The sequence below is a fragment of the Xenopus laevis genome, chromosome 7S (genome assembly GCF_017654675.1).
Source record: "Xenopus laevis strain J_2021 chromosome 7S, Xenopus_laevis_v10.1, whole genome shotgun sequence".
Taxonomy (NCBI): domain Eukaryota; kingdom Metazoa; phylum Chordata; class Amphibia; order Anura; family Pipidae; genus Xenopus; species Xenopus laevis.
This window is the reverse complement of record NC_054384.1, coordinates 18,897,112-19,143,962: the sequence shown is the minus strand read 5'-3', so window position 1 is coordinate 19,143,962 and position 246,851 is coordinate 18,897,112. Positions and strand designations below refer to the sequence as shown.

Sequence of the window (246,851 nt, the reverse complement as noted above, 5' to 3'; positions counted from 1 at the left end):
GTAGCATTACGTGGCTGGGAATTGGGCTTATCATTACATGGCCCATAGCATTACGTGGCCCGTATAATTATGTGGCCGGTAGCATTACGTGCCCGGTAGCATTACGTGGCCTGTATAATTATGTGGCTGGTAGCATTACGTGGCTCGTATCATTACATAGCCGTAGCATTACGTGGATCGTAGCATTACGTGGCTGGTACCTTTACGTGCCCGTACCATTACGTGGCCTGTATAATTACGTGGCTGTAGCATTACGTGGCCGTAGCATTACGTGGCTCGTAGCATTACGTGGCTCGTAGCATTATGTGGCCGTAGTATAACGTGGCCGTTAGCATTACATGACTCATAGCACTACATGGCCGGTAGCATTGCGTGGCCCGTAGCATTACATGGCCGGAAGCATTACATGGCTATTAGCATTACGTGGCTGGTAGCATTACTTGACTGGTAGCATTACGTGGGCAGTAGCATTACGTGGCTGGTAGCATTACGTGACCCGTATAGTTATGTGGCCGTAGCATTACGTTTAATTTTCAAAACCAGCCAAAGTCAGCTACAAAACCAGCCCAAAACTTGCCAAAGAGACTTCAAAAGTAGCCCAAACGTAGCACAATATGTGCAGTGAAAAAAGTCTAAAAAATAAATTAAATATATGTCAAAATACGCCTTTTTAAAATTTCCCAAATTTTTCCACAATGCAAAATCTGACAGATTCACCCACCCATCACCAGGGGTGTAACTACAGAGGGGGGCACAAGAGGTATAGGGGTCCCATAAGGCCCTGATACATTACATACAATTTCAGGTCAACCTCTAGTTTGGTGGGCAACAGATTTTTGTCCCAAAATTGTCTGAAATTGAGGAAAGTCACCAGATAATGTGAGAATGCTTAAGAGTGACGGGAGACTGGGGTACACTGCCCAAAATCTGGTAACTCCCAACTTCTACACAAGTCAGTCCCATTGCATGCTGGGTATTGTAGTCTTACATTAAACTTGGCAGTCGGCAAATTCTTGAACAAAAACTACGTCACCCAACATGCATTAGGAGACGCAGGCCTGGCACATTAGGTCAAGAAAAAACATCAAGGAATTGACAGACTTCATTAAATATGGTGACCCCTGTGACAAGTTTGAAGTCCTGGATCATTGCTGCTATTGAGAAGCTGAAACTTTAGGCTGGTGCAATAAGTTCAGTATAAAAACATGGCATTTTTTGCCATCTTAATTTATAGGGTTTAGTTCTCCTTTAATGAAATTAAAAATAAACACATTGGCGTTCAATGGAACTTACCTTAGGCTCCTTTTATGGCTTCGGGTCTTTTGCGGCTTCAGTTTTGGCTCCTTTCATAGCTTCAGGTCTTTTTGGCAGTTTCAAGACTTCAACCTCTGGTATTTTCATGGCTTTGGGTCTTTTCACAGCTTCGTTCCGTTCATGCTTTGGGTCGTCGGTGCTTTGGGTCTTTTCACGCCTTCAGCTCTGTTCGTGGCTTCGAGTCTTCGGCTCTTCATATCTAGGCTCTAAATGCCATTAAACATACTAATATTAGAAAGTTTGCTCAATTTCGACAGGTTGTAACAAATGAATAACAACAAAACAGACTGGTGAATATTTATTGCAAATTGGAAAAGGAAAGAAGCATTGATGATGTGGAGTATCTAATAAAAATTAGTAAATATGCACATAATGGGATAAAATTTAGGAAAGTATGACTCCTGCAGTATGGTGGAAGCCAATGTTTAGCGAACGGCTGCACATGATACAGTACGGCTCAAACAAACTGGCAACAGAATGAATGCGGTAAAAGAATCCCAACGGCAGAGAGATTTTGATGATGAGCAGTAAGAATTCTAAGCAGTTTGACTTGAACAGAGCAACTTAAAGGCACCTGTTGCCAAAAATATTATCCCAAACCAAAGGTGCAGGCTAATACAGCCCGCAATCTGGTTAAGGCTAACTAGTTTTTTTTTAAAAAAAGACAAGAATTGAAAAACTTGAGTGAAATGTCAACATATTAGTATTCTGCACCGGTCCCGGATCACCGACATGGCACAGTGCACATGTACAGTGCAAGGAATTATTGGGAATTGACTGAGAGAAGGGGGTGCAGGAATTCCCATAGAAGGTACCCTTGGATAGTACATTCTTCAAGTGAAGAGGAGCACTTCCCTGGGCACAAGGTTAGTGATTATATTTGCAGGGCTGGATTTACATAGCGGGAACCCTATGCCTGCTGCCATTTGTCACCCCTGTCCTTCCCCTTCCAAACCAATGTGGATGTGGTTGGGCAGCATGCCACCCCCTAAAATCATGCTGCCCTAGCCCAGGCCTTGGTGGCCTTTCCATAAATCCAGACCTGTATATTTGGCACCCCTAGTGAATTTGACTTTCCTTGTCCTACCTGTAAGTTCAAGAAACCTACTGAGAAACTCTGCACTCGGAAATGGGTTAAATCTATAGTTCTCATGAAAGGAAACGGTTTCCAGTGAGTGCTGACCCATACAGCCTGCTTAGATTTGGAACTGTCCAGGTTACTTCAGATGTCATTGAGGAATGAATCAAGTATGCATAAAATATATACATATACAGGTATGGGATACACTATCCGGAAACCCATTGTCCAGAAAGTTCTGAATTATGGAAATACTGTCTACCTTAGACTCCATTATAATCACATAATCCAGATTTTTAAAATTGATCTTCTTTTTCTCTGGAATAATAAAACAGTAGCTTGTACTTGATCCCAACTAAGATATAATGGATCCTTATTGGAAGCAGAACCAGCCTATAGAGTTTATTTAATGTTTACATGATTTTCTAGTAGACTTAAGGGGGGCGCCGGCCGTGCTATGTTTCTGGATTAGCCAGCCCCCCATGAACTTCCGAAGTAAGAGCAGGCCATGCTGAACACCATATTTTTTTTTTTTAAACCTTTGGGCACTAATTTTTTTTCTAACTTGGGGGGCCCTGCCAGCTGATGTTTTTTTCAGTAGCATGACCTCTTGATGAAGGGTTTCCCTCCAAAACGTTGATACTGTTGGTAGCAAAATAAAAGAGGTAAGCTCCCCGACTGCAAACAATTGTGTGTGTACGGATCCGTTTAAATACGTTTGCTGTTGCTAAGGGACCTTGCCGGGTCAACGGAGGGCCAGCACCACCAGTGCAGTAGTGAACTACAGGTGTGTGGTTTGAATTATCACATGAATGTTTCAGTGGCGATACAAGATATTACTGGGCTCCAAAGCAAATTATTTTTCAGTCCCCCAAAATGACCTGATTTACCAATATTTATTGAAATTGTTTATGAATAAGGGCTTCATGGGGCCCCTGGTTTTTAACTTGGGGATGCCCTGCCCACCAATGGGTTTATTTTACTTGTATCTTTCCCCGGCCAGTAATATATATATATATATTTTTTTTTTATATATATATATTTTTTAACTTGTAAGGGGGGCAGAGAAAATGTCGTTGTACGGCCCTATGAGTGAATTGTGACGGTGGCCCTAGGCAGCTCCATTGGGTCCTCAGTGTGTGTGTGTGAATGTACTTGGACACGGGCTGATATGACTTACAGATAATATATGTAACTAACTGCAGACTATGTTGGCTCTACGTATATAAATAAATAATAGGGCCATTATTAGGCAGGTCTGTATCCTGTTATGTAACTTTGGTGGGGGTTTTAGGACATGGTCAGGGGAAAATCGTCGTCCTTCATGCGCTGTCCTAAGCCAGAGGAATTCGACATGGCATGCTCCTTAGCCGTCAGCTCTTGCTACTCGCTAGGACCCAGGACGGATGACTGAGGAGGGAGGAGCTGATAGCGAGGGTGTGACGTCTGCTTGGAGGAGGGGTGAGTGGAGAAGCAGGCGACGGTGCATTCCTCTAGCATAGGAGATCGCATACAGTGAAAGCGGGAGCGAGGGGTGGGCTCACAGATTCTGAGGGTACACGATGCCACACAGACACAGACAACGGTTCTTACCCAGCAGTGAAGTTTACTGAACAATAATAAACGATAAATAGCTGGGCATGTATAAACAGTCAGATAACAAGGTATAATTCACACAGTAACAGTAATACTGCCTAACCCAAAACTAGCTCCTGCTAAATATTCCCCACAGTCCGCGAAGCAGCCTGGCTGCCCCTAAATGTTCCTTCCCGGTCTTTGTCTTTGGGGTGCACCCTTAAGTATTGCGCAATACTATTTGTAATCCACAGGTAATGTGTCCTTCTCTTTACACGAGCAGCGCCGTTTCTGGGGAAGGAGCCGCCTGAGGCGGCCTCTGCAATGCCGCCCCCCGCACTGACTTACCTGTCGGCGAGGGGAGGCAGGAACACGATTGCGGAGAGCGCAATTGCGCTCTCTCGCAATAGCGCAGCCGAATTTCCGGTTTAAAAACCGGAAATTCGGCTCTTAAAGGTGCAGGAGCGGCTTTTTGCCGCCCCTGGAATCCTGTCTGGCGCTGCCGCCTGAGGCGAGCGGCTCAGCTCGCCTCATAGGCGGAGCGCCCCTGTACACGAGGCTTCCCTGTATGCAGTTCCAAGCCCAGCGAAGTATGTCTCTAGCAATGTACTGTTATATACAAAATGTCACTGGTATGCACTATGATGCAGCAAGGCTGCGCTTACAGTTCCTTGGGTGCTTTAAGCAAGCTTTCCATGCTTCCTTCTGAATCCACAGGTCTTTCCACGGCCAAAACCACACAGACAGGAAACTCTGGATCATTCACTGCAAAACTGTCCTTAGGTGCTGCAGAAGGGAGCCACACATCACTTCCTGTTCCTCTCAGGACTCCACCTCCTTAGATAATCTGTGATGCATTAATCGAACTTGTTCATACAACCACAAACCTGTAATTACAGTTCAGTAGCACACTTGTGGGGTTCAGATCACTCCCCTAAATTAGCCTTATTCACGTTTTGAGAGGTGAATGAATATAAACTTTCATTACTATACACAGCATTGTACTTATTCCATTTCCTTTGCTGCCACCTACTGACTAGTACAGGTAATTAAATACAAATATATTGTAGAACATGGCTTCATACCGCAGGCGACGGTGCATTCCTCTAGCATAGGAGATCGCATACAGGACATGGATTTAGCCTGATGATGTCCTAAAATGCGTTCCGTACTAGCAGATTTCTGTCACCATTACCAGCTGCAGGTAGCTATCCAAGTCAGGAGACCCTTCTTTAAGTGCCTATAAATGGGCTCCCCCTGCACCTGGATGGATCATGGTTCAGTCCGGCTTGTTTCCTGCGGAGGTGGTAGCCCCTGGCAGGGATGAGCAGCTGGGGAACTGCACGGTGAATACACTCAACCCACAGGCGAAACATTCTCCAGGAAACATGTTCAGACTTTCATCCTATAAACAGCTTAATAGGGTGGCCACTAACCGGCAGAACTCGCCTTCCTTTCATATCACTGGCCGCGCTGCATCGGGGTCGGAGTTTTCCCGTGCACAGGGCGCCGCCATGACATGATAGACCTAGGGGAATACCAGTAGCGCGATATATTATGTACTTATTTTATGTGATCGGTAATGTCAATGTTCCCTTATCAAATATGGCCGCTACATGGACAGAGCGCTTCCGGTAGCAGAGGGATCATTGCCTTCCAAGGCTTTTATAATAAAGTTCCGTGCGCCACCTAGTGACCCAGTGCAGAACTGCTCGTATATATTTGTGCGCGACCCGCTGTCTGACACTGACCTACGCGGGAACAGCTAATGCGCAGTGTTATTTAGACTCAGCAGTGACACTGTCCCTTTAAAAGGCATGGTGACAGAGAAAGGCAACGCTGGCTGGGCGCCCCAGGCCGGCCGCGACGCGCATGCGCAAACGAGTGCAGATTTGCTTTCGTAGGGTAGGCAATTTATGAGGTACGTGATTGGCGTCCCCTACGTTTGAGTCCTAGTCACGTGCCTCTTTTGCCTGCCCCTAGTCCCGGCCCTGGTCAATGACAAGTGGCTACTACAGTAACTACGGAATGAATTTCCTGAGAGAAAAGGAAAGTCTTGTGACGTTGTTCTGTTTAATTTCAGTTACTGAGCAGAGACCAGTCATCTGAAGTTTCCCTGGTTAGTTCTGAGCAACATCACAAGAGACTTTCCTCTTCTCAGGAAATGCATTTTTCAGCCGCCTTGAGCCTATTGGCCAAAATGAACACCAGGTGGGGCTGTTCCAAATGTATTCGATTATATTAGTACTTGGATGACTGCTCTGAGCAAGTTTCTGTGAATTTATTTAAAGGGTTTACATTAACAACTTATTATTTGATCTGTGAAGTTTAAATGTGTTTTACCCATATACACGGTATCTTACTACCTTGGCAAAATACTTTCCTATCATTCAGGATTCTTAATTAGAGCAATGATTGATCTTTTTATAAAAACATTATTATCTGAAAGCTGCAAGAGGCCAAGTTAGTCACATGCACCCTTTACATGACTCGTAGCATTACGTGGCTATAGCATTACGTGGCCCGTATAATTATGTGGCCAGTAGCATTACGTGGCCGGTAGCATTACTTGGCAGTAGCATTATGTGAGCGTAGCATTACGTGGCCGATAACATTACGTGGCCCTTATAATTATGTGGCCAGTCGCATTACGTTGGCAGTAGCATTACGTGGCTGGGAATTGGGCTTATCATTACATGGCCCATAGCATTACGTGGCCCGTATAATTATGTGGCCGGTAGCATTACGTGCCCGGTAGCATTACGTGGCCTGTATAATTATGTGGCTGGTAGCATTACGTGGCTCGTATCATTACATAGCCGTAGCATTACGTGGATCGTAGCATTACGTGGCTGGTACCTTTACGTGCCCGTACCATTACGTGGCCTGTATAATTACGTGGCTGTAGCATTACGTGGCCGTAGCATTACGTGGCTCGTAGCATTACGTGGCTCGTAGCATTATGTGGCCGTAGTATAACGTGGCCGTTAGCATTACATGACTCATAGCACTACATGGCCGGTAGCATTGCGTGGCCCGTAGCATTACATGGCCGGAAGCATTACATGGCTATTAGCATTACGTGGCTGGTAGCATTACTTGACTGGTAGCATTACGTGGGCAGTAGCATTACGTGGCTGGTAGCATTACGTGACCCGTATAGTTATGTGGCCGTAGCATTACGTTTAATTTTCAAAACCAGCCAAAGTCAGCTACAAAACCAGCCCAAAACTTGCCAAAGAGACTTCAAAAGTAGCCCAAACGTAGCACAATATGTGCAGTGAAAAAAGTCTAAAAAATAAATTAAATATATGTCAAAATACGCCTTTTTAAAATTTCCCAAATTTTTCCACAATGCAAAATCTGACAGATTCACCCACCCATCACCAGGGGTGTAACTACAGAGGGGGGCACAAGAGGTATAGGGGTCCCATAAGGCCCTGATACATTACATACAATTTCAGGTCAACCTCTAGTTTGGTGGGCAACAGATTTTTGTCCCAAAATTGTCTGAAATTGAGGAAAGTCACCAGATAATGTGAGAATGCTTAAGAGTGACGGGAGACTGGGGTACACTGCCCAAAATCTGGTAACTCCCAACTTCTACACAAGTCAGTCCCATTGCATGCTGGGTATTGTAGTCTTACATTAAACTTGGCAGTCGGCAAATTCTTGAACAAAAACTACGTCACCCAACATGCATTAGGAGACGCAGGCCTGGCACATTAGGTCAAGAAAAAACATCAAGGAATTGACAGACTTCATTAAATATCTAAACGTATCTTTTTTTTGCATTTATGGTTTATCCCTTTGCATTTCAGAGAATTTATCGAAGAGAAAGCAGTGGATTTTGCCGGGAAGAACCCCAGTTTGGTGCTGTATGTTCAGCCTCACAAATGCAGCGTCCCCAAACTAGTGGCAGAATACTGTGAGTATAAGAAGAAGTGGCTCAGGTTTTGCCCCAACTGATTTAAGAAGAAAACTCCCATCTCCAATACAAGAGACATGCACATGCCAGCGATATTTAATTAAAGTTAATGCTTTATAGAGCAAGTTATAATTATTATTCATCATATTAGCCATTTTTAATGCCATTTGAAAACGTGCTTGGCTTCACCAACATCTTGTTTACACAACATTAAACTTTTCGTATATTTTATAGAATGTCTAATTCTAAGTAACTTTCCAATTGGCTTTCGTTATTTATTTTTTTATAGTTTTTGAATGAATTGCCTCCTTCTTCTGACCCTCTCCAGCTTTCAAATGGGGGGTCACTGACCCCATTTAAACAATAAATGATCTGAAAGGCGACACGTATATTGTTACTGCTACTTTTTATTACTCATCAGACCTCTCCTATTTATGTCCCAGTCTCTTATTCAAATCAATGTATGGTTGCTAGGATTACTTGGATCCTAGCAACCAGATAGCTGTAATTGCAAACTGGCAAGAGCTGCTGAATTAAAAAAGAAATAACTCAAAAACCACAAATAATAATAAATGAAAACCAATTGCAAATTGTCTCAGAATATGACTCTACATCATATTAAGGCTTTGTCTCTGTAATGCTGCATTTTGGTTTAGAGCACAGAGACCTGTAGTGATCCCCTCCAATAGAGAACTGGCTCTGTATACAAGAGGAGTGGGAAAGTGGAACCATAATTTAGTTTTGCAAATATTTAAACCAAAGCACAAGGTGGTGCTGTTTCATAGGTTTTCAGTTATGAGTCAATCCACTTCCACAGCGGTTGAAATAGTTTGTACAACATGTTTGGTATTAGTATTCCCTAATGAACAGAACAGTGAGGTCTAAATTAAAGGGATACTATCATGGGAATTCTTTTTTTCTTTCTTAAAACGCATCAGTTAATAGTGCTGCTCCATCAGAATTCTGCACTTTTTTATATTTAATTTAGAAATCTGACATGGGACTAGACATATTGTTAGTTTCCCAGCTACCCCCAGTCATGTGACTTGTGCTCTGATAAACTGGAGATGGAGCCCATGAGCTTCACTGCACTTTACTCTGCACCTATATGTGAGAAATTAATTAGGGGCACTTTCAGGGGTAATGACCTATGCTGGGGGTAAGCTGGGAGTGGGGACTATGTAGGGTTTTTTATTATTGGTAGTTTAGTTCTCCTTTAATTGTATGTATATTTTTATTTGTATAGCGCTCCTTGAGAGCAAAGCACTTTACAGCAAAATAATAAATGAGTAGAAACAAACAAGGGGTCACTACAATAATAATTAACAATAAGTGCTTTATTAGATATAAGGCATGCACCGAATCCGCTATTTTGGATTCGGCCGAACCCCCAAATCGTTTGCAAAAGATTCAGCCGAATACTGAACCGAATCCAAATTTGCGTATGCAAATTAGGGGTGGGAAGGGGACAACATTTTTCACTTCCTTGTTTTGTGCCGAAAAGTCTTTCGATTTCCCTCCCCGACCCTAAATTGCATATGCAAATTAGGATTTAGATTTGGTTCGGCCGGGCAGAAGGAGTCGGCCGAATCCTGCTGAAAAAAGGCCGAATGCTGAAATCCTGGATTTGGTGCATCCCTATTAGACATACAATTGTCATAAATATAAAATATATTACACTACAGATTAAGTGTCCAGGAGACAAAAGGCTGGAGGACCCTACCCCGTAGGGCTTACAGTCTAAATAGGAGGGTAACAGACAGACACAATTCGGAGGGGTATTAAAGTGCTTTAATTGGACTTGCTGTTTTGAACCAAACACCAGAAAGTACTTATGAGCTCATTTCTTTCACCATGAAAAAGACGCCATAAGAATTCATTGGGTGTAAAAAGTTGTCGTGTGTCAAAAATGTGTTGCCCATAGACTGCAATGCATTTGGCAATTGCTTTTTTTTTTTTTCCATCACTATCAGTGAGTTGAGGGAAGCCTGGAGGCACCTGAAGCACCTAGATCTGCTGTACCAGAAATGATCCTGTTCAATCACAAACACCTGCAGCTCATGTTGCCCTTTAGCATCAGTGTCCCAAAGTGATGAGCTTCATCTGTTTACCTTGTACATACATTTGTGCAGAACTCTGTTTTATATTGTTGCCACCAAAGAGTGACATATCTTTTATTCATATCGCCCCACTAAACCCGTTGGTAAGATAAACCTTTCTGTATGAATAAAAGATTAATGTGATCATTTTCTCTTCACTGACCCTGGGGACATTGCTGTATCTGGCGCTTGATCTAACCCTTCCGGTCTGAATGAAATACACAGCGGAGGGGATTAGGCGCGGTTCTGATTTCCAAAGAGACAGACAAAAGCCATCTCCGATTGGCAGAAAAACTGCCCCAAATTCATCCGGCTGGTTCTGAAGTCATGAAAGTTCTCAGGGCCAAGTTGTTCTGCAGGGGGATGTGTCCCAACATTGCAAAGCCTGTGTTCTTTTATAACAGATCCCTGGGCACAATGTGTTATATGGATATGGAATTTATAGTGAATAAAGTACCCCCTCTTGTAAAATATAAGGATATTATGAGTTACTGAGGAGTTTCATGACCATGAACTCCGAGGTAACTTCTAATATCCTCATATTTTGCAACAGGGGGTACTTTATTTCTTATAATACACAAATTTTAGTTAGTCATGTGACAGAAATGACATCAGAACTCACCGTTTATAAGGATATAATTTACAAGATATTCATGGCTTTAGTGTATTATATGGACATATTTCGGAAAATTAGTGAGTCTCCTGCAGTGCATGTTTGTGTCTGGGTTGACACAGCAGTTTGATAGTTCGATAAATATAAATTAGGGATGCACCGAATCCAGGATCCGGTTTGGGATTCGGCCTTTTTCAGCAGGATTCGGCCAAATCGTTCTGCCAGGCCGAACCGAATCCTAATCTGCATATGCAATTAGGGGCAGGGAAGTAAATCGCGTGACTTTTTGTCCCAAAACAAGGAAGTAAAAAATGTTTTCCCCTTCCCATCCCTAATTTGCATATGCAAATTAGGATTCGGTTCGGTATTCGGCCGAATCTTTCGCCAAGGATTCACGGGTTCGGCCGAATCCAAAAAAGTGGATTTGGTGCATCCCTTAAATAAAGGAATAAAATATACATCGGATACACTGCCTGGCATGTGGCCTTTTATATTTCCTTTATAACTGCTACAGAAAGTGACTTTGTTTCTCATTAATCACTATGGGGTAGTTCACACAAGTCACAGCTCCATGTTACTGCAATTTTGCAAACTCCGAGCTCTTTAGGGAAACTGTTTTATATCAACCTGAAATAATAATCTCTCTAATGCTTTATTTACCAGTAGGTCCTTCCAGCTGACACGAGGTCACCCATTCCGATTAGAAGAAAAGAGGTTCCACCTAAATATTCGGAAGGGGTTTTTTACAGTGAGAGCTGTGAAGATGTGGAATTCTCTCCCTGAATCAGTGGTACAGGCTGATACATTAGATAGTTTTAAGAAGGGGTTGGATAGCTTTTTAGCAAGTGAAAGAATACAGGGATATGGGAGATAGCTCATAGTCCAAGTTGATCCAGGGACTAGGCCGATTGGCATTTTGGAGTCAGGAAGGAATTTTTCCCCCTCTAAGGCAAATTGGAGAGGCTTCAGATGGGGTTTTGCCTTCCTCTGGATCAACTGGCAGATAGGTAGTTATTAAAAAAAAAAAAAAAAAAAAAAGGTTGAACTCGATGGACATGTGTCCTTTTTCAACCTTACTTACTATGTTACTATGTTACTATGTTACATTATGTTTCCTCCCCCCAAGCTTTATGCAGCTGCTATTGTTGTTCATGAACAGAACACAGAACAGGTTCCCTGGGTTGTACCTAATACAAGTAATTCAATAATAAACAACTTGCTGAGTAATTATTGAAGCCGTTTCAGCTGCTCGGATGAGCAATGAAATGTCTTCAATAATTACTCAGCAAGTCCAGTTGTTTATTTTTGAATTACTTGTATTAGATATACCATGACCTGGATGAATGAAAATCTTCATAGTCACATCCCTGGGTTGGTCCAGATCACTCATCATCATCATTATTCCAACACGTTTTCTCTACACTGAATATTCTCCCTCATCAGTACAGGTATGGGATCCGGAAACCCGTTATCCAGAAAGCTCCAAATAATGGAAAAGCAGTCTCCCATAGACTCCATAATAAGCACATTTGTGATTTCCTTTTTCTCTGTAATAATAAAACAGTATCTTGTACTTGATCCCAACTAAGATATAATTAATCCTTATTGGAGGCAAAACCAGCCTATTGGGTTTATTTAATATTTACATGATTTTCTACTAGACTTAAGGTATGAAGATCCAAATAACGGAAATATCTGTTATCCAGAAAACCCCGGTGCATTCTGGATACCGGGTCCCATACCTGTACCATTTTGTACAATTGAGGGTAAATCCACTTTAGTTTGTGTTTGTATAAATAGGCTTTTATATTTGTTATTTACAACAAAGGGTAACACAGCGACTTTAGCATTTTATGTTTTTAATTTTGTACTTTGTTTTTCCCCAGTGAATGGAGCAGTGAGAGAAGAAGCCATTAACAGCAAATCTGCAGAGCAAATTGAACAACTGAAGCAAAAAAATGGCCAACCAATCGGGTTTGGATATAATCCACAGACCCTACAACATGGATTACCCCAGCATACAAGGACAGTGGCACCCCTTCAGTAACCAGCCTTCAGCCACTAATGTGAGACGCTTTGAAACTTTCAGTGAACACACAAAATCCATGATCTGTGATGTCACACCAAGCTAATACGGCAGCTGCTATCCTAAACAGAGAGAGCTTCTAGAGCTGTTTACTCAGGTATGGTAAAGGATTCTGCAGAATAAATATAGTGTTATAGCTTGCACTATTGTGGCTAATCTATTGGCAATAAACTGCTTCGTTAGCTTTCCTTCTCCTTTAATTAGAACAGGGGTGTCCAAACTTTTGGCTTTGCCGGGCCACATTGGAAAAAGAAAAATTTGTCTGGGGCCACACATGAAATAGACAAACACGTTTGATTTGTAAAAGTAAAGGAAATACACAGAAAAGAACTACAATACCAGTTGGATAACCAGATGAAGCTATACCAGGATATTAAATAGACTTATTATTATATTATTATTACTAACTGGGTAATGGGCAGAGTCCCCCCTCCTCCCATATCCTTTGCCACATGACGTTTCCTCGGGAACCAATCGTTTCAAGCTGGGCCGCATTCATATGCATCCTCCGCCGCATTTGGCCCTCGGGCCGTAGTTTGGACACCCCTGAATTAGAACATGGAAAGCAATAAAACTTGTTTTTGAGACCCAGATATAGTTAAGTATTTAGGTCACTATTAGACTTTATTTATATAGTGCTGACACATTCCTTAGTGCCATTCTAACTACTTTTTTTGGGCCTTGATCCTCTGCAATAGGATCCTATATGGTCAATCTAATCCATCCTATCGATCATCTTATCTTCCTATCTATGTATCTATATCCAATCCATGCTATTATATATAATCTATCTAACTACACAAACAAATAGAATATTTAAAATGGCTATATAGAGCATAACCTGGGATATGGATTGTTGGCTGGGGGATGTTACCATTTTATTTTTTAATAGGCTTTGAATGATAAAACTGGATTTTTAATGCTGAAAGGCCTGCGTGTAGCAGATTGAATGAGGAACATTAGGAGAATTCACAATGGGCAGCTCTTTAGAATCTCTCCCTTATGTACAGTGCCTTCACACTCAGCAGCACTACAAAATGTCTGTTGTAGATTTACTCCAAGTATCTGTACTCAGTATTGTATTTTATTTTGATCACTTCTTCCCGACCCTTAGGGTGGGTCATGGTCCTCTTGCTTTTACAGTTACAGGTATGGGACCTGTTATCCAGAATGCTCAGGACCTGGGGTTTTCCGGATAACGGATCTTTCCGTAATTTGGGTCTTCATGCCTTAAGTCTACTAGAAATTCATTTAAACATTAAATAACCCCAATAGGCTGGTTTTGCTTCCAATAAGGATTAATTATATCTTAGTTGGGATCAAGTACAAGCTACTGTTTTATTATTACACACATTTTTAAAAATTTGGATTATTTGGATAAAATGGAGTCTATGGGAGACAGCCATTCCATAATTCGGAGCTTTCTGGATATCGGGTTTCCGGATAAGGGATCCTATACCTGTATTATACATTGATAACATTGTTACAGAATCATTTTTGTAATGATTCATTTCAAAACGTGCAGAATCAACAGTACTACCAGCGAAGGTACCATAGGCTGCTACTATAAGCAGCAGGGCTGGAGTAAGTCTGACAAAGGGTGGCTTGACTGCCCGATACGTTACTTCAATTGTGCACTCTCTGTGGTCAAATAAACATTGGGAGAGCCCCCTTTTTCTATGACTTCAGTGTGTGCAGTTCCTGCTGATTGCGGTGTCTGGGTGAGGAGGAATAAATAAGCAAAATCAGATAAGTAACGCTTACCCTTTAGAAATTGTTTGAATTACAACTTGAAGAACTCAGGTGGAACCACCATTGACTTTCTGGTTTTCTGCAAAATAACCAATCCTGATAGAGTGCTACATGGCCTAAACGGGTAAACTAAGACAAGTTGCAGTAACCCATAGCAACCATTTAGCAGGTAACGTACCTGTTTAAAAGCAAACATCTGATTGGCTGATGTGGGTTGCAGGACCCGGACAGACTTTGCAATATGAACCAACACCAAGATCATGGAATGAATCCATTACAAACAGTGTAACTGACTAATGACACTATTTTATGTCACCACTAGTGATAGAAAAACATTTTCACCAGGGTTCACAGCTAAAAAAACACCCATAGATTCCAATGTATTGTGCCCTGAAAAAGTCACTAGTGTCCACCTCAGACCTGGTATTACCTATTAAAGTCAATGGAGCAATTTCACATGACAAACAACTTATATGATGAAAACAATTTGTTCAAGTAGATTTCAATTCCTTTTTATAGACCAGCATTTCTCCCATAAAACCATCACACATTTTAATAAACACTTCTTGTAAACACAGTTTTATGACTATGAACCAAAATCTTTGTTTCTTAAAGTGATAACGGACGTCTGCCTTTAACTATATGAACGTGTCAGTATTATTAATCAACTATAACAAAAAAGGGAAAGTTGTGCTCACCACTTTGTTTTTAAAATAATTAAGCGGGGGTGCAATGAGGTTGTGACCACAAAATTCAAAGACAAATACAAGAGTCCCCTGCACTCAACCCATTATCAATATATTTAAGACAGAGACATTTTGTGCATACTGCTACTAAAAAATGCCTTACCCTTTAAACAAAACAGGGATTGTTTGTCCATATATTGCAATATATTTAAGCTGGCCAACTACGTCAAAGTCATCCCATATCTGGCCAGTCCTATGCTCAAATTGCATCTGATTCATTAAGAATTCTATTGCTTCGTTATACATTTTACAAAGGGACTAAGTTTTACAAAATGTTTCAATGTAATTAAATACAGTATATTGATGATGGGTTGAGTGCAGAGGACTCTTGTATTTGTCAGTATTACTAATCAAGCAACACTGTGCTGTTCCTTTCTAGCTAATGTGCCCCAGCCCAGCAGCACTTACCCACTCCTTGGGGCTATTTTAAAATGTAAAATGAAAAGCAAAATTATTTATAGAAGAGTTAAACAGCCAGGAGGCCCAAAGGAAAACTTTATTCCTGTACTGACTTTTGGATTATTGGTGAAATTTAGACTTCAGAACTCATGGCAACAGAAGGAAATACAGTTTTGGAGACATGGATGGACTGGAGGAGACATCCTGCTTTAGCTCAGGTCACATAGTTTGTCTGTTCTCCGAGAGCTAAAGAGACTTACCCTGCTTCATCTCACTTTATATATAATTTTTATACTGAGCCAGCTGTTTCTCCAAAGTAATACCGTGGCCTCTCCGGCAGCTGTTTGTACAGAAGTACCACTTCTACTGCTCAAAGCAATGGCTGAAGAGCCGCAAGCTGAGCTCCACTAACTCTGCAGTATGACAATTCCATGACAATTCACTTCAACCAGGATAGTGAGTGACGTTCAGACTGTAGCACATAACACGGTTTTTAGTTCAGAGTAAATGGTCTTAACGCCAATCCCATGCCTGAGGTACATGGGAACAGCTTTAGAAGATCTAGGAGGTGATTTGTTCTACCTGACATGATGAAAAGATCAAGTTTCCATTTTAACATTAAGAGGATGGATATTGACAGCAAATGTGATAACATAAAGGAGAAGGGGAGAGGACACCTGAAGCTCTGAGAGTACATTCTAAAGGTGGCCATAGACGTTACAATTACGATCTTTCCTGGAAAAGATATAGATTGCTCGTTTCAACACACGTGTAGAGCTGAATCGTCAGATATACATATAGAAACAATAGAATTCTACCTGTATCTGACGATTCAGCACTAACAATGGCTGATGTTCGGGCACCGGATCAAAATTTTCCGTCTGGGAGGATGAGCGAGCTGACGGATATCCAATCCTTCTGCCGATATCGGCTCGTCTCCAACCATACACGGACCAAGTATCATGAGAAAATTAATTTTGTATGATAATATCTTTATCCTTAGGACAGATCTGATGTCAACCAGTACAGTATATGCAAAGCAGTAAACTCTGGCAACTCAAACAGCTTTATTAGTCATTATAATCTAGATGACTTGGGTATGGAACCATTTGTGTCCATGCTGCTAGGGATGCCCTGGAATAGGGAGTTAGGGGTCGTATTTCAAAGACACTAGGGATGGGCGAATTTTTTCGCCTCGTTTCGCCGAAAAAATGACATAGACTTGTATGGCGGCGTGCGTTAAAAAAAAAGATGCGAGTCAAAACAATTTCGCCACGCGACAACATTTTTTTGACGCCCATAGACTTTAATGGGCATCTGCGACATTTCACTGGCGGCGAATTTTTGGCGAAGTGAAACGGGTCAAATTCGCCCATCCCTAAAAGACACTTTTCTTTCTTCTGTCTCCAGCTGTCATGGACAAGAATGGAAGACATGGAGCAACACTTGATTGCCACAAGGCAAATAACCAAGCCCTCTTCACTTCTTCACTGTGCAGGAGATGAGCAGATGGAATGATAGCTTGAGATGCACCGTATTATTTTCTATCACATTGTGCCTTTCCAGGATGTCTTCTGAAACATTCCAGCCATTTGATAAGTGTCCCCAAACTGACCCTGAAAAGTAACTTGTGTGTTCTCTAGAGCAGGCAACGTACATCACATTGAGTATAGTTGGAAGTCCAATCATGGAGACAAACTTCTGGAAACTGCAGCATAACTTTCCATAACAAAGTGCAGGGCAATTTCTGTTCACTTTGAGTGGAGATTAACATTTATTAGGAGAAGCCTGTCTGAGCTTTCTACTTAGCCTGACCCAAAATCCAGGCTGAGCGAATAATACATTACCCCTTGACTCCCCCTCTTCGTTCTTCTAATTAAAACTCATCTGCACCTTCTTCTCCAAAGCAATGGGGCTTGTTTGGAAGATTCATTGTTCACAAGTTCTGTTTTCTTTCGCTTAATAGCAAAATGTTATAAATAATTCATAAGCCTCCAGTCTGAGACAAGTAAGAGATTTATTTTTGGATTTTGTAACTTGTGTTGACTCAGTGCTGTTTACTTTAATGATATTGCTACAGACGGTATCAAATGATACTTCCCAAGGGAAATGTATTGAAGCAGCACTTTTTATCGGAGCGTTTGGCTACATTTTTATTCTATCATACGGTGTATGTTTGTGTGGCTGTATAAATCTAGTAATGAACTTCAGTCAGACACACTGGCAATCATTCAGGATTTTCATTTTAAAGGGAAACTGTTACCAGAAAACATGTTTTTTCAAAAAAACATCCGTTAATAGTTCTGCTCCAGCAAAATTCTGCTCTGAAATCTGTTTTTTTTAAAAGAGCAAACAAATTTTATTATATTTAATTTTGAAATTGGGCATGGGCTAGACATATTGTCCATTTCTCAGGTGCCCCTAAACCATGTGATTAATAATCTACTGAAAAACGGGGGTTCAACTCTTTGTATTCAATTTATATTTTTTGTTTTTTTGAGCGCTTCAATTTTTTCGTCGTATTTGAGTTTTTTCAACAATTTGAGTTTATAATATCTGATTTATTTTACAAGCGTGTTTTACTTTAATGTGAGCATTTCTTCAAGGCAGAGAAAAACGCAAAAATTAAACAAGTCTAAATTTTTTAAAATAAGGCCTCCAGTTTTGCCACCAGTATGGATTTATGCAGCTTAGATACCATTAAGAACAAGGTCATGTTTTATTATTATAGAGAAAAAGGAAATCATTTAAAAAAAAAAAAATTATTGTTTCAATAAGAAATTATATTTCTGTATTTTGGGACTTTCTAGAGAATTGGTTTCCAGATAACAGATGCCATGCCTGTAGTGCTGTGAAAGATGAGGAAGCGCTGCAGACAATTCTATGATAAAAAGTTGCTTTGTGGAGTTGCAGTTGCAGTTGGTCTCTGGTTACTTTATACTATTGAACAGTTCAAAGACCTCTTCAAATGTTTAAAGCTCAGAGATGTGTCCGGAATAACCAGCTAACAACTTGCACAAAGCAGCGTTTGGCCATGAAGTTCTTGTTCTATTATCAGGCAACCGACAGTCAGTGCAGCTGTGTAGGTGGAACATTTGGTTTTTCCAGTGATATTGGATTTGTGCCCAGAAGCTACAGTACAATGGATAGACAGGCCGACACCAAGATAAGCAATGTGCAGAAAAATGAGCTCCCGCACCTTGCATTGCTGTCTTGTTGTCACAGAGAAATACAAGGAATGATTAATGGAAGCTCATATTCTGACAAGCTCCTTATTCTCTTTCCAGCAACAATTGTCACTTTCCTCACTGCTCCTACAGGTGTCGCTTGTAACTGGCTCTGTTTGTAGGTCTGGCGGCTGCTGTACATGCAGCGCAAACGGCACCAAGAGGAGAATATGGTGGCTTCTCGTTTCATTATTTAACCATCAAATCATAAAACCTAGTCCTAATATGGATCATCTTCATCTGGTTTGTTGTGATAATGTATATCGGGTAACCAACAGGGTTCTCATTCACACAGTTTATACAGGACCATTTCTAAAGCAGAACGATCGGCTAACCTCATGTCATTAGGGTGATATTAATCCACTATGGGCATTTTTGAAATGTTATTCTATATTATGATTATGTGACATATGTGGAGTGGTCAACATTATTTGTGCAAAGGCCAGGTCAGGGTCAGACTAGGTCGGTGGGACATTGGAAAAAAAAACTGCAGGCAGAGATAACTCTTGCTCCCCCCCCATCCGCAAGGTAGTCCTCCACCAGGTCAGGTACCTGCAAAGTGATTGGGTTCCGGGTAGAAACTCCCTGATTCCCTGACCGTACGTGTAGTCCACTGGTAACCCGCCTGGGTACCTGACGAATGTGCAGACTGGTCCAGCCCGCCCTCCATAGTGCTCTGTAGGCAAATGTCTGGTACCTTTCTGGAAAAATTGGTGCAGGGGTGATGTCACATCCGGTCTGTGATGACAGGTCAGAAGGTAAGTCACATGACCAGGGGCAGCTGGGAAATTGACAAAATGTCTAGCCCCATGTCCGATTTCAAAATTGAATATAAAAAAATCTGTTTGCTCTTTTGAGAAATGGATTTCAGTGCAGAATTCTGCTGGAGCAGCACTATTAACTGATGTGTTTTGAAAAAACATGTTTTCCGATGACAGGATCCCTTTAAAGTGGACCCGTCACCCAAAAGAAATGATTCAAAATCCTATTTTATCACATTAGTCAAGCAAAATGAACTTTAATTACACCGTAAACAATATTTGAATCTTGTTTCCTTCAGTCTGGGAATTCAAAATGATAGCAAGCAGGCAGCAGCCAATTTGTGGACACAGTTTTTAAGGAAAGCCTTGCATCATCTCAGAATCTTGATTGTGCACCAGAATGGGGGACCCAAGGTCCATTTCATTGCCCTGGCTACACGATTAAATGGTAAAGAGAACGGAAGAATGTGTGGAGAGCAGTGAAATCTAGGAAGATGTTGAATGGAAAGTGAAAGTAATTGTCTGCCCCGCCTCTATGCCCATAATATTTTATTGACAGCTGAGATTTTGAAATGAGCTTACTTCAGCTATGAATGCTTTAATAAAAAATAGAAATTGGATTTCATGTTTAATTTGAAAAGGAATTTTATTATACAGATTTTTGTGTCTGGGTGACAGGTCCACTTTAAGTTATAGGGTCCAGGTCAAGTAGCGGCTTTGGGTAGAGACACGTGGCAGGTGTGGTCAGGTTAGGGGTCAGCGGGTCTGGGTTAGGCACCAGTCCTTCTAATTGGACCCATGCAGGACTCTATCTCAATGAATAAACAGTAAGGTACATGGTGTGCTGGTGTTTGTAGTAGGAGAGCCCCTAGTCCAACAGTGAGGCAGGTGACTCAGGAATGACACTTTAAGCCAGGTCCGGACTGAGAATAAAAATAGGCCCTGGCATTTCAGGTACACAGAGGCCCAATCAGCCCACATAGAGGCCCAAACAGCCCCCACCAGCCCACTAAATACTGACTTTCTATGGGACCATATAGCAGCCCCTCTGGCATTTGCCAGAACTCGCAGATTGCCAGTCCGGGCCTGCTTTAAGCAGAAGAAAGTTGAGGGCAGACTGGATAATGATGGATAATGTGCAACACACAGGCCCCTCCTGTTACAAACTCACTACTGACTGGGGGGGGGACAAAATGCAACAAAATTCACCATAACACTTGTTTTATTGCAGAAGGAAAGTCACACACTGAGGTTTCCATTTATTTTCACTGAGGCTGAAAACTATCCCCTGCTGTGTCACTAGTCTGTCCCTTAGCAAAGTCTGTGAGGAGCATTTCAGGGACGTACAGAAACTAGAGAAGAAGCCGACCCCGAAGGTGAGATTTTTGAAATTAAAAATGTGACTAACTCTGTGAATAACTCTGCCCCATTCCTGAGGGATTGATGTCAGTTTATAAGATTTTCATGAAAACGGAGTCTCTGTGTTCAACCACGTCAGACATATGGAATTCTGGACATTTTATCTCACTTTCAACAGTGAAATGTGTTCCTTTAGGCCCAGAATAAAATGTCCTATAGGGATGGAATTGGCTTGTTCAGATCCCAGTCTAAGTAACGAGGTAATTCAATTAAGTGTAAGCTGGAAATGTTATACATTAGCTAAAGGCTATGAACGCATAAAGTATGAAAATCTCACCTGTTCATCAGACGGAAAGCAATATTAATACCAAAAATTCTAAATGATGCAAAATACTTATAAAAATATGAATTCCATGTTGTGCTCATTTTTTGGTGCTTAAGGGGAAGAAATGGAAATGCAGCCATTAAGGACATAGATTAAAAAAAAGGTAAAAATGTCCCTGGTCTGAAATAAGTAAAAAATCTCATACTCCGGCACAGTCACAAACGAGAAGGCTGGGTACGGCACAAGCAACAGGCCCTGCATATTGGGTTGGCCACAAGTAAGACCAAACTTTCTGGGTTAGTCAGCCAGGGGCATAACTATAGAGGAAGCAGACTTTGCAGTTGTAAACACTTTGAGCCAGACACAAGCTGGAGAACCAAAATGGCTCAGGAACAAGACATTATAACATATCTCCCAACTGTCCCGTTTTTCAACCCACAGTCAGGGATTGTTACTGAAATGTCCTGACTTTCTCTTTGATCTACTGCACTGAACAGCCAGAAAAAGATACTAAGTTTCTAAAACTTTATTGGTTTTTGGCAGAGAGCCCAAAATATGCGGCAGGTGCACTTCAATACTTTTGTAACAATTTAAGACAAGCAAAGAAACAATTGTAACAATTTAAGATAAGCAGGTCTCTTGGGGAAACTGTGACTTGCAGCTTAAAGGGCAATTCACCTTCAGCAAAACTGTAATAACACATAAAAACCACAGAAATGTGTTCAAACTTTCATAACCTGCCAAATTGTGTAACATGAATATGGTAATTAGGGGGTGTGGCCATTTGTCCAAATCTGAATCCTGCTGATAGAAGGCAGAATCCCGAACTGAATTCTAGATTCAGTGCATCCCTACTTATTTTACTATTCCAGGTTTATAGGCAAGTTTTGGTTGCATAAAAAACAGGTGTCCTGCCAAACAAAGCCTCCTGTAGGCTGTCAGTCCACATAGGGGCTACCAATAGCCAATCATATCCTTTATTTGGTACGAACTGAACCTTTTTCATGCTTGTGTTGCTCGCCAACGCTTTTTACAATATAATGTGGCTCATGGATAAAAAAGGTTGGAGAACCCTGCTGTGAACCCTAGTCCCTCAATAATGAACATCTACATAAGGTGATGCCCAATGGCACTTGTGCACATTCTCCGGTGGAGTTTGCATCAGCGAAGGCAAGTATTACGGCTATTCCCACTCATATTAAATGCAGAATGTAGTTATTATTATATATTCTAAGGGCTCTTACTGACGAGTGGTTGTAGCTGCGCTCCCCTGCGTTCAGTTTTTCGGCGTTCAGCCGCAAGGGAGCGCAGGAATAGACGCATTACATTTTTTCCAATGGGGCTGTACTCACACAGGCGCGTGTAGGTGCCGAACTCAGGTTGGGACACAACATGCTGCATTTTTCCTGCGTTCGGCACCTACACGCGCCTGTGTGAGTACAGCCCCATTGGAAAAACCTAATGCATCTTTTCCTGCGCTCCCCTGCGGCTGAATGCAGAAAAATGGAACGCAGGGGAGCGCAGCTACAACCGCTTGTCAGTAAGAGCCCTAATAGCGCCCTTACAACCTTCCAAGCATTATTTTTAACGTAACATGTTTATGTGCATGTCATTATTACAAGTGCCATTAAATGTGTGTTTTCTGAACTCCCAAATTAAAACTAATTGTGTTTTGCAGGGGGGCTAATTACTGACTTATCTACTGGGTAATTAGACAACCTTCCCCCTTTCATTAATGCATGAAATCAACACAATCGGAACATTCTTTGTTTGTGCAGATGCAACGTCGTTCCAAGTACACAAACATTGCAATTAATCACAGGCAGCGCAATAATTGGACAATGAGTGAGAGTTACACTAATACAATGGATCTGTGTGGTGCCCAACAATCACTGATGTCTAGTAATGTGGTAGTGGTTCTTTATTGAAGTATTTGCAATGTAGAACCACTTGGTTATTGCAATACAATGGTGAGGTAGAATACATTCATTTATAGATTTATATCATTCTGGTTATGAGGGAAAAACAATACAGATTTCATGAGTGGCTCAGTTAGTGAAATGTCGTCCCATTTGGTTGCATTCACCAAACAAAGTGACCAGTAGAAGGGTGTAATTTGGCAAAGATAGGTATTTGAATATGGCTAAAAATGCCATATTTTATATACTGAATCCGTTGCACCAGCCTAAAGTTTCAGCTTGTCAATAGCAGCAATGATCCAGGACTTCAAACTTGTCACAGGGGGTCACCATCTTGGAAAGTGTCTGTGACACTCACATGCTCAGTGGGCTCTGAGCAGCTGTTGAGAAGCTAAACTTAGGGCTCGTCACTAATTATCCAGCAGAAAATGAGGTTAGTCTGTAATATAAGCTGATGCTACAGGGCTGATTATTAAATTCTGATGCTAATTGCACTGGTTTCTGTGCTGCCATGTAGTAATTATCTGTATTAATTACTAATCAGCCTTATATTGTGACATTTCTATTCTATGTGTACTGTATATTGTGAGTGGGTCCCTAAGCTCAGTAAGTGACAGCAGCACAGAGCATGTGCAGTGAATCAGCAGAAAAGAAGATGGGGAGCTACTGGGGCATCTTTGGAGACACAGATCTTTACTGCTAAAGGGCTGTGGTTGCCTTGGGCTGGTACAGAAGCTCAAAATATAATGTACAACATTTCTAGCTACTTCTTTAGTTAATACTTTAGTTCTCCTTTAATGCACAGCAGCCCCTGCCTTAGATTGAGGGCAATGTCTTGCTACGTCTCTCTGCATCTCCTTACAAGCTTCAGTTGATACGTCATTTTCTACCCACCTGCTGCAAACTATTTGGTGCTTATTTGGAGCCATATTTCCGGCATATTGCAGTGTCCCTCCAGTACAGGGGTCAGCAACCTTTACTATCAAAAGAGCCATTTTGCCCCCCTCTTCCACTAAAGAAAAACAGTCTGGACCCGCAAAACATAAGACAGCGTATAAACTTTAAAAAAAAAAAAGTTTTAACCTTTTTTTTAATTTTAACTGTTACAACAACAGAATACAACAAACAGAAGTGCAGTGTGTGTGTATAGGCCTACTTTGAAATAAATGAAACACTGAATCGCCCTTTTAAATGCTAGTGCATCTGTTTAAAGGTGAGGGCTATAGATGTCATTAAAATATGCGTCACATCCACGTCTATAGCTCTCTTGTCTTGAGTGTGTGACCGAGGTAAGGACCATGCCTTGATGGTGGGAATCAGCTGAATCTGGGATTGTAGCTACACAACCAGGTTGCCTATTGCTCATATAGACAGATACATCCTTTTAGGTCACCGGGGAGACTTGATGATCTTCACTACATAGCGGCCAATCAATGCTCAGTAATGTTCAGTAACTTTATTGGTGGGGGATTGGGTCGATCAAGCCTTGTCTGGGTGCAAATGGGCAAGGATGGACCTGGATGAAAAACATCCTGATTTTTAATTTCTGTATATTGGAAAGTATATGTTAAGCACCTTATGCACCGGTGTTTTCCTCTATTATCTAAATATAACAAGCCCTTCTCCCAAACCCTTAAGGTGGCCATAGACGTAACAATTACAATCTTTTTTGGAAAAGATGTTTCCAGGAAAGATCGTTAACGTTTCAACACACACGTTTAGAGCTGAATCGTCAGATATACAGGTAGAGACAATAGAATTCAGCACTAACAATGGCCGATGATCGAAAAGCTGACCAATAGCCAAGTCTTCTGCCGATATCAGTCAACGCGTCTCCCACCCAACATTTGCCATGTCTAACATTTGTGCTCAAGTTATTTTCCTATAGGTGTTTAGTAAAACAAACGGGTATAGGTTGTTTGCTAGAGGGAGACCGATCGCCAAATGTCGGGACACTCCACAAAAAATTGTACGAAACAGAGATTCGTACAATTGGATCTTTGCATCGATGGGCAGCTTTAATTATCTATGTTATACTTCTGTTTATTCTCATCAGTGGGGGCAGCCATGATTAGTCCGTCTCAAGTTTGCCCTCTTGTGGCCAAGTTATTTAGAAAAAATTGTGCAGACTCCTTACCAGGCAATGACTATTGTATGAAGCATCCAGGTACTATTGCTTTACTCAGAAAAGCCACATAACCCCATCAAGTTCACTTTAAATATTTACAATACAAAAAAAGGGACTCAGGTTTGTTTTGTCACATAAAAATAGAAATATATTTTGCAATTAAACTGTACATCCCACATTACATTTGTTTTCTTACACAAAATGAATCTTACACAATATGGTACAAAAACATTTACTAAAGATGTGATATCCGTTGCCCACAGCTCCCAGCATCCTCAGCCAATGAACAGCAGCCTGGCAATGCTGGGAGATGTAGGTCACCGCAGCTGAATGTGAAATCCAAAATGCATACTATTTACATCTGGGTATAGATTAATCACTGTAAATAACGGTATATTGTAAGGAGAGCTTGTATCTACTGAAGCCACATATTATAAATAGCCAAACTGCCGCAATTTACATTATGTTTTGTTTTTAATACTTTTAAAGGTGTTTCTCGTGACCCTTATCCCTGCTGATATTTCTCGAGATATACAATATGCTGGGCCCCAAGTAGCTTAACTAGGACCCACAGCAAATTGACTTTAGGGCCCCCAAAACAGAGTCAGATGGGGGGTACCAGATGCTCACAAGTTACCCGACTCAGGTGGGTTTAAAAATCCCTTGAGGCCAGAACTAAATCTGCTTGTTGTTCCTCACTCTGACTGTATCTAACAGCATAATGTCTGATTGTTTTCCCAAGGGTCAAACCATCTGATCAACCCAATATCACCCACAAGGTGGGCTCACTGCTAATTTGTCATATCAGCTGATATAAGTGAGTGGATGTTTCAATGCAGGGCCACCTTATAGTCACTGATCAGATAACTGGGAAAGGAAATCATTTAGATCCCCAACACATGGAAGTGAAAGAAGACCATATCTTTAGTTGTCATCTGCCCCTGGGTGGTAAACTGACTTAACGACTAATCCTGTGGTCTGAATCAATACCAAGCTACAATAAAGTGTCATTTTCATGTCATTCTGGGATGGTACCTAATGACTCACATCCTCCTAAAGTCTCAACAGAATAATTTAGCATCAAAAATAATTTGTTTCTCCCCAACAACCTTACAATCCTTGTATGATTTTAATAGCAGCAGTTGTAAGATATATTTTGCTTTTTCCCCAGTAACACTTATAAACATGCAGCAGCATAAATGAGGGCAAGAACCAAGGGTCAGTCCAGAACCTAGAGATGGTGAAAATGTAAATAATCCTGCAAGAAGCCTATGTATATCCCACAAGGCAGACTGCAGATCCATGCAAGGAAGGAACAGAGGAGGAAAGGTATTCTATAGTTGCAATAAAGCCTGTCATAAAAGTCTTTGCAAGGCCCAAATATATTATTTATATTATATGCAATACCGGCTATCCTGTAGTTCCATTATAGAGACTATTATCCACTGTTACTATAGGCACCATCTCTCCTTACTATACCTGCTATCCCACAGTCACACTCCCTTCCCAGAGACTATTATCCACTGCTACTATAGGCACCATCTCTCCCTACTATACCTGCTATCCCACAGTCACACTCCCTTCCCAGAGACTATTATCCCACTGTTACTATAGGCACCATCTCTCCCTACTATACCTGCTATCCCACAGTCACACTCCCTTCCCAGAGACTATTATCCACTGTTACTATAGGCACCATCTCTCCCTACTATACCTGCTATCCCACAGTCACACTCCCTTCCCAGAGACTATTATCCACTGTTACTATAGGCACCATCTCTCCCTACTATACCTGCTATCCCACAGTCACACTCCCTTCCCAGAGACTATTATCCCACTGTTACTATAGACACCATCTCTCCCTACTAAACCTGCTATCCCACAGTCACACTCCCTTCCCAGAGACTATTATCCACTGTTACTATAGGCACCATCTCTCCCTACTATACCTGATATCCCACAGTCACACTCCCTTCCCAGAGACTATTATCCACTGTTACTATAGGCACCATCTCTCCCTACTATACCTGCTATCCCACAGTCACACTCCCTTCCCAGAGACTATTATCCCACTGTTACTATAGGCACCATCTCTCCCTACTATACCCGCTATCCCACAGCCACACTCCCTTCCCAGAGACTATTATCCACTGTTACTATAGGCATCATCTCTCCCTACTATACCTGCTATCCCACAGTCACACTCCCTTCCCAGAGACTATTATCCCACTGTTACTATAGGCACCATCTCTCCCTACTATACCCGCTATCCCACAGCCACACTCCCTTCCCAGAGACTATTATCCACTGTTACTATAGGCATCATCTCTCCCTACTATACCTGCTATCCCACAGTCACACTCCCTTCCCAGAGACTATTATCCACTGTTACTATAGGCATCATCTCTCCCTACTATACCTGCTATCCCACAGTCACAATCCCTTCTCAGAGGCCATTTTCTAATCACAACTGCTACTGTGAGAGCTCTGTGGAGTTGTGACTTTTTCTCAGGCACGGCTGGGTCTGGGGGTTAGTGTTGTGGGCACGTTTTCTTTTTTTTTTTTGCCTTTCCCCACTCCATGAGGAACAAGGTGATTATGCCTGCAAGTTGTGCAGTAAAGACCCGTTTGAGCAGCAGCAGCAGGAAAAGAAAAGTAAGTTGTTCCAGAAGCAACACGGAGAGTGGCTAACTCTGTAGAACTGGAGGCTGGTGATGGAGTGACTGCAGGGAGCTGCAACAGAGGCAAGCCAAGAGAAGAGAGCCGAGTCTGATGGCCGCTGACCGTCAGGAGCCTGAGAGCAGTGTGGCCCTAGAGGTTGCGGAAAGTGCCGAGTGACCTGGAAATGGCTACTGCCAGTGAGGAGAGTGAAAACCGTGTGGCCCTGGAGACAGATCAGGTAATGGCTGTGGCCCCCATGGGGAAGGCAGAAGTGAGTAAAGGGAATGTACACAAAGTGACTGAGACTGTTATACAGTATGATACTATTATTAATGCATTGAAGGAGCCGAGGTGTTTGGAAGATAAACAAAACTGTTTAAACAGAGACATTGATAAACTGATAAAAGAATTGAAGCTGCTGAGAGGAGAGAGGAAAGCCCAGCTTATACAGGAGTTGGCTTTCCTCAATAAGGAATTGGAGGAGACAGAGACTTACATTAAAGACATTCTGGCTGTTATGGAGCCATGGAACGAGCTGTATGGCAACCAGAAGAGGTTTAAGGAGATGCAGGAAGGCAAAGTGACTGCTAAAGGTTGCGGAATTGCTTAAGGGCTCTTACAGACGAGCAATTTTACCTCTGTGTTCCGGTTTCGTGCGTTCAGCTGCAGGGGAGTGCAGGAGTAGACGCACAGAAGTCTTTTCAATGTGGCTGTACTCACACAGACACATGTAAGTGCCGAACGCAGGTTGGGACGCAGCATTTTGCATTTTACCTGCGTTCGGCACTTACATGCATCGGTGTGAGTACAGCCACATTGAAAAGACTTCAGTGCGTCTACTCCTGCACTTCCCTGCGGCTGAACGCATGAAACCGGAACACAGGAGAGTGCAGATAAAACCGCTCGTCTGTAAGAGCCATACAGTAAAGACCCGTTTGGGCAGCAGCAGGAGGGCTACTGGTCTTAGTATGGTGGTGACTTTAGAACATGCAGCAAAGGGCAATGTTATCTGCTCCAAAGGAAATAAAAAGAAAAGTAAAAGTTGCAGAAGCGACATGGAGAGTAACTGGAGACTGGTGATGGAGTTCCGCATGAAACCGGAACGCAGGTAAAAACGCTTGTCTGTAAGAGCCCTAAAGAAACTGAGGGTTCAAAAACTGTGTAATGTCTGTAGCACTGCTGTATTCAACAACAAAGTAGTAGTTTTGATAAAAATGCTGATAACAATACTGATAGTGTGTGCAGCTGCTGTGAGTGAGGTGCTGGGGGCAGTGAGGTGCAGCTGAGTGCAATTAATGCAATGCATGAGAGCGATGAGACTGTTTTGGCTGAGGGAGGAGGGGGAGTGAGTGCAATAAATGCTGTGAGTTCTGGGGGGCAGTGTGGAGCAAGTTGCCGAGAGAGGTGCAGCTGAGGTGCATGTGGTTGATGCAACGCAAGTAAGTGGGGGAGGGCATAGAAAAAATGGTTTTTATTCTGCTGGGGAGAGCAATGTGCAAGGTGGGAGTGAGAGGTTTGCTGGGGGGAATGTTTGGTATGGGCAGGACTAGATGATGCGTTTTGACACAACACATCGCAATGCGACTAAACGCATGCAATGTGTCGGATGGTTTAGTGAAAACAGAAGTGAAGGAGAAACCTAAACAACTACATTGATCTGACTGTCGGATGAAAACTCAGCATGCGGTTAGTCGCATTGCGACGTGTCGGGTAAAAACGCATCATATAGTCCTGGAGGAGGTTCTTTGCACGCGAGAGGGATGATGAATCTGATTATCAGATTGAGAAGAGAATAAATGTAGTTAAAATTAAGGGGGTGAATGAGAGAGAGGATTTCCTGGGGTGCAGGTTTGTTGCCAGAAACATAATTAAACAGTTGTTGGATTTCACCCCACAAGATATTTATGCTCTAACAAGTGTCACAGATGCTGAATTTGACGTCAGTTTTAAGTTATCCCAAGGGTTAGAGGAATTCTGGAGGAGGTATCACGTGAATAAAGAGACCAGGGAGCGGGAGGGGTTTAGGGTAATACCTGTCTCCAAACCTGAAACTAAAGTAGTGACTATAATGATAAAGAATGAGACTCCTCGTGTGGCTCTTATCCCCCCTGGTGCGAAATTGTCCCAATTTGGCACAGGAGATGAGCACCCCAATGCCAGGGGAGAACCTGCCACAGACTGAGACAGGGGGGGGGAGGAGAGGGCAGAAGGGGTAAGAGAGACAGCTAGAGGGAGCCAAACATTACGGACATCCCAAAAGAAGGGGGCTGGAGGGGATCACTGGAAAGTTGTGGGCAGTAACTCAAAGAAGAAGGTTAAAGAAAAGAAGAGCCCAGGTGTAATTACCATCTCAACTCAAAATAGATTTGTTTTGCCAGGAGGGAAATCATGGGGGGAGTTGGCAGAGGAAGAAGAGGCAGAATTGGAGAGAATGAAGGAAGAGGAAGCACATGAGAAAAGGAAAAGTCTCTCTTCTGTTATCTCCAATAGGAAAAAGAGTAAGAGGGAAGAGGCTTCTGAATCCCAGAAAGCAGATTGGGAGTCACTGGAGGAGGAGGAAGGAGAGATTGTAAACAAGGAGGCAGGTGTAAGGATTCAGGTAAAAAGATCAGGTGACAAAAGTTCGGACAAGTCTTTAAATAAGAAACATAAAGATGTCTCTTGATAAGCATTTTATGAACATAACGAGAATGTTAAATCTTGAAATGTTAAGAGACTTCAGTTATTCTGAATTTGCTAATGGGGCAGTGGGTGCAGGGAGGGAAACTGGTGTGGGAAGGGAAAGCCTGTATATCATTTTAATGAGATGCAAATGGACTCTTGCACAGACACAGGATCCCGCAGAACATAAGTTATTGTGAATAAACTGTTTTTTTTATTAAGACAATGGAAACTGAGAAATCTGTGGGAAACCTGATGGTTTGGAGGAATGTTCATTTTTCCTTTTTGACATATTATTGATTTATTGCTTAATTCTGATCCGATTGAAGTGTAATTGTATTTCTGTTGTTATTGTTTAATAATTTAACAAAATTCTTTCCCTACTATCAAAATTCTCTACCTACGATCCCACAGTCACACTCCCTTCCCAGAGACTATTATCCCACTGTTACTATAGGCACCATCTCTCCCTACTATACCTGCTATCCCACAGTCACACTCCCTTCCCAGAGACTATTATCCACTGTTACTATAGGCACCATCTCTCCCTACTATACCTGCTATCCCACAGTCACACTCCCTTCCCAGAGACTATTATCCACTGCTACTATAGGCACCATCTCTCCCTACTATACCTGCTATCCCACAGTCACACTCCCTTCCAGAGACTATTATCCCACTGTTACTATAGGCACCATCTCTCCCTACTATACCTGCTATCCCACAGTCACACTCCCTTCCCAGAGACTATTATCCCACTGTTACTATAGGCACCATCTCTCCCTACTATACCTGCTATCCCACAGTCACACTCCCTTCCAGAGACTATTATCCCACTGTTACTATAGGCACCATCTCTCCCTACTATACCTGCTATCCCACAGTTACACTCCCTTCCAGAGACTATTATCCCACTGTTACTATAGGCACCATCTCTCCCTACTATACCTGCTATCCCACAGTCACACTCCCTTCCCAGAGACTATTATCCACTGTTACTATAGACACCATCTCTCCCTACTATACCTGCTATCCCAAAGCCACACTCCCTTCCCAGAGACTATCCACTGTTACTATAGGCACCATCTCTCCCTACTATACCTGCTATCTCACAGTCACAGTCCCTTCCCAGAGACTATTATCCCACTGCTACTATAGGCACCATCTCTCCCTACTATACCTGCTATCCCACAGTCACACTCCCTTCCCAGAGACTATTATCCACTGTTACTATAGGCACCATCTCTCCCTACTATACCTGCTATCCCACAGTCACACTCCCTTCCCAGAGACTATTATCCCACTGTTACTATAGGCACCATCTCTCCCTACTATACCTGCTATCCCACAGCCACAGTCCCTTCCCAGAGACTATTATCCACTGTTACTATAGGAACCATCTCTCCCTACTATACCTGCTATCCCACAGTCACACTCCCTTCCCAGAGACTATTATCCCTACTGTTACTATAGACACCATCTCTCCCTACTATACCTGCTATCCCACAGTCACACTCCCTTCCCAGAGACTATTATCCCACTGTTACTATAGCACCATCTCTCCCTACTATACCTGCTATCCCACAGTCACACTCCCTTCCCAGAGACTATTATCCACTGTTACTATAGACACCATCTCTCCCTACTATACCTGCTATCCCACAGTTACACTCCCTTCCCAGAGACTATTATCCCACTGTTACTATAGGCACCATCTCTCCCTACTATACCTGCTATCCCACAGTCACACTCCCTTCCCAGAGACTATTATCCACTGTTACTATAGACACCATCTCTCCCTACTATACCTGCTATCCCACAGTCAGTCTATTCCCAAAGCGTATCCAAACAGCTATCAAGTCATGAATATGTGGTGCATAATTTAAATTTTCCATACTTCCTCTACCTTCAACTTCTGAACCAAGAGGCCCAACTATGAGTTTGTCATCCTTACCAGGACCCCTCTAATGATAACTCTCAGATGTGAGGACTTGTCTCATCAAAACAGCAATAATACTTCCTTCAACTGTTGAGCTTGTGCATGCTCCAGAAACAGCCACAGTCTTGCTTTAGTGCATTATTTATGGCATTATTATGGAATTTCCATTGAAATTGAGGATAGCCAGAGGGTAAAGTAAAGTTACCTGGACTAAATGAAACCTCTTGAGTAGGTTATTGAATGGGGTTCTGCTGGTTATTATTAAGCTCTACTCTAAGGGTTTCCTCAGGCTGCTGATCTTTTACATTTGTTTATATTTCACCAAATTGGCTAAACCTCTCCTGACTGATGTGTGGCACTGGGAGACAGTGCAGGTATTATATTATATTATAAAGTCCTGAGCAAAGCAGTAGGAAACACTAACTAGATATCACAGAAGCCTGACAACTTGAAGGGGAATACATGCTCATGCCCTACTTGCTACGCCATATTTATAAATCTATGCTGGACAACTTCATGCAAGGATATGCTGCCATTGTGTCCAGCTGGGTGTCCCAAATGGATCAATACTGCAGTTCAGAGGTAATGAATGTAAATGCAGCTCAGTAAATACATCTGTTTTGGCACATGTACCACGGTGCAAGTAAAAGTTGAAGAAAATTCTGTTACTGTTAAAACATTTGCAGGATCCGCCAGCAGATCATGTTGTTGCAATGTGTGTGGTAAACCAATTAAGCACTAAATAGACTAAAATGTGTGTGAGACTAGCAGTGATATATTATATTTGACTCGTACATAAACCATAGTGTGGGTTCACTGTAAATATAGGGAATAAACAACATTTGTAAAGTACAGAACAGGTCAGCTGTGCCTGCATGGTCAGGACCTTAAAAGGAAAACACCCCTTATTTAGCTTCAGTATAATAGGGCTTTAACTGAACATACATTTTGCCTATTGTGACATGACATTTTTTATTAAGCTAAACAAGTAAAACGGACGCTATACTATGTAAGGTCGATTTTTATATCCCCAGTGCACAAATAAGGAGAAGGATATTAATCTGGAAATCTCTGTGAGTTCAGAATCAAACTCTACCTTGCAAGGACCAAACATGGAGTAGCTTCAGTTTCCCTGTTTGGCTTAAGAAATAACAAAAAAAAAAAAATGATTTTCAAAATTAAAACAAAAGGCAAAAAGTATGTTCAGCAAAAGCCAAGGGGGTGTACTGCCTCTTTAAGCCCCACACAAGACCAAAACTAATAGGGGTGAGGGGCAGTAAGTCTAATTATGAATTACACTGTAGATGATAGTGACGAATGGAGCTTATGAGCACCACTAATAAGATCAATAATTACATGTTTCAAAGCTAGGGTTGCCACCCGGCCTGCCAAGGCCAGGGCCGGTATTACAAATTTACCGACAATGCAGTTGCCGGTAATTTGTAATACCCTTTAAAAAAAAGCCCTCGGCCTGCCCCCAATTCGCGCAGAATTTATCTTTTTTTTTGCAGTGTTCTTGACATCGCCGCAATGTTGCTCCGCCCCATTTTGCGTCACGCTGCATAGCCCCACCCCTTTTTGCATCATGCACCGCCTCCTTTTTGTACCCGCCCCCCACCGGCTGGTTATTTTTTTCAGTAAAGGTGGCAACCCTATTCAAAACCCGTCTGAAACAAAAATGAAAACATAAAATTATCCCTTCTCTACGACCCCCAGAAAGGCAGAGTAAAAAAAGCAGTTGATGGAGTGATGGCAATGGCTCATGGTCCTGCCTTTGCCAAGAGAAAACTCTAGGAGATCATCGGATAAAAAGATCATTAAATGACTCCCATGGCCCATGTTAGAATACCAAAGACACAAACCAATGGAAAAGAAAGGAGTAGAATATTATGAGAAGGGGTGAATAGAGAAGCGAGGGAACAAGCAAGGATAATGAAAATGGGTAAATAAAACAATAAAATGGAGAAGGAAAATAAGAACGGGGCACAAAATATACCCCCCCCAGCATAGGTCATATCTGCTACTAGTAGTAGTCTCACTGCAGTCATTGACTATCTCTAAAAGTGATGCAGTTCTTCAGCCTGTCTCAGTGCATATTATGGACAAAGAAAGCTCAATCATGTTGCATTAATCTCAACAAACTGAAAGTACTAGCCCTTCCTTCTAGCCATGTTGGCCTATCCCTGAATCCAGCCATGCATACTATGGCCCAAAATCAAGTGGAGAGCACATCATATTAAAATATAGATCTATAAAACTTTTTTTTTTCCATTTGGAGGTTAGTTTTCCATCTCTCGGGATGTATCATATTGTCACCCCAGTCCTGGTACCCAGAGGAATAAAATGGGGGAATAGACACGGGCAAGAACAATCTGCAGGTGGCTGATAAGAGAATTCCTTCCTTTAAGTTGATAGGACCATGTCTTGTAACTTGATGAAAAATGCTGTTAACAGGGCTGGGACACATCATTAATGGTCGTCACTTCTGATATCCAATTTCTTTAAGTGGATGAAGCTCTCAGCAAATCCAGCACACAAGAGGTTCACCCACTGTCATGGTCGACATTTCTGTAAGATGTTCCCATCTCTGGTACAAATCCAGCTCTCAAGAGGTTCGGGGGTTTCTGTGAATAAAGACATAGCAGAGATGTAGTTTCTGGAAGCAGAAATGTCCCTTTGTTATGTTCTCTTGAGCTGTGACTGAACATGTAACAAGGCAGTTGTGCCATAAACTCATCACCTCTATTAATTTGCTTCTTTCAGCTCCAGTGATGTTTGATGTGCACTCTCCTCATATCCATGTGGTTTCGGAATCCCCTCAAAACAAGACAATGGGGGTCATTTATCAACACTGGGCACATTTGCCCATGGGCAGTAACCCACGGTAACCAATCAGATTGCTGCATTCATTGTTCTACTTGAAGCTGGTTTCAAAAAGCTAACCACTGATTGGTTGCTATAGGTAACTGCCCATGGGCAAATTTGCCCAGTGTTGATAAATGTGCCCCACTGACTCCATTCAAATATTTCTTCATTCATCTTTTTTTTTTAAATTTTTTTGGGTCTCTCGCTGAACCCAGTCATAGTGTCCTGCAGGGAAAAGAAAGCACAAGAAAAAAGGGTAAGTTAGTAGATGTAAGCCGACGGCCGCGTCACAGTAGGGGGGTGGGGCCCTGCACGGAAGTCCCGGTGGGCCACCAGTCCGACCCTGACCCAGCCCTGCAGAACAGCACCTAACCCAATGCACTCTCTGCATAAGATTATAAAAAGGCCTCCAGACGGCAATAGAAAGTCGCTAAAGTTCTGCCCGCTAACATTGTGTGGAAGTCAGCCTGAACCCGCCCCAACCTGTGGGCAAATCCGTAGATCATGACCCAAGCATTCTGGATAATAGATGCTATATTTGTACAAGAAATAACTTCCATAAGTTCCATTAATGGCCTAATTGCATTTCATTAATATGAAGAAAAATGTCTTCTTCTGACTTTTAGATAAGGAGCAGATAAGTGAGTTACCTGCCCAGTGTGGCCCTGACCTGGCCACTAGCTCTGGTGAAGAGTTAATATTTCACCTCGTTGAAACAAAAAAAATGCCCATAGACTCTAATGTAAAGTAAAAAAAAAAAATGTGTGGTTTGAAAAACGGCAAATGCATTTGATGAATTTTTGCAGTTCCACAAATTTTCGGCGAAGCAAAAGAGGTCAGATTTGCACATAACTAGTTAAGAAGAATCTGCAGAGTTAGGCCCAGCCTTTGGCTACTAGGACATGCAAGAGGGGCAACTAAGATTACCCTCCTATCACAGATGGCAAAAATGATGTGGGTTTGAAATGCTGCTAAACTTTCCCATCAATACAGAAAGTGTAGGCACAATATATCTATGTATATGCTATGCAGAGAGAATGTAGATTTTCATTTCTTTAAAGAAACAGTAACATAAAAATATGAAAGTGGTTTAAAGTAATACAAATATAACGCAGTATTGCCCTGCACTAGTAAAACTGCTGTGTTTGCTTCAGAAACACTACTATAGTTTATATAAATAAGCTGCTGTGTAGCAATAGGGGCAGCCATTCCAAGGAGAAAAGGTTCAGGTTACACAGCAGATAATCTCTGTAGAACATAATGGTGTTATCTGTTATCCACTATTTAACCTGTGCCATATAGACTTTTTTCAATTTCCACCATTGCTCCACAACAGCTTGTTTATATGAACTATAGTAGTGTTTCTGAAGCAAACAGATCAGTTTACCAGTGCAGGGCAACACTACATGATATTTTCATTACTTTAAATCACTTTCATTTTTTGGTGTTACTGTTCCTCTAAGGGGACGGTACATCCCTTGGTTAGGGTTGCCACCTTTTAATAAAAGTTCCACCGGCCAGTGGAGGGGGTGGAAACAAAGGGGTGGGTTGCGACTTCAAAGGGGCGGGCCGTGACATCAAAAGGGGCGGGCCACAATGTGTGATTGGCTGGGGAGGATTGTGACATCAAGTTGAGTTTGGGGGCAGGCCATGGGCTTTTGTTAGGCGTATTACAAATTTACCGGAAGCTACATTGTTGGTAAATTTGTAATACCGACCCCGGCATGTGTTTTACCGGCTAGGCTGGTAAAATACCGGCCGGGTGGCAACCCTACCCTTGGTAAAACATGAGTGCAACGAATTGGGCGTGTGCTGAGTATAATTACACTAGGCAAAAAGTCTATTGTCTAATCTATTGTTTTTGTAATTTTTCGAGCTAAACATGGCAAACAGGTAGACTGCAACTACTCCATGTTTTGGTATTTAAGGGTCAGGGCACACAGGCAGATTCGGGGAGATTAGTCACCTGTCACTCCTCTTCTTCAGGGCGACTAATCTCCCCAAACTGCCTCCCCTGCCTTCCCGTCGGCTAAAATGTTAATTGGCGCGGGGATGGCACTCAACGCGATTCGCTATCCAAAGTCGACCCAAAGTTTTCTTGTGAGGCAACTTCGGAAAACAAATTGCTCCGAGTGCCATCCCACCGCCAATTAACATTTTAGCCGGCAGGGAAGGCAGTTGGGGGAGATTAGTCGCCCCGAAGAAGAGGAGATATGTCGCCGGGTGACTTATCTCCCCGAATCTGCCTGTGTGCCCTGACCCTAAGAAGTAGATAAAAAGGGGTATACTGTTCCCTTTAAGAAAGCAGCTTCCTGAACGACACCCCCCTCTCCAGTGGCTTGGCTTGAGATATGGAGCCAGCAATGATTATTTACATATGCAGGATGGATGTCCGTATAACAAACAACGCTTTGCTAATGAATAATGCATTATTATAAGATAGATGGCTCCTCTAATTCACAATATTTTTCCCCAGAGGGGTTTACTTATTTCTAACACATCCAAGCTGGAAACCTTCACTCACAATTTACATTTCACTGCAGAAGTTTCCCTGTTCTTGGCAGAAAAGTGGCTGCGGCACAGCTTTTATCTACATAAGACTGAATATAGTGAAGCTAAAGGGAAGAAACCTGAGCTTGGTTTATCTTGGACTTCAATGGACTTACATTTGTGTGTGCCAGGAAAGTGCCTATGCTTTCTGAAATCACATAGTAGCTTGGAGTTGATATGTAAATTGGGCACAGCGAGCAGAGCATAGATCAATATTTATAAAGCATAAGTTATATTTAAAGGATAAGTAAACCTTTGAAATAAGCGAATGTAAAATAAATGTGAGTGCCATTCTAAGAACTATTGCAAGAACCATTTATTATTTATTCTTTTTTCATTCCAAGATATTAAGGGATACATGTACTGTTAATATTAATGAATTGGGTTTCAACAGCTCCACCTGCTGGTCAGTTTCCGACTCATCTGACCACCAAATAGTCAAGGAAGTTGTCAGGAGAAAGAAAGAGGCTGCTCTGATGTTCTTCTGTTTAGGATTAGAATTAGATACCGCTCTCAAATCCTTCCTAATCCTTCCTAAGCAGAAGAACATCAGAGCAGCCTCTTTCTTTCTCCTGACAACTTCCTTGACTACTTGCTGGTCAGAGTGGTCGGAAACTGACCAGCAAATGGAGCTGTTGGAACAAAATGAATTCATAATAACAGTTCATGTATTCTTTAATATTTTGGAATGAAAAAAGAATAAATAATGAATGTACATTGCAAAAATTCTTAGTATAGCACCCTCATCAATTTTACACTGACTTATTTTAATGGTTTACTTAAAATTACATTAGAGCAAAGAAAAAAATTAATAAATGAAAGAAATAGAAACATTATTATTATAAGTTACAAATGTATCAAAATGCAGGTGCTGAGTGTTCTGCGCTTTCTGCCAAAAGCCTCTTATTTAATTAAGTTTCAGAAATGTTGATCTTTTTCTGGCGTCAGTGAGGAGATCAAATAGAAACTCTGGACAATTGGGAGTGCAATCACATCCGGGCTCGTCGGAGCATCAATAAGTGCTATAGCGGGTGTCAGGGCAATTCTTAAAGGGGTTGCTCACCTTCCAAACACTTCTTTTCAGTTGTTTTCAGATTGTTCCCCAAAAATAAAGACTTTTTCAGTTACTTTCCATTATTTATTTTTTACTGTTTTTCCAAAATCTAAGTTTAAAGTTGAATGTCCCTGTCTCTGGTGTTTGAGTCTGTCAGCTCAGTAATTCAGGCGCAAACTCTAAACTGTTACAGTTTTGTAACATTTAGTTGATAAATTTCTCAGCAGCATCTCTGGAGTATTAGCAACTATTGTATCAATTCTAACAGCTGCCTGTAATGAATCCCAGAGATTCTGCTCAGCAGGGACAAAGATAAGAAATGCATCAACTAAATGTATCAATTTAGAACAGTTTACAGGGTCGGCGACCCCCCTCCCCAGAGCTGGTTTAGAAGGTGAAAAAAAGACACGTTACACTTCAATATTAGAAAAACTGTGACATAGGAAATAGAAAGTAATGGGAAAAAGTCATTATTTCTGGTGATTTATCAGAAAAAAAATAGTTGTTTGAAGGTTAACAACACCTTTAAGAGTGGGAACCTGGCGGTCTGGGCCTACTGGTAAAATGCAGCATAATGAGTAAATATTATGGGTCACAGTCCAGCATATACCATTGTTTTTCTGATAAAGTGACCCAAAATAGTGTGATTATTTTAGCCCATGCTGCTAGTACTACCAGCATACATGATAAACGCAAACCTCCAATTCCACACCCAACCCAACTTGCAGTGCTGCGGTAAAGAGTGACTGAAGTTTATCAAGAGCACAAATCACATGACTGGGGGCACCTGGGAAACTGACATGCCTAACCCCATGTCAAATTTTAAAATTAAATATAAAAAATATGTTTGGTCTTTTGAAAATTGTTTTCAATACAGGATTTTGTTGGAGGAGAGTTATTAACCTTTCCATGACAGAATCCCTTTAGAATGTTATAGAATGACTAACCTTAAGCAACTTTTCCATTGGCCTACATTTTTTCTTTTTTATAGTTATTTAAATTATTTGTCTCCTTTCAATTGAGGTCAATGACCCCATCTAAAAAAACGCTCTGTAATGTAAAAATGTTTGCTAAGGTTACAAACGTATTTTTATTGCTACTTTTTGATAACAACCAGATTGTTAAACCCGCAAACTGGAGAGCTGCTGAATAAAAAGCTAAATAACTCCAAAACCAGAAATAATAAAAAACAATTTCGAATTGTTCCCAAATATCATTCTCTGTACATCATACTAAAAGTTAATTTAAAGGTGAACAACCCCTTTAATTATAATATATATTTACAGGATGCATCACATACTGATGGAAATAAACTGCCCTTTAAATTAGCTGAATCCCTGAATTCTTGGGGGCACATTTACCTAGGGTTTGAATAACGAGGGTTAATTGACCCTCAATATTCGACCGTCAAAGTAAAATCGAACGATTAAATCCTTCAAATCAAATGATTCAAAGGATTTTAATCTATTGATCGAAGGATATTCCTTCGATCAGGAAATTGTTAGGAAGCCTATGGGGACCTTCCCCATAGGCTAACATTGGCCTCGGTAGGTTTTAGGTGGCGAACTAGGGGGTCGAAGAATTTTTAAAGAGACAGTACTTCGACTATCGAACGATTTTTAGTTCGAATCGTTCGATTCGTAGTCAAAGGTCGTAGTCGAAGGTCGAAGTAGCCCATTCGATGGTCGAAGTAGCCATATTCAACCATTCGAAATTCGAACTTTTTTTTCCTCTATTCCTTCACTCGAACGAAGTAAATGGGAACGAAGTGAAAGATTCGGCCGAATACCGAACCAAATCCTAATTTGCATATGTAAATTAGGGTCAGGAAAGGATAAAGTGGAAAAACTCTTTTGTGACGAAAAGAAAGCCACCCATAATTTACATATGCAAATTAGGATTAGGTTCGGCCAGGCACAAGGATTTGGCTGAATCCGAATCCTGCTGGAAAAGGCCGAATCCCAAACTGAATCCTGAATTTGGTGCATCCCTACTTCAAATTAAACATACCTCCCTCTTGCAGCAAATATTAGCCAGGGTCAACAGACTAAATTTATGTGCAATGAGAATTTGCAATATAATAAAGTCTTATGAAGAATATTACACAGCAAAATATGATTTTTTTTACCTACCTGTTGTAGATTTTGGCCAAACTTTTTTCCAAACAAAACAAGATCCAGGTTTCTGCTTCAACAGGACATGCCCAATCCTTCCCATGAGTTCTTCATTTATTCAGCAAAGCTGGGGGTGTAAAAGGCAATGTTTTCCAAACTGATGTGATTATTTTATACTTGTGATGCTTAAATGTTTTTTTTTTTTAATATGTAATGTGGGTTAAAATAAAAATAATATATTATAAAATATCGTTTTTAAAAAATTGTCATTGAGGTAGGTGTGGTTTAGTTCTTTAGTTCTATTGAGCGTCTACTACACAGAACTTTCATCCAATTTTTCAACCAGTTGTGTGTGTTTCCTCTTCTCTAGGATCTTGCTGAGTTCCTCTGTGAAAGAATTGTACGAGGGGAGGCTGGATTCCTCATTCTGTCTAAGAAGCATATAACTGTTACCATTCATTTTCCGTAGCATGTTGGGTAGGGTGCTGATTCCATTGGTAAACTCAGAGGGCAGTGGAGGTGGTGGAGGTGGGGGCGGAGGCATGTCTTTGTGGGGAGACATTGTTGATGCCTCTCCAGGAATGATCTGCAGGCACCCATCAGAATAACTGTTCGACTCCTCTGCCTTTTCTTTAAACTGAGATGATACGGTCTGAAGCTCAACATTTAAGGAGCGAGAGTTTCTCACTGCGTACTTGCCCTTCTTTTTCTGCTGGCACGACACATATAATAACACAACAGAGAGGACCATGCACAACACACCGAGAATGGTGATTGTGGAAATGTAGATGAATTGAATATTAGAAGAAGACTGAGATGCAGCTGTTGGCAGTTGGATTATGGGTGTTGGCGTAGAAAGGTTCTTCTCTTTTGGTAGTTCCAAGAGGACATTTAGAGAATACGCTGCTATCAAAGACTGCAATCCATTCTCTTCTGAGTAACAATTATATTCGCCACTGTGCTCTGGAAGAGTGTCGGTAATTAAGAGACCATCGACCCCCAGCCTGGTGTGACCCTCGCTGTTATATAGTTTATTGGTGCCATTAACATACCACTGAGGCCTGGCTAGATTAGACCTCAGATCGCACTGCAGAAGGACATCATTCCCTTTTATAACTGTCCGCACCTTCTTCTTTAGAGGGCCTAAAAATATTAAGGACAAATGTAAGTCTTGTAACAGAAGCATTCATTCGCCTTAAACAAAACAACGATAATAGACATGAAAGGAATTAATAAGAAATCCAAGGATGCAAATGATACCATCAAGGCCACACAATCTATGCTACCTGCCACTCACCTACCTTCAGCTCTGTCTAGTATTGACTCCGGAAAAAATTAAAGACTAAACAGTTGTATTGTGAAGTGGCTTCAAACAAAGAGAAGTCACACAGAAAAGATCCATGTTGATGAGCTTTCAGAATAAAGTATGGATGTAGAATGCTTGATACTTATTTATCTACTGAAGCTTAGATTGTGCCTTGAAGTCTCACTAACTCCCTCCAATTTTTTTTTTAATTGTCCCTTTTTATATCTGTAAAGGAAACATCAAGAGAATGCACACTATCCCTGTTGCTAAGGCTTCCTTAGTATCCAAAACAATACTTATAACTACAGAAAAGTGTAGATTAGGGAGCAGCGTCCATCAATTTGAGAGATAGTGGATGGTGGGCAGGGTCTGAATTATAAATCATAGAAGGAAAAAGAACTGACCCTTAAAATTGCCTCCCCATCCCACAATCCGATTGCTCAGTGAACCAATTAAAAACATAACTTTTACTGATAGAATTAAAAAAGAAAAAAATCCAGGCAAAAACATTAAAATAAGGGAAGGAACAAGGAGATGGAAAAACTAAGAATAAGGGTATGGGGGTAGGTAAATTGTGTCTGTGAGCATTAGAAGGGGTCCCAGACCCGCCTAAACGGCTTGCAGCCGGCTGCTAGGGTCACGACACCACTTCACCAACTACCCCTTCACCCACAATGCACGCCCCCTGGTTGCGTGGGCACTGATAGGTTGTTAGAGCACCATATAGTTATGAGTAAGTATAGAGCCTGCCTGGCTGGATTGCTTTTAAAATCAAAGGCGCAAACAAATAGTAGTATTACTGTGGATGAGCTCTGCCCAATCCCACTCCGCCGATCACCGACCCCTTCACCCACAGAGCACCCCTCCCAATTCGTCAGGAAGAATAATATTAGTCACATTCTGTCTCCATGCCTAACAGTTACTAAAATGTGCCTGATGCATGTTTTGCCTGCAGTGATCGAGCTTTGACAAAGTCAAAGGCGCATTTTAGGAACGGTTTAGTCCCATTCTAATGCTCACAGACAAAATCTACCAACCCAATACCCATCCATCTCCTTGTTCCTTCCCTTATTTAAATGTTTCTTCCTGGATTTATTTATTTTTTTAAATTTTATCAGTAAAAGTTATGTTTTAAATTGGTTCATTGAGCAATCGGATTGTGGGATGGGGACAGTGTCGGACTGGGATGCCAGGGGCCCACCAGAAAACCTTAGGCTGAGAGCCCACTTTCCAAACTATTATTACTCCTCTCCTCACTCAACATCTTTTTTCTCCTAGTCTTTGTATTTACTATACTTTCTTCTTCCAATATTAAGTCTCTTCTTTTCTCATAAAGAAATAGGGAATAACCATGAAATTGGCCAAATGGTTAAAAGCAAGAGGGCCCACTCACAGTCCGACACTGGATGGGGAGGTGCAATTTTAAGGGTCAGTTCTTTTTCTTTTTACTTCTAATACTTATAACTACAGCTGCATTTATGCGAAACCCTTAAATGCATAATACTACTTAGTTTCTCTCAAAGCCCTCCTAACCATTGTCAGTCCAAACAGAGGTCCATCTACCTACCCATCTTGCTTACACCTAACCTATGTTTTCTCTGTAGACATCCTTATATGGCGCATGCTTAATACAAACTACTCATAAGTATTAGTATTAGTCATGTGTCAAATAGTTCGGGGATTGTGTATGGTCATTCATCAATAGGCCTGAAGGACTGGTAGTGAGACAGACACAGCCATATTTGGTCACAGTCTGTACATAAAGCCAGCATTGCATATACTGTGCTGTACAGTTAATCTCAGAACATTTATAATAATAATAATAATAATAATAATAATGTTCCTTAAGAAATAAAAAGCACTATAAAAATGCCTATTCATGTTATAATATTTAGCAAAATAATACTGACACCTACCATCCAGCCTACGTCAATTCAAACAAGAACTGTTTATCTAAGACTACGGAGCATAATAAAAAGAAATAGGCTGTACCAAAAAGCAAAGCATACAAAAGCAGTGGTTGGGCCAGCATTGTCGCTGCTTGCAGGTATTTACTTGCAGTGATGAGTGACCTGTAGCTTTCTTTGAACGTAAAGCAAAATACGTGATGTACACTACAAAGGAATATGGTCGGGAATTATACACATTACTTTAAAAACACCAACTGGCCTTAGATAAATAGCAGCTGATGTTGATTTGTGATACAGAATAATGCGTTGGAGAATTTCCATTTACCCATGATTCAGTGCAAAGCTTCTCATCATTGGACAATAACAAGCGGACTTTATCTAGCTGGCCCCTAATTGATTTTTTACTCAAATCTACACACATCACAACATGCCCGTATCTATGTCCCTTTTAAAGGAGACATATTGTGTAACAAGAATGTGCCAGTGTATTAAAGTCTTTAAGATTTAGAAAGATTATGCTTTAAAAAGTTGTGTTTCTGGTTACTTTATTGAAAATTACTACAAAAACCCTACAAGTCCTGCCCATCTGTTCCACTTACTACTGCCTCCTTTCCTGGGCTGTGCAGGAGAGCCGGCAGCACTAAGTACACTGCACTGTAGGACAGGAACCAATCAGCAGCTAGGCTGCCCTGAGCATGTGAGTGTCACAGACACTTTCCAAGATGGTGACCCCCTGTGACAAGTTTGAAGTCCTGGATCATTGCTGCTATTGACAAGCTGAAACTTTAGGCTGGTGCAATACGTTTAGTATATTAAATATGGCATTTTTAGACACATTAATTTTTAAGGTTTAGTTCTCCTTTAAGCATTGTCATCCCACAGGGTAACACTAAACAGCATTATCACTGGAAAGAAAAATCTGCAAGCGTGCAACAATAAAGTTGTAAAATAAACAGAGCATTTACCATCGTCTGTGCTGTTTAAACATCCTCCATTCCCATTCTGCATGTCCTGCGTCATCTGTGTCCTGCGAAGCAGCCAAAGAAAACAATTTGTGCTGTGAAAACTGATGACAATTACAGATCTCGAGTACATTGAAGGGGAGTTAAAGAAGCCCAGCGAGCTTGATTTACAAATAAAATGGATCACTCAAAAGAGTTCAACAGTGCTGGAACATGGAGTAAAACAAAGGGAGAGATGAGAAAAAGCAAGAGACAAAAATGTACTTGATCCAAACTAAGATATAATTAATCCTTATTGGAAGCAGAAGCAGCCTTTGGGTTTATTTAACGTTTACATGATTTTCTAGTAGACTTAAAGGGGACCCGTCACCCAAAAAAATATTTCATAATCCTATTTTATCACATCAGTCAAGCAAAATGAACTTTAATTACACTATATAAATTATCTGAATCTTGTTTCCTTCAGTCTGGGAATTCATAATTATAGCAAACAGGCAGCAGCCATTTTGTGGACACTGTTATTAAGACAAGTCTTGTATCAGCTCAGAATCTTGTTTGTGCACCAGAATGGGGGACCTGATGTCCATCCCCATGCCCTGGCTATACAATTAAATGGTGAAGAGAACGGGGAAATGTGGGGAGAGCAGTGACATCTATGCCCACGGCATAGAGGAGGGGCAGACAATATTTGATTGACAGCTGAGATGTTTAAATGAGTTTACAACAGCTATGAATGCTTTAATCAAAAATAGAAATTGGATTTCATGTTTAATTTGAAAAGGACTTTTATTATACAGCTTTTTGTTTCTGGGTGACAGATCCACTTTAAGGTATGAAAATCCAAATTATGGAAAAGATCTGTTATCTGGAAATGCCCAAGTCTTGAGCATTCTGGATAAAAGGTTCCATACCTGTATTTTGAACTGAAGCACACTCCCTTGCTTCAGAAACTGTTGCTGCTTTAAAATGCATGGTAGAAGGGTAACAACGAAGCTTATTACAATATGGCACTGCAGCTAAACCAGGCACTATTGTGGCTTATGAAATTCATCGCTATAGAGCCAACAAAGGGCAATCTTGCAACTACATCACCAGCCACAGACAGTCAAGGGGATATTTAGAATTTTTGAAAATGTCCAGCAGTTATTTTATGAATAAGTCTGCAAAAAATGTGCTGACTTGGTTGAGAAGCTGATGCTCCCAAACCACTTCCATTTGGAGAAATGTTGCTGAGGTCTTTGTTTCAGTTTTCTTTTAAATAGAAAACAAGTTTGACCACATTTTTTTGTCAGACTTCCCAACAGATATCTGTGCCTCTAACTGAGAAATAACCATTGATGTCAAACTAAAAGCTCATGCACCAAAACATCCTCTGATACGTGAGTGATCACCCTGGAACAGATCATAACAATAAAAAAAACTTGAAAAAAGGTCGATCTGATTATTTGGCCTGTACCAACATCCTGGGGCTCATTTATAAACGTTGCACAAGGCAGATTGGTTCCCAAAGTGAATATATTTGCCCTGTACATGGTTATATTTATAAAGATGAACAAGTGAGGTGCAAACAGAATAATTAATTTTTTCTCACAATGTCTATAAGAGCTTTTTAAATGTCAAAAATCACAAATTCCGAATATTTATGTGCACATTCTGCAACTGAATTATGCCACAACTTTGGTGGCAGAGAAAATATACGCGCAAAACCCTTTTGCAAAATTGCGAATTTAAGTTACTATTAATAGGGATGGGCGAATTTGACCCGTTTTGCTTCGTCAAAAATCCGCTGCCGGCGAAATGTCGCCAACCCCAATTAAAGTCTATGGGCGACAAAAAAAATTGGGACGCACGTCTTTTTTTTTTGGTCGTACGCCGCCGCCGAATTTCCACGGCGAAACAAGGCGTAAAAATTCGCCCATCACTAACTATTAACGCTATTTTTGCGCACAACAACCTCGCACAGGGGGTGCACTCATGCAAACACACATCTCATTTGCGAGCCATTTGTGAAAATGTATTCTCAATGCAAATACAGCAGTGCAATTTTTTTAGCGTTCAGGAAAAAACATGGGCAACCATTTGCGAATAAATATGCGCTGCGCTAACTTTATAAATGACCACCCCTGTGTATTATGGTTTGCAACATCTGACACACAGGCTCATGTAACCACATTTTTTTCCTGGCCAGACTGATTGGTAAACAAGGTTAATATGCAACAAATGCTGTAGTACCTGCAGGCAGCCAATTGTATCCAAGATAGGGAAAACAACTTTTCTATAGTTGCCCTTGTATCGACACCTTTACAGAGTAAAGTCAGGTGGTGATGGCAGTTAGGGGTGAGCCAGGGGAAGGGTTATAATTGGAGATATTACATATATAGAAGGTCAGTGACATTGGTAATAAGCTAAAAGTTAATTAAGTTCATGAAACTTTATATATTACATGTAACGATTCCATTCCCAAACCGGTGGAGAGACAGAACTATTGCATTTCAGTTGAACATGGAGTTGATTCTGTACCTAGTTTATCTCTTGGGCTGTTTGGTGGGATTCAGAAGACTGGCAGTAATATATAGTAGCTCCCCATTCAGGTCTGGACTGAGAATTAAAATAGACCCTGGCATTTCAGGTACAGAGCAATCAGCCCACGCAGAGGCCCAAACAGCCCCCACCAGCCCACTAAATACTGACTTTCTATAGTATTTGCCAGAACCCACAGATTGCCAGTCCGAGCCTGTCCCAATTACCCTGTACAGTCCATCCCTAGAACTGGGCTCAGCTGCTGTTAGCCCCATGTGCTTGACTTGTTGAGCATCCTCAAACTTTTTTGCTGACCAGTACTCATCAGACTAATCAACACAATGAAAAAGAAAAGCACAAGAATGAAGTACCAATCATTTATGTACCGATTCTTTGCACCAATGATATCCCGGCAAACGTGTCCATCCCAGGCACAGTAAGGGTTCCTGGCGAGGATGCAGTCATAGCATGAAATATATTGGCTACAGCCAAACAGTGGGATCTGTAGGACACCGCTCTGTGCTCCAATGTATAATGTGTTCTGCAACAAAAATGGAAATGTCAAAACAAACTTAAATATCCCAAGTTAAAGATTTGGTTCATTCATGCTGTTTAAATAAAAAATTTTTCGAAAATGCCTGTCAACTTTAGAACAAAATACACTTTTCCGATATATATCTTCAGTAAGGCAAACACATGAATAACGATATATGTTCATTTCATAACAGTGCTGCCGGGAATTCCAGCCCACATATAAAAACATTTCACAAAAGTACATATCTCATATATTTCAGAGCCTCCTGCTCATCGTGTCTTTAAAGGGAATATACACACTATTAATAAGCTGTTTAAATACTCTTTATGTTAACTGCACAAACAAATCCCCTTTATAAACCCATACAGGTATAGAATCTATTATCAGGAAACCCATTATCAGAAAGCTCTGAATTACGGAAAGGCTGTCTCCCATATAGCTATAACCAAAACGAAGATATAATTAATACTTATTGGAAGCAAAACCTGCCTATTGGGTTTATTTAAAGTTTACATGATGTTCTAGTAGATGTGCCATAGGCCTGAGTAAGACAGTCATGGACCATTTTCTGATGGCAATTTCTTTTTTTTACATTTTTAGTGCAAGATATCCAAGTGTTCCAATTTCTGACACGCAGGGGCAGATTTACATAGGGTCGAATATCGAGGGTTAATTAACCCTCGATATTCGATTGCCGAATTGAAATCCTTCGACTATCGAAGTCAAAGGATTTAGCGATATTCCTACGATCGAGCGATCGAAGGAATAATCGTTCGATCGAACGATTCGAAGGATTTTAATCCATCGATTGAAGGATATTCCTTCGATCAGAAAATTTTTAGGAAGCCTACGGGGACCTTCCCCATAGGCTAACATTGGCCTCGGTAGGTTTTGGGTGGCGAACTAGGGGGTCAAAGTATTTTTTAAAGAGACAGTACTTCAACTATCGAATGGTCGAATAGTCAAACGATTTTTAGTTCGAATCGTTCGATTCGAAGTCGTAGTAGTAGTTGAAGGTCGAAGAAGCCAATTCGATGTTCGAAGTATTTTTAATTGCCTGCTCATTGACACCCACAAAATGAAGAGAAAGGGCAATATTGAGACCCCAGCCAGAACTGCTTGCCCAGAGCCCCTTAACCACCCTCAAAGACAGCTCTGCTGTATAGAACTCACTTAAGCTTAGTAACCTTTACTATACAGCGAGCAAGCCTTCTTTAAGTTTGCAGATTTTCTTGGAATCCTCAGTTATTCCAGATGAGGGGGAGTTAACTGATAACTAATTAATTCTCGGAGGTTCCAAAACTTTGCTTTGCAGCGAGAAACCATCAATATTTGCATCAAATGATGCCAAGGCCCAGGATGATGAAAACAGACTTCACTGCTACTGCCAAGATCACATTTCTGCATGCACAATAACAGGGCTGATGAAGCTAAAAAGATGACTGTTAAGCAAGAAGTTACATTTTCTTACATTAAAGCAACATATCCTGGTATCCATATGGTAAGCAAATAAAATCCTCTCTTTTAAACCCACACACTACAATGAATAGACAGGACCAATACTGCCTGTAATACATTTCTGCTGTATCCAAACTGCTAAATCAATACATGGCTATTCCACAAGTATGTGATCCTTTATTTATTCTAATGGAGTTCACAGTAATGTTCCCTCCTGCTGGGCAGCGCTTATATTACCTACAAACTGAATTACTGTACATTTAACATTGCAGCAGAGCTTTAGTCAGATAAAAGCTACAAACACAAAGTTCTTCATGGACTGACCAAAGTCCCATGTGGCTTTTGAGATATCACTTCAAGGGGCCACATTTTTGCAAAACATAAAATCATTTTAACGGACGTTCAATGATAAGCTTCTTGGAATAATCTTTTTAAAATGCACTTGTTTTAAATCAACTCCATTTTTAGCCAGGAGCACTGCAAGCTGGATGGGGGGGGGGGAACTCAGGGCATCTATGATCCATTAATGATTATTTTGTCAACATAAAATGCATGCACTATATCTCACTTGCACAAAGAACCAACATTACCATTACTTTTTATTATCAGACATAGGAAAGATCCAGAAGGAAAAGAGCAATGCTTTTAAGCAGCACCTTATCCTTCTTGTTTTATTTTATTCTTCATTTTATATTTGTACAATGAAAATATTACTATTTGCATGTGTGATTATTGCTTTGTTTTTGAGGCTTTTGTGAAGATGCTAATGATTCATCCAATAGAACAATAAAAGGGTCAATACCGCCTGCCAACTCAGCCAATCCTGTTGGCATATCTGGAGCTTGGCTGGAAAAGAACTGTCCTGATGAAAAATCATGTCAAAACAAGTGCAGTGATGTAGGTCAGTGATGTAGTCCTCTCCCGAAGGGTCTGCATAGGGTAGAGTTCTGTACGGGTCTGTTTTATTACACCCGACCCATACCCGCTAACCATGACCCTCAACCCAGACTGGCAACCCTCAATTTTCCACCATTAATCCTCTACCCAAGCTAACCCACAATAAGATAACTAACTAACCTGGGGACATGCAAAACCGGATGTGACATCGCTTTGGGCTGGTGGGACATCACTCAAGTGCTGAATCGGTTTTAAAATAGAAAAAGAACCACCAGAACCACAGGGGAGGGATAACGTTGGGACCTTTGTTGGGTACTCAGCCGGGTTACCCATGGACTGCCCACATGCCCAGGGAATCAGGGACTTTTTGCCCAAAACCTGACCACTTTGTGGCTATTCTGCAGGTACCCAACCCGGTGCAGGACTCTAGCGAACTCACTAATTAATAAAATTGAGGTCTACTTAATCAGATAGTTATGCTTTTCTTCCCTACCTACGTTGCTATTTTTAAAAGAAGTGAGTAGGGGATTTAATTGTTATATTTACAGCTTTCCCTTTTCTAAACCAATGTTAAAGCTAAAACATTTAATAAAACTTTATATAAAGAAAATCAGCAATGAGCGGGTGTAATTTAATATCTCGACCATTAAAGCCAGACCATACCAATCACTCTAATCAGACACAAAGCTTTCTGGCCCTTGGCCGAGCCACAGTAGTAATGGCAAGCAAAGCACGGTCATATACATTAACCCAAAATATTGCATATTGTTTACCTTTAAGTTAACATTTATATGACATAAGACATTTTTTATGGTTTTAAGGTATTTAACTTTTCAGCAGTTCTCCAGTTTGGAATTTTAGCAGTTATCATGTTGCTAGGGCCCTGTTTATCCTAGAAACCAGGCAGTTGTTTATATAAGAGACTAGAATGTGAATATGAGAAGGCCTAAATAGGAAAAATTAGTAATAAACAGCTACAATAAGAACAAAACTGCAAGTTCACAGAGCAATAGTTGCTTTTGCCTGTCAGGGTCAGTGACCCCAATTTGAAAGCTGGTAAAAAAATGAAAACCAAATACAAAATTTCTGGAAATAGGACATTCTCTAACAAACTAAAAGTTATCTTAAAAGGGTGGTTCACCTTAAAGTAAACTTTTAGTATGTAATAGAATGGCCAATTCTATGCAACTTTTCCATTGGTTTTCATTTTTATACTTTTATTATAATTATTTGCCTTTTTCTTCTTCCGATGGGCGTCGCTGACCCCATCTAAAAAGCAAATGCTCTGTAAGGCTACACACTTATTTTTACTTCTACCTTTTATTGCTCATCTTTCTAGTAAGATCCTCTTCTATTCATATTCCAGTGCCTTATTCAAATCAATACATGGTTGCTAGGGTAATTTGGATCCTAGCTACCAGATTCTTTATAATGAAACTTGAAGAGCTGCAGAATAAAAAGCCAAATAAAAAATGAAAACCAATTGCAAATTGTCTCAGAATATCATTCTCTACATCCTCTCAAAGGTGAACAACCCCTTTAAAGGTACCCAACACCCCTTTAAGTGTCAGAAAGGAGGGCACACAAAAACCTTGAGTATGATTTTATGAAACCCACATCCACAGCTCCTTAAATTTTGATAAAGTCATGTTCTGCGGTAGGGTTACCACCTTTTAGTTCTTGCCTTTGCAGAAATACCGTGGCCACGCTAGTGAGTGTTTAGTAAAACTGCTACTAGTGAAAGCAGCTGGAAAAGATGTGTTTAACTAATTGCATACAATTTTTAAAAAAGGTCATTAACAGTAATGGTGATACATAAGTCAGTATATGTGAAAAGTGATATAATCCAGAAAAGAGTGAGAGTAAATATTTGAAATGAATAAAATGATGAAGGTGTATGTTATTTTAGTGGTCAGACCTCCCACATTTGTGTGCAGCAGGGTCAGACTGATACTTATGCGGCCACTGGAGAATGGCACTGATGAATGAGATAGAAATGCTTGGGAATAAAGCATAGCCCAGAAATTGCAGACCTCCTGCCGCTTAATCAACACAGAGTTCAACACTGCATTATATATTTTGACATGAAACAATAATATGTAACAGCAAATAAAGGGTGGCTGGTTTATGTATTTGTCTAATGGAAATTATTAATCGCTAGGTTGTTACCTTGTCTTTAAAAAGCTACGTTTATCAGTCTGTGGCACTCCTGATGTTATAGAACCTTTGAGGATTGTAGTTAAAAAATAAGTAAGGAGACACTGATTTGAAATTTCTGACAACTCCTGAAGAAGAAAAAAACGACAACTGTATGTCATTAGTACCCTTAAAGGAGAAGGAAAGCTACAGATGCATTTTATTGCCAATAGATTAGCTGCAATAGTGCAAGTTAGAATGCTATATTTATTCTGTAGAATGTTTTACCGTACCCGAGTAAAAAGATTTAGAAGCTCTCTGTTAAAGGATAGCAGCTGCAGTATTAGTTTGGTGTGACCACTTCCTGCCTGAGTCTCTCCCTGCTCACTCATAGCTCTGGGCTCAGATTACAGCAGAGAAGGTAAGGGGGGGGGAGGAGCAAACTGAGCATGCTCACGCCCGGGGCAAGGAGGTTTAAGCTGAAAACAGGAAGTCTGATACAGAAGCCCTTGAGTACACAATAGAAGGAAAGAAATGCAGTGTTTCTTTTGACAGAGGACTCAGAGCAGCACTTTAGGGTTTACTGGTATATTTAGGTGGACCTTTCTGATAAGGCTTTCTTAGCTTTAAGCTTTCCTTCTCCTTTAAATCAATCCTGTGTGGGCTACAACATGTCGGCATTGTGTTATCTCTCATCACAAGCAGTGAAACTTATATGGAACCTGATGAATAATCAAGTCCTGCAAACAGAAGAAACTAATGCAAGGGAAATCTTTACTGTCCCCTTAAAGGGGACCCGTCACCCCAAAAAAATATCCAAAATCCTATTTTATCCCATTAGTCAAGAAAAATTAACTTTAATTACACTATATAAATTATTTGAATCTTGTTTCCCTCAGTCTGGGAATTCATAATTATAGCAAACAGGCAGCAGCCGTTTTGTGGACACGCCTTGTATCATCTCAGCCTTGTATCATCTCAGAATCTTGTTTGTGCACCAGAATGGAGGACCCAAGGTCCATCCCCATCCACTGGCTACACAATTAAATGGTTAAGAGAACGGGGGAATATGTAGAGAGCAGTGACATCTAGGAAGTGCTCAATGGAAAGTGAAAGTAATTGTATGCCCCGCCTCTGGGGCAGGCAATATTTTGGCTGAGATTTTTAAATGAGTTTACAACAGCTACGAATGCCTTAATAAAAAATTTAAATTCAATTTCATGTTTACTTTGAAAAGGACTTTTATTTTACAGCTTTTAGTGTCTGGGTGACAGGTCCACTTTAAAATCTCTAACTACATTTCACGGTCAGTCTCTTGCGGTTAATGCTGACTCCATACTGAAACTCAGACAGCTGGAAAAGGCAATAGCAGCAACAGAATAAAAAAAAAATCAACAATCTCAAATAAATGTGTGTAGGACAATTTGTTGGCAAGGTTTCTGTGTGATTGATGGTCACATCATGTGGAGAGATACCACAAAGCCAAGCGGAGCATGATCTTGCCAGATCTAGTGTCTTCTATCAGGCACATGGCTGACGAGACTCGTTATCTGGCACATTCTGTTATGGCCACAAAGTGTTCCACTGAGTGAAATACAGCAAATCGCACTTGATTTGAGTAATTTTAAAGGGGACCTGTCATCCAAAAACAAAAAGCTGTATGATAAAAGTCATTTTCAAATCAATATCACTGCAACTCTCTCATTCCCTTTCCCACCTCACCACCTATAATTGTGTAGCCTGTGCATGGGCAGAAGCATAAGGTCCCCCATTCCGGCGAATACAGAAGATTTTTTTGGGGTGATAGAAAACTTGCCTCCAACATGTCTCCTGCCTGCTTACTGTGATTGTGTAATTCCAAGACTGAAGGAAACAAGATTTAAATAATGTATATAGTGTAAGCAATTTTTATTTTGCATGACAAATGAATTTGGAATTATTTATTAAAGGAGAAGGAAAGGTCTTTTTATTTGGGGATAGTTACATAGTTAGTTTGAACCCCTCCAAATGAAAACCCAGCAATCATACACACACCCAAAAAAGTTAGCCACCCCCAAGTGATTGCATGTACTTACCTAAAATATTGGGCCGGTGCACCTATTAGGAGAAAATTGCAATGGTCCGGGGATTCTTCCAGAGAGCACCACGGAGTGATCGTCTTCCGGATTTTTTTCTCGCGGGTGCACATGCGCACTAGAGCGAAAAGCCGAACTTAAACGAAAAAGTCGGCTATATCGTTCTACTGCACATAAGTCTGCACCAGGAAATTTGAAGAAAGAAGAAGCTGGAAGACGATCGCTCCGCGGTGCTCGCTGGAAGAATCCCGGGCCATTTTTCTGTTTTAGGAGCACCGGTGCACCAGTTGTTTCAAGCAGTCCTCTGGCACCAGAAAAATCACTCAGGACCAGTCATAATAATTTGCTTATCATTATCTTTAGGGAAAGCTACAGAATTGGTTTAAAGATGTTGCTGGTGTTGTTTCACTGGGGGATAGAAAAAAATAGCAACCGCTTTGGTGCTGCTGCCTTTAATTCTACATAAATGCTGAAAGACAGCTTTCCTATTGGTTCTGACAGCCTAACAGCAGTAAGTGTGCTGACCAAACATGGTTACAGAGGCCTGCTACAAACACTTACAAATACAATCCGGGGAAACAAAGCCATATGTAAACAGTATGTCAGTGAGTAACACAGACCAGGTCAAACATTTCCAAGCCTGTTCTGTTGGGTTCTGCATTCTAACAGCCATTTAAAAATAGAAAACTCTATGGATTAAAAGCGGTTTGCTTTCTATTTTTATCCTGTAATTAGGAATACTTAGGAGGGGGCACTGCTGTACAACTCACCTTGGGTGAGGTCTTTTGCACAGACTGCAGTGCAGTTCAATTTATTTATGCTGCTAGCCATGCTTTTAAAGGAACAGTAACATCAAAAAATTAAAGTGTTTTAAAGTAATACAAATATAATGTACTGTTGCCCTGCACTGGTAAAGGGGAGAGACACAAGCTCAGATTCGCCTCTTCTTTGGGGCTGTTACACAGCAGATGAGCTCTGTAGAACATAATGGTGTTATCCACTATTTAACCTGTGCCATATAGACTTTTTTCAATTTTCTGCCATTGCAACACAGCAGCTTCTTTATATGAACTATAGTAGTGTTTCTGAAGCAAACACATCAGTTTTACCAGTGCAGGGCAACAGTACATGATATTTTTATTACTGAACACTATCATTATTTTGGTGTTACTGTTCCTTTAACTCAGGTCTATGGTTAACACTGTAAATATGGCAGCTAAGCCTCAAATATATAAATGTGAACACGCAGAGAAGAAATGTTGTGCATGCGATACAGTAATATTATTACGTAATAAACCCTAATATGTTGCGGAGTTCGTTTTAGGGCAGGGGAGAGCAGGCATTATTGACAAGGCCCCAGTCTACGCGTGACGACTTAGTCAAACTATTGGCTGCTGTAAAACTAAAAACAATTAACTATTGTCTTCTGTAAAACTAGAAATAATTATTAGATATATTTTCCCTATATATAAAGCTGGCCATAGATGTTGAGATTTTTAAAAGATCCGATCATCATCGTGAGACCACGATTATCTCAGAACGATCGTACGAATTGTCCATCAACTAAAAAGACCAATTTGCCAGAAAAACAAAGGGGAGCTGCCTGCTTGGCCCTGCAAACATAGATAGATTACACTGGGACCGACAACCTGGCCGATCAATTTCCTGACAGATGTCGGCCGAAAAATCGTAAGATGTATGTTCGAATCCCACTAACCGCACGATAATTTCGAAGGATTGGCCGGACTTCTCGAAAATCGGTCGTTCGGCAAGAGAAATCTTTGCTTCTATGGGGACCTTTAGGCTTGTCCAACCAATGACTCTCCTGCTGTAGATAAATTATTGTCCCCAGCATCCATTTACATCCCTGATTCACCTGCACAGGTAAGTGAGTGAGTTTGTGGGTGCTGGGGTTAGTCAATGTAAGGTCTTTAAAAGCTGTATTCTAAAATATGAAATAGTCTAAGCTGATTGCAGATGGCCAGGTATCCATTAACCTATACAAGATTGTATAGCTAATTGCTGAAAAGCATTAGTATATCTTCCTTAAAACACTACCGAGCAAATATATTAACATTCGAAATGGGAATCCCAGCAATTAAAATTTAAATCCCATTTATAAACACTTTCCTCACGGACCTGTTTCTTGGAGATCACCAATTTTTCAATTGGCTGTGGGAACTTGTAGACTTGCATTTCTTCTATTATATGGACCGCAGAACCAATGACCACTGCCTTGTGAAGCCAGCCATCATCTGTAGGATGAAATGGTGAAATACAAATTACTTGTACCAAACCAGAAATCAATCTCATCTTGAATGGCACACACACACATTTTCAGGGGCAGTTTTGTTGAAAGATTATCTTTATTGATTTTGTTACCATAACATAAAGTAAGAAAGATGAGGAAAGAGAGAAAGATAGATAGAAGGGTGGGCATTCCCTTTCTGCTATAAGGTGTATCTTATGGTAAAGAACCTGGTTAGGAGCTTTCGTTACCGCTAAGTCATATGCCAGCAGTACTGGTTTGTGTTTCTGTAAGCCACGTATCCTATATCCTAAACCTATATATGTCAATTTGTGGCTCGGAAGAATGTAATTGATAATTTTTATCCAGAATGCTAAGGTAGGAGGTTCCAGGGCTTTCCATGTGAGCAATATAGATTTCTTTGCATAGTGTAGAAGTTGCTGCAGACACAACCTGTCACTGGATGAAAGGGCGAGTTCCTCAATAATTTTATTCATTTTTAAATAGATACAAATACAGGTTTTAAAAAATACTGTAATGTATAATCACTAGGGATGCTGCCTGGCCCAACCAAATCCGAATCCTAATTTGCATATGTAAATTAGGGGCGGGGAGGGAAATCGCGTGACTTTTTGTCACAAAACAAGGAAGTTAAAAATTTTCCCTTCCTACCCCTAATTTGCATATGCAAATTAGGGTTCGGATTCGGTTCGGTATTAGGCTGAATCTTTCGCACAGGATTCGGGGGTTCGGCCGAATCCAAAATAGTGGATTCGGTGCATCCCTAACAATCACACATTGAATTAAAAATAAAATTGGAAAGAGGGGGGGGGGATTTCACTAACCTGTCCCAAGAAAGAGCACATCGTAGTACACATTGTCCAGCGCTTTAACCCTATCCACAGCTATTCTGGTGTATATGATGTTCCTCTTCATAAGAAGCGGCTGCTCTTCAATTGGTCTCACCTTCTCGTACATCAGCGGGTGAAGTTTTACAAAATCTAGCACATTGTTGGGGAGATCCTGGGAGGTGTTGAAACCATTGCTACGAAATTCATTTGTGATGCACTGCAAACAAAACTCAAATTAAAACAGTGAAGTTTACATACATGACATTTAGCATTGCCATTTCTCGTGGTTTTTTTTCTCTTGAAAACAGGACAATGGGAGCAGTTAAATGGATAACCCTGGGTGCTACTAATAAAAGGGGAACTCTGGCTTTCAAATCAAAATTTGATAAAGAGGCCCGCATAACACAGAAACTGCTAATATACCCATCACAATTATCGGTTTCTTCAAAAAGTATGAATAAATGCCATTTTCTATGCTGAAATCCAGCTGTTTAACAGTTCTTCTCTTTCTGCATCATTGGAAATCCTGGCAGGGAAGGAGGGACTAAAGTTACAAACAGCATGCAGGAACTACATAACCCACAATGCATTGCACTGTGATGTTCCGTTCCTTATTGAAATTCAGGCTGAGGACAGAGGTTGCTCATACAAAGTAACAGTAGTCAACCAGCTCAGCAAAGTAGTCAGACAGATCAGCATGAGAGCAGGGGGCTAGGCTTAGGGAACTGCTCCAAACTATTAAAAATGATGAACAGTCTGCATATTTTTAAATTATATTGTAAAGTTGCTTGAAATTATGTTTACTTTTCAAAAAGCTTAAGTAATGTTTGTGTGGAGTTCCCCTCCAGTCACTACACTATAGGAAAATGATCCTTCAGTGTAGAGGGCCGTTTAAACCTGCAGAACAAAGTAAACAACAAAACATTTTGGTTATCACAACTTTGAGATATACATATATATATACACGACCAGTTAGTTATTCTCTAAGGTTAGTGCCACACCTTGTGTGGACCTCTTGGATGCATTAATAGTATTAATAAAGTCATTTACTATGAATTTTCAAAATTTCACACATACGTATAAAAATATTAGGGATGCACCGAATCCACTATTTTGGGTTCGGCCGAACCCCCGAATCATTCGCGAAAGATTCGGACGAATACCGAACCGAATCCTAATTTGCATATGCAAATTAGGGGTTGAAGTGGAAAAAATGTTTACTTCCTTGTTTTGTGACAAAAAGTCACACAATTTCCCTATGCAAATTAGGATTCATATTCGGTTCAGCCGGGCAGAAGGATTCGGCCGAATCCGAATCCTGCTGAAAAAGGCAGAATCCTGGCCGAATCCCGAAACTAATGGATTCGGTGCATCCCTAGAAAATATTATGCGAGATATAAGGTGTGTCAGCAGGTTGGTCAACTGCAAGCTAAGTAGGGCCAGATGTTTTATGCATTCCCAAGGACTGCCACAGTGGCTTTTCATTCAAATAGTTTCAGAGCAGATAAAATCGGTTATGTCTGTAGAGCCATACTGATTTACAGAGCAGAAATGCATTGAGGAAAAAAGTACAGACGGGCAATATGGTTGGTTAATCTGGGTTATCAATTTTATGAGGAAGTGCATGTTGTCTGTTGAGCTTGTATCCAAACCCCTATCTAGGAATCTACTAAAAGGCAGCCCCCCGCCACTGGTTAATCTAGAGGGTTGTGATGGAAAATATGTATTTCCAGAGAATACCCATATCCCTTCTGTTGCAAGTTAAACTGGTAAATAGCAGTAAAAATGTGATTTGCTTTATTTTAATATTACCTGTAATATCAAAGATGTTCATGTTTGCATAATATAAACAACTGTCCCTGGGACAATGATAATGTTGTACTGTAAGGTTTGTGTTAGTTACAGAACACACAACACAGGAGTCAGAACTGATGTTATGTATAGAAAAATCAAATAAAAAAGGGATGTGCAAAGCCTGAAACACAGGATATGATCATCTGAAGAACAGCACTGTATGTAAGCCTTTGGCTATAATACAATTTAGTTCCCAGGGTGCTGGCAATTGCAGTTCATAACACCTACAAGTCTGACTTTGCTCCTCAAACAGTTCAGTAAAGAGCAACTAATGCCTCCCGGTGCAGAGAATCATGTTTGTCAATTTCCTCCTACGTGTTTATGAATAGAAAAACTAATAAAGATAATAAAACATGATTGCAGTGAGTATAAACTGTATAAACAGACAATAAAAGGATATTAAAATATGTAGGGCAACACTATAGCATCAGCACCTTCCTTGAAACTCCAAAAAAAAAAAACACATGCTTTTTTGTTAGCAGTTTTGCTAATATATGTGTACCTTAAAGAACCAGTAACATCAAAAACATTTTTTTTAAAAAAATCATTAGTATACATCAAAAAAAAACAAAAAACCACCAAGACAAATTAAACTTTAAAATCGAAAAGTCTTTATCAAGAAATAAGTCAATGAAACTCCACTAGCAGAAAGCGATCCGGCGATCCATCGTGCGGGGCTCGATTTCTCCTCCCTGCCTTCCTTATAGGAGATAGCCAGGGAGGAGAAATCGAGCACCGCACAATGGATCGTTGCCTTGTCGCCTTTTCTGAAGAGGAGCGGAAGCGGAGTTTCGGTAAGTTATTTCTTAATAAAGGCTTTGCGATTTTAAAGTTTATTTTATGAATTATAATAACAATTTTTTTTAATTTTTTTTTGATGTTACTTACTGGTCCTTTAAGCATTACATAGTTGCGTAGGCAGAAAAAGGATACCTCCTTTTGTCCGAATGAAGCCAAGATAAAGTCAAGTTTATCCTAAAAATTCCCTTCCTAAGCCATCTCCAATTTGCCTCAGTGGAGGGTAATAAAGTCCTTACTAAGAGTAGAGGGGTAACTGCACAGATCACTGCTCAACAAGTAGTACTTGTAGAGCAGTGACTTAGTAGTTAGAACTGACCTGCAGTTCACAGTGCAGCAAATATGCTTTTCTACTCAGCAGTTACCTCCTGGTTCATTCAGCCTGACCACAATTGCCGTTTCCCGATTCATACAACCTGAACGTGGTTGTAAAAGTTACTTCCTGGTTCATCATGTGACTGCTCGTCACATGGTCATAGCCGAAAAGAAAACAGATTTTCTATGCGACCTGTGTGAGTTTTTGGTTCAGAAATAAAAAAAACAAAACTGCTTACAGCATCTTTTCCCTGTTAGTTAATGGGAAAGGATCATGAGACTGTGTGTTTGGGTATTTGGGATGCTACAGTTAAAGGAGAAGGAAAGCGACGGAGGCATTTTATTGCCAATAGATTAGCTGCCACAGTGCAAGCTAGAATGCTATATTTATTGTGTGGAATGTTTTACCATACCTGAGGCTCTAGAAGATGTTTGTTTAGGATAGCAGCTGAAGTATTAGCTTGGTGTGACATCACTTCCTGCCTGAGTCTCTCCCTGCTCACTCATAGCTCTGGGCTCAGATTACAGTAGAGAAGGGGGGGGGGAGAGGAGCAAATTGAGCATGCTCACACCCAGGGCAAGGAGATTTAAGCTGAAGGCAGGAAATCTGATACAGAAGCCCATGTGTACACAATAGAAGGAAAGAAATGCTGTGTTTGTTTTGACAGAGGACTCAGAGCAGCATTAACTTGAGGGTTTACTGGTATGTTTAGGTGGACCTTTCTGATAAGGCTTACTTAGTTCCCTTCATTCTCAAACTGGTAAAATTCAGAGAAACGACAATAAATGGAATAATGTGAGTTGTAGCAGCAACAGATGGAGAGCTACATGTTGAAGACCTGTACTAAAGGAGAACTAAAAAAAAAACCTTAAATTTGTGTTTGAGTTGGCAGCCTCTATCTTTAGACACACTACTTCTGGTTTTAGGCACCAATCTGGTCCTGGCTTCCAGTGTGCGTGGTCTTGCTCAGGGATCGTCACCACAAAGCAACTGTAAATTAAAATAAAAATGGTACCAGGGACCCCAAGGTTTTTATGCCTGCAGTGCAGTTGGGTGAGGGGCAAAGGACCTCAAGTGGGGTGCTGACATTACTTACAATGGGCGAGGGGGAAGATGTGAGAAAGGTTTCTAATTGTTTTCCTAAACAGAAGAACATTAGAGCAGCCTCTTTCTTTCTCCTGACAACTTCCTTGACTACTTGGTGGTCAGACTGGTGGGAAAATAACCAGCAGGTGGCGCTGTTGTAACAAAATTCATTCATATTATCAGTACATGTATCACTTAATATCTTGGGAAAAAAGAAAATAAATAATGTATGTAAATTGCAAGTTCTTAGAATAGCACATCAATTTTACATTTAAAGGTTTACTTATTCTTTAATAAATCAGTATAGCTTAGAAAAAGTAACATTTCTTTAGTAAAGCTGCTATTTTATCTGGCCTTAAAGTGACTATTCTGTAGCAAGTCGAGATGTGTGTTTGGCAACACAGAGCCATAGTTGTCCTGATTAAATATTATTTCGATATTAATTTTTTTGTTAAGGGGGACACTATAATCCAAATTAATACTATTAGGGCCTGCCATTTTACAACTTAAACCTGTGGCAGGCTCTTCTGCAATGTTTATATCTTGAATGTTTTTCTATACATGTAAATATGGAGGAAATTTTAAACTAAACATTGGCAGGGGTGATCCATGTAGCCTACCTAGCATCCTTTTCCTACTTCTATGTATCAGGGTTTTATATGCTCCATTCATTTATATACCAGCACATAGTGTATTCTGGGTTACAGTACAGGCATTAAGGATTTAAAATTGCGCACCACAAATTGTCCTTTAGTATAGCACTTAAGTTGACAGTTTGAGGGATCTTGCTGAACAGGATCAAGCTATGAACTGATTGGGAATGGCTTCTACCACAACCATTAATATTAGACCACATTTACTTGCAATCTATTGGAGTTTTACCAATGTCACCAATGTGTAGGAGATGCAAATACAGCTGCAGGGGAGCATTTGGACCTTGTATTGACATTGACTTCTCATTTTTCAATCTAACAAATACAAAGAAAAACAGATACTGTTTGCTGTGTTTTATCCTACCTTCCTGCATTATTTAAACAGTACAGAACAACAAAAGAGTAATTAAACACCTTGGTACTCTATCCCATCAGTGTACTAAACACTGGCATTCTGTTGTACATCTAAAAACAATATCCACAGGCACAACAGTGCACCAGTCCTTGGCACTACATGAAAATTGCTCAAACAGAGGCATTTTGTGCTCCAGATCCAGAACAAGCCAGGTCTGTAGTAGTGTATAATAAAAGTAATGCATTTCTGATGACCCAGTTAATAACATGCACTGTCTAGCAGGATAAAAATACACATGATTAAATGCTCTGGTGCAGCACCTGTTATTTCGTGACTGAGCACACATTTTTTAATGTTACCTGCATCATGAGAACATCATTTACTCCAAAGGCCAGTTCAGTGCAGGGTTGACTATTGTGTATAGTAAAAGGCTGTACTGTATGTACCTGTGTATGTTGGCAAACCCCACAGTATTCACAAGGGTGCAACTACATACACATCTAAAAGCCTTCCACATCCAAAAGCACTAATAATAATAATAACAATATTGTTTCAGTATTATATATATATTATATAATATATATATTTTATGATAGAGTGTGTGTATGTTTAGATTTACATGACCTAGAAGTCACTCTTTTCTTGGCCTAAGCCAACCATACAGGCTTGCACTGGTAGCAATAATCAACCAAATGGATTAGCTGCAAATGTTATTCAGCATTTATTGCTTATACAATACAAGCCAGGAGATAATTGCTGATTAAATTTTTTTTTAGCTTCGATGATAAATTGAAATACTACCGTATATCTAAAACAGATAACTTACTGATCCTGGCCTTGGGCTGGGAACCTCTCCTTCGTATCGAGACCATTTACGAGATGAATACTGATATTCCATATAAGGTCCCTCAAACACCTTCTGGATATCAGAAATGCTGTATCGACAAATAGCAGAGGCTTCCATGTTTTTCCTGGGAATAACAGTAATTTAATAATAATTAAATCAATGATAATTCAGTGATATAGCAATATATAAATTATATAATAAATATATATATATATATATATATATATATATATATATATATATATATATATATATATATATATATATATATATATATATATATATATATATATACATACACACACACACACACATATATATTGTAACTGTATTTAGACCCATAACCAATTCTCAGATTTTTACTAACCATCCAGTAAGTATTCACTCCTCATACGATAATATTCTGTAGAATGAATTTTTGCAGCAAAAAATGGACAGGAGGCGATTCGTTTTCCCGAAGTTGCCTCCCGGGGAAACTTCGGGCAACTTCTAAAAACGAAACGCGTCGAGTGCCACTCCGTCGGCTATTTACATTTTAGACGGCAGGAAGGCAGTTCGGGGAGATTAGTCGCCTCGATGAAGAGGCGATTTGTCTGCCCTAAAACTGATAACAAATATGTAAACATATTCTGATTGGTCTGCAGAGCACTTTTCTAAATTTATATTGTGGAGTTTAGATCCCCTTTAACCTGTGTATCGGAATAAAATGCACGTTAGGGAGTGTGTAGGAAGATGGTTTAGATGCCTCCCCCACCAGCCCTCACTAATACAGCATAGAGGAAATGACAGGTCTCTGGGCTTCAAAACAGATGAGAGAGACCTGTGCCCATTCCTGGCGGGATGGCACTCGGATCGATTCGTTTTCCAAAGTCGGCCGAAGTTGCCTCACGAGGAAACTTTGGGCGATATTGGAAAACGAAGCGCTCAGAGTGCCATCCTGCCAGCGATTTAGATTCTAGCCGGCGGGAAGGCAGTTCGGGGAGATTAGTCGCCCCAAGTAAAAAGAGAAAATTTTGCTGCACTCCACATGCCAAATCTTTTTGTTTCCAAAATGTTGAGAGGTATATACTTGTTCTAGGTTCCTATCAAAAACTAAAATGACCATCAAGCTGGAATTTGCTTTTGTGGTGCTGAAATACCATGTAGATATGTATCAAATACAACTTTTTCTCTTTCATTTCCAGGAAGCCTAAATAAAGATCACAGACACAGATTACCATTTTGGATATTGGTAGTTGGGAAAGGACAAGGTGCTCCAGAATAAATTGTAAATGACTCACAGAGTAGAAAAAGTGGTCCAGGTGCTCCAGCCCCAGACCCCCAGCTTTAGGGAGCGGTACAGCAAAGAAGAAAAATAGGGCCGACTGGCACTCAACGGATCCACAGGACCAGAGAGATTAAATTAAAATAATATTTTATTTATAAAAAGTTTAAAAGTATATAAATCTGCATCTCCATCCACCCTACGCGTTTCGCACCCCTACAGGGCGCTTAGTCATGGTAACTAAGCGCATGACTAAGCGCCCTGTAGGGGTTCGAAGCGCGTAGGGTGGATGGAGATGCAGATTTATATACTTTTAAACTTTGTATACATAAAATATTATTTTAATTTAATCTCTCTGGTCCTGTGGATCCGTTGAGTGCCGGTCGGCCCTATTTTTCTTCTTTACCATTTTGGATAGTTTGCACACCAGTGAAAATATTGGGCAGTTATTTAGGAGAGAACTAGGATATGGATAAAGATATGGATAAGGATAAATACAGGACCACACATAGGACAAAGATGAACCTTGGAATGCACCATAGTAACATCTCCTACTCCCTCTATTTTTTTAAAGAAGCTCTGTTTCTCTATTGACTGTATGTACAGTATATTATTCTTCAGGGGCGTGTAGAGATTCCTCTTCTTTTTCAATAACTTAAGACTGGAACCACTCAAGTGTGAGTGGAAATGTGAGGCCCCATAACATTTTGCTTTTAGGAAAACAATGGCATATGACATTAGCTGCAGCATCAAATTATCTCACTTGGCATCAAGCTTTCTGTGCATCTTAAAATGACAGCAACACTAAGAGGCAGATTTATCAAGGGTCGAATTGAAAATTCGAAATTCTAATTTTTTCATGGTCCAAACTGTCAAATTCGACTAGAGAGTTGTTAAAATTAGATTGTAGTTTTTTTAAACATTCGATTTTTATAGATTTATCATACTCTGGCAGTTTATGAATTCGACTATTCACCAACTAAAACCTGCCGAATAGCTGTTTGAGTCAATGGGAGAGGTCCAGGGATCAATTTGGAGCTTTCTTGACTTTCAAAATCGAGTTTTTTAAATTCAAATCAAATTTTTCAGGTCGATTTAATTCACCCGAGTTTTAAAAATTAAATTTTTTAAATAAATTTCGATTGGTGTAATTTTGAATTCATGGGAGTTTAGGGGAGATTTTAAAAACTCGCATGAATTCAAAATTCGACCTTTGATAAATGTGCCTCCCAGATTCAGATCCTTATAATAAAACAGGTGCCAGTTTTTAGGGAATAATATTTCCCACGTGTAAAAATATAAAGATACTTGAAAACAGGAGCACCATGGCCATATAAAAACATGAAGCTGCAAGCAATCATATTTTAAAGTCGGGGTCAACATTACTTTTTATAAAACATGTCACCAAAAAAGTACATATCAGGGTCGACTGGACATTATTGGCCCACTGGGTTACAAACACCGGGGGCCCAGTGTACATGCGTGAAAGGTGGCGTGCAGAGCTGCATATTTTCTTTAGGGGGGCCCGGCAAATTGGGGTCTGGGCCTGTGGGGACCGGGGACCACCGGGTTTCTTCCCTGGAATCCCGCATGCCCAGTCCGATCGTGGTACATATAAAGTAAAACATTCAGGAAAGCCAGTAGAGTGGTATGAAGATACAACAGTATGGGGGACATTCTTTGCTGGGGACTGGAAACCCAACATGTAAAGGAGAAAAAATTGGGACTGGAAACCCAATATGTAAAGGAGAAAAAAATGGGTTAATCAGTGGGGATGCCAATTAGTTAGATGCCCTACCAGTGATTATAATCCCTTAACTCAGTGCTGTCCAACTTCTGTGTTATCGAGGGCCGGAATTGTTGCAATACAGGTGATTAGTCTGAATTTTGAATTTGAGGTTTAAACAATGCAGGGGGCAGTTAATCTCTGTAGTGATACCATTTAAAGGTTACACATGGTAAGCAAACACAGCAGGTAGGCGGGGGCCACACAAGGGGGGGTCGTGGGCCGCCAGTTGGGCAGGCTTGCCTTAACTCATTACGCTGAAAAAACTTGCTGACCCAGAAAACTATTCTAGTGAGCACCACTTGCTGCTTTTAGCAGGATTTCTTTGCAGTTGGTCTGAGCCATGCATGTGTAGCGCAAAGTAAAATCGTAACTTTAAGGATAAAAGCTTAATTTTTGCTCGACTGGGCATGTACACATCCCAGGGACGGAGTAGAAATCATTAGACAGGTAAGAAGAGTATAGCATAGTATTCAGTAGAATATTACCCAGTTGGCATCTGACATAATTAAACTAGGGGGTGCTTAGCAAATTTCCACATACACAGGATTCACGATAACGGGTTTCCGGACAACGGATCCCACAGCTGTACAACCCTAGGAGGGATGCATGTCAAACCAGTGCCTTGATATCATGGATACATTTATTTGCACTTTTGTTCACTGCTCTTAGATGATTTTTTTTTCCCACTCATATTCCCATGCCAACATCACGTTGGCCATTGTTCCTCAAAACTGCCACACCAATCAGCCCAATATCTAAAAATGCAGGTCAGTCTGGGTGTGGGTTGAAAAATAAGCTGGTGAGTGTTCTGTTTTTTTTTTACCTGCTTATCCCTAAAAGTCCTGATCCATAACGTATGGGCAAGTAACAAAGTAATATTGGAGTACTGCACCAGAAGATAAACAAGCTCTGCTTGGATGGAATCTCACAGCTGCTAGAAATTAATGAAATCCAATGATTTGCGACAAATGTATTAATTGCAAGCTGTGTGATTGATGCCTGTGTAAATTCCAAGTATTTCTGATATTAGCAAACAGTCCCATTTCTGTGCCAGATTTTTTCTCCGAGATCTTGGCAGGGTTTCCTCAAATATTTCAGGCTTGCAACAACAGCAAATCTGTGTATCTGCTAACAGTGACAGCCACTATTTCACCTCTTCTGTGCCAGACGACTGCTAGCGAAGTTGCACTTGTAAATACAGACTTCGTCCTCATATGAGGTTTCGTATGATCATATGTTTGCAATTTGGACGAACACTTTGGACAGATATGATTGTGCCCTGGGAATTGGTCATTTCTGCAATGAGAGAATGAATTGCCTCAATCTGTGCTAAAGGGGTTGCTAAAATTTAAATTAATTTTTGTATAATGTTTCTGTTATATTCAGAGACATTTTGCAATTGGTTTTCATTCTTTATGATTTGTGGTTTTTGAGCAGCGCTCCCATTTGCAATTTCAGCAGTCTGGTTGCTATGGTCCAAATTGCCCTAGCGATGGTGATGGCGATGGGCAAATTTGTCCCGTTTCACTTAGCTGTGAAATTCAATTTTGACGCCTGGACAATTCGCCGTCGACAAAATGGGCAACATTTTTTAGACGCCGGCAAATTCGAGGATTTATTTGCCAGCGGCAAAACAGAAAAATTCGCCGCAAATTAGTGCCTGCCGAATAAATTTGCCCATCACTACCTAGCAACCATACATCGATTTGAATGAGACAGAAACAGACCCGGATTTGTGGCAAGGCCAGAAAGGCCTGGGCCTAGGGTGCTAGGACCCAGGCGTCCTAGGGGCGGCAAAAACCGGAATCCGGCCCTGGACAGGAATATGATGGTGAGGGCCTGAACAGAAAGATGAGTAACCAAAAAAGAAATAATGTTTATGGCCAATCTTGCTATAATAATAGCATGGTCCTTTCCGATGCCCTAAATTAAAGCCGGACTGCTGTCTTTGTAGAAAAGTTTGGTCTTCAAATGGGTTGTGTGCACACATATCAGTATGGAAGTCATTCCAAATCTCCTAATGTGTGTTATGCATTGCCAACGCTTCAGTAATTTGCAATACTGCTTATTAGGTATTCTTGCTGGAACTTACATCTCCGTTGTTGCCCTTCCAATACTTCCATCCATACCACATTCTTTCTGTAAACTGGTGCTGGAATGAAGACCTTCTAGGCAAGCGCTAAGAAACACTAGTCTAGGCTCCACATCAGGCAAGCCAGTATCTATTTTGATTCTCTTTAGAAAAACATCTTGCTACATGTTGATAAACGTGGTCAAACAATTCCTTTTTCTGCATCTGGAAAATCCATTTTTATTATGATGGGTTGCACATCTGGACGTCTTAAAGCTGTAAACTATGTGGCATGGTTCCCACTGTGAGGGGAAAATCAAAGTCTGGCAGAAATGTCTGATTTACTGTTCATTTGTAATGTTAATAAGCTTGGTATTATCTCTAAGGGCAAGCAACAAATCGCCTCTTCTTTGGGGTGACAATCTCCCCAAACTGACTTCCCCCTGCCCTCTGCCGGCTAAAATGAATATCGCCTGCGGCATTGCACACATGGCTCTTCGTTTTCCGAAGTCGGCCGAAGTTGCCTCATGAGGAAACTTCGGGCAACTTCGGAAAACGAAGCGCCGCGTGTGAATTTCCGCAGGCAGAGGGCAGGGGGAAGGCAGTTCGGGGAAGATTGTCATTCCGAAGATGAGGCGATTTGTCGCTGGGGCGACTAATCTCCCCGAATCTGCTTGTGTGGACTGACCCTAAAACAAAAAGCAGTAAGGTATATGGATTACTTATACAGTTCCATACTGGAAAACTGTGTTCATCAAGGTCAAACACCTACCTCTGTACTCATAGTCATGCTGGCCACAATCTGACATGGAGTCATGAAGAAAAGCAAAATGTTGTGCCAGAATGTAGTCAAATGCACTACAATTTCTAACTAGGATTTATATTTCAAATACAGGTATGGGATCCATTAACCGGAAACCCGTTGTCCAGAAAGCTCCGAATTAAGGCAAGACCGTCTCCCATAGACTCCATTATAATCAAATCAAAAAGATTTCCCTTTTCTCTGTAATAATAAAACAGCAGCTTGTACTTGATCCCAACTAAGATATAATAAATCCTTATTAGAGGCAAAGCCAGCCTATTTGGGTTTATTTAATGTTTACATGAGACTAGTAGACTTAAAGGATCAGTAACATCAAAATTTTTTTAAAAAAAAATCATTAGTATACATTGAAAAAAAAAACACCAAGACAAATTAACCTTTAAAATCACAAAGTCTTTATTAAGAAATAACTTACCGAAATTCTATAGAAAAGGCGATTGCGATCCATCGTGCGGCGCTCGATTTCTCCTCCCTGCCTTCCTTATAGGAGATAGCCAGGGAGGAGAAATCGAGCGATGCACAATAGATCGTCGCCCTGTCGCCTTTTCTGAAGAGGAGTGGAAGCAGAGTTGATGTTACTGGTCCTTTAAGTCTACTAGAAAATCATGTAAACATTAAATAAACCCAATAGGCTGGTTTTGTTTTCAATAAGGATTAATTATATCTTAGTTGGGATCAAGTACAAGCTACTCTTTTATTATTACAGAGAAAGGGGAAATCTTTTTTAAAAATTCAGATTATTTGATTATATTTGATTTCCGTAATTCGGAGCTTTCTGGACATCAAATCCCATACCTGTATTTGAAATATACATCCTAGTTAGAAATTGTAGTGTATTTGACTACATTCTGGCACACTATTCTGCAAGGAATGACGATCCAAATTACAGAAAGAGCCCTTATCTGGAAAACCCCAGGTCCAGAGCCTTCTGGATAACAGGTCCCATACCTGTATTTGAATCTTCAACAGAGAGCTGGAGGGTGATATTGTTACTACACATAGAGAATGGCTCAGTGAAAGCAAGCAATATGGCAGAAAACAGAGAAAGAATGTAGAACTGTAATAGGAGAAAAAATGGCACCCAATAATATAATAAGTGTCCAACCATTGCACGCACATATTAGAAGTTCTTTTATATTGTTGCTTCTAATTCAGGTGACTGATAATGCTGTTTGCAGCAGATTCCACATCCAATACTTTAATCTTTAATCTATCCTACATCAAACTCTTGCTTCTGATACACGGCTATCTCTTGATACGTTTATCAGCAAAAATACAGAGAAAGAATTCAAACTGATTATACTGTTTTTTCTTATTCTGAATGACAAATACACAATGTTTGCCTGCTTTTCTTGGTCAGAGGTAGAGGAACTTTTTCTCACCATTGCGAGACGAATGCCCCGTAGAAAATGGTTGTATCCCAGGTGCCCAATTCCAGGGTGTAGGCGCTCTGTAAGACTTCGTAAAATGGCATGTAGCAGACGAGTCTTGCCTTTAAAAATGACGTCCATTTTCTCTGTAAGATTTTCTTGCCACCCAGGTCACTCTAAAACATGGAACAAAGAGGGAGACTCAGTTCTCACGATACGGTACAGCAGCTGGCTTTGGGTTAGGCACTAAATTTAAAGTGAAAAATAATATGAAGTAAAAAATATAATTGTAAGCTATTCTTCAATATACATTAAATTAGAAATGTGCGGAAAAAAATCATATAAGAGCCCCAACACATTTGTCCAGGGGCTTAACTACAACCCTACAGCTATAGTCTCACTGGTGGCTAATAAAAGGGCAACCAAGTATGGGAGTTTTACTTTGAAGTAAGTTGCAGGTAAAACGTAGTCCCTGTGCAAAATGTATAATGAAGCAACAGAATTCTTTTTTTTTTAAAGATTTTATTTATTTGGAATTTTAACAAGAAAAAAGGAAAAAAGAGGAGAGAGAAAGGGAGAGAGAAGAGAAGAAAGAGAAGAAGCAGAGTCTCAAGGGTCGGCGAGAGCGGGCAATGTCATAAAGTACATCGTTCAAGCCAAAACAGTTACACTTGTAATACAATACAGATACATATACGTCACATTGTTAAGCTTGGGCTGAAACCCAAGTTCCCCAAATCTCATCAAACTTTTTAGGGCATCCCCTCGTAATGTAAATCAACTTTAGCTTTGAGAGAGAGTCATTGATTAACTGTTTCCAGAAGGTAAGGGTGGGAGCAGACATCGACTTCCACTGCAGCAAGATCGCCTTCTTGGCATAATATAGTGATTGTAAATAGCACAGTCTTTGGTATTTACTCATAGTACCTTCTGTTACAATACCCAGTAGACACGTAAGAGGAGAACAAATGCCCGGGAGATCCAGAGCTGTCGCCAGGTATAGCGTTACAGCACCCCAGAACTGCTGGATCTCTGGGCATTCCCAGAAGACATGAAGATACGTTCCTGTTGCGCTACCGCATTTGGGGCAAACATCCAAGGCATTGGGGAACATCTTAGCCAATCTATATGGGGTATAGTACACTCTATTTAGAAACTTTATTTGGATAAATCTATCCCTCATTGAAATTGCTATATCAGGCACTTGTTTCAGCGCATCCCTCCACATTTCCTCATCCAATTCAGGGATGTCCCTTTCCCACTTGTGTCTAATTTTATCTAAGGGCTTAGTGCCCGCATTCAATAGTAGAGTGTAACACATAGAGAATGGTTTCCGCAGCCCTGCCTTGAGTAGGTACTTCTCTAGCGTTGTTTCCACAGTCAGTAGTGGCCTAATAGGAATTGTGTTAAGAATGCATGCTTAAGTTGTAAGTAGCGGAATAACATGTTGGAAGGGAGATTGTACTCTTGTTTTAGATTCGGGAACGGTTTAAGTTCTCCCCCTGCCACAATATCCCCCAGAACCCTGATACCATAATTGGCCCAACAAACTAACATCGGGACAAGTTGAAATTGGGGTAAATTACTATTGCCCCATAAGGGGGTCCAATGGACCAGGATAAAGGGTCTGTCTTTACCAACTGCAGTGCTTTTTGGTACGCCCGAGCCACAGTTAGCATAGGCAAAAGTAGCGGTATAGTACAGGGACGGCCCCCTATATAGTGACCGAGCCAGACCTTCAAAGGAGCTACTGCCGCTGCCTCTAAAACCACAGCTTGGTTATCCAGTTTTGGATTCAGCCACCAATGTGCAAAGACCAGTTGACTAGCCAGAAAGTACAATTTGAGGTCCGGTAGGGCTAAACCACCTCCTGTTATGGGGGCACAAAGTGTCTTGAATGCTATACGTGGATGCCCCCCGCCCATAGGAAGTTTCTGAGCAGACCCTCTACCCGTTTGAACCATCCTGCTCGTGGAGTTATAGGCGAGTTCTGAAAGGCATAAAGAAATTTCGGTAAGCTAACCATCTTGAAAATATTCACCCTACCGGGCAGGGAGAGTGGGAGCTCTTGCCACGTATCTAGTTTGGCAGAAAGTGCCTTCACTATAGGATCTAAGTTGAGAGCAGTATATTGCTGCAGGTCCCGGTGGATCTCTATTCCCAGATATTTGAAAGTATCAACTACTTGCAAGTTCCCAATTCTCGTGGGGCAATTCCCTGGAAGCGGATCAATAGGAAAAATAACCGATTTACATTCGTTGACCCTAAGTCCGGAAAAGTCGCCAAAAGTGGCTACTGTTTGCAGGAGGGCTGTAAGAGCTTGATTAGGGAAGCAACAGAATTCTTAATTAGGCTTGAGCGAATTTGACCCGTTTTGTTAATGTCGGCGACGCCCATTAAAGTCTATGGCGGCAAAACTTTTTTTACACGCCGCAAATTGTTTTTTTGACGCTCGCCGCCAAACAAGTCTATGGGCATCATTTCCGCGGCGAAACAAGGTGCAAAAATTCACCCATCCCTAATGAATCAGATGCAAGTTGAGTGTAGGACTGACGAGATATGGACTAACGTAGTTGGCCAGCTTAAATATATTGCAATATATGGACAAACAATCCCTGTTTTGTTTAAAGGGTAAGGCAATTTTTAGTAGCTTGTGGCACAAAATGTCTCAATGTCTTAAATATACTGATAATGGGTTGAGTGCAGAGGACTCTTGTATTTGTCTATATGTATTTTGTGGTCACAGCCTCATTGCACCCCCGCCTAAGGGAAGGGGCACACGGGCAGATTCGGGGAGATTTAGTCGTCTGGCTACTAATCGGCTCTTCCTTGGGGCGACAATCTCCCCAAACTGCCTTCCTCCTGCTAAAATGTGATTTCCAAAGTTACCCGCAGTTTCCTCGTGAGGCGACTTCAGAAATCAAAGCTCCGTGAGTGCATTGTGCTGGCGTTTTCTCATTATAGCAGGCGGAATGCAGTTTGGGTTGATTGTGGGCCCGCAGATTAGTCACCAGGCAACTAAATCTCCCCGAATTTGCCCGTGTGCCCGTGCCCTAATGGTTTTAAAAATTAGTGGTGAACACAAATTTCCCTTGTTTGTTATAGTTTATACAGGAGCAGTGACCAGCTCCATGTTGTAGCTCCCACCCTTCCCAGCTATAGTCAGGTGATCCCACTGATGTCTAATAAAAGGGCAGCCAAGTTTGGGAGTTTTACTTTGAAAGCTGCTAGTAAGTTGCAGGTAAAACTTAGTCCCCTTGTAATATATATAATGAAGCAATTGAATTCTTAATGAATCAGATGAAAATTGAGCGTAGGACTGGCCAGATATGGGATGACTTTGACGTAGTTGGCCAGCTTAAATATATTGCAATATATGGACAAACAATCCCTGTTTTGTTTAAAGGGTAAGGCATTTTTTAGTAGCATTATGCACAAAAGGTCTCAATGTCTTAAATATATTGATAATGGGTTGAGTGCATTTGTAAACTACAGAGGAAGCAGACCCTGCGGCTGCAGGGGGACCCAGGAGTTATAGGGGCCTCCACGAGGCCCTAATTAATATACAATTTCAATAAATATTGCTACAACCACTATACATTACTTGCTGTGAGGCCCAGTAATACCTCTGCATTTGTCATAAACGTTTATACATAGAAACCTCTTATGACTGTCCCTGATACACAAATACAGATTAAATGGATCAAACACTTGTCTGCCTCATGCTAAGGCTGAAGCTATGCGTATCTGATCCAGCCACCTGGTATATTAGGGCAATTTTATGCTTGAACACCATAACTGCAATGGTCAATAACTGGCTTATAAAGATAGCCCAGGCAAGGCAGCCTCTGTAACAAAAAAGAAGACATTTTCAAACTTCACGGGCTGTAAAAGCTCTGACTCCTGATAAAATACCTGTTTTAATGTTCCTTCCACTTTATGTATTAATAAAAAATTCAATTTAGCTATTGAAATACAATCGTTTGTCCTTGTGCATACTAAAAGGCATTATGTTGAGACTAAAATATGATTTCACTAGTAACTGTTCTGCTTGCCTAAAAACTAGAGTTTTGGGGCAGTCATGTGAATAGAGAAGCAATTCCTCATCAATAAACTTTTATTATGTATTCTTATTGTACAGCAATAAATGCATCATAACCTTTGTCCATTTATAGAGATTTGATCCGTTCATTACAGGTATTTGCTAAAATAAATCTACAGAGCCCTTTAAGCAGTGTACATATCCCATGTAGAGAAGCTAGAGGTGCTGGGAGTTGTAGTGTGCTATACCTATGCCTCAGTGTACATATCCCTTGTAGAGAAGCTAGAGGTGCTGGGAGTTGTAGTGTGCAATACCTATGCCTCAGTGTATATATCCCATGTAGAGAAGCTAGAGGTGCTGGGAGTTGTAGTGTGCAATACCTATGCCTCAGTATACATATCCCTTGTAGAGAAGCTAGAGGTGCTGGGTAATGTAGTGTGCAAAACCTATGCCTCAGTGTACATATCCCATGTACAGAGGCTAGAGGTGCTGGGAGTTGTAGTGTTCAATACCTATGCCTCAGTGTACATATCCCTCGTAGAGAAGCTAGAGGTGCTGGGTGTTGTAGTATGCAATACTTATTCCTCAGTGTACATATCCCATGAAGAGAAGCTTGAGGTGCTGGGAGTTGTAGTGTCTAATACCTATTCCTCAGTGTACATATCCCATGTAGAGAAGCTTGAGGTGCTGGGAGTTGTAGTTTGCAATACCTATTCCTCAGTGTACATATCCCATGTAGAGAAGCTAGAGGTGCTGGGATTAGTAATGTGCAATTCCTATGCCTCAGTGTATATATCCCTTGTATTGAAACTAGAGGTGCTGGGAGCTATAGTGTACACTCCTTGTATCCTTGCACAGAAGAGCTGAGGCCTAATCAGAACAGCTGCACTCATGCAGAAAGAAAGTCAAAGAAGAAATGGAAGGGGATTTAGCTCACAAAACCATGGCAGCAAGTTCGACTCCTGAATTAGTTACGATGACATTTTACTTTTTTTTTTTTATTTGCAAGGCCCATATCTTAAGAATTTCCAAAGTTTGCCTTTATCAGTATGTTCAGATGACAAGTATGAGACCGGTATTTTTCTTCAAATATACTTTTAGCCGGATTGTTGGCTGAAACATCAGCATTCCTTTATACAAAAACATTCCCCTAATTTGGAATTGTATGTATTAGACAAGAGTGATATTGAGAAAGTCATGTTATCAGGCTGTTAGGAGTGAGGAATGAACGCTGGGTGTGTGTCTGTCCCTCACACTCTCTGCTGATGATTGTCTGGGGAAGTGACAGTTTACAAGGGGGCTCAATCTAAGGCTTAGATGAGATAGTTCAGAGCACTCTTAAAGGAACATAGCTGTCCCATTTTTGGTGATGTGATTTCTAGACTGCACTGAAACAGGCAATGACTTAACTGTTTTTTTTTTGTTTTTTTTTGCACTAGAGTTATCCTCTCCCTCCAGATGGACCCCACCTCCCAGAGGTGCAACTGTGTGCACATTTTTGCCTTGTCCTTCATCCATCATTTTCTCTGATCCGGGTGCAATTATTCTCCCTACACCCCTTGTAGTTAAAGGGATTCTGTCATTTTTATGATGTAATTTATATTTCTAAATTACACTGCACATAATTTAAAATATAATATTTCATTCCTGAACCAGCAAGTGTATTTTTTTAGTTGTAATATTGGTGTGTAGGCAGCCATCTCAGGTCATTTTGCCTGGTCATGTGCTTTCAGAAAGAGCCAGCACTTTAGGTTGGAACTGCTTTCAGACAGGCTCTTGTTTCTCCTACTCAATGTAACTGAATGTGTTGCAGTTGGACCTGGATTTTACTATTAAGTGCTGTTCTTAGATCTACCAGGCAGCTGTTATCTTGTGTCAGGGAGCTGCTATCTGGTTACCTTCCCATTGTTCTTTTGTTATGCTGCTGGGGAGGAAAGGGGGTGATATCACTCCAACTTGCAGTACAGCAGTAAAGCGTGACTGAAGTTTATCAGAGCACAAGTCACATGACTGGGGACAGCTGTGAAACGGACAATATGTCCAGCCTCATGTCAGATTTCAAAATTAAAAAAATCAAGGGTTTCTGCTCCAGTTACCATGACGTTGAGTATATTGTTCAAGTAGATATCAGGTTGATTTAACATGACTGATTATTAGGAGCAGGTTAATCTCCTGTACTGTTATATTTCAAGCAAACTCACACACAATGTTTAGGTTGAAGGGAGCACAAACCACAAGCTGTTGGACCATTTTGGAATGCCTCTCAAGTCAACCTTTTTAATATGTAAGCAAAATTCAAGTATTAATAGGTTTAATAGTTGGGGAGGAACACAAGCATGAAAAAAATATTCCTGGGGTGCCAAATAAGGGCGGTGGCTGCCTATTTAGTAGCTCCTATATGGACTTAAATCCTGCTTAGCTTTACACTTGGTTTTTATACAACCAAAACTTGCCTCAAAGCCTAGAATTCAAAATTAAGTACCTGCTTTTAGGCCACTGGGAGCAACTTCCTAGGTGTTGTTGAGCAACATGTTGCTTGTGAGCCACTGGCTGGTGGTCACTGCCTTAGGCTGTCCAGTTGGTGGTCATTAAAAGAGTTTTCGGCTAATGGCATAAACCAGCATAACGCCAAACCCAGAGCTTAAAGTGATATCCAGCTGCTCCTTTACATGACTCCAGCCAACACGTCAGATCAGGAATCATGTGTGTGTGAGGCTTGTACACCTGCAGATCACATTTTTTAAAGCATTGGACGAATAATTGGAAATGAGCATTCCAAATGAATTCATGTGATTTTTGCACCTTGCATACTTGAGCACTTATTTTTTCCTTTCTATGGGTTTCTGTCGCCTACTACTATACAACTGAACTCAGCCACATCTGGGGCCTACCCCCCCGGGGCCCCCTGCCCCCCCTTTCCTGACCCCCACAGGTCCCTGACCCAGAAGGAAACCCCCTTTGAAAGGAAGGAAGCAGCTCTGTCAGTCGTGAGGAGTGGGATTGGCCCAATCTGACCCTGCCTTAACTGTTCCTTCTCCTAGACATTACACCTTTCCAATGAATTCATTACAATTTACTAGAGAAGCTCTAGAAAAGCATCATTTTGACACACTGACTTGTTGGAAATGCCCAGATTTACATAGCGGCTGCCTCAAATTAGAGTCATGTGCGGATCCAATTTGTTAAACCCGAACCCGACCCACACCTGCATACTTACTCGATTGGACCCTCTACCCGACCCGCAAGTACCTTATCCGCAACCCCAGGGTCGGACTGGGGGGCTTGGGACCCCCGCTGCCGCTCCGGCGTGCTTTATTGGTTAGTGCGCATGTGCCGCACTTATGCGCAGCGCTACCTTTGTGCGCATGCGCAGATCTCCTATTCTACCCGACTCCGACAAAGTGGGGTCACGCCGCCCAACTAAGTAGCGGATCTGGGCCGGCGGGGCCCACAAGAGCCCGGGGCCCACCGGGTTTTTTCCCGGTGTCCCGCCGGCCCAGTCCGACACTGCGCAACCTGATCCATGACCCCTGACCATCAAAAAACAGGAAGTGCTGTCATTGTAAACTGGAAGGGACCACATTGGAAGTAGGCGTTAAGAAGACCCTCGACAGATCCGTGACTCGAAAACCCAGAGAACCGCCGACCCGCATCTATACCCGCTCCCGAAACTTCTACCGGCAACCTGCAGGGTACCGGCCGACCCGCTGCAAAACTCAAATGTCAGGAAGGCTGCAAACAACTCCAAATTGATCCCTGGACCTCTCCCATTGACTCAAACAGCAATTCGGCAGGTATTAGGTGGCTAATAGTCTAATTCTTAAAGGGCCAGAGTATGATAAATTGTGAAAATCAAATTCAAATTTTTTTGATGAAACAGTCCCCTTAAAATAAATGTTCTTATGACCCACAAACTACTGAATGTTGGAAGGATATCTGTAAACGTAGAATGCATCTTCTACCTCCCCAAGCCAGTACTGAATCTTTTCTTCCAACAAGCATTGTTTTCCACTATAAAATATGAAATGTTCATCCAAAAAAAAAAATGTAAAATCAAAACAAGTCTTTGTTACATAGTAAAATTAATAAGTGGCACTTTGCAATATAACGCTTGGTTGTTTTACGGAAAGACATAAAAAGACGGATTGTAAGAAATTTAACCATAAGGCTTTACTGCTGCACAAAGATAATTCATAGGCTCAAAGCATGAAAATATAAGTTTCTGTAATATAAAAGCTGATGTAACATTAACTCAAAGTTGTGTAATAGCGCGTGTGTCTGGGATACTACTGATTTTTTTCTATGTTCTTTTTCATCTCTATTTCTCTCTAAACTTAACATTCTACAAAGTGTCCATATAAGGAACCATTCCCCCATAAACATGCAGGGAACTTAAAAGGGAAAAAGAGAAGAAAAGGAATCTAAAGCACATTTCACAACACACAAAAAATTACAAAATCAGACTGGATTTCATAAGGAGAACTGGATTTCACGGGAGCTGGACAAGGCAGATGGGCAGAAGTCACTGGGCAAATAAGATGGGTGTGATGCAACCTCGCTTTGACTTAATTAGTGGCAAGACAAAGGTTTCTGCCCCAGTTACCATGATGTTAAGTTTTTGTTCAAGTAGATATCAGGTTAGGAGGCACACACCCTAAGAAGCAATTTTGAGGTGCTAATCCACAGGAGGCTCCCCATGTGGTTCTCCAAAGTTGACCTGTACAAAAATAAATTAAATGATTGCACATTCAATTTAGAAAAGCAAAAAGATATTTATTACATCAAAAGAAAAAAAGGTAACAAAGAATACCAAAAAAGTAGTGAGCCCAACGCGTTTTGACCATGGCGGTCTTCCTCAGGGGCACAAAAAAATCGAAAGAAAAGGCAGGATTATATTGCACAAGGCTGGAGTGGAGTAAGAAAGAAGCTTAGTAACTTAAAAAAGACGTTAAAAAGACACATATCCATCAAGTCCAACCTTTTATGCCTCTAAAGAACCTACCTAAGTGCTAGTTGATCTGCAAAAGAAGCAAATTACCCCATCTGAAGCCTCCCTAATTTACCTCAGGCGGGTAAAAAATTCCTTCCTGAAGCCATGGCAATTGGTGGAGTCCCTGGATCAGCTTGTACTAAGAGACATTTTCAAAAACCCTATATTTTCTCACTTGCTAAAAAGCCCTCCAACCCCTTCATGAAGCTTTCTAATGTATCTGCCAGTGAAACCGATTCAGGCAGTGAGTTCCACAACTTCAAAGCTCTCACTTTAAAAATCCTTTCCGAATAATTAGATTCAACCTCTTTTCCTCTAATCAAAATTGATGCCCGTGTGTCAGCTGGAAGGACGTACTGGCAAATAAAGCATTAAGGAGTTTATTGTATGATACCTCCCAACTGTCCTGTTTTCTACGGGAAAGTCCAGATTTTGACAGCTCAGCAGTCCCAGATTTTTATTAAAAAGTCCAGAGTTTCTCTTTGATCTACTGCACTGGTGCCAGAAAAAGATACGTTTCAGAAACTTAATTAATATAAAAGGGTTTTTGGCAGAGCCCAAAAACCTGCACCTGATACATTTGTAACAATTTAAGCTAAGCAAAGAAACAATTGTAACTATTTAAAAGGATAAGCCAGTCTCTTGTGAGAACTAGCTGCTTAAAGGACAACTTCACCTTCATCAGCAAAACAGATATAACACAAAATATTTTGTAAAATGGAAATAGTAATTAGAAATGGTCAAAAACAATTCTCCACTTGTTTTTGTCCCTCTTTCCATTTTTCCATTTGGGAGGTATGTTGTATGGTCTCCTTATATATTTATATATTGTTATGATATTCCCACTTACATGTAGGGATGCACCAAATCCAGAATTCGGTTCGGGATTCGGCAAAGATTCGGCCTTTTTCAGCAGGATTCGGATTCTGCCGAATCCTTCTGCCTGGCCGAACCGAATCCGAATTTGCATATGCAAATTAGGGATGGGGAGGGAAATCACGTGACTTTTCGTCACAAAACAAGGAAGTACATTTTTTTCCCCTTCCCACCCCTAATTTGCATATGCAAATTAGGGTTCGGATTCGGTTCGGTCGAATCTTTCACAAAGGATTCGGGGGTTCGGCCGAATCCAAAATAGTGGATTCGGTGCATCCCTACTTACATGACTCTTCTCATGCACAAACCTGGTAACTGGCATTGTTTGCTACAGCCAAGTTTATTAGTAAAATAAGCAAAAACAATAATAATGAAAATATTATTAAATGTTATAAAGTAACAATATATCCCCTGAGCACTGTTCAATAGAAAGGTGTATATATCAAACATACAAATACATAATACAATTAGGGGCAACTACTCGAGTTAACACCTGTGTGGGCGGGAGCAGGGCTGGGGGACTATGTAGGGTAGTGGGTTTTATTATATGGGGGGGGGGGGTTTGAATTCTCCTTTAAGGTTTGCTTTCAGTAAAACAAGGGTGTCTGAAACCAAGCCATAAAAAGCAGTCCCAGTCCATTATATATCAAGTAGTTAAGCATCTAGTGTTCTCCTGGAAACTACCAAACCAACGAGCAAGTCATTATAACAATTTCCACTGCTTCAGAGTCCAGTTGCAAAGACCTGTACATCACTCGAGTTAACACTTGGCACTGTGCATGGCCATGTTAGCCTTGTGGGCGATTGCTGATGAAGAAAACCCATGCCCCCCACTAATATTTCTATTTGGAACATGGTAGTAAATGTTTCAGCCAAAAACTGGATTTGTATTTTAGAAAGAGTGTCCAGAGGTTTAGTTCTGTTGCTGCTGCTGGCTGACTTTTAATTAAGTTTTGGTGATTTCTTCGCAAGCATAATACACTTATTGCTCCATAGGAAACTATAAATCCTTTTTATAGATCCAGGAAGGAACTACTAACCCTTAAGTCAGGACATTAGTTAGCAAAGTGCACTACTGTCAGATCACTCGTCTCCTTTCTGAGACAGTACCAAATTAATTTACAGCATTGGTCCCCAACCAGTAGCTCATGAGCAACATGTTGTTCTCCAACCCCTTGGATGTTGCTCTCAGGTTCCTCAAAGCAGGTGCTTATTTTTGAATTTCAAGCTTGAAAGCTAATTTTAATTGCATAAAAATGAAGTATAGTGCCAAGTAGAGCCTCTCGTAGGCTGCCAGTCCACATAGGGGTTGCCAATCATAGGCCTTATTTGGCACCCCAAGGAACTTTTTCCTGATTGTGTTGCTCCCCAACTCATTTTACATTTGAATGTGGCTCACGGGTTAAAAAGGTTGGGGACCCCTGATCTACAGCATGGTATCAAACTGGAACAAATACCATACCAAATCCTCTGTTGATCTTTGGAGGGTGCTGGCCTTTATAATTCAATAACAGCTGAAGGTCTTAGGATGGTCATCTGGCTGCAAGCTGATGGAATAAAGTTATGTTAAATTAGATCCAATGTTCTCTCTAATTCCTTCTCGGCTATGTGAGCACATTTTAAACTTGTGTGTGTGCAGTTTTTAAAAACTGTGTGCTCGGGTCACAATTAATACAAATTTTTTTTGGTTTTCACGCAAAATTGTTTGTGCGCACCACAATTTGTCGTTTGCCCCGGCCTCAATCTTTGTGTGTGCACGCACGAGGGACCATTGATGACATTCTTATACCCAAGGCTTACAGCTATTATGAATGTGTTATTATAAATGTGTTTCTTATACAAGGGCCAATGAAACTCCAATGTGCCCCATCCACAGTAAAACTGAACAGTAGCTGCTAGCAAAACTTAAGTGCCCAAAAAAAACACAAAATATGGTCATATTTATGATACATCTGGTTATAAGCTGTTCACATTGTAAGTTCATTGTACTGAAATTGTTGCCTCAAATGTTGTGAAATAAAACAGCAAGAGGAAATGTTCCAATGCCTGATAAGAAATGAAACTCTTAACCATCTGTCTGAACTATAAAGTATTGTGATGGCTTGTAGCAGAACAAGAATAGGATCATTTAGAAAACACGTTGTCTAGCTTTAGAAAATAGCTTTTGTAAATCTGTGCCTTGTTTTTAGACATTAGGCAAACTATTCTGTTTCACAAAAACCCATTTCCTTTCCCAAATGGCTTAATAATATTTGAATAGCTTTTATGTAAAAAAACAAGTATGCTGAGTTATAGCATTGTGAATTTATAATTAAAGCTGTGATGAAGTATGTGAGACTGTACTATTAGTCCATCTGGATGAATCCTTGTTGTCTTTCTATGTTCATTCAAAGGCAATCAAAGCCTACAGCAGGCTGCTGAGAAATGATTCCTTCCTGAACCTAAAACTGACAGTTGAATTACTACTTGAACAAGTGATTATCTTTTATGAAGCCCAGAACCCTTTAAGGCTCTGTCTTAAAGGTTTTTTTTAATCATTTAATCTTTAATGCCAAGTATTATTATTAGTAAAATTATTATTTTTAATTATTTAATCGTTAATGTCTAGTATTAAGACATTGCCCTCCTACTGTAAAAAAAAAAAAAAAGCTATGTTATATTTGTGTTATATTTGTGTTGGGGGTTAAAGATGGTTAATAAAATCTGTCCTTTTGTCCAACCCTATTTTAAGCTCAATTAGTGAATCTGCTATCTCCGACTCGGTTAGTAAGGATTCTATAATACAGGTATGAGACCTGTCATTCAGAATGCTCGGGACCTGGGGTTTTCCGGATAACAGATCTTTCCGTAATTTGGATCTTCATACCTTAAGTCTACTAGAAAATCATGTAAACATTAAATAAACCCAATAGGCTGATTGTGCCTCCAATAAGGATTAATTATATCTTAGTTGGGATCAAGTACAAGCTACTGTTTTATTATTACAGAGAAAAAGGAATATTATTATAACAGAGAAAAGGAATTTCGTTTTTAAAACTTTGGATTATTTGGATAAAATGGAGTCTATGGGAGACGGCCTTTCCGTAATTCAGAGCTTTCTGGTTAACGGGTTTTCAGATAACAGATCCCATACCTGTATAACTGAAGAAAATTTTCATTTTCCTACAAGGAAAAATATTTATAGCGGCCACTTAAACTTATGATCATTTTGCTACTGATGAACTAGGGAGAGAGAGAGGGTTTATAAAATTCATCATCAATGTAGACATGCAGTGTACAAAATATTGAGCTTCATTAATAGGTCTATGTCACACAGTGAGATAAGTAGCAGGATAGAAATGTCATTGATTCCTATAGAGAAATACTAGGCTAAATGACCCAGAGAAGTAAATGAGCCAATTTCTAACCAGCTCCTTGTCTGACAAATGCTGGGTCCAGTGTGACAGTACTTGACTGCTCTCTCCAGAGACATTCTGACCATGTTGAGTATGTGCTCATTCATCACATGGGAAAATGTAAATATTTGAAGCAACTCTTAGGGGCAAATTCACTAACCTCCGAAAATACGCCAGCGACGGTTTTGCTCACAGCGCAACACTTCGACAGGTGTAGATTCGCCAGGACAATGCTAATTCACAAAAATCTGAAGTTGCATCCAGGGCGCCGAACGCTGGCTAAATTGCGCTAGTGTTGCCTAATTTGCATATGGCGGGAAGTTAAATTTCAATGGACGTATATGTTGCAGCCAATACATTACACTAGACAAGCCCAGGAAAACTTAATAAAATAAAATAAGGTTGTTATATTGCCCTACACATGAGCCCACTGTATAGTTTATGTGCCATATGTTAGGAAATGTAGGGGGGAAGCCGGTTACCGGCCAAAAAAAATAAAAATTACGCTCTTTTTCAGCCTATCACCCTGAAAAAAAGCATAAGACGCTAGCGTTTTTTGGGACTTAGAAAAATTTTCTAAAATTTTTTGAGGAACTCCTATCTATTCTATTGCACTTCGTCTGGTCTGAGGTGTCGAAGGCAAATCTGGCGTAAGAGGTAACGTTCAGTAAAATGCGCATCCTAGTGAATTTGCATAGTTATATCTATTCGCCAGAGCGCAAATTCGCCTGGCGTTAGTGAGCGAAGTACCGCTAGAGTATATCTCTTTCGCTAGCGAAGTTACGTCAACGACTGTTAGTAAAACAGCGAATTACCAAAATGACGTCACGCTGGCAAATTTTCGCCAGCGTTAATCATTTCGCCCTTTAGTAAATTTTCCCAGTAGCAACCTTTCTTCAGCCACCCCAGATAAACAATGAAAGCAAAAAATTCACAGGTTGCTACAAGTTACAGCCAGGTCCAAATTTGCCCAGTATTGTTAAATAAGCCCCATATATGAATAAGTCTCCTTCTAAGTCTTTACGTTTCTTCCTGCGCTGCAATAACAGGTTAGAAGTTTATCTCTTTTCCATATTAAAATTGAACCTAGTGGAGAGAAATGGGCTCTTCCTTAACATTAACAAGATTATTAATTCAACTTGGTGAGAAAACATATTCAAACAGGTGTGTGATCGTAACGCCTACACAAAATATCCCAAAACTTTCCCAAGCCTCTTAGTCAAATATGAGATATTGCTGATAAAGCTTTCACTCCCCTGGTCAAATTTCACTGTTGCACAAACTCCAAATACCTGTAAGTTATTCATCTTTCCAAATTACATAAATATCATATAACCAATGTGGAAGCTAAAAAATCGGAGCAGAGACTCGGTGCCCTAAGCGTGCTACAGCATGCTTCTGTGGCATTTTTATTTCTCTGTATCTCTGCCAGCAAAAACTGGCAGAGATACAACCCAGAAAACTGAATCCTACAATAGCTGTGGTTATGGCACATGCAGATGCCTACAGTATATCAATCCTTTATCTGAAATGATCTATTCTACTCCCTTATTTAGATTAACCTTTGATGCACCAAATCCACTATTTGGATTTGGCCAAACCTTTGCGAAAGATTCGGCCAAATACCTATGCAAATTAAGAGTGGGAAGGGGAAAACATTCTTTACTTCCTTGTTGTGTGACAAAAAGTCACGCAATATCCCTCCTCGCCCCTAATTTGCATATGCAAATCAGGATTTGGTTCAGCCGAATCCTGCTGCAAAAGGCTGAATCCCTAACAGAATCCTGGATTCTCTGCATCCCTAATCAAAAATTGCCTGTGTAGTTGTTAAGAGTAGGTTTTAGGGTGAAATATATACCGTATGCAAATAATAGCACGCTAAAACATCATGGAAGTTGGGTCTGAAAAACGGAAGTGTCGGTAATAATTGCTATATTTTGGAAAGTTGTTATTTATTTTACTGTGATGGTAGTGGAAATGGTAGTGAATTTGAGGGCTGAATAGACAAAGATACAAATACACACATTGTGACATCATGACAAAATATTAGCGTTACAACTGTTTTAATAAAGTCAGTCCCTAATCTTCTATACCTTAAAAATGACTTTTCTTGCTAACGGTTAAAACCTGGCTAACATGTTGATTACACCAGTTAATAAAGCCTTAATTTTGCTCTCAATGAAGGGTCAACAATACGAGTTCCACTTCTGTGCGAGGCCTAGTAACCCAGGTATGACTAGAGTAATGTCACTTCTTCTACCCTGCCATTGGACATAACTTGGGGTCTCCCACTTGATGAAGGCTTCTCCCTTGTAGTATAACAGTGGCTTCCTAACACAACAACAGAAGGCCTTTATATGCTTTAAGATGACATCTATTCCAAACAATGTTTTTAGGCAAACCCATGCAAAAGGGTAATTTCCTGTGTTTCAAATGTTTAAAGCCTTCTCCATGAATATACTTTGCTTTTTGCATTTAACAAAGCTTAAACTCTAGCCTACAATTCAAATGTCTACTACCACAATGGCAAGGAGGTGCATGAAAAGCGATTTCTGCAGAAAGTCTCTAAAATAATCAGCTACACTATTGATCTAAACATGCATCTACTACATTTTTAGTAGGGATGCACCGAATACACTCTTTTGGATTTGGCAGAAACCCCGAATCCTTTGTGAAAGATTCGGCCGATTATTGAACCAAATCCTAATTTGCATAAACAAATTAGGGGTGGGAAGGGGAAAAATTTTTTTACTTCTTTGTTTTGTGACAAATATGTAAATTCGGATTCGGTTCAGCCGGACAGAAGGATTCGGCCGTATCTGAATCATGCTGAAAAAGGCTGAATCCCTAACCGAATCCTGGATTCGGTGCATCCCTAATTTTTAGTAGGATAAAAATATAGAAATATCCATTTGCAACAAAAATAGCAGACAAACAAAAGATTTTAACAGTCCAATATATTGGCATGCAGTGGCGTAACTAGATGATATGGGCCCCACAGCAAAATAATTTTAGGGCCCCCCAAAATATCCAGAGGCTGTGCTGTTTTACCAATATATCTTAAAATTACTCATTAATTAGGGCTTCATGGGGCCCCCTATACCTCCTGGGGACTCCTGCAGCCGCAGGATCTGCTTCCGCTGTAGTTATCCCCCTGATGGCATGCACAGGACATGGATGAGTCATGATAGGGTGCCCGTGACCTCCAGCATTGACTGTTTCAGAAGGCTCAGCTGTAGGTTTAATAATGTGAAATATTGGAGCTAAAATATAGCCTTTAAGGGTAAAACGGCTGGTATGAGTGTTGCAAACAGGAGCAGAATTTACAGATAAGAAAGTTGGTTTTCTTACAGATAAAAAAAGTGGACCTATGCGTCTAGTTTAACCACCAAAAATATGTATTTTATTATTAGGGGGCCCATTTACTTCAGTGAAGGAATAGAGGAAAAATAGTTCGAATTTCGAATGGTCGAATATGGCTACTTCGACCATCGAATGGGCTACTTCGACCACGACCTTCGACTTCGAATTGAACGATTCGAACTAAAAATCGTTCGACTATTCGACCATTCGATAGTCGAAGTACTGTCTTCGACCCCCTAGTTCGCCACCTAAAACCTACCGAGGCCAATGTTAGCCTATTGGGAAGGTCCCCATAGGCTTGCTAAGAATTTCCTGATCGAAGGAATATCCTTCGATGGATCGATCGAACGATTATTCCTTCGATCATTCGATCGTAGGAATAGCGCAAAATCCTTCGACTTCGATGTCGAAGGATTTTACTTCGATGGTCGAATTTTGAGGGTTAATTAACCCTCGATATTCAACCCTTGGTAAATGTGCCCTTAAGTGTACAAACTCACATGCACTGTGTGACACTGGCAGCTTGGAAAAAAAAAAACTTGATCATGTGCACATTCCATCTTTGTGCGTCTCAGTAAATCTGAATCAGAGATATTTTGACAGAATTACCCTAAGAAGGACAGTTGAAAGAAGGTTTGTTTGTTTTTTTGTTTTTTGGAGTGGTGGCAAAAAAGCAGCTCTGAAGAAGGACTATAATAAAATAATAGACAAAATAAACCACTGGCCAAACAGTGATGTGGTGCAATGGTTCCTTTAAGTTATAAACACATTGATGTCAGAGTGAGCGATCCATAACAAGGTTATAGCAATTTAGATGACTCTACTGCATGATCAAGACAACTGTTTCCTTATTCCTAAATTGTAGCTCTGAAGACTTTATGATTACTGGTTTTGTCTTACCTTGCACACCCGGGCGATACTTGCAGTCTTGCTGCCTAGGAAACTGGAGCTTTCTTCTACAACTTTTTCATTAAAGAAATAGTAGATTTTATCATCATCCCCCACTTCAACGTTCATGCTTTCCGGAACTAGAGCAGCAGACACAAACTCAGCATCTGGAGAAAAATCCCAGGAGTAAAAATCATTCTTCTGACAGTTTAAAGAACACACTGTCAAATTAAAGCATGAAGGAATGATCTTGTTAAAACAATGTGTCCACTTAAAAACAACGTGTAATATATTGTGTCAATCAAATAAATTATTAATAATTTTCATTTTTCTAGATATTCACTCAAGCTAGTTAGTCCCACATGTGTTAATACAGGTATGGGAACTGTTATTCAGAATGTTCGGGACCTGGGGGTTTCCGGATAATGGATCTTTCCATAATTTGGATCTTCATACCTTAAGTCTACTAGAAAATCATGTAAACATTAAATAAACCCAATAGGCTGGTTTGCTTCCAATAAGGATTAATTATGCATTAGTTGGGTTCATATACAAGATACTGTTTTATTATTACAGAGAAAAAGAAAATAATTTTAAAACATTTAGATTATTTGATTATAATGGAGTCTATGGGAGATGTCCGTTCTATAATTCAGCTTTCTGGATAATGGGGTTCCGGATAACGGATCCCATACCTATAGTTTATACAGTTATATACAAAAGGAAAGCCAGCTTTACGCTTCAGCTACACCAACGCTGAAGGGCTGTACAAGCCACCACAGGGCCGGGTCCACTGAAATATTTATCAGCTCTAGATGTTCTGGAACCATTGTTGATTTTACACATGCAGAACCAAAAATATGGCATCTACATTCGAATGAATAAAATTTGATTTGCAGAGGAGGTAAGATCTGTACTAACACAAAGGGAAAAGATATTTGTGTGCTGATAAATACAGTCTTCTTTCTGATAAAAACAGCCTGTCAGAATTGTTTTTTACAGTCAAGGAGAAAATATTTAACCTTTACAAAATATGAATCTTTTTCCAATAATCAGTATCTGTATTTTATATCTTTATTTGGCAGAATGTCACTGTAGATGTGATATACCTGCAAGGGATTCTAGATTCTAGACATGGCCCCAGTAGCAGAATAAAACTAGACATTTCCCTGGGATCGAATAGCAGAAATACTAGAAAAGTAGAAATATTTCTATCAAACAGCAATACATGACATTGGTTTGGATATTACATTGATTGTCTATTTAAACTCCTGATGGAGTGAAAAGCCATTTTAATCCGATCTTAATTGACGGTGGACGTTTTCAGCATAAAAATCAGTTAAACACTCAGGACTATTTAGCTTATTAAAGCATTGCAGTGATATGCAGGTAATTGGTACCAGGTGGAAATACGCATTACTAACAAATAAAATGAAAATGTAATGAGGCTCTGTCAGTTCTTATGGGCTTGTGTGGAATGCCAGGAGACAGCAAGTCGAAGCCTTGAATGCAGCTGATATGCTCAAACGCACAAGGGAAACCCTGCGGATTCCGGTGTTCACTGACTTCCTTTTGGGGTCCCGGGCTTTCTGCTGCAGAACCAACAAGGAATTGGTGCGTTTGTTAGTAATAAGTCCGTAAAGAGGTACTGGCAAGGATTAGGCAATTCGTAGTCACAAAACAGGCAAAAGGGTCGAGGCAGGCAGCAAGAATCAAAGTCAAAACAGGCAGAAGTCAAAAGCCAGGAAATTCCAACAGTAAACAAAGCTTCAGCAGGATCCGTAAACCGAAGCCAGCTTGGGCACTGTTAAATGCCAAACATTCGTATCTCTCACACACGAAAAAATGACGCAATGACGTTCGGCGTCAAAACCTGATTACGAACCGACGCCAGTGTCACTTGCACACGACCCGAACACATGCCGTTGCCGGAAGCGCGTGCCTGCACCCCAGAAGCCAGGGAGAGACACGCTGTGAGGTAAGAGAATGGACAAATCTCACGGCGCTTCTTACAGTCGTGCAAGTGAACTCCCTGCATCTACCTACAAAATCAAACAGGGGTAAAATTCCACCCTGAACTCAGAAACCCATTTCTGCCCATGCTCGCTTGTTCCCATGACCAGCTGGGTGTAGCAGGGTGGATGTGTTTATCTGCTAATAAAGCAGCACTGTTGCCCATGCATTGATGTGGTGTTCAAATTAAAACCTTCAACAGCATTTTTAGCACAGATTTAGCCGGACTTATTTACATCAAACCATAACAAAATATTCATTACCCATATTGGTAGCAAACATTGCTTTACTCCAGCTTTTCTAGCCAAGAAAAACCCTGTCCTCACCACTTAAAAACATAAATCCCAGTTCACTTCCTGAGATACGGACATGGCTGACAATGGATAACATACTTTCTTTGAGGGTGGAACTCGTTCTTTACACTTCTCCGTCTGCTGCAAATTTAACTCTGCAAATCCCGTTTGTAATTCTGCCAAACCACATGTATTATATTGTCAGAAATAAATTGAGGAGAATTAAATGGTCATGAAGTTCATCTCAGTGGACCAGTGATAAGGTAAATCCATGCAAATCCAAGGTTTACTTGCAGGCCCACTTAGGTTCTTGAACTGCACAGAGCCATGCAATATCACTCTCCCCTTTCTCAGTGCAAACATCCCACTGGATTCCTTGCAGACTATTTAATTTTGGTGATTTATAAAATAAGACAATGAAATGACAAATTGCCAACATACCATTCAGCCAGTGCAAATTGGATTCCTCTGTTTTCAATGATCGTTGGAAGAGGTTTCGTCTTATATCAGGCAGGTTACGGAATTCATAGCGAGAGGCTGTGTATAATCCTCCATCTGGAATCAGAACAAATATAGATATGTGCTATTTGTGCAATTATAAAATGAAATAATACTTTGGAATAGAGACATATTTCAATGAGAAATGGATACAGAATATTCATATGAAACAACTACAAAAATAACCATAAAAATATATTATATCGAACCAAAGGTGTGGGTTAATAGAACCCACACTCCAGTTTGGGGTAATAGTAGTTTTTATTTTAATTTGCCCCCCACCAGCAGTCATGTCAGTCAGAGCCATAGTGCACTTGTGAAGTCACGTGCATACACATAACGAGAAACTTGTGGCATTTGCTCAATATGCACATGCTTTGGCCCCAACATGGCCGCTTAAAACGGGAGCTCCCAACCAGGGCGGGTGGCATTTAAAAAAAACTACTGTTACCCCTAAATGGAGTGCGGGTACTATTAGCTCAACCTTTGGCTGGGGATTATATATTTTGGCTATAGGGGCCCTTTATATAATGTAGGGAATAATGTACCCACTATTGCAAAATATCAGTACATTAGACATCACCAAGGGGTCTCATGACCATATAAAGGGGCAAGGCTGCAGTGTGGGTGTTTTAATGCAAAGTCATGGAACCCCAAATTCTAAAATTTTAGATAGAACACTTCTATTATATGGTTATAATACACTAGTTTTGAGGAGTCATGTGACACAAGTTAAGCATTTAACAAAGGCTGTTTACCTCAGCATATGAAAATCTAAAGGAGAACAGCCTTAAAATGCGGTGATCGGATCAGGGCCACCATGAGGAATTGCAGGGCCCCATGCTACTAAGTCAGAACTGCCCTCTCCCCAGGGGTTCCCAATTTTGAGCCCATTGGTCATCTGGGCAGAATTGGGCTCCACAAAAAAAAATTACTCACCCACCAGACCACACCCCTGTCACACCGTATAATGTTAAAACCCCTCCCACAGTCTACACCAGGGTTGCCAGGTTGGCGGTTTTCCAGTCAAATTGGGCTACTAATTTAAAGCCCAGGCGGGTTTTGAAAGTACACACTAGCCAAGGAAACCAAGTTTTTTGTTGCCCTAATGTGCCAAACCGGTGTCTCCCAATGCATGTTGGGTAATATAGCTTCTGTTAAACAATTTGCCGACTGCCAAGTTTAATGTAAGACTACAATACCCAGCATGCAATAGGACTGACCTGTGTAGAAGTTGAGTTACCAGATATTGGGCACTGTACCTCAGTCTCCCATCACTCTTAAGCATTCTCACATTCTTGCCCTATACCTCCTGTGCCGCCCCTGGTGATGTGCAAATCTGCCACATTTCGCGTTATGGAAAAATATGTGAAATTTGAAAAAGGTGTATTTTCACATTTATTCATTTATTTTTTAAGACCTTTTTTTCACTGCACATATTGTGCTACTTTTCAATGCCTCTTGGCTAGTTTTGGGCTGGTTTTGTAGCCAACTTTGGCTGGTTTATAAAATTAGACCTGGCAACTCTGGTCTACACAAACCCCTTCACATTTTTACATCTATTGGGGCCTCCATGCTAGAGGGTCTGTTTAAAAATGCCATAGACAGGTCACTATTAATTTATTGCATAAAGCCCCCAAACACCACCCCCTAACATATCTGCATTGGTTTATACAGTCACTTACCCACTAGGATACTTATGTATCCTTTTGCTGGATCATAAGGGCATTTCTCCTTTCCTTCTTCAGTTTCTGAAGACAAAACAAAAGTCCTGGAATCCTTAAACGACAAAAAAAAATAGTGCTACTGTTTATACCAACATTTACTAAACAACTGTTTCTAATTTTTTGTTGGAGCACTTGAAATGAACAACATAAAGGACCTCATACATATATTAACATTGTTACTGAAACACTAATAATGAATTTCAATTAACTTGCAGGATCCAACTGAATTGAATGGCTATATGAAAAAATGTCTTTACATTTAATTGTGAGTTCCACATATTAGAGTTTTAAGGCTAGGGCCAGATGATGAAGATGATTGTGGATTCTCCACAGGTGGAGAATCTGCTTCCCTGCTGCTTCCCTTGTCTTTTGAAGGTAGGGTGGCTTTCAACGTGAAATGCAATATGTTGCGATTCGGAGCTGAAATCCACTGCATCTGTCTGCATCCAAGCAGAGTCAATGCCTCCCAGGTGCACGCAGAGCATGAGCGTAAGAGCAGCGGGGTAGTGGATTTTACGCAGGCTAAGATCCGCAATCGTCTGGCCCTAGCTTAATCAGGAACGTTCCAACCACTTCCAAACAATTCTACAGTGTTATTCAGGGGTATGTTAAGCTACCCATACAACGGCCAGGTTGGAGAAAACCAGTTCAACCAAGATTGCATTGGTTTTTAGATGCATTCCATCTGCCCAAAGCTGATTAGATCTTCCCATGCATGGCTATCTTTTAGGCAAAATTGAGAGGTGTATGTAATGCCTAATAGGCAACTGGTAAGTACAAGGCTCTCTGGTGTTTGCACCCTGGCTCCATACCAGTTGCACATTCTGAATGAGGTACATCCTAAGGGCATTTCAGGGAGTAGTGATGCGGGTCGGGATTTTTCCGACCTGCACCCGCCCTCCCACCACCCACGCCCGACTTCCAGGTCTCTTTTATAGACCCGCAGGGCGAGAGGCGTGCGTCTATAAAAACTCAACCCAGAAGGTAGCATTTGGAAGGTCGCGGGTGTGGAGAGTAGTAAGAAGAGCACAACCTGCACCCGCGAGCGACCTGGAAAGGAGCATGAGAGGTCAGCGTGAACCCGCGGGTATCGGGTCGGCCCGCACATCACTATCAGGGAGCACCCACGTGCTGCTTGCCTCCTGCCCCTTCTTTATGCCTCCGGCTGTGTTGAATACAGAGTCAGCCATAACCAGGGAAAGGTGTAAGTTAGGGAGAGGTGATAGCTAGATAGCATACTAAAAGACTTACCACTGCACAAAACCCTTAATCCCAAATCAACAGATAAATTCAACCTGAAATTAATTTGTGAAAACCATTAATGAATTTCACAGGTGCAGAACAGGAGTTGCTAATTATGCCACCTCATTAATGTGTGAAGTCATTTGTTTGAAAGCCTGTAATTCTCTGCAAATGGTATTCCTAAACACTGCATAAATACCGGATGGTGTGATAGGCTTTATTTGTTAAATATTAAGTGATATTCATAGAGAAAGTCATATATATATATATATATATATATTATATATATATATATATATATATATATATAAATCTCATATTCACTACTATAGCTGTATTAAATAATAAATATACTACAAGGCTGATATTTAAATGCCAAATTACATCCAGATCAGTCAAACCATAGCAAAGCTATCTAACCAAGACAATATGTCTTGGACTGTTGCCTACGGCTCTTTCCTTCTTCGGTTGCTAACATCAGGAATAGTAAATAGGGAGAAAATATAAAACAGGGACTCAAAACTCATATAAAACAAATGCAATAAAGACAAATTATTTGCTCTGAAAAATCCTATGCAAATGAAACAGCAACATAATTAGTTTACAGTAAATCTCTTTGCTTTTTCTTGTTACTTTACCAACAGCCTGATTGGTTTTTTTTTTTTTTTTTAGACTAGAACTTTTTTATTATTGCAAAGGTCTCACACGCTCTGTTTTCTCATAACTCTCATGTCTCAACCATATAAAACACCACTACCAAAATTTCATCTATAGTTGCAAAAGCATAAACATATTTTGTTAAAAAAAAAACATACTTTATAAATAGAAAGGTATTTGGACTTTGCATTCTAATATTAAACTCAGAAACAGTGCAGAGAAAAATGAGGCTAGAACTAGGGCTGTGGTTGTCAGTCCAGGCCCCAATTAATTCTAGTGTAGGGCCCAATTAGAGTTCCAACCTTTGTCGGGCCCCCCTGCGTTCATAAACAGGTTACAGATATAGGAAAACATGGTGTATAAGTCATAGTCATAGGAATATCTAGAACAGTGATCCCCAACCAGTGCCTCACAAGCAACATGTTGCTCCCCAACCCCTTCAATTGTTGCTCCCAGCGGCCTTGAAGCAGGTACTTATTTTTAAAACAAAGTCTTGGGGGCAAGTTTTAATTGCATAAGAAACAGATGTAGTGCCAAGTAAAGCCTCCTATAGGCTGCCAGTCCATGTAGGGGCTACCAAATATCCAATCACAGCCCTTATTTTGTATCCCCGGGGACTTTCATGTTTGTGTTGCTCCCCAATCTTTTTACTTTTGAATGTGGCTCACTGGTAAAAAAAAAAAAAAAAAAAGATTGGAGGCCCTTTATCTAGAACAACCAGTAAGGGTTTGCTCCAAATTTCACCCTAGCTGACCTTCAAGATGGGCTTTTAGGTGTATCTTGGAGAACATAGAAGCATTCTCAAAAAATCTCCGGCAAATTAACCATCATGTTGTCTCTCTCTGCCAAAGCTCCAGGCACCCATCATGGGGGCAGCCACACAGTTTTGGGAACCCTGCACTATAGGCATCACCACAACTGTATGTAGAATTGGCCTCTAAGTTTGAGCTACAATGTTATACTATGCAGAGACAAAACCACAGCCTTGAGTCCAAATACTAATGAAGTTCAGACAGAAGGAAAATTGTATTATAACTTGCAAATTGCTTTACTTCGCATAGTCATGCAATTCGATTTTAGTCTTACTTCTGCAGTATGAGTGTAGCCTTAGTCTCAGAGGCTGGAAGTTGATTTATTGCTGTATTATCACTTTTTCAGGGCCAGCTAGCCAACTGTATTATATTGCTGGAATGGTAAACAATGCTACATGCACTTTGATGTACGTATTTTTTTCCTGTGGAAAATCATGAACATGTTATTCATGCATAGTGCCATCAATCAAAACTGATAAAGTACTAGAGACTGGATGAAAAAATTATCCTGAACAGCGTACTTTTAAAACAGTAAAATAAAATGGACTGGTGTAAAATTTAATATTGGGAAATATGGGGAATCCAAGTGCCTCAAGAACTATAAGGGTGGTGGCATGCATTTAGAAAAAAACGTTTTCCTGTGACAGATTCTCTTTAAAGACTGCTGGTGCCAGTGTCGGAACTGGCCCACCAGGATACCAGCAAAACTCCCGGTGGGCCCAGGTGTAAGTGGGCTTCTTGCTTCTAATCATTTGGCCTATTTCATGGTCATTCCCTATTTCTTAATGGGAACAAAAAGTCTTAATAATGGAAGAATAGAGTACAGTATGCAGAGAAAAGAGACTAGGAGAATAAAGAGGTTAAGTGAGGAGAGGAGGAATAATAGTTTAAAAAGTGGCATCCTATTCCGACACTGGCTGGTGCTGAAAAGTACAAGCAGTCTCAAATAGCTCCCCCCCCCCCATGTGAGAATTTGCCACAATCTCAGTGTTTCTGATTTACATGGTTGCCTCTAGAAAAGCACACTGCAATTATTGGCTCTTGTACCTTACTGTCCTTTATTGATTGGCTGATCAAAATGTGTACTTGTCATTACTTACCGTGGCAAATTGAGATTTATTGAGATTGTGGCAAATTCTCACATGGGGGGCGGGGCTATTGCTTGTACTTTTCAGCACCAGTAATCTTTAAAGGGATTCTGTCACATGTTTTTTTCTAAATGTATTAGTTAATAGTGCTGCTCCAGAAGAATTCTACACTGAAATCTGTTTTTTTTATATTTAACTTTGAAATTTGACTTGGGCTAGACAGGTGCCCTCAGCCATGTGACTTGTGCTCTGATAAACTTGGAGTGATATCTAGGGTTGCCACCTTTTCTGGGGCTGGAAACCAGGCAGGGGAGCGGGACAGAGGATGTCGTAGGCGGGGCAGGACCGGTGATGTCGGGAGTGTGCCGGTGATGTCAGGGGCAGGACCGGTGATGTCGGGGATGGGACTGATGATGTGGCGGTCAGTGATTCGCTGATCGCCATGTCATTATTTTCAATGTCCTGTCCGGATTTCCTAATTTGGTGAAATCCTGACAGGTGGCAACTCTTGTGATATCACCCCCCTCAGCAGCCTATCAACAGAACAACAGGAAGGTAACCAAATAAAAGCTCTCTGACACAAGATAACAGAATAGCATATAGATATGAGAATAGCACTTAATATAAAACACCCAAGTCCCACTGCGACTCCTTTGGTTACATTGAGTAGGAGCTGAAAGCAGTTTCATTGTAAAGAGCTGGCTCTTTCTTAAAGCACATGATCAGGCACAACACGATCTAAGATGGCTGCCTACACATCAATATTAAAGCTAAAAAATAATACACGTGTTGGTTCAGAAATAAAATTTTATATGGTAGAGTGAATTATTTGTAATGTAAACAGTGTTATTTAGAAATAAAACTACACCATAAACATTATGACAAAATCCCTTTAAGGAAAGCCTGCTTGAGTTTCCTAACTCACTATGGGGTTGGAACCCGAAATTTCTGTAAATTTACCCAAACCGTTTTTGGTACAAAGATAAACTTTGGCCGCTTTTAGTAATTATTACCAAAAATCATGATTAATTCTAATGTTATCAATAGGGAAGAAACATAAAAATAAAAAAATGTTTTGCTAGAGAAGATGCCCAGATGTGCAGAGGATTATGGATATACGAATCCTGGATTTGGTTTGATTTGACTTTAGGTCACGTGATAAAAGGGATCAAAATAGTCTTCAACCTTACAGAGATGTGGAATAGGAAGCAATTTTTGGTATCTGGATTGGGAGTCGCCAAAACAAATGTACAGACTGTGACTCCTAATAACTTAAGCACTGAAAAGAATCAAATCAGATTTTATGAAGGTGGATATATAATTCTGTTTCGAAGAATAATACTTTAGTTAAATTTGGATTGTACAGCTAAACTACAGTTCTATGGCAGGTTCAATTAATACATAAGTCTTTTAGGTATTCAAATTGTTTTTGGTTTCTGTAGTTTAACTTTATTTTGTTTTAGAATGAACAGCAGATGTGGTTTATATTTTTTAGATTTGGCAGTGATAAAATGGCTTGTATGTTGTTTACGTAACTTCTTTCAATCAACATGGAAAATACAGTATAACACACAAGTTGAAGGATTTATGTACCGACTCCACAGCCCTGTGACCTTCTGTTCAGATTTAGTTTGGAAGTTGCCTGAATCCTTCCTGAAAGATTAGGGGGTTGAACTGAATCTCAAAAATAAGGATTTGGTGCATCCCTACAAAGGATAAAATCTTATTGCTGAAACTGAGGTATCAAAGGTGCTATATCCGTTGTATTTAGTAATGGAAACTGAGCATGGGAACTGAGAAATAGGACCAGTGTCGGACTGGCCCACTGGGATACCAGGAAAACTCCCGGTGGGCCCAGATGTTAGTGGGTCCTTTTGCTTCTAAACATTTTGCCAATTTCATTATCATTCCCTATTTCTTTATGGGGAAAATAAGGCTTTCTGGTGGGCTGCTGGCATCCCAGTCCGACACTGAATAGGCCTAATGTAATGGCAGCCAGAGCTGCAGACATTAAAGGGATACTGTCATGGGAAAATTTTTTTTTTTCAAAATGAATCAGTTAATAGTGCTGCTCCAGCAGAATTCTGCACTGAAATCCATTTCTCAAAAGAGCAAACAGTTTTTTTTATATTCAATTTTGAAATCTGACATGGGGCTAGACATTTCGTCAATTTCCCAGCTGCCCCATGTCATGTGACTTGTGACTGCACTTCAGGAGAGAAATGCTTTCTGGCAGGCTGCTGTTTTTCCTTCTCAATGTAACTGAATGTGTCTCAGTGGGACATGGGATTTTACTATTGAGTACTGTTCTTAGATCTACCAGGCAGCTGTTATCTTGTGTTAGGGAGCTGCTATCTGGTTACCTTCCCATTGTTCTGTTGTTCGGCTGCTGGGGGGGGGGGGAGGGAGGGGGTGATATCACTCCAACTTGCATTACAGCAGTAAAGAGTGATTGAAGTTTATCAGAACACAAGTCACATGACATGGGGCAGCTGGGAAATTGACAAAATGTCTAGCCCCATGTCAGATTTCAAAATTGAATATAAAAAGATCTGTTTGCTCTTTTGAGAAATGGATTTCAGTGCAGAATTCTGCTGGAGCAGCACTGTTAACTGATTCATTTTGAAAAAAAATTTTTTTCCCATGATAGTATCCCTTTAAAGGGGTGGTTCACCTTCAAACAACTAGTTGTTTTCAGATAGATCACCAGAAATAATGACTTTTTCCAATGACTTTCTATTTTTTATGTGTGACTGTTTTTCTAATATTGAAGTGTAAAGTGTCATTTTTCACCTTCTGAAGCAGCTCTGAGAGGGGGTGGTCGCCGACCCTGTAAACTGTTCTAAACTGATACGTTTAGTTGATACATTTCTTATCTTTGTCCCTGCTGAGCAGAATCTCTGGGTTTCATTACAGGCAGCTGTTAGAATTGATACAATAGTTGCTAATATTCCCGAGATGCTGCTGAGAAATGTAAACTAAATGTTGCAAAATTGTAACAATTTAGTCTGCACCTGAATTACTGAGCTGCCAGACTGAAACACCAGAGACATTAAAGGGATACTGTCATGGGAAAAAAAATATTTTCAAAATGAATCAGTTAATAGTGCTGCTCCAGCAGAATTCTGCACTGAAATCCATTTCTCAAAAGAGCAAACAGATTTTTTTATATTCAATTTTGAAATCTGACATGGGGCTAGACATATTGTCAATTTCCCAGCTGCCCCATGTCATGTGACTTGTGCTTTGATAAACTTCAATCACTCTTTACTGCTGTACTGCAAGTTGGAGTGATTATCACCCCCCCCTTTCCCCCCCCAGCAGCCAAACAAAAGAACAATGGGAAGGTAACCAGATAACAGCTCCCTAACACAAGATAACAGCTGCCTGGTAGATCTAAGAACAACACTCAATCGTAAAAACCCATGTCCCACTGAGACTCCTTCAGTTACATTGAGAAGGAGAAACAGCAGCCTGCCAAAAAGCATTACTCTCCTGAAGTGCAGGCACAAGTCACATGACATGGGGCAGCTGGGAAATTGACAAAATGTCTAGCCCCATGTCAGATTTCAAAATTGAATATAAAAAAATCTGTTTGCTCTTTTGAGAAATGGATTTCAGTGCAGAATTCTGCTGGAGCAGCACTATTTACTGATTCATTTTGAAAAAATTTTTTTTTCCCATGACAGTATCCCTTTAAGGGTATTTTATTCAAATTTGACTATTCGCCACCTAAAACCTGCCAAATTGCTGTATAAGTCAATGGGAGAGGTCCAGTGAGTAATTTGGAGATGTTTGCACTGCAGCTTTGCTGACTTTCAGTATTAAACGCGAATCTAGTTTGATCAATTTGATTCGAACTTTCGACTGGGTAAAATTAGTCCATGTTTAAGATATTCGATTTTTAAAATAAATAATCGAATATTCGAATTTCGAGTAAAACTGAATTAATGTGAGTGAAAAAAAATTCAAATATTGATAAATGTGCCTCAATATAAACCCAATAGGCTGGTTTTGCCTCCAATAAGGATACATTATATTGTAGTTAAGATCAAGTACAATGTACTGTTTTATTATTACAGATAGAAGGGAAATAATTTTTTAAAATCTGGATTATTTCATTTTAATGGAGTCTATAGGAGATGTCCTTTCTGTAATTTAGAGCTTTCTGCATAATGGGTTTCAGGATAACAGATCACATACCTGTACATGCAAACCAGTCAAAATAAAGAATTATATGTATTCAAACATTTGAAAAAGCACTGCCATATTTTGGGGCTTTCTGGATACCAGATCCCGTGAGGCTTGCTCCAGTATACAGCAACTTCCCATAGCTGCAGAGGCATGGAGAAAATGTATTCTGACAGAATAATTCTGTTGCCAAGCAACAAACACACGGGAGGAGGGTCTGCTGTAAAAATCTCCACTGCTTTATTATAGTTATGAGAATAATCATTTTGACAGCATTACAGAAAATGGACATTTAGGCAGTAATAACTGTTTTGTGTACATTAAACGGCATGCATGTTGAAGAAAAATATGCAGATCAAACTATCTAGGTAAGGAAATAAGATATACTAATTTTTGCACGTTTAGGGGATGATTCATAGTTGCCTCCCGATACTACAAACAGTTTTTTTTCCAGATTTAACTAAATTACAAATATCCTTAAAGGAAAACTATACCCCCAAAGGAACACTTAAGCAACAGATCATATTAAGTGGCATATTAAAAAAAATCTTACCAAACTGGTCTATATATTTAAGTAAATCTTGCTCTTTTAAATCTCTTGCCTTGCTTGCCGGCTAAAATGGAGAAAAAAAACACGGGCGCTAATCACACGTGGCGGTTTGTTTTCCAAAGTCGGCCGAAGTTTCCTCGTGAGGCAACTTCGGAAAACGAACCGCCGCGGGTGATTATCGTTAGCGTTTTTTTTCATTTTAGCCGGCGCAGGAACAGGGAAGGAGTTTGGGGAGATTGGTCGCCGCAAAAACAAGCCGATTAGTCGCCAGGCGACCAAATCTCCCCAAAACGGTCTGTGTGAACTAACACTAAGGGGCAGATTTATCAAGGGTCGAATTTCGAAGAAAAAGCTTCGAAATTTGACCATCAAATTGGAATACTTCGAATATCGAAGTGAAAGTTTTTTTACATCGAATTTGACCATTTGCGGTCAAAGTAAAATAATTCGATCGAACGATTTTTCTTCAACTTCAAAAAGCTTGCTCTAGAAGGTCCCCATAGGCTAACATTGCACTTCAGCAGGTTTAATTTGGCATTGAAGTTGAAGTTTTTTTAAAGAGACAGTACTTCGATTATCAAATGGTCGAATATTCGAACGATTTTACTTCGAACTGAATTTGAAGTCGTAGTATCCTATTCGATGGTCGAAGTATCCAAAAAATTACTTTGAATTTTTAATTTTTTTACTTCAAAAATTCGAATTCACTTCGACCCTTGATAAATCTGCCCCTAACTGTAACAGGAAGAAGTGTTGAAGCAAAAGACAGTAACTCATGTGACCTAACATGTATGGTATGTTTGTGTGCACAGCGAATCATACGATCCCTGGGGCTGTCCTTATTTTTTAAAATGGCAATTTTCTATTTATGATTACCCAATGGCACATACTACTAGAAACGTATATTATTATGAAAATTGTTACATATGAGCTGTTTTATGCAATATCTTTTTACAGAGATGTACATTGTTTGAGGGGTATAGTTTTCCTTTAAAAAAAAAAAAAAAAGCCTCACAGATATTTGCATTTTCAGATGTTGCCACTGCCAGCATGGCACTTTGCCATGTAAATATAGGTTGGAAAATGCTGAAAGTTTCACCTTTACATTAACGTTTAGTATGATGTAGAGAGGGATATTCTGAGACAATTTGCAATTTGCAAATGTTTTTAATTTTTTATTATTTGTGTTTTTTGAGTTATTTAGCTTTTTATTCAGCAGCTCTCCAGTTTGCAATTTCAGCCATCTGTCCAAATTAGCCTAACAACCGTGCAATGATTTGAATAACTGGAATATAAATAAGGGAAAGCATGAACAGAAAGGGGAGTAGCAATAACAATGCATTTGTAGCCTTACAGAGCATTTGATTTTCTAGATGGGGCCAGTGACAGAAGAAGGTGGCAAATTATTTAAAAACTATAAAAAGGAAAAAAGACCAATTGAAAAGTTGCTTAACATTAGCCATCCTACAACATACTAAAAGTTGAGGCAGGGCGCCAAGTTGGACTCAAATTGCCCGACTCTCACAGGCCTTCATTCAATCAGTTCAGTGTTTTCAAATTGTTTTTTAATGGAGGAATTATCCTCCCTTATTTCCCAACAGGCACTGCAGCCAGTATACAATCTGAAAATTAAATGGCGATGGAGGGGGGGCTGGAACTTTATAGTTCAGCAGCTTTTTAATGAGGTCAAAGTTATTTGAGGCCACAAGCAAGTCACTTGAGTTTGTCTTTAGGAGCAAATAAAAAGACAGAGCCAACAGATTGCTCAATGAACAAACCACACAAAAAGCCGCCCACACAAAGCAAACGCTATTATCTCACACACTGGAGTAAACAAGGGACGGCTCCAGTTTGTGTCCTCTTTTGCTCTGCACCAAATGCACTCACATACACACACACATCTGAAGAACATGTGGAACTGCATTCAGACACCTGCACACGCAATCATGTTATATTGTCGTCTGTAACATGGCACAGCCTTGCTTTATTGTCCACTGCCTCAAAAATGTTCCCTTTTTCCTGGCTCACCGGGATACCAGGAAACCCAGGTGTAAGTGGATCCTCTTGCTTCTAACCATATGCCAACCTTGAGGTGGGCAATATCGGGCTGATCTGATCGTGGGCCCTAGGATACAACGATCGTATCCTAACGAATAGCAATGGGCGGTCGGATCGCGGGACCGCATCAACGAATAGATGAAGCCGAGATCCAACGGGATTTTTTGTCCCATCCGATCGAGATTGATCTCGATCGGTGAAGCCCGTCGGGGGGCCCCATACATGGGCCAATAAGCTGCCGACACGGTCTGTTGGCAGCTTTTATCGGCCCGTGTATGGCCACCTTAAAGGAGAAGGAAAGGTTAAATCTAAGTAAGCCTTATCAGAAAGGTCCATCTAAATATACCAGTAAACCCCCAAAGTAATGTTGCTCTGAGTCCCCTGTCAAAAGAAACACTGCATTTCTTTCCTTCTATTGTGTAAACATGGGCTTCTGTATCAGACTTCCTGCCTTCAGCTTAAACCTCATTGCCCTGGGCAAGAGCATGCTCAGTTTGCTCCTCTCCCCCCACCCCTCCCTTCTCTACTGTAATCTGAACCCAGAGCAGGGAGAGACTCAGGCAGGAAGTGATGTCACACCCCATTAATACTACAGCTCCTATTCTAAACAAACAGAGCGTTTCTAGAGCTTTTTACTCAGGTATGGTAAAACATTCTACAGAATAAATATAGCATTCTAGCTTGCCCTATTGCAGCTAATCTATTGGCAATAAAATGCCTCTGTAGCTTTCCTTCTCCTTTAAGTCATGGTCTAAGGTTTTCTGGTGGGCCCCTGGTATCCCAGTCCGACATACCCTTTGCACTGATATATAATGTATTTGCCTTTATTTATTTAACCAGAGGGTTCAGTATTTCTGCCAAGGGACTAAAACAAACAACTCACAGAGCAGGAAACAAGAAATCATCACCTACCATTGCTATTGTGTGCATTGTAGTGATGTGCTGGTTGGGTTTTTCCCGACACGCACCCGATCCACACCTGTCCTCCCTCCACCTGCCCGAGCCATACTTCCTTTATAGGTCCCTGCCGCCACGCCGATGACGTCACAAAAAGGCGGAGCGAGCAGGCACGAGGCTATAAAGCCGGCAGTTGAAGGTGGCGGGGCGGGGAGAGCAGGAGGAAGAGCTTGACCTGGACCCACCCACTACCCACAAAGGGGGGTGCAGGGTCGGCCCGAACCCGACCAACCCACGGGTATCGGGCCGGCCCGCACATCACTAATGCATTGCCATCCTGTTTGCATCACGGTGGTCAGGCTCAAGACCTGTCTATAAACAACTGCAAGAGCATAATAGCAGAGGTGCTCCTGACTATAAAACAATTCCCATCAGCTCCTTTTTTGTCCACCATAGGCCTATATAGTGTGACTATAGAGGAAGCAGATCCCGCACTGGGGGTTAGGGGTGGGGCTATGGCACTAGGGGCCGGACTAATGAATCACATGGACGTAGGGTTAACATGACATCAGCAGAAGTGACATCACAAGCATGCGCACAACCTCTCTGGAAGCCATGGAAACTGAGCTGCTCAGTGCTCACTATAGTTCCACTGACGTCATCTGGAGTATGCATATGCAGTGTAGTTTTGGACTCCAGTCCTTAAGAGGGATATAAATGAGCTGGAGAGAGTGCAGAGACTAAGTGCAACTAAACTGGTTAGAGGGACGGAAGACTTAAATTATGAGGGGAGACTGCCAAGGTTGGGGTTGTTTTCTCTGGAAAAAAGGCGCTTGCGAGGGGACATGATTACACTTTACAAGTACATTAGAGGACATTATAGACAAATAGCAGGGGACCTTTTTACCCATAAAGTGGATCACCGTACCAGAGGCCTCCCCTTCAGACTAGAAGAAAAGAACTTTCATTTGAAGCAACGTAGGGGGTTCTTCACAGTCAGGACAGTGAGGTTGTGGAATGCACTGCCGGGTGATGTTGTGATGGCTGATTCAGTTAATGCCTTTAAGAATGGCTTGGATGATTTTTTGGACAGACAGAATATCAAAGGCTATTGTGCTACTAAACTCTATAGTTAGTACTAAATCTAAATGTTTGCACACTCAAAACAAAAACAATTGGACATAAGGGTGGTTTGGAAAAAATAATTTTTACTATTGTTCAAAAAACATTTTACATAGATAATGCCATACAATACATGGCGCAATTTATACAATGTTAAAAAGTAGCATAGAAAATTAACCACCCATTAGTCACATGCAGCAAGCAAGAAATCAGCAAGGGAGCGGATACACCTACCATTCTCATTTTTCTGGTAGGTGTATCCGCTCCTTGCTGATTTCTTGCTTGCTGCATGTGACTAATGGGTGGTTAATTTTCTATGCTACTTTTTAACATTGTATAAATTGCGCCATGTATTGTATGGCATTATCTATGTAAAATGTTTTTTGAACAATAGTAAAAATTATTTTTTCCAAACCACCCTTATGTCCAATTGTTTTTGTTTTGAGTGTGCAAACATTTAGATTTAGTATTGACATTGGTTACCTTTGGTAGGGGTAACATCTGTTTTTGCACCTCTTGCCAATTTTTGAAAGTTTTGGTGTGCCCTCCATCCATTATAAACTCTATAGTTAGTATAGATCTGGGTATATATAATTTATTTGAAAGTATGGAGGGGTGTGTGTATGGATGCTGGGTTTTTATTTGGAGGGGTTGGACTTGATGGACTTTGTCTTTTTTCAACCCGATTTAACTATGTAACTATGTAACTATATGTCACTGAAATATAACTTTAGAACCTTCATAAACTGGACTGTCCGATTCAAAACCAGACAGGTGGCAACCCTAAGCACAAAGTGTCAGGATTTCTGGTATGCCCTAAAAGACCCAGTCCATTATGGCTCAGTGTGAATCAACCTTTTGCTTAAATACCTCATTCACTGCTAATAGTGTGCCGAGGCCCCTGCAAAAAAATCTTCAGAAGGGCCCAGAGCACTTCAATCCCCATCCTCCCGCCACTTCCCATCCCACCTCTACCACACCCACATCCTGTCTCTGCTCCACCCATCTCCGCCCAACTTGTGTCCTAGGTAAGAGAGCAGCTGGACGGGGGGGGGGGGGGAGGTTTATTAGCTATAGAGGAAGCAGACCCTGCAGTCTGGGCCCCCCTGCAACTTAGGGGTCTGCGTCCTCTATATTTACGCCACTGACTGCAAAGAGAAACAGTTATGCCATTCTGTACCAATTTGAGCCAAATACAATGTTAAAAAGGACTCTATCTATGGTTCATGTATAAATCACATCTGATGGGCTGCTACTTTTTGCCTTTAAATCTATGCGAGTGGCCTGTCTGATTAACAGCCGATATGGAAATTCGATTTTATGGGGTACGGAAACTTTCTAATGCATGTTCTTTTGTGCAGCCCCTGGTTTTCGCCATAGGTTGCTTAAGAAATCAGAGCATGTCTTCTGTCACATACTGAGTTTTTCTCTATCTAATGTGACAGGTTACAGGAATCATAAAAGAACAGAGAGACAGACTGCAAGCTTGGTTACAAGCTAAGCACAAAATAAATTTATTTTAAAATATCAGGAGCCTGACACTTCATTTGCAAGAAATATACTACATGACTCGTCATCCAAACCCCTTCTATATCGAATCCTATTTGTTCTAAATGGTGGACGGACAGTTTTGGAAACTAAACAAGCAGACGGACATGCTTAGTATAGATGAACATAAATAAAATTTAAAAAAAAAGAGAGATAGCACACTATTGCCTAGTTTTTCATTTTGCACACCGGCCTAAATACATCAAATCGGATCCTGTCTTTCATGCATCTATACAGTTTTAACATTGTAAGGTTTTGTTTCCTCTTCCTTAGCTAACCTTTCTTATCTGCCCAGATATCCTTTCAAATCTGCTGATATCAGACTGTATCACAACAAGACAGGGCAGCTGATTTTGCCACAAGGGAAGCACAGACACATGTAGCAGGAAATAAACAAATAATGCAAAAGTAATGCAAAATTTCAAAGCTAATGTACATAAACATTCTTCCAGACTGTACTGCTCTAATCAATATTAAATTAATAAATAACTCTGGATACTCAAATCTAGCATATATTTACAATATATACAATTATTGTAATTACTGATGTAAGCCCCAAAGCAAATTAGTGACATCTATGCATTTCACAAGAAACGTATTCCCACTGCTTCACTCCCAAAGGAACAAACACTTTCAATTAAGTTAGGCTTCCTACTGAGCAACTCAGCACAACCTGACTGCTCCCAGTAAATTACAAATGTGGTTGATTGTTATACAAATATGATGCATTCTCTTTCTCTGCACGAGTTTCATATAAAAAAAATGTTTTTAATTTGTCTCTTAACAGCCCCCCCCCCATCCATACCAATCAATGACATTTCTGCTCTGGTTATGTACAGTATATCTGTAGTATATTTATGGAGCAGAGCAGCATTATATTCTATAAACTGCCTCTAATACCTATGTCCGGTTAATGGCAACAACTCCTTCGCTTAATATGATGCAGTATCAGTGATCACAGTACAAATTCACATTTGGTTTGGCGATCACCTCTTTTTGGGAAAGGCATAAACCACATGATACACATTTAATTGGCTGTTTGGGGGGGGGGCAAAATCCGTGATCCTTTCTTTATGCCAAAACCATATACCACACGATTACCTTACAAAATTGGTGACCCTCTCTCTTTTAATGTATATAACAGAGAACCCACATGTAAATGTCTGTTTCTAGGAGACAGACAGTGATCCTCTCTTTATGGGAAACTCATAATTCACATGATTAACATGTAATGGTTTGTGGGAGACAGTGATCCGCTCTTCACAGGAAAAATCATAAATCCCATGATTAACTTATAATAGTGGGGCAATGAAGTAAGCAATACTTTTTTTTTTTTTTTTAATTAACTTGCAAGCTACCTGCAACTGAAGAAAAATAAAACTCATTGTTTCCTAAAAGGAACAGTCTGTATGGAAACCTAATTTTAGCCTAAGTTGTAGCCAACTACAAGTCATTTATCTGGTTTAGCCTGGTTGCTCAAGTTATCTAATGCTCACATACAACTGCACAAAGAACACTGATGAGTATATAGCTAGTAAAATAATAATAATAATAAATAAATAGATAGATAGATAGATAGATAGATAGATAGATAGATAGATAGATAGATAGATATAATTTCCACTGACAAAAGGTGCACACCAGGATTTTTCAGTTTAAAACTCCATATTTATTAAATAGATTTAAAACAGGAACCGGCCAACGTTTCGGTCTTTTTCTAAGACCTTTATCAAGACGACCTTGATAAAGGTCTTTGAAAAAGACCGAAACGTTGGCCGGTTCCTGTTTTAAATCTATTTAATAAATATGGAGTTTTAAACTGAAAAATCCTGGTGTGCACCTTTTGTCAGTGGAAATTGGATAATGCAGCTATTTTCAGCGTAGCACCCAGGTATGTGATTCTAATCATTGGAGTCTCTCATGGATGGTGTACGTTAGGAATTTGAATGTGTGTATATATATTATATATATATATATATATATATATAGTAAGCAAGAACGGTCCGCACTCTCTTATGTAGAAGTAAAAAAGTTTTATTGTTACATACGAGACTAACGTTTTGGCCTCCTCCGAGGCCTTTCTCAACTGTGAACTGGAACTTTCTTCAGGGAAAAAGAAGAAAGTTCCAGTAAGAAATTGAACGTCGGATTCAATAAATCTGCTTTTTGTTTGACACTTATCTTTGTTTAAAAATCCTTGAGTGCAATCGCTTTGTGGTGTATATATATATATATATATATATATATATATATATATATATATATATATATACACACACACACACACACACATACATATATACACAAAGCGACAGTACTCCAAGGATTTTATATCAGGGATCCAAGATTCAGTCTTTTTCATCAGGATTCTGATTCCAATGATTACAAATTATATATATATATATATATATACACATACACATACACACATTGTGTGTGTATATATATATATATATATATATATATATATATATATATATATATATATATATATTATATATATATATATATATATATATATATATTTCAAAATATCGAAGTAACTCATGGACATCATTACAAGTACATTTATTGCATTTTGATATATTGCCCCCACAGATGGGGGAAAATGCAATAAATCCACTTGCGGTGCGTGCCTCCGATATTTTTAAACTTTTGTAATCGGTTTGGGAGTTGCACCCAGGATTTGGCGTACTATTTGGTGAGTGCCGATATTGGAATATATATATATATATATATATATATATATATATATATATATATTATATATATATATATATATATATATATATATATATATATATATATATAAAGTACCCTACTGTATAATATAGGGATATTAAAAGTCACTGAGGAGTACCATGATCATATACAGTTTACGGAGGTTATTTCGAATATCCTCATATTTTCCTACAATGGGTACTTTATTTATTATAATACACACATTTTAGTGAGTCTTGACAAAAATTACATCACTAGATCACTAGTCACCGTTTAGAAGGATTTAATTTACAGGATATTCCTGGCATATAGTTCCTGCTGTGGTGCACGCCAGTCTTCATGCCTGGGTGCTGTCAAATATATTATAGAAAGTAGTTCCCCAAGATTGACACGCTCCAGGACATCATAATGCAGTGTAGAAAAGAAAATTTATTGTCAACGTTTCGGTCCCGTTCTGGGCCTTTCTCAAGACAAACAGATAGTGCCTCCCCCATTGTTTAAAAGACAGAGATGGCGCCAAAACGCCTACTGTGTGCAAAACATATACCCCCCCCCAATGATCACAGTGAAAGACTTCAAAACCCACAAGAAACATGTGTATATAAATCCCATAGGCTAATGCAAGCCTTCAGTCCCATCCAGGAAGTTGCACATAATTTATAAAGCGTTGCCATAGCAAAGCTTCTGAACTCGGGCTGCATAAGTAGAGCTGTGCGTGTAAGTCTGGGGCACGTGTTGTCTACTTATGCAGCCCGAGTTCAGAAGCTTTGCTATAGTAATGCATCTGCCCTTTTCAGGTTTATAAATTATGTGCAACTTCCTGGATGAGACTGAAGGCTTGCATTAGCCTATGGGATTTATATACACATGTTTCTTGTGGGTTTTGACACTGTGATCATTGGGGGTATATGTTTTGCACACAGTACTTACATCACTGGTGACGTCACACAAGGCGTTTTTGGCGCCTTCTCTGGCCTTTAATCAATGGGGGAGGCACTATCTGTTTGTAATGTCTTGAGAAAGGCCCAGAACGGGACCGAATCGTTGACAATAAATTTTCTTTTCTAAACTGCATTATGAAGTCCTGGAGTGCGTCAATCAATCTTGGGGAACTACTATATAAAAAAAAAAAAAAATATATATATATATATATATATATATATATATATATATATATATATATATATATATATATATATATATATATTGGTTTTTATCATTTCAAAAAGTGTTTGCAACACAATTATAGCATTTATCTCTATGAATCATAAAACAGCCAATCACAAACAAGTATGGTATCAGCACTACTTACAATATAAGTGCAGAGGGGAGAAAAGGCATATGTTCCGCAGGCATACAGGTGGGTTTCATTAAATCGAAGCAGAAGCCTTATATGGTTGAAGCACTCTGTCTGCAAAGAGAAGTTAAAAAAAGAATGATTACATTCTGAGGGTGAAGCACAAATCCTGCTAGTTAGGTGACAAGTTAATCTTACATTAAACAGGGATGGCTTCCTATAGAACTTTATGGAGGTGGACTCTAAAAAAGCAAGGGTTCTCCATTTTCCAGACAGCGCACAGACAGAATTATAGGACAAGTTAAGGGGGGGGGGGAGGTAACACAGACAGCATAACCTCCCAGTTATTAATATTAGGTTCAGACCAGTTTAATCCCCTGGTAGTGATGTCTCCGGCACCAAAGAACTATTGCATAAAGCCTTTTTTTGTTATGTACCGTACAATATTGTACAAATTCTTGATTATTGTATTAAAGGACAAGTAAAGCAAACATAAGCTTTATCCATTGAAATTGGGAGAAGGGGACTAATGATAAATCACATCATGTGCTTAGAAAGAGGCCTCAATTGTTACGGTGGTCTCCCCTGTTTTGACATGGTCACCCAGGACCGCCATCAGAAATCGCAGGGCCCCATACGACAAAATTTCCTGGGCCCCCTGGGCTGCGCCCACCTGCTACAGGTCAGCCCTCCCCACCACACAGTAAAAAAACAAAAATATTGGTGGCTATGGTTCCCACATGTTAATAAAAAATAAAGATTTTGGTGGTCAGGGCCCCCCCATAAAAAAACATTTGTGGCCAGGGCCCCCCCCATTAAAAAATATTGGTGGCTAGGACCCCACATGAGAAAAAAAAATTGGTGGCCAAAATTGGTGGCATGGGCCCCCTCCCACATTATAAGAAAATTGGTGGCCAGGGCCCGTTAAACGTCCATGCCTTCCCGAAGTCAGCAACTCTCAGAAAGATAGGGAGCCCGGCTAATCAAGTAAGTGTGGCGTGGCCCGGCCCCCCTTACCCTCGGGGCCTCCTACAACTCTCCCCCCTGTCCCCCCCTGATGGCTGCCCTGTGGTCACCCATCACTCCTTTAACAACCCCTAAACACAACCTGGAATTAATATGCACAGCACTCAATCAGCAAGTAGCTCTGATTGGTCACATTTAGGTTATTACTCACATGTACATCTAAATGACTTTCTGACCACATTACAATGAATTAACAAGGCATCTTTTTCAAATTTCAAAGGGGAATGTGAATACCTGGTTGTTTTTGCCTTTTTTCATGCATTCTTCGTGCTTTTGTGCAGTAACTTCCCACGGGATCTTAAAGATGAAAAACATTGACATTTGCTATGAATATTTCTATGTAGTAGTAATATGTAGTACTCATGATATATTGATAGGGAGAAGATAAACAAAAAAATTTTTAAACCGAACACTCGCCTTTTTTCTGCCTTTTTTTAACTTACAATATATGCCCAAGGAGGCAAAAAAAGGTTAAAGATTTAGAGGAAATGGTTATTTCTACAGAGGTCTATACATTGTATTAGTACAGCATTGACTCACCACTCATCCTAATCTACAGAGGTTAATTTATTCACAACCTAAATCTGTTTATAACTATTAGTCAGAGCATTTCATGAACTTGCTTCAATAAAACAGTGGCCCTAGAGGACAGTTATTTATTCAAGGCGCTCTCCCCAGTTCCACAGTTTGTGTGCGATGTGATGTTTAAATTGCATCAGTTAATAGTGCTGCTCCAGCAAAATTCTGCTCTGAAATCCATTTCTCAAAAGAGCAAACAGATTTTTTTTACATTTAAGATTGAAATCTGACATGGGACAAGGCATATTGTCAGTTTCCCAGCTGCCCCAGTCATGTGACTTGTGCTCTTATAAACTTCCGTCACACTTTACTGCAAGTTGGAGTGATATCAACACCCCCTTCCTTTCCCCCCCAACAGCAGAACAACACAACAATGAGAAGGTAACCAGATAACAGCTCCCTACAACACAACATAACAGCTGCCTGGTAGATATAAGAACAGCACTCAATGGTAAAATCCAGGTCCCACTGCCGCATATTCAGTTACATTGAGTAGGAGAAACAACAGCCTGCCAGAAAGCAGTTCCTAAAGTGCTCTCTCTTTCTGAAAGCACATGACCAGGCAAAATGACCTGAGATGCACCTACACACCAATATTACAACTAAAAATAAATACACTTGCTGGTTCAGGAATTAAATGTTATATTGTAGAGTGAATTATTTGCAGTGTAAACAGTGTAATTTAAAAATAAAAACGACATCATAAAAATCATGACAGAATCACTTTAAGATATAGTTTTATCACTTCACAATGACCAAAATATAAATATCTCCTGTGCCATGGTTTCATAGCCTTGAGCAGTTGTACATGGACAAATCTGCATTGCTGCAAGAAACCAACTCATCACAATTCTAAAATGTGTTATTAAAATCTAGAGGAGAGTTTCTTTCCGTACTGAGTCACTCTGGCTGGGAATAAACTGTTATGGACGTTCCCACATACTGCTTGATCATTCAGTACTAGCCCTGAACAGAAGAAAAGGTCTAAATGATCGGCTCTCTGCCCTACAGCACTGACACTTCCAATGCACCTTAAAAAGAGAATATTATAAAAGGTACAAACTAATGAAAAATACGCTGTTAAATATAATGTACTGTTACTCTGCACTAGTAAAAATGTGTATTTGCTTCTGAAACGTTACTATAGTTCATTTAAATAAGTTGCTGTGTAGCTAAGGGGACAGCCATTTAATCTGTATAGGACAAAAAAGGCATTTTTAGGCCAGTGCCAGATGTAGCGGATCAGGCAGAGAATCTATTCCTACACTTTTTGATGTGCCTGCTAGAGTCCAGCACAGGTTCAGTTGGGGAGACCTGCTAGTCCTGCAGCTGAACCTATACCCAATTAGGGTTGCCACCTTTTGGCCCGGTTGAATCTGGGCGAGGGGCGGGGCATGATGTCAGGGGTGGGGCTCTTTACAAATCAACAAATGCAAACTTTAAGGGTCAGGGCACACAGTCGGATTTGGGGAGATTAGTCGCCCAGCGACAAATCCCCTCTTCTTCGGGGCGACTAATCTCCCCAAACTGCCTCCACTGCCTTGCCGTAGGCTAAAATTTAAATCGACGGTGGGAGGCCACTCGGAACGATTCGTTTTCCGAAGTCGGCTGAAGTTGCTTCACGAGGAAACTTCGGGCAACTTCGGAAAATGAGTGCCATTCCATCGGCAATTTAGGGTAGGGACACACTGGGCGATTTGGGGAGATTTAGTCGCCTGGCGACTAATCGCCGCGACTTTCCACGACCAATCTTCCCGAATGCCTCCCCTCACTCTGCGCCTGGATAAAATGAAAAATCGCCTGCGCTAATCACACGCGGCGATTTGTTTTCCGAAGTCGCCCGAAGTTTCCTTGTGAGGCAACTTCGGGCGATTTCGGAAAACGAATCGCCGTGTGTGATTAGCGCCGGCGACTTTTCATTTTATCCAGGCGCAGAGTGAGGGGAGGCATTCGGGGAGAAAAGTCGCTGCGATTAGTCGCCAGACGACTAAATCTCCCCAAATCGCCCAGTGTGTCCCTACCCTTAGATTCTAGCCAGCGGAAAGGTAGTTCAGGGAGATTAGTTGTCCGAAGAAGAGGCGATTTGTCGCTGGGCGACTAATCTACATGTGTCTCTGCCCTAAGGGTGACAAAGTAACTACAGAAAATACCCTGCCATAGACAATACTGATAATTGCCTCTTCTAGAGACAATTATCAATTATTGTCTATTTTTGCAGCTGTGACAAGTTGCTGCTACTAATAGCTGTGGGTCTTCAACCTTATGCATTAAAATATTTTCAAGTTTTGCCTTTACTAGTCCTTTAAAACATTGTAAAAAATAATTTACTGAAATCATAATCCGCACATTGCTGCTTATATTTTACAGTGATTTACATTGTTTCAAATTTTTTATTTTTTTTTAAACAGTGGCTTGTTCTTCCTCAAGGAATAACATTCCCACAAAGAGTAAATTCATTGCAGAGAAGGAAACACTGGCAAACCACCAGCAGAGTCGTGACTCAACCCTCCGACTGTCTGACTTAGCATAAAGAATCGAGAGCTGCGTTCACCTCTGTGAGGACATAAGGAGAGCCTTGCTATCATCTGCTTAGTCACGGGCGTCTGTGGGGGGTTATGGATGACAAATCATAATTATCCAATGCAAAGTTCAACTGTGCTGCTGATGTGACTAATACTCATGTGCAGCCAGGATTCACCTTAGCCGTGTATATTCCAGAATACACAGACGTGCAGTTAGAATTCACACCAATAGCATTCTTTTTGGATAACTACTGGCAACAAACTTTCAGCAGAAATATGTTTTAGAAACTGAAAGAAGTCCCCTTCTCTTCAACCAGCAGGAGAAAGGAAGAAGGTCTCCAGTAGGGTTTATTATCTTCATTCTTTCTTGCACGCTAAAGGTTGTTTTCATTTTGGGATTACTGGTCCACCTTTAAAGGAGAAGGAAAGGCTAAAACTAAGTAAGCTTCATCAGAAAGGTCTATATAAATACACCAGTAAACCCTCAAAGTAATGCTGCTCTGAGTCCTCTGTCAAAAGAAACACAGCATTTCTTTCCTTCAATTGTGTACACATGGGCTTCTGTATCAGACTTCATGTTTTCAGCTTAAAGGGGAAGGAAACCTAGTTGGCGCAAAAACCCTCCCCCCCTCCCGTGTGTTGCCCACCCTCCCTCCTCCCCCTGGCCTACCCATCCCGCTGGGTAAATGCCCCTAACTTGTTACTTACCCTTCTGCGCAGGTCCAGTCCAGGGAGTTCACAGACAACACACACGGGAGGGGGGGGGAGGGTTTTTGCGCCAACTAGGTTTCCTTCCCCTTTAAACCCTCAGGGCTAGGGCTAGGGCTTGAGCATGCTCCGTTTGCTCCTCTCTCCCTCCCTGCTGTAATCTGAGCTCAAAGCTATGAGTGAGCAGGGAGAGACTCAGGCAGGAAGTGATGTCACACCAAGCTAATATGGAAGCTGCTTTTGTAAACTAACATATTTCTTTCATCAACAGCACTCCAATTTGAATAAAACTGTCTTTAATTTTTACATCACAGGACAGCAGCAAAAATTGCAACATTTCGAGTGGAAGTGAGAAAGAGTGGCGTGCCTTCCCCTTTAAACCCTCAGGGCTAGGGCTTGAGCATGCTCCGTTTGCTCCTCTCTCCCTCCCTGCTGTAATCTGAGCTCAGAGCTATGAGTGAGCAGGGAGAGACTCAGGCAGGAAGTGATGTCACACCAAGCTAATATGGAAGCTGCTATCGTAAACTAACATTTAGTTCATCAACAGCACTCCAATTTGAATAAAACCGTCTTTAATTTTTACATCACAGGACAGCAGCAAAAATTGCAACGTTTCGAGAGGAAGTGAGAAAGAGTGGAGTGCCACTCAAAAAGTTGCAATTTTTGCTGCGGTCCTGTGATGTAAAAATTAAAGACGGTTTTATTCAAATTGGAGTGCTGTCGATGAAAGAAATATGTCTACTATGGTGAACAGTGGCGATCCTAGAGGGGGGCGGGCCCTGGTGCGTGACGCGCAGCCGGACCCCGCCCCCCTCCGTACGGCCGCATTTGCAGGCATTTTCATCGGCGAACGGACTGCAGGGGGGCCCTGAGGGGGTGCGGGCCCTGGCCCGCTCACACCCCCTGCTCCCCCGGTAGTTCCGCCACTGATGGTGAAGCTTTTGTGAACAGACATTACATTTGGGCTGAGAAAGTAAGTGCAGTATAACAGGGACTATCCTAAACTAACAAACAGAGCTGCTGTTTACTCGGGTATGGTAAAGCATTCTGGTGCTAATCTATTGACAAAAAACTGTTTCAGTAGCTTTCCTTCTCCTTTAAGGTAACTTTTAGTACATTATAGAATGGCAAATTTTAAGCAACCTTTCAACTGGCCTTTGTTTTTATTTTATATAGTTTCTGAATTATTTGCCTTCTTCTGACCCCCATATAAAAAAAAAAAACACAATGCTCTGTAAGGTTATGGATTGTTATTACTCATCTTTATATCAAGGTCCTCTCCTATTCATAATTCAGCCCTTATTCAAACCACTGCCTGGTTGCTAGGGTAATTGCATCTTTTTAAACCAGCACAAAGCTTAGCTTTCAAGTGACAAGTGCTTAACACTTGGGCCCCAACTGGGATCATTTGTGTCTGTATCAGTGGGAACTGCTCCATAGTGTGTCTGCCATGTGCAACCTACATACGTCTCCCTGTACACAATACCCAAGGAAAATAGGTTTGTCCTGGACACTGCCACCACAAAAGAAAGCCCAGAATCCAACCTTTATTGAGTCAAAGTACTATCTCTTAAAGCTGTACATAAACAACTATGCCATAAACTATAATATCACTACATAAATATAGTATCATATAAATTGTACTATTTGCAGTCTATGGCTTTGTTCATAATGAAGACATATCCATGAATCCATGAGTAGCTTGCAGCCTACTAAATATTTGACTGTGAATATCAATTTGATGACCATTTATCGACTTGGGGATTTTAGAACCTGCCGAAAAGGGCAGACCACAAAGCAACTGAATTACATTTAATAGACTTCTCTCTCCAGCAATAATAAAGAAAAATAATAATCCCCAATAATGTAGCAAAAATGATAATGTTCCGCTTGCTGTGATCGATCTCATTCATTCCCCCACTTTAGATGTCGATAGCGCAGACATAATTCTCCAACAGACATTTAATATAAAACATTTTCATTCCAGCCGTCATGAATCAATAGTAATTACATGTATCATGGCAAACGTTCTGAAAAATTTGGAAGCACAGGTATATAATAAAACTCTTTCTATAATGCAGCACTTCAATTATTCACTGCAACAGGGGGCTGGAAACAATTAACTATTAATTCAGAGAAAGGGAAATAATAGAAACCAAAAATTATACCAATTGCATTCATTAGTATCTGGCTACTGGCCAGACTGGGATGGCCCCTGTCCGGGGAGCAGGTTGGAGGGAGTACAAATAACAGGGAGCAAGATGAGAAGGCCAGTGATAGGGCTAGACCAAATAAGACAGAACTAGTGTATGTAGGAACTGTACAGCAGCCCTATGCTTGGAAACAGGCTTATGGACAAAAATGTTCAGACATCAGATTCCAGTTAAAGGAGAACTAAACCCTAAAAATGAATAAGGCTAAAAATTTCATATTTTATATAATTAACTTATTGCACTAGCCTAAAGTTTCAGCTTGTCAATAGCAGCAATGATCCAGGACTTCAAACTTGTCACAGGGGGTCACCATCTTGGAAAGTGTCTGTGACACTCACATGCTCAGTGGGTTCTGAGCAGCTGCTGAGAAGCTAAGCTTAGAGGTCGTCACAAATTATCAGGCACAAAATGAGGTTTGTCTGTAATATAAACTGATGCTGCAGGGCTGATTATAAAATTCTGATACTAGTTGCACTGGTTTCTGTGCTGCCATGTAGTAATTATCTGTATTAATTACGAATCAGCCTTATATTGTGACATTTCTATTCTATGTGTACTGTATATTGTGAGTGGGTCCCTAAGCTCAGTAAGTGACAGCAGCACAGAGCATGTGCAGTGAATCAGCAGAAAAGAAGATGGGGAGCTACTGGGGCATCTTTGGAGACACAGATCTTTACTGCTAAAGTTCTGTGGTTGCCTTGGGCTGGTATAGAAACCGAAAATATAATGTACAACATTTCTAGCCTACTTCTTTAGCTTCACTTCTCATTTGACGGAGGCATATACTATATCAACAAATACATTTGCATTAGTCCCCTAACACTTCCCTGCTATGCTCTATCACTGTTGTCACACTTATCAATTCCAACAGCCAAAGACATTACTTCAGAGAATGCCATCAACATTTTCTCCAAAGTATCCTCTTCACCAGTTCAGACTTGGCATACAAGAAGAACAGAAATCTTTGGAAAAGTACTATTCTGTACAAATCTACTGAAGCGGATACCTGACACCCTGGAAAAATATAGCTGAAGCTAACTTGACTTGCAAGAAAGTAGCCTGGGCTGTTCGCTCTCAGAGCCGTTTGCCAACAGAGAAGGGTGCCCACTGCCCAAAACAAACCCCTGGCCCAATTCAGCAAGTATATTTTATTTTTAGTTGTAATATTGGTGTGTAGGCAGCCGTCTAAGGTCATTTTGCCTGGTCATGTGCTTTCAGAAAGAGCCAGCACTTTAGGATGGAACTGCTTTCTGGCGGGCTGTTTTTTCTCCTACTCAATGTAACTGAATGTGTCTCAGTGGGACCTGGATTTTACTATTGAGTGCAGTTCTTAGATCTACCAGGCAGCTGTTATGTTGTGTTAGGGAGCTGCTATCTGGTTACCTTCCCATTCTTCTGTTGTTAAGCTGCTGGGGGGAGGGTGATGATATCACTCCAACTTGCAGTACAGCAGTGAAGAGTGACTGAAGTTTATCAGAGCACAGGTCACATGACTGGGGGCAGCTGGGAAACTGACAATATGTCTAGCCCCGTGTCAGATTTCAAAATTAAATATAAAAAAATCTGTTAGCTCTTTTGATAAAACAAATTTCAGTGCAAAATTCTGCTGGAGCAGCACTATTTATTCATGCCTTTTTTAAAAAAAAAACAACAACATTTTTTCCCATGTCAGTATCCCTTTAAAGTTTCCTTCTCCTTTAAGAGTAAATGGATACTTGTTTGAGTGTTTCGCCCAGAGCTAAGGAGGGAGCATAACGCCACAGTGCTTAATTAAACTTGTCTACTTAGTAATTAAAGTAATCCATTCTTTCAATTTTGGCTTGCCACCTCTCCTGGAAAACAATGCTGGCCTTCCTATCATTTTCACTTACTTTACCTATTCATAAAATTGTCACCAAGTATCACTGTTACAGACCAGGTCCAATCCCTGTTTATTTCACAATATGCACAACTAAATGATTCTTGGCTGTAATGTCAATCCATCCTGGATCAAAGATCCCAACTGACAAACATTTATTCTATTTTTATTATCATAAAACGTGATAAGGATTTCACAATGGATGACAATAACAATGCAAGTTCAAATTGGGTCTCTATAAATGATGCTCAGAAATGCAACAAACAGGACATGGACTGTGCATTACTTACTGCTTTCTGGTATCTCTGTGATATGTTGCTGGAATTGAGCGAGAAGATGGCACCTCTAGCCCCAACATACAAAATCCCCCTTTCATCCTCCAGTAGCAAGGTGCTATAATTTGATACTCTGCTGCTGAACCTCCTCAAATCAGAGATTTCTGTAGAGAGAAATAATCATGTGTATTATAAATAATATATATATATATATATATATATATATATATATATATATATATATATATATATATATATATATATATATATATATATATATATATATATATAGTAGTGTAAAAACATTAGCTAAATACTTTAATGAAAACATTATCAATAGCATGCAAAAACAATGGTTTGCAATGCTGTAAAAAAAAAAAAAAAAGGTTTAACTTCTGGTGTCGGTATCCCTTTAAGTCAGGGGTTCCTAAACAGTAGGGCTAACACCCATAAGTTTAGGGAGGTCCATTTTGAAGGCCTTTAAGTGACATATTTGGGTAGAACACTTATTTGATGCCCTAGATCCCCAAACTCCTGTGAGCCACATTAAAAAAACATGACAGCATGAAAAAAACCCATGGGGATGCCAAATAAGGGCTGTGATTGGCTATTTGGTAGCCCCTATGTGGACTAGGCAGTATACCTGTTTTTTATGCAAGCAAAACTTGCCTCCAAGCCAGGAATTCAAAAATAAGAACCTGCTTTCTTTGAGGCCACTGAGAGCAAAATCCAAGGTTGGCGAGCAATGTCACTCATGAGCCACTGGTTGGGGATCACTGCCATAGATTTTGTTAAGACCATGGCTGAAGTCTCATATGGAAATGGTTTTATATCACTGTAACCATGTTAAAGTGGACCCTAACCCAAATGCTGGGCCTCAAATGTGCGCTAGAAACAGGGGCGTAACTATAAAGGAAGCAAACCCTGGGGCCCAGGAGTTAAGGGGGGCCCAGTGAGGCCAACTTATTTAGTTACACCTCTGGCTCCAACTGAATAAAGTTGAAGAATGTTGCCATAAGCCTTGTGCAAATACAATGCCAATATCTGCCCCTCAAAAACTGCACTGAAATCTGGGCCTTAATGGAAGAACCCGGACAGGTTAGTGGGCTGGGGGAAAGTGATATAGCAAGGGAATTATACAGTACAGTTATCAGCTGCGACAAAACACCCCCAAATATCCCCACAACCTTCCCAAGACTAAACGTTCAGGCAAACCATGAATATATAGAGCAGCCTGGACCCTCTGGGGGGACGAGAAAGTGTGGGGGAATATTAATCTGTAGTCCTGGTCCTGGAAAGCTGCAATCTGCTATGAGCAATACGGTTGCCACATGAGCAGTATTATGCCAACCCAGCAGGTAAAACGATGCTTCGTGCCAATATTATTAAAAGTTAGGAAAGGTACTAGTTGCAGAAAGCCAGAAAGAGTTGGCAATGCAAAGTATGAGATAAAGCAGTAAATAAAAAGGCATTATAAATTCCAAGAATGTGAGCATGTACAAGATCTATAGATCCTGACTGAAATGTATGTGGATGTTGCAGCATTCTGTATGTGTTTTTATGTCTCTCTCTGTTTTGTTTTCTACCCATAGAGAGATTTAGATATACCTTATTGCCACTGAACCACAGATTTATGAATTAAAAGCTTAATGATTTCAGAAACAATTGCGGTTTTATTTCTTTTGCCAAGCACAGTTCAGCCCGTGCAGGAATAGAATGCTAAACGGAGTTATTTCTCTGCCAATAGGAGGCCGGTACCCCGGTGCTGCTCCGCATTACTTCCCAGTGGTCTGCCTATTAGTGGTTGCTAGGCAATTCCATTCTCCTGACAGCGAGCCACATGGAGACGGCTACCCTGACTGCTGTTAGTCAGTCACTTCCAACGTAGCCAGGAGGAAAGTGCCATATGGACTTGTATCCTCTACTGAGCCCATATTAGTTCTTCATACACAGTAAAGAAACAGAACACATTGAATGGAATGCTCATCCTTAGAATATTCTAATTTTGAAAAGGAATTTGTTTTTTACCTTATACCTGTTAAAACTCAAAGCTCCTGCAACCTTGTTTCTATAAACTATAGCAGTGTTTTTGAAGGAACAGGAATCAGTTTTACCAGTGGAGAGAAACAGTACATTATATTTCAATTATTTTAAAGCAATAGTAACACCAAAAAATGAAAGTGTTTTAAAGTACGGTAATGGAAATATACTGTTTCCCTGCACTGGTAAAACTGATCTGTTTGCTTCACAAACACTACTATATATGTTTATATAAACAAGCTGCTGTTTAGCAATGGCAGAAAATTTAAAAAAGCTATATAGCACAGGTTAAATAGTGGATAACAGGTACCACCATTATGTTCTACAGAGATTATCTGCTGTATAACCTGAGCCTTTTCTCCTTTGAATGGCTGCCCCCATTGCTAAACAGCAGCTTGTTTATATAAACAATAGTAGTGTTTCTGAAGTAAACAGCAGTTTTACCAGTGCAGGGTGTCACAGCATTATATTTTTATTACTTTAAAACACTTTAATTTTTACTGTTCCTTTAAATTGCAAATCTACGTTTTTACCCATGGTGCAACTCCTATGTTCATTTAACTTAGCTTCTAATTACACACCTTAGATTAATTACTGTTGTCTTATGTAGCATGTCAACTGAACGGCACCATGGAGGGCCACCATAAATAGCCTGGGAGAAACCCATAGGTTAAAAGCCATTGCCTTGTGTGCATGTGCGAACTCAAAAAGTTGATATATTTACCAAAAATGGTATAAATATCCATAATACTACAATTCCTAGTTACTGAGTGGTGCTGTTTGCATTCTATTTGGGCTCCATGTGGATAGGCAGTCTAAAGAAGGCAAAACATCTGTTTTTTTTTTTTTTTTTTTTGCAACCAAAACTTGCCTCCAAGCCAGGAATTCAAAAATAAACTCCTGCTTTGAGGCCAAGGGGTTGGTGAGCAACATGTTGCTGGTTGGGGGATCAATGGTCGACACAATCTAAACCTTGTGACTCATAGCCCCTTCTAACGAGTAATTGTCAAGCTGCACTGCTCTACAGAAGTCTATGAAAAAAAATCTCTTCAGGAAATAATAACCCTATTCATATCTAACAATGCTGTCTATGCAAAGGATAATAAATACAACATAATATTGGATATAGCCCCCCTTTAAATGGTATGTAAAGGCAAAAAATAAATAAAATCCCATTGTTACTTTCTTCAATGAAAAAGAAACCTATCTCCAATATATTTTAATTAAAAAATGTGTACTGTTTTTTATAAGAAACCTGACTGTATGCAGTGAAATTCTCCCTTCATTTACTGCTGTGGATAGGAATTGTCAGACGGTCCCTAACTGCTGTGCAGGGAAACAATCATACTTATGAACAGCAAGGTGAGCCCCTGCCTTACTTACCAGCCATGCAGAACTCAAGCAGCTTTGTTTGTTTCCCTGTAGAGCAGTCAGTGTATTTTATTTTGCCTTTACATCCCCTTTATGGTTTCCAACTCCAGGGACAAAGATCATGGAGCCAGATTTAAACAGATAAACTGGGATTCTATTTGGAGGATTATTTTGCTGCAGCCACTGGTTCTGCAGAGTTGGAGAAAGTTTGTATTAAACAATACAAAAATGATAAAATCCACATTAGATTACATGACAACACAGGACCCAGTGCAGTCTGACTAGTGATTATAAAACATATATAAATTGATTATAAAATTTGTCAGCTTCTGGCAGATATTATTTGACTGTGTTTATGACGATCCCTAAGCAGCCCAGACCACAATGAGCATGTGCACAGTCTTGGTCTTGCAAGTTACAAGATGGTGGCTGTGGCTAACTTTGAAAGCATAAATCATTTGTTATATTAGGCTTGTGTTGCAGTAAGTTCATGTTTATACTTAGTATACAAAATACAGCATTTCTAGCCTTATTCTATCTTACACTTTACTTCCCCTTTAAAAATGTGTGTGTCAAGACTTTGGAATCTACAACTCCCACCAGCTACAGAATGACACAAAATTCAAAAAGAACAACAGACAATATTTCATCTCAAACTGAGCAAGGTCATGCTTATCAGAGAATTGTGGAGCACTTGAACTCATGTTGAGAAATACTCCAGGGACCAAATCGTAGCAAGATTACAACAATTAAAACCAGTTCAGTTTGTACAACCTGGGGCCGTCCATTTGCTGGTGATGTACAACTCTCAGAAATAGTAGATATAGTCAGTAGATTGGTGACTGCTGGTTCAAAGGTTTGAGATAAAAAAAAAAAATCATATGTATAGTCTCCAGATTAATCTCTTGGGTTCCAGGGAATCTTCAGACTTTTGTAGAAAAATGTATTGGAAACCCTGGGCGTAGGGATAAAGTTACATCATTTGCAGTATAATACATTAATGCTTGTGGATTCTTGTTACTTCCAAGAAAAACTTCTTGCACTCGCATATAATCTTCTGAGATGCTGCGGTTCACTGCTTAAAGCTTCAATACCATAATTTAAATCTCTCCCCAAACCATAGGGAAGGAGGCAGTTTTGTAAATGTTAAATACACTTTGGAGCATGCACTGAGAACAAACGCTTGGATAAAACCACGTGGTTTTTACTCCAGCAGAAAGCAAATTAATTCGCACTACATATTTATTTAAAAGGAATAAGGTCATTGGGCTAAATTTTACTGCATGATAAAAAGATCTGTAATATCTTTGCATGGTGTACATTTCACAGCATCTAGTAACTAATTAGATAATGCAAGCAAGAAAAACAGAAGAATAGAGAAAGTGTTAAAGGAGAACCAAACCCTTTATATTAAAATCCCCTACCCCTCTACACTACATAGACCGCCTCCCTCCTCCCCCACAGCCTAGGTGTTACCCTCAGTAAATGCCCCTAACTCTTAACTTACCCCTCGTTGCAGATTCAGGGCATCAGAGTTCACGGGCATCATCTTCTTTTCTTCGTAAACCTTCGGACTGCTCCAACTGCGCATGCTCCAATACGGCGCTTACCGAAGAGAAGAAGATGGCACCTGTGAACTCGGATGCGCTGAATCTGCAACGAGGGGTAAGTAAAGAGTTAGGGGCATTTACCGAGAGTAACACCTAGGCTTGGGGAGGGAGCAGGGAGGGGGTCTATGTAGGGGATTTTAATATAAAGGGTTTGGTTCTCCTTTAACTATAGATATATATCACTCCATGTATTCTTACTGGATACAATGGTAAGCATGTACTAAAGTCCATTTGCAGAAATTTATGGTTATCTCCTGTCAATAAGACAATAAAATTGTATTCACAGGACTTGTTTCACAACGACCTCTTGCCACATTTACAAAGCGATAGTCATGTTTACATTAACATATGACAACGCAAATAACGATATATTGCTAACCGGACACAGACTTGAGGGATGTATAGATCATTAATCACATTAAGGGCAGTGGCTAATTGGGATATTTTCACCAGCAATTATTTATGCACGACTACAGGTGACAAAACCAAACGAAAATGTGTCTCCATTGGAAATAATGGATATCACTGGCGGTAACACCGACATATCTCAAAGTCGCCTGAAGTTTCCTCCCGAGACAATTTCGGGGCGACTTTGGAAGAACAAAGCAATGTGTTCGTTTTACCGCCGGTGATTTAAATGATTTCCAACAGATTTTGGAAGATTTGTCACACGCAGTTGTGCATTTTTATTACGTGCAACAAATCTCCCCATCTGCCCTAAGACTTTGACCACAAGTAGGCACTTTCCTGTGACACCTGCTTATTTTAAGGGGTTGTTCCCCTTTGCGTTAACTGTTCGTATGATGCAGATAGTAATATCCTGAGACAATTTGCAATTGATTTTCATTTTTCATTATTTGTGGTTTTTGAGATATTTAGCTTTATATTCAGAAGCTCTCCAGTTTGCAATTTCTGCAATCTGGTTGCTAGGTTCCAAATTCCCCTAGCAACCATGCATTGATTTGAATAAGAGACTGGAATATGAATAGGAGAGGACCTGAATAGAAGGATCAGTAATAAAAAGTAGCAATAACAATACATTTGTAGCCTTACAGAGGATTTGTTTTTAGCTGGGGTCAGTGACCCCCATATGAAAGCTGGAAAGAGTCAGAAGAAAAAGACAAATAATTCATAAACTATAAAAAATAAATAATGAAGACCAATTGAAATGCTATTTAGAACTGGCCATTCTATAACATACTAAAAGTTAACTATTTTTGGCTTGCAGGTCTCGACTGGGATTCAAAGTAGGCCTTGACAGTGTCGTAACTAGATATTACAGGGCCCCACAGTAAATTATTTTTCAGGCCCCTCAAATGTTTAGAGGTTGACCCGTTTTACAAATATTTATTGGAATTATATATTAATTAGGGCCTCATGGGGCCCCTATACCTCCAGGACCCCCCTGCAGTCTCGGGGTCTGCTTCCTCTGTAGTTATGCCCCTGGGCCCAGACATTTTGGGAATACAGAGTCTGAAACAGCCTGTGTGTGTCTGTGTGTGTCTGTGTGTGTGTGTGTGTGTGTGTGTGTCTGTCTGTCTGTCTGTCTGTGTGTCTGTGTCTGTGTGCGTGTGTGTCTGTGCGTGTGTCTGTGAAAACCCAATAAAATTAAATTCTTCTAAAACCCCTAATAGGTGCCAACCTAATAGGCCCTCATAACAAGTGTCTATTTGTCCGAGATCCTAATTACACCATTAACTAATGTAATTATCCTTTATTCAGTCTTTACCATCCTCCGAAGGGCAGAATTTGTTGAAACGTTTAGGGGAACCATAATGATTTGTAATTATACATGTCCATTTATAATCATTATTATTTATTCTTATAGTACCAACAATTCATGGAGCTATTTACAAATGTCACAATTCCCTGCCCAAGTCAATCTTACAACCTATCCCTATCCCATTTATATATTAAGCTCATGGGAACATACGGTAAGAGGAAACTGAGGTCTCTGGCGAAAATCCACAAAGGCACATGGAGAACATACAAACTCTTTGTAACTTATTTTATTGGTTGTGATCAGTAAAACAGAATAAGATATTGTTCACACGCTGTACCTTTCACACATGAAAGTCAAGGTCACCATTGTAGTTATACTTATTACTCATGAATAAGTTAGAATTAAACTCAGGACCCTACTGCTAAATTACTAACCTCTGAACTACCATAATGCCCACAAACAATAAAAGTCACTTTTGCCACATCAAACAATTAAACAGTGTGTTTAAAAATGATTTCCTTTATCTCTGTAATAATAAAACAGTACTTTATCCAAACTAAGATACAATTAATCCTTATTGGAAGCAACACCAGCCTCTTGGGTTTATTTTATGTTTACGTGATTTTCTAGTAGACGTAAGGTATGAAGATCCAAATTACGGAAAGATCCGTTATCCGGAAAGCCCCAGGTCCCAAGCATTCTGGATAAAAGGTCCCATACCTGTACTGGAATTCTGGGCAGGCTTATTTGTACTGCCAGACTAGTGATAAACACATGCAACCATTCACCTCTTCAAGTATTTACTTTGCAGGTATGTATGTCAGCCTTTCCATTTCAAGACACAGATAACTATAGATTTGTTTGTAATGACTGCTGAGTGAGTTTTGGTGCAGGTGAAGCAAAAACAAAAAGATCTCCCTTGGAAATTGCAGCCGCTCCCACGCATTGTATAAGCCATAGCACATTCATAAACACAACTTCTCAGTATTCCAAAAATACCTTTCAAACCTGCAAAAAGAGCTTTTGTCGGTTTTATAATCGCACAAATAATCACAAAACAAACAGAGTTGTAACCTACTGACCCAAAAACTCACAACTAATGAAAAGCCCTGCGGAAAATGTTAAATGTAATTACCCGGCAAAAAGTTAAATCCCATCAAGCCCGGGGCTATGTTTCGTAACCGGCATTGCTATTGATGTTTTTCACAAAGGAAATACGTGAATTACTGTAAATCACTGTAAATACACTCAAAGGATCAAGATTTAAGAAATGCTGGCTCCGTATTATGGGCAACTGGGTTTTTTTTTTGCATTGCATTAAAATGGTAATTGGGAAATGTATTTATATTAAAAAAATGTTTTTAAAAGGATTGTTTTTATGATAAAATATTAAAGAGTGCCATTGAAACCAACTATTACTGACATTAGAGGTTAGCTTTAATTGCTCTGGCAGCAATTCCAGGGATAGCCTCTGCTCAAAAACTTAGCAAACTTGTTCAGTCTTGCATGATATTGCTTCCCGTACCCAGACCTGCAAAGTTACATTTTTAAGCAGGACAAAGCAGCTATCCTAAGACCACCCAGCGCCTGGCCAATATAACCTTCTCAAATGACTATCTGCTTCTGAACACAAAGATAGATCACCTATAATAACATTCTTAATTTCCAGCTTCTAGTTACTATTTAAGAAACCCCTATTTAAAGCGGACTTTTCACCCAGACATAAAAAGCTGTATAATAAAGGTCATTTTTAAATTAAACATGAAATCCAATTTATTTTTTTAATTAAAGCATTCATAGCTGTTTTAAATTCATTTAAAAATCTCAGCTGTCAATCAAATATTGCCTGCCCCTCCTCTATGCCTTAGGCATAGAGGCAGGGCAAGCAATTACTTTCACTTTCCATTCAGCACTTCCTAGATGTCACTGCTCTCCCCACATGTCCCTGTTCGCTTCACCGTTTAATTGTGTAACCAGGGCATGGGGATGGTCATCAGGTCCCCCATTTTGGTGCACAAACAAGATTCTGCTTGCTTGCTTACAAGGCTTGCCTTAATAACAGTGTCCACAAAAATTACACCTGCCTGCTTGCTATAATTATGAGTTTCCAGACTGATGGAAACAAGATTCAAATAATTTATACAGTGTAATTAAAGTTCATTTTGCTTGATTAACATGATAAAATAGGATTTGGAATCGTTTTTTTGGGTGACGGGTCCCCTTTAAATGACACCTGTCAACAAGAGGCAAATCTCACTACTACCCAATTCTGGTAGGGCAGTGATCTCCAACCAGAAGCTCATGAGCAACATGTTGATCACCAACCCCTTGGATGTTGCTCCAAGTGGAAGCTTATTTTTGAATTCTTGACTTGGAGGCAAGTTTTGGTTGCATAAAAACTAGATGTACTGCCAGACAGAGCCTCCTTGAGACTGCCAGTCCCCATAGGGCTTACCAAATAGCCAATCACACCCCTTATTTGGCACCCCAGGAACGTTTTTCATGCTTGTGTTGCTCCCCAACTCTTTTTATAATAGAATGTGGCTCACAAGTAAAAAAAAAGGGTCAAAAACAAGGAGAGGAGGACATGACTTCTAATAGCCTGATTATTTTTATTTGCAGATATTTCCCACACACAAGTACATAGTAATGTGAAATAAATAAAGTAAATAATGTAGCTACAAGTTCAGACATTCCATTTAGTTTATGATGCAGTTATTACAGGGAAATGCAAAAGCAAATATTGAGTACTATACTCCAAGCAGGTGCTTCCACACAGGTGTGGTTCCTAACACGGACTTTCCCTATTCCTAAGTGACTGTTATATTCAGCTTTATTTTCCTATAAATATTCAGTAGAAAGCAGAGGTTATTCTTGTAGGACACTTTACGTCATTGCATTTATGCGTTTGCTTTTATTTCAACAGGAATAGCCATGGTTACTAAGGTCAGGTAACCTCATCTGCAGATTAAAGAAAAATGGAGAGAGAAAAAAGGTCATGAATTCTGTCTGTGCTTCCCCTGCTATAACCATATAAGCATCCATCCCAAATGGACAAACTCTTGTTTTTTAGAGGAAGAAATGAAATGTATAATGTACTGTTTTCCAGAGCTATAGTTTGTTGGTTTTTCAACATCTTCTTCTCACTAAGAAGATAAGTGTGTCTGATGTCAAATAAACCAACACTCCAGGATGAACTCTACATGGAAATCCCATGAATGCTCTCTCTCATTAAAGGGATACTATACTGTCATGGGAAAAAAAAAATTTCAACATGAATCAGTTAATAGTGCTGCTCTAGCAGAATTCTGCACTGAAATCCATTTCTCAAAAGAGCAAACAGATTTTTTTATATTCAATTTTGAAATCTGACATGGGGCTAGACATTTTGTCAATTTCCCAGCTGCCCCAAGTCATGTGACTTATGCTCTGATAAACTTCAATCACTCTTTACTTCTGTACAAGTTGGAGTGATATCATCCCCCTCCCTTTCCCCCCCCCAGCAGCCAAACAAAAGAACAATGGGAAGGTAACCAGATAACAGCTCCCTAACACAAGATAACAGCTGCCTGGTAGATCTAAGAACAACACTCAATAGTAAAAACCCATGTCTCACTGAGACACATTCAGTTACATTGAGAAGGAAAAACAGCAGCCTGCCAAAAAGCATTTCTCTCCTAAAGTGCAGGCATAAGTCACATGACCAGGGGCAGCTGGGAAATTGACAAAATGTCTAGACCCATGTGAGATTTCAAAATTGAATATAAAAAAATCTGTTTGCTCTTTTGAGAAATGGATTTCAGTGCAGAATTCTGCTGGAGCAGCACTATTAACTGATTCATTTTGGAAAAAAATTTTTTTGCCATGACAGTATCCATTTAAGGAACAAAAAGTGAGCCATCGCTCCACACAGTATCATACAAAGAAATGGGAACATGGTACATTGCAAAATCTTTTATCTAAGCACAACGATCATGTTACCACCCTTTCTAGTGCTGCACCCACCCCAGGCACTCAGGTTCTAGCATGTTCCAGCAATGTTAAAGCTGGCCATAGACGCAAAGATCTGATCATATGAATCATCGTACGACCGGACTTCCCCATCTCCCAACCTGCCACTAACCATTCCGATCAAATAAAGTACAAAAGAACAGATCAGCCAATGTTCAGCCCTTGACACCAATCGTAGAAAAGTTATGTCCGACCAAAGCTAGTGACAGTCTCCCTCTGAAAATCGTACGATCGGCAATACATGCAGAGAAATTATCAGCAGCCGACACAAATGTTTTAACCTGTCTGATCGACCAAACGGCCGATCTCCACCGGACGAAAAATGTCGAGACTCTCCACACATGGTCCGAAAATCGTACGAATCCTTGATTCTTACGATCAGATCTTTGCGTCTATGGCCAATTTAAGATTGGTGTGGTAGGAAGCATGTATACCCATCTATATATAGCACATTCTGGGCTTTCTTAAAGGTAAGTTCTTGTTAAAAATTTAAAAAGAATGTTTTACTTTGGACATGAATCTCTTTAAATTAAATTGCAGCTTTATAATAATATCAAGTGTTCTCACAAGTCACCAAAATCATCATTATATTAGTAAATATAAACAATCTTTCAGAACAGCTTTATGAATTATACTATCCAGCAGTCAAGCTGCCCATGAAATGGGCAATATCGCATTGATCCCAAGGTATGGCCCTCGGTTCAAATGATTGGATCACACTGACCGGATAGAGCCCATCAGGACAAGGGTCAAACTAACAAGCAGACGTGCTCCTCGTCCTGATGGGATTTTTAAAACTGCCCAATCAACATCGGCCCGTCTGAGTGCCTCGTACATGGGCCAATAAGTTGCCAACCTTGTCCATCAGTCTATGTATAGCTACTTTTATTTATAAGCCATACCACACTAGGGTTTTGCTCATAGAATGACACCACTATTTAAGTGTCCAGGCACTAGATGGCATTTCACTGCTGGTGGAAATAGGTCGAAAAGTAAATACCTGGTGTTTCATGGGCCTATGAAGCAGTAAGCCTTTATACCATCATAGTTCTTCCTCAACTGCACCAACGCTCCCTCTAAGTTGTGTGTTTCTGTACACCCAGAAATATTTTTTTTCTGAAATCATGTCTGCAGGCAAACACAAGAGGACCTCCACACTCAACCCACCATCAACACACTAAGGACATTGAGACATTTTGTTCCTTGAGCTTCTAAAAATATCTTACCCTTTAAACAAAACAGAGATTGTTTGTCCATATATTGCAATATATTTAAGCTGGCCAACTACGTCAAAGTCGGTATGGCCAGTCCTACACTCAACTTGCAGGCACTTTGCATTCAAATTAATTTGTCTGTGGCAGTTAATGTCCCTGTTGGGTGGGGATCATTCACATCATAGTCTCTGCCTAAAAAATCCAACGTGTGAATATTCTAATGTGTGTACATTTACTGCCAATATTCTCCCGCTGGCTACACATATGAAAAGCAGCATATGGTCTTTTATGCATATGTGGAAACTATGAAAAGCTGAATGTATCCTTATAAATGATAAGGGAGAATTTACATCTTATTTTCTGTAAAAATATATGATGAAGTCCAATTCTCTCGTGGGCTCTCGGAGGCCCAGTCCAACACTGTCTATATCCGCTCCTGTATGCCCAGCAAAGGGAAGCGATCAGAAATAGTGATGCGAGAGTCAGGAAAAGAGTCAGGAAAACTCAACCCGCACCCGACAATAACCTGCAAATTGTTGCCATTGTAGGACCAACAGCCAAACCATACCCACGTCTTCTCGCTTTGTACGCCCCTCTAGTTCCAAGATAGGGAATCGTTCCCAATCTGACCCGCACCCAAACCTAACCCACAATGGCTGGCTAAATTTTAGCCTGAACCCACCCAATCATTGGTCAATCCACAAGTCACCCCGCATATCACTAATCCGAAGTCATCCTGCATTTGATTAGCAGCTTATCACCACAAATGTTGAAGGGGGGGGACAGAGAGTTAATTCATATTTATTCAATTTCTTAATGATTCGTTCAAGTAACCACAAAAGAATATTCCAAGTCAAGTGTGCTATTCCCCTTTATCCTCCCTTATATCAGAGCCTCTTGTTTCCAAATGCAGGAACTGATGATGTAATGATAAACAGTAATAATAGGGTTAGAGTCAGCATTCTAGTCTCCATTTTGGAATGTCAATAACATAATTATTAACTTATGTGGCCACAATAAGGTAACAAGCAGAATTAAATGAAGTGCAGACAAAAGGAAAATCAATCCTGCTTTTAAATAATATATACGTACACCTTTGCCAAGCCATTAAAATAAATGGATTTCTCTGAGAACTGGAAATCAGATCCTGCCGCCAACACCACTAATCTTTAATTTGTTAATGCAGGAGATCTCTGTTTAAAACATGGCCCTCTCCCTGCTGAGTATAAATTGGCATCATTACATCTTGATTAAGTTCTGGAAACTGCTGGATACATCTCGTTCGGTAAGAACAAAGCCAAGCAGAAAGAAAATTCGCAGGCCGCTGCGGAGTTCCACTGCGCTGGATTGCCGCCAGAACAACAATTACTTCACATTGTGTTGGAATAATCATCCCACACCAGATACACTTCCCTCGCTGTGACATTCAATTCCTGCACGGCCGACACGTTGTCCTTCCTACTTTGTGTGAGAAATAGCTTCGCTGTCCTGGATGGGGTTCTTTTTATCCCCTTTCATATCCTTTATCTCTGTTTTCTCTCATTGATCAGCAATATTTAAAGATAAGGCCTTTCTCAAAGGACAATCATGAGCCTTGAGTATGGCATTAAGTACAGGCCACCCTTTTTATGATCCTCCTGTAGATGCTCAATGAACGTCCTACAAAACAACAGACTATAAGTGCATGTTCCAGACTCATAGACATGCCACCCCTAATCTCACAGACATAAGTAGGGTCTGGTTGCCACCTGGCCGTATGGTTGCCACTTTTAATGGTGTGGGGGCGGAGTAATGATGGGAAAGGGTAGTGGTGCAAATGGGTGGGACATATCATAAAGGGGAGGGGTTGTTATACAAAGGGGTGGAATCATTACATCAGGGGTCAAATCCAGAGGCCATTTGGTGAGTAGGGATGGTGTCTTCGGGAGCTGGGAAGGCAGATTAGGGCATAAGCACTAGTTATTACAAACTCTAATATGCCCCAAACCCACTTTTCTGCTTTTTCAAACCCTGCTAATCATCTTAAACTATTCAGTCCCATTATGGACCAGCCGTCCCAGAAATGTCCCAACTCCACCCCCTTATCTGCCCTACCTCCTCTTGATGTTGGCAGGTATGGCCAGAAATAAAAGTTGCCAGTTGGTGTTTCACCATCATGACTGGTAAATCATAAGCTAAAGTTGACCATAAATTTAAAGAACTTTCCAAACGAGCAGATCTTTCCCTGGTATGTGCACCCTGAAGTGGGTGATTTTTGACTGATCTGATCAAAATGATAGTTAATGTGGGATCCTCAAAAAAGCCTTGTCCAGATCGGGTTTTTACACTTGCCTAATCAATAACTACCTGATTTTAAGACAGGCAGGCCTGCAGGAGGGCCCCGTACACTGGCCAATAAGCTGCTGCTGATCTGGAATTACACAAATACTCCCCCAACCCACATCTAGTTCTGGGGCCCCAGCTCATGAGGTCACCACAACACCCCCAAGAGATACTGGCTGGTATATTATTAATGTAAAGGTGCCAATTCTTTTTGGGCCAAAGGCTTGCGGCACTTGGGTGTGCCAAATGTTAGGCACCCCCAAGTGATTGTATTGACTTACCTGAAACCCTGGGCCTGTGCTCCTATCAGCAGAAAACTGCATCAGCCCAAGGTTATACCAGTGAGCACCAAGGAGCGATGGGGGTGCCTAACATTTGACACCCCAAGTGCTGTAAGCCTTTCCTTCTCCTTTAACAAAGCATGAATGAACCAGTGCAAATCTTGCCGTTCTAGTATCTAGCTTGATACATAAAGCTGCTGCCCCTGTATAACTGCCTTTTAATGGAACTGATAACGCCATGCCTCCCAACTGTCCCGTTTTGAGCGGGAGAGTCCCTCTTTTGACAGCTCAACCCGCAGTCCTGCGTTTGTACTGGAAAGTCCCCATTTCTCTGCACCGAGCAGCCAAAACAGATACAATGTTTCTAACTTAGTTGGCTCTTGGCAGAGAGCCCAGAATAGATACGTAAGATACATTTGTAACAGTTTTGTCCCTTGGGAGAAGTTAGATTCACAGCTTAAAGGGCAATTCACCTTCATTAGTAAAACTGTAATAAAACATACAAACTACAGAGATGTGTTCAAACTTTCATAACCTGCCAAATTTTGTAAAATGGGCACGGTAATTAGGGGGTGTGGCTGCAAAAAAGGGGCATGACAAGAAAAATTCGCTGCGCGGAGAGCGGCAAATTTTTTTGTCCCTCTTTCCATTTCCAGAATGTTGGGAGGTATGGATAACGCTATAGCTGTAAATATTAAAAGGCCTTCCAAAAACAGACTATTATTGTACAGCCACAATAGAACTTGGTCAGCTGCCCTCAAAATGGTGTGTCAGATCACTAAATAGGAAATTTGGGAACACCCCACTGGAAAGGGCCGATGTTGACCACTCTTTGATCAACCCAGTCAATGACCCATACCTGTTGTGATATACAGCCTCATACTAACTGTTGTGGCTTTCCCAAGAGCAGCTCTGATTACTAATGTGCTTACTGACAGGGAATGATAGTGTGTGATACATTAAAGGGAATTTCTACAGCAGAGATATAAGGCGATATGTGTGTCACAGTTTCTACCTCCAGCGAGGGGAAACGGAGCATTTATAGAATGAGACACTTATTTACCAGTCAAAAAGCTGAACATTGATGTGATTCTGAATGATGATGGCGTAAGCGAGCTCAGCCCAGTAAGCGTAAGCACATGGTACAGAGATAATGAGCAAGGTGAGGCTAAGGGGCCCATTTACTTAGTTCCGAGTGAAGGAATAGAATAAAAAAAACTTTGAATTTCGAATGTTTTTTTGGCTACTCCGACCATTGAATTGGGTACTTCGACCTCGAAACAAACGATTCACACTAAAAATCGTTCGACTATTCAACCATTCGATAGTCGAAGTACTGTCTCTTTAAAAAAAAACTTCGACCCCCTAGTTCGCGACCTAAAACCTACCCAAGTCAATGTTAGCCTATGGGGAAGGTCCCCATAGGCTTTCTAAGTATTTTTTGGTCGAAGAAAAATCGTTCGATAGATGGATTAAAATCCTTCGAATCGAACGATTCGAAGGATTTAATCGATCGAACGAATTGCAGTAAATCCCTCGACTTCGATATTCGAAGTCGAAGGATTTCGGCAGTCGAATATCGAGGGTTAATTAACCCTCGATATTCGACCATAAGTAAATTTGCCCCTAAGTGTTCTTGCTACGCATGGCATTACCCATGCCACTTTCACTGTGGTTTTATAACACATTTGAGGACCACTTAATGTGATAATTTGTGTGATGATGAATTGAAAGCCTGTATACCTTCAATAAGTGGCTTTCTGAAAGCTCGCCAAGCATGTGTAACAGCCTCTTTAGGCTAATCTGTAGACAATTTTGTGTATTATATAAAAATGTATTCAAAATAGTATTATCCGAGTAAACGCTTAATGGAACATGGATTATACTTAAAAGCACTAAATTAACCTTCAAACAGAAACCAGGCATCAAAGGCAAATCCACTAGGACAGCTCTAAGGTTTTTGTTATTATTATATATTATTTTTTAATTGTATATTACTAAAGCGGTGATATGTTAAACAGCGATGGTCATTTTAATTAGCAGCCAATTAACCTTAGTCCCAGCTAGAGTATGCAAAGACAGATTGCCCAGTGGCATGCATGGAGCTGCAGAAAGTTGCAGTTCTACAACCTCTAAAGAGCTCACATTGTATTTTTTGTTTTTCATTAGAAAGAAATGTGCAATGTGGAAACAAACTCCCCCCCACTCTTAAAGGGGTGGATCACCTTTGAAATAGCTTTTAATATGATGTACAGAGTAGTGATGTGCAGGCAAGCATGATACCTGCGGGCCAACCTCGTCCCCCCCCCCTTTGCAGGTGGGTCTGGGTCAAGATCTTCCTCCTAGGGATTTTTTCGCCTTGTTTCGCTGCAAAAATGATGCCCATAGACTTGTATGGAGTCGTGCATCAAAAAAAAAAAAAAAAAAAAAAGATGCATGTCAAAAAAAATTCAGGCAAAACGAAACGGGTCAAATTTGCCCATCCCTACTTCCTCCTGCTCTTCCCTCCGGCCACCTTCAATTGCCGGCTTCCGACTTTATAGTCGAGCGCCTGCTCGCCCCTGCCCCTTTTGCGACGTCATCGGTGGGGCGGCACGGGTCTATAAAGGGAATTCGGAAGTCGGGCTCTGGCGGGTCGGGGAAAACCCAACTGCACTGCACATCACTAGTAGAGAGTGATATTCTGAGACAATTTGCAATTGGTTTTAATTTTTTTTTATTTGTGGTTTTTGAGTTATTTAACTTTTTTCACTCAGCAGCTCTCCAGTTTGCAATTTCAGCAATGTGGTTGCTAGGGTTTAAATTACCCTAGAAACCACGCACTGATTTGAATTAGAGACTGGAATATGAATAGGAGTGGACAGTAAGTTAATAAAAATTAGGTATAGCAATACATTTGTAGTCTTACAGAGCATTTGCTTTTTAGAAGGGGTCAGCAACGCCCATTTAAAAGCCCATTTGAGAGTCAGAAGAAAAAGGCAAATAATTATTATTAAACTATAAAAAATAAATAATCAAAACAATCGAGGAGCTGCTTAGAATTTTCCATTCTATAACATACTTTTAGTTACCTTAAAGGTGAACCACCCCTTTAACTTTCTGTTCTCAAAGCTGCTTCTGGCAACTTATTATTGTAAGGCTACTGCAAAACTAGACATTACCCTGAAACACCATAAAAAAAACACCACTGACATTTCAGTTAAATAAGTCATGTGAAATATAAATATAAAAAACGGAATATTCTCATTTCTAATTAAATCAGGAGCATTTGTGGAATATCAAATAACTGTACATAACCTTCCCCTGGTTAAAAACTCAGCCCCTAATTTGCATATTCATATTCGGTTCGGCCAGGCAGAAGGATTCAACCGAATCCAAATTCTGCTGAAAAAGGTTGAATCTCCCAAACTGAATCCTGGATTCGGTGCATCCCTAATTGTTATTGCTACTTTTTATCACTCATCTTTCTATTCAGGCCTCTCCTATTCCAGTCTCTTATTCAAATCAGTGCATGGTTGCTAGGGTAATCGGGACCCTAGCTACCAGATTGCTTAAAATGCAAATTAAAATAAAAAGCTAAATAACTAAAAAACCTTAAATAATAAAAAATAAAAAGCAATTGCAAATTGTCTCAGAATATCACTATCTACGTACTAAAAGTTATCTGAAAGGCGAACCACCCCTTTAAGGTATGGAGATCCCAATTATGGTAACAGCCCTTTATCCAGAAAACCTCAGGTCCCATAATTATGGAAAGAGCCCATTATCAAGAAAACCCCAGGTCGCATAATTATGGAAAGAGCCCTTTATCCAGGTCCTTAGCATTCTGCATAACAGGTCCCATGCCTGTAATTATCTTTCACCCACAAACTTAATTACCACACCATCTTGCAAAATATAATTATTAAATACAGTAATGAACAGTAAGTTCATATACAAAACAGGGTTGGTTTGATACAGACTTTCCATCACTGTGGATAGGATTTGGGTCATTTTTCCCTGCACGTGTTGGGGAAGGCTATTAATATTCCAAGAATAAACATTCACTGAATTACAGAATCATTCCACTGGAAAGGGACGTGTAATGTGCCAAGCTAAGAGTACAATGCCTGCAGCATCTGGCTTCCTCCCACCACCACCACAATTGCCATTTGTTTAATATTTGTTCATATGACAAGTAAATCATTATTACAAGAAGATCGGGAGGGCTCTGTTGCTGCAGGCGGATGATTTTTATGATAATACACATTATTTGTGAGGAAAATTCATCCACTTCTCACCTGGAGGGCTGGTTTATTAAGTGTGTGACACAAGACTCATTATGGGATTAGCATAAGAATGGGTTGGCCACTAACACACCCTGTGGCAATTTAATAACCTATTACACCATACTCCCGCCTGATTGTAAGCTCTTGAGAACACCTGGCATTACTAGATAAGAATATGAATATGGATACCTGCCTCTGAAGCATTTGGATGGCTTTCAAAATCTTATGCTTCTTCAGGGTACAGTTTTTCCTGGAAGTAAGAAGTGCAAAGTTTAGAATTCTTCACTATTTTGCCTTATAATATCCAGCGGATCAGACCCAGACTAAACATTGCAAGCACCCCGAGAACTGCCCCTTCACAGGCCCAAAAAATGGTAGCTCACAAGAGAAAATTTGAGCTACCCCTTTAAAAGAAGACTAGCCTTTCTGCTGGTGACTGTACTAAGTAAAACGTTCAGCCCTTACTCCAGACTGGAATGTGTAGTAAGGATTAGATGGGTTGGTGAGAACTCCAGCCTACTGCACCGAATGGAGGGCTGCAGAATAGACTTCCCTGGTTTTAAAGGAGAACTAAACCCCCTTTCTAAAAAAAAAACCCCTATCTTCTATAGTCGTCCCCCTCCGTGCTCTCCCCCCCCCCGCATAGGAGTTAAAGGAGACATTTTGTGTAAAAAAATAAGAATGTACCAGTGTGTTACACTCATTTAGATATAGAAGTATTGTGCTTAAAAAAGTAGTGTTTCAGGCTGAATTATTGAATGTTTCTGCAAAACCCTTAATAATCCCTCCCTTCTCTTCCACTTCCTGCTCCCTGAATTCCCAGGCTGTGCAGGGGAGCTGGCGGCTCTCAGCTCACTGCACTGTAGGACACAAACCAATCAGCAGCTAGCAGGACCTGATAGGGAACAGAAACCTGTCTATGCTTGTGTGACTGCGGGGCTGTGATTAGCTGTCCCTCCTCCTACTTTGCTTCTGGCAGGGACCGTTAGGACACGCCCACCCCTCATTTGAAACACAGACAGGGACCAGAGAGCATCTATAGGGAGCTCCGATAAAGGGGCTTTTTTTTAAAGATAATATTAATTTTTAGCACTATGTAAAAGAAACACCATATATTACTCATAACTGCCTACAAAATAAGGGGTTTTTCATTTATCCTTTATGTCTCCTTTAAGGGTAAGGCCAGACGAGGGGATTCGGGGAGATTTTGTCGCCTGGCGACTTATCGCCATGTCTTTTGCGCGACTATCTCCCCGAACTGCCTCAGCGTCTTTTCCCCATAGGCTACAGCGCAAAATCGCCTGCGCTAATGCACACGTGGCGATACGTTTTCAATAGTTGCCCAAAGTTGCCTCACTGAGGCAGTTCGGGGAGATAGTCGCGCAAAAGACGTGGCGATAAGTCGCCAGGCGACAAAATCTCCCCGAATCTCCTCGTCTGGCATTACCCTAACACAAATAAATACCCCTAAGCCGGTAGTTACCCCTTGTTGCAGAGTCAGCGTAGTAGAGCTCACGGGGGCCATCTTTAGCCGCTTCGGTAATCTCAGCAAGGAAACTCTGTATCGGCGCATGCACAGTTGGAACATTTTCCCGGTTCGCTACAATGGCACATGTGTGGAAAGTGACAAGAATTACTGAAGCACCGGAAGAAGACGTGAAGATTACGATGGGCTGAAGATGGCCCCCGTGAGCTCTGCTGACTCTGCAACAAGGGGTGATTACCAGTTTAGGGGTATTTACTCGTGTTAACTCGTGTGTGGGGGTGCAGGGAGGGGGCACTATGGAGGGTAGGGGGTTTTTATTAGAAAGTGGGTTTAGTTCTCCTCCGTGCTCACCATTACCACCAGTTTTCCTGCTTTGTTAGACTATGTAACCTCAGGTGTCCTTAACAAAGATATTGATTAAATACAGGTATGGGATCCGATATTCGGAAACCGTTATCCAGAAAGTTCAGAATTACGGAAATAAATATAAATAATGAAATACCAAAATCCAATTTTTTTAAAAATGATTTCCTTTTTCTCTGCAATAATAAAACAGTACCTTATACTAGATTCAAACTAAGATATAATTAATTCTTATTGGAGGCAAAACCTCATACCTAACTTTCCCGTTTTGTGTGGGACAGTCCCTCTTTTGACAGCTCAACTCGCAGTCATGCTTTTGTACTGGAAAGTCCCGATTTCTCTGCACTAAACAGCCTAAAAAAGATGCAATGATTCTAACTTAACAGGCTCTTGGAAGAGAGCATAGAATAGATATTGAAGATACATTTGTAACAGTTTTTTCTCTTGGGAGAAGTTTTACTCACAGCTTAAAGGGCAATTCACCTTCATTAGTAAAACTGTAATAAAACATAAAAACAACAGAAATGTGTTCAAACTTTAATAAACTGGCAAACTTTGTAAAATTGGAATGGTAATTAGGGGGTGTGGCAGCCAAAAGCGTGGTCAAAAAAATTGTCCCGCTACACACGGCAAATATTTTTGTCCCTTTTTCCGTTCCTATAATGTTGGGAGGTATGAAACCTGCCTATCGGGTTTATTTAAGGTTTACGTGATTTTCTAGTAGACTGAAGGTGTGTGAAGATCCAAATTAGGGAAAGACCTGTTATCTGGAAATCCCCAGGTCCGACTGTTCTGGACATTGGTCCTGTACCTGTACCCTGATTTTAAATTTCCCCGCATTGTACATTTTTTATTTGTGGTCCTACCTATTTATAATACATTTCAATGCATGCATTGCCCTGATTTTAAGTAATGTTTTCCCGGATTTTACATCAAAATTTTGTCCGGATGTACTCAAAGACTGCTTTTTTTCTTCTATGAATGTTATTTGTGAAATAATAATATAATATAATGATATTTTGCCATGGTTCTGCCTGTAATTGGTCAATTCCAATGAGTCTGCCCCTTATACAGTCCTGCACCAATCACTTATTGCTTTAGGTTGTGTCTGTGACTGACAGAGAGTCTTGCACATGCCCCCCATAGTGTAACATTAACACTGCAATGCTATTAACACAGTAAATATTGTATCTCAAAGTAAAACAGACTCCTGTCCTTTCAATGCTTGAAGAAAAAGTTACTTTAACACATTTCCCCGATTTTACATTTTCCCGGGTTTTACATAATTTTTTCCTGGTTCCCTGAAAAAGTATATTCGACTGTATATGTAAATCGGGAATATACATTTGTTATCCAGTTGCCTTGCAGCTAGGTAAAACACTGTAAAACTCAAAGTGCACAGCCTTAATGTGTCATAGACCCGACTTCTTTAGATGATAACCCCACATAGGATCTGGCCTTAAAACCACATAAAGCCTTCCATGGGGTCCACCTGTATGAGGCCATAGGTACATCTTACCTGGCACTTTATATTTCAAATCCTGCGGCCGACACCTTCCCTACTGCTCAAAAAACTCTCTCTTTGCTGCTTGTCCGAGCTGCAACTGTCACCTTTTAAACAAACCATTGCTGTCAGTTAATTCCAAAATGTCAGATGTAACCCCTCTGGATTATACCCAGATAAATACAATAAAATAGAAGTTATGGCTGTGTTGCAAGATTTATTACACTGAATTACTTTCCAGTGTACACATTTCCTTGACTGAGCTTTCCTCCAGTAATTTATGGGCCTGCTCCTTAAGCAATGTAAATAATGTGCTCATTCTATTGTCCTGAGAGACATTAGTGACATCAAAAGTCCATTACCGTATATACTCGAGTATAAGCCGACCCGAGTATAAGCCGAGGTACCTAATTTTACCTACGAAAACTGGGAAAACTTATTGACTCTAGTATAAGCCTAGACACAACTACAGCCGTCTCCCAGCAGCGCACATTCTGCCAAAGCGACCCCCCCCAGCGATCAACCGGACTTCTTTGCAAAGTTGATGGTGACAGAGAATTGCCAAACGGATTACTGTGTGCATTATCCCACTGTACTACTACCATGTGCAGAGGGCGCTGTGTGATATTGCCATCACTGTTAATCTTTCGTATAACCAACAGATGGCGCTGTGTGATATTGCAGTCACTGTTAATCTTTCATATAACCAACAGAGGGCGCTGTGATATTGCAGTCACTGTTATTCTTTCATACAACCAACAGATGGCGCTGTGTGATATTGCAGTCACTGTTATTCTTTCATATAACCAACAGAGGGTGCACTGTTATTCTTTCATATAACCAACAGAGGGCATTGTGGGATATTGCAGTCTCTCCCCAAGTGTACTGTTGGTATAGGAATGATTAAAAGTGTTTGCAATCTCAGCTACTCGGGTCGGGTACCGCTGACCCGAGTATAAGCCGAGGTAGACTTTTTCAGCACATTTTGGATGCTGAAAAACTCGGCTTATACACGGGTATATACGGTACATGCAAACAGCTTTTTATCAAAGGGGTTGTTCACCTTCAAGCAACTAGTTGTTTTCAGATAGTTAACCAGAAATAGGGACTTTTTCAAATTAGTTTCTGTTTTCTATGTTTCGCCGTTTTTCTAATATTGAAGTTCTAAAGCAGCTCTGGGAGGAGGGGGGTCGCTGACCCCGTAAACGGTTCTAAATTGATACATTTAGTTGATACATTTCTTATCTTTGTTCCTGCTGAGCAGAGAATCTGAGTTTCATTAAAGGCAGCTGTTAAAATTGATACAATAGTTGCGAATACTCCACAGATGCTGCTGAGAAATGTATCAACTAATTGTTGCAAAATTGTTAACAGTTTAGAATCTGCACCTAAATTACTGAGCTGCCAGACTCAAACACCAGAGACAGGAACATTCAAATTTAGATTTTGGAAAAACTGAAAAAATAAATAATGGAAAGTAATTGAAAAAAAAGTATTTTTTTTCTGGGGAACAGACTGAAAACAATTGAACTGAAAAAAGTGGAAGGTAAACAATCCCTTTTTTATATATATTTTTTTTTAATAAGTAAGGTAAGTGTTTTTTTAATTATGAGTTTACGCAAAGTAGAAAAAACATCTAAAATGACACAAATCCGAATTTTGATAAATAAAGCCAGCTCCCTACCCCCCACACACACACTCTACCAAGATGATTGTCTGCTTCTGACTTGGATAGCAGTACCTGGTGCCAATCAAAAGCTGGGCAGCTCTGATATAAAATACCTCTCTAGTCATTACATTAAAGCCTTTGTGGCATTCTGTTAACATTTTGATTTGCTGTTTGACTGGGCATAGTGACCAAGAATCTATTCCTAAAATACACGACACATAAAGGTCTTTGTCAAGGACAATGGGAGTTATATGGTTTAATCAATATCTAAGGGAGGCTTTAGCATCAGGATGATTATTCCAGTGCAAAAGTACAAAAAAAAATGTTTCAAAACCTCCATAATCTAAAAAGCTCAGTGGCTAAAAGCATTACATATCCTGCTGTTTTATTTCTATAACTAAAATCTGACTCGTCAGAAAATGTTTTTATTGAAATGCATATCTTCACATTACTTTAGTTTGGCAAAAAGTAAAAGATTTTATCAGCTCAAAGTTGAAAATAAATTTAACTGTATCTCCAGTTTATGCCCTTTTAAATATTGGCCCCCCTTCTTTTACATTGAGTAGACATTGTAAATCCAACCCTGTTTTGATTTCAAACTTAATTTTACGATTTATGGCAGCTACTAAGAGGGCCCTATTTCTGCTCTGGATTTCAGAGTCTACCCCTTCCCTAAAAGAAATCTTTACATATCTAAACCAATTATGCTGGCAAGAGGCCATAAAAATTAAATTTGAGGAACCACACATTAAAACTACATTTTCTGAAAATTGGTCACTTTACTTTGATCAAATAGACTCTAAACACAAAACTAAAATTCAGGAGCTGTTACAGATCTAACTATCCTAATGTCTGGGCAACAAAATTAACTCGGTATCTACATGATATTTAGTGTTATTATAACTCCAAAATGCAAGGTTTTGATTTGTTTTAGTTGTGTGTTGCTTTTGTTAGCTTATACAGTAGATCTAGTTACTAAACTTTATTGTATGGGTCAAGGGACTCATTACACTAATATAAGCCATTTACTATTTTCATGTTTTCACAATTTTATTATGCCTTTGTGTTGTAAACAGCATGATGTATGCATTCAGTTAAATAGCTTAATCACACTCAATTTGCGCTGTGATAAGTAAATCTTGCTTGTTTTTGGAAAACTCAATAAAAAACATATCTTTACATGGTGGGCAAATTGCTGATGGTAGAAAACGACAAACACCTATTTGAGAGTCCATTCTCTTTGGGAAGACCATCCATAAAGTAACAAAGAGGCTATTATTCCAATGTTACTATAGGCACCAGCTCTCCTTACTATACCTGCTATCCCACAGCCACTGTCCCTTCCCAGAGACTATTATCCACTGTTACTATAGGCACCATCTCTCCCTACTACTCCTGCTATCCCACAAGCACACTCCCTTCCCAGAGAATATTATTCCACTGTTTCTATAGGCACCATCTCTCCCTACTATACCTGCTATCCTACAGCCACACTCCCTTCCCAGAGACTAGTATCCCACTGTTACTATAGGCACCATCTCTCCCTACTATACCTGCTATCCCACAGCCACAGCCCCTTCCCAGAGATTATTATCCCACTGCTACTATAGGCACCATCTCTCCCTACTATACCGGTTATCCCACACATATAGTTCCTTCCCAGAGGTTATTATCCCACTGCTACTATAGACATAATGTCTCCTTACTATACCTGTTATCCCACAGCAACAGTCCCTTCCCAGAGACTATTATCCCACTGTTACTATAGGCACCATCTCTCCCTACTATACCTGTTATCTCACAGTCACACTCCCTTCCCAGAGACTATTATCCTGCTGTTACCATAGGCACCATCTCTCCCTACTATACCTGCTATCTCACAGTCACACTCCCTTCCCAGAGACTATTATCCTGCTGTTACCATAGGCACCATCTCTCCCTACTATACCTGCTATCCCACAGTCACACTCCCTTCCCAGAGAATATTATCCCACTGTTACTATAGGCACCATCTCTCCCTACTATACCTGCTATCCCACAGTCACACTCCCTTCCCAGAGACAATTATCCCACTGTTACTATAGGCACCATCTCTCCCTACTATACCTGCTATCCCACAGTCACACTCCCTTCCCAGAGACTATTATCCTGCTGTTACTATAGGCACCATCTCTCCCTACTATCTCACAGCCACAGTTCATTCCCAGAAACGATTATCCAACTGTTACTATAGGCAACAACTCATCCTATTATACCTGTTATAAGACAGACACAGTCCATTCTCAGAGATACTGTTAGTTACCACTGTAAGTGTTGCTTTACATCCTGCACAATAAAATACAGATGTCACACTCTTCCTACCTTATTATATTTGACTGGAGTTTCCAAGAAAATTTGCTTCTGTGTGGCTACACAAAACATACAGTCCAACATGTGACAGTGTTTGTGGTAAGCTTGAAAAAGCTTTGCAAAAGTAATTTTGTGGTGACAGCAAATTATGCTTAGGGGTTAAACCCAAGCACGTGCAGAAAATGAATCAAGGAACCAATTATACAAGAAAGACTGTGACAGGCATGACTATGACCCCTCTGTTTTAATTTGCAATATTTATTTTTCGGATAATATTTTTCACTGCAGTAGTTCTTAATGTGTTTCCTTGGCAATAATTTTACCAATAAGCGGAGTTGAATTATTCTTCTGTGATATTCCTGTAGTTAGGTTCTGCTGCCGGAGTGAAGGCTCTAAATCATATTTACTGCGGATGCTATGAAGCTCTCTGCTAACGCCAGGAACTCTAACAAGAACCTGCATTTTGGGAACTTGTGGGAACTGCTTGTCAGCACACTTGACTATGTTTCCCCAGTCGGATACTGCACTCTACTCAGGGAACCATGGTTTGCTAACACAGTCGGACTGGGCTGGTTGGACACCAGGAGAAAACCCAGTGGGCCTAGGTACACTTCTTCCTTAGGGAACTGCAGGCACTCATCGCGACCCCCATGAATGCATTAGCGAGGAGTTAAATGCAGCGCATTGGGTTGACTGAGTTGGGGGGCCCAGGCAGCAGCCCCGGTGGGCCTGAAATACCACACCGGACACAAGCTGGTTAGGTGGCACTGGTGGGTAAACCCCAATGATGGCATGGTCATGTCACAGAATGTTTACAGCAGCACCTTTCGGTAGAGTCCTGCAGCGGGTCGGGTACCCGCAAAAAAAGTATGCAAGAGGGGAAGATTTTCAGGTGCGGGTATAGCTGCGGGTCAGGTTGCGAGTCTCATCTAAATTTCTTATGTTATGTAATATTGTCTATATTTTACTTTACTATTTCCTTTTAAAGTTTTACAAAACTTGTTTCTGTCCCCGCCCACTTTTGATGATGTCATTGCTGGTTTGCAGCACCACCACTTCCTGTTTGATGGTGGTCGGCAGGTTGCGGGTCGGGTTGTGGATAAGGCAGCTGCGGGTCCGGATGCGGATCAAAGTGGGTAAATATGCAGGTTGAGGTTCGGGTCGCGGGTTGCGGTCGGGTCTGGGTCTTAGAGATTGGTTCCACACAGGACTTTACCTTAAGGGATGTGGGGTTGCTTATATTATGCAAATCATAATTAGTAATAAGAGTGACTTGAAAGAGAACTGTATGTTTATTATTCATTTAAGTCTAAATTCTAAAAGAATGCCAATGCTTACAGACCTTAAAAGAATTGTTTAGTCTAAAAATAAAAACTGGGTAAATAGATAGGCTGTGCAAAATAAAAATGTTTCTAATATAATTAGTTAGGAAAAAATTTAATGTATAAATGCTGGAGTGACTGGATGTGTAACATAATAGCCAGAACACTACTTCCTGCTTTTCAGCTCTCTTGGTTTTCACTGATTGTTTACCAGGCAGTAACCAATCAGTGGTTTGAGGGAGGGCCATATCTGAGCTGCATGCTGAGGATCAATTGAGAACTCATTGAACAGTCGGCCCCCTTAAAATCGCAGAGTTAGAGAGCTGAAAAGCAGAAAGTAGTGTTCTGTTCTGTTAGAAATCCAGTCACTCCAGCCTTTATACATTACATTTTTGGCTAACTAACTATATTAGAAACATTTTTTATTTTGCACAGCCTATTTACCCAGTTTTTATTTTTACACTGAACTGTTCCTTTATGGTGAAATAAATACAGCCTGGTTTTTATTCAGAGATAAAATTAAGTCACAGGCTGCACACTCAAAATACTCCCTTAAGTTTTTTTCTGCTCATTAAAGCTGCTCCTCATTCTAATTATGATGAAAAAAAAAAAAAGACATGCTGAAGACGAGCTAGAATATCAATTGGCTTGCTAAACATTTAGGGGCAAATTCACTAAAGGACGAAGCGCCTAACGCTAGCGTAGCACATTTTCATTAATTTGCCGATTCACTAACGGACGCTGGCGTAAATTCGCTAGTGTTACTTCGCACCCTTACACCTGGCGAATTTGCGCAATGGACGTAACTATGCAAATTCACTAAAGTGCGCATTTTTCTGAACGCTACCTTTTACGCCAGACTTCCTTCGCCACCTCAGGCCAGGCGAAGTGCAATAGAGTAGATAGGGATTGCTTCCACAAAAGTTAAAAAAATTTCTAAGTCCCAAAAAACGCTGGCGTTTTTTTCTTTTTTTATGGGTGATAGGCTGAAAAAGATCGAAAAAATTTTTGGGGCTACCCTCCCTCCCCCCCTACATTTCCTAACTCATGGCACCTTAACTATACAGTGGGCACATGTGTAGGGCAAAATAAAAAATGTATTTGCTGTTTTGAAGGTTTCCCAGGCTTGTGTAGTGATGCTACATATACCTCCATTGTAACTTCGCTTTGCTTGGCGAATTAACGCCAGCGCAACTTCACAACCTTCCGCTTCTCCTGAGCGCAACTTCGGATTTTAGTGAATTTGTGTGGCGCTGGCGAAAATACGCCTGGCGAAGTGCGGCGAAGCGGACGCTGGCGCAACTACGCATCTTAGTGAATGTCCCACATAATATATGCAGTGGTTTTGTTCGTTCTGCTTCATGCAGCCTTACTTTATAGCCAAGTGTATTATAGACTTCTCCAGACATAAATGCTGTAAATTTACGCCAGCGCCCGTTTATAAATCTGTGAAGTCCCGAAATGACATCACGCTGGTGAATTTTTGCCAGTGTTAGTCACTTCACCCTTTAGTAAATTTGCCCCTTAATGTCTTGTGGAAGGACATAAATATTTACACACAGATTACCCAATAAATTCAAATGGGTTTGCACAAATGTGAATATACTAATCAGCCAACGGGTGCTGGAAGTTGTGTTTTAGTTGGATAGCTGAAGTCTGTACAGCAGTGTTCAAAAAGCACCAACAAACAGGCCTGATTTGTACTGCGGCAGGCAATATGTAGCCGTCAGTCTGATCTTTATTATGAATTAGCATCTGCAGATCTGTCATATGCATGAATGCGGCTGCCAAGCCAAGGACTAGAATACAAATAAGCACTGCCTTAATATGCCGAAGGGTGATTATAAATGAATAAGCAATGAATATTTAAAAATAAATACACGGTTTTCAAATAAATTTATTTTTTGCAGAACCTGAGCAGTATTTTAGGAGTGTTAAATTGAATTCCTTCTACTGTTGTGAGCTACAAATTCTAGTAGCTGCTCACATGACTGGAGACCTATAGCATGGACACCTATGATACCTATCATACAGTACACTATTATTAGTAGGGTGATATGTGTTATTTCTCTAACTTAAAGGAGAGCGTAACATTTATTAACAGGGAGGGTAAATTGACAGGTACTCCTGAAGTGATTCTAGTTACAGGTATGGGACCTATTATCCAGAATGCTTGGGACCTGTGGTTTTTTAAACAAGGGATCTGTAATTTGGATCTCTCCGTACTTTTAAGTCTACTTAAAATTAAATAAACCTGATTGGATTGTGGTCTCCAATAAAGATTAATTATCTTTTAGTCTGGACAAAGTACAAGGTACTTTTTTGGGGTTGTTCAGATCAGGGATTCGGGCTTTTTCAGCAGGATTCAGCCAAATCTGGCCAAACGGAAACCAAATTTGCATATGCAAATTAGGGGCGGTGAGGGAAATCACGTGACTTTTTGTCACAAAACAAGGTAATAAGCATATGCAAATTAGGATTCGGCCGAATCTTTCGCAAAGGATTTGGAGGTTCAGCTGAATCCAAAATAGTGGATTCTGTACATCTCTAGTTCTTATATCTGTTTTACTTTCTATTTACCATGTTTATAGGATTTAAGGCAGTGATCCCCAACTAGTAGCTCGTGAGCAACATGTTGCTCTCCAACCCCTTGGATGTTGCTCTCAGTGGCCTCAAAGCAGGTGCTTATTTTTGAATTCCAGGCTTGGAGGCAAGTTTTGGTTGCATGAAACCCAGATGTACTGCCAAACAGAGTCTCCCACAGGCTGCCAGTCCACATAGGGTCTACCAATAGCCAATCACAGCCATTATTTGGCACCACCCAGGAACTTGTGTTGCTCTCCAACTCTTTTTACATCTGAATGTTGCTCACAGGTGAAAAGGGTTGGGGATAAGGGTTTGCTTATCTTTAGAATAGGTATTAGTATGACGTAGATCAGTGCTGTTTAACTTCTGTGATGAATTTATCTGGCCTACGTAGTGGAGGGCCAAAAACGGAAGCCGGTGTTCCCCACTCTTTTAAACCACACTGATGTTGTCTCAAGAACTTATAAGACCATGTCCACATTAATGGTGGTAACACACCAAAAAAAACAAATGATTGGTGTTCACTGCAGTTATATCACTCATGTAAAAATGTAAGTGATACCCTTAAATATACCATAAACATACCATTAAATCCTTATGCTGCATCCTCCCCTGTGGATAATACTGCACCCCCCTCCAGCAAATGATGAAACACCTTAGGTGCCCCAAAACAATTTCCAGATGATAAAACCCCAGAACAAACCCTACCAGGCTCACGTCCCAGAGGGTACAGAGTAGGGTAGGAAGAGTATGGCACACACAGGAAGCATAGGGCAAAAAGTAGCAATAACAAAAATTTGTAGCCTTAAGCTGGTCATAGATAGTAAAGATTTTTTAAAAGATCCAATCGTTATCGTGAGACCACGATTATCTCAAAAAGATCGTTTAAATGTATGATGTGCCCATCAACTAAAAAGACCATTTCAGGCGATATTGACAGCAAAACTGAAGATTAGCTGCCTGCTAACATAGACAGATTGCACTGGGACCGATAAGATTTTAAAACCTGGCCGATCAATTTTCTGATAGATGGCCAAAAAATCGTAAGATGTACGATCGTTCGAATCCCACTATAATTTGACGGATTGGGCAGACTGCGCTGAAATCGGTCGTCCACCAAAGAAGAATCGTCGCATCTATGGGGACCTTAACAGAGCATTGATGGGGTCAGTGACCCCCATTTGAAAGCTGGAAAGAGTCAGAAGAAGGCAAATAGTTTAAAAAAAAAAAAAAAAAAAACTTAAAGTTAACCACCCCTTTAAAGCATGTGAAATATAAGTAACACAAAGATATGGAGCTTGTGTAGTTAAAGTAAATACAGTACAAAAAAGGTTTATGCCGCTCCAAACTCACCCCCTGTGTGTTCTTGTTAGTGTAGCTCCAATTTTTAGTTGTTTTAGTCCGGGTGCTCTGCCATCAGCGTCCCCACTGAAATTTTAATTGCTCAAGAAATGGAAAGGCGGCACTCTGGTAAGATAAAAAAGGTGGTTTATTCCGACAGGTCACTGGCCAACATCCATTTCTTGAGCAATTAAAGTAAATCCAGGATGAGCCACGAGATGTACCAGAACAAGTTCACATGCAGCACTGAGCGAAAACCATCTGAAGCTGCGATAAGAAGACATGATGGATTCCAGCAGACAACACGTTTGAGTGGCAGACGTTTAGATTATGTAGCCCTTTGGGATGCTAATGAAAAACATAGAATGCTGTCTCGAGCTGAATGGCAATGATTAGCACGTGCCACAAGTACTCTGGGGACATTCAAAGAGTCTCTTAGTAATCCAGAGAAGTCGACTAATCTGGCAGAAGAAAATACAGTGAACAAACAGGATGCTGTGCTCCTGCCAAAAAATTACCAATCTATATTTTCTTAGCCTCCTGTTGAAGGAAAAATAATGATTCCACTCTTTTAAGGTCCAGAAAGTGTTCCAAGAGTCTTGTGTGTCTACTGCTCTCTACAGCAGAAGCACATTCTCATTCTCCCATGATGTTGGTAAGCAGGCAGCCATATTGCGCCCTGTGGGAATTAACATTACTCTTCAGGAGAAGCCTGAATTATACCAAAGTGACTTTATTGGATGACAACAAAATAAGTTAAAAGCATTTGGGGGTATTGAAGTCTAAACATAAAATTCAACCCTATTAGCCAAAATAGAATAATAATACTCAAGACAACTCACCTTTGAAAATATTCTCTAGCATCAATGTATTCATCTATATTAAAACTATTGGTGGCCATACAAGATATGGGCAACCTGCAGCCCTCCTTGCCCTGCCTAAATCAGCTACACAGTGGACTACAGACTGACCAACCCTTCTTAGATCATAATATCTGGACACTGATATCTGCTGCTCCATACTATCAAATAAACACATAGGGCTGATTGTTCAGCACTTGGTAGTACCCCCAAATCACTAGGATCTGGGCCCACAGATGATGTGATCATAACAGATGAGTATTTCCCACCTGTCAATCAAACTACAGCCTGGAGAACCATATTTCACTGTTTTTGGCAAACTTTGTTTCCTGTCCTTCTTTAAAACATGAAGAATCGACGGTCTATACCAGTTGCCATCCATCGCTAGCAACATTTTGCTCACTAGCCTCTTTGATGTTCCTATCAGTGGCCTCAAAGCAAGTGCTTATTTTGAATTCTAGGCTTGGAGGCACGTTTTAATTGCATAAAAACCATGTGTATTGCCAAGCAGAGCCTCATGTAGGCTACCAATATGCATACGCGCTACCAAATAGCCAATCACAGCCCTTATATGGCACCCCAGGAATGCTCTTCATTCTTGTGTTGCCCCCAACTCTTTTAAACTTTGAATGTGTCTCATGGGTAAAAAAGTTTGCGGACCCCTCTCTTAGTAATTCCTCTCTTCTAATGCACAAGGTTAATTCCAAATCAGTTGTATGAATGGATAGATAACTATAACCAGGCCCATTATCTGTGCATAATAAACAATACTAGGATAGATGACCTTTGTATATCTTGGATCAATAAATATAATGAACACATTTTACCATTGTAGGCCACAGTTATCCTTGGCGTGGCATCCAAACCCACAGACGAGCCTTCTGATGAATAATATCCAATCGCTGATATTGTGCAGAGAACCACAAGGCACCTAGTCATCTGCTTCACCATTTTCTCCTTTTAGGACTGGTTAATAAACTTGTAAGAATCCCCAGTTTTCCAGAATGACAATTTCTGCAGCTATGTCGACAGAAATCCTGCATGTAAAGCCAAAGGGAAAGGTCTCCGATCTGAAGAACAAAATATAACATTATGTTAGAAATTCATGTATATAAATACTGCTACTACAGAGACCAAATACATATCATCTGCTCCTTCCATTACCAACCTAAAGATTCAGTTTGGATATTAATCACCGACATTCACAAAGGCATAGCTGCCTTTTTGGGGAGGACATTTTTGGGGACATCCTGGATCCACCACTAATTACATCCAGCCATGACAGTTTTTCTCCTGAACATAGTGCTTTTCCATTAAAGGAGAATAAAAGATTAAAACTAAGTAAGCTTTATCAGAAAGGTCTACATGAATACAAAAGTAAACCCTCAAAGTAATGCTTCTCCTCAAAAGAAACACAGCATTTCTTTCCTTTTGTTGTGTACACATGGACTTCTGTATTAGACTTCCTGTTTTCAGCTTGAACATCCAGGGCTAGGGCTTGAGCATGCTCAGTTTGCTCCTCCCTGTTGTAATCTGAGCTCAGAACTATGAGTGAGCAGGGAGAGACTCAGACAGGAACTGATGTCACACCAAGCTAATATGGCAGCTGCTATCCTAAACAAACAGAGAGCTTCTAGAGCTTTTTACTCAGGTATGGTTAAGCATTCTTAACAATCAAAATGGCACTCTAGCTTTTACTGTTGTGGCTAATCTATTGGAAATAAACTGCCTTCGTAGCTTCCCTTCTCCTTTAAGTCTGTTATGTTATGAATCAGGAATATCATAAGAAAAAGAGACAGACTTGTGATCTAATAGCATGAACAAAGTATTGACTGCAGGTCATTACAGCGAAGTAATTCATGCAGACAAACCTTCTGTTATTCTTCATTCCACTAGCTAACTTGACACAGCCTGCATAGGGAATGCTTTTACTGAAAATTCTGTTCAGCAGCAGAATAATATATTCCTAGTTAAATTACACATATTATGAAGTATCATCCTGGTAATTTTTCTTATTCCTTTGCAAGTCTTGGAAATATACTAAATCTGTATAATTAAATTCAATATACAGAAATAGAAAACAAGGACACAGCTTGTTCAAACACCGTGCAATGGCATTTATAACCGACAGTGCCATACTGCTTTTGCTGATAAAAGGCTTTCATGAAAATATTGTTCAAATACACAGAACTATGTTCATGAAAATGAGAGATTCAGCAGTGCTAGTATTCATGAAAACATATTACCCAAGGTAAGCAACAGCTCCCTCTTTATAAGTAGAAAAATGAAAAACGATAAGGGACATTTTGTGCCTACATGAACTAGAAAATATGCTCTCAATGTGTACTAGATAGCAGAAATAGAAATACTACTTTAAATTTAAAAAAAACCCTAAAACTTCTCAGAAAAATGGTTAAAATAGATTCGCACTTCTACAATTATTCACACCCCTCATTAGTCCCATCGGTTTTCAAATCCAGATTAGACTTTAAAGACACTATGGAACGTTAAATCCTGTACACATTCACTTGTATTTTTCATTATTGTCTTAGTCGTGTTTATATTGTATAATATTATTTGAACACTAAAGGCTAAATATCAGTAACTCATAATTCATAACACATTTGCCCAAGGGGTTTACTGCCGGCAGAATTTCAAAATCCCATCATTGGCAATGGCTTAGCTTAACTGGACTTGCTATTTGTGAATGGTTGCACCTGATGGGCTAACTTTATTTCCAACCTAAATACTTTATGTCATCACTTCTACAAAATATAACTTTACAAAAGGAGTTCAAAACTGCAGGACTAGCGTTGTGGTTTACAGTCTTTTTGTTGCCTCAAGTCCAACATTTGACAGAGGCCACCGTAGGTCATAGATATATATGAGATCCATTATGCACAAAACTTTGAGTTAGGGAAGGCCATCTTCCATTGATGCAATTTTAATGAAATAATTTTTTTTTTTTTAATGATTTCCTTTTTCTCTGTAATATTAAAACAGTACCTAGTGCTTGATCCCAACTAAGATATAATTAATCCTTATTGGAAGCAAAACCAGCCTATTGGGTTTATTTCATGTTTACATGATTAGTAGAGTTAAAGGGATACTGTCATGGGAAAAAAAAAAAATTTCAAAATGAATCAGTTAATAGTGCTGCTCCAGCAGAATTCTGCACTGAAATCCATTTCTCAAAAGAGCAAACAGATTTTTTTATATTCAATTTTGAAATCTGACATTGGGCTAGACATTTTGTCAATTTCCCAGCTGGTCATGTGACTTGTACCTGCACTTTAGGAGAGAAATGCTTTCTGGCAGGCTGCTGTTTTTCCTTCTCAATGTAACTGAATATGTCTCAGTGGGACCTGGGTTTTTACTATTGAGTGTTGTTCTTAGATCTACCAGGCAGCTGTTATCTTGTGTTAGGGAGCTGCTATCTGGTTACCTTCCCATTGTTCTGTTATTTGGCTGCTGGGGGGGGAAAGGGAGGGGTGATATCACTCCAACTTGCAGTACAGCAGTAAAGAGTGATTGAAGTTTATCAGAGCACACGTCACATGACTTGGGGCAGCTGGGAAATGGACAATATGTCTAGCCCCATGTCAAATTTCAAAATTGAATATAAAAAAATCTGTTTGCTCTTTTGAGAAATGGATTTCAGTGCAGAATTCTGCTGGAGCAGCACTATTAACTGATTCATTTTGAAATATTTTTTTCCCCATGACAGTATCCCTTTAAGGTATGGGGATCCAAATTACAAAAAGAAAACCCCAAGTCCCAAACATTCTGGATAAGAGGTCCCATTCCTGTACAAAAACATTGCTGTATCAATCATTCAGCCATAGTTCCAAGAATCTTTAAAAGGGTTAGCAGCATCAATTATTATGCAACTACAGTAATACTATAGTAATGCACATAATAATTGTATGACTGCTTTTATGTGTTTACTTTTAAAGTAAACTACTCGCTCTGTTTACCCAACAATACATCGCACTATTGTCAAGTTATCAAGAGTATGTACAGAAAATTACAAATGAGAACATCAATAGTGGGAAGTGAAGCTCCAGAGCAGCTTGTCTATCTTCTGTTAAAGGACATTAGAATAGACCACTTAGTGCAAGCTTTACTAACACAGCAATGGATTTAGTTTTGTTACACTCGGTTTCCATGTTCCAAAACACAGTATCAGCACAGGCTGTTATACAATATATCTTATATTTTACTTGTTGCAGAACTGTCCAATGGTTTACAGTTGTTCAATCTGCAATTCTTTTCTCCAAACCTAAATATATACCCCTATATACTTGCAACATCTAGAACAGGAGTCCCTTTTCTATTCTACCCATTTAAATATCAAAAAAATATCACCGCTAAACATATCCTCTATATATTTGTAATATAGAATTTCAGAGCTAAACATACACAGTAACTATTTGCATTTGATACGAAAACCTCTGAGCAAAAGATATTGGCCTACATCAACTACACCAGATCTAAAACCTCAGAAATACACATAAAGCCTTATAAACTTGGAACCCCAACATACTTGTAACATCTAGAACTTCATCTCTCGAAAAAATGGGAATATATATGCCATGTATAAATTCAGTTCAAATTCTACTCCTATATGATCCAATACATAAAAGATTTATTACAGACCCAGTAACTAAATTGTTGATAGATGTGGCAAGAAATATGATACCACGTAATTTGGAAAACAAAAAAGCCAATCAATAAGGTAACGTGTATTAAGGAAGTAGAAGAAATAAGAGGTATAGAAGAAATAGCAAAAAAGAGGGATATAATAATTAAACACCATAAATTTTGGGAACAATGAATGGGTTGATTTCTAAAGGGCTGGAAGCAGGCCCAAAATGCTGTATTGTGCGGATCAAGAGAGCCATTTATACAATAAAGGCTTTTTAAACTTTCTCAATTGAACGGAGCTGTGTCATATGTTGAAGTTTGCCTTCTTCTTCTAACTCTTAAGCTTTCAAATAAGGGGCCACTGACCCATATAAAAAACAAATGCTTTGTAAGGCTACAAATGTATTGTTATTGCTACTTTTTGTTACTCATCTTTCTATTCATGTCTCTCTTATTCAAATTCCATTATCTTATTCAAATCAATGCATGATTGCTAGGGTAAGTTGGACCCTAGCAACCAGACTCCTGAAACTGCAAACTGGAGAGCTGCTAAATAAAGAGAGCTGGTGCTAGTAACACCAAAAAATTAAAGCATTTTAAAGTAGCATGCACTGGTAAAATCTGTATGTTTGCTTCAGAAAGACTACTATAGTTTATATAAATAAGCTGCTGCGTAGCCATGGGGGCAGTCATTCAAGGAAGTAAAATTTTTTGAAAAGGCACAGGTTACATAGCACACAAGCCATGTCCAATATAACTGTGTTTTCTCTGTTTATTTGCTCTGCTATGTAACCTGTGCCTTTTCTTCTTTTTTCCAGCCTGAATGGCTGCCCCCATGGCAACACAGCAGCTTATTTCTACAAACTATAGTAGCCTTTCTGAAGCAAACATGCCAATTTTAGCAATGCACAGCAACAGTACATTATATTTTAATTACTTTGATAAACTTTTTTGGCGTTCCTGTTCCTTTAAAAACAGATGCGTGGAAGTCAAAGGATTTATATAACAACTCCACAGCCCTGGTCTTGGCCCCCAATGATCATGATGTTGGGCACCCGGCCAGACTCTCTTTCAGAGGTTATTATCCCCACTGCTACTGTAGACACAATCTCTCCCTACTATCCCAAAGTCCCTTTCCATTGACTATTACCCCCATCTCTCCCTACTATACCTGCTATCCCACAGTCACACTCCCTTCCCAGAGACTATTATCCACTGTTACTATAGGCACCATCTCTCCCTACTATACCTGCTATCCCACAGTCACACTCCCTTCCCAGAGACTATTATCCACTGTTACTATAAGCACCATCTCTCCCTACTATACCTGGTATCCGATAGTCACACTCCCTTCCCAGAGACTATTATACCACTGTTAGTATAGACACCACCTCTCCCTACTATACCTGCTATCCCACAGTCACACTCCCTTCCCAGAGACTATTATCCACTGTTACTATAGGCACCATCTCTCCCTACTATACCTGCTATCCCACAGTCACACTCCCTTCCCAGAGACTATTATCCACTGTTACTATATAAGCACATCTCTCCCTACTATACCTGGTATCCGATAGTCACACTCCCTTCCCAGAGACTATATAACCACTGTTAGTATAGACACCACCTCTCCCTACTATACCTGCTATCCCACAGTCACACTCCCTTCCCAGAGACTATTATCCACTGTTACTATAGGCACCATCTCTCCCTACTATACCTGCTATCCCACAGTCACACTCCCTTCCCAGAGACTATTATCCACTGTTACTATAAGCACCATCTCTCCCTACTATACCTGGTATCCCACAGTCACACTCCCTTCCCAGAGACTATTATACCACTGTTAGTATAGACACCACCTCTCCCTACTATACCTGCTATCCCACAGTCACACTCCCTTCCCAGAGACTATTATCCACTGTTACTATAGGCACCATCTCTCCCTACTATACCTGCTATCCCACAGTCACACTCCCTTCCCAGAGACTATTATCCACTGTTACTATAGGCATCATCTCTCCCTACTATACCTGCTATCCCACAGTCACACTCCCTTCCCAGAGACTATTATCCCACTGTTACTATAGACACCATCTCTCCCTACTAAACCTGCTATCCCACAGTCACACTCCCTTCCCAGAGACTATTATCCACTGTTACTATAGGCACCATCTCTCCCTACTATACCTGCTATCCCACAGTCACACTCCCTTCCCAGAGACTATTATCCCACTGTTACTATAGGCACCATCTCTCCCTACTATACCTGCTATCCCACAGTCACACTCCCTTCCCAGAGACTATTATCCACTGTTACTATAGACACCATCTCTCCGTACTAAACCTGCTATCACACAGTCACACTCCCTTCCCAGGGACTATTATCCCACTGCTACTATAGGCACCATCTCTCCATACTATACCTGCTATCCCACAGCCACAGTTTCTTCCCAAAGACTTTTATCCCAGTGTTACTATAGGCACCATCTCTCCCTACTATACCTGTTATCCCACAGTCACTCCCTTCCCAGAGACTATTATCCCACTGTTACTATAGGCACCACCTCTCCCTACTATACCTGCTATCCCACAGCGACAGTCCTTTCTCAGAGACTATTATTCCACTGCTACTATAGGGACTATCTCTCCCCACTATACCTGCTACCCCACAGGATAGCCAGAGTTTAAATTTTTCAAGTTTGTGCCTGAATGGACATGGACAGCTTCATAGAAGCAGTAACTTTTTTCCCAGACACAGTTTAGCTATTAATCTACTACTGCTACTATATACAACTCATAAATTTTGGTTCATTTAACCTGTCCCGGATTAGCCATAAATGCTCTGGCCTAGGGCAGCACATTTTTAAGGACGGCATGCCACCCAATCGGAAATACAGTGGTGAAATATTAACATGTGCTTTGGGAGGAGGGGGGCACGAGACCGGACGCCTCCTTTGCAAATCCGGTGGTGCATTCAATACATTGGATTTAATTGTAGGAAGTGCAAGGGGGTTAATTTATGGGAAAACATTCTTAAGAGTAACTGTATGCAAAGTAGATTTAGGCTTCAAATATCTGTCCACTAAAGGATCAGTTAGTTGTAATGTACGGTTTTAGTAAGTGTAGAGAGAACGCATCTGCTAATGGAAACAATATAGAAGCTCCCGCTCATACGTATAAATCATATGTATAAATCCCAGTTCTATAGAAAATATCCTGCATGCACAATATATGCTCTTCAAAGTTACTGCACATTCAAAAAACAAAAATACTACAAACCTAGAGACTTACACTTTAAATTCAACCTACTGGAGACAATACATTCATGGGAAATTCAGGCTCATTCTGGACTTATTCTCTGTATACAGGAATTACGGAGTTGTTTTTTGCTAATAAAATGCTAAGTACCTTTTTGATTGCAGTTTATTTTTGTACTCGGCATTAGTCTACAAACTTCAGACGCAGAATTTAATCATTTGTTCCAAAGGTCGCCAGTATGAAGCTGCTTGGCGTAAAATGAGATGAAATAAATGAATTCTCGTCAATGTCTCTCTTCATTAACCCAATTTGTTTATGCATTAAGCTAGTATAAAAAACGCTCCATAACTAAACATTAATTTATAATGCAGGTTTCACTGAGCAGACGGAACTGACAAGCGTTTACAAACTTAGAAAATAGAAATGGTAATGTGAACAGTGGCTGATATTTAAAGGGGAACTAAGCACATCATACATATTTAGTTAATTTTGCTCCTGTTTTCTCTCCCTTCCCCTCCTGAGCCTCACTAAAAGAACTGCCAAAGACAGCCCTGCTCTTCTATAACTGATCTCTAAAAGCAGTAGTGTTGTTGGTGGCTACCATCATCCCTCCCAACATTTGAAAAACAAAAAGAGGAACAAAAACCTGTGTCGTGCGCAGCTAATTGTTTTGGCCACATCCATTTTTGGCCACACCCCCTAATTACCATAAAATTTGGCAGGTTATGAAAGTTTGAACAAATTTTTGGTAGTTTTACTGCAATGTTTTATGTGTTATAACAGTTTTGCTAATGAAAATGAATTGCCCTTTAAGATGCGAGTCTCCCAAGAGACTTGTATATCTTAAATTGTATATTTGCTTATCTTAAATTATTACAAAAGTATCCAAGTGCACCTGCTTGGCAGTTCTGGGCTCACTGCCAAAAGTCAGGACATTTCCGTAAAAAACCCGGGACTACGGGCTGAGAAACGGGACAGTTGGGAGGTATGTATCATGTTTGGGCAAATCACTTCTGGTTTCTTGTTCCTGGATCTGATATAGAGTCTGTTCAAAAAACTTGTTGCTTGCTTCAGCTCCCCCACGCTCCATGGAACAGCATGTTTTGAAATGCCAATTTTCCTGTTTCTGTTGTATTTCTTCTCTACTAATGACATTGGCATCAAGAGTTGTTTTACCATCTGGACCGGTAAAATACTAGGCAGGTGGCAACCGTTCATAGCTGCAAATTATATAAAGTGTTCTGTGAACACAATATGTTATGGCTTTAAACAACATTTTAGACCCATAGCACTCAGTGTGTTTCAATCCCTATGATTGTCTTTGGCACATAAGTGTTCCTGAGCGATTCCCTCCTGACAATGCCGTCTGCCATTGGAAAGCAAATGAGAAGAAACTGCAAAAAATAGGGATGTTTGATATCCATAGGGTTGCAGTGGGCAAAACACACCATGGAACATGTGTGTTAATGACCTAGTAAGCTCGGGGTCTGTTCTGCCCTAAGCAGTGTATGCAAAGTACAAGAATTTGGTGGCAGGCAAGTAGGACTTCTCACCTGGTGACTATTTTGTCGGACTGGACAGTAAAAATACTGCTTTGATGCCAATGCTGATTGGAGCAACATTCCAGAGGATATAAAGCGAAGAGAGATCCTATGTACAAGTTATTCTGAATTGAGAAAGCCAGTTGGATGACTGGTGAAACGTCTTTAAGAAACACACAGCAAGTCCAGTTGATTTGACTTACTTCTATAGATATGCTTTATGCCAATGTTATTAAAGGAGAAGGAAAGGCTAAAACTAAGTAAGCTTTATAAGAAAGGTCTAAGTGAATATACCAGTAAACCCTAAAAGTATTTCTGCTCTGTCCTCTGTCAAATTGAAAATCCACATTTCTTTCCTTCTATTGTGTACACATGGGCTTCTGTATCAGACTTCCTGTTTTCAGTTTAAACCTCCAGCGGTAGGGCTTGAGTATGCTCCTCTATCCCTCTCCCCCTTCCTTTCCCCCCTCATCCCTGCTGTAATCTGAGCCCAGATCAGTGAGTGAGCAGGGAGAGACTCAGGCAGGAAGTGATGTCACACCAAGCTAATATACCAGCTGCTATCCTAAACATACAAACAGAGAGTGTCTAGAGCGGTTTACTCGGGTATGGTAAAGCATTCTGCAGAATAAATATAGTGTTATAGATTGCACTATTGTGGCTAATCTATTGGCAATAAAACTGCTTCTGTAGCTTTCCTTCTCCTTTAACAGGTAAAAACCGAACAAACATAGAAAGGCCCGTAGGAAAAAATTTACGTAAGCCAAATCTTTTCTCATGTTGGAACTGTTTTAGCAAAGGTACTGAAGTCTTTTTGACACCGTACCAAATTACTATATGCAAACTTTCTGACCTTTTAGTAGATTTTCCTTTATCTCCTTCATTTATTTGTCTGGTCTGGGATTCATTAAAATAAATGCATATCTGGGCAACAAACTCTTTTATAAACAGATGTGGAACCCACCAGCCTCAGATCAGATCTTAAATGGTAACTTGGATATAGAAGTTTAAGTGAACTAAAAAGGGTATTATGTAATAACACAGTACTCTTAAGGTCCCCATAGACGCGACGATTCTTCTTGCCGAACGACCGATTTTAGGGAAGCCCGACCAATCCTTTGAAATTATCGTGCGGTTAGTGGTATTCGAACGATCGTACATCTTACGATTTTTCGGCCGACATCTGTCGGGAAATTGATCGGCCAGGTCAAAAAATCTTTGTCGGTCCCAGTGCAATCTCTCTATGTTTGCAGGGCCAAGCAGGCAGCTCCCCTTTGTTTTCCTGGTAAATTGGTCTTTTTAGTTGATGGTAGATTCGTACGATCGTACGATCGTTCTGAAAAGATCGTGGTCTCACGATCAGGATCTGATCTTTTAAAAATCTCAACATCTATGGCCAGCTTTAGCTATTCAACAGAGGACTGAAAGATATCACGTGTTTTTTCATCACGTTTCTATTAAAGGGGTTGTTCACCTTCAAACAACTAGTTGTTATCAGATAGATCACCAGAAATAACGACTTTTTCCAATGACTTTCTATTTTCTATGTGTCATGGTTTTTCTAATATTGAAGTGTAAAGTGTCATTTCTTTCCTTCTGAAGCAGCTCTGGGAGGGGGGGTCGCCGATCCTGTAAACTGTTCTAAATGGACACATTTAGTTGATACATTTCTTATCTTTGTCCCTGCTGAGCAGAATCTCTGGGTTACATTACAGGCAGCTGTTAGAATTGATACAATAGTTGCTAATACTCCAGAGATGCTGCTGAGAAATGTATCAACTAAATGTTGCAAAATTGTAACAGTTTAGAGAGTCTGCACCTGAATTACTGAGCTGCCAGACTCAAACACCAGAGACACGAACATTCAACTTTAAACTTAGATTTTGGAAAAAACGTAAAAAATTAATTATGGAAAGTAATTGGAAAAAAGTCATTATTTCTAGGGAACAATCTAAAAACAACTAAATTGAAAATAGTGTTTGGAAGGTGAACAACCCCTTTAAGGTATGTTTTCTGTGCAGGGCCGCTATCAGGGGGCACAGGTGGAAGAACTTAACCCCCCAATTAAGAGAATCCCGTACCTACTAAGCTAGATAGTCCCCCTCCCTGCTTCAATATAGAGTCCTGCATGGAACCAATTTCTAAGACCCGGACCTGACCTGCATATTTACCCACTTTGATCCGCTAACCAACCCGGACCTACAACTGACTTATCCGCAACCTGACCCGCAGCACGCTGACCATCAAACTGGAAGTGATGTTGCTGCAAACCGGAAGTGACGTCATCAAAAATGGCAGATAGCCGATAGGGAGAGGGAAAGAAGCACGCTGTCTGATGTAAGAGAGCTGCGCCTGAAGTCAGATGGGAGGGGGGAGACTAGTGGATGGAAAGCTGCAGGGAGAAAGCTGTAGCAGGAAGAGACCTGCGACCCTGCAGAACCACGACCCAGCAGACTTGCATCTATAACTGCACCTGAAAAGCCTACCCTCATTCTGCAGGGTACCTGCTTTTTTGCTGGTAACCTGTGAGTACTCAATCCGCTGCAGGACTCTACTTCAATAGCCCTAAAAATGTCCCTAAAATATTTTTCACCTAATAGTGAAGAGTAAGCGCAGCGCAGCTTGTGGGCTCCATCTTCCGGATCTTACAAATATTTAGAGTCCTCTTCAGGTTTCTTCGGTTTGGCGATTTGGGTCATCTTCGGCAATGTTCACTCACTTTTGGCACATGCACAGTCGGTACAAACCGGAAGACTGCTCCAACTGCGCACGAGCCAATACTGCTCTCTATTACAGATGAAGAATGCTGATCCGGAAGATGGTGCCCACAAGTTTCGCTGCGCTTACTCTGCACTGTTAGGTGAGAAATATTTTAGGGACATTTTCAGGGCTATTGAAGTATGCGGAGGGGAAGCAGGCATGGGGGACTGTGTAGGGTAGTAGGTAGGGGCTTTTCTTAATTGGGGTGTTGAGTTCTCCTTTAAGTCCCCAAAACAGCCAGAAGCTGCGAAAGGAGCCAAAATTTGCCAAATGGATCCTAAGAAAAGGCAAATTAAAATCTTTAAAGGTAAGTTCCTCTACTCAATAATGTGTTTTTTGGTTTTTTGTTTTTAAAAACCCCATGCCAGCATGAATGTTTTTTTAAACTTTTATGGGGGACCCTGGCCACCAAGGTTATTTTTAAAAAAACTTTTAACTTTAATTTTTAACTTATTGGGGGTGGTTTTACGGTTTTAGCGCTGATGTCTGGGTACCCTTTTTACTGTGGGGTGGGGCTGGGGACCAGGGGGCCCAGAAAATGTGTTTGTAAGGGGCCCAGGATTTCACTGTGTGTTCACATTTTTCGCCTCGTTGCTGCACACACAAACAAATGTTGAAACTAGATCCCAAAAAAACCTGTTACAGACAGTTTCCATTCAGTATGCAGGCAAATACAAAAATGGTGATTTGTAACATCCCTAAAGCGGTTTATAGCAGTCAGATGCTGCCATTCAGATAAAACCTTGCCCTCCAAAAGGTTAAGAGATAAATTGTACCCTGCAGTATTACTTTATATTCTGAAATATCTTTCTACCAAGGGGATTATCGAAGTGAAGTTTGTCCTTGGAAAGGCAGGGGATGAAACTGTTCTGAGCAGGGTATCTGAAGGCAGAAATACTTTTTCTGTTGTGGAAAAAGAGTAAGAAACATTATTTTGTATATTCCACTTGGAGGTTCATACAATTAAAAATGTGGTTCTTCCAGTGACCTGTGAAGTTGGCCCTGGGGCTCAGGTATTGCCTTGCAAACACAATATTGGCATGTTAACAAAAACAGAGAATCGTATCATAATTTAAAGGCACCATGTCTCATCACCACATGTAATTAGTTATGAATTTGTCGGTTTAATCAGAGAGAGGACTATGAAATTAAATATACATGCCAACAAATGCATACGTACAAATTACTTATTTCTCATTATTCGTTGCCCAATTTGTCGGACACATTTTTTGCCGAGTGTAACAGTCACTAATATTCACTTGGGTGATTTAAGCAGTGTTGAACTGGGTTGCCAGGGGCCCACCAGAAAACCTTAGACTGCCGGACCCCTATTCAAGCTATTTTTTTCTCTTTTCTCAATTTTTATATTCTTTTAATTGCTTCTCTTACTTACAGTGATGTATCCTTCCTTCGATTTCTCCTCTTTGTTCTCATATTAAAATGGAGTATGGCCATGGTGTAGACATACAAGTTAAATATAGGTATGGGATCGGATACCTGGAAACCCATTATCCAGAAAGCTCTGAATTAAGGGAAAGCCATCTCCTATAGAACCTATATATATCAAATAATTAAAATTAACAATCGCATTGGGTTTATTTAATGTTTAAATACATTTTCAGTAGACGTAAGGCATGGAGGTCCAAGTTAGGGAAAGACCCAGATACCAAACATTCCTGATAACAGGTGCCACACTTGTATTTGGCTAAGCAGGAGGGCCTACCAGCATTTGGGCCCACAAGAGTTTTCCTTTATCCCATTGGGCAAGTCCAACACTGGATTTAAACGGTTATACAGTGGTGTGAAAAACTATTTGCCCCCTTCCTGATTTCTTTTTCTTTTGCATGTTTGTCACACAAATGTTTCTGCTCATCAAAAACCGTTAACTATTAGTCAAAGATAACATAATTGAACACAAAATGCAGTTTTTAAATGAAGGTTTACGTTATTAAGGGAGAAAAAAACTCCAAATCTACATGGGCCTGTGTGAAAAAGTGATTGCCCCCCTTGTTAAAAAATAACTTAACTGTGGTTTATCACACCTGAGTTCAATTTCAAAGGTTATAAAGCCATTTCTAAAGCTTTGGGACTCCAGCGAACCACAGTGAGAGCCATTATCCACAAATGGCAAAAACATGGAACAGAGGTGAACCTTCCCAGGAGTGGCCGGCCGACCAAAATTACCCCAAGAGCGCAGAGACAACTCATCCGAGAGGCCACAAAAGACCCCAGGACAACATCTAAAGAACTGCAGGCCTCACTTGCCTCAATTAAGGTCAGTGTTCATGACTCCACCATAAGAAAGAGACTGGGCAAAAACGGCCTGCATGGCAGATTTCCAAGGCGCAAACCACTTTTAAGCAAAAAGAACATTAAGGCTCGTCTCAATTTTGCTAAAAAACATCTCAATGATTGCCAAGACTTTTGGGAAAATACCTTGTGGACCGACGAGACAAAAGTTGAACTTTTTGGAAGGTGCGCGTCCCGTTACATCTGGCGTAAAAGTAACACAGCATTTCAGAAAAAGAACATCATACCAACAGTAAAATATGGTGGTGGTAGTGTGATGGTCTGGGGTTGTTTTGCTGCTTCAGGACCTGGAAGACTTGCTGTGATAGATGGAACCATGAATTCTACTGTCTACCAAAAAATCCTGAAGGAGAATGTCCGGCCATCTGTTCGTCAACTCAAGCTGAAGCAGGACAATGACCCAAAACACACCAGCAAATCCACCTCTGAATGGCTGAAGAAAAACAAAATGAAGACTTTGGAGTGGCCTAGTCAAAGTCCTGACCTGAATCCTACTGAGATGTTGTGGCATGACCTTAAAAAGGCGGTTCATGCTAGAAAACCCTCAAATAAAGCTGAATTACAACAATTCTGCAAAGATGAGTGGGCCAAAATTCCTCCAGAGCGCTGTAAAAGACTCGTTGCAAGTTATCGCAAACGCTTGATTGCAGTTATTGCTGCTAAGGGTGGCCCAACCAGTTATTAGGTTCAGGGGGCAATTACTTTTTCACACAGGTTTGGATTTCTTTTCTCCCTGAATAATAAAAACCCTCATTTAAAAACTGCATTTTGTGTTTACTTGTGTTATCTTTGACTAATAGTTAAATGTGTTTGATGATCAGAAACATTTTGTGTGACAAACATGCAAAATAATAAGAAATCAGGAAGGGGGCAAATAGTTTTTCACACCACTGTATTTGTTTTTGAAGAAGTATGGACAATATTAACTAAGAATTTGGAAGAAACTTGGAAGAGGATCCCAAGCCAAAATCTCTAACAACTCTACTAAGAATACTTTTAAAGAATATAAGACAGTATTCAAGTGCACAGTTTGCATGTTAGCCATGAAGTCTCTTTGAAAAATAGATGATTTCATTGTGAAATGTTCAAATGTAGACTATGGTGCTAGTTGTATTTACATGCCTAGGCTTTTCAAGAGTTTGTGATATTGTAGACTACTTAAGCTGCTTATAAAAGAATAGCAATAAAACCGGGAAGGATATTTCCTTTTTGTTAAAGACTAGTTAAGCTTGTTATGGCATCAAGTACAATTATGCAACAAATGTATCCGATATATTTAAACTAGGGATGCACCGAATCCACTATTTTGGATTCTGCCAAACCCAGGATCCTTCGCGAAAGATTCGGCACGAATACCAAACCGAATCTTGATTTGAATATGCAAATTAGGCATGGGAAGGGGGAAAAAATTGAACTTCCTTGTTTTGTGACAAAAAGTCATGAGATTTCCTTCATATGCAAATTACGATTCAGTTCAGCCAGGCAGAAGGATTCAGCCGAATCCTGCTGAAAAAGGCCGAATCCCAAACCGAATTTGGTGCATCCCTAATTTAAACATAAAGCTGAAACTAGTTGAAGACCAGGATGCAGAAATTCGATAATTAGGGAATTTTTTAGTTGGGTAACTTTAAGAGTATCCCAGCACTCTGTCCTCCGCCTTCTCCGCTTCAATTTGCCCATCAGCAACGCTGAACTTGGCAGGGTAGCAGAGTTTTTAGCGTTTGCTGACACAAAGTTAATCACTGTAATAAGAACAGAGCAGGCGGCTTCTATTCTTAAAATAATTACATTCAAATATTGGACTGTGCAGAGATAGACAGATCCAATTCAGCATAAATGCAAGGTTAGGCATTACAAATTAGCAAGTAATAGCAGTTGTGACAGCCATTTAAGCACCTGATGTAGAATGAGCAGGGGAGACTGGATTTTAAATATTTTTTTATGGAATTTATTGGGATAATAAATTCCATAAAATTAACACATATCACTATAATAATTGGAATTTTTTATATATTGATTATGGAGAAGGTCATGTTAATTAATGGTTATATGATGCATTTTATTAATGTATTTAAGATAAATGTACTTATTCACATTGCACTTTAGCATATATGCACTCTATTGGATGTGTTATACTAATTGGTTAATTACCCATGATGCACTGGACTAGTCACATGAGGTTTTAAATGTTTGGTTTTTTGAATGTTCCTTTACACTTGACAAAGGGTTATATATAGCCCAAGACATGTTGTGTAACTCTGCTTCCCAATAAAGAATATTGCAGTCGAGTTTGCTGCCCTGGATTTGTTCCACAACAATTTACATTTTTGATACAAACATAACTACTCTTACCTATAGAGAATATAACTTATGCTCTGCTGTATATTATTAGAATATGGTTATTGGATCTGTTATCTGGAAACCCCTAATCCAGAAAGCTTCAAATTACGGGATCGCCGTTTCCACTAGACTCCATTCTAATCAAATAATTCAAAATGTTAAAAAAATTGTTCTTTTTTTTCTCTGTAATAATAAAACAGTACCTTGTACTTGATCCAAACTAAGATATAATTAATCCTCATTAGAAGCAAAATAGTTCTGTTTGGTTTATATAGGGTTTAAGTAATTTTTTCGTAGACTTTAGGTATCGACATTACAAAACGACCCATTATTCAGAAAACCCCAGGACCCGAGTATTCTGGATAACAGGTCCCATACCTGTACCAGAAGTTACAGCGCAGTTCTGTTACAATATAAGGGACACAGGCTTGGCTGCTTTTATACAAGTCAGAGGGCTCCGAAGCCCCTTAAATATGCATATAATACACAAAAGCCATGAATATCCTGTAAATGATATCCTTATAAACAGTGACTAGTGATGTCATCAGTTATAAACGGTGAGTAGCGATGTCATTTTGGTCACATGACTCACTAAAATTGTGTATTATCATAAATAAAGTACCCCATGTTGGAAAATATGAGGATATTAGAAGTAACCTCGGAGTTCCATGACCTGTATAAAACCACTCGGCCTTCATCCTGGTGTTTTCATATGGTCATGAAACTCCTAGGTAACTTATAATATCCTTATATTTTACAATAGGGGGTACTTTATTCTTGCAGTTCAACCAGATTTGGAGAGTTGCAGAGTATTTATTAAAGTCCGAATGCTCAAAACTTGAAAAATTCAAGTTTTTTTTTAAATTATTTTAAAATCAGAATTTTTAGTGGGGAAAAAAAACTTGGATTTTTCGAGATTTATTATACCCAGAGGATTGAAAATGTCCGACTCCAAAAATCCGGCATCTCAGACCTGCCGAGATTGTACACAAGTCAATGGGAGAAGTCCTGAAGATACGCAGATCTGCGCTGGGTTTCGTGCAAAAATCCGAAGATTTTGTGGTTTTTGGACAAAAATCTGGAAAAAACAGGGTTTTCGGGCAGAAAATCTGACAAATTCATACTATTCTGATTTCCATACGATTTTTACTTCGAGTTTTTTTCCTCGCACTTGAATTTTTCGGGAAAATGTATTGATAAATAAGGGTACCAATACTGGCTTAGCCACTTGCCAGCAAATATACTTTCAAACAAAAATAAAACACCAGTACCTTATTGTGCTTCAAAACGGGGTATTCCCAACTTTTATTGCAAGGTGCTCGAGTGTGCAATGTCAATATAAGTTGGGCATACTCCGTTTTGAAGCACAATAAGGTAGTGGTGTTCGATCTTTGTTTGATAAATAAGAGGAAATAACCTGTGTGGATATGGTCGAAGTATATTTCAGAAAAAAAATTAGATAAATTCGGATTTTGATAAATAACCCCCTTTGGTGTCCTTGTTGTTTACCCAAACCCAGGACTAAATCCAGACAGCGATCTCTTCTGAATATTACAGAAAACTCATATTGGGTTATGTTATAAAAGGCACAAAGTTTACCCAGGTGCAGTAACCCATAGCGACCAATCAGCAGGTAGCATTTACTGGTCACCTGTTTAAAAGCAAACATCTTATTGGTTGTTATGGGTTACTGCTCCTGGGCAAACTTAGTGCCTTATATTACATACAGGGGATACAAGGCAGCAGATGTTTGCAACAAATATGAAATGTAAATGAGTTTCTTTCCCTGAGCAGGTAAGAGTTACAGCAGGACACAGCCGCAGGCTACAACAGTTAATCTGTCCTTGTCTCCAGAGCACTCTAACAGAGCATATACAAATGAATAAATATTCATAGACATGCGACCCTAACACATTCACAGAGTAATAGTGAAAAAGTAAAGGCCTGGAATCTCAAGAGGAAAGTGACGAGCGGGCAAAATTCCTGAAATAGAACAACATGGATGTCATTGGATGCAGGTTGCTATGGCAACAGCATGCATTCTCTGGGGACCGCAGCTGCCCCGATGCAGTCTAAATGCATAACTCTTGTGTTTGCCCTTATGTGGGTTACTCTCTTCTCCTCATTTCTTCATTATTTCATCATTCAAGTGGCACAAATGGGAAAAATAGCTTTCTGTTTAAGGCAAGACCTCTCTTTCCATGTATATAAATATATATAGATGTATATGTACTGTATGCACATGGATATAAATACATATACAGGTATGGGATCTGTTATCAGGAAACCAGTTATCCAGAAAGCTCCGGATTACAGAAAGGCCTTCTCCCATAGACTCCATTTTATGCAAATAATCCAAATTTTTAAAAATGATTTCGTTTTTCTCTGTAATAATAAAACAGTACCTTGTACTTAATCCAAACTAAAATATAATTAATCCTTATTGGAAGCAAAACTAACCTATGAGGTTTATTTAATGTTTACATGATTAAACAATTATCCAGAAAACCCTAGGTCCTGAGTATTCTGCATAACAGGTCCCATACATGTACAGGATCCGTTATCCGGACACCCATGATCAAGAAATCTCCGAATTACGGAAGGGGTATCTCCCATAGACTCCTTTTTACCCAATTAATCCACATTTTTTATAAATTATTTTTTCTCTGTAATAATAAAATTGTACTTCATTCCAACTAAGCTATAATTAATCCTTATTGGAAGTAAATCACTTCTATTGGGCTTATTTAATGTTTACATGATTTTCTAGTAGATTTAAGGGATGAAGATCCAAATTATGGAAAATCCCTTATCTGGAAAACCTCAGGTCCTCAGCACTCTGGATAACAGGTCCCATTATCCAGACAGCCGTTATCAAGAAAGCTCCAAATCATGGAAGGGGTGTCACCCATAGACTCCTTTTTACCCAATTAATCCAAATTTTTTATAAATGATTTTTTCTCTGTAATAATAAATTTGTACTTGATCCCAACTAAGATATAATTAATCCTTATTGGAAGTAAATCAATCCTATTGGGTTTATTTAATGTTTACATGATTTTCTAGTAGACTTAAGGGATGAAGATCCAAATTATGGAAAGATCCCTTATCTGGAAAACCCCAGGTCCCAAGCATACTGGATAACAGGTCCCATGACTGTATATGTATTTGAAGGTCAATTACTGGAAAGGCATTGAGAATTCTGCAATGCCCTGTGGAATATTTTTAGTAGACAGAGAAATCAAATTCCTTTGTAAAAGAACAAAAAATTAAATATGAAACATACACACATGCATGTATCTATTATTTTGCTGCACTGTAATTATCATCGCTCGCAGATAATTAGAATTTCAAAATTATCAAAAAATCAACAGGAGCAGATAGATGTGCAAGGGCATGCGTCACATTGAAAGTGCCTTCCATTGAATAGGTGTCACATTAGTATTCAATCCACATTCCAGTGGCACTCGCTGATGCACAACCTCAGCATCATTTCTGCTCCAATCAGGCTGGATTGTAATGAGTTTGCCATCTCCCGCTGACACTCCAATTACCTATTCTGCACTAAGGGATATGCTAGACAGGCACAAAGCAGCACTTTGGAGAGCTCATTTTCTTGGCACCTCTAGAAGGAGAACGGTTTGCAGCCCCAGTTAATGCAGCAGGACCCCGTTTCTATTTGTATTGATATGCTCCATTCTCTACTCAGATTTATCAAGGGTCAAATTGAAAATTCTAATTCAGAATTCGGATTTTCTATTTTTTTTATGGTCAAAACTGTCAAATTCGATTAGGGAGTTATTCAAATTTGATTCGAGTTTTTTAAAAATTCTAATTGAATTCTAATTTTCAAGATTTATCATACTCTGGCCCTTTTAGAACTCAAATTTGACTATTTGCAACCCAAAACCTGCCAAATTGCTGTTTAAGTCAATGAGATACGTCCAGAGGGCAGATTCACTAACCGGCAAAAAGTCGCCAGCGACCACTTCGCACCCATCGATACACTTCGCCAGGAGAAAATTCGCTCAGACAACGCTAATTCACTAAAATGCAGAGTTTCGTTGTGGGCACTGAACGCTGGCGACTTTTCGCTAGAGTTACTTTGGCAATGCGAGCAATTGAAAGCGAAGATGCACTAGCGTTCATTTCTGCCTAGCGCAAAGAAGTCTTGCGCTCAGGTTAATTTACATACAGCAGGAAAGTTATAAGTTGCATCAAATACATAACATTTCCACTGTTAATTATACATTTCCAGGGAACCTTAATAAAGACAGAGTTAATATAATGCCCTACACATGAGCCCACTGTATAGTTAATGTTCCATAAATAGAAAATGTATGGGGAAACCGGTTACCCAAAATTGTTATCAAATCGGCAATGTCCCTGCGGGCGGTAACACTGGCGAATTGTCTGGCAAATTGAAATCTGCCCTCAGGGATCAATTTGGAGTTGTTTGCAGCCTTCCTTTGATTCAATTCGATCCAAGTTTTCAAGTCGATTTATTTCATCCGAGTTTGAAAAATGTTTAATTTTTACAAAAAAATGTAGATTGGACTTTTTAAAAACTCACATGAATTCGAAATTCGACCTTTGATAAATGTGCCTTTCCATGTGACAACACGCAGGTACCAACAGACTATAAACATATAAACCAAATCCAAAAATGATACAGAATACTTTGCTGAAAGTTTGGTTACATTCCAAACGCATTAGGAACCCTTAATTGCTTATTCACATTTGACTGCGTTGGTTACATTGCCTGCAAATTACAGATTCTGAAAGCGACCCAAAAGCAGCCAGAGTCAATGCACAAAAACAACAGAACCTGCTATGAATACCGATTTCTGTCTTTTGGGGATGTTTGTGCATTTTTTTAAACAAAAAGCAGCCCGCATCGTCCCCAAATGTTTGAAGGAAGCCAGCAGAAACACAGGGCAAATTGAAGAAAATACTTACAAAAAGTTGTTCACCTTCCTAACACTTTTTCAGTTCAGTTGTTTCAGATTGTTCACCAGAAATAAAGACTTTTTTTCAATAACTTTCCAGTTTTTATTTGTTACCATTTTTGCAAAATCTAAGATTAAAATGTAATGTTCCCGTGCCATTCCCGTGGTGTTTGAGTCTGGCAGTAGAATCCTGCAGTGGGTCGGGTACCCGTGGGTTACCCGCAAAAACCTGCGGTTCCCTGTGGTTTGCGGGTAAAAGTTCGGGGTGCAGGTATTAGACGCTGGTCGGTGGTCCTGCGGGTTTGCGGGTAGCAGTCGGGCCCTGGGTCTTCTCAATATCGGTTTTTACTTCTTTTTTCTGATAACAACTACTTCCGATGATGTCATTTCCAGTTTACAATGACAGCACTTCCTGTTTTACTCCTTTTTTTCTGAACACGCCTACTTCCGTGATGTCACTTTTGGTTTATAATGACCTGATCCTTGATGGTCAGCGGGTCGCGGATAAGGTACTTGCAGGTCAGGTATCGGGTAAGAATGTTTTCCCATTCCAACCCCTAATTAGCATATGCAAAGTAGGGTTCGGTATTCGGCCGAATCTTTCGCGAAGGATTCGGGGGTTTAGCCGAATCCAAAATAGTGATTTTGGTGCATCCCTAATCAATAGCGGTCATGGGAAGTCTTATTTATATTATGTCATAGGGGCATATTTAGTGTTGCACTCTAGTATCAATTCCATTAGAGGGATGTGCATATATTGGGGTTGAGTTAATCGCCAATATTGTAACAGGTTGTGAAAATATTCTAATGCTGTACTCAGACTCTCTCAGTGAGTGTTACTATTAGGGATGCACCGAACCCACTATTTTGGATTCGGCCGAACCCCCCGAATCCTTCGCGAAAGATTCGGCCCGAATACTGAACCCTAATTTGCATTGCTAATTAGGGGTGGGAATGGGAAAACAATTTTTACTTCCTTGTTTTGTGACAAATAGTCACACAATTTCCCTCCATGCCCCTAATTTGCATATGCAAATTCGGATTCGGTTTGGCTGGGCAGAAGGATTCGGCCGAATCCTGCTGAAAACGGCAGAATCCTGGCGAATCCCGAACCGAATCCTGGATTCGGTGCATCCCTAGTTACTACAGATACTCAAAGCTCCATATATAAAGCATCTAAACATGCAAGGCTGCTGAACATAAACAGATACACATGGCAACAAAAGCATGTTATAGAATGGCAAAATCTATGCAACTTTTCAATTCACTATTTATTTTTTATAGATTTTAAATGATTTGCCTTCTTCTTCTAACTTTCCCCATCTAAAAAAAAAAAACATGCTCTGTAAAGCTATGTGTATCATCTTTCTATTCAGTCCCTCTCCTATTCATAATCTAATCTAATCCTATTCATAATCTAATCTCTTATTCAAATCTATGCATGGTTGCCAGAGTTATTTGGATACTAGCAACCAAACTGCGGAAATTGCAAACTGGAAAGCTGCTGAATAAAAAGCTTAAACCCAAACACCAAAGGTGATAAAAAGTGAAAACCAATTGCATACTGTGTCAGACTATCACTCTCTACATCAGTGGTCCCAAACCAGTGGCTCATGAGCAACACGTTACTCACTAACCCCTTGGATGTTGCTCCCAGTGGCCTCAAAGCAGGAGCTTATTTTTCAATTCCGACTTGGAGGCAAGTTCTGGATGTATAAAAATCAGGTGTGCTGCCAAACAGAACCTCCTGTAGGCTCAGTCCACATAGGGGCTACAAAAATATGACAGCACTTATTTTGCACCACCCAGGAACATTTTTCATGCCTGTGTTGCTCCTAACTCTTTTTACATCTGGAAAAAAAAAATGTTTGGGGACCCCCGCTCTACATCATACTTAAAGTTAATTTAAAGGTGCACAACCACTTTAAATGTTTTGGTTAAGCCCATAGTAATTAAGTCTGTAGACTTTTTAAATACTAATAATTAGCACTATGTAATGTTTGTATAATAGCAAGCAGACAGTAGGGAGAGAGAGCTAAGAAAACAAGCAACTCGAATATTATCTGTTATCAATAGCCGTCTCCATAAACAGTCGTGCATTCAGTTAGCTATAATAACTTACTTCATTATCATCAACTGACTTGTTATTATTTTCTTAGACTCAATTAGCATGCCTGAATTCACATTCAGCAAATGATAGGCTAAATAAAGATGTTTGTTAACCCTGTGGGTGTCCCAGTATAGTATAATATCAGTTAAACAAACAGTTTAATTACATTCATATTGCTAAACGAAAGATCTACACGATTCTGAGGCAGCATGGTTGTAATTCTATTTTCCCTTGCACAAGCACCAATCCAAAAAGGACTCTGAATGGAAGTTGCTGCTATTGCCTCAGCTGAGAAAAACCATAGAATTATATCTAAGTTTGCCAAAGGAGTTAATTTACATTGCAGGGCTGCCCAATTGCATGCAATAATGTGGCTCTCTGAGGTACAGTATATTTGTTAATTTAATATGCGTGAGGCTTCTCCAATCAGAAGTATCCATGCACAAGCTACTGAAGGGTCCTGCTGATCCACCAGATGTGCAGCTTTCACTTCTAGCATTGTACCACAAGCAACTCCCAAGTTCTAAGGCAGGGATCCCCAACCTTTTGAACCCGTGAGCAACATTCAGAAGTAAAAGGAGTTGGGGAGCAACACAAGCATGAAAAATATTCTTGGGGTGCCAAATAAGTGCTGTGATTGGCTATTTGGTAGCCCCTATTTGGATTGTTGACCTACATTGAGGTTCTGTTTGGCAGTCCACCTGTTTTTTATGAAACCAACATCCAAGGGGTTGGAGAGCAACATGTTGCTCACGAGCTACTGGTTGGGGATCACTGTTCTAAGGAATCAAATCATGTCAGTGACCTGTAAGTAAAGCTGGACATTCAATTACTGAAATTGGTCCCTCCAGACTAAGCTGGAAGCTTGCTTGCCCGTGTACAGTATGGGGGGCTCCAATTGGCCTTCCTGATCAATACCTGTGCATGTCTCCAAAGAGTGATTAAAATCTAATCAACAAGGTCTCTACTGTTTCTGCCTCCGATCCTAATTACCAAATAATGCTGAGCTTATTAGAATACCAGAATGTTTCTTTTCGGACATTTGTATATACAGTGATGGGTAACATTTTCTTATCTAAGTTAAGGAATTCACTATAGGCATCAAACGATCAAAACTCTTTAAAGGAGAACTAAAGTTTAACTAAAGAAGTAGCTAGAAATGTTGTATATTATGTTTTGGGCTTCTGTACCAGCCCAAGGCAACCACAGCCCTTTAGCAGTAAAGATCTGTGTCTCCAAAGATGCCCCAGTAGCTCCCCATCTTCTTTTCTGCTGATTCACTGCAGATGTTCTGTGCTGCTGTCACTTACTGAGCGTAGGGACCCACTCACAATATCCAGTACACATAGAATAGAAATGTCACAATATAAGGCTTAGTAATTAATACAGATAATTACTATGTGGCAGCACAAAAACCAGTGCATTTAGCATCAGAATTTAATAATCAGCCCTGTAGCATCAGCTTATATTACAGACCAACCTCATTTTCTGCTGGATAATTAGTGACGAGCCCTAAGCTTAGCTTCTCAACAGCTACTCAGAGCCCACTGAGCATGTGAGTGTCACAGACACTTTCCAAGATGGTGACCCCCTGTGACAAGTTTGAAGTCCTGGATCATTGTTGCTATTGACAAGCTGAAACTTTAGGCTGGTGCAATAAGTTCAGTAAATAAAATATGGCATTTTTAGCAGCATTAATTTTTAGGGTTTAGTTCTCCTTTAATGCAGTGATCCACCAACCAGAGCAACATGTTGCTCGCCAACCCCTTAGATTGTGCTCTCAAAGCAGGTGCCTAATTTTGAACTCTAGACTCGGAGGCATATTTTAATTGTATAAAAACGAGGTTTACTATCAATTAAAGCCTCCTGTATGCGGCCAGTCCACATAGGGGTACCACACATTAACAATTACAGAGCTTATTTGGCACCCCCAGAAACGTTTTTCATGCTTTTGTTGCTCCCCAACTCCTTTTACATTTCAATTTGTTTTGCCCCCACAATGCCTATGGACAAATAAGAGGTATATTAGATAATCAAACCACTGTATGGAAAAACTTGGGCATACCACTCAGTGATCAGAAATAGAAGTGAAGAATAGAAATATGTGAATGCCTCATCCAATATGGCAACACAGATATAATACGAAATTCACAAAAATATACTGGTGAAAGCTATTTAAGTGACCATGAACTTTATAATCATAAAGACTTCAATGAACAGCACCATACAGACAAAAGAAAAAGTGAAAAGGCCTTTACTGTGACGTGGCTTTACCCTAAAGCCATTGGGTTTTTCTCAAGAAGAGCCGCCATAATTTATGGTTGATACTCGGCTTAGAACTCACTCATGGATAAAATCAAAACTTGCACTGCTAGAATATTGCTTTGCAAGCAGACAAGTATCTAGGAGCAGTTACACAGACACACGATAAGGGCACCCTAGTGCCTCTAAGTCCGTTCTAACTCTCCGTCCTTTGTGCGAGGATTTAGCTGCCTGGACAGAGGATTAGCAGCGAAATGCACACAAGTGTGGAATCGACTACTAAGCACAAACAGAATTAACAGAAGAAACACAGCTTTCATCTAAATTTTATTTTAATTTTATTCTAAATTGGGATGCACTGAATCCAGGATTCGGTTCGGGATTTGGCTAGGATAGAGTCTTTTTCAGCAGCATTCGGATTCGGCCGAATACTTCTGCACGGCCGAACCGTAGTCCTAATTTGCATATGCAAATTAGGGTCAGGGAGGGAAATCATGTGACTTTAAGTCACAAAAAAAGGCAGCAAAAATATTTTCCCCCTCCTACCCCTAATTTGCATATGCAAATTAGGATTCGGTTTGGTATTCGTCCGAATCTTTTGTGAAAAGATTCGGGGTTCGGGCGAATCCAAAATAGTGGATTCGGTGCATCCCTATTTCTAAATAAACAATTACCGGTGGATGCAAAATCATTGTTCAGTGTTTTAATAGAACATGATTATTTTAAGACATAATTGAAAAAAAAAAACAAAAAACAAAGGTCAGGTCTCACTTAACTCACTTTTATTTTTATTATCTTAGGTTTTCCCCAGATTCTGGGTACAAGTAGTCAGATCCTGAACACAATACATTATCTTTAGCTTCTTTCCTATTCACAAATACTTTTCCATAATGCACATGGATTGGGAGTAAGTGGGATACCATGGGGCCAATGAATAAGTAAAGGGGAGGAAAGGATGACTGTGGGAAAATGGCTGACCACAATGTGCACTAGATTGCCTACCGGTAATTATTTTTTTCAATACCTATACAAACAGTGCAACCGTGTAGCTGCTTTAGGAGGGTCTATACCAGCGTTCCTCAAAAAGTGGCTTTTAAGCAACATGTTGCTCACCAAACCAATAGATGTTCCTCACCAACCCAATAGATGTTGCTCAACCAACTCATTGGCTGTTGCTCCCAGTGACCACTTGAGCGCCTCCCTATAACAATGGTTCGATTGGGGTTTTCATGTTTAGTGCTACTTTCTACCTCCTCAAACTCCTGACATGGCTCTCGGCACAGCATGTGGGCACTACCATGACCCTTGATCATCCCAATGCTGCTGCTTCTCTTTTTTAGAGAATCAAAAAAGAAAACAAAACATGTAAGCCTACGGCTTCCGGAAAAAAGTGGCATGCACCTGTAAGAAAGATCACATTTCCAGTACAATGAGCAGGTCACCTTGACCAGCAAAGCCTACCATGAATTAAATGCAATTGCTCATAAGTTTTTATCATTCTAAATAGAGGCTGTAAGGAACAAATGAGGGATGGGGGAGCTGCACGAGGCAATCTGATTGTTTTCTACATGAATGCCGAGCATAAAAACCGATTACAAGCCTGACAATTTCATTCCATGGTAATCTAACACCAAAGCACCGAGATAACAGAAGAATCAGTTCAATGACAGACCCAATGACAGATAAAAATGAGCAGGTCATTGTAAGAGATCTAAAGAAAAGTGCAGGGGACAGCAGGGTCCAGTCATTCGGTGTAGGTGGCAATTCCGAATACAATAGACGGGTTCATGGGCATAATTACTTTAAGAAGAAGCACTTCAGATAAGCCTATAGCACATCAGCTAATTTGTGGCTTTTTCACCTTTTTCAGTGTTTCCCGGAGGGAAATAAATGTTGAGACAGATACCAGGGATCCTCTCTGAGAAAAGTCAAGACTAGTTATGGTGTCTGCAGGCATTTCTGGTCTCTAAATGTAGATGTCCATGGTTTAAGGTGTTTTACGTGATTAATCCCCTGTAAGTGCCATAATTTACGTGATTACCGTTCACTTTTCACAATATCCTGTTGTTTCATTTGTGCCCTGTGCACATTAAAAGGGCTGTTCGCCTTTGAATTCACTTTTAGTATTATATAGAGACAATTTGCAATTGAGTTATTTATCTTATAATTCAGCAGCTCTCTAGTTTGCAGTTTCAGCAATCTGGTTGCTAGGGTCCAAATTACCCTAGCAGGTAGCAACCATGCAATGATTTGAATAGGAGACTGGATTATGAATAGGATAGGACCTGGATAAAAAGATGGGTAATAAAAAGTAGCAATAACAATTAATTTGTAGCTTTACAGAGCATTTATTTTTTAAAATGGGATAAGCGACCACCATTAGAAGGCTAGAAAGAGTCAGAACAAAGAGGCAAATAATTAAAAAACTATAACAAAAAAAAATTATGAAGTCTAACTGCAAAGTTGCTCAGAATTGGCCATGCTATAACATACTAAAAATGAACTGTCGCCATGGATTTTCTCTCAAAAATGTGCATTTCAGCATTTTCACAATCCAAAATCTGTCACACAAAGGCAGTTGCCATTTAAGTCTATGGCGGGCAGCGATGACAGGCGTCTCCACCAGTAGAGCAAAAACCTGGCTTGCAATAAAATTGTAAAGTGACTGATAAACAGCAAAAAAAATGAGATGGCTAGGTAGAACTTAACCAAAAACAGTATTATTACTTTGCATGAACAGTGTCCTTTTTTTAGGATTGCCCATATGTACTCACAAGAAATAAAACTGCCAATCACTGAAGTCATTGTATCACTTGGCACCGGAATTTGTACTTGAACTTGACTTTTAAGAAATGGCAAAAATATTCACAAATTAAGATTAGAAAAAAGTCCAAGGCCAAGAGTTGTCTATTTCCAAACCTTATTGCTTAGTAAGGCAACGCATATATAAGTTTATATATAACATAAGTCAGGGATCCCCAACCTTGTGAACCCGTGAGCAACATTCCGAAGTAAAAGGAGTTGGGGAGCAACACAGTAAGCAGTGTACAGAGGGCTTGTACTAGCCTTTTAAGCCAGGGAAGAGTCGCTCAGTGAGCCAATGCCGAGAGTTTTAGATTTAGAACGTACGCCCTTGGTACACAAACTTATGTTTATCCGGAGCAGAGTGCTCCCCGTTCCCTTTGAATGGATGTTAACTGTGCACAAACAGAGGCAGTCATGCTGAAATCCACAGAACCTTGGTTTTAAACCCCTGTGGTAAGACTTGAGGCTAACTCAAAAAGAGGTCCCTTAAGTTTTTTTACATTTTGGCAAACAGGTAGTGTTGCTGTACATGTCATGTTACCTTATATTTAATTATGGTGATTATTAGGGTCATAAAGAGGTAGTAGAAAATAAGCAAATGGTTAGAGTGACAGGGGGGTGAAAGTGATTTTTACTTTTGTTCTTCCTTAGGGTAAGGCCACACTGGGCATTTTGGGGAGATTTGGTCACCTGGGGACTAATCCCCTCGTCTTTGTGGCGACCAATCTCCCCAAACGCCTGCCCTCACTCTGCGCTGGCTAAAATGAAAAAAACGCCGCCGCTAATCACACGCGACGGTTCGTTTTCTGAAGTCGCCCAAAGTTGCCTCACTAGGAAACAGGTGTTACCTGTTGGATGATACAGGAGAAAGGAGGACCTTGCCCTGTACAGCTTACACATTATTTCTTTTAATACACAAAGAATGAGTCATTAAACACAGTGTTATCAGTGACACCACAAAAAATCTACTGATGACATTACTAAGAATTATTCCTCAGATTTATACTACAGGTTACTCGCGGCTTTTGGACATAATAATCATTTAAACACAGAAAATAAATATACAATGGCATTTAACAAGGCATCTCAAGGCTGCTCATGAAGTTAGATAGTTGCCCTTTGTCCCCAAACAGTCAATAACTAAATAGCCTATCACAGGAAACAGCACTGAGCCAATCAGCACCCTGAACTAATACCCACCCCCCTATCAATCCATAAAGCAAGGACAGGCTACAACAACAGGTGATATTGCACAACGTAGACAGATAGGCCAAAGGGGAATGGCCAGCACAGAGTGAGATCATTTTCACATGCAAAAATTTCCCCATGGAATTGTGGAGGAGGTGATTGGCTGGGGCTGGCCCAGGACACACCAGAAAATATAAAGAAATAATGTCTGTATGGAACATGATACAGGTATGGGACCTGTTTTCCGGATAAGGGATCATACCAAAATTTGTATTACCATAGCTTAAGTCTACTAAAAAAAAAAAAAACATTTTAACATGAAATAAATCTTGGTTGGGATCGAGTAAAACATACTGTTTTATTACAGAGAAAAAAGAAAGCATTTAAAATGTGCAAATTATTTGATTAAAATTGAGTCAATGGGAGAGATATAGTCAATGGGAGATATGGGAGAGATGTAGTCAATGGGAGATATGGGAGAGATATAGTCAATGGAAAATATGGGAGAGTTGTAGTCAATGGAAGATATGGGAGAGATGTAGTCAATGGGAGATATATAGCCAATGGGAGATATGGGAGAGATATAGTCAATGGGAGAGAGATGTAGTCAATGGGAGATATGGGAGAGATATAGTAAGTGGAAGATATGGGAGAGATGTAGTCAATGGAAGATATGGGAGAGGTGTAGTCAATGGGAGATATATAGCCAATGGGAGATATAGGAGAGATATAGCCAATGGGAGATATATAGTCAATGGGAGATATTGAAGAGATATAGTCAATGGGAGATAGCTATAGTCAATGGAAGATATGGGAGAGATATAGCCAATGGGAGATATGGGAGAGATATGGTCAATGGGAGATATGGGAGAGATATGGTCAATGGGAGATAGATATAGTAAATGGGAGAGATGGGAGAGATATAGCCAATGGGAGATATGGGAGAGATATGGTCAATGGAAGATAGATATAGTCAATGGGAGAGAGACCCGTAAGACCAAAAAAAGATTCTACAGGTTGTGGCAGAACTGAAACACAGACAAAGTGCTTTTGACCCAAACGTATGCAGGTGATCATGTCCTCAGTAGCCTCTGTTGCTGCAAACCACTTCTCACTGCAGTATTTGTTGCAGAAAAATTAACTGCATCTCTTTGTTGATCGCAGGCTATCAATCAAATATTACAGGTATAAGATCCGTTATCAGGAAACCAGTTATCCAGGAAGCTCCAAATTATGGAAAAGCCGTCTCTCAGACATTATAACCAAATAATTAAAATTTTTAAAAATGATTTCCTTTTTCTCTGCAAGATATAATTAATCCTTATTGGAAGCAAACCCAGCTTATTGGGTTTATTTAGTGCTTACATGATTTCTAGACTTAAGGTATGAAGATCCAAATTATGGAGAGATCAGTTATCTGGAAACCCCAGGTCCTGAGCATTCTGGATAACAGGTCCCATACCTGTACTATAATCTAAAAATGTCTTGTGCATTAGTCTCTATTTCATGTGTTTATTGTGTTGAACTGAGGGCAATTAATTAATTCCCTATAAAGGAAACTTACACTAACTGGCAACTCGAAAGGAAGTTATTTCAATGGGCACAATTTTAGAATTGCCATCGTACTTACCGCTCTATTTTCAACAGACAGAAAGCAAAAAGTAGCCACTACAATTCCTGTAGTTACGGACAGAGAATCACCCAGCTAAGCCAAGCAATAAGACGGCTCCCACTCACGTTAGAAATAATGAATTTCAAGTGAAGTTATATGTTAATGCGGAGAATGACTAGATTGTAATTGAAACAATGTTAACGTTAATGAACAAGATGGTCATAATGAATAAAACCTTAAGTCGTTAAAAAAGAATTCTGGAAAAAAAATAATTTGTTTCGTTAATTAGGCAAGAAGGCTGCTGTAAGCTTCAGATCTGCAAACATACAAATCAGTGAATAAGCGGATTCTTTGGTTTCTATGGCTACATTTTTGCTCATTACTAACTAAACAAATCCATTGCAAGGAGGAATAAACAACCGAGTATTGCTAAGAATATCACTTTCATTTCCACTACTGTGCAATAAACACTGTCTGACTGAATGTAATAAGGAAGACGGTCTGATCTTATATAAGGTTCCCAGGCCTGTTACAGCATTCAGTGCAGCCATCTTTAGGTATATCCTACTGAGATGTCAGCTGCTTCACTTTTTCAAGGGCACAAGGAGAAAAACAACACAGGTTTCCTTCTTCTTCTTGTGAAACAGCCAATGCTTTTATAAAGTACAATTTTTCATCTTTTAGCTCAGTTGGTGATGTACTTTAAAACTTGAAGGGCCACAAATAGTGTAAATATTATTTCTGCCATGCCCCACTTATGTACCTGCTATCCCAAAACCACATTTACATCTTCTACTATTGGCATATCTCTCCCTACTTAACCTGCTATCCCACAGTCACACTCCCTTCCCAGAGACTATTATCCCACTGTTACTATAGGCACCATCTCTCCCTACTATACCTGCTATCCCACAGTCACACTCCCTTCCCAGAGACTATTATCCACTGTTACTATAGGGACCATCTCTCCCTACTATACCTGCTATCCCACAGTCACACTCCCTTCCCAGAGACTATTATCCCTCTGTTACTATAGGCACCATCCCTCCCTACTATACCTGCTATCCCACAGTCACACTCCCTTCCCAGAGACTATTATCCACTGTTACTATAGGCACCATCTCTCCCTACTATACCTGCTATCCCACAGTCACTTCCCAGAGACTATTATCCACTGTTACTATAGGCACCATCTCTCCCTACTATACCTGCTATCCCACAGTCACACTCCCTTCCCAGAGACTATTATCCCTCTGTTACTATAGGCACCATCTCTCCCTACTATACATGCTATCCCACAGTCACACTCCCTTCCCAGAGACTATTATCCACTGTTACTATAGGCACCATCTCTCCCTACTATACCTGCTATCCCACAGTCACACTCCCTTCCCAGAGACTATTATCCACTGTTACTATAGGCACCATCTCTCCCTACTATACCTGCTATCCCACAGTCACACCACAAATAGTGTAAATATTATTTCTGCCATGCCCCACTTATGTACCTGCTATCCCAAAACCACATTTACATCTTCTACTATTGGCATATCTCTCCCTACTTAACCTGCTATCCCACAGTCACACTCCCTTCCCAGAGACTATTATCCCACTGTTACTATAGGCACCATCTCTCCCTACTATACCTGCTATCCCACAATCACACTCCCTTCCCAAAGACTATTATCCCACTGTTACTATAGGCACCATCTCTCCCTACTATACCTGCTATCCCACAGTCACAGTCCCTTCCCAGAGACTATTATCCACTGTTACTATAGGCACCATCTCTCCCTACTATACATGCTATCCCACAGTCACACTCCCTTCCCAGAGACTATTATCCACTGTTACTATAGGGACCATCTCTCCCTACTATACCTGCTATCCCACAGTCACACTCCCTTCCCAGAGACCATTATCCACTGTTACTATAGGCACCATCTCTCCCTACTATACCTGCTATCCCACAGTCACACTCCCTTCCCAGAGACTATTATCCACTGTTACTATAGGCACCATCTCTCCCTACTATACCTGCTATCCCACAGTCACACTCCCTTCCCAGAGACTATTATCCACTTTTACTATAGGCACCATCTCTCCCTACTATACCTGCTATCCCACAGTCACACTCCCTTCCCAGAGACTATTATCCACTGTTACTATAGGCACCATCTCTCCCTACTATACCTGCTATCCCACAGTCACACTCCCTTCCCAGAGACTATTATCCACTGTTACTATAGGCACCATCTCTCCCTACTATACCTGCTATCCCACAGTCACACTCCCTTCCCAGAGACTATTATCCCTCTGTTACTATAGGCACCATCCCTCCCTACTATACCTGCTATCCCACAGTCACACTCCCTTCCCAGAGACTATTATCCACTGTTAATATAGGCACCATCTCTCCCTACTATACCTGCTATCCCACAGTCACACTCCCTTCCCAGAGACTATTATCCACTGTTACTATAGGCACCATCTCTCCCTACTATACCTGCTATCCCACAGTCACTTCCCAGAGACTATTATCCACTGTTACTATAGGCACCATCTCTCCCTACTATACCTGCTATCCCACAGTCACACTCCCTTCCCAGAGACTATTATCCCTCTGTTACTATAGGCACCATCTCTCCCTACTATACCTGCTATCCCACAGTCACACTCCCTTCCCAGAGACTATTATCCACTGTTACTATAGGCACCATCTCTCCCTACTATACCTGCTATCCCAAAGTCACACTCCCTTCCCAAAGGTCCATGATGAGGACCGAAACGTCGAGGCTGCAACTTTTTCTCCAATATGTATATTTAATGTACATACTGAAGGGCAAGCAGATCCAGTAAAACCTGAAAGATTTATTTACAATAACATAAAGCTGACAGACACGTGCCCAACCTTAGGGCAATGACACACATGGTGATTAGTTGCCCTCATTAAAGAAATCGCTACCGAAGATGACAAATTTCCACAAAAATGTCCAATCATTCACTTACCTTGTAATAGCAGCAAGTAAATTAATTTACTACTGGCAATTCGGCTTAATTGTTGTAAAATGAAAAAGCGGGCAGTCATTTACTTGAGGCGATTACAAGGTAAGTGAACGGCAAGGCATTTTCTGGGAGATTTGTTGCCCACAGTAGAGACATTTTAACACAAATGATAAATCTCCCCGTGTGTCATTGCCCTTGATGGCTAATTTAAGATACAGGTATGGGATTCGTTATAAGAAAACCAGCTATCCAGAAAGCTCAGAATTAAATAATCCAAATTTTTAAAAATGATTTCCTTTTTCTCTGTAATAATAAAACAGTATCTTGTACTTGATCCAAACTAAAATATAATTAATCCTTATTGGAAGTAGAACCAGCCTATTGGGTTTATTTAGGGGCAGATTTATAAAAGGTCGAGGTGAAGTTTTGAAGTGAAAAACTTCGAATTTCGAGCTATTTTTATGTGTACTTCGACTAGGGAATAGTCATACTTCTATTCGAATTTGAAAAAATTCGAAGGTCACATTTTTTTTGAAGTACTGTCTCTTTAAAACTTTGACTTCGACAATTCGCCACCTAAAAGCTGCCGAAGTGCTGTTTTAGCCTATGGGGGACCTCCTACAACCTGTATGGAGGCAATTGGGGGAGTTTGGGAGATCGAAGGTCGAAGTTAAAAAACTTCGAATCGAAGTAAGTTTGTATGATTCGAAGTAGGCCGAATTCTGCCCACTTTGACCCCAAAAACCTTTTGACCTCCCTTCGATTGGTCTTTTTGAATTCTAAGTTTGAAGTTTTTTTAACTTCAACCTTTGATAAATATGCCCCTTAATGTTTACATGATTTTCTAGTAGACTTAAGGTATGAAGATCGAAATTATGGAAAGATCCATTATCCAGAAAGCCCCAGTTCCTGAGCATTCGGGATTACAGGTCCCATAACAAACAAGCACATATTGTTCCCTATAAATATTGAAGCAGGACCATCCAGTTGCCAAGGACTGAATTATGCAGCCATAACAATTACATACAGGTATGGGATCCATTATCCGGAAACCCATTATCCAGAAAGCTCAGAATTACGGAATGGCTGTCTCCCATAGACTCCATTTTATCCAAATAATCCAAGTTTTTAAAAATCATGGCTTTTATTAAAAGGTTAAGAACAGAAGGAGTGCTACTGATGAAATTCTAAGATGTCACACTTTCATTCCATTTCGAACACACACAGGAACCAATTTGTGCACTCTGTAGATCCCTGCAGAAATAAAGGAGAGATGTTTTGCCCCAAAAGTGACGGTGTGGAGAGAAGTTATCCTGAGAGCTGTTGGAGTAGGCCTAATTTCAAGTAGAAAATTTGGAATGTGTTACAAAAGAAATGAAAATGCAGTTCTCCACTAGAAATGGAAATGTAGGAACTAGGAACACTCCTGTAGAATAAGTACCCTACTTCTACATTTATTTCACAGCTGAACAGCTGCTGGCATAAGTCCAACTCCATATTTCCAAAAACACTTTTTCCTAGCCACTGGCTCAAACGTCATATAGTTTACTCTAAGAAGTAAAGCCTTGAAACCATCCTTCCCCTGATTTAAGGGGTGGTTCACCTTTTACTTAAATTTTAGTATGTTATAGAATGGCCAAATCAAAGCAACTTTTCAATTGGTTGCCATTACTTTTTTTTTTTTTTTAAGTTTTTTAATTAGTTGCCATCTTCGTCTGACTCTTTCCTCTTCCAAATGGAGGTCGCTGACCCCATCTTAAGCTCCCCATAGACGCAACGATTTTTCTTGCCGAACGACTGATTTTAGCAAAGTCCTACGAAATTATGGTGAGGCTAGTGGGATTCGAACGATCGTACATCTTACGATTTTTCGGACGACATCTGTCAGAAAATTGATCGGCCATGTTAAAAAAAATCTTTATTGGTCCCACTGCAATCTATGTCTGCAGGGCCAAGCAGGCAGCTATCCTTCAGTTTTGCTGGCAATATAGCCTGAAATTGTCTTGTTAGTTGATGGACACATCGTACATTTAAACGATTGTCTTAAACTATTCGTGGTCTCACTATAATGATTGGATCTTTTAAAAACCTTTACATCTATGGCCAGCTTAAAACAACAAATGCTCTGCAGCGCTACACGTTATTGCTCTTTTGATCACTCATCTTTCTATGCAGGTTCCCTCCTATTTATATTCCAGCCTTTAATTCAAATCAATGCATGGTTGCCATGGTAATGTGGACCCTAGCAACCAGAATGCTGAAAGTGCAAACTGGAGAGCTGCCGAATAAAAAGCTAAATAACTCAAAAACCACAAATCATAAAAAATGAAAACCAATTGCAAATCGTCTCAGAATATTACTCTACATACTAAATGTTAACTCAACGATGAATAGCCTCATTAATAGAATAATAATACAAAGAAAGGAAAATTATAAGTGCAGGGATATAGACCTATTGTCAGTTTCCCAGCTCCCCCAGTCATGTGACTTGTGCTCTGATAAACTTTAGTCACTCTTTACTGCTGCACTGCAAGCTGTAGTGATATGACCACCCTCCCTTCCCCCCCCCAGCAGCCGAACAATAGAACAATGGGAAGGTAACCAGATAGCAGCTCCCTAACACAATATAACAGCTGCCTGGTAGATCTAAGAACAACACTCAATAGTAAAATCCAGGTCCCACTGTGACACATTCAGTTACATTGAGTAGGACAAACAACAGCCTGCCAGAAAGCATTTCCATCCTAAAGTGCTGGCTCTTTCTGAAAGCACATAACCAGGCAAAATGACCTGAGATGGTGCTTACACACCAATATTACAACTAAAAAAATACACTTGCTGGTTCAGGAATAAAATGTTATATTGTACAGTGAATTATTTGCAGTGTAAACAGTGGAATTTAGAAGTAAAATTATCATAAATATCATGACAGAATCCCTTTAATGTTTGGCCAAGTACAATTAGCCGAGTTGGTCCCAAGAGAATCAGCAATGTGTGCGTCTGTATGAAAGGTTCTTCCCAGGCAGTGATGGGTTAATAAAATGAATGGATTTTACGCTGGATGGAGACTGTACACATCAATAGGCAGGTTGATCCTTACTTTGATCTCAGGCAGAGCCTCTGTGCCACGGAAAGGGAACTGTTATAACAAACTGCCAGATTGTTTGAACAGACCTCATTAAAGTCGCTTTAAACATAGCAGAAAAAGAGGAAAAGGAATGAAGGCAATTGGTGCCTGAGCTAAAACATCACTATCAAATAAATAATATTCATAAGCGATACCCCAGAATCACACAAAACTGCTCATTGCAACAGCCAACATCATGTACAATATTATAGCATGTGCACAACTGGGGGAGCAAAAGGCTTTAGGTGACCCCCCATTGCTCAATTGCTATTCTTATTTTTAAAAGAAGTAAGAGCAACCCTGCTGCTCTGCTTAAAAAAAAACACACTTTGGCTACGGAGGAGTTTCATGACCATGAAAACTCCTTTAGGGGTACTTCATTTATTATAATACACACGTTTCAGTGAGTCATGTGACAGAAATGACATCAGAACTCACCGTTTATAAGGATATAATTTACAAGATCTTCCGTCTCGTGTTTTTATATGGTCATGAAACTCCTCGGTAACTTATCATATCCTTATAATTTACAAGAGGGGGTACTTTATTCACTATATAATACACAAAAGCCACGAATACCCTGTAAATTATATAATACACAAAAGCCATGAATACCCTGTAAATGATATCCTTATAAACGGCTCTTAGTGATGTCATTTTGTCACATGACTCACTGAAAATTAAGTATTACAATAAATAAAGCAGGGATGCACCGAATCCACTATTTTGGATTCGGCTGAACCCCCGAATCCTTTGCCAAAGACTAGGCCAAATACTGAACCGAATCCGAAATTGCATGTGCAAATTAGGGGTGGGAAGGGGAAAGCATTTTTTACTAACTTATTTTGTGACAAAAAGTCGACCTCCCTCCTAATTTGCATATTCAATTTTATATTTGCATTAGGATTCAGATTCGGACGGGCAGAAGGATTCGGCCGAATCCAAATACAGCTAAATCCTGACCGAATCCCAAACTGAATCCTCGATTCGGTGCATCCCTAATATAAAGTACTCCTTGTTGGAAAATATGAGGATATTAGAAGTAACCTCGGGGTTCCATGACCTGTATAAATGATAATGGACAGGGTGGGACTGGAGCATTGTGGGCCCACTGGGGCTGCAAAATTAAGGGCCCTCCTGGCAGTCTCCGGGGGTCCCCTCGCATCCTCAAAACTTGCTCTGTGCACATGAGCTAAACACGCACCGCAACAGCTGATTGTCCGATCAGGGGTGCAGGTCTGGGCCAACAGGGGCCCATGAGGGTCGGGCCCACCAGGTTTTTTTCCCACCGCAAAAGCTGATTGTCCGATCAGGGGTGCAGGTCTGGGCCAACAGGGGCCCATGAGGGTCGGGCCCACCAGGTTTTTTTCCCTGTGTCCTGCTGGCCAAGTCCAACTCTGGTCATGGAACTCCTTGGTGACTTATAATATCCTTATAATTTGCAATAGGGGGCACTTTATTCACTATATATACTAGGGATGCACCGAATCCGCTATTTTGGATTCGGCCAAACCCCTGAATCCTTCGCGAAAGATTAAGCCGATTACTGAACCGAATCCTAATTTCCATATGCAAATTAGGGCTGGGAAGGGGAAACCATTTTTTACTTTTTGTTTTGTGACAAAAAGTCACTTGATTTCCCTCACTGCCTCTAATTTGCATGTGCAGATTCGGTTCAGCCGGCCAGAAGGATTTGGCTGAATCCGAATCCTGCTGAAAAAGGCTGAATCCTGGATTCTGTGCATCCTTGATAAATACACGGCAAGGTGACAGTGGGGGAGGATTCAGCCCAATACTCTGTATTTATTCACTGTGAATTAGAGGCAGGGCCGGACTGAGAATTAAAATAGGCCCTGCCATTTCAGGTACACAGAGGCCCAAACAGCCCCCACCAGCCCATTATATACAGACTTTCTATGGAACCTTATAGCAGCCCCTCTGGCATTTGCCAGAACCCACAGATTGCCAGTCCAGGCCTGATTAGAGGTGAACAATGAATCCATTTCCATGCCAAATCAAAAATGCCTTGACTGTATGTAAAGCTTCCCTCACATGGTCCTGACAATACAGTTATACACAAGTGGGAGCTGCCATACTAAAAATAAATACCCTTCAACGGTGCACAAAAAAGCTCCTGCCATGCATAAAGATAAACACCAACCTGCAGAGAATGAATGTTGTGCCCAGAGCTGTAGCTGTGATAATGATTAATGTATTTATAAAGCAGTAACATAGTCTGCAGCGCTGGGCATACAGTAAACATTCAAATGACAGCTAAATACAGACATTCAATGGGCCAGGGCTGTGCAAGGAAGAGTCCAGGAGGCAGATATCCAACCTAAGACTCTGCAGCTGCTGTTTAACCGCGACTCCCAACATCCCTCTGACAGCTGAAGGTACTGGGAGTTGCACATCAAGTTACAAGTGGCTGAAATGAAGTGTAAAATTGTCAAGCGACTGATTATTATAATAATTAGAATCCCTCCCCCCCAGGGAACCCTAAGATAGTATGAGCCAAGGCAAGAGCTCTGTGCCCTATAGTTCTAATGGTCTTGGTTGTGCCCTGCTACTGTCCAATCAAATAAATGGCAGGGGACTATTTTCTCTTTAAAGGCACAGGCTGGACAGTGCACAAGGCAAGGGCAGGTAGACCCTGCGTGTAACACCTTCAGTAGAAAAGAGGGATCCTGGCGCAATAAACAGCAGCCGGACTGCGGGTCAGAGATGAAGGTCGCGGAAAGGCTTCATTGTAGGGGCGCTCGCCTCTCCCCGGTACAGACTTACAGGTAGTGGTATAAAGCCTTATAACTCATCTTACCGTGCCGCCTCGGCTGCTTCCCGCACTAAACTCCGGGCTCACTGAAGAAAACCCTCCGCTACACAGTTCCTTGCAATGGCACCGATCTACCTCCAGCTCCCGGAGCTCTTACCTACAGCGCAGCTCTCGCTTTTTTTCCTCCTTTTACAACGCCAGTTCGCTGCCTCTGGGAACCGTGTGTGGAAGCTCATTGGATGCTCAGTTTCAGCGACGTCTCTCTTGCGCCGCCCGCCGGCAACGCGCACGGAACTACAACTCTTGGGAAGAAGCTTCATCATGTTAATCCTCCGCGCTGTCAGTGAGTGGGGATGATTGCAATAATGGAAAACGTATCGCTACTATAGCAAGGCTGATGTTTGCTCCAGGGTCCTCCTCTAATGGTCAGATTTATTTTCGGCCCTGTCTAAATGATTGCTGAGTGACAAGCGCGAGGGACGATATTTGGCGGGAAATTTGCCTCTAATTTCTGTGGAGATTCCCTTCACTTAGGGGCAAAATAATTAAACTGTGCATGTCTGGCGCACAATGTTGTAAGCTTCCACACACAGTCACCATTTGATTGGGCTTTACTCGAAATGCCAGGGACTATTTTTTTTTTTTTTTAAAAATGCATTTAAAGGGATACCGTCGTTTGAAAACATGTTTTTTTTTTCAAAACGCATCAGTTAATAGTGCTGCTCCAGCAGATTTCTGCAGTGAAATCCAATTTTTAAAAGAGCAAACAGATTTTTTTTATATTCAATTTTAAAATCTGACATGGGGCTAGATATATTGTCAATTTCCCAGCTGCCCCAGTCATGTGACTTGTGCCTGCACTTTAGGATGGAACTGCTTTCTGGCAGGCGGTTGTTTCTCCTACTCAATGTAACTGAATCAGTCTCAGTGGGACTTGGCTTTTGCTATTGAGCGCTGTTCTTATAGCTACCAGGCAGCTGTTATCTTGTGTTAGGCCGGAGGATATTATTATCTGGTTACCTTCCCATTGTTCTGTTGTTAGGCTGCTGTAGCGGGGAGGAGGGAGCGGGTGATATGACTCTAACTTGCAGTACAGCAGTAAAGAGTGACTAAAGTTTATCAGAGCACAAGTCACATGACTGGGGGCAGCTGGGAAACTGACAATATGTCTAGCCCCATGTCAGATTTCAAAATTGAATATGAAAAAAATCTGTTTGCTCTTTTGAAAAATGGAGCAGCACTAATAAGTGATGTGTTTTGAAGAAAAAAAAAACATGTTTTCCCATGACAGTATCCCTTTAAGGTTTTATTTTTAAGTAAAAAAAAAAAAGTAAGGCTGAACAAAATGTATAGACTAAAACAGTCATCAAATCAAATCTGCGTTACTGACAAGCCTTCGGTTATCTGTTGGGTAACATATCTCCCTTCATACACAATCAATAAATATTAAATATTTTCTTGAATTGAAGATAGTATCTAATTTATTTCGGTACCAGGGCCTATTTTTAATCTCAGTCCGGTCTTCAGCACAGGGTTGGGCCAAGTTAGACGGGCACCCCAGGCAACCTGTCCTCAGTCTTGTGTGTCGCCAACCCCTCCCACTCACACGTGTACGATTATGAGTGCAAGATTTTCCCCATAATTGAGACCCTCCAGTGCCTGAACTAGGGGAGTCGTTCTATGACCAGTCAAGTCCAGGAAGTTCACAAGAAGAATGTGTGAATGACCCTCTCCAGATGGAAAAACTTTGCAATGGCACTGCCTTGATAAAGGGAAACTGTAGAGCCAGAATGTATAGCTGCTGCTCCTTTTTTCCCCCTCCCATGTAGGGCAACGGCAAACTATTCCTACCATCCCTGTTTTTCACATAAGGGTAAATCCCTTTAATTCTGAGAACAATATACTTTTAACAGTTATTCAGTCTATACCAGGACTCATTCAAGTCTCTTCTCAATCCTTTTGATTAGAAATAATTTATTTTTGTAAATGAACCCAGCGAGTACAAGTACTATGTGAGCCAGTCTGCCTAAGATTATGCCTGTGGCTCCATCTATAGGCCTTTGTTTAGAAGGCTCCCAAATCAAAGATTAAAAATAATATTTTAGACAATGTGACTGGTTAATAAGTCCATGGTGCAGTTGCCCTTAACTCAGGGGCTATAGTGAAAAAGTAAGGAGTTTTTTAGCCCCAGCCAATTAACATACATCTATAACTAATTCCCTTTTTTAAAGGCTGAATGGCAGCTACAGGCATTATTTGGATACAATTTGTACATGAAACACAGAAAGAAATCACCAGCTCATGGTCTAACTTCAGGCCCGGATTTGTGGAAAGGCCTCCAAGGCCCGGGCCTAGGGCAGCAGGATTTTAGGGGGCGGCATGCTGCCCAATCACACCCACATTGGTTCAAAAACATTGGGGATGCGCAGGAGATACAATCTTTTTTAAATTTGCCGTGTGCCAGTCCCCATTGCTCCGGTCCCGATGATGAAAATTTGCACGAAAAAAGGGGAGGGGACAGGGGCAACGAATAGCAGTGGCCTAGGGGCACCCGCTATGTAAAATCCGTCTAGTTCACTATGTGGTGTGCCAGCACTCAAGTCTACTCGCTCGGTTGACCAGCTGCTATAAACAATAAAAAGCCAATATTTGGACACAAAGAGGAAGAAAAAAATTGCCAGCGCACTGTTTGCTCGTTTTATTTTAAAACAAAAAAAAAACCTCAAATCTAATTTAGATAACTCTTAGTCGAAAATGAGTCTTGACCATAAAAAAATAGAAAATTTGAATTCGAAGTCAGGACTTTTCATTATGCCATAAAGATGTGTTTTATTCTTTCATTGAGTTCATCATTTTTAAGAGGCTAATATATCTCTCCCTCCAGAGTTATATCCTACGGTAATTCAGCACATCGGAGCTCTCCAACAATATATCTCCAGTCAAACCTGTGGATACAATTCTTGCAGTGCTGCTTTTTAGGAGGGCAAAGTACAGCTGTCACAATTCAGCCATGATGTATGTGAAGTCAGAACTGAAGTAGATTGTTAGCCCTGCCTTGCTAAGTGCTGGACATTGGATGATACAATGTGCATCATAAGTTATTGAAGTACAAAATAGAAAGCTCTGGCCTTGGAGGACTGTTTCAGGTTAGCGGATAGGTGTTTGGGTGTTTAAGAAAACACTGTATAACTTAGGGTAAATACTTATACTGGAGCAGGATTATGACCTTCTACCTCCTAAAGAAGTCCACACAAACACTACTTCCTCTGAAGGGCTAAATCAAACAAATAGTACTATACTCCTTCCAGATTAAAATCTATTTATAAACATGCCAACGATAGATGCTGGAGGTGCAGCACAGCCAAGGCATCCCTGATACATATATTCTGGACATGCACACTCATTAAACCGTACTAGGATACTATCAAACGATGGACCATATTTCGAGTCTCGATATACCTGATGATCAAGCCTACTCCTTTATCTCCACAGTCGAACCCCACCTACTGAATGCAGCTAAAATATTGATACCACAGAAGTGGAAACAAACTGCATTACCAACTTTACAAGAATCGTATAAAAAAGTAGAGGAAAAACAAAAAATTTGAGGAACTCTCCCTCATCGAAAGATCAATATAGTAATTATAGCACAAAATGATTCAGTTGGCTTTCCTTTAAAGAGTCAGACCATTACAAATATACATCTTCCTAATAGATGGAAAAAGACTTCCCCACTCTGTACCTTTACTTCCCCATCTAACCTGTTTGTTCTTATATACACGAGATTGTACTTTTCATTGTGATTTCAATGCATTCATTCAGATTGTATACGCAAATGGTTATTAATTATTAGTGGATTCCCCTGTTTGTTTTCTGTTTAATTGTAAACTTTAAACTTCAATAAAAATTACATTTAAAAAAAAAAAAAGTACTTCCAAAGATCACACTAAACCGCAGCCTCCTCAGAAGTGGCGGAATCTTCAATCATCCGTCCCATTTAGACTGTAAGCCCTACGGGGTAGGGTCCTCTAGCCTTTTGTTTCCTTGACACTGAGCACTTAATCTTTATTGTAATTATATTTTTTATATTTATGTGAATTGTATTTCTAATAATGTTACTTTTTATTCCAATGACCCCCTTGTTTGTTACTACTAATTTATTGTTTTGCTGTACAGTGCTTTGCCCTCGAGGAGCGCTTTACAAATAAAAATATACATACATACATACATACATCATCAAAAACATATAAATAATAAAGAGGCACAGGCCCATGGTCTGTTCAATTTAACTTTTATTTATAAATAAATAAATAAAAATGCACTTACAAATTGTCAAGGATTCTAAAGGCTCATCAGACAATTCCTGGATTACAATTGCATATGCCTCCCAATCAAAACTTAAGACCACATACATTACATATAAGTGGAATATAATCACAAGTGTTGTCCCCCACAGAAAGTCTGAAGTGATAGCAGCTTTTTACCTTACTTACATTAAAACTGGTATTAATATATTCATCAATATTACTTTTCTGTACATATATTTAGTATAAGAAAGCTGATAAACTCACAGCATAGGGAATGTATACGGATCACTAGCTGTATTTGCTACTCTTATGGATGCTCTGTAAATAATCACAGTACCTGTTGGTTTAAAGAGAAATCTATCCCCAAACCACATTACCAGAAGTCCTTAATAAGGAATATTGTATCTGTATCTGACTCTAGAGGTATGTAACTGGCTCTGAAACAATTGTATCTTCTATACCTGACTCTGTACTGCAATGGCATCTTCCAACCTCTGCCCAGGTTGATATATGTACCAGGATTAGCATTGGTATCTTCCAACCTCTGCACAGGTTGAGATATGTACCTGACTATATACTGCAATGGTATCTTCCAGCCTCTGCCCATGTGGAGATATGTACCTGACCCTGTACTGCAATGGCATCTTCCAACCTTTGCCCAGGTTGAAATATGTACCAGGATCAGCATTGGTATCTTCCAACCTCTGCACAGGTTGAGATATGTACCTGACTATATACTGCAATGGTATCTTCCAGCCTGTGCCCAGGTTGAGGTATGTGCCTGATTCTGTACTGCAATGGTATCTTCCAACCTCTGGCCAGGTTGAGATATGTAACTGACTCTGTACTGCAATGGTATCTTCCAGCCTGTGCCCAGGTTGAGGTATGTACCTGACTCTGTACTGCAATGGTATCTTCCAACCGCTGCCCAGGTTGAGATATGTACCTGACTCTGTACAGCAATTGTATCTTCCAGCCTCTGCCCAGGTTGAGATATGTACCTGGTGCTGCAATGGTATCTTCCAACCTGTGCCCAGGTTGAGATATGTACCTGGTCTTGCACTGCAATGTTATCTTCCAGCCTTTGTCCAGGTTAAGATATGAACCTGACTGTACTGCAATAGTATCTTTCAGCCTGTGCCCAGGTTGAGATATGTACCTGTCTCTTAATGGTATCTTCCAGCCTGTGTCCAGATTGAGATATGTACCTAGCTCTGTACTGCAATGGTATCTTCCAGCCTGTGCCCAGGTTGAGATATGTACCTGGCTCTGCAATGGTATCTTCCAGCCTGTGCCCAGGTGATGATGTCACTGTGTGGCACATGCAGGTCATGTGACCTCAACCGTTGGGGATTGACAGTTGCTGTGAAGACGTTGGAGAGAGAAGAAGCAGAAGAGATTTCCACATGAGAAGATGAAGAGATTACACACTACTTCCGTAAATTTAGACCCCCGGCCCTCAAAGGAGAAGAAAAGAAGAGGAGAACATGAAGAAGATCAAGGGGGAGAGTTGAAGAAGAAGAGAAAGAGCAGTTTGGAGGAACATCTGCCAGATAAGGGCTGCAGGGAGGAGAGGATACCTTCTGGTTTCAAAGATTCATACCCCCAGCCCTCAAAGGAGAAGGCAAGAAGAAAAGACCACGATAAAGAAGAAGGAAACCAGAAGAAGAAGAGAAAGAGGAGTGTGGATGACCAGCTACCAGATGAGTGCTGCAGGGAGGAAAAACTGAGAAGGGAGGAGACCAATAAAGGTAAGACATTTCTCAAAATATCTAAACTGCAAAAAAGGAGTAGGTCACATGATTGCCAGCTGCCCCTAATTTACTGTGGCAATCACTGTTAAGGGCACAAATTCAAATTATTGTTATTTTAATTTAAAATTAAAGGTGCTAACATAAATTACATTTTCACATTGCAAGCTCTTTTTGGGCAGGGCCCTCTTTAACTCTTGTATTGGTTATGGGTTGTTTATTTTACAGCGCTAGAGAATATTTTGGCATTTTATAAATATTTTTTAATAATATTAATGATAAAAATAATAATAACCAATTGTAGAAGGTCATTTGCCAAAAGCAACCAATCGGCAAGCAACTAGGAACAATATATTTCAACTTGAAATGAAATATCTAGTTGCTATGGGTAACTACACTGGTGCAATTTAACACTTATTCCCTAAGTGTAATAAAAAGCACTAAGTTTGCCTATGTCCAAGGACCCATCAGACATTTGCTTTAATTTAGGTGACCAGTAAATGCTTCCTGCTGATTGGTTGGTATAAGTAATGAGACCTAAACCAACTTTGCCCTATTTACTACATAACCCTATAGGTTAGATTTACAAAAATAAGTACTAAACTGCTAAACGTGGCTTTTTTCCACGTCTCATGGTAGCAGCACACTTGGGCCACAATGTGTCTTTTAACCATTTACTATGGGAGTGCTATATTAACTATTAATTTTCCATAAACTGAAAATAAAATCTCTTTTCCCTTCTAGGAGAAGCTGGGCCTGTGAGCGCAGAAGCTCAACCTTCAAGGCTGAACCCACTCAGTATCTCCAATTACAACTTCTACTCTATGTTGGGAGCAGGAGGATACGGCAACGTAAGTGATTAGTTCCCATTGGGTGCAGCTCTTTTTTGTTGGGTTTAAATCCTAAATGTGGTAGAGTACTCTGGGGACTATTTCCAATGATGGGTAAAAGAATCAAAATACAAAGCTGAATAATATTTCCAGCTCAGTGCTTTAAATACACAGTAATATTGTTTTTTTACAAAAGGTTTTTATTTAACATTTTCTTAACACAACAGCACATACATAAACTTGCATTGCTATAACCATACAAATAAAATTACATGTTTGTAATCGTGAATTATACACAGCAGGAATATTTAGTAGGAGATACACCAGTAGTCAATGGGAGGAAACTTAAAGGGGAAACTAGTGTTATTGGACGGTTGGCTTTAGGGAGCTACCACTGGGTTGACATCCAGCCAGGGGTCCCAAACCTCAAACTTTTGGGGGCACCGTCTGGCTAGGTAGGTTAGTTTGATAACTGGCAACATACTATTTATTAGTCGGACCCGTTGCTGAACCTGTAGAGAGAGGGGGCTCATTCATTTCATTGCCACATGTTTTTTGGCATAGAAGTATAGCGTTTTAGTAGGGTCCGGGTACTATTCAGTGGGACCGTGTCCTCTATTACTCCCAGCAAGCATACCTCCAGGGCAAGAATGCCAGGTAATAGGACTTGTTCATTAGTGTATTTCACTACTTCTGTCCAGTACTTATATACCATTGGACATGCCCGTAACAAGTGAAAGAGGGGGAGGGAAAGTGAAAGCACTCCAGGCTACACAGAAAAAAATATAATACGTTTAAATACAATGGAAGTGCAACTTATTTATCCTATTAATCAATGCACATTCCCTGGTCCCCTGTCTCTCAAACAATTCAATATATATGCAAGTGCATGTGTGTATAAAGACAAGGGTTTTTAGTTACAAAGTTATGATCATAAAATTGGTAAGCCACCATACCACGTCAAGGTAAACCCCATACGGTGGTCCCTAACTGTTTACCTCTGCTCAATAATATAAAAGCAGTCCTTGGGATCAGTTTCTTCTGACCTTTGAGTTTGGTTTTAATGAGAGGACTTAATCCTCCCACTAGCTGCTGCGGCTTTTAAAGGGAGAGATTGCCCAAACCAACACCCATTATAAAAGGTATGGGACCACTTTAGTTGAAGGGGCGGGTAGGGGGTGCTATTACAAACCACTGTGAGCATCGCCTGCTCCAGGCTACATAACTACAAGGGGAGGGAAAGTGGAAGCACTCCAGGCTACAAAGAAAAAATACAATGGAAGTGCAACTGATTTATCCTATTAATCAATGTACATTCCCTGGAGTGTTTCCACTTTCCCTCCCCTTGTAGTTATGTAGTGATATATGTCCTGTGAATTATTCTGTACTGTACCATCTTATCTTTGGTGGAGATTAGGTAGTCATGTAGTCCCCCCTGTAGTTGCCTCTGCCCACATCTCATCATTTAAATGAGGCATGTCCACAGTCCATTTGCTTCTTGCCCTTTCAAAGAGTTTCCCCAGGCTAGGAATCAGGGACTTGTATATTACAGTAATTAGCTTGCTTGGGTCTGGGTCCCATAATCTACTTTCGTAGGATGAGGTCATTGTGTTACGTGTCAGGCAACCAAACTGGGAGGTAAATGTATGGCATATTTGGAGATACCTCAATATTTGTATATTGGGTTGATTTAAATGTGCTCTTAGTTGGGCCAGGATGGGAAAGGTGCCTTCCAATACTAAATCATTCAAATGGCGCACTCCCACTTTGGGCCAGTAATGAAAATCAAGTATTTGCATAAAATTTGTAAAATTAGAATTTCTCCAAAGTGGTACATTTGGCGAAGGTTGGGGGTTTGATTTGGATACTGTTCTAATAGCAAGCGTCCATATTTTCTGTGGAGTCGACAATACGGGTGGCAGTTCAGGGGTATCTCTATTTTTCCTATAGGGCGCGTTCCTCAACACTTCATAGTAGGGATGCACCAAATCCAGGATTTGGTTCGGGATTCGGCCAGGATTCAGCCTTTTTCAGCAGGATTCGGATTCAGCCGAATCCTTCTGCCCGGCCGAACCGAATCCTAATTTGCATATGCAAATGCCGAATCTTTCACTAAGGATTCGGGGGTTCGGCTGAATCCAAAATAGTTTATTCGGTGAATCCCTACTTCATAGTGGCATGCAGTGCCGTGAGTGGATTCTCAGGGTCCGGCGTGAGCCAATTGTGTATGTACAATAAATACACAGTTATATTAACTCTTTTCTTGCCTTTCTCAGGTTATGCTGGCTTCGTTAGGAGACCGGAGGCCATATGTGGCTGTTAAATCCATCAGGAAAACAGAGAAGACCAATTACATCAGCCTTCTCTCAGAGTCTCAAGTGCTGAACTTCACCAGACACAGCCCATTTCTTTGCCAAGGCTATGCCGCTTTTCAAACCCAGGTACAACATTGACTCCATATTGCCATTTAGTTTGTAATACTGTTCCTCTATATCCCCTAGATGATAGCTCTAGTTATACATCTTATCCCCTTACATAATGTTGCATATATTATATATATTATAACCATTACAAATAACATGAAGCCTATAACAACCAAACTGAATATACAGCACAGTTCCTACACATTATATAAGGCCTCTTTGCCCTGTACACCCCTTACATGTTAATGCAGGATTTATATATCCAGTACTGCATTCTGCCTACAGGGATTTATAACAACATGCAGGATACCCACCAACTACCCACAATATTAATGAACTAGTGCCATATATTTATAATATATATATATATTTTTTTTTTTTTTTTTTTCCAATATATGTACAAGATTGGGTACTTATTACCAATAAAATAGAGGATTTCTTGTTTCATCTTGTTCCTATTTGGCTTTACATTAATGCCATTTATAAAATGAATAATATCCTTTGCCATTTTAAATGTCATTTATTTCTTTCACTCTTTCCATTTATCTGTGTAACCAGCGGCATGCCTTCTATGTAATGGAGTACCTGAGTGGGGGAAGCCTTGAGTATGAGCTGAGGCGATACGGCCGGATGAAAATGGACAGAGTACTGTAAGTATTACACGGCACCAGTACAATATCTATATATGAATAGCTTTGTTTTTAAATTTAAGCAAATGCATACCTCCCAACTGTCCCTTTTACCGAGGGACAGTCCCTCTTTTGACAGCTCAACCCGCAGTCCCTCATTTGTACTGGAAAGTCCCTCTTTTCTCTGCACTGAACAGCCAGAAAAAGAAACAAAGTTTCTCACTTAATTGTCTTTTAGCAGAGAGCCCAGAACAGCCAACAGGTGCAAATAAGATACTTTGTAACAATTTTGAGACACAAAAACACAGTTTAGATAAGGAGAAATATTTTCAAACTTTCATAACCTGCCAAATTTTGTAAAACAAACATGGTAATTAGGGGGTGTTGCCACAGAAAGGGGTGTGGTCAAAAAATTGCTGCGCTACGTGCGGAAAAAATTTTTTGTTCCTCTTTTTACCCAAAATGTTGGGAGGTATGCAAATGTATTACATAAAAATATTCATGGAGTTAACCATTATTTCCCTGTCTTAAAGGTTCCATTCTGCGGAGATGATTTGCGGCCTACAATACCTTCATGCCCTCGGGATTATCCATCTGTGAGTATAGATTTCTTCATTTCTGTAACATTACAGCAGAGGCCGCACACAGGTAGCTCTGTAAATCAGCAGTCTTCATCATTTTTGTAATGCCATTTATCTTTATATTACAGAGACATCAAACCCCCGAACGTTCTATTGGACCATCAAGGACACGTTAAAATATGTGACTTCGGCCTGGCAAAGCAGAGCCTCTTTAATGCCAACCTAACAACTGGCTGGGCCGGAACCATAGAATACATGGCCCCGGAGGTGAGATATGCAATTACAGATTATTTAGAATAAAAGCAAGAAGTATAGGAGGGCAACAGAACAGAATACACATTCTAGTTGATGCCTTTCAAATAAAGAGGGGGTTAGACGTCCCCCAATAAATTGCTAACTTTTTTTTCTAGACCCAATGTTCCAGTGTGGAAGAAATTGCAGGGATTATTCTTTATAAGAGCCAGGCTTCCATGTTACCTATATTTCCTAATGCTCCCTTGTGGCTTCTTCAAACTCATAGACATTTTCTGATTTTACCAAACTGTGCAAGAGAAGCTTGGGAAGTACAGGTATGGGACCTGTTATCCAGAATGCTCGGGACCTGGGGTTTTCCAGATGATGGATCTTTCCGTAATTTGGGTCTTCATGCCTTAATTCTACTAGAAATAATTTAAACATTAAATAAACCCAATAGGCTGGTTTTGCTTCCAATAAGGATTAATTATATCTTAGTTGGGATCAAGTACAAGCTACGGTTTTATTAATAAAGAGAAAAAGGAAATCATTTTTAAAAATTTGGATTATTTGGCTAAAATGGAATCTATGGGAGAGCTTTCTGGATACTGGGTTTCCGGATAAGGGATCCTATACCTGTAGAAAATGGGAGTGAGGAAAGAAAATGGGAGTGAGGAAAGATCCCCAAACTGATACAATTTTTTAGGAATAGGAGCACCAGTTTGGGGGGGGGGAAGTTACAATTGAATTCACTCAGGGTTCCTAATGAACCACACAGTGTATTTTACTTTCCATGCAGTTAACAGCCATAATCATATTTATATGGGCATTTATTTTGTATCTATGAGGGATATCTGCAAGAAATAATAAGCTGTTGCCACTGAATTGTAAAGTCCTTTAGGTGCTCAAACATAGCAGTTTGGGTTCGCCAGGTCCATTTAACCATATAACATGAAGATATACAAAATTCACTGGAGAGCAAGCAGGTGTAGCTTCTGAGTAGTTTATTTAGAGGTGCATCGCACTACATGTTTCAGACCTCATAGATCCTTCCTCTGGTGCAGTTCATTGCACAGAAGTTGCACCTTCTTGATCTCAAGGGGACTTTTTTTGTCTTCACAATATACCTGCAGGTTAGCCTTCACTTTCACAGGTTATTTTTATGACAGACATATGAAATAGCCATGCTAACCAGCACATCAGAATAGACCAATGCAGAGAATCAGCTTAACTGCATCAAATTTCTTTACTTACATGACAACCATTTGTATTACTTGCTCAGCTTTACATAGAGCTTTAGTGCCACTCACATATTGCCAGGAATCATCCATATTTGTTGGCACAGTTTCTATTACCCTATCCCATCCAGCACTTACTGGGCTCTGGCAAATGTGACAGTTCTGATCCACACTAGAGAAACCTGAATCCTTTACATTCTGTTGCCAATATTATCCCTGTAGACTTACTTAACAGGTGCCATTTTGCAAAATGTTAAATGATTTTTGTTTTTTTAAGATTTTAAAGAGAAAGGCATATAATGCAGCAGTAGACTGGTGGTCATTTGGCGTCACCATCTGTGAAATGGCCACTTGCTTCACACCATACACTGGCAGTGACACCAAGGAGCTTGCTCATTGCATCAAAGTCCATAAACCCGATATACCTGACTGGCTGGATGAAGATATGAAACATCTTCTGAGACAGGTGAGTGCAACAGAAGGATAGACATATTGCCTCATTCAAAAATATATTTCTGCTCCATTTCTGCTCAGGTGCTGGGATTCAAATAATTGTCCTTTGATTCTTTAGCTACTTAAAAGGAAGCCAAAGAAACGCCTTGGTGTTCGAGGAAACATCAGATGTCACCCATTCTACAAATCCATCGATTGGGTGCTGCTGGAAGAGAAAGGATTACAACCCCCCTTCGAGCCTAGAACAGTAAGTACATTATTTAGAAATCAGAGCCCTGGGTGAATAACATTGACTAGTGAAATATGTGAATCAGAAAGCAGTGGATTTTCCCCATACTCACACAGCCATAATAAAACCTATACACAAAAGTCACAAGGGATGCTCTATGGGTACAGATAATGAGATGATTAAAATTACTGAACCTTCTGGATTCCTCAGTTTCATCTCTAATAAATCAGCCCTGCACTGAGATGAGAGCCGAGTTTTCCATACAAAAGAAAAAGTTCTGAATATTAATGACACTAGGGGTGTTGTACCATCGGCATCTATGGAAAAAGTCTCTGCAAAGGCAAATATAGCACTTCTAGAACTGTTGCATATTTGCCATTGTCATCTTTATTCTACAGTGATGTGAAATACATGGCAAACTGAAACACAAACTGTTATATTTACAGAAGCAAAATACTTCATATGGCAAATACAACGATCATTCTCTTGTTCATAAAATATATTTTTCGTCATGTTGATTAAAATGATTTTCCCCTTTTAATGCAGCCATCACCTGACCTATTCCAGCCATATAAGGGGAAGCTGTCATTCCTCGAGCCCCAGAAGCCTGAGGCAACACCAGAGGACAGTATGAATGTTCCCGGCTTCTCTTTTCAAAGTTCCACCTGGCTGACGTAAGTACAAATAGGTGTGTAATCCAGCCAATAACAAAGCAGGCTATTCCATATAGTGCAGGTATAAAACATCAAGGCACAGTGGACATGATTGTGGGCTTCAAGAGTTTTCCAGCTGCAGCATAAAGGCCAGATCATCTCTTGCGATTCCTCTGTCGACCATCGGCTCCACCTTCACCTGGGATTCTATCTACCAGGGTATGAGACTGCCGGGTAACATCAGGCCTAGAATTATGAGGGGCAGTCACTCATCTGGCACATCACACGTAAGTATCAGGTGGGTATGTTTATGTGAGTGAATGTGTGAGTGAACGTGAGATATGAAAGGATAAGGGTGTAACATGAAGGCAAAGCAGAGTCTAAGATCACAGCCTGCTTTGTCTTCCTGCACATCATGTCTATGGAAGCCATACCCTGTTAGTTATGTATATAGTTCTGTAGTTCTCATAGTTGTGTAGAAATCCAGGTCAAGGGTTTTTTCCCATCTGAAGTAAGATGGGGTTTTTACCTTGTCCTTTAAGTTTTGATGTTAATTGAGCAAAGGGTGGGACATAGACACGTGCAGTAAAAGCCTCGTTTGTTGTCTTTGTTTGTCACGTTTGTCCTGTTGTGTGAGGCGTTACACCCGGCGTGCCGGTAACAAGGTTGAAGCCTTGACGTGGCGTTACTGCTCACATGTATAAACATGTGCTAATTCAACCAATGATGAGAGTGTGAGTGACGTATTGTTTCATTGGCAGAATTTGTTTCACTTGTTGCACCAACATTGGGCAATGCGCAATCTTACTTTATATAAATACTGAGCCCCTTCAAAATCTCCTTGGACAGAGCCCAGCCACAAGAACACATATTCCTGGAGTGCAGCAGTGCTCTCTACAAAAGAAAACCCTTCCCTGTCTCATCTGAGCACAGGAGAGGTGAGCACAAAGGGGCAGGCCCTTACTGTAATTCAAAATAGGCCCTGACATTTCAAGTACACAGAGGCCCAAACAGCCTCCCACCAGCCCAATAAGTAGTGACTGTCTATGACTGCCTATTTTACAGTAGCCCTTTGGCATTTGCCAGAATCCACAGATTGCCAATCTTGGATCATGAAGGGAAAAAGACACAGTAAAGCCCATAATCCCCAACAACCTCAAGGTGGCCACCCAAAATCATGTAAATTCTACAAAAATACCAGCCTTCCTTTATCTGTCATCTTTCTGCCCTAATAGTAACATCAGCCTGTTGACCTGCATTAAAATCCATAGGGTATCCGTGATGTTTGGGGCTATTCATACTGGTACTTTTATATATATAAAAAATATATATATATAATCGATGCATGGATCAGCACACTCTAATAAAGGTGAATTAAAGTGTTTTATTTGTAACACAGCATTGTCCTTGATAAAGGTCCCCAGGTGGGACCGAAACGTTGGACAATGCTGTGTTACAAATAAAAATTGATCGTGCACCTCGCCTGCGACAAAGAAAGAGTGCGGACACCCAAGCATCTTTTTATATATATATATATATATATATATATATATATATATATATATATATATAGATAGATAGATATGGAAAAGTATAAAAGAAAAAACAGCACCAAGGGTCTTAACAAAACTCTTGTATTATGATAAAGTATGCACAATATATATATATATAGCTTTCTTTATTATGTTGAGTGCTAGGTCCCTCGAGTGGTTTTCCAAATAAATTAATGAATAAATTCAAGGTGCAATATTTCCAGACAATGCAGGCTAAATTCAATTCACATAAAAGCAAAAAAAAGAAAAATACTGAACATCCAGGACAAATGTGTACATAAAATTTGGAATCTGCAAGTAAGAATAAGCTACACCTTTTCAAAAATCAAATCGTGGCTATTATTATAACCTCAGTTTTGTGGTATTCGCCTCAAATTCATATTGTTATTACCCATAAATATCACCTTCCTACATTGATGATCAGTGATGCTTCCTATACTGATAATTTGCTTAATGAGTGATTTAAGTCCCAGAGCAGTAACAACAGAAACAGCACTGACATAGGCTGTCCCCAGCTGGCTGATGGAAAAGAAGGGAAATAAAAAAGCATCAGAACTTATGGAGATGCCAGTTAGTTGATGTTTTGTTGACTGTCACTGAGATTGTTCACTTGTAGTCCATTGTCCTTCATAAGACCTATTGACATTCTATATGGTGTCATGTAAATTATTTCCACTTATTAAATTACTGCTCTCCCCCTGTTGTTATGGAAGCATCACCGCTGTTGTTTGTATAATTCACAACAATAGCATTGAATTACTGAGTCAACCACTGCCAAAATATAACAGCACTAGTTCTGCAAACAAAAACAACCTTTTAAGTGAAGCTTGTTGCTATAATTGGCTACACAGTTTATCCATTTAGAATTCCATTGGTCATCTGACTGAGAATGGGAAATGATTATGATAATATAACCTCCCATGAGAAGAATATAGGTAGTTTAGAGGGCCATGGGCTAAACACTGCTTTGGCTTTGGTATTTTGGTATTTTATATTTGTATAAATAAACTTCATTATGGCTGCAGTGAGCCAAGTACAAGCTGAAAGTTTTGCTTATATTACAGGGGAATGGCTTTAGTAGTAATAGCTCAATGTTTCCCACAGACAATAAACTTTTTTTGTCTTTCCAATGTGCACTGGGGCTTCCACCACAGGACTCCCCTGCCTTCACCTCAAGGCCCCCCCACCTCTGAGGTCCCCCACCCCAGTCACAACCCACCTTCCAGGCCCCCTCGTGCACCTGTGATGTATTTCCGGCAGCGATCGGGCTCTGGGGAAGTGATCAAGGAGCAGCGCGGGCTGTAGGTGAGTGCAGGTTGGGGTCGCTGGGGCCCACTGGGTTTCAACCCCCAGCCCAGTCCAACCCTGTTTCTGCCAGTACTAGTCCTGGCGAAACTCCTACAATTACTATTCTTGCAATAGATCAAAGTGTATAATTCATTTTAACCCACTTCTTAGCTCATACCTATTCCAAGAAAAAAGGTTAAGGGGAACAGTAACACTAACAGATGAAAGTGTATTAAATGAATTAAAATATAAGCAATATTGCCCTGCACTGGTAAAACTGGTTTGTTTGCTTCAGCAACTCAACTATAGTTTATATAAACAAGTTGCTGCGTAGCTGTGGGGGCAGCCATTCAAGCTGAAAAAGTAGATACGGCACAGGATACACAGCTGATAACAGATAAGCCCTGTAGTATATAATGGGATTCTACAGAGCTTATCTGTTATCTGCTATTTGTCTTGTGTTATGATAAAGTATGCACAACCGACGTTTCAGTCCCCATTTTTGTTAAGACCCTTGGTGCTGTTTTTTCTTTTATACTTTTCCTTATACATAATTAACTTGCACATGGGCAGCTACGTGGTAGCTATATGGGAATTTGTGCTGTCCAGGATATACTATATATATATATATATATATATATATATATATATCTTTCTTTATAATGTTGAGTGCTAGGTCCCTCAAGTGGTTTTAATATATAAATTAATGAATAAATTCAAGGTGCAATATTTCCAGACAATGCAGGCTGAATTCAATTCACATAAAAGCAAAAAAAAAAAAATACTGAACACCCAGGACAAATGTGTACATAAAATTTGGAATCTGCAAGTAAGAATAAGCTACACCGTTTCAAAAATTAAATTGTGGCTATTGCTATAACCTCAGTTTTGTGGCATTCACCTCAAATTCATATTGTTATTTCCATAAATATCACCTTCATACATTGATGATCAGTGATGCTTCCTATACTGATAATTTGCTTAATGAGTGATTTAAGTCCCAGAGCAGTAACAACAGCAACAGCACTGACATAGGCTGTCATCAGTATACAATGGGATTCTACAGAGCTTATCTGTTATCTAATATTTGTCTTGTGATTGAATGGCTGCCCCCATAGCTACACAGCAGCTTGTTATATAAACACAATAGTCTTTCTGAAGCAAACACCCCAGTGCAGGGAAAAACTACATTTTTATTCATTACTTAAAAACACTTTAATTTTTTGATGTTACTGTTCCTTTAAGACTCCCTACACAATACATTTCCATGTTGGGGGCCCTGATTAAAATAAATGCTGATATTGAACACAAAAGTCAGTGTAACCCATTTAGCAATAGAGGGTAACAGAAACCTCTTCTAGTGCCACATCCTTCTCATAGCTCATATACTGTATTAGAGAGTGGGTCTGTTATGACAGTGAAAGTGGACTGGGTTTTTGTTGCAAATATGACGGAGGTGGTGAATGGATTAGTTGATATGAAAGCACAGAAAATTTATCATATTATTCTTTATCACATTTTACACTAAGGTCTATATACAGGGACAACAGGTAAGGAATCAGTCAGGCTTTATTTGTCCAACTTAAGTTCCTGGTAATTTCATTACTATGGTAGAGTGACCTGTGCCAGATTTTTTTTCTATGCTCTATGTTATTTGGAAGAATACGGGGAAAAAAAACCTTGCTCCATGAAGATTTCAGGACATTACACAAGAGCATTTTATATCCACGGGGCCTTTGTTGGTCTGATCGTAGAAGCATTTGCCATATCAGCCACATTTGGTGTCATGATTTCCTTTGGTGTTCTTGCAAAATCACCAGGAACTGTCCCAGAGGCCTTACGTATATATATTACCTGTTTAACTCTGTGTTGCTTTCTGCTACATTTATTGCTTCTCTCATTGGTATCATAACTTGTCCTCTCCAGAAACACTCTCTGTTTGATGTCTATTGTTAGAAGTCTGGACATTACTCTGCTGGTGGGTCGCTCATGTGGCCCATTGATGGTGTCAGTATTTTCATTAATAAATATCTTCTTTCTTCACATCGAAGGCAACCTCTACTCTTTGGATCGTTGTTTCTCCTTTTGTAAAATGATACAGATACTTGGGCAAAATCTCTTCATTACTGAGGCTCTTTACATTGAACCTTCTGAAAGTAAAAGTGACACCAAATGGATCTTTTCCATGGAGTAAAGAATGTATCTAAGTCTAACGAAGGTGAAAGTGGGGTCACTTTCTTAAAACCTGACCCCCAGTGTCCAGAGCTAACATCTTTTGGTGGACTTTAGTGAAGATTTTCACTAAAATCTACAAAATGGCAACAATGTAAAAGATGCATCAAACACAAGGGAAAGTTTTAAGGAGAAAGTTAAAGATCCCTTCTTTAGTACCCGGAGAAAGATACTGCAGAATATCTCCATCCAGGGCTGGATTTACATAGCGGGTGCCTGTGGCCCGCTGCCATTTGTCACCCCATTCCCTCCCCTTTATTCGCACAAATTTTCATCCCCTGGACAGGAGCAATGGGAATTGGTGCACAGGAAAGTTTAAAAACGATTGTATCTCCTGTGCATCCCCAGTGTTTCTGAACCAATGTGGATGTGGTTGGGCAGCATTCCGCCCCTTAAAATTCTGCTGCCCTAGGCCCAGAACAATGTTCTGGTCATGAATTGACAGACAGCAATTTGCCCAACAAATAGTAGTGACAGTAACCCACTGATATTGTCAGAAAGGCAATACATGCAGATATATTATCATTAGCAAAAATCTTCTAACCTGTCCGATTGACTAAACAGCAAATCTCCAGCAACTCAGGAGCTTAGTGAGAAAGCAGGGAGCTTTTAACATACACCTGTAAAAATCCCTTGTTTTAGGGCTCTTACAGACTAGCGTTTGAAGGTGCGCTCCCCTGCGTTCCGTTGTTATGCTTTCAGCCGCAGCACAGGAGTAGACGCATTCACGAACGCAGGAAAAATGCAGCATGTTGCGTCTCAACCTGAGTTCGGTGCCTACATGCGCCTTTGTGAGTACAGCCCCATTGAAAAAACTGAATGTGTCTACTCCTGCGCTCCCCTGCGGCTGAACGCATAAAAACGGAATGCAGGGGAGCGCAGCTTCAAACGCTCGTCTGTAAGAGCCCTTAAGGGCTGAATGGCAGCTAGAAGTAATATTTGGCTACAATTTAAGCATAAAACACAAAAAGAAATTGCCAGTGCTCGGTCTAACCTACACTCTGGAGTTGACCATCTGTTCTGACACGTTTCGCCGAATGGCTTCATCCAAAGAGCTCATTTGGATGAATCCATTCGGCGAAACGCTTCAGTGATAGGACGAGAGTGTGGAAGCGGCAGCCTGGTGAACCCGAGGAAACTACACTGGACTAAGGTGAACGCATCGGACGGTTCAGTTACGCAAAGGACTCGGAACAATAGACCGGAATGCTACATTGGTTTTAAAGCAATTTTATTGGAGGAATGCTTTTTTAAGAAGAATGAAAGCGGACTGAGATGCTCAAATTACATATGCCTGTATCAACTTACTTCTTGTAAGTATAAACACCTGCCAGACACACTAGGATCGGAGTGTGGGCTTCTGTGAAACTATAACTCTAAACATCACGGGTGTCAAAACATGGATATAGAAATAAGGACTATAGCCGAAATATCTCTAGCACCACTTAAGTTACAAACTTTTACACTGGTTAAATATTAACTCCTGATGGTGGTGCATGATTTTTTACTCACATGCAGTTATATTCGAACATAGCAAGTTCACTAAAAATATCATAATTTATTTTGAAATACTGCACTATATATATTTTATCTGTTTTATTCCCCCTCAAAACCTTGTGGTTTTTGAGGAATACAGCAATCTCTTGTGGAAAATAGCATTAAATTCATCTGTAGTGCAATTAAAATCAAGTCACCAAGCAAACAGTGTAACGAAGTAGTACCATCATGTTGCACTTAGTACAAAAAATGAGGTGTTAGTACCACACTTTGGCCAAAATATATAAGTTCACATGCCACTAGTGGCATAACTAGACCACTAAGGGCCAAGGTACAGAAATTTACAACTGTGCCCCCCTAAAGGGATTATTCACCTATGAGTTAACTTTTAATATGGTGTAGAGAGTGATATTTTGAGACAATTTTCAATTGGTTTTCATTTTTTTATTATTTGCGGTTTTTGAGTTATTTAGCTTTTCATTCAGCAGCTCTCCAGTTTGCAGTTTCACCACTCTGGTTGCTAGGGTCCTAAATACCCTAGCAACCATGCACTGATTTGAATAAGAGACTGAAATATGAATAGGAGAGGTTCTAAATACACAAATTAGTCATTGTGCCTGCCTTGAAAAAACGGTTTATCCTCCCCTATGCACTGTGTGCATATCGGATATACAGGTCCAGAACTGCATATGACAACTAGACAGTGTCGGACTGGCCCACAGGGACACCAGGAAAAGTCCCGGTGGGCCCAGGTGTCAGTGGGCCCTCATGATGCTAAACTTTTGGCCTATTTCATTGCCATTCCCTATTTCTATGAGAACAAAGAGGCTAAATAGGTGGAATAATAGATTGTATGGTATGGTAGTATGTAAAGAAAAGAGACTAGGGAATAGAGGTTGAGTGAGGAGAGGAAGAAAATAGTACTGAGGGTGGGCCCCTGGTCTAAAAACTTTTGGTGGACCCCATGTCAAATATTTTTTGGTGGGCCACTGGTGTCCCAGTCCGACACTGCAACTAGATGTTGCTGCCATGTCCCCAGATAAACATTCTCTGTCCCCTTTACTGTCCTCCTACCTACCTCTTCCCTTTTCCCCTGTGTCCCACATTTTGTGTTGTTCTTCCCTTTATTTTTTGTATTTATTATTTTTACTAGTGCAGGGCAATATTACATGATATTTTCATTACTTTAAATCTCTTTCATTTTTTGGTGTTACTGTTCCTTTAACTTACAGTTTCTCTGCCATGCTACCATTATACTGGTGTACTTGCCTTGAGCTGTCCCATATGCAAAAAAGAGATAACAGGAGAGGGGTCAAGTAAAAAAACAGGCTACAGAAAATTTCGATCCCTGCTCTTGATCACATGGTGATTATTCATGTAAAACAGGATGACTCACAGAATGAGAGAAAGTTAGAGGCAGTTGTGTTTTTTACCTTTCTCTAACTTGTGTACGTCTCCCCTGGGAGCCTAGGCCACAATCAATGATAGAAAAAGTCTGGATGAATAGATAAGACATGATGATCATCCCGCGTTTATTAATTACAGACTTGCCTCAGCTGCCTGATTTGGTTAGGCTCTCTAAGGGCTAGTCCACACGAGGAGATTCGGGGAGATTTTATCGCCTGGCGACTAATCGCCTTGTCTTTTGAGCGACTATCTCCCCGAACTGCCTCAGTGTTTTTCCCCATAGGCATGCAATGAAAAGTCGCCTGCGTTAATGCACAGGCGGCGATGCATTTTCGATAGTCGCCCGAAGTTGCCTCTGAGGCACTCTGCACATGTATCGGTCTTAGCTAGGGTTACAGGGGAACCATCAACCAAATCACCACTTTCAGTGACAGACAGATAGGTGCGCAGGTACCTGGACAAGGTGAGTGGTACACGTATACTAAGCTGCTGCTCACAGATCCTCTCTTTTCCTCGGTTCCAGGGTGTCACGTCACAGTGTCCCCTGGCTGATACTAATGATGCTGGATGTGGCTGCAGTGGGGGGCGAGGGCTGGGTAAATAAACTTGGAGGGCTGTATCCAGCCCGTGCGCCGTAGTTTGAGGACCCCTGATCTCATGTCTCATCTAGGCAGATTTATGGTAAAGCTCACAGCTCAAGGGGAAAGGTGCTGCTCCATTTTTCTATCACCTTTCACATAAACTGCAGAAGAAAATGTGGTGGTTGCTTGAAAATGCTGTGTTAAAACATTCATCCATATGGTTAAGTTCCCCTATGGTCTTAAAATAACAGTAACACCAAAAAATTAAAGAATTTTAAATAAATGAAGTGTCACGTACTGTTGCCCTGCACTGGTAAAACTGATCTGTTTGCTTCAGCAACACTACTATACTTCATATAAACAAGCTGCTGTGTAACAATGGCGGAAATTGAAAAAAGGCTATATGGCACAGTTTAAATAGTGGATAACAGATAACACCATTATGTTCTACGGAGCTTATCTGTGCCTTTTCTCATTTATATGGCTGCCCTCATTGCTACACAGCAGCATATTTATATGAACTATAGTAGTGTTTCTGAAGCAAACACAGCAGTTTTCCCAGTGCATTATATTTGTATTACTTTAAAAAACTTTCTTTTTTTGATTTTACTGTTCCTTTAAAATCCCTTGTTACTATTGGGGCCACCCGTAGGTGCATTTATCGGATCCCACTAGGTACTGTATCAAAATCCCATTCTCTATAGTGGAAGCCAACAAGCTACTGGGAAATGTTCTTAAGTGCAATGGTTGAATGCTTTCCATCATCCATATAGATGCCCCTTCAATACTCAGGTATCAGAAAGGTGCTGATGATGTGATGAGTAGTGGGCGCCATGCTACACATCTAGTAAACTTATAAGTGAACACAACTGCTTTGTACAATCTAACTACCACTATAGGATTATTATCTGTGCTTCTAGGGACAGTGCAGGAAAGAAATATCAACTAGTGTAGCATGGGCTACACTCGACCCTCTTTCACCAGGATGGGCTTTCGCTAAATGGAAAGATCACGTGCTGATGTTGTTGAACTACAACTCACTACTGCCAAAGATGTAAAAGAATAGAGTTGGACACCAGTGGTTCTTTGCAAAGCTGTAGAACAGGTTTTATTCAGGCATAAAGAACCAAAGGGTTATCATACTCACACATGAGGAAGTCAAAGTACATTCTCCAAGTACATTCACAGGTGTAACCAACACAGCATATAAAGACACCATAGGAGGAATAGCATGGGGAGTTGAGAGGATCACCTTCCAGGGTTTCAGTACCTCATGTGGCCCGGATCCCATACAATAGAACAATAACCTGATTCCCTTGTCAGTACTGTGGTCCCTTCACTACAGGCAAAGCAAAGCCTAGAGGATATCTTCTCCCTTCAATCCTCCTTGTTGGAGCTTGAGCTGGTCTTTCAATACAGTATTTTATATAGTGAATAAAGTACGAAGGCCGAGTGTTTTTATACAGGTCATGGAACTCCGAGGTAACTTCTAATATCCTCATATTTTACAACTGGGGGTACTTTATTTATTATAATACACAAATTTTAGTAAGTCATGTGACAGAAATGACATCACTACTCACCGTTTATAACTGATGACATCACTACTCACCGTTTATAAGGATATAATTTACAGGATGTTCATGGCTTTTGTGTATTATATATAATTAACCAATACTTGCCCATGTTACCTCCCCATCCCTCTGTCCCTCCCCACTAATCAATGAACAGTCCCCATGTTTCATTGGAATTATTCCGTGCAAAGTATTTCAAAATAAAGGGGTTTTTAGTTACAAGTTTATGATCATAAAATTGGCCACTGTAAAAAGTGAACTATAATGGAAGGGCAGAAAAAAGTGTTTAATGTTGCTACAATTTAACTACAAATTTATGATCACAAAATTGCCAAGCCACCATACCACGGCAAGGTAAACCCCATATGGTGGAAAAAAATGTTTGGCTCTGGTCATATCTTTTTAAATGTAAAAAAAAAGATTCTGCTGCAGTTATATAATTCAAGAAGATTATACATCTGTACTATAGAGATTACAGACCATTCCTGGCCTTAGCAGCACCCTGTGCTCCCTACCACATTTACACATACAGTACTATGATCAGAGCCAGTTAAACCACCTATATGTTTTTGGAATGTGGGAGGAAACCAGGGGAGAATATACAAACTCCTTGTAAATAGGGTCCCAGATGGCATTAAAGGACCCCATGCAAGGCGGCAGTGCTGCCCTATTACATATTCTCTGCCTCATTTTTGTTTGAATATCACATGACACCAGGGCCAGTTTATTTGTTGCACTTTTAAAAATGAGAGTAACTAGGCTACTTGGAAACATTCAGTTAGTGTTGAGTCCATGTTTATATCTCATTTTTATTTCTCATGTGCATTTATCTCTTTGAACGGTGCGGGTAATCCAACCTAAAATCCCAACCAACCTCCCATTCTATTGTTTTCTCCCATTCTTTTTTGTTTCTTGTGTTGTAGTTTTGTTAATCTTTTTAATATCATTATTAATGGCTTATCTACTGTAGAAATAATTAATTTGTTGGTGAATCATCTTTTTTTTCCGACTGTTCAGATCTAATCATTCTAAGCATATCTTTTATCTTCATACGTGGTGATCTTTCCCTCAGTCTTGTCATTACTACTGCTCTTGGTGGAAATATATCATCTGTGGTACAATTTTCTTTTTCTTGAATTTGCTGTGCTTCTGGCTTTCTCTCTAAGGCTTTCGGATGTACCTTAGGTCCTTTGCCCAATCTCAGCCTGAAACGCTTGGGGTTCCATAAAGTTGTTTTGCTTGTACTTTTATAATTCTTCTTGGCCTTATTGTGTTCTTTTTGTTTTTTCTTTTTTGTTGGCTCTTCTTCACTGGAAGGAGTTCTTTTTCTCACAGAGGAGCTGGTACTCCGAGTTGCCTCTAAATTGCCGGCCAGGTTTGTATATGGCACAGAAGTTGAGGCAATCTGTGTACCTGTTCCTGAAATGCCAGTGGCTGTTGAGATTCCAAGGGCTTTGGCAATAGCATCCTGGAAGACTTTCATAGCCTGTATCTCCTTTTGCTTAGAAATACTTTGCTTGTCCACAGTGCGTCTATATTTTCTCTTCTGAGCCTGAGATGAGTCATTTTGTTGTGATATTGAAGAGACTGTGTTTTTTAATTTTATGGAACTGGTCTTATCATCTTTATCTGTTCTGTGACATTTCTTGCTGCTAATCTGATTCTCAGGAGAACAAGCTCTTTTCCTCACAGAAGAGATGGAACTTGGGCCTGCAGTTGAATGGCTAGCCAAGTTTGCACTGGATGATTTTCCAGTTACAATGTCAGAGTTTGCTCCAACTGGATCACCCCCTGGGTTAGATTTTGATGAAATTCTTTCAATGTCAGTCTGAAATGTATTCAAAGCTGTTTTCATTTGTTCTCTTAAACGTTTTCTCTTCTCCAAATGTGCCTTCATCACTTGGTACTTGGTACTTGTGTTAGTCGTTGTTGGTGGAACAGATGTCTAACTAGTGATAATGCTAGCGTTTGCTCCACTTTGAGATATTTCAAGAGCTCCACCTGGGTTTGATTCTGATAAGATGCCAAGGGCTCTTTCCATATCATTTTGGAATTTATTCATAACTGTTTTTATCTGTTCTCTTAAACGTTTTATCTTATCCAAAAGATAATTAGTTGGATTTCTTGGATCCATATCACCTATGTTAATAGCTAGAGATGGAAAAGCTGCAAAATGATGTAAAGAAACTATAAAGTATCTAAAATGCTAACTATTCCTTCAGCTTGCTAAAAGGTGACTGCATCCATCGTGATCCAAAAGTCAAATGACAGCTGTAGAAGCTGCGGCCTCCCTTTATATAGTGGACTCCACGTTTAAAAATGAGAGTAACTAGGCTACTTGGAAACATTCAGTTAGTGTTGAGTCCATGTTTATATCTCATTTTTATTTCTCATGTGCATTTATCTCTTTGAACAGTGCGGGTAATCCAACCTAAAATCCCAACCAACCTCCCATTCTATTGTTTTCTCCCATTCTTTTTTGTTTCTTGTGTTGTAGTTTTGTTAATCTTTTTAATATTATTATTAATGGCTTATGTATAAATAATTAATTTGTCGGTGAATCATCTTTTTTTTCCGACTGTTCAGATCTAATCATTCTAAGCATATCTTTTATCTTCATACGTGGTGCTCTTTCCCTCAGTCTTGTCATTACCACTGCTCTCGGTGGAAATATATCATCTGTGGTACAATCTTCTTTTTCTTGAATTTGCTGTGCTTCTGGCTTTCTCTCTAAGGCTTTCGGATGTACCTTAGGTCCTTTGCCCAATCTCAGCCTGAAACGCTTGGGGTTCCATAAAGCTACAGCTTCAGGGCTGGTGTCAAACTTTCTCTTTCTTGTTTCAGGAATTGGGTTCCTGAATAGAGGGGAATCTTCATATATTGAAAATGGTGACTGTCTCAGATGTTCCATTTGCTGCTGAAGAGCCATCTGCTGCTGATATACATGTCTGGCACGTTCCATGTCACTTAAAGCTATATATTCATGTATTCCCCTGGTTGAAGCAGAAGGGTTCTGAGGGACCATGGCATTATTGTAAACATTGTACTGATTAGCTTTCATAAAATGATATTGTTGTTGTTGTGTAGAACTAATGTTTGGCACTATTCTGGTATCAGTTGCTGTAATGCCAACAGTATTCCCAGTGTTATTGTTCTGCTGGTCAAATCCATGTTTCTTACTCACCAAAGAGCTAGTACTTGGTATTGTGCTAGTATGTATGGCTACAGCCATTGTTGGTGGAACAGATGTCTGACTAGTAGCAACACTAGTGTTTGCTCCACTTGAAGATAGTCCAAGAGCTTTGGCAATTGCATCCTCAAATACTTTGTAAGCACTAGCATGTGGCTGGCTATATGAACCGGGCTGGAATTTGTTCCTATTCCCAGTGTTGTTGTTCTGCTGGTCAACTCCATCTTTCTTAATCACCAAAGAGCTAGTACTTGGTATTGTGCTAGTATGTATGGCTACATTCGAAGAGCTAGTACTTGGTATTGTGCTAGTATGTATGGCTACATTCGTTGTTGGTGGAACAGATGTCTGACTAGTAACAATACTAGTGTTTGCTCCATTTGAAGATATTCCTAAAGCTTTGGCAATTGCATCCTCAAATACTTTGTAAGCATTAGCATGTGGCTGGCTATACGAACCGGGCTGGAATTTGTTCTTATTTCCAGTGTTATTGTTCTGCTGGTCAAATCCATCTTTCTTCATCACCAAAGAGCTAGTACTTGGTATTGTGCTAGTATGTATGGCTACAGTTGTTGGTGGAACAGATGTCTGACTAGTAACAATACTAGTGTTTGCTCCATTTGAAGATTTTCCAAGAGCTTTGGCAATTGCATCCTCAAATACTTTGTAAGCATTAGCATGTGGCTGGCTATATGAACCGGGCTGGAATTTGTTCTTATTTCCAGTGTTATTGTTCTGCTGGTCAAATCCATCTTTCTTCATCACCAATGAGCTAGTACTTGGTATTGTGCTAGTATGTATGGCTACAGTTGTTGTTGGTGGAACAGATGTCTGACTAGTAACAACACTAGTGTTTGCTCCATTTGAAGATAGTCCAAGAGCTTTGGCAATTGCATCCTCAAATACTTTGTAAGCACTAGCATGTGGCTGGCTATACGAACCGAGCTGGAATTTGTTCCTATTTCCAGTGTTATTGCTCTGCTGGTCAAATTCATCTTTCTTTATCACCAGAGAGCTATCACTTGGTATTGTCTGAGTAGCTTTGGCTACAGTCATCGTTGGTGGAACAGATGTCTGACTAGTGATAACGTTAGTGTTTACTCCACTTCTAGATATTTCAACAGCTTTTTTTATATACTTCATATATTTTTTACAAGTTGTTTTGCTTGTACTTTTATAATTCTTCTTCTTGGCCTTATTGTGTTCTTCTTGTTTTTTCTTTTTTGTAGGCTCTTCTTCACCTTCACTTGAAGGAGAAGTTCTTTTTCTCACAGAGGAGCTGGTACTCTGAGTTGCCTCTAAATTGCCGGCCAGGTTTGTATTTGGCACAGAAGTTGAGGCAATCTGTGTACCTGTTCCTGAAGTGCCAGTGGCTGTTGAGATTCCAAGGGCTTTGGCAATAGCATCCTGGAAGACTTTCATAGCCTGTATCTCCTTTTGCTTAGAAATACTTTGCTTGTCCACAGTGCGTCTTTTTGTCTTATATTTTCTCTTCTGAGCCTGAGAAGAGTCATTTTGTTTTGCTATTGAAGGGACCGTGTTTTTTAATTTTATGGAACTGGTCTGATCATCTTTATCTGTTCTGTGACGTTTCTTGCTGCTAATCTGGTTCTCAGGAGAACAAGCTCTTTTCCTCACAGAAGAGATGGAACTTGGATCTGCAGTTGAATGGCTAGCCAAGTTTGCACTGGATGACTTTCCAGTTACAATGTCAGAGTTTGCTCCAACTGGAGCACCCCCTGTGTTAGATTCTGATGAAATTCTTTCAATGTCAGTCTGAAATGTATTCAAAGCTGTTTTCATTTGTTCTTTTAAATGTTTTCTCTTCTCCAAATGTGCCTTCATCACTTGGTACTTGGTACTTGTGTTAGTCGTTGTTGGTGGAACAGATGTCTGACTAGTGATAATGCTAGTGTTTGCTCCACTTCGAGATATTTCAAGAGCTCCACCTGGGTTTGATTCTGATAAAATGCCAAGGGCTCTTTCCATATCATTTTGGAATTTATTCATAACTGTTTTTATCTGTTCTCTTAAACGTTTTATCTTCTCCAAACGGTAATTAGTTGGATTTCTTGGATCCATATCACCCATGTTAATAGCTAGAGATGGAAAAGCTGCAAAATGATGTAAAGTAACTATAAAGTATCTAAAATGCTAACTATTCCATCAGCTTGCTAAAAGGTGACTGCATCCATCGTAATCCAAAAGTCAAATGACAGCTGTAGAAGCTGCGACCTCCCTTTATATAGTGGTGAAACTGGATACTATGTCCATATATGGTCATATTTTATACACAGCAGAACAGCAGGACAAAATGTTTCCAAATATGGTCATATGTCTTTGCAAACATCCTCACCACAGCAGCAGATGACATATGACCATATATGGACATAGAGTCCTACTGTTCTGCTGTGGTGAGAATGTTTGCAATGACATATGATATATGACCATATATGTCGTATGACCATATATGGTCGTATGACATATATGTCATATGACCATATGGTCATATGACATATATGGTCACATATCATATGTCATTGCAAACATGACATATGATACAGTGGGACACTATGCCCATATATGGTCATTTGTAATTGTAAACTTTGTCATAAAAACAACAGCCTTGATGTCATTATTTTCAGCAGTGATGTCACAATACCACTTATATACATAAGAGTGATAATGGAATAACAGTACAACATATGTTTTAAAATTATTTTTATTTGTTCCTCACATACAAAATATAGTAAAATATAGTAAAAGACACCACTTCATGCCTTCTAAATTGTTTATTTGATATATTATAAAATAGGCTATACGGTACATACATTGTACTGAGCCAGAGTTAAACAAAATGCATTTCAAACAAGCTAATTAAAAACACAATAGAAATAAAACTATTGACATTAAATGGTATTTTCTTAAAGTTAGAGAACTCTTCCCTATAGTAATACTCCCCTGATGGAATACAGATTCATTCTATAACAGATGTTGCCACTATTAAACCTAAATAATGACTTCAGGAAGCTAAATTGTTCCAGTTGCGTATTTATCTTTCCTTTTCAGGTAAAAAACTTGTTCCACATATCCCCCCTATAAGAATGAAGAGAAATAGATGCTGAGAAGGGAATAGTGAAGATAAACTTGATTATTTTAGAAACCATAAAGAATTTTTAATTGATTATATTTAGAAAGTTTCTTATTTCAGTATGATGAAGCTTATATTAGGGGGCCCATTTACTTAGTTCGAGTGAAGGAATAGAATAAAAAAAACGTCAAATTTCGAATGATCTTTTTGGCCACTTTGACCATCGAATTGGCTACTTCGACTTCGAATCGAACGATTCGAACTAAAAATCGTTCGACTATTCGACCATTCGATAGTCGAAGTACTGTCTCTTTAAAAAAAACTTCAACCCCCTACTTCGCCACCTAAAACCTACCGAAGTGCCATTTTAGCCTATGGGGAAGGTCCCCATAGGCTTTCTATCAATTTTTAGGTCAAAGAAAAATCGGTCAATCGATGGATTAAAATCCTTCAAATTGAATGATTTTTCGATCGATCGAACTATTTGCGGTAAATCCTTCGACTTCGATATTCGAAGTTGAAGGATTTAAATTTGGCAGTCGAATATCGAGGGTTAATTAACCCTCGATATTCGACCCTATGTAAATCTGCCCCTAGATGTTCATTTTCCAAAGTGTGCAGTTCAGGGAAAAATTGTGGGTGCCTTATTTGTTTAGCAAATGAGGTGTAAGAAACCTATGTGAGTACCCACTGGCAACTCCTGTCCAGACTCTAAGGGCAGTGTTTTTTTGGCAATTACCCCCTTTGTTCCTGCTAAAACGCTTGTATTTTAACAATTTGCCTTCTTTTTCTGACTCTTTCCAACTTTCAAATGGGATCACTGGCCCCAAAACAAATTCTCTGTAAGGCTACAATTTCATTGTTATTGCTACTTATTAGTATTTATTTTCTATTCAGACCTCTCCTATTCATATTCCAGTCTCTCATTTAAATCAAGGCATGGTTACTAGGATAATTTGGGCCCTGGCAACCAGATTGCTGAAATCGCAAACTCTAGAGCTGCGGAATAAAAAACTAAACTCAAACTTGCAAATCATCTCAGAATTTCACTCTCTCAATCATACTAAAAGCTGATTTAAAGGTGACCAATTAACCGTATAAGGTGCCTCCACTTTCTTGTACACTCACTGGCAAGCTTCAGAATGAGTTGTACTGGTGTTCACTATACATCTTTAACACTCAGATGTTAAATTGGGACTCCTGCTGTGATAGGATAATCTGGAGTTAGGCTCAAAGTATAGAAAAAAATATATTCTGTTCATATTATGTTCCTGGTGTAAACATCGTTCTAGGGATAGAAACAGAAGAGCAAGGCAGGGTTGCACACTGACTATAATATAAGCCAGGGATTTGCTGATAACTTCAGCTAACACTTATTTTATTTATATAGGTGACTGGCAGATAATATCTCATCCTCTCCTGCATAAATATTCCTCCTCCAAGGTGGGCCAACATATAAACCATCCACTGTCTCCACTGGTTTTACTGAGTTTTACACAGATGCCACACTTTTGGATTGTGCTCCATGACAAATGGGCATAAAATGGAAATATAATTTTTTTTTTGCCCCAGTTGCCAATGCTTTATAGTCACGTGAGAGTAAGGCTTTGGATTAGGTTTGACATAATACAGTTTTGGCCTTATCTACATCTTGCAAAAAGTCCTGTAATTTAGACTGTATGCCTACTGAAAAATTCCCTACATCCAAAGAAGCTGATTATGTAGAGTTATCAGGCACAAACCTAATAACATGCTAAACAGCTTTCATAAAAAAGCTCAAAGGTCTGACAAATATAAACATTATATAAACATTAGTTTATGTAATGTATAGATATATAGATAGATGATAGATAAATAGATAGATAGATAGATAGATAGATAGATAGATAGATAGATAGATAGATAGATAGATAGATAGATAGAAGATAGATATAGATGATAGATAGACAGACAGACAGACAGACAGACAGACAGACAGATAGATAGATAGATAGAAGATAGATATAGATGATAGATGATAGATAGACAGACAGACAGACAGACAGACAGATAGATAGATAGATATAGATGATAGATAGATAGATAGATAGATAGATAGATAGATAGATAGATAGATAGATAGATAGATAGATAGATGATAGACAGACAGATATATAGATAGATAGATAGATAGATAGATAGATAGATAGATAGATAGATGATAGACAGACAGACAGATAGATGTAGATGATAGATAGATAGATAGATAGATAGATGATAGATAAATAGATAGATAGATAGATAGATAGATCAATAGATGATAGATAGATAGATGATAGACAGACAGACAGACAGATAGATAGATAGATAATAGATAGATAGATAGATAGATAGATAGTTAGATAGCTATAGATGATAGATAGATAGATAGATGATAGATAAATAGATAGATAGATAGATGATAGACAGACAGACAGACAGACAGACAGACAGACAGACAGACAGACAGATAGATAGATAGATAGATAGATAGATCAATAGATGATAGATAGATAGATAGATAGAAAGATAAATAGAAGATAGATAAATAGATAGATAGATAGATAGATAGATAGATATAGATGATAGATAGATAGATATAGATGATAGATGGATAGATAATAGATAGACAGACAGATAGATAGATAGATAGATAGATAGATAGATAGATAGATAGATATAGATGATAGATAGATAGATAGATATAGATGATAGATAGATAGATAATAGACAGACAGACAGACAGACAGACAGACAGACAGATAGATAGATAGATAGATAGATATAGATGATAGATAGACAGACAGACAGACAGACAGACAGAGAGACAGACAGATAGATAGATAGAAGATATCCTTCCTGACATTCAAGTTTTTTTCAGAAAAAAACGATTCTAATTAGATTCGTTCGAATTTAGATGTTTGAGTTTCATCTTAAACAATATAGTTTGGTCTGACTTTTTTTCAGAAAAATCCAGGTTTGATAAATAACCCTAAGACTCTCTAAGGCTAGGGCTGGACAGGGCCAAAATCGACCTGCTGAAATCCACAGGCCAATTTTAGCCCCTGATCACTAGCAGTGTCCTCTTCTTGTTTCGCTTCCAGAATCTTTGTGTTGACTTTGGTGCCAACCCAAACTCTGCGGATTTTGACCCGAAATGCAAAGTCTTTCAAAAGTAGCCGCAAACTACAATTCTGAATTCTTTGCCGGTCCAACAAAGTCTGAAAGCAAGAGCCTCTTCTCCTTTAGGTCAGATGGGGACATCTAATCTTTCCATAGCTTTGTTTTTGTGAGTGGCAAGAAGTTCCTTTCAGGCTCCACTTCCAACTGCAACTAGACCAAGGGGTAGACTAGAAAAGTGACAATGATCTGATCAGATAGTGTAAAACATATACATCTCTACATGGTAGTTAATGGCATTTGAATAAAAGGCTTCTGAAAGATCCAATGACACATTCAATCCTCTGGATTTACAGCTTTTAGCAAGAGATATATTACACCACTAAACAACTGTTTCCATAAATGGCCCCTTAATGTTGCCAAAAATGGACATTTATGGTTTGAATTGTGTGCCCTAGCAATGTGTGCCCTAGTCATATGTGCATTCATTTCACTTTATTATGGGAATGGGAATTAGGGGACAGTGCTAGATCCCTGTGATTAAAACATTAAAATAAATATTGGACACATACTCACCTACTGTACAATTGGGGGGTGGGGGACTCAACATTCTTTTTCTTTGGTTAATGATCATATAATGTGCTTTGTAGCCTCTTCCCCTCAGATCACATCAGTAAAGTGAACAAGCTGCACCCGCCACAGCCATGATCAGTATTAGGGTTTAGCAGAAAGGACTTCAGAGTTCACCGTAGCCACCTTCCGGGTCTTCTGCGCTTCTGCAATTTACGTCCATTTCGGTGCATGCGCAGTTCTCGCAAACTGGTAAATTGCAACGACTGCGCATGCGCCGAAATGGGCGGAAATTGCCGAAGTGCCGGAAGAAGACACGAAGACCCGGAAGATGGCTGCGGTGAACTGTGTTGCTGTGACATTGCCCCGAGGCATAAATAAAAAGTTAGGGGCATTTCCACAGGGGGGGGGCAGCTAGGCTGGGGGGAGGAGGGTCTACATGGGGTGGGGGGTAGCGTTATTTTTGGTAAAGGGTTTACTTCTCCTTAAAGCATGTCACTTGGCCTGATCATTTATGTTGTAGCTAGCTCTGCGTGCTAATGTGAAAGGGACCTGTATGTAAAGGTCATAAAAATGGAATGATCCTCCAATGGCCCAAATTTAAATCTGACAATTTGGCCTGGTTAGCTCCACTTCCAGATCCAGGTCACCCAATAGACATTCCCTTTTACCACTGAAAGTCATGTTTTTCATTAGAAGATATCACATTCACATTTGGATTTCTCCAAATAATTTCTCCAAATAATTTCTTGGGACAATGAATACAATCATCTCATATGTTATTCCTGCGACAGGCCACAATCAGAGACAATAAGCAAATATGAGAGAAGATTGCAATGTCATACTTAGAGGCTAATACAATAGAAACCCTCATTTTACTATTTTATGGGACCAGAAAAAAAGAGGTCAAACACAGGAAAATGTATTATGGGTAATATATATATATATATTAGCTGGGAACACAAACAATATGATGTAAAATGAGGGAAAACGTAAAACTGAGGGATGTAAAAATTGAGGCTTCATTGTAATCAGATATAGCTACATGTGACAGGAGCATTCTAGGCAAAACTGTCAACTGTGCAAACCTAAACATTTATATATAAGTAGATTAAAGGAAAAGTTATCACATATACACCCAGTTGTATAGTGCCACCTGTACGGTGAAAGCAACACAAGGATCAAAAAAAGTAAGCAACTGCATAGCAAGGATATTTTATAGGTCAGGGCTCCCGCACAAAACTAAAGCATACAGCTGCCTTATAAAGCAATGCACAATTCAATGTATTATCACACACAGGGGCAAATTCACTAAGCGCCGAAGTGCCTAATGCTAGCGTAAATTCGCTAGCGTTGGTCATTTTCGTTACTTCGCAAATTCACTAACGAACGCTGGCGTAGATTCACTAGTGTTACTTCGCACCCTTACGCCTGGCAAATTTTTGCAAAGGACGTAACTACGCAAATTCACTAACGCGCGCATTGTACTGAACGCTACCTTTTACGCTAGACTTCCTTCACCACCTCAGACCAGGCGAAGTGCAATAGAGTAGATAGGGATTGCTTATTATGGGTGATAGGCTGAAAAAGATCGAAAAAATTTTTGGGGCTCCCCTCCTTCCCCCCTTCATTTCCTAGCTCATGGCAACTTAACTATACAGTGGGCACATGTGTAGGGCAAAAAAAAAATGTTATTTGATGTTTTGAAGGTTTCCCTGGCATTTGTAGTGATTCTACGTATTCCTCCATTGAAATTTGAATTTGGCGCCGTATGCAAATTAACCATCGCTAGCGTAACTTCGCTTCGCATAGCGAATCAACGCTAGCGCAACATCGCAACCTTACGCTACCCCTGAGCGCAACTTCGGATTTTAGTGAATTTGCGGAGTGCTGGCGAAACTACACCTGGCGAAGTGTGGCGAAGTTACGCCTGGCGCAACTACGAATCTTAGTGAATTTGCCCCACAGAGAGAGAAGGCAGTATTCTATGTAAGATATAAGACAAAATATAGGGTTGTCGTTCATTTAAACATCTGTGTATATGTGCTTCTCAACGAGTTGCAAACCCCATGCCGGAGTGCAAAGGTTTCCAAATAAAGGAGACATTAGCCGGAGAGCACATTTGCACCTGATGAAGGCCGATATAGCCGAAACATGTTGTGCAGGACTTTCTGCAAATAAAGAGATGTCATTCTAAAACAAGAAAATGTGCTCTCCGGCTATTATCTCCTTTACTATGTAAGATATACACTATTTAATCTCCTGCTAAATTCTGCAGCAAACATTTAAGCTGTCAAGCGAGTGATATCTGAACCTAATGTGTTACAATGCTTGCTGACCATATAATGTCTATATTACATACATTATACAGCGATGTGCTTGTTGTTGGCGCTCTAAAAAAATACATGTTAATAATAATGTTAATAATTCTGTACAAGGTAAAAGGCAAACTATGACCAGTCAGACAATATAGTTGTGTTCCCTTTGTTTACTGACACTGCCCTCTCCTGTTATCACATTTCTTACTCCACTTCATGTGATTCTCTATTGAATATGGCAATCTATATCCGTGGTCTGTACTACAGACTTCAGGTCATACTCCATACCTGCGATGTTTAGAATCTCCTAGAAACTGAAATAATATGGCTCACTGATAGGGACACTTAATGGAACCAGGTAACCTCTCTAGAAATAAAGAAACTACACACTGAATTACAACTATAGGTAAAGGTAAAGGTTTGGCAGGCTGGCAGCATAAAGTTATTAGACTGATGAACAGTCATGTTGCAAATAACCGTCATTTCAAAATAACCATAGCTGTAAATAAAATAGCTGTGGTCAACCAATGATTCTTTATAAAATCAGTCTCTACAAGTTCCTCATTCAAAGATTGGTACATCACCAATCAGGTAAATATATTACTGGTTGTTCTCAGGGGCGTAACTACCGGGGGAGCAGGGGGTGCAAATGGGCCAGGGCCCGCACCCCCTGGAAGATCGTGCGCGTTGCAGCCAGCTGGAGTCGGCTGCAGCGGCAGAGAAAAATCGCGCAGACGAGGTTGGGGGCGGGCCCATCTGCACGGCCCACACCCACCAAATTACGTTACTGGTTGTTCTTGTTGCACCAAAGAAACCAACCAATGGTAAATCTAGATGAGTGCCCTCATAGTTTCTACTTGATATGTTGCAACAGATAAGAAGGATAGAGATATTCTGCAGAATCTTTCTCCGGGTACTAAACTCTCCCTTGTGTTTGATGCATCTTTTACATTGTTGCCATTATGAGATTTTTGGGAAGATCTTTACTTAGTTCCACCACAAGTTGTAAGCTCTGGGTACTGGGGTCAGGTTTTAAGAAAGAGCAAGGCTTTTCCCATGCATTCTTCCAAATAACATAGAGCATGGTGGAAGAGAAAAGGCTAAACTCAATATTGAATGGATACAAATAGGCAGCTCCTTCGGGAAAAACCCGGCACAGGTCACTCTACCATAGCAATTAAATTACCAGGAACTTAAGTTGGACAAATATAGTCTGACTGATTCCTTACCTGTTGTCCCTGTATATAGACCTTAGTGTAAAATGAAAGTAGAGATTCTTGTGATAAAGAATACTATGATATATTTGCTGTGCTTTCATATCCACTAATCCATTCACCACCTCCATCACATTTGCAAAAAAAACCCAGTCCACTCACTGTCATAACAGACCCACTCTCTAATACTTTATATACAGTATATACATAGTAGTTATCCTGCTGGACCTATGGGAAGGATGTGGCACTAGAAGAGGTTTCTGTTACCCTTTATTAGTAAATGGGTTACACTGACTTTTGTTTTTGATATCAGCATTTATTTTAATCAGGGCTCCCAACATGGAAATGTATTGTGTAGGGAGTCTTAAAGGAGCAGTAACATCAAAAAATGAAAGTGTTTTTAAGTAATGAATAAAAAATGTAGTGTTGCCCTGCACTGGGGTGTTTGCTTCTAGTAACGTAATTAGAGGGGGGTGGGCCTTGGCGCGGGACGTGCAGCTGGGCACCCCACCCCCCTCTGTACGATAGTTTCTGCCCTGAATCCAGTGGCACACAAGCTGCCGGGGGGCCCTGGGGGGGTGCGGGCCCTGGTGCAATCTCACCCCCTGCTCCTCCGGTAGTTACGCCACTGTTTGCTTCAGAAAGACCATTGTGTTTATATAACAAGCTGTTGTGTAGCTATGGAGGCAGCCATTCAATCACAAGACAAATAGTAGATAACAGATAAGCTCTGTAGAATCCCATTATACACTACAGGGCTTATCTGTTATCAGCTGTGTATCCTGTGCCTTTTCTACTTTTTCAGCTTGAATGGCTGCCCCCACAGCTACCCAGCAGCTTGTTTATATAAACTATAGTTGAGTTGCTGAAGCAAACAAACCAGTTTTACCAGTGCAGGGCAACAGTGCTTATATTTTAATTCATTTAATACACTTTCATTTGTTGGTGTTACTGTTCCTTTAACCTTTTTTCTTGGCACTTGGAATAGGTATGAGCTAAGAAGTGGGTTAAAATCAATTATACACTTTGATCTATTGCAAGAATAGTAATTGTATGGACAGGACTAGTAGTGGCAGAGACAGAGTTGGACTGGGCTGGAAGTAAAAACCCAGTGGGCCCCAGTGACCCAGACCTGCACCCGCCTACAGCCTGTGCTGCGGCCTGATCACTGCCGGAACTACATCACAGGTGCACGTGGGGGCCTGAAAGGTGGGTTGTGACTGGGGCGATCGCACCACAGAGCATTCTTCTTCCATCTTCTTCTTGCTTCCAATTTCCCTGGGCAGACGCATGTCCAAATGAACGAAATAACCAAGTTTTTAGTTGAAGTTCAGCTTTTCGTTCTACTGTGCATGCGCAGTCGCAAGAAGAAAGCAGAAGACGGAATAGAATCGCTCCATGGTGCTCACTGGTATAACCCCAGGCCGGTGCAGTTTTCTGCCGATAGGATAACCGGCCCTGGGTTTCGGGTAAGTCAATACAATCACTTGGGGGTGCCTAACATTTGGCACCCCCAAGCGCACAAATGTTCCTTCTCCTTTAAACCCACCCCCAGGTAACCACAAACAAGCATGGGGTTCCTTCCTGGTTCTCACCATAGAACAATCAACATAATAAAGAAAGCAATATATACACACATATATATATAAGTACCAGTATGAATAGCCCCAAACATCACAGACACCCTATGGATTTTAATGCAGGTCAACAGGCTGATGTTACTATTAGGGCAGAAAGATGACAGATAAAGGAAGGCTGGTATTTTTTTGTATTTTTTTTTGCATATGTGGCATCACTAGATTCTATGGACTATGGCTGCTCATTCTCCAGCCTTACCAAATAAGTGCAACATAGATGTGCCCTTCTGTAACATTTTATATTGTTCCTTAACAAATAAAGACTTGCACACACAGTTTGGCAACCTCTAGCCCACTAATGCCATCTTGTTTAATAGTATCAGAAGGGCCACAAGTTACCCAAACCTTGCATACACTGCACAAACAAAACATACATTATATATTATATCGTCATTTTCTGTTCAGCTGAACACTAGGGAAAGACACATATAAAAACTCCATGTTGCTGTAGAATAGAATTCCCTGCTGCTCTGCAAACCTCCACCTGACTTGGGTGATACACGACAGACTGTTGTTACACCTTGCAGAGCTGCATAGAAAATATACAGACTCTTTTATTGAACTATCCTGCCCATTATCAGGAGGAATTCTGGAACCTTCAAGCACATGCCGGTAGCTCTGTCCTGTTCCATAGCAGCACATCAAGGGGGAAATATTCACATTCATTCTATAAAACACTCAACATGGTGCCACATAGTTATCATCATTACAGCTCAGTATATAACCTTAGATTTGAACTGGAGAACTTAAATTGTGAGCAACAGACAAGACTTATAACGTTATCAGGGTTTAATCAACAAGTCCTGGCAATGTCTTGCAGAATATACGTGGCCATGATTTTGGGTGGCCACCTTGAGGTTGTTGGGGATTATGGGCTTTACTATGTCTTTTTCCCTTCATGGTCCAAGATTGGCAATCTGTGGATTCTGGCAAATGCCAAAGGGCTACTGTAAAATGCCATAGACAGTCGCTACTTATTGGGCTGGTGGGAGGCTGTTTGGGCCTCTGTGTACTTGAAATGCCAGGGCCTATTTGGAATTACAGTAAGGGCCTGCCCCTTTGTACTCACCTCTCCTGTGCTCAGATGAGACAGGGAAGGGTTTTCTTTTGTAGAGAGCACTGCTGCACTCCAGGAATATGTGTCCTTGTGGCTGGGCTCTGTCCAAGGAGATTTTGAAGGGGCTCAGTATTTATATAAAGTAAGATTGCGCATTGCCCAATGTTGGTGCTGAACAAGTGAAACAAATTCTGCCAATGAAACAATACGTCACTCACACTCTCAGCATTGGTTGAATTAGCACATGTTTATACATGTGAGCAGTAACGCCACGTCAAGGCTTCAACCTTGTTACCGGCACGCCGGGTGTAACGCCTCACACAACAGGACAAACGTGACAAACAAAGACAACAAACGAGGCTTAAACTGCACGTGTCTATGTCCCACCCTTTGCTCAATTAACATCAAAACTTAAGGGACAAGGTAAAAACCCCATCTTACTTCAGATGGGAAAAAACCCTTGACCTGGATTTCTACACAACTATGAGAACTACAGAACTATATACATAACTAACAGGGTATGGCTTCCATAGACATGATGTGCAGGAAAACAAAGCAGCCTGTGATCTTAGACTCTGCTTTGCCTTCATGTTACACCCTTATCCTTTCATATCTCACGTTCACTCACACATTCACTCACATAAAAATACCCACCTGATACTTACATGTGCCAGATGAGTGACTGCCCCTCATAATTCTAGGCCTGATGTTACCCGGCAGTCTCATACCCTGGTAGATGGAATCCCAGGTGAAGGTGGAGCCGATGGTCGACAGAGGAATCGCAAGAGATGATCTGGCCTTTATGCTGCAGCTGGAAAACTCTTGAAGCCCACAATCATGTCCACTGTCCCTTGATGTTTTATACCTGCACTATATGGAATAGCATGCTTTGTTATTGGCTGGATTACACGCCTATTTGTACTTACGTCAGCCAGGTGGAACTTTGAAAAGAGAAGCCGGGAACATTCATACTGTCCTCTGGTGTTGCCTCAGGCTTCTGGGGCTCGAGGAATGACAGCTTCCCCTTATATGGCTGGAATAGGTCAGGTGATGGCTGCATTAAAAGGGGAAAATCATTTTAATCAACATGACGAAAAAAAATATTTTATGAACAAGAGAATGATCGTTGTATTTGCCTTATAAAGTGTTTTGCTTCTGTAAATATAACAGTTTGTGTTTCAGTTTGCCATGTATTTCACATCACTGTAGAATAAAGATGACAATGGCAAATATGCAACGGTTCTAGAAATAGTATGTTTGCCTTTGCAGAGACTTTTTCCATAGATGCCGATGGTACAACACCCCTAGTGTCATTAATATTCAGAACGTTTTCTTTTGTATGGAAAACTCGGCTCTCATCTCAGTGCAGGGCTGATTTATTAGAGATGAAACTGAGGAATCCAGAAGGTTCAGTGATTTTAATCATCTCATTATCTGTACCCATAGAGCATCCAGTCTGACTTTTGTGTATAGGTTTTATTATGGCTGTGTGAGTATGGGGAAAATCCACTGCTTTCTGATTCACATATTTCACTAGTCAATGTTATTCACCCAGAGCTCTGATTTATATTTCCCAATCATGTACTTACTGTTCTAGGCTGGAAGGGGGGTTGTAATCCTTTCTCTTCCAGCAGCACCCAATCGATGGTTTTGTAGAATGGGTGACATCTGATGTTTCCTCGAACACCAAGGCGTTTCTTTGGCTTCCTTTTAAGTAGCTAAAAAATCAATAGACAATTATTTGAATCCCAGCACCTGAGCAGAAATGGAGCATAAATATATTTTTGAATGAGGCAATACGTCTATCCTTCTGTTGCACTCACCTGTCTCAGAAGATGTTTCATATCTTCATCCAGCCAGTCAGGTATATCGGGTTTATGGACTTTGATGCAATGAGCGAGCTCCTTGGTGTTACTGCCAGTGTATGGTGTGAAGCAAGTGGCCATTTCACAGATGGTGACGCCAAATGACCACCAGTCTACTGCTGCGTTATATGCATTTCTCTTTAAAATCTTAAAAAAAAAAAAATCATTTAACATCTTGCAAAATGGCACCTGTTAAGTAAGTCTACAGGGATAATATTGGCAACAGCATGTAATGGATTCAGGTTTCTCTAGTGTGGATCAGAGCTGTCACATTTGCCAGAGCCCAGTAAGTGCTGGATGGGATAGGGTAATAGAAACTGTGCCAACAAATATGGATGATTCCTGGCAATATGTGAGTGGCACTAAAGCTCTATGTAAAGCTGAGCAAGTAATACAAATGGTTGTCATGTAAGTAAAGAAATTTGATGCAGTTAAGCTGATTCTCTACATTGGTCTATTCTGATGTGCTGGTTAGCATGGCTATTTCATATGTCTGTCATAAAAATAACCTGTGAAAGTGAAGGCTAACCTGCAGGTATATTGTGAAGATAAAAAAAGTCCCCTTGAGATCAAGAAGGTGCAACTTCTGTGCAATGAACTGCACCAGAGGAAGGATCCATGAGGTCTGAAACATGTAGTGCGATGCACCTCTAAATAAACTACACAGAAGTTGCACCTGCTTGCTCTCCAGTGAATTTTGTATATCTTCATGTTATATGGTTAAATGGACCTGGTGAACCTAAACCAGTCTGATTGAGCACCTAAATGCTTTACAATTCAGTGGCATTAAACAGCTTATTATTTCTTGCAGATATACCTCATAGATACAAAATAAATGCCCATATAAAAATGAATGTGGCTGTTAACTGCATGGAAAGGATAATACACTGTGTGATTCATTAGGAACCCTGAGTGAATTCAATTGTAACTCCCCCCCCCCAGACTGGTGCTCCTATTCCTAAAAAATTATATCAGTCTGAGGATCTTTCCCCACCCCCATTTTCTTAGTACATGTAAAGGATCCCTTATCCAGAAACCCAGTATCCAGAAAGCTCTCCCATAGACTCCATTTTATCCAAATAATCCAAATTTTTAAAAACGATTTCCTTCTTCTCTTTATTAATAAAACAGTAGCTTGTACTTGATCCCAACTAAGATATAATTAATCCTTATTGGAAGCAAAACCAGCCTATTGGGTTTATTTAATGTTTAAATTATTTTCTAGTAGATTTAAGGCATGAAGCCCCAAATTACGGAAAGATCCATTATCTGGAAAACCCCAGGTCCCGAGCACTCTGGATAACAGGTCCCATACCAGTACTTCCCAAGCTTCCCTTGCACATGCACAGTTTGGTAAAATCAGAAAATGTCTATGAGTTTGAAGAAGCCACAAGGGAGCATTAGGAAATATAGGTAACATGGAAGCCTGGCGCTTATAAAGAATCATCCCTGCAATTTCTTCCACACTGGAACATTGGGTCTAGAAAAAAAATTTAAAATTTATTGGGGGACATCTAACCCCCTCTTTATTTGAAAGGCATCAACTGGAATTTGTATTCTGTTCTGTTGCCCTCCTATACTTCTTGCTTTTATTCTAAATAATCTGTAATTGCATATCTCACCTCCGGGGCCATGTATTCTATGGTTCCGGCCCAGCCAGTTGTTAGGTCGGCATTAAAGAGGCTCTGCTTTGCCAGGCCAAAGTCACCGATTTTAACGTGTCCTTGATGGTCCAATAGAATGTTCGGGGGTTTGATGTCTCTGTAATATAAAGATAAAATGCATTACAAAAAAGAAAAAGGCCGCTGATTTGCAGAGCAACCTGTGTGCAGAAATGAAGAAATCTATACTCACAGATGGATAATCCCGAGGACATGAAGGTATTGTAGGCCGCAAATCATCTCCGCAGAATGGAACCTTTAAAACAGGGAAATAATGGTTAACTCCATGAAGATTTTTATGTAATACATTTGCTTTATTCTTTTAAGAAAAAGAGAAAATAGTTGCCTTCTAAATTTAAAAATAAAGTTATTCAAATATAGATATTGTACTGGTGCCGTGTAATACTTACAGTACTCTGTCCATTTTCATACGGCCGTATCGCCTCAGCTCATACTCAAGGCTTCCCCCACTCAGGAACTCCATTACATAGAAGGCATGCCGCTGGTTACACAGACAAATGGAAAGAGTGAAGGAGAGAAAGAAATGGCATTTAAAATGACAGGATATTATTCATTTTATTAATGGCATTAATGTAAAGCCAAATAGGAACAAGATCGAACAAGGAATCCTCTATTTTATTAGTAATAAGTACCCAATCTTGTACATATATTAAATATATATCTCTATATATACATATATATATATATATATATATATATCAATACAAAAAAAGCCGCACTCCTAGGTCTTTTTTAAAATAAAAAAGGAAAAAATTAAAAAAAGACCTAGGAGTGCGGCTTTTTTTGTATTGATATTATTTCTCTTTTTGACCGGCACCCAGGCGGTCGGCCATTGGGTTAAGAGTGCACTGGTTTGTGGATGTTTATATATATATATATATATATATATATATATATATATATAGATATATATATAAATATATATATATATTTATATATTTTTTTTATATACATTTTTTATAGATATATATATATATATATATAAATATATATATATATATTTTTTTATATAAATAAATGGCACTAGTTCATTAATATTGTGGGTAGTTGGTGGGTATCCTGTATGTTGTTATAAATCCCTGCAGGCAGAATACAGTACTGGATATATAAATCCTGCATTCTGCATGAACATGTAAGGCAGGAGTGCCCATACTTTACTAATGTCAGGTCTACTTTTAGAGATGTTGTCCCATTAACATCTACATCCATAAAATCATTGCTAGACTTCTGTTCCATGGAAAATATTACTTAAATAATGATTTATCAGAAGATGTATTTTGCTATTTCTCATGTAACCTTAACATAATAAATTAATAAATATCTGAATGAAAAGCATGAAACAGGATGGTCATTTATTCAAGCTGTTTGCTGACAGTGTCTTGAGATCTACTGATCCCCAGCTAAAGGTCTACTGGTAGATCCCGGTGTACCTTTTGGGCACCCTTGATGTAAGGGGTGTACAAGGCAAGGAGGCCTTATATAATGTGCAGGAACTGTACTGTATAATCAGTTTGGTTGTTATATGGGTCATGTTATTTGTAATGGTTATAATATATATAATATATGGGGCATTATGTAAGGGGATCAGATGTATAACTAGAGCTATCATCTAGGGGACACAGAGGAACAGTATTACAAACTAAATGGCAATACGGAGTCAATGTTGTACCTGGGTTTGAAAAGCGGCATAGCCTTGGCAAAGAAATGGGCTGTGTCTGGTGATGTTCAGCACTTGAGACTCTGAGAGAATGTTGCTGTAATTGGTCTTCTCTGTTTTCCTGATGGATTTAACAGCCACATATGGCCTCCGGTCTCCTAACGAAGCCAGCATAACCTGAGAAAGGCAAGAAAAGAGTTAAGAACACACCCTATATGAAAACTAGAGATACCCCTGAACTGCCACCCATATTGTCGACTCCACAGAAAATTGCTATTAGAACAGTATCCAAATCAAACCCCCAACCTTCGCCAAATACACCACTTTGGAGAAATTCTTATTTTCCATATTTTATGCAAATACCTGATTTTCATTACTGGCCCAAAGTTGGAGTGCGCCATTTGAATGACCTACTATTGGAAGGCACTTTTCCCACCCTGGCCCAACTAAGAGCGGGCCTAAATCAACCCAATATACAAATATTCAGGTATCTCCAAATACGTCATGCATTTATTTCCCAGTTTGGTTACCTGACACTTAACACAATGACCTCATCCTACGAAAGTAGATTATGGGACAGAGACAAGTAGATTGTGGGACCCAGACCCAAGCAAGCTAATTTCTGTAATATACAAGTCCCTGATTCCTAGCCTGGGGAAACCCTTTGATAGGGCAAGAATCAAAGGGACCATGGACATGGCCCATTTAAATGATGAGATGTGGGCAGAGGCAACTGAGGGACTATATGGCTACCTAATGTCCACCAAAGATAAAATGGTGCAGTACAGAATAATTCACAGGACATATATCACACTGCTAAGGCTATAAGTAACGGTTAGGAACCCTACCGCATAATGCCCCAAATGTAACTCCAGACTCACTGACTACTGGTGTATGTCCTACTAAATATTCCTGCTGTGCATAACTCACGATTACCCAACAAACATGTAATTTTATTTGTATGGTCACAGCAATGCAAGTTTATGTATGTGCTGTTGTGTTAAGAAAATGTTAAATAAAAACCTTTAAAAAAAATATTACATGGAAATATTGGAAATATTATTCAGCTTTGTATTTTGATTCTTTTACCCATCATTGGAAATAGTCCCCAGATCACTCAACCCTTTTGCTTCCTACCACATTTAGTCTTTAAACCCTGCAAAAATAGAGCTGCACCCAATGGGAGCTAATCACTCACGTTGCCGTATCCTCCTGCTCCCAACATAGAGTAGAAGTTGTAATTGGAGATACTGAGCGGGTTCAGCCTTGACGTTTGAGCTTCTGCGATCACAGGCCCAGCTTCTCCTAGAAGGGAAAAGAGATTTTATTTTCAGTTTATGGAAAAATAATAGTTAATATAGCACTCCCATAGCGAATGGTTAAAAGACACATTGTGGCCCAAGTGTGCTGCTACCATGAGACGTGGAAAAAAGCCACGTTTAGCAGTTTAGTACTTATGTTTGTAAATCTAACCTATAAGGTTAGGTAGTAAATAGGGCAAAGTTGGTTTAGGTCTCATTACTTATAACAACCAATCAGCAGGAAGCATTTACTGGTCACCTAAATTAAAGCAAATGTCTGATGGGTCCTTGGACCTAGGAAAACTTAGTGCTTTTTATTACACTTAGGGAATAAGTGTTAAATTGCACCAGTGTAGTTACCCATAGCAACTAGATATTTCATTCAAAGTTGAAATATATTGTTCCTAGTTGCTTGCTAATTGGTTGCTTTTGGCAAATGACCTTCTACAATTGGTTATTATTATTTTTATCATTAATATTATTAAAAAATATTTATAAAATGCCAAAATATTCTCTAGCGCTGTACAATAAATGGGTATTTACATTAAACATACTGGAATACACACAAAAACAACCCATAACCAATACATGAGTTAAAGAGGACCCTGCCCAAAATAGCTTGCAATGTGAAAATGTAATTTATGTTAGCACTTTTAATTTTAAATTAAAATAACAATAATTTGAATTTGTGCCCTAAACAGTGATTGCCCCAGTAAATTAGGGGCAGCTTGCAATCATGTGACCTACTCCTTTTTGCAGTTTAGATATTTTGAGAAATGTCTTACCTTTATTGGTCTCCTCCCTTCTCAGTTTTTCCTCCCTGCAGTACTCATCTGGCAGCTGTTCATCCGCACTCCTCTTTCTCTTCTTCTTCTGGTTTCCTTCTTCTTTATCGTGGTATTTTCTTCTTGCCTTCTTCTTTGAGGGCTGGGGGTATGAATCTTTGAAACCAGAAGGAATCCTCTCCTCCCTGCAGCCCTTATCTGGCAGATGTTCCTCCAAACTGCTCTCTCTCTTCTTCTTCAACTCTCCCCCTTGGTCTTCTTCATGTTCTCCTCTTCTTTTCTTCTCCTTTGAGGGCCGGGGGTCCAAATTTACGGAAGTAGTGTGTAATCTCTTCATCTTCTCATGTGGAAACCTCTTCTGCTTCTCCTCTCTCCAACGTCTTCACAGCAACTGTCATTCCCCAACGGTTGAGGTCACATGACCTGCATGTGCCACACGGTGACATCATCACCTGGGCACAGGCTGGAAGATACCATTGCAGCGCAGAGCCAGGTACATATTTCAACCTGGGCACAGGTTGGAAGATACCATTGCAGTACAGAGCCAGGTACATATCTCAACCTAGACACAGGCTAGAAGATACATTGCAGTACAGAGCCAGGTACATATCTCAACCTAGACACTGGCTAGAAGATACCATTGCAGAGCCAGGTACATATCTCAACCTGGGGACAGACAGAAAGATACTATTGCAGTACAGTCAGGTTCATATCTGTATTTATTAGGAGGTTGGAAGATACCATTGCAGAGCCAGGTACATATCTCAACCTGGGCACAGGCTGGAAGATACCATTGCAGTACAGAGAAAGGTACATATCTCAACCTAGACACAGGCTAGAAGATACCATTGCAGAGCCAGGTACATATCTCAACCTGGGGACAGGCAGAAAGATACTATTGCAGTACAGTCAGGTTCATATCTGTATTTATTAAGAGGTTGGAAGATACCATTGCAAATCCAGGTACATATCTCAACCTGGGCAGCGGTTAGAAGATACCATTGCAGAGCCAGATACATATCTGAACCTAGGCACAGGCTGGAAGATACCATTGCAGTACATAGTCAGGTACATAGCTCAACCTGTGCAGAGGTTGGAAGATACCATTGCAGATCCAGGTACATATCTCAACCTGAGCAGAGGTTGGAAGATACCATTGCTGTACAGAGTCAGGTATATATCTCAACCTGGGCACAGGCTTGAAGATACCATTGTTTCAGAGCCAGTTACATACCTCTAGAGTCAGATACAGATACAATATTCCTTATCAAGGACTTCTGGTAATGTGGTTTGGGGATAGATTTCTCTTTAAACCAACAGGTACTGTGATTATTTACAGAGCATCCATAAGAGTAGCAAATACAGCTAGTGATCCATATACATTCCCTATGCTGTGAGTTTATCAGCTTTCTTATACTAAATATATGTACAGAAAAGTAATATTGATGAATATATTAATACCAGTTTTAATGTAAGTAAGGTAAATAGCTGCTATCACTTCAGACTTTCTGTGGGGACAACACTTGTGATTATATTCCACTTATATGTAATGTATGTGGTCTTAAGTTTTGATTGGGAGGCATATGCAATTGTAATCCAGGAATTGTCTGATGAGCCTTTAGAATCCTTGACAATATGTAAGTGCAATTTATTTATTTATAAATAAAAGTTAAATTGTGCAGACCATGGGCCTGTGCCTCTTTATTATTTATATATATGTTTTTTATGATTGAAGATTCCGCCACTTCTGAGGAGGCTGCGGCTTAGTGTGATCTTTGGAAGTACTTTTTTTTTTTAAATGTAATTTTCATTGCAGTTTAAAGTTTACAATTAAACAGAAAACAAACAGGGGAATCCACATTTATAGCCATTTGCGTATACAATCTGAATGAAGGCATTCAAATCACAACGAAAAGTACAATCTCGTGGATATAAGAACAAACAGGTTAGATGGGGAAGTAAAGGTACAGAGTGGGGAAGTCTTTTCCCATCTATTAGGAAGATGTATATTTGTAATGGTCTGACTCTTTAAAGGAAAGCCAACTGAATCATTTTGTGCTATAATTACTATATTGATCTTTCGATATGAGGGAGAGTTCCTCAAATTTGTGTTTTTCCTCTACTTTTTTATACCATTCTTGTAAAGTTGGTAATGCAGTTTGTTTCCACTTCTGTGGTATCAATATTTTAGCTGCATTCAGTAGGTGGGGTTCGACTGTGGAGATAAAGGCGTAGGCTGGATCATCAGGTATATCGAGATTCAAAATATGGTCCATCGTTTGATAGTATCTTAGTATGGTTTAATGAGTGTGCATGTCCAGAATATATGTATCAGGGATGCCTTGGCTGTGCTGCATCTCCAGCATCTATCGTTGGCATGTTTATAAATAGATTTTAATCTGGAAGGAGTATAGTACTATTTGTTTGATTTAGCCCTTCAGAGGAAGTAGTGTTTGAGTGGACTTCTTTAGGAGGTAGAAGGTCATAAACCTGCTCCAGTATAATTATTTACGCTTAGTTATACAGTGTTTTCTTAAACACCCAAACACCTATCAGCTAACCTGAAACAGTCCTCCAAGGCCAGAGTTTTCTAATTTGTACTTCAATAACTTATGATACACATCATCCAATGTCCAGCACTTAGCAAGGCAGGGCTAACAATCTACTTCAGTTCTGACTTCACATACATCATGGCTGAATTGTGACAGCTGTACTTTGCCCTCCTAACTTCAAAAGCAGCACTGCAAGAATTGTATCCCCAGGTTTGACTGGAGATATATTGTTGGAGAGCTCCGATCTGCCAGATTACCTTAGGATATAACTCTGGAAGGAGAGTTATTATTAGCCCCTTAAAAATTATCAACTCAATGAAAGAATAAAACACATCTTTATATCATAATGCAAATTAAATTTTTTTATGGTCAAAACTCTCATTTTCGACAAGGAGTTATCTGAATTAGATTCGAGTTTTTCTAAAAAAAAAAAAAAAGAAGCAAACCGTGCACTGGCAATTTTTCTCTTCCTCTTTGTGAATAAATATTGGCTTTTTATTGTTTATAGCAGCTGGTCAACTCCAGAAAGTGGGTTAGACCGAGTGCTGGCACACCATAGCGTGAGTGAGACCATGAGCTGGTGATTTCTTTCTGTGTTTCGTGTACAAATTGTATCCAAAGACTGCCTGCAGTTGCCATTCAGCCTTTAAAACAGGGAATTAGTTATAGATGTATGTTAATTGGCTGCAGTGCCGATTCTAATGAAGACGCCGCCTTAGGCGGCTGCTTAAATGCCGCCCCTCCCCTCGCAGGAACACTAGTGCGGAGAACGCAACTGCGCTCTCATGCACTAGTAAAGCCAAATTTCCGGTTTCAAAACCGGAAATTCAGCTCTTTAAAGTGACAGTAGCGGCTTTTTGCCGCCCCTGGAAACTTATCTGGCGCTGCCGCCTGAGGCATGTGCCTCAGCTCGCCTCATTGGCGGAGCGCACCTGATTGGCTGGGGCTAAAAAGGGGCTAAAAAGCTCCTTGCTTTTTCACTATAGCCCCTGAGTTAAGGGGAAGTGCAGAATAGTCTACTCGTCACATTGTCAACTGGAGGACTTGATTTTAACTACAAAGTTAAAATGCTAATAGATAGTGTAGGAAGGTAATTATTCACAGGTGTATGTTTGTTGGCTGGGGCTTAAAAGCTCCTTGCTTTCTCACTAGAGCTCCTGAGCTTAGGGCAGGGGCACACAGGTAGATTTGGAGAGATTTAGTCGCCTGGCGACTAATCGTCTCTTCTGCTGGCTGACAATGTCCCGGAACTGCCTTCCCCCTGCCTTCCGCCTGCTATAACAAGAAAACGCCTGCGCCAACGCACTCGCGGCACTTCGATATCCGAAGTCGCCCGATGTTGCCTCACGAGGAGACTGTCACCCCGCAGAAGAGGCGATTAGTCGCCAGGCGACTAAATCTTCCTGAATCTGCCCCTGTGCCCCTGCCCTAAAGGTAAGTGCTAAGTAAGGGTAAAATGGTCTTACTACTCAGTCACATTGGTTCCTAGGAGACTTGATTTTAATGGCACTACAAACAGAATGCTCACAAATAGTTTAGGCTTCATGTACAATGAGGGGCTTGAGGTGCCACCTGAGCTTACATATTTTGGTCAAAGTGTGGTACTAACACCTCATTTTTTGCAATAATAATTTTGAAAGGCAAACCGTGCGCTGGCAAATATTCTTTCGGTTTGGGTACACAGCCTGGCAGTTACTCCCCCCTACTGTCTGGGCAGCAATAACGAGGTAAAAAAAGGCTGCCTAGAAGTTCAGCACAGTTCAGTGTTCACATACCAAACCATAATAACACACTCAAACAACAAACAGGGAAAAGCCGTATTTTAATAAACATATTTATAGAAAAATAAAATGAGGTATATATTATAGTGCATGTAACATAATAAACAAACGCAAATGTAAACCACTTCAAATATTATTTTTAATCTTTTATATGGGAGCCTTCTAAACAAAGGCCTCTAGATGGAGCCACAGGCATAATCTTAGGCAGATTGGCTCAAATAGTACTTGTACTCGGTTCATTTACAAAAATAAATTATTTCTAATCAAAAGGATTGAGAAGAGACTTGAATGAGTCCTGGTATAGACTGAAAAATGGTTAAAGGGAAATTGTTGTCAAGGATTTACCATTGTGTGAAAAACAGGGATGGTAGGAATAATCTGCCCGTTGCCCTGTATGGGAGGAGGTAATCAGAGTAAGAGTTAAGAGACCCAATTCTTCCCTATGTGGCCAGTAGTTCTGGGAGCACCATTAATGCATAAGACGCTGCTTTCATGTTAAAGTTATTTAACTGAAAATTTGCAACTCTAAAGATTTAAGATCAGGTAAAGAACAGTCCTTAAAGGGGTGGTTACGGTAAATTATGTTTAAAGTATGTTTAAAAGCAAATTTTCAATTGGACTTTATTTTTTCATATTTTGAATTATTTGCCTTCTTCTTCTGATTCTTTCTAGCTTTTAAATGGGGGTCACTGACCCCATCTAAAAACAAATGTTCTGTAAGGCTACAAATGTATTGTTATTGCTACCTTTTATTTCTCATCTTTCTAATCAGGCCTCTCATTCATATTCCAGTCTCTTGTTCAAATCAATGCATGGTTGCTGGGGTAATTTGGTCCCTAGCAACCAGATTGCAGAAATTGCAAACTAGAGACCTGCGGAATAAAAAAGTAAAAAAACTCAAAACACATATGAAAACCTGTTGCAAATTGTCTCAGAATATCACTCTCTGCATCATACTTAAAGTTGTTTTAAAGGTGAACAACCCCTTTAATGTGGTGTAGGCCTTGCCATTCTTTTTCACAAATTTGTTTATTTTAAAGATTTCACTAGAATAACCTCTATAGGATGTTAAAGAGAAAGTATCCAACTGTATACACGTTTGTTAAAAAAAAGATAGCACAATAAACAGGATTTGTCTTCTGCCTATTCTTTTCTATTCAATAAAAGGGCAAATTGTTGTTTTTCACCAACTCACTATACATATATATATATATATATATATATATATATATATATATATATATATATATATATATATATATATATACATTTTCAAAGGGAGAGATAAGGAGCAGCTCATTAAAAACAAAGGGCTTAGGCTAAGGCCAGACGATTGCAGGAGAAACGCAGGTGGAGAATCTGCTCCTGCTCAGCCTGTACCCGGAAGCATTGAATCCGATTAGGTGCAGACAGACATTTTGCTTTGAAATCTGCCCTGCCTGAAGAAAAGATGGGGAACAGCCGATTCTCCACCTGCATTTCCACCTCCATCAACCCTGGAGCCTTGAAATATAATGTTTATCAGCTTTCATTTAATCAGAGGCATTTAATTATCCATCTCGTAGAGAGCCTCGGGGGAAGACAGAGGCAGTCATGTGTTTTCAATGTCCAAAAATATGAAAGGGTTTTTTTTTATCCCCTAAAATAATAAATAATCTGCTGTTACCCTGCAATGTTAAAGATTGAATTTGCATTAGAAGCAGCAATTCAAGCTGAAAGTGGGCTATAGGTTTATATAGGAGAAAGAAAATACAAAGCTTTTACTTCTTACCCAAACGATTAAATATGGGTCATACACCACTCATGTCTCGCTACAG

At 40.1% G+C, this 246,851-nt stretch overlaps 2 protein-coding genes across 6 annotated transcripts; one reads left to right on the top strand and one right to left on the bottom strand.

The window, feature by feature from the left end:
* Window positions 1–33,010: 33,010 nt before the first annotated feature.
* Window positions 33,011–194,130, bottom strand: sema4g.S (semaphorin 4G S homeolog). 5 transcript variants are annotated; one of them, XM_041570448.1, is made up of 17 exons: window positions 193,783–194,130; window positions 153,874–154,116; window positions 120,742–120,890; window positions 112,806–112,868; window positions 111,561–111,659; window positions 93,321–93,414; window positions 91,579–91,692; window positions 88,844–88,998; window positions 71,290–71,453; window positions 63,940–64,084; window positions 58,046–58,268; window positions 57,092–57,207; window positions 48,223–48,392; window positions 45,335–45,396; window positions 41,172–42,296; window positions 35,311–35,660; window positions 33,011–35,194 (listed from the first exon to the last, which is right to left on the bottom strand). In XM_041570448.1, exons 2-15 carry the CDS (start codon window positions 153,995–153,997, stop codon window positions 41,467–41,469), a joined length of 2,508 nt encoding a protein of 835 aa, XP_041426382.1. In that variant the 5' UTR covers window positions 153,998–154,116; window positions 193,783–194,130; the 3' UTR covers window positions 33,011–35,194; window positions 35,311–35,660; window positions 41,172–41,466.
* Window positions 194,131–199,458: 5,328 nt separating this feature from the next.
* LOC108697426 (protein kinase C delta type) lies at window positions 199,459–207,090 on the top strand. The gene is made up of 9 exons (XM_041571252.1): window positions 199,459–199,795; window positions 200,540–200,646; window positions 202,902–203,066; window positions 203,607–203,698; window positions 204,211–204,273; window positions 204,387–204,525; window positions 206,008–206,196; window positions 206,302–206,430; window positions 206,959–207,090. The coding sequence occupies exons 1-9, from the start codon at window positions 199,459–199,461 to the stop codon at window positions 207,088–207,090; spliced, it is 1,353 nt and encodes a 450-aa protein (XP_041427186.1).
* Window positions 207,091–246,851: the final 39,761 nt, after the last annotated feature.

Bases quoted from the DNA above. Each gene is read 5' to 3' on its own strand.
- LOC108697426 (XM_041571252.1), top strand. From the start codon at position 199,459: ATGAAGAGATTACACACTACTTCCGTAAATTTAGACCCCCGGCCCTCA. The intron at 199,796-200,539 runs GTAAGACATTTC...TTTCCCTTCTAG, and splicing joins AAGGGAGGAGACCAATAAAG to GAGAAGCTGGGCCTGTGAGC. The intron at 203,067-203,606 runs GTACAACATTGA...CTGTGTAACCAG, and splicing joins ATGCCGCTTTTCAAACCCAG to CGGCATGCCTTCTATGTAAT.
- sema4g.S (XM_041570448.1), bottom strand. From the start codon at position 153,997: ATGGTGAAGCAGATGACTAGGTGCCTTGTGGTTCTCTGCACAATATCA. The intron at 112,869-120,741 runs GTAAGTAATGCA...TTCATCTTTAAG, and splicing joins CACAGAGATACCAGAAAGCA to ATCCCGTGGGAAGTTACTGC. The intron at 42,297-45,334 runs GTAAATGCTCTG...TAATATTTTTAG, and splicing joins TTTAAACAGCACAGACGATG to GCCCTCTAAAGAAGAAGGTG.